The following is a 259,325-nucleotide window of genomic DNA, read 5'->3' as shown; positions in this document are numbered from 1 at the left end:
GACAACTGGGGAGTGGGTTGCAGACAGTTATATATTGTAGTAAGGTCTATAAACTATGGGTGTTTACAGTGCACTTCTTACTACCTTCAAAAATAGTGTTTCACATTTCACACACATTTGGTCTTAGTTAACTTCGGCAATCAGTTAACCCTCATTCAATCACACATACTTGGAGGGTGACTCATCAGATGCGTTTAACTTGCATGTTCCCCAAGTAACATCTAGCTGCTGATATTTTTTTTTCCTCCTCTGCCTCCAAAGCACTGCGCACAAATGATCACAGAAGTGGGAACTTGCACCAGAGGATTAATATAATTAGTTATCATTGTTAAGATTAATATCATTAGGAGAGATATGCAATGCCATAAACACTCTGAATCTTGTAAAAAACGAGATAAGCTGCAAGTTGTCTCTGTAAAGAAAGTAATTAGGGAATGGAATCGCCAAGATTCCCTGAAAATTGCTTTTTTCCGATAGCGTTTGACTCTCAAGTCTTCAGCCACTACAATGCACGCATCATCATTATTTTATTTCTTTAAAGAAATATAAATTCAATGGTATTACCTATTTGGAGTAGACCTGGCATTTTAATTCAGCACATATCAAAACAGTGCCAAGTCATACACCTCATTGTTTTTCCCTTACTGGCAGGCGTCAATGTATTCAGCACTCATAGAGCATCTGGTTGGCAAGATGTGGCAGCCTTCAAGTTTTGGAATTCCTTTCAGTGTTTCTCTAAAAGAGAATTGTTTTGGTCCCCAAGTTGGTCCAGATGGTATCTCAGAATTGTCCAACTCCTCCTTTCAAGATAGCTGCCACTATTGTTCCAGAGGGCCAAGCAAACAGGCTTTTCAAAGCAAGCCATCACTACTGGAGATGGTCTATCTGAGGAAGTTCACATCTAAACTCTCTGATAAGCACTGACAGGAGAGGTTCTGTAAATCAAAACTATTTTTCCAGTGTGTCAGGCTAGAGCTTTGAAGTCTCATGCAGCTGCTGGGCTGGTGGCACCAGGTGACAGATTTCCTCAGAACTCCGAGTGCTGATCCTAAAACTGCAATAAACAGCCTTCAGGGTTGGCTTGGACCAGTAAGGCTGATCCTACGGCTAGCAAAATGTCAGAGCTTGCATGAAAAAAATCAACACACTGAAAGCCCTTGTCAGCAATACAAGGAGGCAAGAAGAGCAATTGCCATAAGAAGAGAAGATTCTGATTACTAGAGCAGCTTGTGCAGCACCTCATGTTCCCAGCAGACCTCTGAGAATCACAGAATCATCAAGGTTGGAAAAGACCTCCAAGATCATCAAATACTATCTTGACTGAACACTACTATGTCAACCAAGTGCCATGTCAAGATGTTTTCCACTTCCAGAGATGGTGACTCCACCACTTGCCTGGCCTGCCAATCCCAATGCTTACCCAACTTTTCCGTGAAGAAATTTTTCCTGATGCTCTGCCTGAACTTCTCCTGGTCCAGCTTGAGGCCATTTCCACTGGCAGCTTTGCATAGGCAATAAGTTAATGCAATTCATCATGTAACCAAATAAATAAAACACTTTTTTGATCCTTCAATAGGAAAAAGTACTTGCAGAAATACTTGTGGAGAGGCTCATTGATAACAAAGCACTACAGACTAAAGCCAGACTTCTCATACCAAAAAATTTTACAAGGGAATTAGAACGGTATCCTTGTCCTCTTGCAAAGTAACACCAATTTTTCTGCAAATTGTACAAAAAACACTGACATTGAATGCACCAGAAGCACTGCATTTCCCCAAAATACAGACAATTTACTATAAAAATGCTCCTTTTACAAAAAAGCTGCATTTTTAGCAGTTTAATACAGTGAGAAAAGAAATGCCAGTACACATTTTAATCTCCGCAATTTAATCCTTTTTACTTGCACTGATTTTCATCTATTCTGTACAGTTATCAAGAATCACATTTTGCAGCTACTAAACCAGTTTAGGAATGAGAAAGGGAAGCATTTATTTTCACTTTTTTGGGGGGTGACACTTCAAGCAAAGAGGTAACGAGTGTAACGTGAGTAATATCTTGGCTTTGAAGATTTCAAGGGACAAGGAGAATTAAAACCAGATATTATCATCATCATTACTATTAACCCTTTATTATAGATAAAACAACCAAGAGGTATAAGGAAATGAGGTGCCTAAAGTTTCTTAATAACCCCAACCAGAGAAACCAACACTCCTCCATGCTTTGGCAAATTCCTTTGGTTAATCCAATCTAGAAGTGAAATTATTCTTTTGGAAGTGCAGGAAAAAAGCTGTGCAGAGAAAGTGACTGTATCACTATTATTAAGGAAATCCTCTTCCTCCAGATGGGTTTCCCCACCACAACACTACAACTTCAACAAGCCACATTTGGTCCAAGTCTTTAACAGCTATATACATTTTAGGAGGTTTTTTAGCCAGCAAACATAACATTGTCCTTAAGCTACTAAGGAAAGAGTGTCACCACTCCAGGAAATGCTCCAAATATAAATCTCAATAAATGAAAAATTAGAAGTCACCTACAACTGTTTATTACAAACCTGCATTATCTGAATAAACAAACACATTATGTCACTTGGATAAATGTTTTCCAACAAAAAGCCAGACAAAGCACCAAAAAACATTCTCAGGTTTGTAAACAACAAATGTTAACTCCATTGAAAGGATATGAAAAACATAGCCATGTGCAAGTTACTTTTATTTTTAATGGAAGAGTTGCCTTTGCCATACGCCTTCATCTTCTTAGAAAAGTGTTTTTCATTCATCCCAATACAAGTATGGCTGCTAAGGCATGTATTTCAAATATTACACCTTTTTATTTTTGCTTGTACTCTAAACCAAGAGAATATATTTCCTCAATGTAACTATTTTCTTCAAATTGTTAAAATTGATTATATGCAAAGTCTACTTAATGAAAACTTGCTACTTTTTCCATCAGCCTTAGCAATTAGAAGCACACAAAAAAGGTCTAAAACCAGAGGTGCTTGAAGAAGAGTCGTTTTAGATACAAAGCTGACCTCTGGTGAAAAAGCAAAATCTAGTAAAGCAGCAAAGAGACTCTACCAAAGGAAGAGGTTTTTACATCTCTTCTACCCAGACATGTAATATTCACACACAAATAATTTATCTATATACGTCAAAAGGGATTTTTGGAAGGTAACATTCAAATCCTTCAGAAAGACGTTTCACAGCAGAACCCTTTGCTACAACAGGCTCCTCTTATAGTGACATTATCCAGTTTCTTTACATGGTGCAAGCTATTGGACCCTTAATGTACTTGGAATGTCACCACTGAAAGAGTACTGAAGCAAACTATAATAATGTGCAACAACCAAATCACAAAATTGCAGGTACACCTTGCCACAAATCTTGAACAATGATGCACTTCAAAAGCCCAGCCCTGGGGCTGATGAATGCACTCACACACTGAAATACAGAGGCAATATCTATATTTCTGTATGCACATGCAGTACAGACAGGGTCTTAAACTCCTAGTGGTGTCTGGTTTCATAACATATGCCCTTCCTTATCAAATGTCATTTGTATTGCCATCCCTGCATCTGTCTCCACAGATGTCATCCCATGTAATGGAGCATATGGGCTTAAGCTGACATTGTTTGCAAACAGGAAGAGCTTTTGGCAAGAGGAATCAAACATAAAGTGTTCTGCGGGCTGCCTCTCTTAACCCATCTTTGGTTGGCTCCTCTGCTCAGCTGAAACTGGTCGGCTACTTTCTGAGAGGGCAGAGTGCCAACCTAACAGATGGGCAGAAGTCAAGTCATGCCAAAGAACCAGAATGTGCATCTAATTTGGTAATTAGGGGCTGAGTTTCCCCTTAGAAATATTGCAATGGCAGTGCACAAAAAGTTTTTATGCTTAAGGGTAAAAGAATATGCTTCAGCCTATCCGGTTGAGGGTTAATTCTGAAAATGACAAAAAAAAACCCAAAAAACAACAACAGGAGTGAGCCATGGAGGAAGGAGAAGACCAGCCATGGGCTCCTATCATTCAGAATTAGTAGTCTTCAAGGAGAGAAGAAATGAGAGAAGGGTAGGAAAGACACAGCAAGATTAAGCCTTTATCCTGAAATAGCTCTCCACAAGGGGCACCTGCAAATCTTGGCCAGAATATTTCTGTGGCCTTGCTGAAAATAATTTATGCTGAATAGAGATAAAAGCAAGGAACTGATGGCCACTTTACAAAGCATTAAACACAGCTTTCCTGTCCACAAGGAATAGCCAAGCCAATAGCTAGTAAAAGGCAAGGGACAAAGAGTGTTTATGGCTCGGTGGAAATCAAACATAATAATGTACACACATACTGGGAACTGTTGACAATTATTGTCTTGGTCTCGATATACAGAGATACAAATCTGTGGCATTCAAATAAAAAAGTTAACAGTAAAAGAGAGAGAGCTAGGGACCCAACTGAAATTCTCTTTTCATACATTTTACAAGTTTTCATGCACTAAAGCAGTGGTCTTGTAACTATCTTAGAGTCCTGTCAAAGCAGACTCTTCTGGGTCATTTTTCTCTTCATCTTGTGTGCTCCCTCCCCTTTCTCAAGCCACTTTACTCAGTAGAATGAATGCCAACAGCCATGCATGGCTCAGTTTGGAAAAAGCATTGTTCTAATTAATTCTTCTTTTTCCAGTTCTAAAGTGGCTTTTCCAATTTACAGCTTCTGAAACAAAAATATTAAGAGCAATAACTATGATGGCTTTAGTTAAGTGGGATTTACAGACTTCTGTTTTGGATAAACAAAGAAAATTTTTAATCCTGGCTTTTTATCTTAAGCCCTGTGTTGAAAAATACTCCATGAAGCTAAGAGGTTACTTACTCTCACTTTGCCTGCTTTGGAAATATGATGTTTCAAGAGGGCTTTCATGTTGTCAGTGGATAGAAATTAGCTCTCCAACACAAGTAGTGTTCTGAGTCACATCTTTGGAACAGAGCAGAAGGCTCAGTCACAAATTTAAAATAATTTTAAAATGATAGCGGGAAAGTGTCTAAAATCACATGTGCTGCTTTACAGACCTCCACTGAGACACTTCCTTCTGAAGAAATTGGTCAATGAAATGTCCTTTGTTGTACTGTCAGATTCTGGCAAGCTGCTTCCCAGTATAGCGGGAGACTTAATTGGGCTTTTGTTTAATTACCACCAAGACAATGATGCTCAAATGAAGAGCACAACATCAGCAAATGAGTGAAAGCAATCAATTAGGATGAGCCTGAAACTATCTTTCAAGAGAAAGGAAAGGGCTACTCATTACTGCAGTCATAGGCTAGAAATTCAAATTATAAACATGTCATTTACTAAAATAATACATAGCTTTTAGAAGCAAATAAATGAAATGACAGATTGTTACTCTGAAGCATCGTTATGAAGCAAGATCAAGATTTTATACCACAGCACTGCTGCTAAGCTTAGGAAAAAAGAGACTTGAATTAGTGGATTAACCTGAATGCTGGTTATCAAATTGGGAAAAAGCTCTCAAATGCACTACAGGTGCCTATTTAGCAACAACCTAGATGATGCAATAAATGAATCAACGAATACAGAGAGAAACTGTCATTGAACATTTTAGGTATCCATTAGCTTGCAATGAATCAAGAAAGTAGTTGGCATCCCAAAAAAATACGACAAAAACCCTAAATATTATCCTGGTAACTCCTAAAGTCAGTAATACAACTGAAAATAAAAGAACACAAAAGGATCTAGTGTATATTCTACAGGAGTAACACATGATTTGATATGAAATCTGTAAAGAAACATGAATTGGTGAAACAGCAGCTATGAAGCCAAAAAAGGTTAATCAAAAGGGTAAAAGCTTAAAGATCTTCACATCCAGTCTTCACTCACACCAAAAATCGCAAACACACACCCTAGAAAGCAAATCACATCTATTAGTGGGAAATGAGACTTAACCAGAAGGGATATGCAGAAGGTCAAGCAGGGTACACAGCAATGGCAAAATGTTTGCCCATCATCTAATTAAGGTTGGACTGACCTGAAGGAGTTCTATCTCACTCTTCTGAAAATTCAGCTCCACTTTTCGTTTTAAAACCTCACGTCTAGGTTTACCTTTTGGTTTGATAAGTAAATGAGCACATGTAAAATCCCCAAAGTCCATTATTTTCAGTGGCCACAGTTTTCATGCTTATTGGCAAGAAAATATACTAAAGATTATGTATTTCCAGACTTACGTATTCAATTTCTACCCTAGATCAGCCAAATGCAACACTGTGTATCTCATTTATTTTCTCAGCCAGAGTTCACAACTGCAGGGTCACCTATTAAACAACAGCACTTTTCCCACAAGAGCAAGACTAAGTAGTGATGCAGCTAAACAGGTTGTAAAGCTTTTTCTACCATTTATATAAGCCCACCAATTGCAGACAGAAGTTGTATTATGCTTTCTTGGCCTGTGTGTTATTACAATAGCATCTGACATTAAATTTTAAAAAAATCTGGTTAAGTATCAGAGTTGAAAAGATATTTCAGACAAAGTAAGGAAAGTGGACAGAGGAAAAATTAAAAAACAGAACAGGAAAAAAAACCCAATACATAATTTAAGTGAAACCTTTACTACAGAAACATGATACTGGTACCTCCTGAAAGAGATGGTAAAAATAATGGAAAAAGCCCTGGTGAGACAGGAAGCTTAAACACAGCTAATCTAATGATAACTTTCATAATACAGGAAGCAAGCACGCTACCAAAGAGATGACAAAACCAGAGATTATTTTATGTGTTTACTTATTCCCAGACGAAGCTATAAAGTGTGTGAAAGGAGCTTGGGGTAAGTGCACCAGACTTAACTGCTACAGCCTCTTGTTTTAAAATAAAATCACAGCACCCAACTTGGCAGCTAATAACTTCCAACAGGATTTACTCTGGTACAAGCTGTCAGGAGTTACTGATCCCTTTCACACACTCACCTTGGGAAGTGCAATTTCCTGTTGCAAACTGCTCTCCTGATGCTGCAAGCCTCTGCTCACACGAACGCCCAGGGCTGCTGAGCAGGGCTGCCAGCTGTGCCAGCGGCAGCAGGGCCAGCAAGCACAAGCCAGAGGCTTGGGGATGTAGTGCTCACCAACTGGACTTCCTGCCTGCAGCTCACAGTACCAAGGTAAATAATTACGGTACCACACTGAGAGATGTGTCAGAGGTATGAGGTATTAACTAGATTTGTTACAGTCTTGAATGAGTGGGTTGTAACTTTCCGCTCTCCTGGCACGTAAGGTAAGGACGTGAGCTGTCTTACAATGCCAGGATGTACCCAACTGCAACACCTAACCTTCTGTCACTCAGAACCCATGGGCATTGCACTGCCTCCTCTTGCACAAGACTCTGAGCCCCTTCTGTCTAATGTGCAGGGTATAGGAGTTGCACTCCATGATCCTTGGGGGTCCCTTCCAACTCAGGATATTCTATGACTCTGGTCAAAGGACATAAGACACAGTTGTCATCATCATGATCCTGGCAGGACAAGGAGAGTGTAATCAGTGCTCAGTCTCAGCAGACATGGCAATCAGGCATTCTTTTGTTTTTAATTTCCTCTGACCTTGCAGTTTGTCCTTGTAGAGTTCTCACTGTTCATAAGCCAAGGCATCTATGTCTGAACAAACTTAGTACACAAATTGCTTCCATACACTTGATAACATCTTCTGCTCAGCATTCCACCAGATCTTCAGAACCACCATTCATTGCCATATTCCTTAAGTCAAGGAGATATGAAAGCATAGAAATCACTGAAAATATGAAAGATTTGACACATAGTCTTTAAAGGCATATACAGACAAATGCTACAATGAAATACCATAATTGATTGCAGTATTTCAAAGTGTCCTAAAAACAAAGTGAACTTTTCATTGTCTGACATTTCTAACTTCTGAGAGATATAAACTGCAGAGGTAAAGCTCATGGTCATGTCTAGACACCATTTATCCAGTGCACAATGCCACAATGGTTGTGGTGATAGGCAGCTTGCAGCACAATCGTTCAGAGTCCATAATAAAGAACATCACATCTGGGAGACTACGGGTTAATGGTCTTCATCTGTTGACAGAACCGCTCCTAAAATACATATACCTTTGTTATTTTATAAACTTCATTTACCCTTCCTATCTATCTTTACCATTATGGGGATGATACATGTTTTAAAACAAAACAAAACTACAAAAACTCCACAAACATTTCAAGCTCTCCTCAATCTCTTTTCCTAGAGGAATCACCACATAAAGACACCCATCACTGACAACATCATCCAGAACAGATTCTGCACTGCTGGATGCAGAGACCTTTCCTGTGCAGTTAGCACTTGATACCCAGCCCTATCAGTTTGTTACCCTGATTAAATTCTTTTAGGTTTGACAAAAATCACCATGCATACCAGTAAAATAACTTCACTGAGATAACAGTGAAGGAAATCTACATTTAAGTCATCACTCAAACAGTTCCTATCCATGCTGGTTGTCCATGAGAGGCATTTAGGACCTTGCTTGGAGCATGTTACAGGGAGCAGGTCAAACAATGTCTGGCAGAAAGTGGTGTACAAAACAGCCCAGCGTGGCCAACAGGGAACATTCCTGGGTATCACACCCCAGGACAGCCCCAGCTGGGGCAGGAACACACATGGGTGGATGAATGCATGGCCTGTCAAATGCCTCAGGATAAAGCAAATAAGCAAATGAAGTGCCTATCAAAGTACAAGCATGAAATGCTCCAAAGGAGGTCACTTTGTTCACTAAGGCCCCAAAACACTGCACTGCCCAAAGTACTTACTTAAAGATTTATGGATTGGTTTTATACTATCATTTTACCAGATCGTTTGCTAAAAAATGGGTTCAAATACTCAAGCAAAAAAAAAAAAAAGAAACCCTACAAAACAACCAAAAAACCCTTGATTTTTTCCCAAGTTCAGTAACCCAATTCGTCTTCATCCCTAAAAGAATGGCAAAAAATAACAATAAAATAACTGGAGCTAATATCACAGGTTTTAAATTTAAAAATATGTTATTATTTCAAACCACAATGAAGAAAGTGACCTCTCTGATTACAAAGCCAGAACCTTGTCCATTTTTCTGACAAAAACCTTGACTCTTCAGTGAATGCTTCAGTAAAGACTGTTGAGTCTTATTTTAGCACAGTTCCCACAACAGAGCTATTCCTAAAAAATTAATACTATACATCATAGAGCTTATCATTGGGACGTTTTCCTAAGAAACAATCTAGATTCCACCTTGAACTTATAAAATTATTTTATTGACTGTATTGCCAAAGGGTCTCTTTCAACATGGAAGTTTTAAATGTTATTTTCATTCAAGTATCTTAACCTTTGCAAAAGGTACTCAACAAAACTAACATGTTCTGCTTTCAAAACCACTGCCACAGGGCACTCAGGTTGTGGCAAAAAGCCTTCTTGAGATAAACATGCACAAACCTGTTTTCTTCATTATAAGAAAATATTGGAGTAGTGGAGGATATCCTTTGCTGTCATTGTCCTATCCTCTGCTCCTCTCTTTGATTGAAACATAAAACATAAAGAGACAGACAAATGGGCTTGCTCTGATTCCATCCCAAATAAAAAAATAAATTACTTTGTAAATTCACACTATTAAAGAGAGCAGAGAAAGCAAAACTAAGTGGCATTTAACAGTGGACAATGCTACCTGAAGTTAGCTGAATGCCCCTTTTATTGAACAGATTTACATGCAGAGGACATACTGTATTATAACCAGTTCATAGTCCAGCCAGTCACGACCATTTCAGTGTATTGCTGAATGTATGGGGGGTAGGAAATGCAGAATTTCACAGCTGTATGCAGAGAACTGTGGTACTTGTCAAGGACACTGACCACACAGAGCTAACATGGAAGTTAAGCCACACGTTAACAAAATAATGCAAGCTGAAAGTAAGAAGGTAGGTTAGAAACCTTATATAACATCAACCCAAGCTGACATTATTGACTATTAGACAAAATGACTAATTGTCCCCAATGTGCACCCACCCCTTGTCAGATGTTTTGACAGACTAATTAGTGCATGGGTGGCAGACTTCAGACCTAAGTCAGGTTCAAGGAAAAACTAAGACTACAACAGTCTCTCCAAATAAAACCATTTGTACATCAAAAGAGACAACTGGGCCATCATTAGACAAGGTTTTGAAAGCTCAACCTATCCACAGTAATAATTTACCCTTTCAGCAGTGAAAAGTTATATACAAACGTGCACTACAAGAACTCAGAGCCATTCTGTGACCTGCAGTTTTAGGTAACTACATCAGCAGCAAGGAACAAGAGCAGCTAGAGCAATACTAACACACAGCTAGCAGAGAAGATCTCGTACCCCAAGCTACTGCATTCTCCTTACAGGTGCTTCTTTTCATTCCAGCTCCAGAGAAATGCTCATCACGTCACAAAGTTAAGCAGATCCTCAGGTGGTGTCAGTAATTTTCTTCCAAAACAACAGTCTCAACTACAGAACCATAAATCTGCATTTCTGAATTTGCATATTCAAATGCACATGGCAATTTTCCAATCAAATGCAGAAACCAGAAAAACTTTCAAGAAGTGAACCAGTTTCAGAGGGCAGGCTATGACCAAAGAAACTAAAATCGTTATAATACATGCCAGCATTCCCTAACACACCATCTGCCTATTGCACCAAACCCTTTATTGTCTTCTTCCTTAGACTGTAATTCAAGACATGTATTTTGTCTTTTCCTATTTGTAAATTTCCCAGTACATTCTACAATACGGAAAGGAATGCAAAAACATTACTTTTGAATTGGCATGTATCTCTACATATACAACATTGTATTTAAACCCTTCTTTGTAGATAATGTTAAGTAGCATGCAACGTCAAACTGCATAGCAAAAGCCTAAAATACACAAAAATGAAAAATAACGTTCATCTTTAAATGGCAGCTTTTATTTCCCCCTTGTCAGAAAGAAAGAGAATTTTTAAAAAGGAAGTGAAATTGCTAGCAACCAACATACTTACCATTTGGATGCTAAATATTATCCCACCTCAATTATGCTCTCCTGCAACATTTCTGTTTTACAAATAAGATTTCCAGCTGTGCACAGATGCATTTTGGGGCACCAAGCTAAGAAGACGAACATGGACACATGGAAGAGAACTTGCAAAAAAACCCTGTCATTTTCTTTCTCTGCTCTCAAAAAGAACCACAAAAAAAGTGGGGAGCAGCAGCACATCAACAATGTGATTTAGCTTCCTCTGCTGTCATAGATTCCCCACAGCACAGTCTTGGCAGAGGTGGAAGGAACAAATATGTCTACATGAGTTGTTTAATTCACAAGCAGAAACTTGCCCTGTCCACCCTCCATTCCGAAGCTCTGTCAATACTTCTACCAGCAGCAGAATGCACCAGCCATCCCCTTCAATTAGCAGCTCATTTCTTTATCTGCTAAGCTGACCAAAGCATCTTCCTAAACAGGCTGAATCTTCACAACACTATAAAGAATGTAAACAGATGTCAATTACACTCGGTAGCTCTTAAAAGTATGCCAAACTAGGAAAAACAAAAAAAAAAATACAAGAAAAATTATTATCATTTCAGATGCCTGTTTTCCAGGACCTTTGAAATAAATCCCCCCCCAAAGCTCATCAGGGTTTTTCTTCCTGAGGCAGGTCTGTACACATAGGGCATTTCACAAAGCTCTTAAGGGAGAAGTCAGATTTCTTCTGAAATGCCTCTTTTCTATGTTTGAGTTAGGATTTTCAAGGCCTGTTCTCTCTGAAGGCACCAGAAGTTTCACTCCACCTCAGCACGGGACAATTAAGCCACTAAATATATTGCTTTACCCTCTATTCTGGCAAACAACAGGCACAAAGTTTTGTGTAGAAATTCCTTTACCCACTGTCTTCCTTTCAAAGTACCTGATATAAGCACTGCTATCACATACCCAGAAAATGCACAGTTTCCACCACCAACAGGACACTTTTTGCACTGAAAGGACATATCAAAGTGTCAAGAGGTCAAAATCAAAATGGCACCGGAGGCAGACATCAAAAATAGGATCTGGCTTCTATCTGTTGAATCTCTGATTGGCAAAGTCCCCTGATTTTGCCCAGACTTGTCCAAAAACCTGGCTTAATTATCATCACCAATAAAAACCTAAAGGCATTTTATCTACAAGGTAGTGAATGCCTCCTCTCAAAAGAGGGAGTTCCATGATAAGAGCTAATCTCAAAAACCTTAGGAATGCAAACTATTTTCTCAGTTGTAAAAACAAGAAGGAATTTCACAAACACAAGTTAAAACAACTGCTGGTAACCTCCCGCTTCTCCTACACTGCCAACTTCTCCTGGGCTAAGGCCCTGCCCTTTGTCCTGCAGAGAGATATGCTTTGAATCCAGCCCCATGGCCAAAGGATGTCCCAGGAGAGGACATCACTTTTATGCACCTTTCCAAATGAGAGCCTTCCCATAAACTTTATTTTCTAAGTTCAAAAAGCAGTGCAAGGCACCCTTCACAAAACTTCAGCCTTTTCAACGGGGAAGGCAAAGCCAGTCCACATTTTATTTTGTGGATAGCTGCAAGGCAGGCAGCCTGTAAGACAGCTCATTCTGGCTGGTTAGACCATCTAAAAGTTGCACAAGTCCTGGCTTTTCATTCTTTAAGCTATAGCATAGTTTTCTGAAACTTCTACAGACAACTCTCAACTATGTTATACACTCTATACACTAACCTGTTAACATGAGGTGTTGATTGCTAGATCAATCACAATGCCTGCCGCTAAATCAATCTTTCCTCCAGCAGATGGGTATGCAAGAATTTCATGGTGTTGGTATACTACTGCTTTGACGATATTTTCTTTGAAACACCCACTAAGCTGCAAGAGACCGCCATAAACCAGCCCTTGTGCTCCACACAGCCACAGAACTATCATTCTGTTACAGAAATCAAAACTATTTATATTAACCACCCAAATTAAAAAATACCCTTTGTCCATCAGGAAGCATACTAGAAACCATAACCAAATTGACTAATAACAGATATCAGTGCTATCTGCCTTTCAAATGAAGCCTAGCCATCACTACTGTCCTCCTCTATGCCAGCCCAGGCCACAGCAGAGTCCATCTTAAGAAGTTAAGACATCAAACTTGAATGTCTTAAAGACTTAAAATCCAAGACATGCTTTTCACGAAACCTGAACATATACAAAAAAATTTATCTTTCAATTCCCCCTGTATGAATATGCAATTAAAATCAGTATCATTCACGATACAACAGAGAAACTAAATTACTATAGTGTGTCTAATCATCAGCCCAATACCCTGCATTTAAGAGGCACATATAGCATTCTGTCCTATGAGAAATTTCTCAATCCATCAGATAGGGCTGATTTATGCCCCAGAGCAGTACAGTTAACATTGTAGCTGTGACTGTTCTTCCTGTCCCTAGAAAGTTCACTAATCTTGTTCATCCTAACAGGCTTTTGGTTTATATGATCTCCTTTGGTAGTATACACCGGAAATGGTGATTTAGAAATACTATACACTTGGTCTTTCCAACTACTCCCTATAACAAGTCATTGCATCAAAGGGGAATGGTCAAGCACTACTTTGCACATATACGTCCCACCTCCTCTAACTGACCCCCTTGAAACAGTGCTACATTCATATTTTCTGTTCATATGAATATTTTTCAATCACTCTCCTTTGATGGGAGACCACAAACTGATTATTTCAGGTGAATTCGAGCACCAGTTTAATAACATCCTTTGTGTCATTAACACAATATTGCAAAACAACTGTAGCATTTTACTTCTGCCTAACGCAGAGCATTAAGAAGGTGCACAAGTTCAAATAAAACATTGTTGAAATCTTCCTCTCCACCTTAATAAACAGTTAATTTACAATCCAGTAACATGAACAAGTAATTTGATTATTCCGTCTAACATGCATATTCTTGAATTTATCAACATCATCTGCTGTGCTTCCCTTTCACCCAGCTTTCTTGGATCCCCTTTACAACTTCTCAGTCTTCTTCAATCTTGCCTAATCCAAATACTTTTGCATCATTAGCAAGTTTTGGCACACCATCATTCATCTAGTCTATTAGATCACCAACATGCATGTTCACCACCCTCTTTTCAGAGGTGTTTATACATCACAAAATGTAATTTTAGGTTTACACTGTTACTGACAAAACAAAAAAGTATTCTTAGTCATAAGGACAGGTAGACTGATTGAGAATTAGAAAGGAGACTTGTAGTTTCCAGTAGACGTGCTTGGTGTTGAACAAATCTTGGTGCCTGAACTCTTTACACGAGCAGAAAAATAAGACTGTCACAATGGCTACAGGACACCAGAGGGGTCAGCATCCTCTTCTTCCTAAGCCAGCATGCATCCATCATATACCCAACATCCTCCAGAAAACTCCTTTGGTCAGAAAACATTCTTAATGTTAGCTAAATTTACAGTCACTTAGATATTCACATATGGCTGACAATAACATGTTCAACTGCTCATTAGGACAGCCATGATAAGGTAGGAAATACATTTTAGAACAAATATGCACTTTTTTTTACATACTTTGTGCTGCACCACAATCTTGTGCCCTTAATTCCTTTCACATTCCTGATTTCTCCTCATTGCCTCTGACAGTGCACAGGAAAGGGGAAGAGTCCTGGACTGCAGTTCCTGCTCCTGGAGCTATCCCCACACTGGTGAGGAGCCCTATTCCTCCAGAGGGTGTGACATGTCTCCTCACCCATCACCTCTCCAGCTCCACGTGCACAGCAAACCAAAAGGCTCCAAGGAGAACAAGGGCACCCCACGGGACAGGCGACACTTGCTCTGGACACGGACTGGATCCAGCACCACCAGAGGAAGCTGCACTGCCCACTGAGTTTTAAGGACTCCTGCACCAGGCACAGGAAAGTCAGACAATGAAACCAAAATCATATTTTTTACCACAAACATGGACTTCAGCTCAGGTCTACCTCCATTCCTTTAGAATCTACTCTTTAATTCTTGCTCTTTAAGAAGTATTTTTAACAATTTCATAGGTGGAAGCAGCAGCTTCCATGAAGTCACTGAATAGAAAACCAGCAGATTTTCAAAAAAGAATTTGACTTTTTAACATAAAGCTTCAGAGAATCTTGTGCACAATCTTGTCCCACACTCCCTCCTCACCGAAGGAAAACTTACATGGTACTGCTTTATTTTCAAAGATCAGGATTAGTTCCAATGGAACTCCATAAAGCATAATAAGTGAAGGTATGATGTACTTCACAGTGGACTTAGACATAAAAAATACTTTTATGTCATTTGTTCAGCATAAAAACTAGGTCTTTACTGAAATCTTCTTACAACTGAGCTGGATACACATGCACAAATATCTTGCATATTAAGTATTATAGCCTGGCTCCTGCAAGGACTTGTATATATGTTTATTATTATGTATATAAAAGAAATCCCATGGTTTCAAAGGCACTATTCATGAACGTGAGTTGAAGCACAGGGGTGGGGTCTTTGCAGGACTAGGATGTATAAGCTGTTGAGCAGCACTGCCTGCTGAAAACTTTGTACCTGTTATATATTACCAGCAGTTTATACATTCTCCCCTCAGCCGACAAACCCTTGCAAGAGAGGATTCACTTCCAGCTGAAGAGATGGAGTTCGAGTACACTTCTCATACTGCATACACCTATGCTAAATGGAAATCCATATTAAAATGAGCTACTTGAGTAGCAATTAATCAAACACAGCCTCACTGCATATGAAGAGAAACAGAACGAAGAGCAGCAGATTGGCTCAGCAGTACCAAATAAACATAGAAAAAGGAAGCCACTGAGTTATCAGAACTATGCACACAACTCTATTTGCGTGTATTTATGTAAAATACTTTCTCCATGATTGGAGGAGCCACTGTTGGCCAAAGCAATTTGCTAAGTGCAAGAGTAGATGCGTTTCATAGAAAGCCATTCCATACCTAAGTTACAATAACTGACTCATGGGCTTCTGCTGGACAAGAATGACCAGGAGAAAAGTAAGTCATTAGTACTAACACTGGTTGCTAATTAACCATCATGAACAATGCTGCGCCAAAGCTACTTCTGCTACTATTACAGAAACATTTAAAAGGCATGTGTAAAACTCTAAATATAATGTACATACAAAAGCTTATATTGCTCAGTACAGAGATCAGCCCAGCAAGCCCTCGCTCTGGCCTTGGTGTGCACCACTGGATTCCTTGAGGATGCATCAAGGCACGCATGCTTTACAGCTCCTCACACACAAATGCACCGGCAAAACTGATGGCCCACAAGCTCTGCCACAGATTTTAGGGACTATCTTTCAGCTGCTGGACTGTGCTTCAGCCCGTAAGTTTGCAAAGCTCTCAAGTTTTGTATCACGACCCGTGAGATATACACAAGTGCCCTCTGTCTGTAAGCAACTCTGGCACAGCCCTCTAAAGATACCAGAAAGAGTTCAAGTACTGCCAATAACAGAACAAGTCCTAAAGCTTATTGGCATTACTATAATATCAACACACGCTCTATTTTATACCACGTAACAAGTTCTAGATGTCAGCAACTAAACCCCTAGAGGCCAAGAGCAAAAGCTGTTTAATCTGTATTTTGTCACTCATATTTGATGGGACATTCTCAGCTGGATAAGGAGAACACAGTCCCTGCTGGGACTGCCTCCCCTCACATCTCTCCTCAAAAAGAGCTAACTCCTCTCATTACATGGAAGTTGGCAGTTGGTGACTAGTGATTTTGGGGGGGAGAGGCATTTTATATGAATATTTTTCCAAACTCTGAAGAACTGCAGCATGTAACAGTGCTTTTGGAATAACCAAACCCTGTAGCAACTATCTGCATAGAGTTTAAAGAAAAAAGAACTTGCTTCTGGTAAAAGCATTTCTTCTATGGTTTCAGGCAACATGCCAAAAATCCCAGAAAACTTGGGCAACGAGATATTGAATCTGAGCCTTTTACGGGTCATTGTTCCCACCTTGTTAAAGTTACAAGCAACCAAAGATGTGCTTATAATGGAAATACGTTATTATTTTATGCAAATCAGAGAGATAAGGCATACTCGATAGGAAAACTCCAGCACACATCATATCCACATACCACACATACATTATGTAACGCTCGTCCCAAATACACCCCAATAAAGTGAGCCCGTTTGAGATCTTAACAATTCATCGACTTTGCCACATCAGAAACGAGAGTAGATGTCACTCTTCCCTGCCTCGCCGCGATCTTTGCAGTAGCACTCGGCAGAGTTACAGACTTGCAGAAGACGGCCAGTTTAGGCTTGACTGTAACTAACAAAGAGCGAGGTAAAGCCCCGGGCGGGGAGGAAGGCAAACACGGGCATGCCGCGATGTAAATAGGGGCAGCCCAGCACGGAGCCCTGCCCGTTCCTCGCTATTTACAAATACCTCTTGACTAGACAAATGCCGTGTTATCTGAGCGTCTAACAGATTAAATGCACGGGCTGGCCGGAACGTCCAAGGCTCGCTTATCGCAGGTCACCGGGTGGCATTTGTAACCCAAGCATGGCTATTTTGGTGGCTCACAGACAGCCTGTGGAGCTGTGCTAGCCCGCTGCCGCGCACAGCGAGCCCCGCGCAAACGCTGCCGACCGCGCACTCCCGAGTGCGAGGCGCTGCTCGGGCTCTTTCAAAGTCTGCGCGGGGACGCGCCCGAACTCGAGCGAGCTCGGCGGCGGCTCCTTACCTGCTGGGCAGCGCGGCGGCTCCGGCTTTGTGCGGTCCCGGCCCGCGGGCAGCGGCACCCGGTGCGGGCTGCGGAGGGAGAGCGGCTCCCGCCGCCCCGGCCCGGCCAGCGCGGGGAACTCCGGCGGGGCGGCCGGCAGGGCGCTGCGGCCGCCGCTGGCGGCGCGGAGGGCCGAGCGCCCTGAGCTCCTGCTGCCGGCCGCGGGGTGCGGGAAGGAGGGAGGCAGGGCGGGAGGGAGGGGACTGTGTCCTGCGGGGGCGAGCGGGGCCGGCGGGCGAGCGAGCCGGAGGCGGCGGGGCCGGGGCCGGGCCGGGGCCGGGGCGGCGCGGGGAGTCACGGCCCAGGAATGCCAGGAATGTGGGGCGGCCGCTGCGGCCGCGGGGCCCGGAGACGTCGGGGACGCGACTTGGGATTTCTTTTCTCTTTCTCCTTCTTTCTTTTTTTTTTTTTTCTTTTCTTTTTTTTTTAAACTCTTACCCCCTCCCCAAGGAAGGAGGAGGAGGGTTGAAACCCACCCCACGGAGGAGGGAAAAGGAGGGAGGAAGAGGAGGGCGCAGGCTCCTGCCAATCCGGGCGGGTGCCGGCGGCGGCTCTCCCGAGGAGGGCAGAGCTGCCAGGTGCGGTGCCGGCCCCTTCCCGGCCCCTTCCCGCCCCTCCCGCCGCCGGGCTCCGCGCACGTGTCGGCCCGGCCCGCCCGGGAGCTCCGGGGAGCTGGGGGAGCACCCCCAGACCGACTTTGGGAAAGGGCAGGCGGGGAGCTGGGACAGGATCTGCACGCGTGGGCCTGGCAGCTCCTGAGATCCTCCTTCCAGCCCTCCCGTAGGAATGCGCGGTGCCTCCCTGCTTCTCTGTTACCACTTTTCTGCCCTTCCTTAACTCCGTCTCCTGCAGCCTTGCGCGGCAGCGTCGTTTCTCTCCATTCCTCCCTGTGTTTGCTTCTGCTCTTCCCATCTCAGCCCTTTCGGTTTCTTGCTTACTGTGTGACCCACACTTCTAGAAGTGTGGTTATCCCTGCGCTTCCAGCTGCACAGAGGGTAAAATAGGCGTGATGGAAAAACACTCACGATGCCACCGTTGTGCCTCTGTGCCTTGCTGGAAAGCAAGCAGGAGAAAACCTGAAGTTGGCCTAAAACGCGGTGGTTTGTAATTACACGAAATGCCCGGCACTAGGCAGATGTGGGAAAGCCCATCCGATGCCTGGTGTAAATGACAAAAGGAGCAGGGAACGCATCACGCTGTAGGAATATTGTCAGGAAGGTTGAGGCTACCAACAGTATTGAATATATCACACGAAATCAAGTAGGCTTAAGAGCAATTTGAATATTACAAGTTATGTGTAGATGCTCTTGTACATCGTAGCTAATGGGCAATTTGCAATTGTTTTTCCCCTCAAAAACTACACTTATTCAAAATTATCCACATTCCAAAAATAATCCACATTCTAGAAAGTGTTTACAAATACCTCTGGCACCAATGGGTATCTAGAAATGTCAAAGGCAGGTATCCCTTTAAGACAACTGTGACACTTTGAGGAACTTAAGGACTCTTGCAAACAGGGGGAATTATTAAAAATAGTGATAAATGAGAATTTATACTGTTTTGGAGTTGCTGTTACTGTTTGTCTCTTGTACACGTTACTGAAGGAGTGAGCAGATTCATTGGAGTCAGGATTACTCAGATTATTAATGGTAAAAGGATCAGGAGCTGAGAGAGGGAGAAATAGCACAGATTCTTGATTTTGATAGATAAGTAATTGTATTTAAACACTGTACATGGAATCACAAGCCTATGTCTTACCTCTGGCATAATAATATTATAATTACATTTTGCAAGCACTCCTTTTCATCTGAGACTCTGAGACATCTGCATTTTACAAGCACCACACCTTAATGAAGTAAGCAATTATCCTCATTTTACATATGGCTACACTGAGGCACTAAGAAGTGACACCATTTAAGATTCAAACTTGAATTGTCAGAGAGACTCCTGACTTACTGACTCCAACAGTACTTGACCATGTGTAGATACAAGAGCTTAGTATAACAATCTGGAAGAAATATCAGATGTCAGAATTAGATGGTAAAATGGATCATGGAGCCGCTGTGCTCTGAACTGATACAGAAAAAGGGATTACTTTACTGAGTAGAAAGTTGGAAAAGAGTACACATCAAAACTAGGGTTTAACTTGTTTGACTGCTGCCCTTTTATTCCCTTGATGGGCTAGGTGTAAGGATGCTGTTTTTAACACAGTAAATACTGAATTGTGCATCTGTGCCTCAAGGTGGTGTGCTAGCTCCCTAAAGCCTTTTACTCGGATTCCTGATTTGCAGCTGGTCGCTTTCACTTTCTCAGGTCTCTCTGCATTTGAAGTAAACTTATTTAGGGAGCTTAACTGCAAAGGAAACAATGTTGCAAGAATCACTGACGCGCTGAAGGATGAGAAGATTTGGGGGTGAGATTTGACATAGTGGTTACTCACAGGATATGGTCTCCTAGAAGAAATAAAAGTAACTAGAATAAATAAAATCATGCTGCTTCTCAGAAAGAGCAAGGTCAGCTCAACAAACTATGCAAAATAAATTGGAAATGGTGAGGATCATTACTTTTCATGAGTTTATTTAATGCCGTGATTAATGTCTGTATTAAACTCTCAGAGATTGTAGCAGTAGGTTCTTTAAAACACCAAACTTCCCAGACATTATAGCCAGTTCCTGCAAAGAGGTTTCCATATGCAAATCTGCTGTGTTGGTGCTACTACAGTTTTCTAGGACCATTAAAACCTGCAATCTTTATATATATATCTTTGTTCCTCAAGAGCAGTCAGGAGTATATTAATTTGGGATTAAAACTAGCCATTCTTATCTGCTAGTCGGGGAGTGATTTAATAAAAGACTTAAACTAGCTTAGGTGTTACTCAAACTCTTTCAAGAATTGGAGGTAAAAATAATACAAATTACTGATTTAGTTCCAAATGCCTGTGCTGGTTCAAGTTTGTCCACAAAACATTGATAGTTAATCTTTTATCAGTCATATGTGGGCTGGATTATGTACTGTCTTTCTATGCTTCTGGGAAATTTTACAGCAATTTTTTTACTTGAAAACACAACACCTCTAAATTATATTTAGAGATTTTATTGACTTGCTGTAATGATTTATGGAGTTTATCTCAAAAATATTTCCTCTGCTCTGGTATAATTAAATTTTTACATTGGATCCTTGTACAGTATCACCAGGATTATTGTATTAAGTGTTCTACGAAATAGAATAAATATCTAAATAACATACAAATACAAACATCTCAACAAATAAGAAACAACTCACTGACATAGGACTGTACCTCAGTTGTCTTAGCTACCAGTTTTTTGGCTGATGTTGGGCATGTAGCAGCACACCCCTGTGTCTGTTTTCTTGTCTGAAAATTGAGATAATGATAGTGATCTTAAGAAGGTGCTTTTTTGATTTCCAGATGAAAACAACGTATAGGAGAGAGACATTATTTAATTTTTTTAACCAAATTTTGGATTTAGTAGGCCTGAATGTTTTCTCAAACCTTTGTGAAAATAAAGCCAAACACCATTCAGCTGGACCAAATGGTTAACTATCAGTAGAGGAAAACTGACTTTCTCTATGTCAAAATATAGGAGACATAACTGTGCAAGGGATTTTGAAGTGCCTTAGCACCTTGATAGCAAAACCTGTATTAAACATATTTTGAGTGTGTTAAAGAATCTTGTTAGAACATGGAAAAATCTCAGTCCTTGTTCATGGTCCATGAAACCATGTCATAACCTGTTTCATACAAAACTGTCTTTAAAGTGTGCTTAAGCAACAGCTGGTGGTTTCTCCTGTGAACAGTAGATGATGTTTAATTAGCTTTACAGTCATCTGCATTACAATCAAATCAAAGAATGCAGTTGCAACACATTCCCGATTTGTATTGTAAATGTGACCTTAACTGTGTTCCTAAAATCTCTGTCATGTGCTACAGCTGGGTACACTGACCTGATTGTAATGTAAGCAGAAACTTAGTGCACTAGCAGAAATTCCCATTCCTAAAATCATATTAGCTCTTTATAAATTGATACTTTTAATGTTTGAAGCTTACCACAAAAACAAAATTTACTTCGCTAGTATTCAGTGCTATCATTAATTATTCCATTTAATAGTGCTTCTCAAAATCATCTCTTAGAAAAGGAATTTGGATTACACAACCTTGGAAAACAAACCTGTTGCCACCAAGCATGAGCTAACATGCTATAGTACTCTATGGCTTATCACAGGTAAGCCAGCACCCAGTTTTGTAGTCCAGAAAAAGTCTTGGTTGATTATCTGTGCAAATAAACTATGCTGTGTTGAATATTCTAGTTTGCTTAGAGTTGTATTCTGCCTGAGGACTTGTTTAATACCTGTGTCTCTTTTCAGCTCTCCAGTGAGGGCAGTAAAACAAAGAACTTTTTAGTATTTGTGAATAAAGTAATGAACTTTTGATTCCATGGTTGCCAGTACTCCAAAGGGGTTTGAGATGATGAATGTAGCTTACTATGCAATTGTTACTGCTGTCCAGTGACAGAATTAATAACGTCTTTACAGTTTTCATGAATGACCAATTTGGATATTTTTGAACATATAATTTAGCATGGTATTAGGTCTTCAAATTTCTGTAAAGAGTGGACTCTTAAAAAAAAACAACAAACAAACAAAACAAAACCCAACCCCCCCAAAAATTACTAGCTTTTAGCAGCACTTAGTTTTTCAGAATGCCTTGAAGTCAGTATACACCACTGATTTGTAGCTGCTTTAGTGGCTGCCCACTTCTGATAATCTTCAAGCATTTCAGCATGGATTTATGTGTCTGACTGTGGGCACTCTGTTGAAAATACTTTGTTGCCACTGAGAGACAAATGTTCCTTGAGAAAGTAAAGAGCTAATGTCATAATCTAAAATGTGGGTTTGGGACTGTCACAAACCTGTGTAACTTGAATCGAGCCATTAATGTTTGCTTATCTCTGTGAAATGGGTCTAAGACCATGCTTAGATTGAGAGCACTCTGAAACACCAGATTTTAAAGTTTTCTGAAATGATTTTCTGAAGTGTACTGTAAAAGAATAAAATCTCAGCTAGACGTGTCTCAGCTTTTTGGAATCTATATATTGCTTCTAAAAGAGCTTTGATTCTTATTCTCACTTTTGGTCAAAATAGGGAACTTGCTCTGAATTAGAGAACTTTGGGATGCTGAGAAGTATATATATGAATATTATTTTCTATGCTTACTGTCATTTGCATGATAAGCTAGATGCTCTGGAAAGACTTGAAATACATAAAAGACATTTTCCTGGAAAGGATTAATAAAAAAAGATATAGGAAATACCAATAAAACTGTTGGCATTTAGACTTGGAAGAGGTGAGGAGATAAAATGATAACCAAAGTCATTAAGATGTAGAGAGCAGTTGTTTCCTCCTTCCCTACTTAGTCTGTTGGATCATTTCAGTTAGTGGATCATAAACTCTGTCTGTTTGAGATGGGTGTCATACTACAATTGGTTGGGTGACTGAAAACTCACTGTAGAGCTTGCCTGTAAAAATGACAGAAGTAATGTTGGGGTGGTTATGGTGAGTATAGGATAAGGAAGTGTACTTTTGTCTTAAATAATTAAACTTTTCAGAGAGAAACACTAGAAGATTTTAGAGACAACATTAAGATAGGTAGAAGCTAATAAGTGATTTGATTAGTTTTTCATGAATGGAGTAAGGGATGTTCTTAGTTATCTCACTTTCTAATAAATTGTTTGACTAGTAAGTGAACCCAACACAAAACAAGTATAGATTCTCGGATAAGTACATACAAAAAAGTGACATATACATATAAATGTCTTATATATATATATATATGTGTGTGTGTGTGTGTGTTACAGATATGTGTGTATAGTAAATAACAGTGGAATTTCCTTCCAATGAATTCTTGGTTGTTGGAGGACCAATATTTCAGCTTAAATCCTGGGTTTCAGGCTGCAGACACACTGTGGACCTAAAGCCCTGTGACAGTGGCCAGGTTAAGTCGGATGGCAAGCAGTCAGCAGGGCTGAAATGAAGTAAAGACTTAACGTTCTAACAGCAATAATGGTGAGTGGAAAGGCTTATCTGAGTCTTGCACTGAGCAAGAAATTGGGAGCTGGACAGGAGATACCAGCAGATAAGCCATCTGATATATGAAAGAATTCAGTGTGCTGAACATGTCCTTCAGTGTTCTGGTGACTCCTGTCAAGCGTGAGGAATTCTTTCCAGGATAGTAGTGTGCCCAAGCAGGTGGAACACCATGGAGAAGAGTATCCAGTACCTGAGAGAATTACCTGTGCTCAAGGTAATATATAGGGATTCAAATAGAGAGCAGGCCCGTGTAAATCCAGGTGAGATCCATTGTACACAATCCAGGAGGCAGAATTTTGTATAGAGCTGCCTTTTATCCACTTCTGGGGAAAAAACAAACAAACAAAAAATCCCCCCAAAACTACTGCCTGCAGGGGCTTTTTTGGTTATTTTTTCAGAAAAGTTCATATTGTTTTTGCTTTAGAAGCCTCATTTATTTTTAAGTGTGTGAGCACAACTTCAGCTTCTGTGTATGATGTGTGCAAATGTAGAGACCCACTGTGCAAGTACTTCAGAAGGTAACACCCATCTGTCAACAGTCAGTCAAGGTCATGTTTTGCCAGAAGAAAAAACCATGCCAAACACAGTCTTGGTTGGTGGAATTTATTTAAGGGTGAATGAAGCAGAAATTTGGAGTTTCTTTAAATGAAACAATACTGTGTGTTGTGAGGTGAAAGTAATTACTGACAAAACTGGTGTTTTCAAAGGGCATGGATTTGTATCTTTCCTGGACAATGTGGATGTTCAAAAAATAACAGTAGCACAAATCAACTTCCATTACAAAAAGTTGTAATTGGGGCCAGTGATTAGAAAGCAGCAAAACTTGAATTCTTATGTGCATCCCAGATCATAACAAAGGAGAAATAAGTATGAGCTCAAGACTTTAATTTGGGTAGTTCATAGGAAGGGGATGTTCAAACTGAAGATTAAGCATAGCAAGAGCAACCATGATAAATGATCAAGAACCAAGAATAGAGAAGCCAACAAAGAAGCAAAACTCAGGCTTGTGAAGGCAATCATGCAGTTATCATGGCCGGGTACAACTGGAAGACATGGCTTTTGAGGAAAAGGGAAATTCAAGTGAAAAAGAAAAGTTAATAAAGTAGTTAAAGGTGATAGAGGTAGAAAATTATTGAATGTAAGCCAAATTAAAAACAAATCTTACAAACCTGAGAGGTCTGACAAGAAATAGAGGTAATCTAACTTACCAGCTGGCATTTTCTAAATTCCTCATTTTTAAAGGTGGTGGTAAAGGTGGCAGGAGTCAGAGATGGCTATAAAAAAGTACATGCCTTTTAGATTATATGTAGTACACTTTTCTCTTAACTGCTTTTCTCTCTGGTTAGAAGAGAATTATACAGTAGATGTACTTGTGTGTGTTTAAGCATGCAATTCTAACAAAAATGGGGGCCAAACAAGATGCAAGCTATAGATCCGTGAAAGTTAGGGAAGAGTGGACCACGAAGGATACATATTCCCATCTGACCAAATTCCCTTTGAAATCTAATAACTCATTGACCATAAGACATAACAGTGTGTGATAGCATAATGAATGTATTTTTTTGTGTTAACATAAGTAGTGTGAAACATTTGCTTGGTATTGTCATTTCTAGTTGGCAACAGAGCTACAGAGAGTGGGAAATCACCATTAAAAAAAGAAAAAAGTATTCCCATCTTATTTACAGTTTAGTAACTGGTAATTTGAAACCCTAGACAATATGGACTTGATCTGCTAGAGCACAATGTAATTGCTGTAATTATTTATCATTTTCTTAACTGTATATGAGCCCTTTAAGCATTATGCCAATGGCTGTATTCACAGTGTTTGAAAATAATGTTTTTAGAACAGGAGAGAAAGACATTAATACCTTTTCACTACTGTAACTATTGCTATAGCTGTAAATCCATCTTCAGGTAGGAGGATATGTGTTTACTTACATAAAAAACATTTCATTTTAGATATTTATGTTCTTCCTCCAGCCTTCCAATATACTAACAAGTGTTAAACAAGTAACATTTACATTCCAAACTAACATTTACTAACATCAACTAACAACCATCCTGGTTTTCAATCCTTTATATGATTAAATACTTTAGAATTGTTTGTTGTAGTGAGTCTATCTTTGTAACAGTTCAGCAGCTTTAAATCCAGTGGTTAACATTTCTGCCGAAGTTTGTAGATTATTAAAAAAATCACAATAATCCTACACTGCATGTAAAGGCCAGAGAATACTTTCCTGTGATGAAAATTATTCAGAGTAATTGCTCTAAATATATTGGGGGCTTAACTGAAAGCAGAAGTTGTAAGATAGTTTTATCCCTGTAAAACACCCTGGTCGCAAAACACAATAATTCATTTATTGTGTAAAGGTTTCTTGCTAGCATTTGTGACAGATAGGTGTTAGGGATTAGAGCACAGGGACTTAGGGTCTTGTTACATGATGTTTTAACTCATTTGAGCTGGTTTCCCCACAGCCCTCTTCACTCTCCTGCATATCCCTGTTCCACCTGCTGAGCTGGGACAGGCATTTATCTGACCAGACAGTGCAGCAGTTTGCAGCCCAGCGTGTATGTGTACAAGTATATGTACATTTCTGATGCTACCAGAAAGGCCTTTGCTTTACATAATACCCCTTACTTGTTTAACCTTCTCACCTGGCAGTTCAGATCAGCACCAAAGTAGTCACAAAGGAGCAGTGGCAAGGTGGGGGACAGAGGGAGGCTGGCAGTGTGGCAACATTGCCTGGAGGTGTTTTAAGCTGCCAGGAGCTGCACTTGTGAGTCCCTATCCAGCACCTGCCTGTGATTCACTGTGTCACCTTAGACAAGCCAGGTAACCTCAGCCACCTTCTCAGTACTAGGAAACCTCCCCACTGGTGTTTAGTAGGCTGTACCAGCCAATGTGATCCCAAAAAATAGAGCAACTGTACGTATTTGATCCACTAATACATTCATCCAATTAACCCTAGCACAGGTGTCAGCATTAGCACTTCAGTAACAGTTTTAATTGGTACAAAAATACTGTAATACTCACTAGAGAAACATCTCCATCTCCATTGGCAACAGAGTTAGAATTTGTGATATGCTGTGGTCCCTGATTTTGTTATTAACTGTGAAAAAAGATTGTGCAGGTCACTTTGACCTTTTTAAGAGCAAAAGACAGTTGAGAAATCGAAGGTGTAAAGTTCTCTATGCATCCCAACGGCATCCACTTTAACATTCATTCTGTTCACCAAACAAGCTATGTGTTCTGTGAGAAACCACGTGAAGAATAGGGAATCTGAAGGTGTACAAACAACCAAACATATTTTACAACAGCAGCTCACTGGGTTCTATTAGTGCAGACTTAACCATGCAGCTGCAGTACTGACACCTAATCTGCCACCATCTTCTCAGTTACTTTCCCACATTGGCAGAGATGGGGAATTTTGTTTTCCAGAGGCAAGAGGCATCACTTAATACAAGGTGGGGTTTGGGTGAGGCTAAGGAAAATCATCCATCTTCTCTTTCACACCCAGCCTGGCAGAGTGTCTGCCTCTGGTGCCTCCACAGGGAAGTTGGGAAGGTGAAACCCCATCAGACACAGAGTACCCAGCCCATTTATCTCTTTCCCTGGTTGAATGGGATTGCTCTAGCTCCTCAAGTGCTCTTTGATGTGCATATGTATTTATATAAACACTTACATGAATCTGGTCTTTCCTGGTGCCAGGAAGCAGCAAGGAAGAATATAGAGGAAAAGCTCCATCTGGTTTCCACTTCTTGTAGTATCCAAGCAGAGGGAGATTTTCTCATCAAACATTCTTACCCTTTCTTTCCCTCCTGGTTTTGTTCCATCACATACTCTGACATAAGCTGTAGCAATACAGATATAACCTTTAGTGGCTTTTGTATTCTACTTATTGTTCTGGCTCCTTACTAGAAATTGCAGTAAGGAATGCAGGTGAGAAAACATTTGCTGATGTTTCGCGATGTTTGGCATTTGGCAAAAACTGAATGGAATTTCAAGGACAGAGAAAAGCAAATTCACAAGACTTGAGGTAGTCTTTGCTCAAAATCATGGGGGATTTTGAAGCCTCTTAGAAAGACCTTAAGAATTCTAGCCAGTAGCGAATAATGAAAATAATTACAAGTGTTAGACAAACTGATGGTTGTTATTAACATCCTTTATAATTTGTTATTATTTTTTCAGAGAATTTGATCTTATTCTTGTATTTCATAATTCAATCTTACATTTACTAACATTTTTATTCTTATATTTACTTCTGGTAATTAATGTCTTGACACTTAGGAAGGTCCTGTGCAGAAAAAGTTTAAGGGGCAAAAGAAAAAGCAAGTTTCTGTACTCTTTATGCGTATTTTTATCTTTCATGATAGTTAATTCCTGCAATAGTTACATAAAGGTTGTCAGATATGAAAGAATTAATTTGTAAATCATTAACCCAGTACAAACCCGACCATTCTTAGAAATGAGCTTCAGAAGAAGTGTTTTCTTGTATTTAAGTTGACAACAGTGGTCAGGTTCCCTTTGTTTAGCCTCAGTTATCCAGATATTAATCAGACTGCATCTTAAAAGCTCTGCACACACCAGCTGATTTTAGTTTTTCATGCATTTTAAGAGTGCTGGAGGCTGTCTCTACTCATTCATCCCCTTCTGAAAAATATGCCACCAGTCTTGGAAGCTAAAGCTGTTTCACTGAAGTCTTCCCTGAGAGATTAATCAGGATGAACTGGTTTAAATGCTGGAGCTCCATGTCCATCAGTAGTCCCAGTGTAATATCATCTGTAGAAAATGAAAACTTCTGAACTTCTACAATTGATTAAATAGCGTTGTTACTGTCCAGTGGGTAACACTGAAAGTAGTCTATAATGAGTATTTTATTCTTACAGAACATTTACCCCTTGTCCACCACACAGAGGATCCCTTCATTTCAGTCTGGTTCTCAGCTTCCATTAATTATTTGGCAGCACTATGTGAGGGTTTTCCCCTCTTCTAAAGCAATTCCTGCTCCACTGATGTTCTGTGCTGTTCCTTCAGCACCTGCATGAAGTTCACCATGGAAATTTCTAGCTTGTTTGGTTTCTTTGGAGTTTTTTAAGTCTAATTTGTGAAGAGGTATTTATGATGGATCAGTTCCACCACTGCAATGGCTTGTTTTGTTCAGGAAACAGTCTGGAGATTTTTTAACAATGTGCTGGTGAGTTTGTTGTGCCGTATTTATTTATAATCAGAGCTCTCACCTGCCAGCTGGTGAGCTGTTTCACTTCTCAGGGAAGATTTGTTTAACTCGATTTCCTAAATATGATTAAAAGAAAGTGCTTGAGTAAATATTCTCACAACGATTACGAGGGGCAGGACATTTAAATAGATGAAATGACAAACAGATCACAGAATCACAAGTCATGGATTCTGACAGGAAGGAACTTTGCTCTTCAAACCCAAAACTCCCTCAGAGAGGAGGTCGGGTGGTAGGGAGGGGAATACCAGAGGGTTTGAAAAACCAGCCTCAGGTATATCCAGGGAACCTCACAGGAGCTTTAGAATCCTTCAGCCTTCACTGTTGCCATTCTATGCTCTGTGTTAGACCATACTTACAAACTATTTGGGGCTTTTTGATTGTGTTCGTATTTCTGGGCAGAAAATGTGTAATATTGGGCTATGCGCCTAAAAAAAAAGAACCCAAAAAACTAAAGAAGAATCGAACCCAAGCCCCGGGAGCAGAACTGAATAGCAAAGCACTTAGGAATCATTCCGTTCATCTTTCCCAGTGAGCGGGTGACGACCGGGACAGAGTGTTGTCCTTCCTTGTCTCAAAACTCAGGTGGTCTTTGGAGTCGAGAAAATGGGTTTGGATAAAGATGCGACAACACCATTACACCCCACAACTGCTGCTTTCATGCCCAAGCCTTTCCCTTTCCCTTTCCCTTTCCCCATCCCCATCCCCATCCTCATCTTCATCCTCATCCTCATCCTCATCCTCACCCTCGTCCCCGTCCCGCCCCGCCGCTCGCCCCGCCCAGCTGCGGGCACCGCCCCGCCCAGCTCCGGGCAACGGCCTCGGGGCCGCCGCGCGCCTGCGCCGCCGCCTCCAATGGAGTTTGAACGCTTCCGAACCAGCCACTCAGGAGGGCGGGCGGTGCCGAGCTGCGCTCCCATTGGCGGCGGGGCCGAGGCCGCGTGGCGAGCGGCGTGGTGGCCGGGCCAATCAGCGCGCAGGGCCGCGGCATGGCGGGGGCGGGTACAAACGGCCGCGGGGCGGTGGCGCCGGGTTTGAGTCGCGGCGGGAGCGCGTCCGGCCGTGAGGGGCTGAGGGCACCGGGCTCTGTCGGCAGCGGTCGTCGGGTTCGTGTCGCTGTCGCTGGTCTCCGGTCGGCGCTTAGCAGTGAGTGAGCGGCCGGACGTGGGGCTGACGGTGGCAGACAACACCCCCTGCCCCGTGAGGGCTCTCCCTGTCTGTCGTTGGTCTCTAGTTTTAGTCTGAGATGCCCCGAACTCGGCCGCGTTGCTTTGAGAAGTAAATGAAGAAGCGTCGCTAACGCCTCGTACGGAGCCGTGTGTTTTCGCAGGGAGACGCCACCTGAGGTAGAGCTGTCAAACGCACCCTAAAAGTATAAACTGTATTGTTGCCAGGAGATTTATTAGAGCGAGGTTTTATGATCTGCTCTTAACTGCATAGAAGCGTGTCAAAATAGGACTTAATATTTTTAAGGAGTGTGTTTAGATCAGGAATGCCGTATTCTAATTACCGCTAAGCCTAAAAAATGCAATTTCTTTAAAAGGGACCCTTACTTAACGTTTTGGAAGGTCTCATTGTCGTTGTCTTTGTGTTCCAGGCATAATACTTTCCATTTTATGTGAAACAAGAAGCCGGCCAGTATGAGCTGGGCTGTGGAGGAATGGAAAGAAGGCCTGTCCCCCAGAGTCCTGCAGAAGATCCAGGAGCTGGAAAGTCAAGTGGATAAGCTTAAAAAGGAGCGTCAGCAAAGGCAATACCAGCTAGAGACTTTGGAGGCAGCTTTGCAGAAACAGAAGCAGAAGGTAACCCAAAATGCCATTCTCCATGCCAAACACTGTTATAATAGTTTATTTTCTGGTGGTTGTTAGGGAATGGGTTAGTGTTTTGCTTCTTCTCCCTGACTGAAAGGAAAGGTAGCACAGAACTATGAACTGGTTCTCTTCATCTTTCTTAATAATCATCATGTTCTTCCCTCTGTTTAGTTCTTCTTGGTTGTTAATGTAATTTGTGCTTCCCATCTGTTTGGCATGATTGTCCGTTTCTAGGTATTTATGTGTGCTTTTGTTTTTCTACAGCTCTTTATGATTAGGAAAATAAACATTCTATTGTTATACCTGTTACAATCCATGATAACGACTGGGCCTATTTTATATACTAGAGCTGCACAGTTGGCAGCCTCTTCCTATTTCACCTTGCCTACAGATACCTATAATCTTAGTTTATGTTATTCCTTAGTTTTTTCCTTGTAGAGACAAGGGGGGGATTAGGATTTGGTGTTCCTTTTTATTTTTAGGGCTGTAACTTTATACCTCATCCACCTCTACCCTGTCAACCCTCTTAACCAGGGGACTGAAAATCTGATTGGTCAGGGTCCTGCCATGCTTCAGGTCAGCAGTGACCTATTTAGTTAAATTTTGTTTTGTAGTATTTGACTACAGCTCAGAGACTATTTACAAAGGTTGCCTGCTATTCCCTTTAGATTGCTACAACTTTCTAGAAAATCTTAAGCCTACCGGTTTTCTTTGGGTGTCTTCCCATGAATTTCCAGGAAATTATTTCAACCATTCCAAGAAACTGCAGTGCTCCCCAAACAAAAAGGAGTGCTTTAAAACTCTCAGAAGCAGCAGGTAGTACAATTTTCAGTTAAAAGAACAACATTGTACCAAAGATGATGCCCTTTGGATGGTGCTCCAGGAAGGAGAAGGACATCTTTCCTGCCAGACTCCAGCTTCAAAGCTGTGACCTTTGATAATTATTGTGCACAATTTGTGGAGTGAGGCAAAGTCTTCTGACTGCTAAAGATAGGCTGCAAAGGGAAGTGAGATGATCATTGAAGAATGTGGACTAATGGTGGTTATTAGTATTTAGGGATTGATTAATTTTTTTAAGAGCTTGTATCTCATCAATAAATACAAACTGTTAATGTTACTGAGTTGAATTTTAGGAAATGTGGTTTTTGTTCACATCCGAGAATATTTAAACAATATGTACATCTGAGGTTTTTAGAGCTGTCAGGATTTTGAAGTGTTAGGAAAAAAATAACAGCATGTAAACTTTGTGTTACTAAAACAATAAATGTACCAAAGCATAGAGAGGAGTTGATAATTTCAAAAATGTCTCTGTGTTCCAACTAGGTCGAAAATGAAAAAAATGAATCTGCAATACTAAAAAGAGAAAATCAGAGCTTGATGGAATTGTGTGATAATCTTGAGAAAGCAAAGCAGAAAATTTCACATGATCTTCAAGTAAAAGAATCTCAGGTCAACATTCAGTCAGGTCAGCTGAATTCCTGCAAGAAGGACATTGAAAGGCTAGAACAAGAACTGAAAAGGTGAGGACTTGCTGTATGTCTCTAACATATTTACAATGATTATTTTGCCCTTTTTTTTCTCATACAGTCCTTATGGAAGCAAATAAAGAGGAAGGTATGTTGCACTTTTAATTTTTGTTTCTTTTTTTTCTCTTTGATTTTTGTGAAAACTTGAGAGGTGAGGTATTTGCCTGCTGTGAGAAATAATACAAACAATTTACGGTATATAGAAACACCAGTGTTGTGCAAAGATTTGCTGAAATCCACCAGTGAAGAAGCTATGAGATTCTGTGGAGATTCCACAGGGTTGATAGAACCTCATCAATGTTCTCTGTATCTGCTGTCAAATGTTGGGACAAAGAGGTTGTGAGCTGATGATATGTGTTCCATTTATCTATTCCCAAAACTAAATCTGGTTTGCTGAGTTCCCCCTTCCCATTATATTAATTTACATAACTCTTCATTACAAAATATCAGTTACTGATACAGCCTGGAACCAGCATCTTACTTACCTGTGCTCACTGAGCAGGATAAAAGTTATTGTATGGCCTCCAAACTCGTTATATGGTTTAATTGGATGCCCTTGTAACTTTTCAAGCTCACAAAAATCACTCTAATGGGTTGTCTGCTGTGGTGTTTTGGGTAGTGGTGTAAATGGAACGCATGAAAAATACACTGTTGAGTGGACAGTATTCCCTTGCATTTTCATGAAGTATGTGTAGTTTTCTGAAACTGTGCAGTATCAGAACACAGCAATTAAAATTGTGTTTCCTGCCATTAAGATGCTTCCTGAAGAGTAAGAGTTAGGTATTCTCAGTGCTTACAGTGATTTGGGTATGTTTAGCTGAACTACAGCTTCATACAGTGAGACTTCAAACAGTTCTAACAGATTTTCATATTTGGGGTTTGATTTTGTGTTTTAGCTATGACTCCAATGTACTTGATTAAACATATTGGAATTCTAAATAAAATATGTTCATATTTTTGTGTTATATCACCTAGAATTTTTCAGTGGAGGTGTCTTGACTTGTTCTTTAAATTCTTAGAATCATATAATTTATTAGTGTATGTTAGACTCTTAAAAATAGCTAATTAACTTTTTAGTTTCCATTATTAATTTATGCTGCTGCTTCTTTCCTAAACAGATGCAAATGTGAGCTTGAGAGAAGTCAGCAAACATTGCAGACTGCAGGAGATGTATCATTCAGTGGCACTCCACAGAAAAGCTTTACTGCTCCTTTAACACCTGCTCAAAGTAATAATGGTAAATTATACTTTTCTTCATCCAGCACAAATAGCTGACTGTCAGTTTTCTTGGAAAGTTGAGTATTTTAAACATTACACTTGTATTGAGTTGCCTAGCCTCTCTTATAAAAGTTATGAGAGTAACTAATTTTTAGCACCCTAGATTTCAATTTTGAAAATTATTAGTGCAGATTGAACACATCACAAATATTGCATCTTTTTAATGCTACATTGATGGACATGGAATAGTAGTCGGATATCCTTCAATAGACTGCAGCAATCTTTTGAATGCCTGTTCCTGGTGTCAGTTCTTCCCTTCATGTTGTGGGGAGCAAATTTCTTTCTCCCTCTAACATAGCTGCTTTAACTAAAATGCAATCAACAGTTAAATGTGTTATTTCTTTAGAAAATTATTTTTTGCTTAGACTGTTACTGTGCTTGATAATCTACACAATTAATGCTCTGTATCCATTTCAAAGCATCATTTCTATCTTCAAATTAGGGACATCAAAAAGATTGAAAATATTTGAATGAACTGGAAAAACAAGAAGTTGTTTCCTTAAGTGAAGAATTCTGTAGCCAGACACCCTTATGCTCTTTTATGCTGAAAAACTTTGTGTTCAATAGTATACATGTTATTTACCTCTTTCAGTGCTATGAAAAATGTTCTGTGAGTTTGGCATCTCAATCTTACTCTAGTGGGAAATTCAAGATAATCTCTTACACTCTCTTGCTCCTTTGACTTTCTTTATGCATACCTGAAAAGGGGTGCAGTTAGTGGCAATGTCAATTCCACTAAGCATGGCACTCCTGAAATAGGGATAAGATTAAAATCATTTACCTAACTTAATTTTAAATTGTATTCATGGGGAGATATTTTCCTTTGAAAGCTGGAGTCTTAAATTCATTAAGATCATTGAATGCTAGAATACTTCAAGTTAGAAGGGACCCGTAGGGATAAGAAAACATGGCTGGATTGGGTGAAAAACTGTTTGGACTAAGGCAGATTATGAAGAACTATTCATCATGTCTTTGTAGATACTAAGTTTGAAGAACTAGAAGAAAAATACAAGAAAAAAGTACAAGAAAATAAAGAGCTAGAATTACAACTTAGAACCATCCAGCTTAAGGTAAGTATCTCTTAGGAATGGTTTGTGTGATATCTAAGAAAGTAACTACTCAGTGAACTTGGAAAATGAAATGGAGAACTAGTGAAAAATATTCTATACCACATAAAATATAATTTCAAAAGAAAAAAGAGAATTAATCTGTGTACTGCCATTCAGAAGTAATCTTGGAGAATTCAGAAAAGCCATTCTCTTTGAATAGCAGAGGAAAGAAGGACATGAAAAATGAGAACATATCTTTCAGAAACTGGAAGTCTCCTGCAAGCAAGGACAAGATAAAGCAGTGTCAGTTATGCCAAGTTAAATACAATAGGATAATAAAATAGCCTTGAAAAAGATTTTGAGAAATAATTCACACCTAGAAAATAGAAACCCATAAATCTTTCAAACATACATGAAGGAGAAACAGTATTAGCTAATCTCTGAGAACAAGATGAATAAGATGTGAAAGCCCTCAAGGAAAAAGCCATTGCAGAAAATGTGAATTAATTTTATCTTTGATACTTAGAAAAGTTTTTAAACTTTTACATACTATATCAGAACCTTTTTTCATTGAGGTTGAATCTGTGGCACAGCCTCATATTGGAAAGCCAGAACTAGTCTTAAATTAGATTGATAAAATGAAGAGTAATAAAAAAGTCACCAGATACAGAGAATATTTGCCCATTAATTGATAGGGCACTGCAGTGAGGGACTGTTGAATCACTGTGATGTGCAATGTTGCCTCATTCTTCTCTTGACATTGGGAAAGGACAAGGATGATGACATTAGAAAAAAAACAGTGCTGCTTACTGGAAATACAGTTTTGTCAGGCCAGCTTTGTCCTGGGCAAATTGTTAGAAACATGACACAATATATTTGTTGAAGCATGTGTAGGCATATGGAGAAAAGGTCAACCATATATTGATAAAGGCAAATCATACCTCATACATTTTCAGACCTTTTGGGATTTTTCTTTTAAGAACAAATATGAAAATGTGTAAGGTAAGTGTGACTCAGTGTAATGTTGTTGGATATGCACTGATTAAAAGGAAAAAAAAATAAGGGGACTTCTTGCAAATTTAAAGGAAAAGATTGTGTGCAGAGTGGCAAAAAATAGTATGTTTTTACTGGAGCCTGACAAGGCTTGGTAAAGAAAACTGTGCTATTCAGCATATTGATTAGTGTTCTGAAAACGGGTTGAATAATATGGTTGAAGACCACACTGTATTTTGTAATACTTGTAATAATTAAGATGATGAGTAAAATCCAACTTAAAAAAGAATAGTGAAGTAATACATCAGGAAAACATAATTTGAAAAAGGAATACCTGATACATTTGGACTCCTAGTCTATGGTTCCAGGAATCATTTGGTTGTTATTGTGGCTGGTTCTGGATTCAAACTTTTGTTGCAGAAACTGTAAGTTTAAATGGCATGTAGAGGAAGTTATTACTGCATGCATGGTTAGTTTTCTTTTCCTCTTTGTCTGTTAACAAGTTATTTTATAGGATTGGACACAGCATTCTGGACAATGTAATACAGATTTCTCATCTTGGCGTAGTTTTCCTAGATAACAGCATATTGTCTGGATTGACTGAGATGTCACGCTGGGTATTACATGGTTTAGGGATTTAGTTTAAGAAAAATGAACTGCATTTAAAAAAAACTGCATTCAAATGAACTGCATTTCAAAATCCAGTTAAAAACAATAGGGGCTTTACTGTTTGAGGTTTTGTTTGTTTGGGGTTTTTTGACTTAAGAAGGAGGAAAAAGTCTAATTTTTTCACTCTGTTTAATTTTTCTATGGGAAAATATTGAAAGCTTGTGTCTGGCAGATTTTATTATAGCAGTTTTGGAGTATTCTGTTTATAAGTTTAAATAACTAAATCTGTTTTGAATTTACCTGTGCTTCTCCAGTAGAACTAAATGTTGGTCAAATATCAGATATGTTAGTCTAGACTTCTATTTTTTTTTTTCTTGCAACTTACTTGTCTTGACTTGCCTGCAAAAATGTAGGCTTTGATTCTAAAAATATAGGAGTTAAATGATGAACAAGAGAGATAAAACTTTCAAAAATACAAAAATTTACATATAAAAATTTATGTATGTTACTTATAAAGATACAAAGATCAAAATACTTTTTTTGATATCCTGGTTTGTATTTATAAGTATCAGCTGTGTTTGGATACTTGGGCTAAAATTATTTAACTTACATAGCATAAAAAATGATATGTATCAGGACTTGGCACTAGTAGGTGTTGTGATGTTATAACAATGTGGAGTGATGACTAGTAGCTAATGTTAATGTAATTATTTTATTATTTGTTGGATGAGGAACTGTGTAAAGGTATATCCTTTTCTTTTTTTGGACGTAGAAAATAAATCAGCCTCATCCTCAAAGCTCTTTGAGTCACAGAGAGATTGCTCGGCATCAGACTTCCTCATCCGTGTTTTCATGGCAACAGGAAAAGACACCAGCTAGAAACCAAGAAACACCTGCAAGGGGAAGTTCTGCAGCATCCTCCTTTTCATGGGATAAAGAAACAAATTCAAGTACTCTATCAGAGAAGAACGAGTTTGACAACAGCTTTGCTGAGAACTCAAATTCTTCCCTCATGATCCAGCTAAGAGCACAAAACCAAGGTATCTGATGCATTTCTTTAAGACCCAGAGGCAGTTTCCTGTATGGTTTCATGAAAGCTGGTGTGCAGGTAGAAGCAAGCTATTGAAATTAGTGCTTTAGTAAGGAAAAGAGAGAGATACTTGTTGTTGCCTCTGGCAGCTGGCCCCTGTTGGCTGCTGGTGTATTTTCAGTGATCAGCCATACACAGAGATGACCCACAAGCTGTGGTATCTTTTACATAAGGGATATGAGAAGTAGAAGGGAACAGTTTGTATTTTTGGACTGAGTAGGAAAATCTAAAAGGAAAAATGCCTTTTTCCATTAATCCCATTGCTCATGGAACAAACTTCTTAAAACAGCTAAAAAAGCTCTTCAGTATTTCGTTGTGTGTCACTTTAAAATTCAATTCTATTGTTTCCTTATTTGTCTATACTATTGATACTTTTGACTGAGCAATAACTGTCTTAAAAATTTCATTGGACATGCTTAGTGCATAACTGATTTGGTCCATGATGGATGCTACAGGAAGCACAAAATGAAGTATGCTGCAAAAAGTACACATACAATCAAAACCCAAGATATGGTCTTGTATTGCACATACCAGCACGAAGAAATAATCATTCCTGACACCTGATAGTTGTAAGAGAGGAAATAGTTGGTTTATTGTGGATTTGCTGAGCATTCACTTCAGCTGGTTATTTGTACTCTTTGGACAGCTTTTCCACTGTTTTATAGGTCCCTGTATTCTCCTAACTCATAATTCAAATACCTCACAGCTTCAGTTTTGGTGGCTTTTTCAACTTGGAAGCCATACAAATTCAGAATCAGGAAGACATGGCTGTTTTTAACAAAAGAAAAAAAGACCGAAAACAACAACAAAAGGAAAAAAAAACCGCAACAAAACAAAAAACTTGCCAAAACCAGATAATAGTAATTCTGGATAATGCTCCCTGTACCTGACTTATGTTTTCTATTGTGAATTGTTTCTACTGTGTTGAGGTTTTTGGAAGATAAATTCTTACTGAAATGTACTGTTAGGATATTACTTGGTTTAGTTTTGTATATATGCAGTTTTGAGAAGGAAAAAGATTAAAATATGAAATGGTACATTTACAATTACTAAAGAGTTGAAAAGTCTTTTGGAAGCACAGCTGCCCCAAGCAAATGTTTGTAGTGAATATACTTATAAAAACAAAAAATATATAATAGATATTTCAAGTGACATGTTTCTGCATGTTTAAAAACAGTAACAAAACCAAACAAAAATAAACCAGCAGAGGCACAAATTGTCTTTGCTTTTGCAGCACTTGTTCCTGAGCTCTCATGTTTCTGTGATCTTTCTTATGAAGTACAAATTATTGATTTAGACGTAACTGTCTTTCAGTCTTGATAGTTTCTGTCATTGTTGTCATAGTAGAAGTCAGTTAAAACTTGTTTTAACTTGCTGAAAATTTTACAGGGTGTCTGCTTGTGTCAGGAAATTGGGTTATTATGAAACATCTTAAATACTTGGAAGAGGTACCTTCCAAAGCAGAAAGTATCCTTTACCTTTACTGTTTTTTAAATTCAGAACTGAATTCCATTATTAAAGACCTAGAGCAGCAATTGCAAGCTCAAGAAAAACTGAAGAGGTCTCATATGAATAAACATCAAGAGACTGAACTGGAGCTGGACAGACTGAAGTTGGAATTGACTGAGAAGGATAAAATTCTGAACAAAACCAGAGATAAACTGACTCAAACGAGTACACAAGTTGATCAAGCTACCACACAGGTAAAATGTTACTTCACACATCTTCTAACTGTCCTTACAAGTCATTGCCATTATTCCTATGTGTCAATTTTCAGCCATTTAGCAAGAACCAAGGTTCTCAGACTAAGTTTCTTGAGAGTTTACGGAGGGTCAAGTTGTGGGAAGTATATGCTAGTTCGATATGTATTATATGCAAAAACATTAATACATGTAAGTACTAGCCCGTTTTCTGGAAGGTTCTTATACCACCTGAAGAAATAGTTTTCATACTCGGGTAAGATTGATTAAATTCTGAAAAATATTTACTGATCAAATTGCATAGAGCAACAATGACATCTGGTGGCAAGTTCTGACCTGAAAAAGACTGTTGCATCTTTGGCTGGAAATCAGAATTTGTTGCTTATACTACAGCATGTTGTGGTATTACAGCCCTTGTATTGTAAATTGCTTATTTTAACTAATATCTATGTAAAAATGCAATGCAAGATTAAGAATATATGCAGTTTCTAAATGCAATTTCACAGCCTTATCCTAAGGACTTTGAATTAACAATAAAAATCAATAGAATAGTACAACTTGCTTAGTCAAGAATTTACAGAATGTATGTAAATAGGCATAAAAATCTGCCAGTGCTTAACGTAATTTAAACTGCAGAAGGTAACAAGTATTTTCCTTGATTAATCAAGTTGCATTACCTTCCTAAAGTTCCTTTTCACAACATTTAACAAATTTGAAAGTAGCACACAGATGTCATAATTCCTTGAATCTTCCTAGTTCCATTTATCTTTTAACTTTTTTTCCCTACTAGTTTGATTCAGCTACAGCACAGGGAAAAAGATGTAGAATACTTATCCATGTTTGTCAGCAAGTTTCTGCATGCTGCTTAAGTATATTAGTGAGCTAATGTTTCCCACAACTCCTGTATTGGCTCTTAAAAAAATAAGCCTTATGTTTGCATGTAAACCTTGATCACTCTGCCTTCTCAGAGAGACAGCAATATTTGCCCTTGGATAATTCTGTGAGGAACTAATTAGGAGGAAGTCTTAGCTGGTTAAGGGAAAATCATACACCTGACATAGTCCCTTGACTTCATAAAGGCACTGTCATCATGGTGAGTTTGTGGGAAGACACAGCTGATTCAGTCTGACAGCTCAATTTCTTTGAAAAGGATTTAATTTTAATTTATTTGATTCAAAAAATGACTTGATTCAACTTCCTGAAAGATTAGGGTATTATGTATTTGATTTTTCCCTTGTTAATTTTCTATGGGTTTAAGAGAGCAGAATCGTTTTACTAAGGAATCAAAGGGGATTAAAAGCAGCCCAAGGGAAGGGGCAAGGCTGTGTATCTAGAAACATGCCTGAGGAAGGACAAGGAGAAGCGGGACTTGCCACCATTGGAATTGAGGTGCAGCCCATCCTTAAGGTGCAGTGCATCTTGCCTCAGAAGGTTTATTTGGTCCTGCCTTCTGAAGGTGACTCTTTCCTGTTCTGTTTCTTCTTTCTTGCACTGGAATTGGATCTCTGCCTGCCCACCCTGGACTTTGAAAGTAGAATTGCATTGAGGTTTTAGTTTGTGCCTTGTAGCCTGGATTTAATCCTGGCAACACCCCTTGTGCATTTCTCTGTCACTGGTACTATTCACAGACCTCAAGCACAGCACCTCTGTGTTATCAAGTATCTTCGCTCCTGGTGAGATCTGCAGCCTTTCTGCAATCGTGTTTCCATGTCATTTTACAGGAGTTCACAATCCCTGCAGTCCCTGCCTAATAACCTGACATCCCAGTGCAACTACCTGCTTCTCATTCTTTTACTTCTACTCTTCATTAAGTCAAATAGCTCTTCTTGCTGAAGACAGAGTCCCATTCACCCTTTGCCATTTTTCTTACTCTCTGGGGACAAAAAAAGTACATATTCTGCATTAATATATTTGGTCTGGAATAAAACTTAGATTTTTTTTCTTTTTTTTTTTTGTTCAGGAAGTTGGGTGAACAATCCTGCACTCTCATGGGTGACATATTATTGACATAATCAACTGAATTAAATAACAAGTTAACGTGAAGGTGAACCTAGACATAGCCTGCTGATGTTTTTTTTTTTTTAATTAAAGTTTAAATTGTAAAAAATGTCATAATAAACTAAGATAGTTGCTACTTTTTTTCTGTCCAAATCAGCTTGCTCAATCACTCTGAAATTCGGTGGAATATCCATTTATTTTCAGTCTAAACATGTAGTTGCTTAGCAGTTAGCAGTCATTCTTTAGTTGGTAGCAACCTGAGGTACTGAAAATACAATCTATTCTTAGTGCTAGATGTAACATCTTTCTGCAGACTGTCAATCAAAAACATTGATTTTCTTATTACATTACCTAAATATATATCTATATATTTGATTAACATATCTTAATATATATATTTAGGTAATATATAATCTAAATATGCTTTTATTATTGTGTCTATACACTCATGTATGCACGTACACACGTAATACATATATATATAAATACATATACTCTTCCTATATGTACACACACACGTTTTCTCACTAACATAAGGGAGAATTAATGAGTTTTGTACTTTGGATTGCTAAGAATTTCTGTGGTGCCAGCTAAAATTACTGTGGTTATATGAATGCTAGAACAATTGTAGTAGCTGACAGCAGTGTTTTTTCTATGTGAAGGCTTATATATTTAAATGAAGCATTGCTTGCACCTTTAGCACTTGTGATTGATAACTAAATTATTATAGGTCCAAATGTTGGAGCAAAAGGTGAAGCGATTATCAGAAGAACTGAATTGCCAACGACAGAATGCTGAGAGTGCTCGTCAGTCTTTAGAGCAGAAAATAAAGGCAAAGGAAAAGGAATACCAACAGGTAAGGCAAGAAGAATTTGTTAACTTTGACTTCCTGAGGAGATGAAATCAACTGGCTGATGTTGTGTATCTGATTTTCTGTTAGCTGCAATCACATTTGACAGAGAGGGAGAAGTTGCAGAGGTAATTGAAAAAATGGAAAACGAGCATTGCAATAGTGGGGAAAGGCTGTTGGAGAGGTGCAGGATTATGTTGGTATTCACCAGACTATAGAGAACGTGTTTGAGAGATGGAATGAGATGCAAATCTATGAGAAACTAGGCTCTATTTTTCATAAAATTATGTATATGTGAGCTCAAACTTGGTAACCAACTCACTTATTTCTGTGGAATTTGAGTTAATTTTGCATGCATTTCACACAGAAGAAAAGAATTTCTTTAGGATTATATCTTGATTATTCTAATTTTGGTTCATGGTCAGAAGATGTTAATATAGCCAATTAGCATTAGTATCATTAATTTCCTTCATGCCAGCTCTTGCAGAGAGAAAAAGTGTAGCATTATCCCAGGACTTTTTTCTGGAATGAAGTTATATTTAGTTTTAACAGCATTAACACTGATTTGGATTAGGGCAAAACTCTTTCTGTATTTTTCTTTTTAAGCTTAATAATCTAATCAATGTTAGGAAATCCAAGACACAGATTCAGACGTGAAAGTGCTATTTCAGATGGGCACTTCAACTTTGCTTTATGGATTGAATATAAGGGGATTGCCCTGAGGGAGGCAGCTTGTTGTGTTAAATGTTTAACCTGAAACCTTTTCTCTAAGGTATGTCCAGATAGATAAAATAACTGTCAGAGGAGTTCTGGTGGGGTAACCAATAAACAGTGCTGTTACCAGCACTCTTGAGTGAAAAAGTGATTTTATGAAGTCTGTTAGTCTAGATGCTACCTCAGGATCTCAAATTGGTATTGAAATTTGTCTAGAAGTGGCAAATTGGAACAACTGATCTTTGTATTGGAATAGTTGTGGCATCACTGTATTAATCAAAAGATGGGTTGAATGCCTATGAACCTTCTGTCCTGGTTTTTCCTTTAAGTTAGCTAAACAAAGGCCTTAATAAAATTAATATGTAAGCCCCCATGCTGCCATTCTAAGTTGTTCAGCAAGGCCATAATTGAGAAGAACTCTTTTCCTGCAATGGTCAGGGTCTGTGAGTTGTTATAAGTTGTTAAAATGTTTGTTTAATGTTCATTTATTTATAATATTAGCTTGTCAAGTCCTATTTAAAGGCCTTGTCTCTTCTTGCAACAAAATTTGTGCAATATTGTGGGAAAAAAACAACGTTATAGTATGGTAAGTAATAGCAGAGTGAACTTATCTACTTGTATTCTAATGTAATTCTTACGTGAAATTTACCTGTAGTATGAAAAATTTTAACACTATTACTTTCATTAGTTTTAGATTCATTTTTTTTCCTCTCTGTGACAGGAATGTTACAGTAATTAAGTTCTTAAGCAGATGACATAAATTGGGTTAATGTCATTCTTGCCTATGAGTCATTTGCCTCTTGAATCAAAGCTAGGTTTAAACTACTCTCTGCTGTATAAGACAAGTGTCCCTGAGCAGGCAGTACCTGTTGTTATTTCTGCAGTAACCAAAATAGAGACTTGTTGTGGTCATGTGTTTATTTCTTTGCTTCTCTGCCACTGTTTTCTAGGAGCTCTCTTGTCAGCAGCGTTCCTTGCAAACACTGGATCAGCAGTGCAACCAGATAAGAAGCAAACTGAATCAGGAGCTACAGCAAGCCAAAAATGACTTCAACGTTCTACAGGCAGAACTTGACAAAGTAGGCTTTTTTCAGAATTAAAATTCTCTACTAGAATGGTATTTAGTTGTCTCAACAGCACCACCTTAATTGAATTACACATAAAGCAAAAAAATAATTAATATGACGTCTTGTATTAATGTTTGTACAGTATGTATTATATGTTTTGTATTTACCATTTCTTACCAAAATACTATGTATTTAAATGTGAATTATAGGCTTTTAAAAGTTTGTGGCTAGTCCACTTCTCACAGGGAAGGAGATGTAAATGTAGATGGTGCAGGTAAAAGGAATCTGAGAAAGGAGCAGCTAAGGCTGATCACAAGACACTCTATGTAAAAAATAAATTCACAAAGAGGTGTAGTTTTACAATAGAGCTACTGACCAACAGTCCCATTTTCATATATCCTGGCCATGCACTCTGCATGTGATCCTGGAGAGGAGGTAAAGGAGCAACTATTACATTTAAATTAGCATGTATGTAGAGAAGCAAGTGTTTGCTATTTAACTCCCTGAACTGGTTCTCCATAAAATCAGATGAGTGTTATGGCTTGTGTAAGGAAGAAGATCAGTATGAAGGAGCTCTTCCACAGCTTTGGCAGCAGTTAGCTATTAAAACACGTCAGTTGTCACAAACTCCCAACTTTAAGTGGGTTAGAAAGCAGCACAAGCTTCAGGAGTGGGTGACCAGAAAAGAGGAATGCTTAAAAGCCTCTAAAAACCCTTGAGAGCATTTCTCAAGCAGCAGACCTAACGGATTTTCTAAAAAGAGCCAGAAGTTCTTGAGAGTTATGTTGAGAAGCTCCATTTGCAGGCAGCCTGAACTGAAACATAATTTCTGAAACTGCCAACAGCTTTCTTGCAGGCTTGTTTTATTTTAGAAATATAGCTGTGGGACTACATTCAGTCAAAAGTTTTTACTGGAGGCTTCTTTATTATATGCATATTCTTTTGTGTATGCTTACTGAAAAATTTACTTAATTGAGAGGACAAGAAGTGCCTTTTACTTCCTTCTTAAAGAAAGGTAGTTTATTACATGATGACCTTTAATAGATGTTTTTTTACCCACTTGTGTCATTTCCTTCCTTGTTAATCTGGAGTGTTTTAGGACTCTTTTGAAAGAGTTATAACCTGTTCATTTTTGTAAAATCTGTGTCAACAGAGCAGTAATTGCAGTTATGATCCTAATATTCTGGTTCACACAGCTTAGCAAAAAGGCAATTGTATTCCAACTTACAGATATCATTGTGGTGATGTAGCTGCAAGTTGGATGAATTAATCTTATTTTAGACAGTCTAAAATTGTATGGCTTTTAGAGACATCCCATCTTGTTGGTCAGAAGCAAAGGAGTGGAAAGGCAATAAACAACTTTTCTCTAAACAGCAGTAAAGCAACCCTTGGGTTCATGGTGGGATAAAACAATGTCATTTCATTTTGTAACAGAATGTTGAGCTCAGGAATGGGAGTTTAAAGAAAGAAGTTGTGCCTCTGATTACCATGTTGGTTTTCCAGGTAATGGCAGCAAAACAACGCTTGGAACACGACACCAGCGATCTCACCCAGAAGCTGTGCAGAGCAGAGCAGACTCTATCAGCTGCCCAGGCTAAGGAAGCTGATCTGGCAAGAAGCTTTCAGGTGAGCAATGCTGAGGAGTATTTGGCAGAATTAATACCATAAATCAGCAATTTGTCAACACTTTAGAGCATTTGCTCACGACTGTGTTTTTCCCCATAAGGAATCTTTAAAAACTTTTGTGGACTATCTTAATAACTCATGCTAGTTGTAACAAAAAATGAGGCCTTCACTAACATCATGGAAATTAATGCAGTTTCTGGAGTTAGCTGTGTGGTTAGGATTCATTGCTGTAATGCTGATGATATGGTTCTAGGTCATATTGGGTTTTTGTTTGTTTTTTTTTTTTTTTTAAATACATAGTGTTTCAAGAGATTCCTGCTTTTGGTTCTGAAATAAAAATGAAAGAACAATAAAATGCGTGTTTGATTTTGAAAGTAAATTCTAGAATCACTATTTTTTTTTTGACTGTTAAACTCTGTGATTTTGCACAAATACTATATCCTCTTAAAAAATGCATTTCTCTTAGAATAAGACAGTCTAATAAATATACAGTGCTGGAAGAACTTTCTCCCAAATGAAGGTAAATTCAGAGAAGTTTCTATATGTTGCCAAACTACCATACTCACACCTGCAGAACCCTTTTCACTGTAGTCTCTCCTCTGTCTTCTCAGTTACATTGTTTGCTTTGGTGGCAACCAGAGCAGCTACAGTTGAAATTGTTACAGTTTTGCCACCAGAGACCTCTCAATGCAAATTTTATCCTTTATTTAGAGAATCAGCAGTAAGTAGGAGAAACAGCTGGGTACCTATTTAATCCATGTCAGAGTTTGGTTTGGTTAAACACTCTCATTTTGCTTGTTGCCAGTTGTCATCAGCAGATATAAAATAACCTGACATAATCTCTTCCAAAAAAATTGCTTTTAAAATTCTCTGAAAAAGTCTTAAGTAAAATAGTGGATTGTGTTCAGATCATCACAAACATTTGTACAAGTTTAGTATACTGTGAAAATTTAGGTATGTTTCTTACTGGTGGATTGCAATGTCTGAAAGCATTCCCAGCTATTGGAATCTCACTGTTGTTAGAACAGCACTTTGATGGTTTTGGCCCAGTTTACTGGCTCTCTCTCATACATTGACTTGTTGGGCAAGTCCAAAGGAGGCCATCAGGGGGATGATCAGAGGGATGGAGCACCTCTCCTACAAGGAAAGGCTGAGAGAATTGCTTTTGTTCAGTCTGGAGAAGAAAAGGCTTTGGGGTGACCTAATTGTGGCCTTCCAGTCCCTGAAGGGAACCTACAAAAAAGATGGAGAGTGACTATTTACAAAAGCATGTAGTGAAGGGGGAACAGTTTCAAATGGACAGACGGGAGGTTTAGATTAGACACTAAAAAGAAATTCTATACCCAGTCTAGGGGAGGTCCCTGCTCATGGCAGGAAGTTTGGAACTAGATGACCTTTAAGGTCCTTTCCAACTTGATTCTATGGGTATTGGGAATGTTTGCACCAAATCAAAATAATTGGACCTTTCAGCCATTTTAATTCCTTAAACTTGTTTTTCTTTGCACCAATCACCCTAGGTTTTCTAATGAATGATTTTGTTTAATTTGTGTACTGGTATTGCATCTATGCATGCAGCTTTGAGTGTAAGGGGTTTAGATGCTTGGACTTTGAAAATTTATTAAGATTGCTAGAAAACTTATTCATTGAAATTTATATATGACTGGATTTTTTTTTTAAACTGTGGCTAGGGAAGGCAACTGTTAGCTACAGTGACAATTTTAATCGTGTTCTGAGGGTAATTTATTTATGTTGTTGCAAAAACAACCCTGCCACGCCAGCAAGCTTAATTTTTTTCATTCGGACCTTTCCATTTCTTGAGCTTGGCTTTTGTGAATCGATGCCCATCTGCTAGTAGTAAATGCATGAATAATTGACAGTCTGTTTCCATTTGGGCCATGTCAGTTCTGTGCCATCTGTTGTCCAGACCACAGGAGTTTGGAGAACAAAGATGAGTCTCTTTTAAAGAACTTTTATTTGGTTTGCTGGGTGCAATGTAGTTATGTAGTAACTTTTGGTGGTGGTGATAATGTGTTTTGTTTGCTTGTTTGGCGTTTTTTAAATCAATTTATTGGAAAGAAAGTGCTGTTAATTGCAAAGCAACTGTCTGAAAGTATAAGCACTTCTAAATAAAATTTGACCAGTGTTGCCATGTTGTTGATGTGCAGTGGAAAGAGAACTTGTCTCTACATGAGATGACAGGTGAAATCTTATCTACACATTTCATGTTAATTTTGTTGCCATTGCAGGGATTTGTTTACCAAGCTGCTTTGGGAAAGTAGCCTGACTTCATCAGCTCAGATTCTGTAGAATCTGTCCTGTCCTGTCTCTTTCTGTGAAGTCATGTGGAGCTGTTTGTTCAGAGGAGCACACTGACTACATCAACTGGCAGCATCTCTCAGATGCTGTCACTTTGTCAAGAATAAAAAATTCAGCTTATGTTTCCAAGCAGTGCTTAGGAACCTAGGCATAGATGCCCAAAGTCTTAACAGGACCAATGGAATATCTTTACTTTGATTTAAATGAACTGAGTCCATTGATCTCCTTATCAATTTACATGAAATGTGGCCTTATTTGATTTTGGTTTAGGAAGTGAAGCAGGAGAAAAATCTTCTGAACTGTCAGCTTGAAAAGAAATTGCAAGAGATCCACCAGCTTGAAGAAGAACTAAATATGATCAAGCAATCTCTAAAGCAAAGCCAAAATTTTGCAGAAGAGATGAAAAGTGAGTTATGATTTTAAATTTATAGAACTCTTTCTGGATGTTTTCTGCAAAGTTTCATTGTGAATTAAGTAAAAAGTTTCTGCTGGGGGACATGATTAGTGTTTTTTAATAACGTTGAGTTTGTTGCTGATGAAGAGGAGCTTTTTGGCTGTGAACATGTACAGTTCCTGAAGATACTCTGTTTTGAAAATAATCAAAGTGTACTGAACTTATCAGCAAATCTGTTTTCATAGAATCTATTTTAAATAGAAAACTTGTTTTACAGTTCCTTTATGGAAAGCTGACTATATGTAGTGCCTGATAGCATAAAGTAATATAAACGTCCTTCATCCAGTGATATAACGTAAGAGTAATTCTTTGCAGTAGAATGAGAATTGAAAATAATAAAAATAAATAGTGACACCGCATCTAGAAAGTTTTCAGTAGATTTGCCAGTATTGACTGGCAAAGACTTGATGGTATTTTCTTCTGCAGATAAGAATGCTGTTCAGGAGGTGGAGCTGAAGTTACTGGAAGAGAAATTTAAAAGGCAAGAGAGCTCGCTTTCACTGGAGAACCTGAAAATAGCTTTAGCTGACATGGAGAAGCAACAAGAGTCTACCCGAGGTCTCCTCAAGGAAAAAGATAATCATATTAAAGAACAAGACTGTAAAATAAGTAAGATGGAGGGAGAATCAGAAACTTTGCAGAGACTCCTTGGATTAAAGCAGAGAGAATGTGAAGAATTGCAAAAAGAAGCTACTGTTTTTTCTCAGTGGAAAAATGAAACTGATCATCTTATAAATAAACTGAAGTCTGAAAAGGAAGGTATGCTGGCTCATATTAATGACTTGGAGAGTTCCCTTCAAAGTCAGCAAAGCAAAAATCATGAGGATAGTGAGAAACTTAGAATGATGCAAACTGAAAGTGACAGGAAATCCACAGAGATTAGAGAACTTAAAGATATGCTGGAATGTAAAAGTGCAGAATTAGAAGAACAAAAAAAAGCTTTTGATGAACTTAAGCAGAAAGCAGAATGTTCTGATAAAAAATACTGCAAAGAGATAGAAAATATGTCCTGTAAAATCATCCAGCTCACCAACCAAGTTGCTGAAGTAGAAGAAAAGTTACAGTTGGCAGCAAGTCAAGGACTGCAAAGGGAGCAGTGCTATCAGGACCTGCTTGGTGAATATGAAAAAATCTGTTGTCTTGTAAAAGCAAAAGATGCTTCAGAAATGAAAGAAGAGGGAGAAGTTTATTTACAAAGCAGACAGGATAAGACTCCTTCAGGTAATAAGCAATTTGCAGCAACTAACTCCAGTACTGAGGATCATGGACATGAAAGACCTCTTCTAGAAATGGGAAAAACTAAGGATCTGGCCAATTTACAAGAGCAAATCTCTTTTCTTGAGAGTTCTTTAATGGCTCAAAAGCAGCTGAATTCAAATCAGCAGCAGCAGTATGAAGACTTATTGCAAATAAAAAGTGAAACAGAACAAAGGTTATTAGCAGTAGAACAGATGTACAAAAGGTTCATGACAGAAACCAAGCAGCACATCAGTAACTTGGAAGCGGATATTTTAGCACGTCAGAAATTAGTTGATGAAACTTCATCTTTTCTTGAGGAAAAGGACATGCAACTACAGATTCTGAATGAAAGATTAGAAAGCCAACAAGTTGAGCTTCAGGATTTAAAGATCAATAATAAATTGCTTGAGGATTCTCTAAGACAGCTGAAGCTCATGTCTGAAACATGGGATTCAGAGAAGAAGGATATGTCTTCAATGATTTGCTCATACAGTAAAAAAATTGGTGAACTTACTGAAGAAAATACAGCCCTTAGGGATTTAAGCAGTGCTTTAAAGCAAGAACAAATAACTTTACTGGAGGCAAATAAAAATATTTATGCTACCTTAAAGGAAAGAGAAGAAATAATTTCTGAAATGTCTGGAAAACATGAGGAGGAAAGACAGCGTATTGAATCAAGAACTGAAGAAATCAAAACAGAGCTTGAAGTTTTGCAGGCAAAATATAAATCAGTAGAAGAAGAAAATGGAAAAATTATGAACATTCTGAGAGAGCAGACAATTGAGTTAGATGAAAAAACAGCAAAATTAGAACAAGAGAAAAAGGTGCTTAGTGAGAACCAAGATATCTTGCATAAACTAATAGCCTCAGAAGAAATAAAAAAGGATTTGGTACATGAACTGCAGCAACTGGAGTCAGAATTTTCCAACATCCAACATGTGCCTTCTGTGGAGCTTGACTGTTTAAGCCAGGAAAGGTCAAATATCAGGACAATACAAAATGCAGCTCAAGAGATATGTGACCTTGTGTTTCAAGAAAAGGAGCAACTGGAGAAGGAACTACCAACAAAAAATGAACCTCTAATATGCAATAATTGTGAACAGAGACTCTGTTCAGAACAGTTGAGAAAGTCCATGGAAGAAAAGGACATTGAGCTGAATAAATATCAGGTTAAACTTGAGCTTCTTCAAATGGATTTTGAGGATAGCGAGCTCTCTCTAGAGAACTGCAGGTTAGAAGTGATGCAGCTGGAGACTGCTTTAAAAGGTATGGAGGTAGAACTTGAGAAAAGTGTGAGAGAGAAAGAGAGACTGCAGCAAGAACTACTGTCTGTTAAAGAACTGAAAACTGCAGATTCTTTGCTTACAGCATTAGAGGAAGATGGTCATTCATTGAAGTATAATTACATTGACATTTCTCAAGATTGTAGCAAAAGAGGAATAGATGACAGTCCTTCATCAGTGTTGCTGGCATGCTCTTTGCAGGTAGCAATAGACCAGCTGAGTGATCTTGAGAAAATGTGTGAGAGGTTGCAGAGTGAAAACACTGCATTAGCTTCTGGATTCAAAGATGCAGAAACCAATGATACCACAGGTATTAATAAAGAGGAAGAGAATAAAGATTATATAATGAATGCAGATAGCAATTTAAAAGCTGAAAAAGCTGTTCTTCCTGATGAACTTATGGATCAGAGTGATAACAGTGATCTGAGAATGTGTTCTGATGATAAGGAAATGTCCTTCAGACTTAAAGAATGCAGTCCTACTGACTACGAAGATTTAAAATTGTCCAGCAAAGAAGTTAAGGTACACTTTGCAGAAGTAAGGGAGAAGCTTTTGGCTTTCCAGAATGAGCACCTAAAATTATATGAACAGCACTGTAGTATGAGCTCAAAGATATGTGAGCTGCAGTCTTGTATTGAAATACTGAAAGCAGAAAATTCTTCACTGTCGACAAGTCAGAGCAGTGCTCATGTAGATTCTGTGCAAGTGTCACTGTCATCCAGCCGAGATGACACGCTGCCTAAATTAGATGAAACTAAGGCCACGGATTCCTCCTCAGACCTTTCTGTAAATCCCTGTTTGTTAGAAGTAAGTGATGTGACTGATTCTCATAACAGTGGCTCATGCAAATGGACAGAGGAAATGAATCAGACAGACACTTCTGTAGAAGTAATTTCAGAGGATGCAACAGAAGTTTTGGTTGAGAAGTGTCATAATGATCACAATTTGGACTCTGTTAGAGAGCTCAGGAGTATTACTCCAAGAAAATCTAACCTTGAAAATAGAATTGAAGAACTTCAGATGCTCTGTCAGACATATGAGAAGGCCATGAAGGTGCTTGAAGATCAGTTTCGTATTCAAGAGAATAGGAAAGATGAAGAAATACAAGAGCTGAAAGAAGTTATACTTTCTGAAAGGAAAGAAATAGATCATCTCAAACAGCAAAATCTGTCTGAAAAGGAAGAATGGCAGCAGAAGCTGAATAATCTGACTATGGAGATGGAGTACAAACTGGCAGCAGAAAGAAAACAAACTGAGAATCTCTCTTTGGAGCTGGAAGCAGCAAGACTCCAACTACAGGTCCTTGATTTAAGTTCTCATTCACTGCTGTGCACAGATATTGAAAATGTAAGTAATTGCTGTCATGCAAATGAGTTTTATGTAAATCCTTTGATTTGTGGTCATCCAGATAGAATCTTTGCAGTGAAATCTATTTAAAATTTTGCCCCACAGAAGCAGTACTATTTTTTGGAAAAAGAAGAAAAATAATCCATACTCGAGCAGTAATCTTTGTCCCTTTAGTCATAATAGTTCACTTTGTCATGTAGACACCTATTTTCCCAAAATATAGAAGGATATTGTGTCTTTGCACATAGTCTTTCAGGAAATTTATCTGGAATTTCTCCCTCAATACCTTTAAAACCTTTTGGCCAAAGATGTGTGTATAAATAAGTGTCAATGATTTCTGTAAGAAGGAGACAGTGAAGCTGGGAGGGATGATATCTATTTTTCAGATAAGAGCAGAAAATTTATTATTTTAAGAAAAGTTTTAAAGCTTACCTTTTTTATCTTATATGTATTCTTCCCCATCTTGTATTTTTTTTTTAATTGATTCTTATTTCTTGCAGAACATAGAACAAGAAAACAATAGCCCTTATAAATTGGGAGTGCCTGTTGAAAACTCAGCTCTGAAAAACAATAATCTAAAATTAATCCCCATTGAGAAAATGGCTCCAGGAGATGCCTCTGTGTGTGAAAATGAAACTGAGACTGCTGAAGCAAGATTAATGGAAGATTACACTGAGAAAATTTCTGGAGAACATGAGTGTAAAAATATGTCTGGAAAAATAACCAGCCCCTCAGACCATGCCAGTGCATTGTCATTTTCCAATAGTAGGGTTTTGAGTGCTGGGTATTTCTGTGAAAATCAAATAACCACTGAAATGCTTCAGGAAGAGGCAAAACAACAGACTGCTGAAAATTTGAAGCTGATCTATGAGACAGAAAAAAACCCAAACCATGTTGATTTAAAAATAAAAGTTGAGCAATCAAACTCGGAAATGAACTTCCAGGAGGCACAAGTAATTTCAAATAGCTCAGCTTTTGCAAAACTGGAGGAAGCTGCTGTAGCTATTAAGGAAGAAAACTGTGGCATAAAGGAAAAACACAGATCAGTTTCTGTCAATAAGCAGGAATTATCTCTTCAAGTAATCTCATTAGAAAAAGAACCTGAGAACCTAAAGTCTGAGCTGGAGATAGGTAAAGTTAGATCACTTAATGCAGCAGACATGTTTGATGAGGTAGAAATGACCAAGAGAGCAGGTCAGGAACAATTTCTTGCTGCTGAAAATGAACGGGAGAGTCTAAAATCTGAGCAAGTTAATATTGAGAACTATGCCTTGTTCATAGAGTGTGACATTGAAATGCTTCAGGCAAAATGTCAGCAATTAGAAAGGGAGAGGGAAGTTCATCTGAAAACTATTTCTAGCTTTCAAGAGCACCTTGTTTCAGTCACAGCTGAGAGAAACCATATTGCCCAAGAACTGAGTATTTTGTCTGAAAGCAAGAAAGAGCTGGATCAGAACTATCAAAAGCTACAAGAGAAATTACAAGAACTAGAGTTAACTAAAATGGATTCTACTGGATTCATTAGACAGTTAGAGGATGAAGTGAGGGCACAAGCCAATCTGCTTGAGGCAGCAAAATCTGATGCAAATCAATTATCCAATGAAAAAGACCGTCTTCTTCAGAAGCTGCAAATTTTAGAAAATGATGCTGTATCTTTCACCTTAGAAAAAGAAAAATTCCAGAATGAAGCAGCAGATTCAAAGAAAGAAAAAGAGCTGATTGCAAGAGAGTTGGGAACGATGCAGCATAAATTAGGTTCATCAGAAATGGAAAATTCCAAGCTTTCCAAATCTTTGGAAGGCTTGTTAATGGAAAAAAGAGAACTTGCCGCAAGACTCAGCGCAGCACAGAAAGAAGCAGATCAACTGCGATGTGGAATTGAGAAGCTGAAAGTAAAAATTGAGTCTGATGAGAAGAAAAAACGTCACATTGCTGAAAAGCTGAGAGACAATGAACGGAAAGCTGACTCTCTTCAGGATAAAATAGAGAGGCTTGAAAGGGAATTGGAGATGTCAGAGAAAAATCTAGAAGATACAATTATTGAGTTGGAGACTGCCAAAGCAGAGGCAGAAACATTAGCAACAGAGATGGAAGAGATGACTGAAAAGCTGAAATGTGCTAACTTACAAATTGATGTCCTCACCTCACAAAAAGAGTGTTTGGCTAAAGATTTAAAAGAAATGCAAGAAAGATTCCTTGAACTAGAGTCTTCAAATTTGACTACAGCAAAACAGTTGGAAGAAAAGATACAAATCAAAGATGAGTTTGAAAATACTGTGACATTGCTGAGATCTGAGCTCAAAGATATGAGTGAGAAATTAGAGTTTTCATGCAAGGAGGAAGCAGATGCTAGAGCAAAAGAGCAAGTCTTGATTAATCAGGTGGCTTGTCTTGAGCAAGATAAAATAATGCTGTTACAGGAATGTCAGGAAATAAAAAATGAAAACATCAAATTAGATCAAGCAAGGGAAGTACTTATTCAAGAACTGATGGATTGTAAACAAAAACTTGATGAAAAGGTGCGGGAAAATGATGCTCTTGAAAAGCAGGTGAAAGAAACAGAAGCACTGTCTTTGCAGCTGACTCACATGCAGCATGAACTTGAATGCTGGCACCAGGAAAAAGAGAGGCTGCAGAACCTGATTGCTGAGTTGAAGCTGAAGGAGCAACATTTTTCTGATGGTGAAACCCCTCCGGATGTCCTGAATGTTCTGAAAGCGTCTTATAAGGACCTTGAGAAAGAACTGGAATCTACAGTTTGTGAAAAGAACATTCTATGTAAAAAGGTAATATAATTTCCTTGAGGGTAGATTCTCCTTTGTAGGAGCAAGGATAAAGTATCCTCTGGGTTTACCACTTCCTTAATAAATTAAATTAAAGTAATTTTAACCTCAGACTTTTGCAGGAAACATCTTATTTTTAAAATTACATTTTCCATACAATCATAAATTTTCATTGAAGTTACAGGGCTGTAAAGCAGGGCATTGTTTTGCATAGGATGAATGAGAAAGTAGCTTGAAAGTAGACATAGAGCTTTAAGCAGTCAAATAATGCAGGATAGTTTCTCTTTTCTGTAGAAACTGGTATTGGGTGACTGAGTTTTGTCTCAAGAATAAATATATTGGAAGCTCCAAAGAAAGTGAAACAGTAATAATGCACTGGCCATGTGGAAACATCATTACCTTTTTGTGACTCTTGCTTAAAATTTGACCAACTATGGGAATGAAATAATAATTCTTAAAAATAGCTTTTTACATATAAGTGAATTCTTTGGAGGTCATGATACCTGTATTAAAAATAATTCTGGAAAATTTTATTTCAGGTAAATGAATTGGCTGAAAGTCGAACTGAGCTGCAAGTCAAGCTAAATAATACTGAACAGAAGATTGCCAAATTACAGGAAGAAAGAAATAAGCTTGCTGAAGAAATGCAATGTATTCAAGAACATTCAGAAAAGAACAAAGTAAGTTATTCTATCTGCATTATTTCTGTGTTTGAAGCCAGATATTCAAGTACAGTACCTGTGTGGAGGCTGGTCAAGTGTGTCTGTGATAATATACAGTATTAGAGGTTATTGCTTCCAAATTTCAAAGAATCCAATGTTCTCTTCTCAGATAAAATGATTACTTAATAGTTTTTTCCCCTCTTCCTTCTATCAAAACCATGTTTTCTTGGCTTAAAGGCTACTGCTGGTTATCTAGACATTTTTCAGTGTTGAAACATTCTCTACTATAGGCTTTCAATCATCAGATTGAGGAGGTCAGATAAAAAATACAACATTTCTCGAAACTACTTTGTATTTCAATGGTGCTAATTTAATTTAGGTCCTATAAAAGGAAGAAACAGTTTTGGAGCCTTTGTTTTTAATTTGTTTGTATTTAACTCTTAGAGGTTTTTTATCATCTAGACAACTTTAGGTCTTTTTTGTGAACAATATTATGTCTTTAAACCAGTTTATGTTGTGTCTGACCTACTAACTTTATTTGTTTCTATTATGGCATTAAGGATTTTGAGTGGGATGGGAAAAGAACAGATGTTTCTGCAACTTTTGGAAATCCTAAATGGAAATACAGACCAGCTCTACAAAAATTAGTTACAAAAGTGGACACAAATGCTTAGAAAGTTTTGTCATCTTAAAGAGGATGAGGAAGTGACACAACCTCTCAAGTCATTTTGAGGGAACAACATTTGGAGAGATTAAGCTTTGATTTTGGCAGTGCTGCTTGATTTAACACTGTTGGCAAACTTGCACTTGTTTTCTTTTATGAGGACCTTCCTTTGCCTTCTGTCCTAACTTTTGTGTTCAGATGTTCTTTTGTTTGATTACAGTATGTTTAGCCACTGTTAAATATCGTTTTCTTACCAAATTGTTTTTGAAAATTCAAAGATGCTTCAGATTTAAACAGTATAATGGGTCAGCTCTATCTCCTTTGAGGTAACTCCAAATAGTAAAGAATGTAATATTACTATTTACAGATTCAGCTGCATCTAACAACTTTAGAAAAAAATGAACTGGCCAGGAGTTTGGAGATGGTCCAGAATCAGCTACAAGAAAAAGAAAGTGAAATTAAAAGAGAGATATCAGAATACAAAGACAGACTACTTCAAGCAGAGAAAGAACATCAGGATGCTCTGACAGAAGCAAACCAAAAGGTAAATCCGAAAATAGAGTAGTGCTGTGAGTTTTTCATTCAGTTCTATTATTTTACAAAATTTTGCTGATCCTATTGCAAAAGAATTTCTTTGCTTACAAAATTTCCAAAATCTACATATATTTACCTTTGAACTCAGTAAGTGTTTACTTAACTTTTTTCCATATAACAAGCCCTAAAAATTGAATTTCTCATAACTCAGTAAGCATTTAATCTGTATAAAAATTCACTGGGAGTATAACCTTGAAAAAGGGAAAGCAACAGTATCTTTAATCCAGGAAATAGTTGTTTTGGTCGAAAGAGGGAAGAAAGTTTAACCAGTTCAGGATATAAGGACAAATTTGTTCAGATGTTCTATATGAAAAGAGCCATCAGCTCTTCTGCAGAAGTGTCTGTGAACTTGAGGCCAGTAGAATACAGGCAAATAACTTACTATCATTGTTAATAGTTTTCATTTTTCTTAATATAAAGTAGATGTAAGAGCAAGTTATAGTAAAACATAAGGACTTTCTTCTGACAGACTTCTTAGAGGCAAGATTCTAGTATTCAAAATACATACTTGAGAAAAATTGCCCTTTCAATTTTAGACTCCTCAAAAGATAATTATTAAATTTGCTGTGGAATTCCTGTGGGTTTGTGATATTCTGTTAGGTACATCTTGAAAATGCAACTGAGCATCCTTTTTGGTATCATAGTAATTAGGCACATTTTCTTTCTCTAGAATGAAGTGGAAATTGAGGCCTGTCATGAGAAGATTAGTTCACTGGAGCACTTGATCAGCTCACAAAAATTGCAAATTGAGCATTTGAAGTCAAATAAAGAGCAGCTAAATAATTCCCTTAAAGAAGCTAATCAAGCCTTAGGAGAACTCCTAAAAACTAAGGTAAGAAAAACCCCTAAGTATGACCAGTTAGATGAGATTCCAGACACTCTGTAGTAAAATAAACATAGGATTGGGAACCAGTGCTCCAGAACTTTGGCTTGACTTTGGTACAGCCTGTGTTTTGCTAAAGAGCACATACAGCCTGGACAAAACATTGTTACTATTGATGTACATTAGAAAAATTCTATTCTGTGTGCCATGACTGAGAGCATCTAGAATTGGTTTCTGTGACCCTAAACACAGCAGTCTATTGACTACAGTGAACATTGCAGCTGAGCTAAAACATGGTTAGAATTCACTCCAAGAGGCTGCAGTGCCTCTGTTTTCTGTTTGTGAATTACTTTGATGGTAAAATGTATTATGGTCTATCCCTAAGCATTAGGCTTGATAGATTGCTCTTGATTCAGCTTTTTCAGTTGCATTTTATATAGAATTCTCATTACAGCTATAAACTAGTGTAATTCTCTGACATAATTGTTCTCAGGGATGCTGGAATATGAGCTCCACATACAGTAAGCTACTGATAACTGGTAACAGTTCTTCATGTCCTAGATTTGCTTTTTTGTAACACAGGTGAAGCCTCACTGTCCATATACTGAACTTCTGTACCAATAATCCTATCCCTGCTTTTTTTCATGTTTTCTGGGTGGTTTTGGTGTTTTTTGGTGCTGCTCCAGTCTGTGATTGATTTTTGACTCCAACTCTGTACGCCCACTTCAGGAATTCGTGTCTCTCTAAATGCACACTTGAAGAAACAGTCAATTCAATTTACATGCAAGTAAACACTGAATTACAATACTCATCTTGATCAACGGTTAAGTAACCGTGATCTTAGGGCCCTCTACTGTGGTGTTAATTTGGTTAACAAGAGCAGTCCAAGGATAAAGTCCTGTGGGATGTGTGCCAGAAAACAGTACCTATGGTAGTGTTCAATGTAGCAGAGAAGGCTCCTAGCTGTGCTCTCTGTGGTATTTGCACACAGGTTGGTGCCAGACCAATGGGATGCTAAAAGGCTCATGTTGGACATTGTGGAGAATTTCTTTGCTAAAGGAAAAAGTGTAAAGCATTGGAAGGGGCTGCCCAGGGAAGTGGTGGAGTCACTACCCCTGAACTCAAGGTGACCCTTAGTGCTATGGATTAGTTGATATGGTGGTGTTCAGTCAATTCAATGATCTTGGACGTCTTTTCCAATTTCAGTGATTCTATTACTCCATTTCATATTATAATGTTTAAAAGGAAGAATTATGTTTCTGGTGAAATAACTAAATTTTTTATTTTTTAGGCTGATAATAGTAACATTATAATTCAGCTGAGGAAGGAAAATGAATATGCCCACAGTAAAGTGCAGATGTGGATGAAATCCTGTAAGCAGCTGGAACAGGAAAAGGAAATGTTGCAGAAACAACTAGCTGAACATGATGAGCTGCTAAAGAAGGAAAATCTGACTATGGCAAAGCATAATAAAGAAGGTAACTGAATCTAGATTGTCTTAATACTTTCTTGGTGGTGCATTAATATGTAAAACTTTCTTGTTCCCTAAAATGTCCACTTGCATATGCAGCTGTCGTACAGAGCATGATTCTTAACTAGGATAAAAAAATTACAAGTGAAAATGTCAAACATTTTCAAAATCTACTTAGTATTTTTTTTTCCCTTAAAGTTGTTGTTTCTCTTCTCAGAAACAACACCAGGTTCTGAATAAATATATTAAATGTTACATTATGGGTATTAAAAGTGACTTAAGGAAGGGATGTTTTTCTTATTAAGTAAGTTTTGTGTGCAAGTTCTTTTATTATTTTCCAGCAAGCTTTTCCTTCTGATTCTCATGCTTTTTTTTCCTAATATTTTAGCTCACCTCATGAGATGCACACGTATTGTAAATGATACTTAAAGCAAGTTAAGGGTGCAAATGAAGTATTCAGAAACTACAAAATGAGAGGGAAAAGGTTTCCCCATGCACTGGTCAAGGATTCTTTTCAAAATGTGCATATTTGTTCTCTATTTAACAGGAACATTAGTGTGTCTATCATATTACTGAATTTTGTTTCCCAGTCATTTTTTTATAGTTGCACTGTTACAGAACATGTGTAATTAAAAGATGCGTGACCCTTGCATGATAAATTCTTACATATGTATCTTTTATTATTTATTATCAGCTATATGAATAATCATGTTTTTCTTTGAAAGATGCTGATGATAATGCTATTACAGAAGAAATTAAGTTAAAATTGGAAGAACTGCAGGAATCTACAGAATTGAAAACCAGAGAAGCAAATGAGAACTTGGAGAAATACTGCTCTCTATTTGTTAAATATCATAAACTAGAGGAAGCAAATGAGATGCTAAAAACACAAGTCAGTTTGTTGAGTACTCAGCTGAAACAGCAAGCGAGTGATGCTGTCAGCACTCCTTTGCTGAATTCAGAGAAGTCATTAACACAGAAGAGCAAACACTCTGTCAAAGACAGAAGGTCAGATCAAGATACCACGAAGCTTTCAAGTAAAAGGCAGAGATGTGAAGACAGCAGGAAAGACAATGGAGAACCAAGATCTCCTGCTCCAGAAACTTCATTGAAAAAGAAAAAGAAGTGTGATATCTCTCGAAATCTTCAGGGTCGGGACAAGACTGACTGTGAGCTGGATGGGCTTCCAGAAATAGTGCAAAAAGGTATTTATGTGTCTTGTAAAGGCAAACGTTCTCTGAGCACAGCAGCTGTGCTTTTCTTTTGTTTTGTTGAATAGCTTTTACTCTGAGTTGGTGACTATGCAAACATTTTTGGTGACAGTGGTGGAAGGTGAAAGGAGTCAATAAGAGATGTGGCAGTTGATGCCAAGTTAGCTTTTCTGGAGCACTGGTATTAGACCTGCAGAACACATTTCTGTTGGATTAACAACTCCTATTCTGCTAAGAGTTAAATGGTTGTGGCAGTCTCCTGTGCTACCATCACCTCACTCACAGGTATAGTGTGCAGTGAGGCAACTGGAGAGCAGAAGCTGGGGTGGAGTGGTGTCTGGAGGGAAGCCCAGGTGTGTTCCCCAAATATTTGCTTATTTACTTCTTTCAGTCATTAACAGTGTGTTAATTTGCAAAACATTAAATCGACTAAAATTCTTGAGTTGAAGCTGACTTGCCCACAGCAGTAAGACATTAACATCTCCATGAGAGTTTACTTTCCATCTGCTATGAATGCCTTGAAATTAGGCAGCTTGGTATTCCACATAAGGGTTCTCTGCAGCAGAGGGTAACTGAGAAGACTGCAAAAATCCGGGCTTGAAAAGTATCTTGTAAGTTCAACTACCTATTAAGTTGCCCTTTAATAATGACAATTACATTACTTATAAAAGACAAACCATAGGGATACTGAATAGCCTCAACTTTGGTCACTCCCAGAAGTAAGGATTTCTAAGGCTAAACATTGTTTGCATTTCACTTTCTTACCAGCATTGCTATATCTTCTGAAAATAGCCCCGTTCTGAAGACATACATGCCAGTTCATGTTTGACTTTTAGGCTAGATAGAGAAATGCAGTTTATACATAGATCTAGACAGAGAAGTTTTAAAAATCAAGAGCATCATGTTGCAGTATTATGAATTAACCAGTACTGGTTTTCAGTTTGAAATTACTCTCCAGAATACTCCATAATAACATACCTGTAAAGAAACTTGTTAGATTTTTTTCCTATAGAATTGCTCTTTGTAATTCAATGGTTGTTCTGTGATATCCAGGTTTTGCATTTGAATTTTGGAATACGCAAGATCTGTTCTGTAATCTTTGTTCCATTTTCTCCAATGGAACAAATTATTTGTTTCAGTAAGCTATTTTATGCCTATGGTGAAAAAAGAAATCCATATGAAGAAATGTGATTGCTTTAGCTGATTTTTATAGAACCTGTTTATCTTTCAGGGTTTGCTGACATCCCCAGTGGCAAGGCCAGCCCTTACATTTTACGTAGAACAACACTGCACCTCAGATCCAGTCCCCATCTGACTTCCTCAAGTGAGAAAAGGCCTTTGCCTACACAGGACTCACAGAAGTGCAGACCAGACCATCTTGGTGAGCGCTGCTGTTTGACACCTGGTGGCAGCAAACCACAAAAGGTAACTTGGAAAAATTTTATCTGGATATGAAAGTCATGGGGAAGACTTAATGCTTTTATTAAATATATTCATCTTTCCAAGTCAATTTGAGGACTTATCATTCTTTGTTCCTCAACAATAGAGTGGAGAGAAGATCATAAATAATGAATGACTGAAACATGACATAGGTCTTGATCATAGTATCAATCTGCAAATTGTTCATGTGCTGTTATTTGTGAGCTCAGAGAAGCAACCAGTGAGAAACGTAAATTCAATACAGGTATATTTTCAATTTCTTGTAATGGATATTAAAGAGCAGATACTGCTTATTACTGTGGCTTCTTAGGCTGCAAAAAAATTAAATACCAAAAAGACTAACCTCTGGGAGTTTGACCTGGAAGTTTTCTGCAAACAACTTTTCTTGGAATTTACAAAACAACTACAGATGTTTGAGAGGCTATTAAGCATGTAAATAGGGAACACTTGGATGATAAAGAATGGATTGTGTTGGAAGGGACACTAAAGATCAGCTAATTCCAACCTTCCTGCCACAGGCAGGGACACCTTCCACTAGATCAGTTTGCTCGTGCTTACCAGACTTTGTTACCAAAACAAATAAATACTAGACAATTATGTTTTGAAAGTGGATTGTTATTAAAAAAAGGCTAGTATCTGAAGTTTACATTAACTTTGTGTTTTCAGTAATAGACACATTGCTGAATGTTCCACAGTACATCAGAGCAATGTGTTCTTTCTAAGGTGATGCAAATGCTTTGCAGATTATAGAAAATTGTTCTAACTTTAGGACAGAAATAAACCTTTTGTCTAAAACCTCCTCCAAAGTTTGTAACCATGTTATCTCAAGTTGAACAGTAAGAGAATAATTATTGGTAGCTCTTTGTATGAGGGCTACACAGAAATATGTCAATAGATAAAAATCCTTCCAGTTTGTCAGGTTACACATGAGTATTCTCTTGACAATCAGCAGAATCTTGCACATAGCTTTTTGGGTTTTTTCTTTCCTTTTTTTAAAATCAAGTTTTGTATTAGCACATAAAATATGTTGGCAGGATACCAAAAGTAAGTAAAGGCAAATGCCACCTAGTTTAGTGGATGTATAGTTTTTGAGGCCAGAAAACACCATTGGGAAGACAAATCACATCAGACCTATAATTTTTTGGAGCTACAGCAATAGGAAATTGATATTTTGCAGTGAGAGTGAATCCACTGAATTTGTGTATGTTGTTTCAAGGGGTAATTACCCCACTTGCCAAGAGTTGTTGCTTCTTACAGACATTGCCTGGAGGTCTGTGTTTTATTACTGTTTCATTAAGTGATGCCAATACGTTTTATTTATACTCCTTTATGTCTGTTTCCCTATAACCTTAGAAACAAATGGTGTTGCTTATAAAGAGCCTGAGTAGTGCAAAAAAGAAAGGAAGCTTTGTTCACAGAAAGTTGTGTAGTAATCACCTGCCAGCATGGTGTAAGCTTGTTGTAGACTAGCTGGCCATAGTCAGGGTTATATAGCAAGTAACAATTATCAGTAATAATATTTTTCTAATGTAACTGGAGGAGGGATTTCCCCAACATTCCTCCTCTTTGTCTGAACTTGTGTTGTCTAGGTCCAAGGACAGGCTACTCCTCACCTTCAACTAGATGGCAGTAATTAAGATTTCAGTGTTGGTTTTGTTGCCCTCAAGTGTAAATATGCAAAAGTCATCAGTTCCAGGAATTTGTGCCCTTCTCTCTTGGACACTGCTGAATATGTGTGTTGGTTTTATTTCAAGGTGACGTACATCTGTGAATTTCTGGAGGAATTGTTCATGTTGTTCCATCATTTGTTGAAACCATTAAAACGTGTTGCTTCATGCTTTATATTAATACAGAAAATGATGTGTCTTGTTTTAAAAGTGAAATAAACCTTGTTTCCATCTCTTTGACAGGCACTTGTATCTACTTTATTTCACATACCCAGTTCCAAACTGTTGCAAATTTCTCAAGGTGTTTAAAAAGTGCCTGTCATGTTCATATGCAAATTTATTCACTTTTCTATGTGAATTTAATGTAGGATTTAAATTGAGTGCTTTGACTGCACATCGGTCAAAATGTGAAAGCAGTGGTTTCTGCCCAGATGTCAGCAAAAAAAGTGACACCTATGCTTTATGTTTGCAGAATATATACAGAAAAATTAAATACAGCTCTTGGTACACACTACCAGGTACTTTAGTAAACAGCTTAAGAGTACTGTCTGTTCCTTGTGTAGCTTTTTTCTGCTCCTGGAAAATAACTTGCCAGCAGTGTAGCAGATATTTCATCTCATACCACAACAAAGCAAGAGTTATCAAGCCTCACTCTGTTGTGTATTCAGAGTGATAAGTGCCTTAAAAATATGTTTTTGTGCTTTCAGTATGTCTATGTGTTTTGCAAATTCACAATATTTAGTCTTTTGCAGCAAGTCTTTTGACCCAAGGCAGAAAGCTAATATGGTTTTCCATTACCAGTAAACGAGGATGTTTTTGTTTGTGTTACAGGAAAATGATGAGCAGCAGTCCCAAGCTTTTCCACCAATGAATTCTACTTCAAGGTCACCGCTTTGCCTGCATAAACAATCCCCAGAACCTCTCTCTGATAATACTAGGGAGAATCGTACGATGCACAAAGCAAAAACTTCCCTAAATGAACAAGGATTATCTGAGCAAGATGAGCAAAAAGAAAATTGTAAGGTGCAGTAAATCTGACTTAGTCACTACTCAGAATAACTGGTGATCAAAAGCAGTTTGTAAAATAAATATCAGACCTATATAGGGGGCACCATTTTCTCTTCTCCAATGAATAACAATGTATGGCTTCTGCAGAACTTCTTTGTGAATATTTACTAATACCAATAGTCACTCAAACTTGTGAAATAATAGTGAACAGATATAAGGATCTTTTTCTAGAATCACAGAATCAATCAGGTTGGAAAAGACATTTGAGGTAATTGAGTCCAACCTACGACCTAACATCAGTTTGTCAACAAGACCATGGCACTGAGTGCCACATCCAGTCTTTATTCTTAAACATATCCAGGAATGGTGATTCTACTACCTCCCTGGGCAGCCCATTCCAGTGCCCAATCACTCTTTTTGTGAAGAACTTCTCCCTAATGTCCAGCCTAAACCTCCCCTGGTACAGCTTGAGTCTATGTCCTCTTGTCTTATTACTGGTTAAGTGAGAAGAGACCAAACCCCACCTGGCTACAACCTCCTTTGAGATGTAATTGTAAAATTATGATTGTAGAAGTTTCTGTAAATACTTTATAAAACTGTTACAAAATTAAATATAGAAAAAGTGGCCACATGTTGCCATGTAGTTAATTGTTGTCATTTTTATTGTGTACCAACGGTTGATTTACAAATGGAAAATAGACTCAAGTACCTAAAAATACTAGTTTCCAGGAAAAATATGGCAAACACTATTGGATGATTCAAAATGAAGCAGTGACTTACTTTCTAAGTACAAGACAAAAATATAGAACCAGATCAAGTGCATTCAGTGCAGATCTAATGTCCTGTGTCTTAGGATCCTTTTTTTTCTGATGGAGTAATGCTGTGCAGATAGGGGTGAGAGATGATTCCAACTGTCTGTTTCTCTGAAACTAAGCATCTTACAACGTACTTCCCTAGCTGAAGGTTGTATGTTGATCTTCACATCTGCCAAATGTTGTTTGGCCAGCCAGTAATGAGGGTGAGCATTTTGTACTAGGCCAGGAAGGACCCTGTAAAAACAAATTTGTTCTTGTTCTGCCAGCAATGGCTGTCTGCTGCTCCTCTGCAGGTCACCCTTCACCTTGATAATGCTTAACCTCAAATTTGTCTCTATGAAAATCACTGAAGACCTCCTGTGCCTGATGTAATGAGGGGATGTGTTAGGAAATGATCAAGTGTCAAGAACTATCTATATGGAATGCCCTAGGTTACCTCCTTTTTCATTCAATAGCATTTAAGATTCTGGTATCATCAGTACCACAGAAATAACTCCATCCACTTCATGATCCAGTGCACTTGAACTTAGGATGATTCATTACAAAAATGCTCACCCTAGCTTGTGGATCTCAATGTTCTAACTGGACTTGCTCAGCAGCACAGACCAACTTAACACTATAGAAAGGGGTGGCATCAACCACATCAGTCATTATCTAACTAAACAGAAATCACTTTCTGATAATTTATATTATACTCACCGGGCAAGATATTAGGAAAATCAAGCTCCTGGACATGAGCAGTAGTGCCCTAAAGCTCCAAGATGCACAGCAGAGAGGCACTTTCACATTGTTATTGTTACTATGTCAGAAAGATGTTGCTTCTTCTTTCAACAAAAGTGTGTAATAATGTTTTCTACTCCTTGAAAAATATTCCTTAAAATAAGAGTCAATACTTTTCTTTCAAGTTGAACTTTCACAGTCTAATGATAATTTCTACTTCAAGCTTAGTTTTACCCTCACAGCAGCAGTTTTCTCTTTTTCCATATACATATCTCCATTATTCTGCCTTTCTTAGAGTATTGTGTATTAGAATGCAGTCAGTTTAGGAGAACAAATCATCTACTCATCAGTCTAACCAAAAAAATCTTTAAAGAAGTTCAACATCTGTATCAAATGTGTGTAACAGAGTCAGACAAATGAAAATATTTTCATTATTCAAAAGACTAAAATCTTGCCATACAAGCTCTTCTTCAGCAACTAGGTATACCTGTGCTTGGGGTCACAGCAGTAGATCTTGTGGCTTTTTCTTAAACATCTCAAGTTGTTTGTTAACTTAGGTAATTAAAACAATCTTTGTGGAACTATGCCTAAAGCCATCTTCCAGAGAGATTGAAAGGGGCCCATCTTAAAGGATGAATTCTATTGCCTCATCTTATGTCAGAATTTTGTCAAAGCTCATAAAAGCTAAATTATTTCAGATCTAATTTTGTATATTGAAATTATTTAGGGATCATCTGTGGAGTTACTTAATTTACTTTTTTTAATTGGTGTATCTTGAAGTAGAAGGGTATGAAGAGGCTTTGGTAGCTGATAATAGAAGAAACCCAAACAAAACTGGTGTGTTTTATTTATCCAAATCATTGTTTTTCTATTTTAATCTGATGCCTTGAAAAGTGTCCCACTTGGAGAAAAGTGTGGAAAAAACATCTATCTTTAGAAAGCTGTCTAATCTTAACCAGACAAATCTGAACAACTATGTTATAAAAAAAATTACTATCATCAGTAAAAGAAAGCATTGAGACTTTAGCTGTTACATATTTTCCTACTTGGCTGCATTTGTATTTTATAAGCCTTTAGATTTCATTAAGTGTGAAATGTTTGCATTTTGAAAGGTTATAATGTCTGGGGTTTTTTAGCAACTAGTATGTATCAGAGTACTGGGTAGTCTTAGCTTTCTGATGTAGGTTAAGATTTTAAAGAGGTCTTAGATTAATGCCTAAATCTATTGAAAGTGGGATTTAATATTTTCCATTCCACTGCAAGCTGATGAGACTTCAGGTCTCAATCCACATAGGGAAGTCTATCAAGAACATAATTTCCAACCTATCTGTATATCAAGCATGCAGAGCAAAAAAATCAGGGTGCCTCATCAGGATTCCTAGTAGGATTGCATACTAGGATGCAATAGGATGCGTTTTGTCATCTCCCTGTAATGAATGAAAGGACACTTGTCTGTGGCTTTCTATTCTGTGGAAGTCCCTATAAAAATGTCTTTGGTGCTCTGCTATTGTTCTTAGCATGCTAACCTGGTTGCCATAGTGATTCTGTGTTACATCACAGGAAGATGCATTAGCTGAATCTCTTCTTCACTTGCCTGTTTACGCAAGGTTTACAATGTAATTGGTGTAAAATCTAGTTTGCTATCTCACGTGGCTTTGCGTGCTCCCTGAAATGCCCAGAGCTGTAAGTTAAAAGCATGTTGCAGGAATGCTGGCATCCCTCTGGCATGTTCCCCCACAGCTGATGGAAGTGTCTGGGTGGTTTGTGATATTCAGCTCTTTCTTCAGACTTTGGACTAATCTTCTCATTTTTACCTAGTAACGAGAGAAAAACATTAAAGGAAATTTGTTTGTTGGCTGCTCTTCCTGGATTCTTATTATTAAGGACCAATGTTTAAACTGATCTCTCAGGTGTAAGAATTTTAAATGTCCCCAGAATTTAAAACGTTTTAAATGTCAGATCTTGCCCTGATTTGTGGAGCCCACTTGGCTGCAGGGCTGATCACGAGTTCTCTGCACTGCCCTGCAGTTCTACCCTTGGGGACAGTGCTGCCATTCCTACATTTGTTGGCTCACTGGGACCACTTGGAAGAATCTACTCATCCACTGACAGCCAGTGGGAGGGAGAGATGGAGCTGAAAGAAGAATCACACTCTCACTATCCAGCTAATTTTGTTGGTGTGCCCTACAGCTGATGCAAATTAATATACTTTTAATCAGAAAGAAAAATACCAGAGAGAGCAGTGATGACTCAAAATGTGCCTGGTCTCAGATGTGTGTATTGGACAACAAAGCAAATAGTGCCCTTAAACCTTGAAGGGGATGACAGAGAAAAGTGCAACACACACCTGATGGGGAACTTCTCTGTAGAACACATGACAAATAAGTTCCCTCTACACAGGGTAACATTGCTGAGCAATGTAAACACTGTAGAAACAAACAAAACCAGTGCCACTCCATGGCCCAGGTGCCGGAGAACACTCCAGATTTTTCTCAGAACTAGTTTCAGGTGCCCTGTTCTTGCTGTCTAACCCTTAAAATTATTCCATCTCCCTCTACTTTGGCTATCTTATCCTAAATAGCCATAAATTACAAAAGACTGCCAGTAATTTTCTGCAGAAAACAGCAATTGAAAACAGCTGTTTGAACTTAATGATGTTGACAACTGGATGCAAGGTGGACTGTGGGAAGCAGACTGCAATAGCAGTATTCAAAGGCAATGTTGTGGATTTGCTTGATAGATGGACTAGTCTAAATATAGTTCCAGGGATAGGAGATAATCTTTGTAAATATACATATCTATAAGTATAGATATAAATAGATATATATAAATAAAAGATATATAGATAAAATAGATATTATATACTCGTGTGTGTTTGCATGTTCTCTGAGATACTTATATGTGAACCCAAGCACTTATTTCAGTGTAGAGTTCAGGAACTCTATGGGACATAGAAAAACAGGATGTAGCTATAAAACAGCTAAATCTGTTAGGCTTTTTGCATGCTTTTATTCCTGGAAGCTTTTTTAACAGCAGACAAATCATGATCTCTATTGACAATACAGCTGTTGAAATACTTCAGTGAAAGGTCTGATGGGTGCATAGAAAAATCAGCAGCTCTTTGTGTTTTGCTTTTCTGCTACTGTGCTTCATAAATTAAACAGATGGAAGCTTAGTGAGAATCTGCTCTGTGCTGGATACAGAGGTTCCTTTATTTCAGGGCTCCTTTATTTAAGTGGCCTGCTGAGTGCCACATAAAATACAGTGTAAATACATTTGATCTTGTGAAGGAAGATTGACTTTTTCATGAAGACTGTGTATCCACATCTGACTACTGACTTTTTTGTTTTAGAGGCAAAATGGGAAGTTGGAAGTTATTAATTGTGGTTGGGGAGTGCTTCAATTCTTTTTTTTTCAGTATAGAGAAAGGGAAGTGTTCTCTATTCTTTTGACCTCAAATTGAAAAATACTCTGTTCTCTGTTGCTATTTAAGGTTATGTGTGGTTTTAGACACTGCCTGGCACTGAGGGATTAAAGATTTTAGTTCTTCTGAGGGGAGCATAGTTTGGATTAACTTAATTTTGGACTAACATAATTACCTTCAATTCTAATCATGGAAGCTGAAAGTAGTAATGGGGAAAACTGAGACTTCATCCTATGGCATTTTTCTTTCTCTTCAATTTCTTGTGAGCAATTACAGGAAAGAGGAAAGAATCTATTTCGTGATTCCCATATCTCCTACTTGCTTAAATGCTTGTTTAACTTGGTTAGCTGCTCTTTTACTCCTCTTTTTATCTAAGCCTTTGGTATCTGGCTCCTGATATTATCTTCAGGTCAGCAAATCTACTGTTGAGACAGGCAGTTACACATGAAAGTATTGGGTTATATAAAAGAATCTAAATAAGAATCTCCCATGAAATGCACATCCCCTTACACTGAAAGTATGAGTGGGAAGGGTACCAAATGGTTTGTTCAGGTGTCTCCATCCCCATTGCTGACTTTGATAAAGCAGCACTCTTGTGTTGAAAGCATGATTTCAATGTGCTTAAAATTACATTTAAAAATGGAAGGTCAGTGAACCAGCTGCAGAGAAGACAATATAGCCTCAAATGCTGTGCCAGAGCTTCCAAAATATAACTGACTTTATGGGTTCAGTTCCCATGGTGCTCGGCTACAGCTTAGAAGTAAAAGATGGGGAAACTAAAGCCTTGTCTTTGCTCTAAAGCTGATGCTTTGCAAAAACACACAGTCAACCTGTAGTAGAACTGGTGCTGGAATAGCCATATTCCATACTCAGATAACTGGGAAAGGGTTGTGCCCTGCTCTGATGAGTTTTAACATAGGAGACCAAGTGTTAATTCTTCCCCACTTGTTTCTTATCCAATATCTCTTCATCAGCAGGGGAAAGTGGGGGATTTTACAGTCATTTTAAAGGCAATTCTCCTGGGCTCAGCCACCACAGTTGCTATTTCTGCATTGCTGTCTAGGGTACATTGAAAAAAAATGTTGATGGGAATGTAAGTGATTGCTGGCTTGCTGTAGCAGGCAGGAGGATTCCACAAATTCGCATCGTCCCTGTGGTACACTGGAGACACTTCTATAAATTCAGTAATGCAGCTATGATTATTCTTCTCCTCGCCTCCCAATTAACCAGTACTGCACATATTGTTCCCTGTCAAATATCTTATTTTGTCAGATGCCAGAGAGCAGTGTTGTTCTCTTTTCAAATTGCTGGTTTGATTTCTGGCAGTACTTGATTGCTTTAAAATGTACTTTCTGCATCCATTTTCCTCAATACTTAATTAACTGGAGAAAACTACTGAAATGAGGTTTCAGTTAAGTAGGTGTTTCACTTCTGTCCCCACTACCTCATTCATTTATTTCCTCTAGCTCACTCAAGTCTCAGAGATTTTGTCTTCCATTTGCAAGGAATTTTGCAGTCTAGATTATCTATCTTTTAGCTAAATTCTCCTGGAAAATCCCATTCTGGAAGATGCAGTTCCCATCTACATTAAATAACAGAAAAGGCTAGAAACAAGCACTTCTTTTCCAGGTCACAGCTGTTGAAGCATGAGCAGTGCTTGAGCATCATCTGTGGTACTTCTGTGCCTTTACAGGGATGTCTTAGTTACCTACAGTGCAGGTAACTGCTAGAAAGCACTTGGTTCTTTATCCATCTTCTTTTGGTGGAGCATGTTCTGTAGGAAGTGCCTGCCTACAATAAACTCCCGTGGAGTAGTGCTTCATGGAACACACAGCATAAAGCAGCAGCAAATTAACCTTTTCTCTGTGAGAATAATGTGGAAGATTGCTACATCATAGCTTGGGACTGCATGTTAGTCCAAGATTATGCCTACCATGTACTTGGGTTCCTCATAGCTAAAACACCAGCTTGAACATCCAGAATTCATTTGAGCAAAACAGGTGCTTTTTTCATATTTTGTTTTGACCCCATATGTTTCTCTATTTCAGCCTTACAAAGAGCCAAGACTATTGGAATTAAAAAAACATCAGTGATCCAGTATAATCATACTGGGAGAAGGGAAAATGGTGATGAAATACGCAGTCAGCAGTCTGGATTGCAGGTAGTTAATAAGCAAGCAAACAGTTCCCCTATCTTGGAAAGTATAAGAGTAGATTCTGAATGGCAGATGATTGCAGAATGGACTGAGAGCACCTGACCAGTGTGGTTTGACAAGCTCAAGACTGAGAAAATTATTAGTATCGCTGTCAGAATGAATCAAGAGAAAAATGGATTACAGTATAATCAATTATTATAATACAGTATAATCAATAATTATAATTTAGGATTCCTAGATCACCCTCACTGAACTTTGCTTTATTAAGAGATGACAATCATGATGGTCTCTTTGGTCTGTGGAGGAAGACCTGTGGGTATTCATGGCATGGAATGGGGTCTGGAAGCTGCCACACAGAAAGGGAAAAAAATAGGTAGACTCTGAGGAGCTTACTGGGAAAATTGTATAACTCTAGTTCAATTTGAAGGTCATTACAACAAGCATTCAATCTTGACCACTTTAACAGAAAATTAGTTGTTCTGTTGAAACATGTTGAAGATAATGGACATTCTCCACGAGCTGGAAACAGAAAATGTCCAGTGCTTCAAAAGAAGTCACTTTTGTAACTTGGAATATTCGTGTTTAGAAAATATGGAACAAACTCCTTGTGACAGAGATCTAGTGGATTCCTCCATGCACATGCTTTGTCAAACTGACTGATGAGATTTGCCTTCAGCATTTTTTTCTTTTGAGAAGTTTATGCCATTAATGTCCTATGATAGAAATTAAGAAATACCCAAGTGAAAAGAACAACTTTAAAATCTCTTCCATGACTCTAAATAAATTTTCACAAAAATTTCTGAACTAATATAGCGGTTATCCAAACCTATCTACAAGGCTGCTCCTTGTAAATATTATAATGTAATTTTATATCTTCTGTGTTCTGTTTTGCTACTTTGACTGCTAAAGTGAACATTCAACAAAAGGGAAAAATCCAGTATAGCAGCAAGGCTATGGAAGGCTGGGAAGTGTAAAAGTTTGTGGCCAAGCCTGCACAGTGCTGAGCTAACAGATTGGCTCTTTTGTATAACTAGGTGAGTGAAGGGTGTTTTACCTATGAGAGTTATCCCTTCTAACCTCATTTTAAAGCTTGGTGACCTGTAACTAAATCGTGGTCTGGGTTAGGCTTGGTTTCAGTAGCCAAAGTAACCAATGCAGGTATTAAGAATTTACCATACACGTGTCCTCTGGGAGTGAGGTGCATCATGTTTGCATGGTACTTGTCAAGTTTTCCAGTTGTCTTAATTTTGGAAACTCTGATTTACATAAGCAGCTTGAAGAAAATGGTGTTTGCCCCTGCAGGAGCACCACTGAATGTGCACTTGAAATGGGATGAGCTCTGCTGTATAAATAGCCAGAGCAGGCAGTGAAATTAGTACATCCAGTTGAAACTTCAGAAGAAATTTAAGAACTTGAAATTAAACTATTCATGCTGGAATTTCTAAATTTTGCCAAGATAGAATATTCCTACTTTAAGTCACATGGGTAAGAGAACTTGTTTCACGGGACATTTCCCCTTCTGCCTGTGATGGGGCCATTGGGTCAGTACTGGTTTGGAAGAAAGTTTCCACATACCAGATCACTGACATTTTCTGTTGTGAGAAGAATAAACTTGGGTCTTGTGCTCATCTCAGAGCAGTCATTTTCATTTTTACTGGTTTACTTTTAAAACTTTCCCATGTGCAGTGTCTAATTATGGTCCATTACAAAATGCTGTATTTAAATGGTAACAGTGCACAGGGCTGAAAGGGACTGTTGGTAAGTTGCTTATTCACTTTGATGATTAAGCCGCTAATTATTGCATTAGCATCCCAAACCACAGTCATTTGTGATGTGTCTCCTCCTTAGGCAATCCCATGAGGCACGATGGGCTAAGTAGAAAGGGTATGGCACTCTGAGAAGGGAATGGCCAAGAACATGTAGGAGATAGTGCCAGGGATTAAGCAGAGGTTGCTTTCTCCTCTGTCTGCTTCAGTGTGACTCAAGATAGTGCTGAGGTGTGGTATATCAAAAAGAGGGTTTTTCCCCCTTAGAAATGTAAAAATTTCTAAGGGAATAGACCTTTTCACTAATGGCTGTGAAAGACCCTATGACACTTTCTGCCAAGTCTTATCACTGAGGCCATATTTGCACAGTAATCAGAGGAAATTATTTTATTTGGTTGAATAAAGTGGCTTTTCAGCTTCCACACCACTGTGATGTTCAGCTGCCTGTGCTGTTCTGTGTTCCTGTCCTGAAATATTTGGTATCACTGCAGGGTGCCATTTATCAAATGTCTTCCATCTTCTCCTCACCTGAGATAAAACTTCTGGTGTCATTACACTGTATTTTTTTGAAAATGAGCACTTTATGATCCTCCTAAAAGCAAAGGCATAAAACAAGTGCAAGATATTACTTTGTATCTTCAGAAGCTTTTGGTTTTATATGATAAAATTCCCAGAAACAAGTTACTTGGAACAGTTTGCTCATTGGAAGACTGATGGGCCCTGGATCCCTCACCCCTGCAGGTGCTGTGTTACTTTCCCATCAATTTACTGGAATGATGCACTTACAGACCCATTTCAGTGGCTATTTCAAGCCCAAAAGATATGATTTCTACTTTCCTGGATTATAAGAGCTACCCTTTTACTTGTACCTCTTAGCAAGGACCAGCATTTTTTTTTTCTTTTTAAGGAAATATTTTTTATGGAATTGATAGCTTCTCAAAATGTATCTGAGTATGGATCAGATTCTGCAGCAGATATGTCATCCTTGCACTTCTAAAGGTATAAAACTGTCTGATAGTGGATTTGAGCAAGTGGCTAGAGAAAAAAAAGCAATTTTTACAAGCTTTCTTGAGTGGAGACCATTTGGTTACTACAGAAAATAGGGGAACCTGTTTCCTCTGTGAAAATTTGTTGGAGAAACTCTTCAGTTTCTTATTTTTGTGGTAGAAAAAACAAATTGTTGTACTCAATCATAAAAGATTGTCTGAATATCCAGAGCTGACAAGGTGAAAAGAGCCCTCAGCTGAAAACTTCTAAGCAGACTATTGAATGCAGGCTGCAGAGGTAGTGAAACAATGTGAACAGCAGAAATACATTTTGCTGGAAGGGCTGGTGCATGCTTTCTCCTGGGCATCCTGAGACTGCACGTTCTAAAGCAAAATGTTATCTAACTGAATTAGGCAACTAATTGCATTCTTCTTTCCCTCAGTCCCCATGTAACATCCCATTGAGTGTGTGACCATTTCCCTGGAAAAGCAATGGTGCTACTCTCTTTCTCAAAGCTGGAGAAGAGGCTGCAGGTACTAGAGTAGTGAATTCCCAAGTAAATGCTAAGGATTGCTTAGACGTGGAATGTGGACAAACACGGTGGGTCAGACAACACATTTGGATGGGTTTAAGCACTCTCATGATGTTTAACAGGCAGTAGACCAACATGAAGGTTGTTTCAGGGAACAGATCTCAGACATTTGCTGGAGCAAATGCCAGCAGGAACTTGGAGATGGGAGTGTTGGTTTTGGATAGCAAGTACACAGAAGAGCAGAGCCCAGTGCCCAAATAAAAATTTGGCCAGCATCCAGTGTGGGTAAAAAGACATTGCAAAGACCTTGACACATGTTTCCATCTTCTTATTTTGTCTGTCTGGTCCAGAAAATAGTGATAGGAAATAAAAAGAGTTTGGTTTGAAGACTACCAAATAAAAGAGAAAAATGTATTTCTGTCGGACAAAAGTCCACTTGCTATGAAATTCATTTCCATCCACTGGCCAAGTCACTTTTAAAAGCCACAAAGTGATTCAGCTTCCATTACTTTTCTTGTGGGAACTGTGCCTGGTCTAATAAATGTCACTGCTCACATGCTTCTTGTGGTGTAAGTTATGCTTACACTTCTTAACCTTTCCAAAGAACATTTCTTCCTCCTGTATGTGCTGTGTTCTTCTATTATACAGAGGTAGTTTGGTTCTTTTTCCTTTCATTGATGCATGGCTAAACATGCAAATATGGGATTAACAATAATCTTTACATCAGTTCTCAGCAATTTTTTTCCTCTTTTCTGAGTTTCTTTAAAATTTTTGGTTGGTATTTTTGAAGGAGAAGACACCAGGCTTAAGCTCAACTCAGGTGCAGAACAATATGTTCCTAGATATCAAACATGTTTCAAGGGGACATAGCAGAAATCTGCTACTTCTTACAAACTCATCCTTCTGGAAGAAATCCTGTACCTTCAGTTTCCTCTTAAAGTTTCTCAGCTCTATCTCTAAAGCAACAGTTGACCTTGCAAATATGTTCAGCATCCTCTAGTCAGATGTAAAATACATATTCTCTCAAACTGAGGTGCAGCTGCTGATTTTTTTCCCACAAAACCAACTTAAATTTCACTAATTTCAACTGATCATTCCCTAATCACTTTTTCTACCTACTTTTCTACCTGTCAATCCAGCAACTAAACAGTTACCAAAACACCACCTTTCCCCTAATTGTAGCACTTTGAAAGACAAAATAACATTCTGCATTCTAATTATTTTATAATTTTTTTAATTGTTGTTTATTCAATGTGCAAATCATGTGTACTCCCACATGCCTAGTGTTGAAGGAAGTATAATTCTAAATGGTTACAAATTTTCAGAAACAAATAAGCCAAGGTAGCTTGTTTAAAAGCCCCACTCTGATAGTTTCTCAGAAATGTTCCCACCTGAGTCTGCTGCAGCAATATGAACTTTAGAATGAAATCTCCATGAAACTTTTGAATCATCACACCCAATGAAATGTCTTTTTGTGCAGAGGCCTTTAAAGTAAGATCTAGAGGGGAACTCGAGCATCAAATCCTTCTCAAGGCCAGAATTAGCAGGCTTAGTCCCTGTGGGACTTGAGAGAAGCATGGGATGAAAAAGCCCCATGCCCCAAGCCCTGTGCACTGGGCAGGGCCCCTCCAATTCGCAGCTGGCAGGCAATGCAAGGAAGGCTGTGAATGAACTTCTGTACCCTCTGTGGAGCTCACAGTTCTGCAGCAGGTCCTTGGGAATGTGTTTTCATCTCATTTTTTCCCTTTAATTCAGAGTTTGTAAAGAAGGAATTTATATTATCATTTATTGGGAAGCAGAAAAACCTAATGCCTTTTAAATCAGTGGTACAGCCTCAGATTGCAGTGCTTATGTCCCCCATTTTGTTCTGACAGTCTAACCTAAAGGAATTAGTTCAAAAGCCCAGTTGAGCCATCTGCTCATGAGGCATTGGATTTGGGTCTTCCCCATTTCATGGGCAAGTTCTTCAACCAAACTGGGATAACAGCAAAGACAATGGCAATGCCACAATGACACTTTCCCTGTGAATGACTTTTAAAAGGAAAACAGTGTCTTCTTTCCAGTTTTTTCAAAGGGCAGTTATAAACTCTGCTCTCAGGAGAGGGGTCCAAACCCTGGATTAGCACAGGAAAATGTGCTTTTGCTCATCCTAGATAAGGTGACAGACTTTCAGACACGAGAGACAGGGCTGTGGCTGTGTATGTGTGCCTGGAATTTCTTCTTGTTTCTCCACAGGCCTCTTCCCTATCCCTTCATTGTGGGAGATGTCCAGACAAGCATTTTTAGGTGTATAATTCTCAGCAGGCACTACCTGGGGAGCCTTAATGTTGGACTTAGAATTTTACATTCTGTTCTGGTGACCAAACTCTTAAATTCAATCTATAAAATCGCAGTCTTCCTACTGGATCTAGTCACAGCCTCCAAGCCTATTTTGCTGGTCTACTCCAGAAAACAGCAGTCACAGCAAAAAAGTGCAGCAGCAAATGTTCTTTGTGAACAGGTTTTATGTAATAAAAATCATTCCACATGCTAACTACAGTATCTGTCTTTTAGAAACATTATTAGAGCAATACACAAAAATGTACAAAAATGTACTCTCTACCAGCCCTCCATGGAAAACACCCTTACTGCTGCTTTAGTAAGGCGAATTTCTCCTTGCTTTTTATTAAAATTGCATAGTAGTCTATCTGCCATAAATTCTTGCTCAGCATTGATGTACAACATTTCTACTGGAGGTGACAGAATATTTAATATTCGATGTTTTTGCTCACCTCATCAAGGTTATGCCTCTTACTTTTAATGTGCATTTGAAATACATCTTCTAATGCCCTTAAAAAAAAGGAAAAAGGAACATCAGTGATAAAAACCTCAACTGTTCAAGGTCCATATACTTTCAAAATGAAAAATAACTACTCAGCCTGTTTTTCAGATCACTTAAAATACATCCCAACCTTTCACTTTTGCTCCATCCCCTCCCCATCCGCTTGTAAGTGGATTTAAAAACTAAAATCTTAAACATTTTAACGTTGTTGGATATTCTCATTCCAAGTGCATGCTGTTTGGCAGGAACTATGTTAAGGAAAGACTTTCATGTGCATAATTCTAATTTCTTCTTCTACTTTTAATAAAAGTATAGGACTACTGGTGCTTACCATCACAATGTAGTAGTCTCCCTCTGTGTTTTGCTGGGGCCTAAGTCTCTCTTGCTACTGCCGAGGTCTGTCCCACCACACTGACTGAGTAAAACTGCTGGGGGTACTGGAGTGCTTGGCAGTACTGCAAGCAGCCTCCCAGATTCATTTAGAGCTCTTGTTCCTTTGTCCACTCTATGGTGCTACTCAAAGAGGGCTTTGGAACTGCCTTTAGCCAGCACTTTTTAGACTCTGAAGGTCATTTGCATGATCTCTTTGTTCTTGGGTCTCCTTTTCAGTAACTTCTTAGGGAAACACTGAAGGTTGGACTTTCGTGCTCACAGTTTGCTTAATAGGTGTGCTAGGGAAAGGGAGATTTATTCAGAAAATTCTCTCAATAACTTTCTTAGAGCCATGATCATCATCTAAGAGCAAAAGATGTGTAAATTAGTAAAAATAAAGACCTATCTGACTAGAGAAGTTAGGTCTCCAGCTTCTGCAATCATAATTAAATCTAACCCAATGGTTGCATCTTTAGCAATGTTGGCAATGAGCTGGAGGGCTCAGCAGAGCTGGTTTGGTTTTATACTGTATATTAGAATTGAGAGGGCATTCGTGATTTTATCTGTAGAATACTGGACTATATAACTGGAAAGTTTAAAATGTGTCTATAATATTAATCCTGCAGGGTAGTAAGGCCACTAGTTGTGTCTCTTTCCTAGTTAGACATAAAACCTATTTAGAAATTCATCTTGTGCTTTAAAATGAAAGGATATTATTGATTGTTCACTTTTCTTCTGCAGAGCAACTAAGTTCTGTTATTAGAGATGAGCCAAGAACACATGAAGATTTTTCACATATTTTTAGTAAACTTTATTTTTGAGGGAGAAGTACACAGCATCTAAACTATCTCCCTCTAAAGCCAGCAGAGTAGTCCTCTCACCCTGAAGGGCTGAGCAGGGACACAAACACACAGATCCTTAACTTTCTTTTAGTGTATGTATGGGCTGGCCCCATACTTTGTGACCTTTTCGATGTAAATGAATAGGTGTCTTTTAAACATGCTAGTGTTCCTTCCAGTGTATCCAGAAAATTCACTTCTAATTTGGACCTTATGTTTGTCTGAAAACTAAAATAACCTAGAAGGAAGGAGGGGAACTCTTACCTTAAACTGATTAATCAGAGAACAAACTAACAACTTGTGTCAATTGACTTTTTTTTTTTTTTTAAAGGAGCTTAAGGATTCTAACTCAAATCCACTAAATTGAAAAAGAAATACCTCAGTGTCAGGCTGAGCTGGATTGATTTTGGGGGGTTGGCACCTCTCTAGCATCAAAGCACTTAAAATCTTAAACACTGAGGTAAAATCCTCTATCAACGGAGGAGTTTCTTCCAGTTAAGATGCAGGCAAGAAATTATTTAGGAAAGGGGCACCCAGTTTTGTCACTTTTTGCAGTGCTATAAGCAGCTCTGTGGTTTATCACAGCTGCATTTAGACACCAGCAGCATGAGGTGTGCTTGGCTCTAACCTTTATGTGTGGATCATTAACTTGAGACTGCACATATCCTAAAGAAAGCAATCATTGCATTTATTTATTTTGTTTTGATAGGAGGGAGGAAGAACTCTAAACACAGATTCTTGCTCTGATAAACTTTGCTAGGGAAGACTCCATGGGTTGCTAGCTCAAGTTTGGCTGGGAACTGGAATGAGACAGTTATAACAATAATATCAATCACTATCCTGTATAAAGGAATGAGCTTGGGAACAGGGTTAGTGAATATGATATTTCCATGTTTCTACTAGAAGTCAGTGGGAAGCACGAGGCTGGCTGAGAGTATTTTCTGTTCAGCTACTCAATTTAGATCATGACTCCCATACAGTACAGTCACAAAAACATTCATCCAATTAAACTGAATCAGAGTTACACTTTGCTGTCATTAAAATCACCAGTTCATTACACTGATTTGTCAGAATTTTGTTTCTCAAAGGAATAAATATTAAAGGCAAAGCACTTACTCTTTTTGATAACAATTTCTAATCAAAATATCATTTGTAAGATCCTGGAGAAAACAAAGGTACTCTTCTTCTCTATGAAAACACACAAACTGTCAGTGTCTTACTTTAATATACATGGAATACAAATAAGGTTTACAATACCAACCAAAGAGGTAGTAGTTTTAGAGTAATTAAAACAGAAGTGGTTAACCTATTTACTAGTCAGCATTTTTACACAGGCTTTTAAGTTTTAAAATGACTGATTTTGACAATTCTGTTGATTAGCTCCCAAAATATTCTAATCCATTCATTTCATTAATCTAAAAGATTTTGTGAATAATCAGTTAAAAGTGGTTCCAGTGAACAAAGTGTAGGTACCATAAGATAATTTTAACATTGTTTATTTATTAATTAGTCTTAACATATTTGGCTTGCCTACAGTAAGAGGGATGACATGGCCCAGAAAAGCTCTTCCAACTTTCTGATCCCACATTTCCCAAGCAAGTAGCTGAATCCTTTATTCCCAAAGAATCCCTCTACTCACTGCATAAAGCCATTGGTAACAGGTTCTTGTGCCATGTTTTCAATTTTCCACTAGATTTCTACTTTAATATTTTGATAGGAAACTTAGAAATACTTAAAAGGGACAAATATTTGACTTACACTTCTTGAAGTTGTAATCCTGGAGAAAGTGGCATATCAGAATCGTTATTCCACAATTCATGGTTCTGCCACAAAAATGAAATGGATAAAAAAGTAAATAATTTGTTTAATTGTCTTTGTATTAACATTATTTATTTCCATTCAGAGTACCAGGGAAATAATCTGATTCCACGATATATCAAAACCACAACTATACCACATTCCAGCTCATGTGAAATAAACATCTTGGGTACCAATCACTCATGTAAATAATGAACAATATTATTATTATTGGATAGGCTCATGTTAGCAAAAATGGAAATCAGCTTGTATAACCTGAGAGAAATGATGCAAGTATAAAGAAAATCAGAATTTCTGTCAAAATTGGAAATCTTTACAGATTCCATACAAACACAACAGCATTTTCTTTCGAAGTACACATACAATCCTTTTGAAAGAGGACTTAGAAAATCAGATCAGGTCATCAAATAAGAGCAGGAGCTTCTCTTGGTAATACTGTTAAATGAAGTTTTTGGTGGTTGGAACAAGGACTGAAATAGTACTATCAAGCACAAGGCTATCACAAATCATGCATGTGCTTCCTTGGCTGAGCTATGTAGAAATTCAGCAGGGCTTCTGAAAAGGGGCATGTGGGCCAAGGAATTATACAAAACTGCTCTATCATGCATGGCTTTGGCTATTATTAAGGAGCCCTTATTTTTAAGTGCATGAAAATTTCCTAAATCAATCCTCCATTCATCTTGAAAATCCAGACGACTAATGGAGTGCAACTTCCAGACAAAATCTTGCATGGCATTCTACAGTAGTGACCATAGACTGAGTGAATAGCACTTTGTCTGGACGTTTCTGGGCTCCAAGTTATTATTTGGATGGAATGAAAGGCTGTAAACCAACCAAAAAGCAGTTCAGTCAAGTAGGAAAGAGCTCTGCTTTCAGAAGAGCAGATTTGTGTTGGGATACACTGTTTTCTACAACACATAGTGTCTCATTTGTGTTTCTCAGAGAGACTAGTTTCTTTAGCTGTCCCTGTTTTATTCACAGATAACTGTTGAGTCTAGCTCTGTGTGATGGATTTCTCAATTACAACTTTAGCCACTTCTCATAAGATAGTTGAATATTTTGCTCTTAACAAAGATTCTCCAATGCCACTGAATCCATTATCCATTTCATTTCCATGTAACTAGGACAACTTTTGTATATGAGCAGTGTTTTCTGCCCTTTTTTCTTTGTAACTCACTGGATACACTAACCTCAACTGGCTGCTGAGTAAAATGAACAGAATGTGGTCTCATATGTTCATCCTCTAAAAATCTGAAAGATTAAAAGCACAGTGAGAAACAGTTATGATTCAAATGATGCATTTGAAAATAAAATTGTATAGCTTTTAGTACTGATGTCAGTACCTGTGCAAGCCTTCTTTCTTTTTGTTGTTGATACCTGCTGATTTAATTGATGGTCTGCCCGGGGAGGAGCTCCTTTTTCTGGAAGGAGGATGATAATGCCTGTATTTTACAAGAAAAGGTTGATGCGATGTCTTCAAGATCCGAGGGGTAAAACACTGCTTTTTTTCTGTAAAGTAAATTGCATGTTTGTCAAGGAGGTCCCCAGAGTAGGTTTTATGACCAGAGTTTTGAAATGCCTTCTTCCTGTTGTGAGTGCCCAAAGGCATGTGAGGCTGCAGGAGGGGTGAAGCAGATGATGTGTGGGCACTAGCACTGTGAACTGGTGTCTGAGACAAAGCACACAGAGCAGTATTTGGGATAGTCTTTCTTGCAGCAGGAGCCAGCAGCAGAGTCCTTGAAGTGAACTTCTGACATGATAGAGAGCGGGCATGCTCTCTCTTTGTCCGGGGGTAGTTGCTCTGACCAGACAGTGGGTGACCATTTTCCAACAGTGCCCAGTTTGTCTGTAAGTTAAAGAACAAAACTGATAGAAAAAATTACATGAGAATTCGCTAGAGACGCTTTTTCCTACAAAGTAGCTCACACAAGAGGAATTTTAAGAAACTGTTTTCAAACGGGCTCAATTGGTTTTAAGAGGTGTAACTGACTTGATCAGTTCTGGGAACCACTGTTAGTGATTAATTAGTAAAGCCATCCTGCCACTGTGCTTGAGCTAATTAACCAGTCCTTTACCTAGTTTCCTTTTCCTTCATTCTCTTTGCTAAACTGAAGTTTCTAATAACAAGTAGTCTTGGGAAATGACAGAAATCTCATTTTCCTTGCCAGAGTTGACAGAGGGAGGACAGGAGACTTTTTTCTTCTTTGGACACTGTATTATCACCTATGGAATTGATGACTCAATGGCAGTCTCACAGTCCTCCTTCAATGGTATCTTCTGTTCTCTCTCCTTGTGTGCCTGTGCACGTATGAGCACGGTATCATCTCATGAGTTTGAAGTCAAACAGAGCCACTGCTTTCCTCACAAATACCATAGGTGGAATTGTGATCTATTGTTTTGCTATTCATTTCACCAGGAGAAAGATTTTACAAAACAAAATCATGCACGTTTGAACTGGATGATGTTTGCAAACAATGTAATTGGAAATCTAGTGGTAAACCCACTATGATTCTCAAATTATACAATCTAAATATAGTCTGATGAGGAATTTTTGTCTGAGAGAGACACTGGACTATGGTAGGATGAAATGTATTGCAGGAATTTGTTGAGGTGAGGTCCACTGACAGAATTTCGTGAAGAAAAGTTCTACTCACATTAATATGGGGTTGTCCAGTTTCTGGCATCTGGCAGAATATATAGAAATAGCATTAATTACTTTAGGCTCTTGATTTTGCCATTAAGTAATGTTCTAAAATTCAGGGAATACTGTGAAACAACGCACAGTATGGGAATACAGAAAAATATTGGAATTCTCTTGAAAGCACTGTGTTCTCTTCAACGCATTTTAGTCACATGCACACAGCCATAACATGGGTTCCTGTCACTGTAGGCCATATAGGGACAGAAATGGTTCAGTGGGAGGACAGGTGCCAGGTGGCAAAACTGAGTTAAATATTATCTCTGCTTGACTAGACTATAAAAAGCCACAATGAACAAACCTGCATGTAACTGCTGTGCTACAGGCACTCCCCACACCACATAGAACAGCTAAGTAAGGGGAAAATGGGCTTTTTCATGTGGCTCAATGCCACCTGTGTGACAGGTCTAAAGCTGTCAAAACATCACATACCTTCTGTTGGTTTGGAGGAATACTTCTGCACTTGACTGGTGAGGCAGGAAGACCATGTACAAGATCCTTCTTGTATTTCTCAAGGGTTTGAATTAGTCTGTCTCTTTTCTGCTGGTCCTTGTCTGTACATGTAAATATGAAAATACAATCTGATCCTGTTAAATCAATGATCAGGCCATAGAGTATCACTCTTTTTTCTTCTTTTTGGACACTAAATACTATTCTGTCTCCTCTTCTTGATACCAAGTGGCAAACAGAGAAGGCAATCTTTCTACCTTTTACAGCTAGCTCTTGCTGCTTCTGTGCTCAGCACACATCTGAATTTGAAATCAGTGTGAGCCAGGACTCCTTTACATCACTCACACAGTCAGTAATGAGCTACTGGAGGGATAAAAGAGCATAGTAACATTTTGTTCCCGCCCTGTGTATCCTTTCCCCTATCCTAGACAGAAACTGAGACTGGTCAAAACAGAAGAGCTGAGGCAGTTGAGTAAGGATTCAAGTCTACATACTGAGAGTTGAGTGACTAAAGTCAGGCTGTCACTGTGGTCTGTGCAGGCTGCAATCCCCAGAAAGTCCTCATTCTGCCCTGGTCATACTCAGGCTGAGAAGAGTAGCGTGACCCTTTTGTCAGTCCCTCACACACAGAATGAACAGAAACAGACTCAGCCCTTTGGCACTGGAACAGAAGCCATGGATGGCCCAATCCTGAAGTGTCCAAGGCCAGGCTGGGCGGGTGGGGCTCTGAGCAACCTGATCTAATGTAAGGTGTCCTTGCCAACGGCAGGGGGATTGGAACCATATGATCTTTAAGATCTCCTTCAACCCAAACCATTTGATGATTTCATGACCTTCTGATCTTCCTGAAAATATGCAAGTAAGAGTAGAAGTAAGAACACATTTTTATAATCATTATTGCTATATAGTATATTATAGAATTTAATATGTAATATATTATATATTAAGTCTAATAATATAATAATAAGAAAATACAGGGATAGGAAGCAGGTGATAGAAGCCCACAGGGGCATATTTATGTGTAATGCAAAGCTTCTTGCAATTCAGTGTCCTTTGTCAGAACCTTACATTTAACAATGCAAACAGGAATGATGCGTGACCAAAATTTTAAACTCTTTTTACGTACTGTGTTCCTTCCATGCACAGCTCTGAGAGAAAGTATATATTGATGGGCGAAACCACATTTCTTTTTGTATAAATATTTTTAAAATACCCTTCCCCCATCCAGTTCTAGCTGAAATGAGGGACTCACACAAAATATCAGTGAAGTGGGGTTCACTGAGTTGAAAATGCAGCTCTGTCAGAATTTCCTCATGCTATGGAGCTCTGGCACATGGTAGCACATGCCAATACTGCCAGGCATGCCAACAAAGGAAAGTGTTCTGTTCCCTCCACTTTGGTTGCAGCTGCAGATGCTACTCGAAGATGTAATTCTAGAGAGCTAGAAAGGCCTCAGGAGGGCTGGTGAAATGTGACTTCTGTAGTGTGATGATGCTTTGATTAATAATGACTTATTCCTTTCAAAATTCACAACTGGTTCATGATCAGCCCAGGGTCCCCTTACTTCTGGCAAGAGACTAAAACTTACCCTCACAATATGTTGCAAATTTTTTGCTAATGAGAAGCAACTCATTAGCAGAATGAGGAGGAGCAGAAGCAGCTCCTCCTCTGAAGGGATATAATTGCAGGCCATCTCACTAATCATGTCACAGAATAACACCTGAAACCTGGCAAAGCAGCACTTACTAAAGAGGTTTTTTTTGAAGGGGAAGATGCACCGACCTGTATTTAGTATTGCAAATTTCTGAATTAACAGTAGGGTTACCGGGTGTTAATCTTACAGTACTATTTCTTTTGGAAAAGAAACAGCTGAAACTTTAAAAAAAACAAACAAAACACTTATATAATGCTCTAAATGAGTGGCTTCTCCAAAGTTTGTGAGGGGTCTTATATGGGGCACACTATCACAGAGTCTAAAATGGCCTCGAGGCTCTGTCCTTTTCATTGAAATAAACAGATTTCACTGACAGCTAAAACCAATATATAGTCTCTTGAGGCATGTAATCTGGCTTTCCAGTCTTGCATAGACATGAATTCATAGCATCATCCTATTAAGAAAAACATGTTGACAATGCTAAAGCCTATTTGGATGACTGGGAAGCAGGATTATACAACTCACTGGAACAAATAACAAAATGTAGTTGCTCAATCACGCTCATGCAGAGATTAACACCTTCCCCGTTTATCTTGGTTTTCATGGGGCCCAATCAAAGGAATCCCCCCATTCTGATTAAAGACTTTGCATTCTTCAGTCATGTGAAAAATAGCAGGCAAGGCAGCTTGTGTGGTGTCTGTGCAACAGTGCCACCAACCAGGATACCAGGCTTCTTTCAGGACTGTGCCAATGGCTTGGGAGGCCTCAGGAAAAAGTGACATCCGTGCCACTCCTTCCTTCTGTCTGGGCACAGGTGAGGCAGGACAACTGAGCCTTCAGCAAGCGTTGCCAAGGGCAAGAAAATAAAATGTTCCAGGTCAAAGAGCCACAGGTTTTAAACAGCTTTTGTCTAGTATTTCACTGATATTTTGACTATAAATATGGGTTATAAACATGCTACATGGCAGCAAGCCTATTCAAATACGTCCTATTGCAATGCATTATATTTTTATGTTTTGAAAAGTCAGCAAAAGCTCCTGGGCAGAATGTCTCATAGCAACTCTCCCTCCCCTTTCCTGATAGCTTCACGCGATGGGTTTTTTATGTGCCACAGCCAGGTGAGGCTGACTGAGGGGTCCTGCAGCAGATCCTGATTTGCTCACATGTCTGCTAAGGGATTTACTTTCCTAAACACTTTCCCTGCTCTCCAGTTTCTCTGTAGGAAAAAAACAAAGGAGAAACAACAAAAAACATCAATGACCAAGAGAAAAATAGAAAATACCATGCAAAGTTTGCATGATGCTTGGGGTTTTTTCTTTTTCTTTTAGGAAAGCAAAAATTAACCCTCCCTCGCCTTCTGAGCTCATGCCTTAGCTAAAGAGTTTAAGAACAGGCTGAGCTGATTCCCAGGGAATAGAATCATGTAGTATGGCCAGTGCAGGAGTTATTTAGGCAAATGTATTCAACAGCCTTTCCCTTAAGCTCATTTGCTTGCTAATTTATTGTCCTGCCTACTGTGGCAGGCATTAATTTATCAGTGCTGGAGTGCAATTTCACTGGTACTTGTAGTGGTATCTATACTTGTCAATGTGACAAAAGTAGAGAAAATAAAAGGGATTTGGTTGTAATCTGGTCCCTGTAAACCACAGGAAGATCAGATACTATAGCTCCCACTCTGTTTTCCTGGCAGTTCTTGTGGCTTGCCATTTTATAAAACACCTTGTCTTTCCTTTGCTGCTGTGTGGAAGTCCTGTGTACAAAATGAGTGGGCACAAACTTACACAATACAGTAGAAGCAGCTTAGCTGATAATATTGGTTGATCTGAAGGAAACAAAATAAATCCGGTTGTATTTTTTTTTTAAATCCAGTGCATTTTAGTTCTACTTATCTTACGTAGGAAGAACGGTCATTGAACACCTTAGATTGCACACACAGCTGCCTCCTATAAAAGACAAAGTTATTTTTGGGTCTAAGGCAGAACATTATGGCCCAAGTATGAACATGGGATATAAAACCAGAAGAGGCTTCCCTTAAGTTGTTTACCAGATGTTACAAAACTCAGTGATTGTAGTTAGAAATAGAATCCACACCTTGGCTCATGCCTTCATTCTTGACTCAGAGTGGGAGTTCTTGTTTAATTCCTACCAAGAGTTTAAAAACAGTTGGCTGATGTTTAATTCCTGATGACTTTGGAAACAACAAGGAAGTTTCAAAGGACTGTGGGGAAAAGAGAAGAGCAAAAGTGGTAAATGAACTCCAGACTAGTATCAGTCCTGAGCATAACAACTGAAAGGCTGTTACAAGACTCATTTGAAATAAGTAATGTGAGCAGCACTAGTCAAAAAGGTTAAACACAGAACCATGCTAACTAGATAAGAAAAAAGGAGATTTTGATTGTGGGCATGAGATAAAGGTGCTTGTTTAAAAGACTTCTGTAAGCTTCCTGGGATTGTTCTGTATGTTCTGCGTGGCATTTTGACTAAGAAATTAGAACAATATTACAGGTGTTTACAAAATGCTCAAGTGGGTGATCTGAAAATGTAATGAGCAGGTGTTTCTAAAGCAAGGATCAGTTTTGATATTGTAATATTATTTCTTTCATTTATCTGAAAGAAAACACAAAATCATTTCTCATAAAGCTTGAATAACTACAGTTTGGGAACTCATAAATAATAAAGGGGTGGCTTACTGTAACAAAGTGATGTGCATTGCTCAGATGTAGGGGAGCAGCATACTTTTCAGCATGTATAATGGAACATCTCCACTGTGAAAAGGCAGGCTCTTACCTAAAGAAGGAGAGTCTTATCTGGGAATCAGTGTCACTAAAAAAACATCCATACCTTCTTCTAGATAAACAGCTGCCTGTAATTTCCCCCAGCAACAGTGGAGTCAAAATCAGTGTAATATCACTGCCCATAAAGACTGGAAATCTCAAGTGTAAGTAAAGGGAGCCTTTATTTCTGCTTCCTCAGTTGCTGCTGGAATTATACATCCTACTTCAAAACTTTACTACTCAAGAAGTGGGAAGGATACAGAGAAGATCCATAAGTATGATGAACTCTGGAAAACACTGTCCAAAGACTCATATTTAAGGAGCTGAATGTTTCTAATTGTGTAAAAAGATGGTTAAGAAGTAACTTTATTCCTGCTTAGGACTACCTATACACAGAGCAGAAATTAAACAATACAAATGCATCCTAAGGGAGAGGTATATGTTACTCATTGCAAGGTAAGTTAGGCTTTGGAACACTTTAATGAGAAGTGGGACGTATATAAATGTATATCAAGGTTTAGGCATCTGAACCCTTTCCCCACAACTCTCAGAAATAGCAATGAATGCAGAGAAGACTTAGGGAATAAACAGGCTATATAACCACAGCAGTTTATTCTTGCTGTGCCTGTGAAACTCAGAGATACGTGTTGGTCATCACAGATCACCTACTAACTTCTCCAAAACGTCATTTTTTCTTAATTTTTGCTGCTGTTTTTCATTGATGTAATATTACATTTTTGTCCAGTGCAATACACAGGGATACAAGGAGAGTTACTTATGAAGTTCACATCTATGGGCTGGGTGCTGTAGTCTGCACTGCTAAAAATTTGTCTGGTGGGGGAACTGCTTATTTTGGCATTTCAGTGCAAAGAAGACAATTTCTTCAGCAGAAACCAGTGGTGAGGTTCAAATGCTTAGATTTGACTTCAGAGGCTCTTTTCTATGTTAGCTGTCCTTACAAAAAGCCTGTGTTGCCACATGAAGCTACAGGACATGGGTGGTTTTTAAGCCCCAAGGTTTGGTTCAGCATGATTTGTTTTCAGCAATATTTAAATGCTGCAATGCTATCAGGTGAGTGGATAACAGCAATTTTAAAGGGGAGGAAACATCTCTGAAACACCAGATAAAGCAAGGAAACATATCTAAGTGACATTGCCTGTTGTTCTTTGCCACATTTTTTTCTAAGCACATGCCAAATCCTGCACCTTTTATTACTGTGAATGCTCATGTTGACATTAACAGGAATTTTCTCAGGAAGAAGGCAAAAAGTAATCAGCTCTCTGCAACAGACCACCCATTCCAGCAGTTCTGAACTGGTTGAAACCTTTGACCATAACCAACATCTGCTCTGACTGGTTCTGCCCTACTAACACACAATGGAGCTGACAGTAGGTGACACAATTCCCGTGTAGATCTCACCAAAATTAGGAGAGAACACACTGTCTTCTCTTATTTGAGCAAAGACAAGATGACATTTGTTTTACTTATGTAGGGAAAGTGTGTTTTTAAAATCTTTAAGTGAGTATAAGTAAAGAATTCCAGAATGTGGTGTACAAGAGAAATGTCAAGATGCTTCACCCCTGTTTAAAGTACTGACTGATTGCTACCTTCTCCTTTGGCAGCCAAAAGCAAAGTCACTGCACAATGGCTGTGACAAGGCTCCTGTTCTCTACATCCTCCAATAGCTCCCATTACACTCTCTCTGTTTTTAAAAATACCCCTTTCAACAGCACAGACTCTGAAATTGATGGGAAGCATGGTTTGGTGATTAAAACACTACAGTAAGACTTGGAAAGCTATCCCTTAATTCCCAGCTCCAGAGTGATCACAGGTATGTTAATTAATCTCTGGTATCTTAATTTGTTCCCTGTAAATGAGGGTAACACTCATCTACTCTGCTTCAGCTGGTGCATGATTTTCAGCAGATACTCCTAGAAGATGACCTAGAAATGTGCAGTGGTACTGTGAAGGAACTCAGATCCCAAATGGAGTTGCCTGCATAGTGTAGGATTTGTAGTGCAACAAGAAGAATTTATGAACTAGACAAGTTGTTTAATCATGGAGAAGAGTTGAATGAAGCAGTAGTCATACATTTGATAGTCCCTTCATTGCAGCTCTCTTGTGAGGGTGGTATAAGCATTTTTTATTTTTACAGACTACAAAACTTTTTATTAAAAACCAGCTCACTAACGCTCCATAAACCTGCAACAATAGAAAATTGATGTTTGGCTATATAAACACATTCATTTTCACTGATTGCCAAAGGATTTGTTCAATTGCCCAAGATTCATGACAACTAAGATTCGTCATCTGTAAGGATAAAATTATGTTTATATAATTAACTGTATATTCTGTTCACAGAAACTATGGAGAAGATTCTGGAATTTTGTATGTCTTTGAACTGTCAGGAGAAACAGCTTGTTCTTTTTCACAGGTGTTATGGGCTTGAAAACTACAAAGCAACTTCATTTTCAACTGGCTAAAACCTGAATGAAAATTGTTATTTTGACTAACGTCTGTCTCATGCAGAGAATTATAAAGGGAAAAACACAGATTATACAAAGACCAGTATGTGCCACATCTAACCATTTAAATCCTCTGCTGGTAGACAGAAAAATAAAATTCCTCCTAAAGGAAGCTATTATTCCTTTTCCCAATTACTAAAGCATATGTTTCTGCACACGTTTGTTTGTGTGTTTGGGTTTCATATTTATAAAAATGAGTCATGGCATATGAATCAATTATATGATCAACACTTCCCAAAAAGTGAACAAGAAACAGTCACATGGCTTCGTCTACTTAGATAAAATATGACTTGTAATTCCTTTTCGGTAAAAATATATCCTGTACTCTTAAGAGTCCAAGGAATTGTGTAAAATAGGTAGTGGTCTGCAAAGTTCATCTTGCCATTGTTGGTAGTTGACCTTGACTTGGTAATCAAATTGTAGCTCAACAGAGAGGAGAAGGAATGGCTTTGTCTTAAGATCAAGGTTGTGGACACTTAAAGTGTGCTCAGAGAGGCAGATTTACCTTGGGTCTTCCTTCAGGAGATTCTTTAGTTTGGGTAGACTGACCTGACCACTTCCTAGCACAGTTTCACCATGCTGAATGCATGCATGTTTTGCTGGATTGATAGCCAGTATTCTGCTAATGGAAGATACTGCAAAACTAGGACAAAAAAATTACATGAGAGCAGCCCTTGGTGGACACACTCTCATTCCTGGAATGGGAGAGCAGGAAGAGAATTAGGGTAGGGTGCCTTGGACCACTGCATTTGCCTGTATTGATGGATTTGGTGGAGTCAAAGGGCTGAGCTTTAGAAAGAGATTTTCAGAACTGCAGGATTAACTAACATTTTGTATGGCTCATTCTCCTGTATGAGTTGTCGGTTACCTTTATGGATCTCCTGCTTGGGGCTGCTTTGATTAATCTTTCATGAGTGTTTTTTCCTAGTTTTCTGCCAGCTCATCTGGGATGGCATCATATGTACATCAGCCAAGGTTTCTGCTCCCCTTACTGAGCTGATCAGCCTCAGGAGATTTGACTCAAACTTGGGCTCTTTGACTCTGGGACAGAACATCATTGTAACATGAAAATAATGGTTAGAAGAGACTTCTAGAGCTGTCTTATGCTTTCAAGGTCCAAAAATATGATTCAACTGCTTAATATTAGATGTTAATTATTAATCTCTAATAACTGAGAAATTTAAAGACCTTCTGGACGCTACAGCAGGTTTAAGTCTCAAGGCTCAGTGCTGTATAAATAAATAAAGCACTGATTTCAAACGAAATTACACAGACTTTTCTCCTTTGTTCAGATGAAAACAATGCCTCATAACATTTTTTTTGTCTCAGAACTTTCACATTTCCCTTGGAACATGAATTCTTCTTTTTGATCCCTGAGACACACTTCTGAAACCTTGTCACTGGTGTTTTCAGCAGCACACCTCATCCTCTTTCCATACTCATTAGAGGTTCTTTCTAGGAAGTGTTGCTTCTGCTGAGAGTAAGAAATGTAAACATCCTCCTACACAGACACTTGGAATGGCCAAGGAATTCCTGTTTTCACAAGACGTTCATAAATCATGCTGTTCTCATGACTCCTAAAACACCTCTGTATAATTTTATCTCCACAAGAACACTTGTGATGATGAACTGCATCTCTCATATCCCTGATCTTTGCTGCATCTCCAGCTAATATATCTATTCTTAAGGCATGGGACAGACACATGTTTTTCCATTCTTTAAGGGAAGCCGAAAAATGGCCCGTGCTTTTTAGCATAAGAACATTGGAGATGCAGTTTTACAGCTGCAACAAAGTCAGCCCTGTGTTGGAGAGAAGTGACTGCTCAGGAAGCTTTATCTAAACTGTTTCTCCCTAACTTATAACAAAAGTTTGTGCAATTTCAAGAGCATTTAGAATGTTAATTTGGCACTACAGTCACAATTATTTCACCATTATTTCTCTATTATTTAATCTAGTGATACAAATTGTGGGAATGGTTCAAAGCTTTGGCAGAGGAGGTTCAGACTGGACATTAAAAAACACTTCTTTCCCAAGAAGGTGGTCAAACATTGGAATAGGCTTCCCAGAGAGTTGATTGATGCCCCAAGCTCATCAGTGTTTAAGAGGCATTTGAACAATCTCCTATTAACAGGTTTTAACTTTTCGTCAGCCCTGAACTGGTCAGGCAGTTGGACTGGATGATCATTGTAGATCCCTTCCAGCTGAACATTCTATTCTATTCTATTCTATTCTATTCTATTCTATTCTATTCTATTCTATTCTATTCTATTCTATTCTATTCTATTCTATTCTATTCTGTTCTGTTCTGTTCTGTTCTGTTCTGTTCTGTTCTGTTCTGTTCTACTCTATCCTATCCTATCCTATCCTATCCTATCCTATCCTATCCTATCCTATCCTATCCTATCCTATCCTATCCTATTCTCCCAAAGTGATGAAAGTTGGCACCTGCTATTCATTACAAACAATACTGAAAGGTTGTTAGAAAAGAATTTTATGAGAAAAAAATCAGCTAATTCAATGGCATCTTACCCACTGCAACATTAATAACTTCATGAAATCTAGAAGTGCAGAAAGCTTAATGGAGTAATAAATTTAAACAGCGTCCTTCTAAAGCTTAGATCAGAAAATCCAAAATATACCTGAAAAAATTCAGGAGCAAGTCCTATACACTGCACATCTCACACTTTTTTCTGTACAGTTCTGAATCTGCAGTGCAACACTACAGATGCCCTGTGAAATGGTGCAGTTTATTTGTAGGAAATATTACCAAATTCTTTACAGTGTTTTATCTGCTATAAATTTATTCTTAAAATGAAAAAAAGCATTGCTCTCTGCATTTTCTTCTGGCTTCTCAGAACTAATCTTTGTAGCTGTTTGAGTCTTTCTCTTTAATTTTACAGGTTTTTGTATGTCTCCATCACTACCAAGTGACCTGAATTTTCTTTTCAGCCTACCACTGAAACGTGTGGTATCCAACACAGATCACACATTTGGAAAAATCCAACACAGTTCACACATTTGGAAACCAGGGTTATACCTAACTGAGTGTATGGATTGAGAACAGATAAGAAAATATATGGCTTCAGAATGTGTACCTGTCAAAGTTCTAATAAATGTCAAGACTTTAAAAGCATTCCACATTTAGTAACTAGCAAAAGTAATAGTGGGAGATGGTTGTGGGAGAAAACTGCATGAAAAGAAAAAAATGCTGTAATCTTGCACTAAGCAGAAAATTAGTTTTGTCCTTCCATTATTCTAGTAGGCTGGCAAAACAGACTTAATTTATTTTGTTTATGCAAATGATATTTGATTATGCAAATAATAAACAGAAATCTATTTTTGTAGGCACAAAGTCATTTTATATGCCCTGATGATTTGCACATCAACTCCAACAACAGCAACTGTACCTCCATTGTGCTACTGCCCTACTTAACACTTCAGAACACAGCAGTTTTGATGCACATTTTCAAGGTGACTTCTAAATTCTGTGATTTATTCTTTGAGGGATAAAATTTCTTTTGCCAAGGCAGACATTTCTGGAGCTAACTTGTCAGAAAAAGGACTTAGCTCATATATAGCATCTTTTAGTGAAGATAAATATTAAATGACAAAGGTGATTTGCTTTTCCCCAGTGGGCTGCTGACAAAAATTGTATTGGGTCCTTACTTCCTCTGACTGGGAATATCACATTATGGCTTCTATGACCATCAGGCACCTTGTACTCAGTGTGGGCTTCTAAATTAACAGAAACTGCACAAAGCAGTTAATTTCTGCTTAGCTCTGTAAGATGAGTATCTTCCTAAGAAAGCATTTTAAGAAACACAGAAAATGTTTCCCTCTGATACATCCTCTAGGAACATTTGTTATTGTGGCAAACCCAGCTGAACAAACTCTCTGTCCTCTTGATGTTCTCAAGGAGGTGAGATTCTACTCCTCATGCATTTCTATATCAGGATCACCTCTCTGTCAAACTAATGTTCTCATAAAACTTTCCATGGCATTTCTCTCTATCATTAGAGCACCGTTTAATCACTATTAAAGTGATAAATACAAAATACTAATCTTAAAATTATTATATAAAAGACAACTCTGAAAAAAAAAGAAAACACTGTTGAGCAGGAGGAGTTGAAAAACAAAGTCAAGGAAGTTTTGATTGTAATGTGCTATGATCTTGAACTTGTTGTCTTGTTCCTGTCTAATGAGGATCTCATATGATACATTTTTTGTCTTTGTGGGCAAGGGTTATGTTTGCCTTCTTGACTTGTGTGTATCTTGCTGAACAACTGCATCTCACCATTGCCTCTGAAATATCTTTGCTTCCGTGTGCATTATGCCCTGCTCAGAGCAACAGCCCCCCACAGGTCTCAGATACATGGTTCCCACTATGCATGCACTGTGGAAAAACAGGAGCTTCCATTTTCCCAGCTTTTTGAATTCCATTTTAAAACAGGAGGTGTCTGTGTAGGAAGCTGTGTGCTGCCCTGTATGTAACTACCAGAGAGATAAGAAGAATATGCCTCCCAACCTGGTGAATGAGGGAAACCAAACATATTCAAAAATGAAGGCTGTGTTTCCACAGAAAGGTATGAACGGGTTCCTTTTCATCAATCTTCCTTCCTATCAAAAAGGGAAGGGCTGGAGACTCTGCCTTGACATTGGGTCCTGCAGGCTTCAGCCAAGAGGTGGCGTTAAGGTGCAGTGCAACGTTCTCTTACCAAACCCCAATTTATTACTCAAAACCTGTTTCAGCCAGCCTGTGCCCGATGTCCAGAGACACACGGAGCAATCAGGGAAATAAAAAATACAGCGTGAAATGGCAAGGAATTCAAAGGGCTGGTGGTCTGAATTTAGACTGGAAAACTAAGGCAATTTATGATTCCAACAGCCTTGCTTGCAGTAGGTGTTTCAGCAAATCCCACACTCTGCAGGTTAGCTTGTATCTGTGCAAACAGGAACCAAGTGTTGGATACAATTAAGTTAGACATTAAATTAGATGCCAGATACTATTATCTTAACCCTGACAATGCATATTTTCAGCATGTATATGCCTTTTCAGAACACCTTTATCATAAAAGAAGACAAGTGTTTCCAAACCAAACAAATGGAGGGAGACCTATTTTCAAAACAAACCGAAATAAAACTACTCACATTTAACACTGGTATGCAAACTCTTTGGGGCAGATGAATCAACAGCAGCTGTATTAATAAAAAGTAGGTTCAGTCCAATGAAACACTAACATCACAAATAATCATAGCAAAATGGGCAGAGATGAAATTGATAATCCCAAGGTGTTGAATTCCCTATAGGAATATAGTACTAGACTGCATAATATTAGCATTATTAATAATGCAGATCTACTGACCACCAAATCTTAATTTTTCTCTACTGATGAACACAATTTCCTTCTATTATCTTCGTCCTTGATCAGTTCTCAAAATCTGGCATAGGTTAAATGCTGTGAAATTAGTTGAGTTAGACCAGCCACAACTGCAATGATACTACTTGAGGATTTGACCCCTTGTCTCTATCTGCATAAAACCATAAGTGCCTCAATAATCCTATTCCTGATTGAGGATCAAATCTGGATCTGATTTTTGTGGCTTTCACTCATGTCTGCTTGGGTATAGAAATTAGAGCCAGTATGGCTACATTTATTTGACTTCATTTTAATTTATAATATAAGAAAAGCTGTATTAATTTTGTATTGGCATTTACTACTACCCAGAAAGTTTATATTTCATGGATGAGTATGCAGCTGCTATCAGAGAGGGGAAATTTCCAACTAATTCTCCAAGATGTGATTCAAGATGTCCCGAGGCTCAAGGTCATCAGTTTCTCATCATCTTCCTAGCAAAAGGAGCCATTTAATTAAGCAATTACAGACAGTTTTGCACACCACATTTTCTCTTATTTGGTCATTTGGCTTTCATTGTAAAAGATTAAATGGAGTAAGCTTCGAGGAATCAAGCATTCCTCAGCCTTCATTAAGTCCTGTGTCCACACAGGAGATGTTAAGGATGGTAATGGAGCTCTGTGCCAGATTGCATATCCCTGGATATAACGGAGGTACATAAGGAAATAGTATTTTTGACTGCGGAGGGAAAAGCAATCACCTAGAAGCTCAATATTCCAGTTGCATTTGAAGGACACTGACTTCATTTCCATCTTTTACTTCTGTGATTACTGCCAAATGTCAAAGCAAATTGTAGTTTGTACCAGTGTTCCAAAGTTTTGGACATGTGAGGCTGGCCACTTGTCTGGAGTGAGGCCAAACAGGTTGTAGTTTAAAAAACAGATTCATTTCAAAAAGATTAGAAAATATTTGGAAGTATACTGGAGAAGGCCTTTATACCCTGACCAGAGTTTTCAGAGGCATAAAATTCTGTAATCTCTTGTAAAGCTGTACAGAACAGGTGGCAAATCAGCATTTCACAGCAGCAGGTATGTACAGAAGAGAACCTTGATATCCTTGCAATATTGCAGGTTTTGATATGTATGCAAAAGTTAGCTCTACAAGGAAAATCTATGTGAATGATGAAGCATTATGATAAGTAAAGCAAGTGTTTTAAGATTAAAGGTTCCAAATCTCACCTTTGAGAATTGTAAATTCAGATCGTGAAACACCTAAGAATTAGAAATTTTAGCCACTGGAAATTTCGGTTAGCACCTACTGTGAGATGCTCTTTCCAGATTGACTGAGTTCTGCTGCAGAGGAGCAGGACTGACATTTGAAAAAGAATTGAAACCTGCTTGGGAACAAAGCACTTGGCTCATTTTATACTAAGAATACCTTTTGTGTAGTGTCTTCTGAGCTGTAAGAATGTAATTGACAAAAAGACTGCAAAACACCTCTGTTACTTCCCTTTTATTTTTTGACCTTCACTCCCTCATTTAGACTTCACCAGTTGAGAATAAAATTTCAATTATATATGGCAGTGTTTGCTGCTCTTAATTAGTCCTGATGCTTCTGTATATTTATAAGTAAAACTCCAGGATGTGAATTCTACAGTTCCTAGAGTTCACTGTTTCCGTGACATTAGCCGTGAAAAAGCAAAAGTCACTTGAGTACAAAAGTACACAGCAGCAATCCAGCTTCCAGCTCCTAATATGAGTGGGATGGTTGTGAACTGTAGCATGGTGGAGGTCATGTAGCTTTCAAAGAGTGATTCTCACACCACAATGAAAAGATGCACTGTATTCAAGCAAGGTAGTATAAGATAAAGCATTTGGCACTGCAAATTGACAAAAGGATTGGTCTCCTGGCAAAAAAACCAAAAACCACAGCAGCAATCTCATTTATTGTTCAACAGTTCTGTGTTATTATAAAGCTCACTGCATGTGATCAGTGAATTTTTTTGGTCAGAAAGCCTTTGGAGCCCAAGGGCTGGAAGTCTTGTAGGAACCTAATTACAGCTATGGCCATTCAACTCCACCTGATTCATCTGAACCTGAAGCACCTGGAAATTTACACAGCTCCAAACAATTGACAGAGGACATTTTTTTTTTTAATTCTGAATTTTCTTTCTAGCCGTTTGTGGCTATTTGCAGGAGGGAGAGCACTTGAAGAGCCCTCAGGAGCGTAACCACTTGTGGTTAGTGGAACTTCCCTCCAGGTTACTTAGGACTGATACTGTAACTTTCTAAACATCAAAAGCTGCCACCCCACTGTTACTCTTCAGGTTTCTCCCAATTAAACAAATACATGCCCTAGTGCTCATTTTACCTTTCCTGTTAGTCTACTGCCATACACGTCTAAACAGAAACTATGAGTAAAGTAACACAGGGGACTTAGATAATATTCCTCTTCCCAACATGAACTTGTCATTTCGTGGAACAGTTTCTCTCCATAGACTTTACAGCTTTCAACAGTCAGAATTCTCCCAAGCTTCTCCCAAGACAAGGTTACAGTTGCAATTGAGTGTTCCACATATCTCTTAGGGCACATCATTTTATGCCTCCTACTCCTGTTGAGTTAGTGACAGAGAGAGGGAGGAAAGAAAGGGGAAGAAATTCAGCAACCAGCCAAAAATAGGACAACCAACATATCCTTGACTCTGATTTCACCTTTTACCTACATAGATATTGTCATAAGACTGTACACACCTTCAGCAGACATCAATTTCTTGAAATGAGCAGCCATGTGGTCTTGAATGATGTACTGATTGGAGAGTTTGCAGGAAGGTCCAGGAGAAAAAGCTGTGAGAGGGAAAAAACTGAGTTTATTTAGTGGGTCAAGCAATGTTTCAGGTAATAGTAGTTCTGAAAATACCGTAATATTTAGTGTCTCCTGCTGGCAATAACATCAAGCCAGTATTCGTTCTTTTATTTAAAAAAGTAAGAATAGCACAGAATGTAACATGAACAAGTGGCAGATTATTCCCAGTTTTCACTTTTTTGAGTACTTGAGAATTATAGCTTGCAATAAGTAATGTATGAACCTTTGATATTGTTGAACTCTGGAGAATAAGAGAGGATCTCACTGTTTAATATCTGATATAATATAAAGCATTTGCCTTCTGAAAGTTTTAATACGAGAGAGTATTAAATAACAATAGAGAGTGTTAATACTATTATTAATGCTAATAGTTTTATTAGATAATATTACAAAGTACTGAAAAATACATGTTAATATCTCACCTCTTGGTGATACCAGATGTAACTCGAGCACTTGAATTAGGTAAGTGAACTGGATACATAGACAAAAGTAGGGCCAGAAGAGGAACCAGATCATGGAACTGAATTGTGTTACACTGACCACGACACCCCTCTGATTCTCTAATTTGCCCGACTTCCGAGATTCATAAAAATTTGTCTCTGAATCTGACCTAAGTTCATTAACACAGAAAAAGAAGTTAAGCAGATAAGCATTTACTTGTAATTTTTAACCTATCAGTGTGGCTAAGATAATTTTCTTTTAATCTGCTTCCAAACAAGAATATTGTTTCTTTCTCAAAACCCTCTAATTTCTTTCTCAAAACCCTCTAATTTCCTAACAGATAGGATTTGTAGATGGAAAGTTACTAGCACATAGTATTAAAAAAACAACAGAATACTGGAGATCAGAAATCCAATGTACCTGACTTTCCATCCACAGACCCAGAATGACCCTTACCCTGAGATAATCAGCCCGTCCAACCCTATCCAGATTTGGTTTTCTGAGCCAACAAAATAAATGATTCTTTTATTGTTCATGTCCCCAGTGTACAATTTAAGCTAATAACTTTGTTTCATAGCTTTTATTGTGTTTTGAAAGAATAGGAGACCTCGAGTTGAGAGTCTGGGAATCAGCCTTCTAATCTCAGTTTGGCTGCATCCTTATTGTGTTGCTTTTTCTTATCTCTTGCCTACCAAAGTGAGCCAGTGATACAAACTGCTCTTAACTGCCAAGGAGCTTGAATACATTCAATTTATGCTGTCATCTTTTGAACAAGCACCATAAAAAAAAGCCCAACAGAACACCTGATGCTGGATTTGTTACTTCACTTAGTATTATTCCCTAATGTATTCCTGCAAGTGACTCTAATTGTGCCAGAAGGGCATTGACTTGATGTCAACAGCTGGTCCAGGAGCAGCAGCACATGCCAACATGACCAGCTGAAGAAAGATGCTGTTCAGCTCCAGGGCCACACATTCTGATTGTGCATGGAACACACAGCCAGAGTGCTTCCACCAGCACACAACCAGGTGCAGAGACATCAGCAAATCAGAAATGGTGACTCCATGTTTGCTATGAAGAATGGAGAACTTCATGCAGTATTCTGAGCAAACTGCATTTACCTCTTGTCTCAATTAAACTTAGCACGAATAGTACAGGCACCACAATCTGGTACCTGAAGCAGACAAATACAAAGCTGACAGACTTTCATGAGCCTTTACATGTCCAGTTGTACTCAGGGAAAGCCCTCATGGGCGCCAATACCATAATAAAGAAATAAAATAGTTAAACTCGGTACTATTCTATTTCGAGGCTCTTATGTGCTTGAGACCTGTAGTTGTTCTCTCCAAAACTTCTAAAAATAATTTTTTTTCATTAATTTTGCCAGTTGTGCTGTAACCTCCTAATGGCAAAAACGACTTGAACAAGCTCTTCAGTAACATCCAGCACCATCCCTTGCTGGTTTAAAGTGGGGTGGCTCTCCTGAGTTCAAGGAATGGCAAGGCCCTAAATCACAGCAGCTATAGGCTCTTGGCAATAAAGGAAAGAAAAAAGTACTTTGATAAATTACCCAAATCCTTTCCCAATTGGCAGTGACAAGCTGATTTCAATATATGCAGTGAAAAAGCATGCCAGAAGAATGAAGTGATAATCTAAAAAATATTCAAATATTAAAAAAGGAGGAAAAATGCATTTATAAAAAGAATACTCTTCTCAAAATGAATAACTGCCCCAAATTTGAAATGCTAAAGATATACACAGCACTAGTAGTTTAATCTAATTTTTGTCTTTCATAAAATCTAACTCTATGCTGTGTCCAGAAAATTACTGACATTGTGCAATAAGCAACATTGTGGTTATTCCTATGTAAGGAAAGGAAAAAAAGCGAATTCCTTTCTTAGCCAGAGACTTTCTGTTGAACTTTGGCAAGTTATTCTGTGTTTTCGTGTCTCAATCTCTCTGAACAGAGGACATGAAAAAGCACATCCCTTTCTCAAAGAGAAGGCTTTAAGGGCAAAAACAATGAAATGGGGAGACTTAGGGGGTGTCCAACTAAGTATTTCCCACCATTACAGAGGGCCATCTTATCTGAGCTCACTAAAAGTTTACACTTTCAAACAATTTTTCTTATGTTTTCTTTAAGTAACTTCAAATTGAAGGAAATGGGAAATAGAAATCTACTGGGAATTTTAAGTAGTCCTGTTAAGAGGCTCTGTTGATGGTGCAAACACACGTCAAGTCAAATTGAAACAGCCCTTTTGTGTGCTGCAAAGACAGGCAATGTTCTTAAGCCCATTTTTGAACAGAATCCAAGTTCTGTATTTTCTGCTGCCTTACACAGATCTCATTTGCTGCAACATTCAGCAAATTGCTTGATCCAAGTTTTCAACGTTTCAGAGTTTCAACATTTTCTATACATGAGTGCAGATCTATCTACAGAAAATTGCTCACTTTTGAAAATCTTTCCAAACTCTGAGGACTATTGTACTTCCAATACATTTACATCTTCTTTCTACACATGAGGAAAGATCTCCAGGAAACCAGGACCCAAGAATAAATAATAAAGAACACTGACAACCCTTTCACAGTGACTCTTTTTTATTTCCAACTTTATAATTACTTTCCTAGCAATTTATTATAGTCCTGAATGTGTACTTGTGTGATGACTAATTTGCCTAGTTTCCACTGATTGAATTGCAAGAGATTACCTCTACACATCATGTCTGGAGAATATATCATGTCTAGAGGTATAATGTCATACATTAATCCAGTCAGAGCAGTATTAAAGCTTGACTGATACACAATGACAGTGATAAAACATGTCTTTTCCATGTAGCTGAAAACCAAAAATATGCTTTTGAAAAACACAGGAGGTGACTTTGCTTCTCACCAGACTGCTGATTCAAAGCCATTGCTTTTTGCCTCTTACTGGGGTAAAAGTCTGTTCTCTGTAACATGTCAATTATTTTACTCTTTAAAGTCTAATATAGCTGCAGAGCTGCTATACTGAAAAGAGTTTATACCAATGCTAACTGCTAATTCCTACAAGTGGGAATATGGGCTTGGAGAAGGTACAGTTGAACAGCATTTCTGAGAAGGGAAGTTTAAGGCAGAACATCTTTTCAGCAGTACTTCCACAGGTCCTTGGTAAAGATCCTGAACAGGAATTCTGTTTGTCTAAATTAGGATAGTGAGATATAGAAGGACTTACCTACTTTACATTGTTTCAATAATAAAATATGTATTTTTAGTAGTGTTATAATATTTAAGCTGTTATTCCAAAATTGGAACACTTAGTCACTTTTCAAGTAATAATGTGAATACTTACGGCTACTTTTGAGACTCATGTGTCCTCTGAAAGGTCCCATCAAGGAGTATGTAGGCACCATGGTTATCTGGGACCCTTGGCAGGGAAGGAAAATGTATTGGTTATGTATTAATGAAAACAGTAAGAATTATGATTTTCTGTCTGCAGGTCCTTATGGGAATTACTGAAGACTTGTCTCCTGGCCAGAATGCCACATTAAAATTGATACAGGTATGGAAAGGCTGAAACTTTGGAATTTACTTTCCCTGCCAGATTTCTTCTGTTTGGTTTAATCTCTCAGTTAATAGGACCCTTTAGAAAAGATACTTTGAGAGAAAATTCTCTGTTACAACAGCATCAGCAGGGCAATTTTCTACAGGCCACAAAAATGAGCCATGGCATTGTGCAAAGGTCACATATTTTGCAATCTGAAAGATCATCTCTGCTAAACATCTTCGAGGCAAAAGAAGGAGCAGCTCTGTTTCTGTGCTGCATATGCCCAAGGGAAGCAGTGGGGCAAGAAGCACAGCATTGAAGATGTTCTAAAGATACTCCACAAAACAGTATAGGCTCACATCACAGAAGCCAGACCTAGAAAAGCCAGTCCCAACACAGGAAAGAAATCAAACAAGTCCCTACTCATTTTGAATTAAGGGCAGGTTTCAAGAAGACGAATTCCACGTACACAGAATTCCACCTATTTTATGAAGAAATGTCACATTGCTGACAGATTAATTTATCTCGGACAAGTAACAGGGTAAATTTTACAGCTAACAGGTAAAATTTAACAGCTGAATGGGCCACGTCTCAATTTCCAAAGCCACATAAGTTCACAGGAGTCAGACTGACACAGACTCATGGGAAATCCAGATTTCAGTCCCTACCTGTTCAGTGGTATGGTTTTCAACCCAACCATCTTCCTAACTCCCACTAAAATCAAGGAAAAGCTGGTATCTTAATTTGAAAGTCTGATCATGGAGCCTAAACTTCAGTCCTCATTTTTAACTTACTTTCATCTTAGTGAAACTATTTGTCTTCATGCAAAAGTTCCAGCAATAATTTTAACTGTAATTTAAATAGACTGTCTTCACTTTAAAGACTGATTTTGATTCATCTTAAACCTACTCCTCGTTAATGTGAAGCAAGCCAGTAGCTGTGCAATGTGCATACATAATCTTCACCAGATAAATCTTATCACTTTAAACCCACACATAAAGTTCCATGCTTCTTAAGCAGATAAGTCAACTGGCATACAGGAACCTAGTGCTCAGTAGCTTTATACTCCAAAGGGTTGTCTGGCAGCAGAAGTTGCTTAATTGTGAACTTGGATTTGCCTGATTTGGTTTGACAGTTGTAAAGAAAATATCTCCTTAGAGATGATCCTGAATGTCAAAGGACATACCAAGTGTCATCAGAACTGGAAAAATCAATACAATTCTTTCCTTGGTTTCAAGGCAACGTCGTAATTTGAGGGAGGAACCAGGGGTGTCTGTCCCTTAAACAATGAAACATTTTATTTTGTCCTCATACACGTATTTCAGAATAACGTTTGGTTTCAAAGGCATTGCTGCAAGTTCACAAACCATATTTTTACATCTTTAAGCAAAATTTAAGGGCAGAGACTCCAGTCAGGTTTTAGACCTTTATTTGATGACAACTGAAAAAGAGGCTGTTTCTTTCAGAGAGTGCACTTTCAACTGGTTCTGAAATTCAGGCCTCACACTGGGAGCTTAGTTTTTAACAAAATCACCTGTCTGGAATGGCCTTCTTAAAGATAAAAGGATGCAGGTAACAGAGAGCATTAGGCAGTGTTCTGAGAAAACAAAGGCTGGAAAGATTATGAGCAGTGCTATTTTTTTTTTTTTTTGTATCAGATTCTCTGCCACCTTAGAATAAAAATGCTATGAAATAAATGGAAGCAGAGTAAACTTTATTACTTTTCCTATGTGCTCATATTTCTAATTGTCATGGATCCCTAAGTTAATAAAATCATCAAAAGGTCATCTTTTTTTTTTGTCTTTTGAAAACATCCTTCTGTAGTCACAACAGGATATGGGCAAAGGAAGTTACTGCTCTCAAATCCAAGGTAACACATCAAAATATTTGGTTATTTTTTTAAATGCTATTTATTTAGTTGTATTCCTTAAGCATTTTTAGTAATGTTTTGGAAAATAGTGGAACTTAATCATAGCGTCATATATACTGGCTAAAGACTTAAATTAGTCTAGATACATCTCAAATATTACTAATAATACTTTTGATTTTTTATTCTGAAATAGAAATTATCTCTGGCTTAATCTTTGCTTCTTTTGGCTTTCTTTTTAATGTCAAATATCTTTGAAAGGCATGAAAGAGTGAAGGATATGATATTGAAAAGAGGTCTTAACCATGTGCAACTTTAGGACAGAGTAATTCTTTATCTTCTTGTGCCCAATCCTACCATTGCAGCTCAACAATTACTCTGCGATTATGCGATTATCTGAAGTAGAAAAACATCAGTGGGAAACTGCTCCGGGTGAGGACAGATAAAATGGAAGAAGCACGTATCAAAAATTGTAACTCTTTGGCAAAAGCACATTTAGTTTAGTAAGTGCATGCTACGTGTAACCCATGACGCTGGCACTAAACAGTTGTTGTGATGGAACAAAGTCACAGTAATGGCAGATCTTTAATTAACCAGTCCCTTAAAGGAGCATTTTCAGCAGCTGACTCATGGCAGAATATTGCTGCTGTTGTTTGAACTCTGGTGACTTCCTGAAGTCTCAATCAGTTTACTGTCCCAGGCTCTGTACAAACAGTCAGGCACTCATTAGCAGACCCAAGAAGTTTATAACTGAAGTTTGCAAACCAGATAAATAGTAGTTAGGGGGAAGAAAAAGTATTGTCTTTGTTGTGGAGACTGAAAAAGCTGGCTTTGTTCATTGTAATGAGATGAAAAGATTTAATGACAAAGAAATGCAACTTGATTTTCTGAGTATCAGACCCGTGAATAAACCTCAGGACATTCACTTTTAACTTTTTGAAATATACAGAATTTTCATTCTAATGAGAAGAAACATAGATTTTGTAGCTGCAGCCATGTTTGACTTAGGGAGCCCTACAATCTCCCAGGAATGGTGTATTTCCCCATAGAAAGCCATAAGAAAAGGAAATTATTTTGGCAAAAAGTATTTTGAAAACTAATCAGATGATAGTTCAGGTTCTGAAGATTCAGTGGGGTGATCAATACCACGCATGGAGGCAGAGCCATAGGCAAGGCGATCCCACTGGCAACATCCTCCAGTTAAGTGCAAGATCAGGCCTTGAAAGTTGAACACTTTTCCAGAGCAAAATGTCTGATAGTGTAACAAGGGAGCTGTCTGGTAGAGTTTCTGAATGTGAAAGGTTCAGTCTCTTAAAAGCCGAATTTGTCAATGTTCCTTACAAGCTAAAGTCTGGTGGGCTTTACACACAGACTTTGTAAAACCGTGCCTTAGCACTACTTTTAAAATAGCTCAGCACCAATTCAGATGCTATTATTTCTGCCTTTTCTTAGAATGAAAGCAAGCAGTCTACAGCATTTGAAAAGATGGTGTTAATTTTTGTGAAGTTTTTAATTTGAGCCATAGCAGACTGAGAGAGAGCACAGTTTCTGCCTCATCTCTTCTAAAACTCAGGTGCAGCAACAGAAACTGTTTGTGGTTTGGGATAATTTCAGAATGGAGGAATTTTTTAATCCATATGATTTATGACGAGCTCTGTTAAATCTATGTAAGACACAGTAGGGAATCTATACCACACACTCAATACCTACCTACCCAACTATAAATTAAGCCCTGATCTTTGCAGTCATTAGGTAAGGGAGCAAGACCCAGATATAGCAAGGGCTCACTTCTACTTAATGATTTGTTTTGTTGTCAACACAGTCTCCAATTTCTTTGTGTTTCCTGCATTTCTGTAACACCTGAATCTGTTTCCCTACAGAAACACTGCAGCAGTAAATTTCATTTGTGCCAAACTGCTTTAATTTTACTGGATTATAATAAATCAGTTCAATTGGTTAGCGTTATACTTTGCTATTTTACATCCATGCACAGTTCTTTCAACGGGAGACACAGACTGTAAATTACATGTGAGAAAATCAGGTCTTTTTTATAACAGACGGATAAATGCTAAAATGCTTTACCTGCTGGTTTGCATTCTATAGCAATTGTACCTATTGGATATAAACCACAGCACAGCTAAAAAGGTGATGGTGAAAGTGCTGAATGGAAGTTAGAGGAAAAGGGGATGCTTTTTTCACATTTTCCATAATTACAATGTACAGATAAGAAATGACCTTACTATTGGTATTCACAGAAAACAAAAGACCAACTCTTTCTAAATATTTTAAATGATTTATAATGAAATAGATTCAAACCTACAGCTAAGCATTTGCTGCTGTGAGAGGATCATTCTCCAAAAACAAGGATTTGGTTCTGAAGCTTTGTACTTATCTCCAGTAAGCTGCTGAGCAGCATCAGCTCCCAGATTTGAGGGCTCTGTTGAAATACCTGGCTCTCAGTACAAAAGTTAGTGACAAGTGCAGTTTTTAAGAAGGTTCTAACATCAGTCTAGTCTCCAGTGCTATTGTTCTCTATTGAAAGAATATCCTCTTTCACAGTCATATTTTCGGATTCACCTCCACATACTACAGTGGGTTAGAAATTTGGGCATACATGAGGCCATTCCCATTGATGAGAATGTGGAAAGTTTAGAATATTTCTGAAACAGAAACAGATTTGATCATACCTATTAAGTAATGGCATTTGTGCTTGAAATAGGGGCTTTCTATTGATAGAGCAAATTAAGGTAAAAAAGGAGAGGACTTTTATCCACAGGAATGCAGAGCTACACTGTCTAAGATAGGCATTTGGCATTCAGAGTTGACTAACAGTCACACATTATTTTTCAGCATCCTAAAATCCACATTAATTTCCTAATGGACTGGAATTACTCTGGGTCCATGTTTCAGTACCGGCAGAAGCCTGATCCTTGTCAGGTTCTTTGTCAGGCATCAGCTATGGAAGCAGTTTTTACAAACTTAATCCAGAACATTAAAACAACCCCATATTGACTATTGTTTGTGCAGGACTTTAAAGCTGGTCCAAAGATTTCCAGAAAAATAGGATTTTTTTGGCATTGTTTGTTGGTTTGTCAAAACAGAAATATTTTGCAGAGAAAGAACAGGGTTTCTCTGCATTCATAACTAAGGCCTGCAAGGAATCCTGCCAGCTGCAGGAGAGCAGAGGCTCCCAAGACTCAGTCACACCATATGGTCTCCCCTCTGTTGGGTCTGCAGCCAGTCCAACACTTGCTGTTTCCAGGCCCACCAGCTTTGCGGAAGTAGCAGGACCATCCTCTCTCTTGTGAACCCTAAAACTGCATTTGACCTTCCTGCTGAGCACCATGAAACCTGAGACCTTTGAGAACTCAGCTTATGCCCAACCTCTGAGCCTCAAAGCCCTGGGAGAACCTCCCCTGGGCATCTCGGGATTCAGTCTGGTACAAATTGTTTAAAAATGTGATAATTTGAAAGCCTTGGAATTCAGGAATCAAGACAGACCCTCCAGGTTCAGCAAATTCAAAAATAAAAAAGAATGCAAAGGCACAAGCAAAGGGGTTCTAATATTTATTCTAATAAGGCACCATTTCTTTTCCTTAGTTTTGGAACTACCTGTGGAACAGTTCTGTCACTCAACTGCCTCTGCTAAAGCTTATCATACTTGTATGAGATTAACACGATGATATTTGTATTTTGTGGTATTTATTTATCTGATATCATAAATCATGTGATTAACTGTTAAGAGCAGGAGACAAATTAAGCAACTGTTACAGTTACATAAGTGATACCCTAGCAAGCCCCTGTGAAGATACAAATGAACCCAAACCCAGGCCACCCTCCCACTGATCATGGGATCCAATTTTAGCAGTGTGCCTGTCAGCTGCAAGGTCCCTCAACAGAGCAAAGACACCCCTTTTCAAATGCCTTTGCTGTCACTGGGTGGTATCCACCGGTAGCTACAGAGAAAACATGGAGAAGCAATGAGAGATGGATGAAAGCAAAAAGATCAAGGCAGTCCTTTTTCAAATTTCTTTGATGTATAAAGGAGGTGTTACAGTTTGTGTGTCTGTACAGGCAGAAAAATAAAAACAGGAGACAAACATTAAGAAAACCATAGAAACATGTGGAAAAATTATGACTCTGCTCTTTGTTTTCTATCTCTTGTCATTAGCAAGCCAGAACATGGCGTAACTAGTGATGTATATTAGGATGTCTTTCTTTTTATAAGTGCTCAGACATCTTCACCCCTGCATGTCATTTATGCATACAGATCAATTATTTCTTCTCATCCAAGACAGATACATAATTTCCTAGTAATGCTTTCAAGATTCTGAAATAAATAGATAGAGCACCTTAATTGTATCAGTCCTTTTATCCCAATTAAACATCTGTGGGCTGCTCAAGCACTGATTAGCCCATACTCTTGCCCTGCAGGATAAAGAATGACTCCTATTGGGCTTCTCTTGGGCCAGAGCTCATCTGCAAATTGTTATCATTTACACAGCATCCAAATGAAAGAACTTGACAGCAAGGAGCCTATTCATTAATATATAAACTGTAGTTGATGAAGCACAAATTACATGATTGCCCAAGAAACTAACTGAGCTACCTCTCAAGTACACAGCCATGCTGTGGAAGCTCATGGATTTCAGTGGGCAACACAGTCAAGTACTTATTTTAATAAAGGCAGGAACACATTTTTGGGTTTCTAAAATAAGCACGCTGTAAGTGAAACACTTCACATTTATCAACAAGAAAAATAGCCCCTTCCTGAGCAGGTAAAATCCAGATATAAATAAATTTATACTGTCTCTGCTGATGGATATGAGCTTGCAGCTGGCACTTCAGTTATTTTAGACTCCTTTGAAAATTCAAGCCCTGAAATCACATCTACCCCATTCTCCCCGGTTTCTTCCAAAAATCTGTTTTTCTTCTTAGCAGAGAAAACACTGAATTTTCAACAGGATGGGTTCAACACAGTCTTTCCCTTCTATCAATGCCTAAGACTCACCCTGGACGTGGTCTACACCTTGGAGTATCCCTTTCTTTACTGCCTGGGAGGTTTGTGGCAGCATCCAGCCAAGGATGTACAGCTTACTCCATCAGCATGCTCTGCTCTCCCCCAGAGCAAGCAAACATTTTCTCTCTATTCCCTGTGAAGAAGGTCGAGTGCTGCGGCAATGGAAATTTCCTTGAGCTTCAAATTGCTATGAAGGGTTCTGCTGTAATGACTGTGCAGCAATGTACTGTCAGATTTTAGGAATATGTTTATAATTAGTGCCTAACTTAGAGAATCAAAGACCATGATGTGTACCTTTTCCCCTTCCAATCTGTTTTGTCTAGTTAAATCAGATTTAAAGTTTCTCAGGGCAATAGTTGTCCTTCACTCTGTGCAGACATGTACCTCAGAAAATGAGTCTTCATCTGCCACATTTAAACACTAGCCCAGCACAGCCAGTGAGTCACGAGAAACAATTTAAGTACAAATAAGCACTGAAACATGAGATGGGTGCTGTTGGAAAGCCTTGAGGTTTATGTGTCCACCACATTGGTCAGCCAAAGATTGAAGGCCATTTTTCCCCAAAGGGCTGAGAAAGGAAAAAGGGAAAGTATTGTGTTCTTGTCCTGTCCTTAGACTTTCCCAGACATCTACTTATGGCCAGTACTGGAGACATATTTGACCAAATGGACTTCTAGTCAGATGCAGGGCCACAGTGGTAAAGTGTTTTGCCACTTTACAGCCTTCCTATAAACAATATCATTTACAATGTAAGTCATAAATGAGAAAAAACTATTCAGACTTAGTTTCTTCTGTCATTATAGCTTGGCTCATAACTCGTCTCCGTTGTTTTAAGGAATATAAAGCCACAGGCTGCATCAGGGCCCCTGACCTACAAACAGAAGAAACCCCAACTCTACCACTCTTGTATTTGATCTCCTCCAGCCTATAAAGGCTGAAACTGCACATAATGCCTAATAGGAAAAAACCTCAAACCACCACAGAATAGAGCAAATTCACTCTTAATAAACAGGCCTTCACACGACTATTCTGTTAATTTTATTCTAGTGCTTACATGCCAAGGTATGGCACGACATGTGTGATCTACGTTAATTTAGAATTAAGAATGTACCTTAAAAAAAGAAATTAAATCAAAAGATTGAAAGGGAGCATAGAAATGAATATTTAACTAAAGCAGCTGGCAATTGCTATCTCTTCTCCCTTGAGTTTTAGATTTTTTTTCCATTACTTAACTGGATTTCCACCGCTCATGCATATGCTTTTTTTTCTACATGACATGACATTGGAATGTTATTGCCTGACAAAGCAAGAAATTTTGAAGCCAACTTCTGTTCTGTACAGCGAGGAATTGCTGAATTTTCCTCCTTTTTGTGAGGTATAAAGGAATGTAATATAAAACCTGTGTTCAGAACCATTGCTGAAACTACACTATTGCATGAATGAACTATGTGAATAAGTCTATCATTTATTTTGTTAGGACTTCCACAAGAAAATAATTTCATCCTTTTAAATCACCATGCTGTTTAGTATTTCAGTATTATTTCTATTTTCCATTTTTCAACCTCCAGAACTGTAAGGCATCACTGATGTGCCATGTGGTAGGTCAAAGGTGACCATTTTGAACATAAGATCTTCACGAGGAACTGCAGTTCCCGTTTGAAACCTGCTGGCTCACAGCAGTAAGCTACAAGTTTCCGCAGTTCACAGAGGTAATACAGCCTCTTCCTGCAGCAGCTGCACCAGATAGAAATAACAGACTGATGGCTGAAGAGGAGAAAGAAAAAACTGGGAACTTCTTCTTTTCTTTATGTCATGTCAGCGGCATGCTGTGCACTTGGCAGGGTGGCCAGGAAGCTCAGTCCGGCACCTTCTGCACCGGTGAGGCATAAGCAGTGTCAGGTGTCACAAAGCAAAGTCACCATCAGCCACAAGTGTGGCCACAGCAGTGACATGGGACAGCGAAGCACTGGAAATTCCAGCAAACTGGAAATTTCTTCAAAATAGGCAAAAAAGCTCCTGGTGGCCAAAAGCCAATAAAACAGCTCTGCTCCATCTAGTCATAAAGCCTCTAGCACAAGGATAGCAGGAACAGTGATACTTCTGTTCCTAAATGCCAAGGAAAAAAACCCCATATGAGGCTGTATGAAGCACGATTCAGGGGATAACAACAGAGCCAGTACAAGGCACTGAGGGTACGAGCACTGTCTGTTCAAGAAGCTGAGCTTTCTGTGACATATGTCAATAAAACAATGTTCCTTTGTATCAGAACAGCAGTCCATCTAGTTCAGCGTCCTACCACCAGGATACTGCCTTTGAAGTACCTGAAAAAAACCCTTCAGCAAGTGAATACACAACCCAATCTGTTTTTGTACTCATACTACACCCAGAAGTTATCTTCTGAATAAAGGAAGAGATTAATTATTATTCCCAGTAAGTCTAATAGAATTTGCTATGGAGTAGCAATTAAAAGGATGAGAAACATGATCTCAGTATTTATCAATACATTTTTGTACTAGCAAACACTTCAGCAGATGCTTTGAAAGCATTTCTTCTGAAAATTCCTCTGAAGTGGCAAGTAGTATTAACTCAGCATTTTAAAATTTTCCAAATACTCCTGTGAACTGTATACTGTGACACTTCAACTAATGACACCAAATTAACAACTTCAAAGTTTTAAATTAAAGAACTAAAGACAGCCACTGATGTCTAAATGTGCTGAGATAAAATTAAATCTGTAATTTACAGCCAAATTCTCCAAAGATGCACTGTCACAAAGTTAATGTGGAACTGTAGGACAGGGAAAAATATGTTATCAGATATTAATGATAAACTCAGCCAAGGCTGAGACCAGCAAAATTTTGGGAGAATTATATGTAGTATAGTTATCATCATATATTTGTGAGATCTTGGCTTAATCAGCTATTGCAGGATGAAAAGATTTATATTTTTATGTGCCTTTCCTGAGTGACAAACACAAGGTTTTCAGTAGGAATTAACTTCCCATGCAGAATGGGGCCAAACAGTTGTAAATAACTAAAATAGTTAAGATTTTCTCATTATCTTAATGGATCAGGCTGCCAGCACCAGCCAGACTTTGAAGTCTATTTACCTAGCTGCACCTGTATATTCCTTGGTGTGTCTCAAAAAAGATCTTTGGACTCTGCATTTTTGGGCAACTACAGCTCTTCATGTATGAAGGAGCACATTTCTATAACTTCATAACCATTCCATTTCTTTAGATGGGAACTTCTTTATATTGTTGCAATTCCTTAATATTTTCATAATATGTTAGTCCAGAAGTATCAGAACACCTTTTTGCACACTTTTATTTCTTTGCAATTCATTTTTTAAAAAAACCATAGAGAGAAAAAACACCCCATAAAACTTGTTTTCCATTTTTATTCTTTACAACTGGCCCAATAAAGCACTTAAAAAAAAATATATAATGATTTTAATGGGCAAGTGCATTTCACTTGTGATTTTCAATCACAATTGTAAATTTGGTTCCTACTCCAGTCCCCACTAAAATCCACAGTGATGTTGACATTGGCCTCAATAAAGTCACAATTTGATCCTCTAGAAGCTCACAGGTGTTTCCAAGCAGAGGTATGAAGAAATATGGGCAGGTATGTACATGTTTGTGAGAGCAACAGAGAGGCCACACCTCTATCTTGTATTCCAAAACTATGTACTCAAGTAGTTTCTTCAAATAACATGAGGGCTTGGCTCAAAGGGGCTTTGTTGACTGCTAAAGAATTAACAAAATGAACTCTTCAAAATGTGCAGCAGTACTAGACTGTTGAACTAAACTTATTTTCTGAAAAAAGACACTTTCTGCCAGCAGTTAATTGAAAAAAAAGTATCTTATTGCAATGAATCCTTCTGAAGGAGGTCTGAGTATATTCAGAGGCACAAACATTTGCAAGGTGATACTGACTAAGCTACTACAGCAAAACATTGGCTGGCTTCATCATGGAGATTCAGCTCTGCTTCTCAGTAAATGACCTACAGTGGTGTGGGTCGGTTTTCTGATTTGTATGGGCTCCTTCTTATCTTGAAGAAATGGTGCGAGGCACAGGTTAGACCAGAAAGCAAGCAGAGCATTCAGTAGGAGAGAACATTGTTTAAAACTACAGCACCATAACAGGCTTTACTGGCACGGGATTTTTATTTCTTTTCTATTATTATTATAATTATTATTATTTTCACTGTGCAAGCAAGAGCATTCCTGTTACAAGGCGAAATTAGTTAACAGAGCAAGATCATACAGCATAGTAGGGGAGCCCTGCTGTTCCTTGCAGAAAGAACGTCAGAAGTGAAAGGAGGAGGTATTAAATGCAATTCCCTGCTGCTCGCTCTCTTAAGGCACCGGCAGCTCTCCACTGGAGGCCTGCTAGCTGCAATCAAAGTTTGCCCTGCGAGACCTTCTCCACCACAAAGCCATAAGCACCAGCAACACACCAGACTACAAAGCTCTCACTAAATTTTAGCACAGTCCTGGAAGCCTTACGTGAAGGAGGATCCTCAGTTCTGCTATTCCCACAGGATTTCACAGGCACTGGAAGTGAGAAGGGACCTCTGGAGGTTATTTGGCCCAGCCCCCTGCTCAAGCAAGGCCACCCAGAGCTGGAGCCCAGAGCCGTGTCCGGGCGGCTTTGGAATGTCTCCTGGGAGGAGGGACAGCTCACCGGGCAACCTGTGCCGGTGCTCGGTCAGCCTCACAAGGGCAGGGATTCCCGGAGTCCAGGGAGTGCCCGCTGAGTCCCCGTGGTGCCCATGGTCCCTGGTGTCTCTGGCACCCCTTGGAAGGGCTCTGCTCCTGGCTACTCTGCCCGGGGAGCAGCGCTACCTCGCAGGCCGAGAGAGGCAGGGGACGAGGGAAGGAGGAGGAAGCCCGCCGAGGTGCCGCGGCCCCATCCATCCATCCATCCATCCATCCATCCATCCATCCATCCATCCATCCATCCATCCATCCATCCATCCATCCATCCATCCATCCATCCTCCCCTTCCCCTCGGGGCCGTTCCCGAGGGCCTGGCTCCCCTCCCTGAGCAGCAGCAGCAGCAGCAGCAGCGGCGGCAGCGTTGACGGGGGCACTCCGGAGCCGCTCCGGGCGCTGCTATTTTTAGCTCAGCCGGGCTATTTTTAGAGGCGAGCGCGGGTCTGGCTCGGCAGCCGGGGCTGGCGAAGCGTGCGCGGCCCCGCAGCGCTGGCACACGGGGGAAGGACACCCAGGGAAGGCTCCGCTGGGAACATCAAACATCCAGGGCTCCAGCGCCTCAGCCCCTCCGGCCGGCTCCGGGAGGGGCAGCTGCACCAAAAATGTGAGGTGTGAGCAAAGCCAGGGTGCCCAGAAGCGCAATTCTGGCGGTCAGCAGGCCCTGTGAGGGCTGTGCCTCAGTGCCTCCCTGAACTGGGCATCTCTTTGAAGGTGGCACAAATAAAAAGCATGCCTGAAAGCAGAAATGCTCCCCACACGTTTGATGTTCAGCGTGATGTTAAAGATGTAAAGAGCTATTGATTGACTTGAACACTTGAAGCATAAGTATCAGTCATAAAAGTGCTTAATTATCAATACTCAATCTTTGGAGCTATCCTAGAAACAGGCATTGTTGTGGGAGTTCATTAGCTTTTTTTGAGAGCGTTCACTCACCCTGAAGGGTATGTCCTCTCTTTCCTTGGTACGTTAAATTCACATTAAACTTAAAGGGAGCCACGTGTGTGTAATCAACTGGCATATAGCCCAGGGCACGCACTCTCTATCACTGGCCTCCATTATCTGCATTAAGTGACCAGAGGATAAATTAAGCCTCATGTGAGCACTACCCTGATCTTTCCTGCAGTTTTGAAAAAATGTGTTTATCTAGAACTCTGTGTCAGATCGTGCAGCTCCCCAAGAAGCTGTTGAGATGCTGTGTGGCAGTGCAGAGCTGGAACTGAAGAAACCTCGGTGGAAGAATACAGGTCATAGAATCAGGCAAAAACTCTATACCAAAGGAAAGCATAGGCTCATGTAAATTTGAAGCAAGTTCTTCATGGGATTGTTAGCAGGGATAAAATCTAGTATTTTCAGAGCCCAGATAGTGTTTTAGCACTTCATCTGAAGGAGTATTTTAATTAACATGCAGTTATAGTACTCTCTTACTTCTTGTGCCTGGGCCACTGCAGAGGTACAGCTTTGTTTTAGCCAGTGGGTTTGACCCACTGGAGAGTAAGAGGCGAGGAAGGGCACTCTGGGTAGAACATATTGATCGTGGGTGCTTCTTGTGTATACCTAAAGAGGTTTAAACATCAATGCCATGCTCCAGTAAAGAGTGTAAATTGTAGTACATAAATTGTTGCAGAGCCTTGCCATTTTTTAATGTAGAGCGTGACCTGTTGTTCCAGAGTCATCCTAGAGGTCCTCTCTCTGAAAGCCGTCTTCAGCCCAAGTGGCATATAGGGCAGGAATGGCTCTAGAATGAAGCAGTAATTGTACAGGAGGGATGTTAAACTTCCAGCTTCAAAGAATTGTTCAATGTTTTCAGTCACTTCAGAAAATATGCCCATGTGGCAAGTGGAAGACAAGACTCTCTACCTAAAAGTCTCCATCTCTAAACATTTTTGCATGCTAACTTCTCGTCTTCTAGCAAATCACTCACTACAAGTGGCAAATGTTCTGAAGAGCAAGCTATGTTTTAGATTTCACCTAGGCATTTAATTTGCACAGAAATAGCTGAGTAGTCCTTTAATTATCCTATAGTTCTGTTGAAGATAGACAAGAGCTATAGCTCACACTCTCTCAGTTACGCTGGTGTAGCAAGAATAACAAGTAGCTAGAAAAAAAGCATTTTTGTTATTGAAGTCAGGACACGCATGTCCGAATTCACACAGGGAACAGATGTCATAAGTAAGAAGATACCATTTATCCACAGTCACCGTTGGGGGTTGAACCAAGAGAAAGTTGCGCAGTTGCCTGCAATGAAGAAAAGTTTCTCTTAATGTGCTGTTTCTTTTACAACTAAGACAAGGCTTTTACATCCTTAAAACACCTACTTTTCTCCCATCAGCCATTGTTTTAATTAAAGAGGAGGAATACCACAACAAACATCTTATGCAGAAGATACAGAGCTATTTTGAAGCGCTTCCAAGTGCTCCTCTTGAGACCCCATCTCTCTCAGAGAGTGGATCTCCAGTCTGAACTACCCTTCTCTGTGAACAGGTAAGTTTGTATGCTTTTATTGCCTTTTCATGTTGGGGAGGTTTGTGGTTTGTATTTAATTAGCATATCTTATGCTGGCACTCTTGAAAATGAAAAAAAAGGTTTGTTGAAAGCAAACTATTAGAGAAATTCAGAATGCTGAGGAATAAGAAAGAGAAAGATCATCAAACAGCAAATTGCTGGTTATTCTTACAAAGAAAAAGAAGCTGTCTGCTATTCTTTCTTCCTTTTCTTTAATTAGACTTAGCAGCTTCTCTTCATACTGACCATGACAGAGTTCTGCTTACAGCCTTACTTTTCTTAAACTCAGTAACATGATGTTTTTTGAAGACCCAATTTCGCAAGAATAAAGCAATCTTAGTCTTACTGTACATAACTTCTCATTTGATATGTTTCTGGACAATGTTTATCTCATACCTAAAGAAAGAAATACAACTCTTTTAAAGTGATTTTGTCAAAGTTATACTCGGTGTTTGGGTTTGCAGATGTTTAAGATTAAGCAACTTTTTTGTTTCAATTCACAAGTGGGAATAAGAAGCTTTGAACTTTAAACTTGATTATTGTGACATGCCAGTTATGTTGTTATTTTCACTTTTTCTGATACAATTCGGTCAGGAGACAGCATAAAATGAAGTAATAATAAAAATATTGGTCTGGTTCTGTAACTTTTTGTTTGAATGAGTAATAGCACTGAGACTGTAGGGACTGCTACTCCTACAGGTAGAAGAACAGTGATGGGAACATTTTGTTTCTGGTAGATTTAATTAATAAAGAAAAAGAAAGATGTATAAAAATTCAGTGTTGCTGGACTTTTCAAGAGGCACAGCAACTAAACAAACAGTTGAATGATCTAACAGCAGCAGGAGACCTGCTAATGCAAATACTTAGTGGTGTGACTCATAAAAAAACAAGCTGAAAGAAAACATTAACCAGCTTGCCCTTGCTCCCTCCCTCCTTCCCTCCTATCTGCTTCCCTCTCCCCCCATCCTCTATCTTATAAACACAAGCAGATCAACACCACAGAATTTTTCCCTACTTTCACATGGTATATCTGAAAGAATTGGTAAGGAAGACAAAAGTGTGATGTCATTCCATTTTAAATTGTAAACCAATCTATGTCAGTCTCCCTCTTGCTGAATCCCCAAAAGAGGTCTAAAGAGCTTTTCTATTTGTCTTACTGCATTTGTTAGTCACTATCTTGCTGGATAGGGCTAATCCAAACACGGAGAACAATCCCGAAGTAAAAAAAAGCCATCAAGTCTAAGACTTCAAATCTAGTGGTGCTGCAAAAACTACTTAGAGGCTTTAGAACCTAATTTTCAGAACTGTAACTATCAGACATAACTGTATAATCCCAACCTTCAACAATCTTAATCCATCTGTGGGATTTCATATGAATTAATGTTATCCTTTGGTTCTGTACTTTCTTTCTCTCTGTGTTTGTTTCAGTGGATACTGTTAAAAGTTGGGTTTGGAGTTTCCTCTGCAGTTGTCTGTGGCTTTATTAGTCTAAGTTTTCTTTCCAAGAAGCTGCAGTCACATGAGTTTAACCAACATACCTCTCACATTGCAAACGGGTCCCATTAGTAAAGCATCACATTTGAGCCAATGTGAGGTTCAAATTATTAGAATTGAGAAGTATTTATTGATTGTGGTTGCCATATACAATTATCATTCAGGGAGAAGAACATTGTCTTAAGGGGCTCCCTAAAGCACAGGTTTTACTTCTTTAGAGAAATTACCAACTGTCAATGCTTACACTACCCTGTGAACATCAGTGGAGATTGTGCATATTGCAACTCCAAGTGCACCATAAAGACTGCAGAATTAAGATGCTCTGAGATAATTCCAGCATCTTCTTTTTTTTTATATAGGATGTAAAAAAATCTGCATTCTCACTCATCACCAAGCTAAACTGATGGGTACTTAGAAATGTACTTACATCTGCTCATTTTTCTCCAGACTACATCTTAATGGCACAGTTATAAGTTACTTTTGTTTTCTGCTGAAATTTAAAAAGTAAAATCTATCCTTACTGTTTCTCATCTAATATATAAATAGCCTGATTTGTTTCTTGGAAACCTTAATTCTCACTGAAATAAACTGGTAGAGGAACAAGTTTCTAAAATACCTGTTTCCAGCCACTGGGAGGAAGTCTATCTTACTAATATATTTATCGTTAATCTTCAGTAATGATGCAGAAACTCAAACCAGCAGGAAGGATAAAAATATAAAGGCAAGCCTTAAATAACTTGTTGACAGAGAAGATTTAGAAGTAAATTTAACCTCAGTCTCAGCTACAGTGACCACCTGCCACTCTGGTTTTGCATGGAATTTTATTCTCTGCTTTTTACTGGTTCCTCAAACATCTGCAGAGCAGACACTGTGCCTTGAGCCTTCATAGGAAGCTACAGAGCTGAATGCAGCACCATAAGAGAAGGCAGGATGTGGGAGTGGTGCAAGAAGTCTGTTCTCTAAGCCTGTTTGAGGGTACACCATCAGTACCTTCAGTTCTTGATATGGACTTTGTAGGCAGGTCTGGTTGATTCTACAGGTCCTGAAGTCATGGAGCTAATTAGGCTAATTAGTGATGTAGTACCTCAGCCTGGATTAATCCATCCACCAGCCATATGGAGCACTGCAGGAATTCTCTGCCTGGAGTGACACTCAAGGTAGAAATGTTCAGTCTGATAAAGGAGAGTATCTTGAGGCCGTGTGTTAAGTTAGCCTTGGAGTGGAGGAGTTAACATCTTCACCTGAGACTCTGCTGAGTATTGCTTTTCTGTGCTCACTGCAGAAGATGCATCTGCACAGTGAAAGGAAGGATGAACACAGATTCAGTCTGTTTTAAAAAAAAAGCAAGATCAAATATAGGTTTGCAGACTGAGCTTCATTTTTCCAAAATAAAACTCATGATCCAATGATTCCAAGCCCTTCACATTCAAAGAAAAAACAAACAATGTAAATGCTGATGGACGTGTATGAGATTTAATTCATGGTATTGGTAAGAATTCAAATTATTACTGTCATTGCTAGTAATGAAATTATTTCATTAACAAGTTTAAAAATAATTAGGTTAATCTGTTTTATAATATTTTCAACAGATCTTAGCCTGGATGTAGATGGATGATGCTTGTTGAAATGCAGGGATATCTGCTGAAATATTTAATATTTATTACAAGGGCACATTCCATGGCATTACCATGTCATATGTTACCTTGGCTGTAACATTATATTGCCTAAATCACTATGAAAGCACAGTTCAATGCATTGTGCAAGAGACCTGGTGACTGCTTCCCAGCAATGATGAGAATGAGTTATGAGCCTCTCTGCTTCTTCCTAAAATAACAGGGAATGAATTTCATGTGGGCAAACACTTGACTCATTCTTCTTGGAACTGATAGCTTACCACACAGGACTTGGAGGCTGCTCAGTGAACCAGTCCACGGTTCACAGGAAGAAGAAGCCTCCAGAGGAGCTCAGACACTCAAAGAATAGCATTCTTAGCCAAAAATAACTCTGAGCACTGAAAACAAATTGAAAAAAAGTGTTGGTCTACTTGTAAATCTGTTGCAGCAACATGTACCTCCAGTCATATCTGAGAGATGAATGGTACATCCATCTTTGTCTCTTCGCTCTTCTGTTTCCAACCAAAGCTTCTTCCCAACCAAACCAGCACTACATAGGATATACATAGGCTTGTGACCATGAGTCACAGGATCTATGTCAGCTGCTGCTGGTGAGGAACCCTGGTGCAAGATGAGAAGGTAAGAACGGCTGCCTTGGGGCAATTGCAATGATACAGAGGTATCTGCACAGGGGGTGAGAAAAGGAGGGCTGAGGACAGGCTGGAACTGTAGCAATGGCAATGTGAGAGAGAGACAGTCTCACATAGGGTGCTGTACAAGCAGGATGGATAGGCATCATCCTTGGAGTGTCCTGAATGAAAGTGCAAAGGATGCAATGCACCACATTGTGTTGGGGGTTTCAGCAAGGTTTCGTATGGATGTGTGTAATGTGTAAACGTGGGTGTTGGGGTGAGACATTCCCAGAATAGTAGAATCAATACATCTCTCCTATCTGTTCACACCCGCTGGTGAACTGGGGGTCACCTTTCCTCCTGTATCCCCCACAGATGCTGTCTGGGTTGCTCTCAGGTCTGTAGCAGACTGTGAGGAATGGCATGGCCAAGGTTTTGAGTCTATGTGTTTTGTCTTGACTGACAGACTTCTGCAGACACTTTGGCACAAAGTAGAAAATGGCTCACTGACAGCAGAAGGAATATGTCCTTCTTGGAGATGTGAATTCTTCCTTGGATGAAGGAGCTGCTGTGTACTGCCAGCCAGCATTCTTGCTGAATGTTAAGTTTCCAAATTAAAGAAATGATTTAACTGTACACAAGGCAATATGTTCTATGAAGTGCTGCAGTGCCATTAATCTTTATGGACTATTGTGTAGATAGGGAACCAAACCCAAACCTACCTACATACCTTCTTTCCTGCACTTATGTTCCCTTCCCTACTCCCTGTGCAACCACTCCTTCATGACAGTAATAAAATATTCATTCCTCACTCATGAGTTTAAATAGGGGGATAAAGACAGTGATCAGCCTCACAAGAGCAAGGGAAAGGTTCTGGAAATGTTTGGTGATAGTAGGAAGGAGAAGAATCAATCATTCTGCAAAGTGTGGTCACTCCTCATTCCCTTGCTTCTGAAAATATATAAGTCCAGCACTGGTACCAGGGAAAGACCTTTGCTATCCCTGGGAAAATATCAGGTATGCCTGCTCCAAGAAGTACACTTAACATCCTCATTTGTATGTTGACAAATCAGCCTTGGTTCCAGAAATGGCACAAGTCTCCAAGGAAAGAAGAAGTTTTCTCTTCCAGAGTACTCATGGCCTGAGGCTGATCTCTGTAAGCTGCCTACAACAGAGGTTTCTCTGCACTGGGAAATTATATTCATGTTGGAACAGGAATGCAGGAAATTAATGTGGTAACAAACACTGTGCTAAACATAACCATCTATATTTGGAGTTGGATTCTCCTTTGTGCTTACCTACACAGGAAGCTATAAAAGGATCTTGAAGTGGAACAAAATTATTAGAATCAGAACCTTTAAACAATACATGTAATATACTAATTTGAAAGACATGTTTTTATACAACTTACTTGTGTAAAGAGAGCATAAAGCAAGTAATCTAAAGGAGACTTATCATCGTCTAAATTGGTCATAGCAGCTCCATGCTGAAGTTGAGTTTATACTCAACAACAGAGATAAGCAAAATAAAAACCCGTGTGAACATCTTTACAGACTCCATGAGGATCATGTTTTTATTTAAGTATGCTAGAAAAAATATGATTAACATGGTTATGTTCTCCTGAAGACACATGTATGAAAAAACCCTAGGAAGCATCCAACACCATTTGCCCATTCTTGCAGAGGGTTAGGAGGTGCCATTTAAAAATTACATGCCCAGATTGACATGAAAATCCCATTTGTTAAATGTCTTTTAGGACCAAACTGCCTCTGTTCTGTCCAGTTGCTGGTTTTGTTAGGACCTGTGCATCACTAGGAGGGCTTCCTGTTACAATATGTTATTTTTGAACACAGATAGGTTTCATTTGGCTTCTCTGAGAACTGCCATATGTAAGTACAAGTAATGGGTTTGAACAAATCATAATAAGACTGGAAACATTAGACAGCAACTACTAAATCCTGCAGTGATTTTATTAATTTTTTCTTTGTTACAAAGGTAGTAAAAGTAATTGAAATGTTAATCTAGAGTATTTACTAGGGCATTATGTCTACTTTATATTCAATTCATCTTGCAGTGCTGTGGGTTAAAGACAGAATCGCTATTAGAAAAATACAAAATTCTTGGATCTCTGCAATTTTGACTTAAGGGATTGAGCTGCATTAATTGTACTTGTTTTCTGCCCACAGGGTGTAAAGCAATGATCAAACAGTTGGCATGCCTTATATGACCTTGATATTGTTGTATCCTAACAATAGATCTGCAATAGCAGGAATTTCTCCAGAAGTTAACCCATAGGGTAACTATTTTTGCAGGCAGTGTAGTGCAGGTGTAAAAAATCTAGAGAGGGTGTGACCTTGGGGAGTTCTATACTTGGTGCATTTGGGTTCAGATCATGGGTTCTTTTTGTTGAGCTTGGATAGAGTTACATGAAATATTTTTAAAATTAAGGGATATACATAGTACAAGGTGGAAAATGCTGGTGTTATTTTAAGTCTGTTTTCATGCAACATAGAAAGTGACACAGTGTTTTGGATCCTTCTTGTCCTGAGACGAAAAGCCAAGAAATTCTGTTTTTGAATCCTGATAGTGACATTTACCCAGAGCCAGAAAGAATGAGGTAGCTCCTGAGGCACGGTTACCCCACATTTGCTAGAGGATTGCTAATTCCCCTGTAGTTACTGTACTTCCAGAATGTAGAAACAATTCTTATGGTATGAAGGTTAACCAGATCGTGTATGACAAATTGCTTTGAAGACTGAGTATTGAAGAAATTACATACTTTTAAATAGGGCACAGTATTTAATAACCTATCAGATAGCTGGCTCCTGTTCCCTCTCCCTTGCAACAATTTTGCAATTTGTTTTAATGACAGTAGAATGACCTCCAGAGTTTCTATGATTTTCATCCACATTTTATTTGAAGACTGCAATGCCTATTCTAAATTACTCTTTGTGTTGTTTCCAACTCCAGCTCCATGTAGCACTTTTAGTCCTGTGATGATTCAGGAGACAAAACAGCCACTTAAGCCATAAGATCCTTTAACATTTGAGGTATTTTGTCATATATCCGAATTCCAGCATTATGTCAGATGCAGATTTTCTCTACTTTCGTCGTTCATTATCCACTATTCAAAAAGAAAGCCAGTGGTACCATCAGCTGAATACTTCAGTATATAGATGTGATCAAAATGAAATCATGACAAATGAACTGCATAAAAAAAGCATAATTATACAATTGCAGGCAGAAGAATCAAGTGTGTGCCCACTTACTGTATTTGGACTGGAGACAACTATTGTTTTGTAAGAATAATTTCCCGGCTATGGGCAAACAAAATTTCTGGCATATCTCTTAATCTGAAAATTCAGGAGACTTTAGAGCTGCATGTGAAACTTTTGGTTAAGACCCAGCTCTGGGGAAAGTAGAAGTGTTGATGAAGTAAGTCATGATAAAATGATGACAGATAAATCTGTGAGATAAATGGTGTGATAAATCTGTGAGGGTCTGCCAAGAGAGATGATTTTTGTTTATGCTGTTCTATGTAATCTCTTGTAATGCTCTATGTAATGTTCTATGTAATCTATATATGCTGTTCTGTGTGCATACTTGTGTCAATTCTCAAAGACAGGTGCTCAGGTGCTGAGCTGACTGTCTCGTTAGTCTGGGTGGATATGGAACTTTTTGGAAATTGCACCAGTTCCCCTCTGCATATGGGAATAAGCAATGCTGTATGCCACTCTTCCATGTCATTGGCCTGATATCTTCACTTCAGGAGATGGGGACAGCAGGGGTGGCCTCAGGTGCTTGTAGCCTTGTGCTGAGCACCTGGCCTTGTGCCACTGGCATTTTGGGTGATTTTTAGCTCTTGCTCACTCTTGTCTGCTCCCCAGCTCATTCCAAACAGCATGGTTAGCTTCTGGCTTTGCACTCTTGCACAGGGGCTTCTCTCACACCTCAGGAGCTGGGAGAATGAAGAGAGAACATGGTCCAGGTTTCTAAACGTGCCAGAGCCCCACACAGCAGGTAGGCAGGACGTTATGTGACCACAGCCTTGCTGATGGATATAGGGCTATGCAGGGTATGTCTCTCTTCCCAGTGCAGGCATCCAGATACATTTTGGTGGGAATTCCTCACCGTTGTTGCAGAAACTTATAGGACTACGGTAGTACTTAAAAGTTCAGGGTTGCTCAAACTTCTGGAACAGAATTTGGTCTGTACTAAATAAATTGTATTGAATTTAGAATCTGTTGTTGACTTCCAGTTAAATCAACAAATATGAATGAGAAACAATTAAATACATTGCTTGCTAACTGCGCAGAAGATGTATGTGTTCTATTACGTCTCATTCTGTTATTTTTGTCCTTTGCTTAATAAATATAATAAACATGCCCAACCTAAATACATTACTGCAGGATGCTAATATACTGAGGATATTGAATATAATAGTTGTCCTGGAGAAATTGTCCAACAGAACAAATAAGAAAATACACAAATAATTTTATATGATTTGATATGATTATTCTGTCTTAAATTTCTAAGGACAACAATTATCACTCTAATTACTTTCTCAGAAGTTCTAAATAGCAAGATAGAATAGAACAAAGGATAACCACCAGAGTCACAGACCAGTAATAGACTTAGACCATCTATAGTGAATTTTGCTCTCGTTTATTTTAAACAGTTGATTGTGCAGCATATGCATAACTAAGGGAGTCTTTCCTAAGAGAAGTAAGAATAGTAGTGTGTAACATATTTGTGCTTTATAAGGGTATATATTCATGAACATAATTTATCTGACCTTTGTCAAGCTTTGTTTATCTGTCTTATTTGAGAAGAAGACTTCATCTTTTATGAAAAATATATTTTCTGAGAAATAAATAATTTATTTCAAAGCAAGCCAGCTACATTTTTCAGTAAAACAAACAAAATTCCCAAATTCAGAGCTTTCAAGCACACAAGAATGTTGAACTAATCTCTCGGCATTATTTTGTGTTCTCTTGTAAAGGTTTCAACACTGCAATTTAAATCAGCAGGCTACCTGTTCAACATGATTTTCAGAGAGATTCCAACTGAGCCCTGATCTGTAAAAGTATATACTTTAAAAAGGTTCTCATTTTTGTAGTGAAAGTGCTCAAGGATTGAATGAAAGAGTGAAATCAAGGTGCTTGTGAAGGCCTATTTTTAGTTTTGCATTTTCCATAGCCAGGTTGGTTAAAAATAGGATGTGTGAACTCTGGAGTAAGAATTGAAATACAGACCACAACCTTGTATTTCTTGAAATAGCACATAGTTAAATAGATACTGACACTTTTACTTCTGCATGAACAATGCTCTGTGGATTTCTTCAATAAATAAAAAATCCCAGGAAATTGATGCTTTGAGCCTTCAGAGTGTTCACACATCCTTGCAAGACCGGTGTAAGAAATCCACTTGCTCTTTCTGTCATTTTTCTGTTATCAATCATGTAATTCATGGCAAAGGAGTTGAATCAGAGCCTCTTATACATATACATAGAGCAGATAGCTCTGAAACCAGCTGCCTTGAAATACAAAGTTGTTCTTTGCAGGGAACAGCTCTAGTCTTGTCTGTGTTGAAGATATTCCCATATAAGTAGTATTTCCTGAGTTTTCCAGTGGTTCTCCTTAAACTTGACAGGCTTGGTTGGTTTTGGGGTTTTAGGTTGTCATTGTGTTCCATTTCCAAAATGTGACTGAAAGAGGCCTGTGCTTTAATCTCCATGTGACTGCTGGATTTTTAGGTTCCAAACACCCACCATCCCAACTGCATATATCTAAAACATGATCTAAAACTTCCTGCAAATTTGCATAGAAATTCACAAATATTAGTCATTTTGAGGAATGACGCTCATTTTAATACCAAGAGCCATTATGTGCCAAATAACTTTGTGACTCTATACCTGCGCACTTGTATTGGCAAAAATTATTTGTATCATGCAGAATTGCAGAGCAGTGTAGATGAGTCGTTGTATGGCCTCATATCACTTTAAGTTTACTGCTTGAAGGCTGTGCATCAAAGCATTTGTGCATCATTAGCTTGTTCCTTGCCAGATGACATGATACCCACACAAATATTACCATCTGGTAACTTCTGCTTAAAGCAGCTGTTGTCAGAATATTCCACAATTTTAACCAGTCTCTAGATTTCTAAATGCCCAAGTCAAGGTACCTTAGATCTCATTGCAGACAGAAGAGCTTCTTGGATGACAGGGCTGCACTACAGTGTGCTGATCTCCTCCTTGAGCTGTGTTCATGCACAGAAGGGCCACGTTCCAGATATAAGTCCTTAGATGACAATTGAGTTCTTCTAGGATAACTTCTCGTGGGAACATCTTCCAGGTCATACCAAAAGAACTAAGGAGTACAGAGTGCAAGAGAGCAAGAGTTGTCCACTAAATTGTGATGGTCTAAAAGTTGCTTTGGCTCTTGAGTTTTAAAGTAGGATGCAACAGAAAGTGTACTGTTTATTTTGGTGTGATGCTTCTTAATGACTGTATGTTGATAAAAACAGCTACTTTTAGGTTTTGGGATATTTGGGTCAGATAAAAATAAAACACTGAAACAGCTTGGGCTAAAAAGGAATGAAATCTTGTATACAGCTTTGCAAATGGGAAAATCCTAAAGGACAAATATTCAATGTGGGTTTTTTAAACAGCGATTTATCTGTAATTTCATAAGGACACAGAAGTGGGAAGATATTGATCAAAAAACTGGCAAAAATAGGTCTTGCATTGCTGACATGTAAGAGTTGTGAAAACTTATCCTCCATTTCCTTGAGTCACCATAAAGTTTACATTTTAAACATAGGAATTACTTGTAGACATTTCTGTGTAATATAGTAGCAAGGAATAGTATTGTTTTAGCTACAAACACTGGATGTATTTATTTCTTTACCAACACAAATGTGGATTTTTGTCCAGTGAATTTTTTTTTCCAGTCAGTGGACTTTTGTCATTAATGCAGCATGTAATTAGTATGACCCATAGTTCTAACTATAGAAAACAACTATATGTTGCTGAAAATTATGATTCCTTCTAGGAATTTTTGGAGGAGAGAAAACTGGGAGAATTATCACTATAACAGTGGGTAAAATGTCACCCTCTATAGAAGAATTTCATTGTGATGGGATTTCTATAAAATAGCAGAATGTAGGTAAAAAGTCAGTGTGTACTTTCTTTAAAAGTTTAACGCAAAAAAGTTCAAATAGAAATTCTCCATCATCTGATTTTACTAGTTACCAAGACAAACAAACAAACAAACAAACCCCTGCACACCCCCCCCCCCATAGTTCTGTAATATTTCATTTCCCTGTACCTTAAAAATTTATGTGCTGTTGTTTTTCACATCCCCTTCTTATAGTGGTCAAAATATGTGTTCATATTTGCCATGCAGCCCTAAAAAAAGCCACCAGCTGCAAAGACTGGACTACTTTTCTAGAAAGTGCAGATACTAATGTTGCTCCTGGAGAATGCTCTTGAGAAGTGTTTTCCAGTGTAGACCCTGGTGCATACAGATATTACAAAGACAGAGAAGTGTTTTACTGTGGTTCTTGTGTTCTGCAGATTCTCAAAGCTCTACTTTCCTGCTGAATTCTTATTACGTTTTTTCCACATTAAATGCTGGCAGCTGAAGTTGTGTGGGATTGATATCTGTCTGTCCCACGGAGTCTAGGAAAAGGTGGAGTATTTGCCTTAGCAAGGCCACAGAGTTGCAGGTAGGTGGTTGGTGCCTTCTGCCCTTGGTACTGTGTGTTTTCTGCTGTTTGTGGTGAGCTCCCTGCTCAATTCTGGCAGAGTGGCTGGGTACCCTTTCACCCGACACTGCCACTTCTCAGGTGATTAAGGGACTGGATCTCCTAGTTTTTCACAGTTATTGTCACTGGTTTGCCTCATGTCAGAACACAAGTCAAGAGTGAGCCACATTTATTCTGTGTTAAATGGCTGCACAGAAATAGCACAGGAGATTTATTTGGATGAATATGCTGAAACAGAGTATATATGAGGACATATACTTTCTGCATTACACTCACTCATGTTTAATGCATATTCTTTATTTTGTATGCATATCAGTCCAGGCAAGAGAGTGGGTTTCTGCAAAGCACTTTGTTTTTCCTTTTCTCTGGCTTCTCTGAAGGCAGAGACACGCTCAAGGCACCCACACTATTTTATGCATATCTACTGCTGTTCATCAATCAGAGAGCCACAGTCAGATCATCAAGGCACTTTGCAACCTTTGTCATGAGCGGTTGCTGGTGTATTTTTTCCCCTTTCAGCATATAATTGCTCAGTCCCTACTTCATCATATATTTAATAAGATATTTTTCTCAACCATTCAAGTGCTCTAGTTAAAGTACAATTATAGCAATTATATTAAGGAAAGTTATGAGGTGAAAAAATGTACAAAGACTTATTTTGAAATGAGGTAATATTAGCAACAAAAATGACATGAAGCTTGGAATTTGACCAAGATAGAGCAGATTAAAGAAGACAGTTTTTGTACCATGATATTTTTTGAAAATCATAGATGTGTTGAAAGAACTGCGAGTATCACAACAATGCTGATTTGGAAAAGAAAAAGGAATTAGATTGTTTTGTTCTCACACTTGACACTTGACTAGATCAAGAGCGATTCCATTCAAGCGAATATAATTCTGCCAATAGAAAACCAAATGAAATAGGAGGAGAACTGACTTAGAGAATCCTTTGAAAGTGTTATGTACAAGTGAACTTTGACATTTTCTAATTACTCTATTGGAAAAAATCAAAACAAAGAGGACTCCTCTTTGTTTACTTTTGTGCCCTAAACAACACAGGAAAGCGTGTGGATGACAAATGTCATTTCAGTATGAATTACATATATGCACGCACTCTACTGGTACAGAAATCACGGCACTTTGTAGGGCATTCTGCTGCCTCCTACTCCCCCAGTTTGACAGATTAAACTTCAGAATAAATAATCATCAGGAAAAAGGGAGCCTGCAAAGCCATGGCATTTCATCAGTACTTGGCTTCCCTTAACAAAAGTCTCCATTAGGCAGAACACAAACAACAAGCTGTATGTCTTGAGAACCGCCTGATATGATTGAATTTCTATTTGGTACACCAGCGGTAGTCTGCCTTGTGCATTAGGAAAGACCACGAGAGTAGTCTGATTTTATCAAGCCACCTTGTGCAACACTCATATTTCTGTGAGTTTTAGAGGATGTAGAGACGTGACTTTCTGAATCATTTTTGACTATTGACTGATCAGGTCAGATATCCTGCTTCCTACAATGGCCATGACCTAATACTTTGCTCTTGCAAGTAGCAACTACTCAGATGTTGCCAGTTTAAAGACAGAAAGTAGCTTTAGGGTACCAACACACATTCTTTAATCAACAGTTAACATTGTTTTAAAGCCAGCTCCACATACTGCCTGAATTTACATACTTCTTTTATCACAACAAAATAGTCATATAGAAGAGTCTCTTTTTGTAAAGCAAAGAGACATCTATTGTCTTTGAACTGCAAGAAAAATGTAACATTTGAACATTAGAAAAATGTAAGTCCTCTTCTCCCCCTCTCTTATATAAGCATGATAATAAGATCTTAACTGAGTGTATCTCAGAAATGAGAGAAGGAGAAACTACAGCTTGCTCTGCAACACTACTGATGGAACTATTTCTGGTTCTAAATTTTGTTCAGTTGTAAATCTGTGTTGGCTTGAGCCCTCAGCCACCAGCTATGGATTTAATCAATGTTTGGAGCTGGATGAATAATTCAGTATGATCTATTCTCTTTCAGCTTGTGAAATCTATCTTCAGGTTTCATCTCTCCTATGTATTTTTCCAGATACAACCTGAATCCTTTGAAAGCTATTCTTGTGTCCCTTTAGGATAATGGTTCAAATAACACAAGCAGTCTCTCAAGTACTGCAAGGAGTTCTGCTTAAATAGCAACAAATAGAAAAATGTTGTGGAAGAGCAAACCTGCAAAATTCAGCCCTGATGCTGTAGTCTCTGAGTTAAATGGGTACATAGGTGATATTCTAACATGGTCAAAATGAATGGCACAGTTCCCATGGACTTGTAAAAGAGACTGGTTTCAGATTAGGCCCCAGTTCCTGCATGTGAGAATGTGAAATTCAGAGTTGTGAACGCAGTTTTGAAATGTGTTTTCCGTGTTCAGCTTTATGAAATATCTCTTGTTGGCTTAAAGAAACAGAATACAAAGATAACTGTGATTGTTGAATTGGAAATATGTGTATGAATGCTTATTCAAACACTTTTATAGAGGTATTATGCAGAAAAATTCAGGTTGGCATGATTGAAATATGACATTCTTACATTAAAGAGGTCAGATTAAGTTTTCTATTTTGAATGACCTGGTGTAAAATAATAACAGATGATTCATTTCCTCTTCCAAAAGCATGGCCTCGCTTCGTAGACACAATATAAACTTAGTGGGAAATGCTGAGATTTAGGGGTGGGGATGGTCATTTGCAAGTTTAGAATGTCTTTGCTGGAGAAGCAGTACTATAGCAGTCCTATGCCTGGACTTAAGGGCCATCCTGCATCTGATTGTCTTTGTATTTTGGGCTTACTTCTGCTAGGTTCTGCTAGACCTTCACTGTGTTCAATTGTGTTCAATGTGTTCGAGTAAATGTACTTCATGTCTTTCATTCCCCGTTAGTAGAAGCCAAGGTGCAGTACTCAATATAAGTTATTTCTAACAGTTAAGTAGTGTTTCCTTCTTTTTTTCCTGTTTCTTTGTACATTCCACCCAGAACCCACTCTTTTCAGTGAACCGTTTTAGCTACTGACATCAAGAAAACAAAATTATACATTTTTAAAACAATCAAAGTGTGACAGTTAATGGTGTTATGTTGAAATAGGCATAATGTGGTGATATCACGGGCAGGAGACTGATGTTCTTAATTATTCATTTTCATGCTTTTAGGTGCCTGGATTTTTAATGTAATGTAATTGGTATCATTTTATCACACTGTTACATTTAGTGCCTTCAGCTGGATTTAGGGATATGTGTGATGATTTGTTTTTTCTTCTGGTAACTGGCAACATTTGGATGAAATGCAGAAACAACATGTAAAATGACAGGTTGGTGAGAAGAAAGGTCAGAGAGATATAATTCCCACATCACGGGGAAGATATAGGCTAAACAAGGTTGTCAAACAGTTTTTCTTTTGCTACTTGTGTTGTGACAGAGCTGCTGCAAGGATTTCCAGAAGTGTGGGAAGGAAAATTTATTTCTGTTGCAAAAGTTAATGGTTGAGGCTAAGGCTGGAATTGGGTTAACTGCTCCTTGTCATGATTATAAGCAGTGGCAAGGAAATTGAGTTTGGTTACTTACATTGCCCTGTTGACTTATTCCTCAGCTTTCCCTGGGACAGTTGAAACCACCTTAGCTTATAAAGGATTTGGGAGGAACAAAAGCTGCAAAAGCTTCTACAGTTTTCCTGTCCCTGTTTTCAACTTGCTTTTCCAAGTTGGTACAGTCCACATAGTAGAGATGGAGTCCTCTCCTGTAATCATCCTTGCCTGTATTTTTTCCCCCCATCTAGTATGATTGTTGCTGGCCTTGAAATGTAAATTTATTTGTCACAGGAGTGGGAGAACACCTCTGTATCCACATAAGACCTTTTCTAAGCTGTGGAACTAACGCTGCAGGAGGAAGTAGGAACAGGATCCATTTTTGGTATGACTCTTCCCTCACCTAGTGAGTTGATGAAGAGTAAATTCCCTTCCTCAAGCACACCAGTTAGCAGCATCTCCCTGTATAGCTGTAGAAGGAAATAGGTTCTTTCAACCAGCCATTTATAGAACCCAAATATCCATAAGCCCAATGAAAAATAATACAGTTCACAGCAATTTTGAAGTCCCTTGTCCTTTGGAATAATTTGGGTACAGATTTAAACTGATCCACTTTTTAGCAGTGATTCTCCATACTTTGTATAGAAATGGCTGGAAATATTTATGCTTTCTCCTTTTGCCGTCTGGGCAAAAGATTATATTATGTTTCAGATCATGACCTGAAAATATCTATTACCCTTTGTTTCAGTGCAATGGAGAACATTTTGATTTTCATGGATGCTAGTTTGGATTTAGCAGCTCAGTTCTTATTCATCTTTCAGACCATTAAATCTGACATATGTACTCCATGGGAAATAGAAATCATTTTGTTCCTCGTGGTTATGAAATCATTAGAAAGGATGAGGTACATCTGTAATGGATGTCCATTAATATAATTATTGTATTTAATAATAGGAAACCTGCAGGCTTGGATTTTCTTAACGCTGTTAAGGGGAGAATTACTAATACTGACCTTTTCAAAGGACCATAGAGCTTTTGCTTTCCTTCAGATTAAGGCAAATGGAGATGTTCACAGCACCCCCACCATCTGGAATACACTGCCCAGCAGCACTGAAAGAGAAATATAGCTATTAGACAGGCTCTTGGTTCAACCCACTTACGTGTTGATGTTTCTTGGGTAAGATTTTTCACCTCTCTACTATAGCAATGTAGGTTTGAGACTTATAGCAGAAATTCTGAGTGGGTGGTGGGGATGCGAACAACTTAGGAAGCCAGTCTTGCTCCAGAGATGCTACTTGGATGGCAGTCAGACTCATCAGAAAGGCTCATTACAATTTCCTAATGTCACATTGCCATCATCCAACACAACAGCTTAATTGAATGCAAACGACATGTGTGAAATGTTTGAGTGTCTGGCGTCACCTATTTCATGTATAAATATTTAAATAGTATCTTATGGAGTATTGTTTTTCTAACATGCAGCTCTGTTTTTCTAAGGCAGAGCAGCCATCCATCTGCCTCAAATATACAAAAGCACCCATCTTTTCTGTAACTGAAATTTACTCTTGTATAATTCAAACAAAGTTTTAGTCAGTTTCTGAAAAGTGACAGTAAATAACTCAATTTTCATGCTAGGGATATGGATCTTTGCTGTCTCTTTCTACTGATACAGTCTCACAGTCTTCAAATTAATCCTGGCTCCACAGATCTGTTGGGCATAGCAAGTTACTGCAGATCTAGCTGCAGACAGCATCCATCTGATTCTGTTCATCCAGGAGGAACAGAATCCAGCTTTCAAAATCCATCCTTGGCTGGGCTGAAATTGAAAGTTCATGAGCATGTATGAAGAGATCATCTGCTTAAGGAAAGTCTATTTCTCTCTTATTTGGAGAAGGATGATCTTACAAGAAAAAATGAATGCAGTAAATAGTTGAAAGCTGTGCCAGATTAAAACAGGACAGAATTGGATTGTTGGTTACCCAAATTTCTCTTTTCGTACTCCATTCTCTTCTCCAAATTGGCAGCCTTTTCATGAGCACTCATTCCTTCCCCTAACTGTTGGCTAAGAGGCCATGTCTAAGGCTGCTGCAATACCATTCAAGATGAGAGTGCTTTTCTTAGAAACACAAGTTGTCATACTCCTATCCTTTCCCCTAAAAGCCAAATACATTCTCATGCTACACTGTTCCATGAAAAATGGCTGAAATAGTTCATTTTTCCTTCCCAGACTTTAATGGGCACAGCATAAATATTAATTTAACAGCAACCTGGTGACTGCCCTTAAGTTACCTCACGTTTACATAGATTTTTCCATGGAGACATGGGGTGCCTTATTCTTGGGGGGAACTCCAGCTTAGCAAGGTGAGTAGGATGATGTTAATTGCACAGTCTTCATTATTTCATTAGACTTCAACCTTTCTGAGTCATCTGCTGTTTCCTTTTTCCCTTGTGAAGTAATGAGTCTGTACTTTCCTTTGTTTTTCACTAAATTTTGAAGTGTTAATTGAACCTCCCCTTGGTTGCTTTTTTTCCTATCAATCATTGTCTTTAAAACTAATTTTGTTTCTTGGTCTTTCTGATTCTGTTATTGCATTCTAGTGCTATTTCCTCATATTCATTCTTGGTATATTTTTCCTTATCCATCCTTAGATCAGTGTCTTTCTTACACTTTTTTAATGATTTATAATCTTAATTATTAGTAAATATTTAAATTAGGAATTTTATTAAGATGTTATATAAAATATTAATTTCTTCTGCACCTTTTACTGACAAGGACATAATTCTGGATATTCTTCTACATAACAATTATCACATAAATACTTTAGTCATTTAGATCTTTTAAATTATTATCACATTGAGTAAAAATAATTTTCTCTTCAGTTTCGGATTCATCACCTTTTACTTTCACTGCAGCTATGGTTTTATGTCAGTATAATATTTAATATGAAAACACAAAAAATGTTCCTATTGTTTTATAATACTTTTTGTGCCAACACGTGCATATAGGTGTCTATGCCTTTAAAAATATGATTTTGCATCTAAAATTCACAGTTTGATTCCTGTGGATCTGTTTCTTATTTCTTAGAATTTTGTTTTTTAAAAACAAAATCATCATCACAAATGCTTTAATTATACCTGAAGTCAATGGTGCCAATAATACAGTTTTACCTGTGGTGCTATTGAAGGTGCATGGCTTCAAACCTTACCCTCTCACAGTATCAGTAGATCAGAATTTTGTAGGCATTACATGACTTTTCTGTAATTGCAGCGTAATTGAGGGACTGAAGAATTATGCAGGAACAGCTTTACCCCTGATTCTTCCAGTTCTGGCACAGTTAAGGTGCCTTATTTTGCCCAAGGATTTGTATTTCTACAGTAGAATACTGTCAATATTGCTTCAGTAAAATGAGATTGAATAGAGAAACATTATGGAACCTGTATATAGAGGATTGGTTATTAAGGATCCATATGTCTTTGAGAGAGGGCAAATTTTTATTTAGAAAAATAGTTTGCATTTCTAAGTCTTAAGAGTTGTATGTGGGAGTTTTCCAAAGTGCTCTTTGTCATTGATTTCTAAAGGAATTAAATTAATCTGAGAAGATTTTATGAGAAAAGTACTTGCTTTGAGTATTTTATTAATGACATAATAATGTTCACCTTTATCCCTATAAATGGCATATCTGGTATGAATATATGAAACAATACATTTTTAGGAAAGTTGTATCTTAACAGGGCAATATATCTCATGTCTTGATTTAAATAAGGAAAGCATTTGCCATTTCAATGAAGACAGTCAAAGATTCAGTAAAAGAGTGCACTCCTGGTTTATTAACCCACGCTCATTTAGGGCTTTCTTGCTGAAATGCTAAACTTGCCCATTTCAAGGGTTAGCAGGTTTACAGCCTTCCTGTGGGACAATTTTCAGGCATTGTGGCTGTTGAAAGAAGTAATAGCTAGAGGTAGCAAACAACAGCTCACTAAAAGCTGATTCACTCTAAGGCAGCATGTGAGTCACTCGTTTGGTTAAAATCACCACCTGCAGGTACTGAAACTCAGTTGCAGGTTTTGGTCAAGAGGGGAAGGACATAACTTCAGGTGCAAGAGAGAGAGCTGATGTTTAGGAAGATGTTGAGGTCTGATTATTGGGTTTTTATCCCCTTGACAAGGGCTAACTGCGCTCATGGGATAAAACTTTGAGGGAGCAACTTTCCTGTGTGTTCAGGTGTCTCTGTGCACTGGCATTGAACCTGGGCTATGTTTGGAATTGGCCCATTTTCTCAGATATGAGACATGGAGGCCAGTTGTTCCAGATGACAAAGTGGATGTCTTTAGCCTCGTATTTTTAGTAACTGGCTCGTGTTAATTGTCTTGTGGGACATTCAAGTGTTCCCTCTGTCTTTTTTGGTAGGTTTCCATGCCTTAGGTGTGAGGAAAGCATCTGAACTTTGCTGAACTTTGTCAGCAGTAAAGTCTTTTATTACTTTCTTCAGAGAAGGGCAATTTGAGTAATTGGTTTTATTTGTGGCAATACGTCAACAGGTTTTTACCTCATGGTAGAAGGCAGAAACTTTGAATGCTTTCTGTCTTCCATTAACTGATATAGCACTGTAAAAATTTCCCTGGTATGTTAGGGAAAATGGTTTTGGGGTCAATTCCAAGATTAGGAATTTTGCTGCTGTGATCCAAAGCCTAGGTTGCTGTGTTTATGCATTGTGTGTGGTTTTGGCACACCAGTCAAAACTGACTGTATTTTCACGTGCTAAAATTCCACCAAGAGAGACTTGGAATTCATTAATGGAATTTTTGATAGAAAAAGAGAGACAGATAAGCAATTTAATGGGGTTAAGAATATTTTTGAACTCTACTGAAATGCATAATTTGGACTTTTGGGGGAATATATTCACAGCTGCAAATTGCAATCAGCACAGGAAAAAAATATAGATAAATGGAAAAAATACAGAATAAAGATTAAAAAAATCCCTAACTTTTTCATAAAGCAGATAAACTTATGGAACTGATTTTTGAGCTTTCTCTAAACCTAATTTTCTCTATCTGAGGTGAAAATCTTCTGGGCCATCTAAATGTATTCTACAGTAGAGACTAAAGAGATCCTGAAAAATGTTTTAGGTGACAGGGTTGGATAAAAAAAAGTAGAGAAATAAAAAGACATGAAACAGACAGTAGGGACAAGATTGAAGTTAATATAAGATATATTACTATATATTACTAGCTGTAATAATTTTTCAGTTTCTAGAAAATGCAAATTACTAAAATTGAAGGTCATGAAGAGACTTGATATCAGAGTTATGGCTGCATAGTCTCAGACTACAAATGAGATTTGCATTATTTAATCAAAGAAAAGATAATTTGATCTGCCCTAATTCTCAATGGAAAACTCAGCAGAGATCCCAGTCCCTTAGGAATTCCACAAAAACTTGTCAATTAGTCTCTTATTCATAGAGTCTAACTCTTCTCCTACTCTGGATTTACACATGAAGATTTTCATTAACTTTCTCATATGAAGTGAACTCAATTCATACTTTCCTAGTTATTGTCAGTACCCAAGTGCAGGCACACAAGATTTACAGGGAGTTGAGGCAGTTGCTCACAGAAATGAGCTACACAATTTAACAGAAATGAGACCAGGCAATTTGTGTGCTTCTGTAATAACCAAATGATCAAAAATGGCCTCAGTAAAGAGAATCAATCATCTGAAAGCATTTTCATAAACATGCACACCAGACAAATGATCTTGCCAGTAGAGAAAAAAGCAAAGCAATCAAAACAGAATTAGAGCAGAAACACATGCTATGTGGAAAATCTCTCTTGACCATTTATGCTTTCAGGCTTGCTTTGACCACCTTTGGTGATTCTTGCAATTTTAAGGAGTTCGTATTTGTTTTTTATCCAAAATTCCTGGGGCTTGGTTTTCTGTGGTATTGATTTTGGCTGGTTCTTAGGTGGTAGCATGTATAGGTTTATTTTCACTGAGAGACAGAGGGATGGATCAAAAGATCTGTGTCACCTCAAATTAAATGGGAGCAGAGGAGCAGTGTCTATCAGAACAGTTGAGTTGCTTACAGAGTAGCTGGGACCCTGTACTGTAAATGCACAGAAATGGAAAGTATTCTCTAATTTAAAGAACTTCTTACACCAGTGATTAGTAACAACACACAGATAAGTTTTGCTGCAAGATAGATTTTCTTTTAATTTGCATATCCATCTCCACCATGGCTATCTGGGTCTTGGTAAGAATAAAGTTTCAAAGTCAATGAAAAGTACTACTGCTAACAGTACTACTGTTCCTGTTTTGTTTGGTCTTTGTCAACTACAACTCATACTTCCAACTTTTAACCACAAGAAAAAGACTAACAATCAAAGAAAAAAAAAACCTGGTGGTCTACAATGTTTGCCTGACTTCAGGGCTTTAAGCAAAATATTAGAGCTCCTGGTGGAAAGTTGTGAAATTTAGGTGTCTGAAACTATTGAAGTATCTATCACAGGGAGTCACATATGGTGCTTCTCCCTATTGAGAAGTTCTATGAAAATCTTAAGAAATGACATCATATGACTGTACAGAGCACTGTGCTTTAATTTTCTCAACTTGTGGTTCTGTTTCTAGAGTCTGGGTCCAGATCGTCAACCTGTGAAATTAATGAGAAAAAGTTCATTTTTCACTGAATTGGGAGCAAAATGAGATCTCTGTAACACAGTCTTCAGAAATAGCTGCTGTTTTTTTCTGATTGTATTATTTTGGTGTTCACCTCTTGGCCAAAAAAGACTTGGGATATTAAATAGTGGCTTAAAAATGAAGCATGCTTAATTGTTTGGCTACTTTTTAAAATCCCAGAGGTTAAGCTAGACTTTCTTTTGCTGATGTTTGTGGATGCATGTATTTACAAATGGATTATACAGAATATTTAAGAGAGAGAAAGAGAGACGGTTACATTCATTCTCTTAATCCATTCATAATACTTTCAGATATTTAAAAATAATGTGTCAGAAATTTAAGGATCAAATTATATGACTGCCGTATTACCACATTGCTTAAAATGCTGTTCTTTGTCTACTTTGCTACATGACTGTAGTGGCAATTATATTTTCACAAATATTGTGACTAACAGATTTTCTGTGTAAGATTGCTCTATGTTATGATTTTCTAGAATATGGAATAATTGCAACACATTATTTTCTTTTAAGGAATTCAATGAAAATATAAGCAATATGCCTCAAATTAATGACATCTGAACTTGACAAGTTAGTGGACACTTGAAGGTAAGGACCTCAATGAATCAGGATCCTTTTTCAAAATGTGTATCTGACATATTCATAATATTGCAGCACATGGGGAAGAAGGAGGGATGGGGAAGACAACTAAATTTCAAAAACACAAAAAAGAAAACCACATTCTAAAGATTATGTTATTCCCTCCTTAAAACCACTAACTCCTCATCAATGTCCTGATCAATAACTATTGATACAGTTGAGAAAGGATGCTTAACAACCTATTTTGTGAATGCTCCTTAGGAAACATAAATAACAAAAGGAATTGCAGCAATGCACATCTTCCTTCTTTAAACAATAGAACAAATTTTCTACTTGGAGGCACACCTGACATCCTGGGGGCCTTTCAGCAGCAATTAGACTGCATGCTGCATAGGGTTCATGTGAATGATGCTTAAGAAAGGAAGAATTAATGGGTACGCTAGATTTTGTTTACTAATTTAAAGAAAGCATATTCTTTTAAACCTTCTGGAACTTTTCAGGTACAATTATTCAATCTTACAAGAGACTCAAGTAATTTTGGTTCAGGTTTGTAAGCACTTCCTAAGTTGTTCTACCAGCGGCCATCTGTAAAGTACTATGAAAATTTACACCATTAAATAAATACCACATGTAATAATTGGTAACTTACCAGTTTACCTTTATTTATTTAGTATTTTGGACAGGAAATACAGAGAGAGAAATTAAGTGTGCTTTGGAAGAGAATATGTTATGACGAGATGACGTGTTCAGAAGACTTCTTAAAGACAGCAATAAAGAAAATGCTTTATCTTAGAACAAAAGCATGGTGACTTCTGAATATTACATCACCAAATGAGGAACCCACAAGCAAGACATAATTTTTACTGTAAGTACCACTACTGAAGACAAATACTTTCTTTAGTTAAGCTTTACAGGTTTTAACCATTACTTGAGATGGTGAACTAGAATGCAGAATTAGATTATTGATTAAGAATTAAATTGTAGAGAATGCCTGAATGACAGATATATCTATTTTAAATAAGGATGTCTTATTTTAGTTAATGACTTTTTTTTTGAAGTGTCAGTTTTGTAGGAAGGTCTGTTTAGATACAACTCTTGTGTATATATGGAAGATTTGCTATATCTGCATGGTGTTTAGGAAAATTAAACCAGTTATCCAGATTCTTATAAGCATAAGAATGCTTATTTGGGAAGCTGGAGATATCCTTAACTTTGCCCTGATCACAAATGTAACTTTTATACTGTGGATATTTCTTTACGTGTAGCAATGTGATGATTAATTAGAAGCTTGGAAATTAGGAAACTGATTAATTTAGTGATCTTTATCCAAAAAAGACACTTAAAACAATGCTTTCACTCTAACACATTAATGTAAATAGTTACTATCACAGGCTGATATTGGAAGTCCTTATTTTTTTAATTTGGGAATTATCAGCAGGTATGTAAGTTTGGACTGCAAAGTTTTCTCAGGCCCTGAGGAAATCTCAGTCAAAATCTTTGAAAGAAAAAATTAATGCTTCAGTGTTTAGACCACATGAAACAGGAAAACTTGTTCGCAGATTTCTGTCAGACAAGGGACAGGGACTTGTACTGTAGGCCTCTGAATTAGAGATGAGTCTTTTGAGCTACTAGAAGAAGGAGGTACGTTCAGAATATCTCCCTTGCTTTTGTGAGGGATTTTTCCCCTTTTTTTTTCCCCCCTCCCAAAAAATTTTAAAAATGTCTGCTTCCTTCCAGTGTTGTGTATGTAGTTTTTGTTTGTGAGCAGGAATTTTCTCCTCATGCTTGTTTGTCTGCAGTCCTCACAAAGCATAAGGGTAAACACAATCTTAAGTGATAGATAGTCTTGGATTGGGCATAAACAACTTACTACCTTCACAGCAGAACTTTTAGTGTCATGCAACAGAACTCTATTCTCTGATGCAGTTCTGTTAATTGCAGAGTTTTGTCTCCTTTGAATCACTGTCTGTGGTTCAATACTTCTGAAAGTGAACTAGAATTTGTCTTTCTTTTAGACGTTTAATCGTGCTGAAGTGATGCCTTCCAAAATACTTAACCCTCCTAACTAAAGGATCACTTCTCCTTGAAATAATAAAACTGTAACCTTTGACTGCTTTTACTGCTTTAAGGTGTGTACCACAGAGGTGGATGTTCAGTCTGGAGTTACTGATTAAAAAGTCCCAGCCTGCTGGTGATTTCTCCTTGTTTTATTTCCTTTCCTGCTCTTCTATCTCAGAGTTATCAGTGATTACATACTTTTCTCTAGATTTAGTTTAACACTGTTTTCTCCAGCAATGTCAGAGGCTTTAGATAACCTGTCAATCATGAGCATTAAAATTGAAGAACGAGTAGTTTTACTTCTTTAGGAAGCTGATGCACTCAATCATTCATTTTTAAATACTGAAAACAAACACCATCACCAACTTGTTTTCTATCAGATTTTTATTCCATGATCAGTTTTTTCCCCATAATTCTAATAGGTATGGAAAACAGCTGAGGTAAGTTATTCTGAGGTACCAAGATTGCTGTAGCATCCACGTGTAGCTGCTCCATTGCTTGAGGCACCACTATAAAATCATGACAAATGAAGAATACGTTTGCAGTCTAAAGGAGACCTTAGGTAGGTTGAATGTAATTACATAGCTAGAATTCAAGTAAGGCCCCAGGACCACCTTGGAAGGAAAGTGTTGCTCATTGTTAGTAGGGTGCCAGGCAGGAACTGTATTTAGATTATTTACTACATAGAGTAACCTACAGTGCAGCCGTAATTTAGAATGATGGAGTACTAAAGAGAAAAACATACTGTGTAATTTCCAACATAGTAATGAAGCATAATGGAATAGACCCATCATGCTATATTATGCAATCTGCATTTTATAGAATGTGTGAATATAAATTCAGTTATTTGCTGCCTATTGGGGGAAATTGCACCAACTTAATATTTGATATGAAAAAGTACTTTTCAAAAGTAAAGGGAAGGAAGTAGCAACTCTGTCTTCTCTGAAATGAAAGTTTCATATAGGAGCTTGGATTAGTAGAAGATAGGTCTTTTCTGTATCTTATCTGTGTCACTAAATCTGAGGGATACATTGGAATGCATCTCAAAAGAAAGTTCCTGCACCATATGGGTGCATAAAACTCTTTAAATATGAAAAACAAAACATAATGCAAACAAGCCAACAGGATCAGATAGGATTTGAAGTTTGTGTGTAATATGTACATCCTTAGGGTTATTGATGGTATTTTAGTATTTGCATTTAGTATTTGACAGTTGTTTCCAGAAAAGACATAATCTATAACAAGAAATAAGAATAGAAAGAATAAGAATAGAAATAAGGAAAAATCATTAACAGTCTAATAGCACAAACTGCATCAACACATTTCTCTGAGGATGCTGGAGAAGCTGAGGTGAAAGTCTTTTAGGAGAACAGAAGGAAAAAAAATTTCTGGTATTTCTAAATGACTTGGAAATTATATTATGTTGGAAAGTGGAGGAGAAAGAGTAAAAGGCTGCCCTAGAACTGGCAGTTCTAATTGTTCACCTTACAAATATATTTTAGAACATCCTAGATCATGCTGCAGCCAAATGAATGCTATTTTGTTCCTGTAGCCTCTCTTTCATTGGTCTTTAACCTTTCTAGTTTTCTAGATTAGTTAAGGAGTTGCATCAATAAATACAGCCAAGCATTTGTCAGCCTGCTACAGATGTTGGGACATAGTTTTCAAAGATTATTTAAATTTATGTATGTTTAGTATGTGAGTTTGATGTTTCTCCTGGGCCTTGGTGAGAATTCCACTTGGTCAAGATCTTGAATTTGGAAGGATACCAAGTGCAGGAACAGGGGAGCACTGAAAAATGTGTCAGGGTTTGGAAAAGATTGAACAAAAAAACAGATGGAAACTAATTCCCAATACCTGTCAAGTATGAAATCAAAAAGATCTGCACTACTGACAAAGCATGTTTGAAAATTTGAGAGGCATCATGTTGAGATTAAGCAGACTTTTCATACTTTTATTTTAATCTGATTGATTGACATAGATAAAATACATGGTAGTTTAACTTTCCTGTTTGTATAACCACTTCCCATCTAAACTAATCTGCAATTAAAAGAGAGGATTTACTTCCTACATCCACTTTTGGAAGAGAAAGGAACCACTCTGTGCTGGCAGCAAATTGACATAACATTCAACACGGTATAATGCTGAAATCTTCAGTATGATGTGGTAAGCCACAAAATAACATGAAGACAAATACCTTTTTGGCTTCCTTCCACTCTTTTATTTATTACATCCTTCTTTATTTTTCACTGGTGGAGAGGAAAAAAAAGTACATGTTTTAAAGTAGTTATGACCACTTTTAAGCGGTTTCAGGTTTTGAGACAATACTTGCTACGTGAAACATTAGCAGTAAATGCATAGAGTTGTCCATCTATGATTTTTTGAGTTACTCAAAGAGAGCCTTCTTTCTAAAAAGGGAGGTCAGAGTGATCTGGGAGAGGGATATTTTTATTCCTGCAGTTTTTCCTGTAAAGGTAAAATACATGTTCACAGTCCAAGGTAATGTGCTGTAGTCCAGGTTTCCACAGCACAACTTTGCTGTTTTTTTTTTTTTTTTCTACTTCCTCTTTCACAGCCCCAGGACTTTAGGCCGGGAGCTAAGGATTCCTTTCCTAACTGTTCTGCCTGTTCATGTTGTCTAATAAAACCCATAAAGTTTGGGCAGGATCTGTTTCCTGTTTATATAAACAATCCAAGATGTTTGGGCAAAATTGTCCAGTATGATTTTTCAGAGTAAGTACTGAGTAAAAATTGGCTGTGACTTCTTGAGTTTTGGCTTCCAGAAGCATTGCTACATTAGCACTCTCCTAAATCAAAATCAGTGGTAACAGCTGTGGGACACTAGCCTACCTTCAGTGTTCAACTTCAGGTCCAGAGCTTTGAAAGGAGATGGAGTTTGGCTTTATTTGGTCACTGTTTATTGTTTGAAATGGCATGACTAGGACTGAGTGGAGTAAGTCGATGCTCTGTTCCCTGTAAATGACTGTAACTGTGATGGACAAAGTGCTGCCCTGCAGGGGTGTGAGGATACAGTGTCAAAGCAAGGGGTTCTGCTGGTGGGAGCAAGGTGTCCCAATGCACCAGCAGTGGCTGTGATGTTCCTTATAAATTCTCATCGGGCTGAACAAAGACACTGGACCACATGTCTGGGAACTCCTGTACTTTGTTCTGCAGTCACCATAACTCCAGCACCCAGCCCACTGCTTAGACACGAAAAGTGTTGGCTCACAAACTCTTAAATTCTACAGTAGACTTCCACAAGCCCTTGGATTTTGTACAGTACACTTCAATTAGCTCTCAGCTCCCACAGCAACCTTCTCAAAGGTGCTGGCTCACAAGCCACAACACACGGCCACAATGTCCCCACTCCCACAGCAAACTTCAGTATGGAGCCTGATAGCCATGTGTGGCCCGGGCAAAGCAAAGAAGGAGAGAAATAAAGACAGAAAAGGGAGAAAGAATTAAGAATATCAGCAGTCCTTACCTCCAACATTGATCCTGCCATGTGGGTGGTCCAGAGCTGGGGTTGTGAGGCAGGAGTGAAAGAGAGTAAAGGGGCTCAATCCCTTTTCTTTTGCACACCTCGTATGCAAACTAGATAATTCATGCATTTTATTCACCTGTACAAAGCCAGCCCTTAGAGCCCTCCTCCAGGAAGTGAGTTGAGGGTGGGGGACTGAGCAAGGGTCTCAAAATGAGCAGTCTCAGAGCAGTGCTACACCACCTGCATGGGACCCCCTCCTCCCATTACATCTTTCCTGCCCTAACAGTCAGAAGGTTTGACCCAAAACACACTTATTTCTGGTTCTTTCCCCAAGGTGAGTGGCCGAGAGCCAGCAGTAACAAGGCTGTGACATTTAATGCTCAGTCTGTATGGTCTGAGGAAAAAGAGAGAAGAATGCAGTACTTATCTAGGCAAACTAATCTGTCAAAAAAGAGACAGATTTCTGCAGAGAGCTTTTAAACTCTTGCCTCTGTCAAGTGGCACCAAACTGACCTTTGTACAACTCTGCAGCTTTTGACTCTTGTATACTTTCTGTGCTTAAAGTAAAGCAACACCTCTTCACTAAAATAAGAGGAAATTGTGGCAGAAAAAGTTCTGGATTTTCACTTTAATCTTTTTTGCTGAAATACTGATAATTTACAGAGCATTATTAACACTAAGGTTTTTTTCTTTATTAAACTTTAGTGAAACCAGCACTCCAAAAGGAAGATTGTATTTTAATTCTTGAAATAAATCCATTGCATTGCAGGCACACTGCAATCTAAGTAATCAATTTTTTTTTTTTTAGAAAGACTCGCGTTCTATGTTATGTAACATTGAAAGAGATTTTAATAATTGCAGTCTAAAATATGCTTTAACACACATCCTGCCAGAATCTGGACTCAGAACAATGAAGACAAGCTGTTCTTAGGCATAAAAGCAAAATTCCTTTGTCAGTCAGTAACATTTCAAGCAGAAATCCATTTTCACAACTACATTACTTCAGAAAAAGTACAAAATTAAAAAGAGAACTCAGGATGCATGAAACAGAAAAAACATTAAATTGCCAACTAGTGAGTCTGAAGCATCAAATTTTGTAAATTTCAAGTTAAAATAAGTTGAATCCCCCCATATTTTTTTTAAAGAAAAAGAAAATCCTTCCTTTGCTCCACAACATCTAAAATGTTTTAACTAATGTTAAAGGAAGACATTTTTACCACTACCTAGCAGACATAATAAGTACCAAGGTACATGGAGTACATCCTTTTTCCTTGAATTAATACTAAGACTGCAGAGCTTCTTTATTTTCCTGAAAGAATAGTCCTTTTGCAGCAAACTACTTCACATTTTGTGACCAGGGGCCACAAAGTCACACTTCCAGGCAGCTTTCTTGTTATAAGTGTGGAGTCACATCTTTGATTCTGGCTTGGGAAATGGATTTAGAAAACAAGTGACAATGGCAAAAGTCTACTTTGCAGACTGTGCAGTCCTTCCAGCAGGCAGGAAACTGCTCTGGTGTGTTTTCTATGCAGGGCTGTGCTCTAGAAGTGTGTTGTCTGTGTAGGGCTGTGTTCAAATGTGAGGCCACAGGGTTGGTAAATCTCTAATGCCAGGGAGTGTAAACAGCAAAAGTGTATCCGTGTAGAAGCTAGTTCACATGCTCTGCCTGTTTTGATAAAAATTAGGATATTTAAATTTTTTATTTTAAGCAAGTGTTTTGATTTTAAACAAATGATTTAATGCATTTATAGACCCACAATATCACTTTTCAACTGAATGGAAAACTCCTTTGAAATGTGTTAAAATTTGACTGTCACAAAGAATCAAAAGCTGGTTTCGTTGCTAGAGGTTATTTATTCTTTGAAACAATACCCAAAAGAATTGTGACCTCTGGAAATTAGATATATGTATGTAAAATGTCATCAAAACCTACAGGTTTGGGGTAAAATTAAAGGCTATTGCCATCATTTGGAGTGTCCTTAGTAAAGAGATTTTCTGGGAGATCAGATCACACTACTTGTTTAGACATTAATCTGACTCTATGCCTATTTCTGGTTACATGTAACAAAACCCCCATTATTTCCTTTTAATTTTGAGCCTGGATATGAAGCAATTTAAAATCCCCAAGTATATCCTAACATCTTTTTGCATCTCAATTAAATTTTTGTCTTAGTCTTGGACTCTTCACAAGTTAAAACAGTCACTTATTTAAGAGCTTGATGGCAAAACTAGGAAACTATTTTATTTACTTTGGGATCAGAATTTAGATTAACATATAATGTTTTTTACTGATGGTATGTGGTGAGAAGAGAAGCCCAGAGAAGAACAACATTTTTTCCACAAAATGAATTGGTAGTTTTAGTTGTTGTTTTTGTACTGGGATGATGTATTGGACACAAATAGATCAGCTGGAAAACAACTTAGAGAAGCTCATAACCTCACTTTTTCCTGCTGCTTGATAAGTATGTAAGTCTCCATATATAAAATCAGTGGGATTCTGCACCAACATAGCAAACAGTTCACAACTGACTGACAAATAGAAGAAACCCTGCCAATCCTACGTTCTAAACCAAAATATGTTGCTTATTTTTGTATTTAACATGGACTAAGCCTTGCATCAAAACGAAAAAAAAAAAAGCAAGCAAGCAACCAACCAACAACAACAACCAACCAAACAAAAAACAAAAAAATCCAAAACAACAAAAAGTATCTTCATTTGTACGTTTCTACTAAAGAATGGTATGTGTATGTTACCAAAGAGAAATATCATTTTGTCTCATTCTCTCCCTCACAGATTTGGAGTAATATATGGTGTATCATATTATAAACTGAGTGTTTGTTAATACCAGAAAAAAAAAGTTTCTTAACAATTATTTGAATAATGGAGTGTTGCTTGCTGAACTGTTCATTTGAAAACTCGTTGAGTTGCACAGTAATCACAGAATCTCCAGTTTTATTATCCTTTATGTCACTGAAAAATGCTTGCTGTTGTGTTGTTCTGTTTTCATTTTCATCATGTTCCAAACCAGAAATGTATCACTGTCTAAAAAATATGTTGGTAGGTAATAGAGAAAGGCAAGTGGAAGGTCAAATCTCTTGCAAACTGGTGAAATACATTTAAATATATAAATTTAAAGAGAAACCACATGTATGACCAGAGATAAACAATATATGGGTTGTAGTATAATTTATAAAATGAAGAATGTTACCATTTAGGGTGCCTGGGATTGTAGCATTCATGAATAAGGCAAAATTCCAATTGACTTGGCTATAGATGTGTACTGGATTCTTGGCTGGTACAGGTAAGGATGTCTGCTTGGATTTCCTCTGCTCGATCTAGTACCTCCTTTATTTGTTTCCACTCTTAACAAAAATACATGTACAAAACAAAAACTCCTCCCTGGGAGATGTGCCTACATAATGATTTTATCTTACTAATATTGCCATTGTTCCCTCAAATAGATCTTTCAATTTTCCCACCTACCATTTGCTTTATATTTGCTTACAAAACAATTTAGCGTGTTGTGAGCACTCATGTACATATGGGAAAGTTGGTAGAATGGTAAAGCAAGTGCTGGCACCATGCTTTGTTTCCTCAGGCTTGTAATTCTACTTCTAGCATATATCATATACCTATAGCATCTACCTCTATGTCTCTGGAGGCTGCTGCGGGCTCCCTTCAAAATCTTGTTCTGGCCCCATTCCTTGGTTCACAAGGATACATTCAGGGATGCTAGAACCATCCCTGAAGTGGCAGGAGGGATGCAGAGACTGTACTGCAGGTTGTGCAGGTTGATCTTTGTCACATGAAAGATAAGAGCTCAGATCACATCCTCAGCCATAAACACATGGCTTGAGGCTGTGCAGCCTCAAACAGCTCTGAGAGTTCAATCTTCACCCCCTTTTGGGAGAGCTCTCACAGTCAATGAGGCCATGGCAACTGCTTGTTGTACCTGTGAACCCATCCATAGGGCAGAACAAATCTGCCTTCATTCCAGTGTTCCTCCCATGTGAACAAGGCAGAGACTTGAACTTGTGGTTATATATTTGTATGAGATTATATTTGTCTACTACAACACCACAGCTGCCCAAGCTGTCTCTGGCTAGCTCTCCAGAAGAAAGGCAGGCAGATCAGCAGGGTCCATCTGTAACATGCATGTTACTGGCTGTGTACGTAGTCTGTTCTCCCCCAGAATAAGTATTTGCTTCTGAAGAAGTCTAAGCAGGCAGAAATTAAATGCTGGAGCTGAGTGCAATATTTTGAGAATCGCTATTAACTTATATTACAAACTTTTTGTCAAGATGTGCTGCTTCTAGAGTAACCTGGGCTATTGCAAAGAACAAAATAGATTTGCAGATTTAGGGAGGTGATTCTGCCGCTCTACTACCCTCAGCTGAGACCCCACTGGGATTGTTGTACCCAGCTCTGGAGTCCCCACCACAGGAAGGACATGGACCTGTTGGAGTGAGTCCAGAGGAGGCCACCAAGCTGATAAGAGCTCTCTTGCAAGGAAAGGCTTAGAGAGTTTGGTTTGTTCAGCATGGAAAATGCTTTGGAATTACCTAATTGCAACCTGCACCTAAGGGGAACCTACAAGGATGGACAGAGTCTATTTAAAAGGGCTTGTAGAGACAGGAGAAGGGGGAATGGCTTCAAACTGAGAGAGAGTAGGTTTATATTAGACAATAGGAAGAAATTCTTTACTGTGAGGGAAGTGAAGCACTGGAACAGGTTGCCCAGAGAAGCTGTGGATGTCCCATCCCAGGAAGTGTTCAATGCCAGTCTGGATGGAGCTCTGAGCAGCCTGGTCTAGTGGGAGGAGTCCCTGATCATGGCAAGGGAATTGGAACTACATGGTCTTAAAAGTCCCTTCCAACTTAAACCATCCTTTGATTCTATGAAATTATATCTACTACTACTAAACTCTTCTTGAGGCCTTTTGTAGGATGCTCTGGTGCTTCAGATAAGACATTGACTACTTTCAAATGTGGTTGTAATAATTTTAAGGAATTTTGAAAACCATCAGTTGAGAATATAAAAAACCACAGCTGCATACATAATCTGGCTGGGACTGAAGTGGAAAGATGTATATTTAGAAATAATGTGATTAAAAATGATAAACATTCTCATACTTTTGCCACAATCAGGTATCTTCAAACCATCAGCAAACAACTGCAAGACCCACTTGCTACTGCTTCCCTTGATCTTTGTATGTGCTGCTTTTAGTTGAGTCCTTTTTGAGCCTGAAGGGACAGCTGTGGCTTCACAGTGGTTCTGTGAGTTATTGAGATTCAATCAGCCTGTGAAATAAAGGCCACAAAACCAAAGGAGAAAGTGCCCCTCTTCAGTGTGGGGCAGAATTATTGCCTTTACCAAAGTGTATGATACGAAAGTAAAATTAATTGTAAAATTCAATTGAGATCAGTGCTGAAGCTCAGTGAAACCAGTATTTCACTGCAGATGCTTAACAAGACAGTTTTTCTATTTCATTGCCTGGGCCCTGCACATGAACTGTGATGCCATTTGCCTGTAGAGCAAGTGTTCTGGGAATCTTACTTACAACTGCTGCAAGAGCATTGGTTCTCTTGCTGAATAAATACAGACTGATATTAAAAAATCCAAAAGAAGGTGATATATAACCACTGCCTTTTTACCAAAGGTAATAAAAGGATTAATTTAATGAACAAGGAATCTTTAGCAATCGGTATATTTCTGGTATTCATCAACAATACACACTATATTAAAAAATTGCATCTGAAAATCCTATTCTTTATGTAAAAAAGAAGAAAAAACTGCTTTAGCATAAGTAAAATCCTCAGTGAGAAGAAACCGTATGTTACCAACCTTTCAAAATCCACATCTTTGGTCTTTTCTATGCTTCATTCCATTAATCTTGCCTTTCTGCAGACTGTAAGGAGACTGGGATACTTGTATTCAAGAATCTAATTCAGTTTTCTATTCAATTGGGATAAGTATCCAGCAGAAGGGGGACAGCCCTATGGAAAGCTCACCCAGACTGCTATTGTGTGGTAAAAAGAAGGCATGCAGATGAGGACTCTGCATAGAAGTCTTCTATAAGTTGCAGATGCTACTGCTTCCATGGAAAATTGAACCATTTTGCAAGGATGAGAACATCATCTTCACAAGTGCAAAGGCATGGAGTAGAGTGGCTTAAAAGATCATATTGAAAACAGGTGGATGTAAAATGTCTCTCGATAGAGATATAATGACAGGAAAGAAAAATGCTTCTATATCCAGGCAACATTCTTATTAACGAGCTTTGCTAAAGAATTTGGTATTCCTAGGAAAAGCTCCCCAGAAATCCTGGGTTTTGGTGCGGGTGCAGAACAGCTTCTCCACAAAAACTTAAGTGTATTCAAAGGTATAGGCAGACAGAACTGTGGAGGGACAGTGATGGCAGAACTTGGATGCCTACAGCTGCATGACTGGAGAGTGTTGTAAAGCAATCTGTATGACACATCTCTAGGTAAAAATCCATAGTTCTTCAGCAGAGAAGAACTTAACCTTCCTTGCACAGGTTAAGAATGGGGGAAGGTCTACTGTTTTCTTTATTAACTCTCAAACATTCTTTCAAAATACTACAGCTGGGTAGGTTTTTGTCTAGAAACCTCTGTTTTGGTTTCTCAAAAATGTGTTTACTGATCCATTGGGCACTGTGCACTTTCAAGATGACATTAAAATGGGCATCAGAAATCGGTTTCCTATTATCTGTGGGGAAAATGATGGGATGGAAACTTTGCTTTTAGTGAGCTTATTCAACTTTTCAGCGTGCCTTAGCCATGCACAGTTTTTCTGCATGGATGTAATTATACCCTGTAGTTTAGCTGTGGGTGTCTATTTGCATCTCTGCAGAGAGAGCACCTAGGGATGTGTGACACTCATGAAAGACCAATGCCCTCATCCAGGCTGGTGGCAGACAGAGCAAGGCATCAGGAATGCACATCTGGCATAGTGGGAACAAAGCTCTGTTTCTATTCTTTGCTACCATGAGTTGGAGATGGTGAGGAATTTTTTTGAAGTATATTAAAATATCTTTGATGACAGAAGCCAGTTCGTCAAGAAAAAAACTCTGTTCACAGAAAAACACTGGTCTAACTGAAGCTTCCCATGGGAATCTGCATTTCAGCTCCACCATGGAGATAAGAGGGCAATGACTTGATACTGCCAGGCTAGCTAAGGTGCTGGATCAAGCAGAGTAAAACTGTCTCTTGACTGTTCAATATTCCAGGTGAGGGCCATGGCATGCAGTAATCAATCTTCTGACCACCTGACTACCCATGCAGTCAGTGCACACACTTCTTTCTTACTTTAGTGGCAGCAATTGCCTTCCTTTTTATTTTCTCTTCATCAGCATTGGCCTCTGATGCCCTTTGATGAAACAAGAAAAGGGTATTATTTATCCAAAGGGAGAAAAGTAGCTCTTAAGAGAAGAGAAAATGGAGATGGAAAAGTCCTAAAAAGAAAATATTTAGATAACAAAACAACTTGCAGACAACGCAGACCCACTTTCCTGATTAATTTTCCTTGCTCTATCCACAAACATATATTTTGGTCCCTGTGGCTGCCCCAGAAAGGCTTGTCCTCCTATTCCCAATGATATTTTTTTTCTTTTTCACATAGGAACAAGCACAGCCTCTTCTTCAGTTTACAAGCACATACTATAAACAGAAATACATTGTAGGAGAAAGTAACCTCACTAACATATGCAAATATCAGAGAAGAATGTGAGGATTAGATTATAAATGGTAAGAAAGGGTTAGTAATATATGAAGAAGTAGTAAAAGCAGAAAAAGGGTGTTCCCACTGCTTTTTAAATCTGTCTTTAAATTATTTACTTGGCACTTTGACAGCTCACAATTTAAATTATTTCATTCATCTTAATATTTAATCACAGTTTTTAATTATACTAGTAACTTGAGGCGACTTCTTAACTCAGCAATAGCTTCATCTTCTATTAATAAATGGCACATACCCTTGGCTTTGACACTTACTTGCTGTGAGTGTTTCGGCTTTGGTAGAACATGCAGTTCAGGACACTGTTATTGCATCTTAAATCTCAAATCTCCTTAAATTACCAGCACAGCATTTAACCCTGATGATAATAATTTAGCATAAAAATGTTCAGTCTTTACTGTAGTTCTCAATGCTACTGTTGCTAAAATTGCAGGAGATCAGAGAACAAGTACTTATAAAAAAATCTTATTCCAAAAGATATTCTTCCAGATGATTTTTCTTCTCAGTCTGCAGAAGAGACAGTCTGGTACCTGAGAGCTGTGGGTTGGAAGAATGTTACATCTCCATGTGTGGCTGGCAAGGTTTGGGATGAAGGGCTTGGGGGTGTTTTTTTGAGCTGCATGCCAGATGAACTCCCTTGCTGGGGTTACAGGGCTCGTGTGGCACTGGGCGGCGTTGGTTTGGAGGCTGCTGGGGAACAGGGGCCATCCAGCCCTAACCCACCAGGGAACATTAAAAGATCTGGGGCTTGCTGAGCTATCTACTCTCCCCACAGCTCTCTGACGTCTATGTGGCTCTGTGATGGCTAGGGAATGTGATTTATGGGTTCAGGAAAGTTGACCATCCTCCCCCTGAGCCTCTGAGACCAAACTCCTGTTTTTGCAGGCAGCATGTCAGATAAATATTTTTTCTATAAATTGGCCACCCTCTATTTTACAATGTTAAGTTTTTGTTCTAATCCTCCTTGAGACATTGCTCCAAAAGTTGGCTCTTCTCTCGCTTTTTGTGATTTCCAGCCAAAATTTATTCACAGAATAAATTCCAATTTTGTTGCCAACATGGTTTCTTAGCTCAAAAAAGACTCTTTGATTGATCTACACACAGCAATCAGAGTCTTCTCAGCGTTCATTTTGCCAGACTAAATGAGCTGAGCTCTTCCAGTTTCTTTTGACATGATTCATCTAGAAATCTTTACTGTTCCTCTTTGGATTAATTTTTGTGGATCACTGATGACTAGAACTAAGTGCACTTCTCCCACTGACACTTCACCAGGGTTGGCATACAGCACTCTGATGGCACTTGCTGGCCAAACCTCACTTCCTATGTACTACTGATACTAAGAAAAATACTCAGTATGAGCAAAATGGTGGATTTAACAGAACCTCTAATAAATCTGGTTAAATCAGAATACAAGGGCTGAGCTTACTATGTGGCATATCTTTGTATTTATACAGTGTTAACATGAGGATCAGGAAACAGGACACAGTGACCCACATGAGTAGTGCTATTTGTAGGTCATCTGAAAGGATCAGTAGCCCAAATGTGTGATGTTTGGTAGCTGTCTGCTCAAGGAGCTGGCCACTTTGGGTTCTATTCATAATGTACTAACTCTCCCCATCCACTTATTGGAGACTTACTGCTCGTAAAAATTTCTTTCCTGTCACCTGTGGCCATAAAGATTATCTTAGACTCAGGCTGAAGCAAGGACTTAAGCTCAACTGGACCCTGAATAGTCAGGGGAAAAAAAAAGAAGTGTAACATTTCCTGTGCAATGTGTTGCTTTGAATCAAAACAGATAACACCAAGAGGAGGAAGAGAAGCATCAGCTTCCATTTCATCCAAGCTCCAGTGTTAAATAGCCCTGCTAAACATTTCTTAGTTTGCCTGTTAACCATAAGAAAGATTCATCAGGGTTATAAGATCCAACCTAGGCAATTGCACTAATTACCACTAAGAGCACTCTGTGGTATCTGAGGAAGAAACAGGAAAAATAGCATGCATTTGGTGTCAGAAAAGCAAAAGAAAATGTGAGGGATGAAGGAGTTGGAATAGCAGGTAAGGACTACAGCTACTGCATATGGACTTTTCATGAAATTCATCAGACAGAGGGATTAAAGAAATGTTTTTTCTCTTCAAAAAGAAAAGTTTCCAAAGAGCGAGGTGGGCAAAAGAGAGCTACTCTTCTTTTTCCATTAACCTCAGGCCAGAGGCAGTGGATGTAATTTAATAACCTACAATTAAAGAAGAGCAGTATAATTACCAGTTTGTGATAAAAAAAATGTCAAGAGAGCCACACTCTTTGAAAGAATGAAATTCTGACAGGATTAATTGCAAGTAAAATACTCCAAAGAGAAATTTATTTAATATTGTAAAAAAAACCAAAACAACTCTGACTTTTGCTGTTTATGGGATCTAAATTTTGAGATCAGATTGCAGTAGAGAGATCAAAATTGAGTGAGAAATATGGAATGAGATTCTGACTCACATTTAGAAGCAGCTGTGTTAGTGTGCCAGTCTGGAGAACACTTTTGGATGAGAATGCAAGTTTTAGAAAGAAAAGAGGTGATGCTACAGAAGATTGGGCTGACAAACAAGTCTTAGTAAAAAAAATAAAAAGGGTTGACAAAGTAATTTAAAACCCCTTCAACAATTCACTTCTCATATGGGGCAAATTTCTAAAAAGTAATGTGAATGTTTCAACTTGTCAGAACAAATGGGAACAAAGCAATGCCTGGCCTTTGATTGAGCTACCATTTTGCAAGAAAGCTATCTATGGGAAGCTATACCTAAAAGGAAATTAAGTGTAAGTATTCTGCACAGCAAAGAAGCTTTTTCCTTGGAGATTGCTCAGATTGAGCCCTATTTGAGATGACTGAAAAGTGCCCTTGAACATGAGTGGTATTGTTGCTTATAAAGTAGATATTGATACCCAGATCAATATGAAACCTTAAATCAATTTGGAAACAAAGAAAAAAGCCCAGGTTGTACAGTGACAAAGTCAGTTCAATAACAGCTGTGTACAAACTAAATGTAATTTCATAGCCTTGAAAGTAGAATTTTATTTATTATTGAGGAAGACAGAAGCTGGAAATATGTGTGGTGCTTCTTCTCCTAGGGAGAATGTATAAGTTGGAAGGCCAGAACCATCTGGAGATAGAAAGAAAAACAGATTAGAAAACTCCAAACTAAATTAAGAAATAGGCAGCAAAGGAAAATTAGGAGGGAAATTTCACATACACACACACACAAAAAAGAAAATTAAAATTGTCATTATGGTTGTAAAAGAACACTGAGAAAAATGTAGAATGGAAATTGCAAGTATTTAAAGATGTGCGTTATGAAAGAAACTTCCTATCCATAATCATGATATCCTTTATAGGTTTTGAAGATTTTAGAAACAAATGTCTGTTACAAAGGAGAAAAATGGCCCAGTTCTCTCAGTGCACATTTACCACACAGAGATAAACTCCAACCTGTCAAAGGAAGCTCCTTATATAGTGTTTTTCTCAAGTCACTATTTTCTAGATCCCTTTGATAAAAATGAACATAACAGTACTTTTTCCACCTCAAAGAATTACTGAAACAGGGAGCGCTTCACAATGTTTAGCATATATAAGCTATTATAATGAGGCCAGTGCACGCATCTTACTTACCTAAACTTAGTAGTCTTTAGTAGAGAGAAAATTTATGTTAAGGAATAAATGAATAACTCACTTTGAATAATTGGCACTCTAAAATAATATGTGACTGTTTTTTGGCTTGATTCATACACTGATTTTAAATATGATGGGTAAGTGGTTTCTATCGTAGTTCTGCTTTATCCAAACCCAAGATGCATACACTATTTTCAGGCACAGTGTGTATTAGTGTTTGCCTTCTGTGCTTTCCTGCAGTGAGTATTTTCTGAGAGCTGTGCTCTGCTGAATACCCATGGCAACTTCTTAAGTGGGCAGGCTACTCCTGTGCCATGGTATGTGAAAGTGCTTCCCATTTCCTGGTGCTCAGAAGCAGCTGCAGGCTGACTGTCACTGCTATACTGGGGCAAGGCCCAGGTGTGCACCAACCCTTTGTCCCTGGATCTCGCAGCCCCAGTTCCCATGGCAAGGGAAGCCCAGGCCCAGGTGGAAGATGAGCCGTGGCACGCTGTAGCCGGGCGTTGGTCTGCAGGCTCCATGCAGCAGGACCCTGGGGCGTGCCAGGGCATGCAGGGCAGTGTAAGCACAGACACTGACACACAGAATGTGAGAACGGACTGCTCCGGGTTTCCAGGCTTCCTTTGAAGTCGATGGGAATTTGCCTGAGTAAGGTACACATTAAAATGGAATAAAAGTGTTCGGTTTTGGCCTGTTAGGACATGGGTGTCAATAGAAAATGCTTCATCGCTGAAATCATAAGCAGCTTGCTAAATATGTGGGGCTTAAGAATACTCCACCCAACGGCTTGCTGGTTAGAACATTCACAGGGAAGTAGAAGATATGAGCGTAGATCTCCTCTCCAGTCTCCTGAGTGGATGTTTCAGCCACTGACTTGCACTAAGTGGTGACTTTGTTCTCTCCCTTTTTCCTCCATCTCTTTCCATTTTTCACTGTGTCCTTGTTAAGCACTGAAAAAAAGCCCACCAAAACAACACCTGGAATCTGAAGTGTGGACACTTCCTCCCTCCCCTGAGATATTTAAATCCCAGAGCTTCACAGGGTTTAGTACACTTCCTTTCCTTGGTGTTGCTCAGTGCCTAACTGCTAGCAGTTCCTGGAAGACCACTGTGATTTCCTCTCGTGGGTGACTGACTTGCCCCACACAGGGAACTCAGGAACTTTAACTTTGGTCTGCATCTGCTCTGTTTAACTAAAACAAAATGCATCAGTGCAGAGCATGGTGACTCTTAAATCACTGTGTTGACTAAGCCCGATGCCCAGAAGAGCTGAGGTGAAATCACAAGAGATAATGACCATAAGAGAGAGATAATGATGGCTGATTTTATTTTAGTGATGTAAATAAAATGTGCTGCATCAAAGTACAGTAACTGATGAGATGTGAGTCTGGACTGGAAGAAAGACAGGGTCAGATACCCTTGTCCTCCCTTATTGAAGGCAACTAGACCATGTAATTCCTTTCACAAGCTGGTGACCCTCCAGCCTGCAGCCTGACATTAGACATTCTGTATAAGTAATAAGTAGAGCTTATAGCTAGGGTGTAAGTGCAGTCATATGTAGATAAATATGTAGGTAAAACAGATGTCTTGTATGTGCAAGTGGTATATTGAGGATGCATTGCAGTTAAGACACCAGTAATTGTAACATGCAACTTCAGTGTTACTTTGAGAGAAACAAGGCTGGCTGGGATACTTGAAGTATAAGTTGTGTTTTTCCATATATAGCTTCCTGTTAAATATTCTACACAGCAGCCACTATGCTTATGTTCTTCCCTAAGTGGTCACTGTGAATGGCAAGTGGTTCAGCACTTATTGACAGGTTGCTTTCTTGTCTAAAAATAGAGGAATATGTGGATCCTTGTACACAGCAGGTAGTCAAGTATTAACAAAAGTGATTGATGATAAAAAGCTTGCTTTCTACTCTCCTGTCATCAACAACCTATTGGGATCAAGAGAACACTAGGATAGAAATTAATCTTCCTTGAGTTATTCTAAATAGTCAACTGATAGGAGATTTCTTTGATCTCATTCAATTGAAATTGATTAATTCTGTTAATTACTCTGTTTGAACTGAGGTAGCAGGAATTTTCTGCATGTTGCAGCATCCTTGATGGTTTGCCTTCTTGTATGCCAAACAATTAAACTTGGTAAAGAACGTGAAAACAGATTATGTCAACCTAGTGTTTCCTGACTAAGACTGATAATGACTATCAGTGTTAAATATCTGTAGAAAGAATCAGATGTAATTTCTTTCTTTACTTGGATTTTTTATTGAAACTGTCATTGGTTAAAATACATAAACAGTCCTTGGGGGGCAGGAACTCATGAATTCTTCTGCCAAGGAAATGCATAATCACTAAGCTAGAAATATTTTCTCTCCTTCTCCCTCTGTCTATTTTATACCTCATGAATCCTTAATTCTATAGGAAGAACTGGGGTTACATTAGAGTTCTTTAACACCAGCTGGATTATGGGATTGTTGTAAACCTAGGGTGGTCCCCCAAGTTTTATGCCATCTCCTTATTCCTGATGCTGGGAAGGTTCAGATTAACATTAATAGTGCAGGACTAACCTCCTACCTGGAACCTGTTGGTTTTTTTTCCAGTTAGCAAACTAAATCTTATGAGCTAGAGGAGATAGTTGGAGTGCTCAGGAATGTACAAATAGACTGACATACACTGAAGGATTTGCCACATACCAAGCACACGACTGCTTCAGGTTTGTCAGCTGTCCTGACATCTGTCTTTGCTCTATCTAGCTTTCAGTCAAAAAGAAAACTATTTTATTGTGCTAAAATGTTGTTATTAAAAAAAAAAATATCAGTGAGTATTTCTGGAGAGAGGTATGAGAAATGAAACAATAAAACATGTTGTAGGTACATCTTATTCCAGCTAAGCTTCAAAGTGCTTTGCCTTTCCTGTGTAGCTGGTAGGGATTTGGGCCAAAATAACTTCCAAAATATTTACTACAGCCCTCTGGTGCTGGGATCCAGTTCTCTTGTATCCTGCCTGATACAGGTTAGTCTCTGCTCTGTAAAGATGCCTTTGGAGTGCCCTTCTGTGACACTGTAGCTCAGCTGGAAGTCAGCAGCTAATTGACTCTGAAGAAAGCCTTCATGCAACAGGAAGGCAAAACATCCTGACAAGCTCAGTACTTGCTCTGGGGGTAAACAGGTCATTTACCTGTTTTCAGTAAAATTCCTTCTGCTGATGTCGAGGGAGGTGAAACTTGCTAAGCACCCATGTGAGTGTACTGCTATTTATAAAACTCAAGTGTAAAACTTCTTGTGCACAAATACGTAAGTGAGAACAACAAATATAGCTCAGTAATATTTCCTAGAGATCAGATAAAATCACAGGGCAGTGCCCTGGAGTCCAGTAAAGTGCTAGGATCAGTGATGTCTAAGTGTGGCTTGCTTGAACTGGGCTTGTTTGAGCACTGGAGTGATAGGCTCTCTCCAGGAAGGTTCAAGACGTGGATTTAAATGTCTCCATGCAGAAGAAATGCCTTTATGCAGAAGAAATAATTAGAGTCCTTTTTGCTTATCCTGAGTCTTGCAATCTCTTGATTGCAATCTCTTGCAGTCTTGAACTATTATGTAAAATCTGGAGGCTTTTCTTTTATTTGTGTTTTCAAAGAAAGCAGTAACCTTATCTACTGTTTGTAGGAAGTTTATTCTGCTAGCCTTCCAAAAAAGCCAAATGAAGGGCTATTTTCTGGATCAACTGGGTGTAAGAATTGAGCATAATGTTGAGCAGCATGGTGGGAAGCATGTTTCTGTCCAGAAGCAGAAAGCTTGTTCAGGAACACCAGTGGTGAAAACTGAGCCACATGGAAATTAAAATAAATTGGTTTTGTCAGGGATCACTGTTTTGCTTCTAGACACCTCTGTCCATGGCACATGTAATGCCATTCACCTGCAAAATTATATAAAACCCTTCAAAGTAGCTGTCAAAAAGGTAGCTCCAGAACTGGAGGCAGCACTCACATGCCATGGAAGTACCATAATTAAGGCAGTTTGCCATTCTGAGGGGTCAGGGTTCCCAGTTGGAGTGTGCTGCTGAGAAGACCCTATCTGTCCTACCTTTGGAATCTAGCAGTACTTTTGTATTATGCTGCACAATCCTTTGCATGCAGCACCTTGCTCCTAATTCCCACACAGCTCCTTGTGTGGGGTTCTGCTGTGATATACAGCAGATATATCCAGAATATCCAACATCCATCACATCTGGATTGCATGTATTTTTGTGGATTTGTTTGCAGGATGAAGGACCCACTCCCTGTGACCCTGTAAGTTAGGAATAAAAGAAGGTTTTTTTCCCACACATCTACTTTACTAGTTATAATATTGTGATCAGAGCTGACTTTCCAAAATATTCTAGGCAATTTTATGAGTTTGTAAAATCACCAGATCTTCCCTCTAAAATAAATTGCCAATAAGTCCCCAAGAATCTGGTGCAAATATTCAGCCTGAGGCTTCCTTAGTCACTGCTTTTGTTGTATTTCTTTCATTGAGATACTCTTACTGGATAAAGCCTTAGGTAAATTTTTCGAGTCATAATCCCCTTAATATCCGAAGTTGTTATGAGAGAGAACATGAAAAGCTAAGAAAGCAATAATTTCAGGAATTGGTTTCTTTATGGCTTTTCTATTAACTTTTTCCTGGCAATCATGCTCATTAATTTGGTACACACACACACACACACACACACACACACACACACACACACACACAATCACAGAAAGTTTATATAAATTGTTATAGGGGGTCACTTATGCTATATTTGTTTCCAATATAAATAATTTAGAAAAAGAATGATTTTTATTGTAGAGTACCTTTTACACTAACATAATGACTTTTTTACAATTTTACTCACCCTTTTATGTGATGGGGCAATTAATCTTTTCAGGCAAATGATTACAAAAATATTAATCTGCTGAGAATTTTAGAAATAGAACAGTTTTTATGTCCAATCTGCTCAAATGTAATGGAAATTTCATAATATTAATTTTAGCTGTTTTATGTGAAGGGATAATACAAAATAACTTTCTCACCAGTCACAGTCCTGAGCGCATCTGGTTCTATTTGGTGCCTGGGGTATTACATCTGGGGTATATTTATATTTGCTGTGCAAAGAGGAAAATATGGGCCAATCTTGCCCTGTATTTTCTACCTATATTTTCCTTGGAGCCGGAGTCCAGCTTTTAATGTTCCCTCTACCAATAGAAAATAAAACATAAAACTATACAAGCCCATGGCTGAGTTCCTTGCATGCTTAACATCAGTGGCAGAACACAACTTTCTTCTAGAGAAGTATAGAGATTAGAAGCCACTTTAAAGCTGAAAAGATGAGTGTGACCCTGTAGCCTGTTCTCCTACCAACAGAGTCGATAACTGCCAGTCAAAGATTAAATCACCAAACCCTGAATTTCAAGATCATGCCTTAAAGAAAATAGAAGGAAGTGCCTTCAAGGATGGAAGTACTGAGCAATGTCAATGCATGATGTATCTGAATGGCAGGAATTTATGTTTCTTGCTGCCCAAATACCTTATGAAAACTGGGCTTTGCTCACCCAGCTTTCTGCTTGCATGGTGTTAGTTATCTTTGTCACAGCAGCAAGAACAAGCTACTGAATAAATAAATAAATAAACACAACCAAATGCTATCTTTCTTTAAAAAAATCTGTAACATCCTTTCCAGATATATCTCTATGTAGCTGAACACAGAGTTTGCCAGAAAACAGTCTCTCGTGCATATTTGAAAATAATTCATAGATTTCATTGCACTTTCATGGCTAAAGCCAGGTAGAATAGAGTCTGGTAGTTTTAAAACATAGATGATACTTAATGTTCTCCTTTTTCATCACCTCATTTGTATTCTTTATTTCTGCTAGCAAGTTTTTTCTTTAGCCCTGCATGATACTTATTTAGTATTGCCAGGGCTATTTTCTCTTATTTTCTCTTTGTCTGTTTTGTTTTGTTTCTTCCAAATCTTATTTGTGGATTACTCAAAAAGAAAAGCACTAATGCTATTTTAGGTGATTTCCAGTGTCTTCTGTATTTTATTTTATTTTCAGATTGTTGTATCATAGGTCTGTGTCACTAATTCCAGAGTTCCCTAAAATGTGAATATTGTACTTTATAAATACAAGAAGTCCTTAGCTACTCAAGACATGGTTTAAGAGCAAGCTTACTGACTCAAGGAAAACTCCCTTTAGAGTCAGCACAAACTTTGGCCATTCTCATCAGGATGTATTTTTCTTTCAAAATATTCCCTGCTCTTTTCCAGTCTGCAAAGACAATATGGAGATTAGGTTTCCATCTCATAAGTTATCCAGTAGCACCATAAAAATCAGTTGCATGGTTGGTACTATTGGGTGTGGAAAGACAGATATGAAACCTAGATGTTCTCCTTGTCAGCCTCTTGTTTTGAAGAGACCACAATAGCAAAAATGGAAAACAAATTACAAACCAGCAATTTTGTAGAACATTTTTGTGATTACAGAAAAGTATTTTGTAATCATCCCAAAGCACTACTAACTGTCCATCAAGGAGATAAAGTAATTCAAAGTAGTTGTAAGGTTTTTTCTGTGCATAAATAATCCATAATAATGGTGACATATGGCAATTCACATTTATCTTTGGTAAGACTGGCCCTGAAAGTTAGTTATAATCATTGCTTCTGAAGCTCTCCAAGCATACTAGATTTGTGGAAACAAATATGAAATAAACAGTGGCAGAACATGTGATAAATAAATCCCATTAGGTCTGATAACACGACACAAGCAGGGAGGAAACCCACTGGGAGATTTGCAAGTCAGTAAAGAAAAATACACATTCACAATATTAATTACAACAGTGAATGCTTTACGGGTTCTAAAACAACTTCCCTCTTGCTGCAAGTGGATAAATAGATAAGGCTTACTAGCAATGGAAAGAATTAGAACATAATTAAGACTGGCAACTGAGCTGTATGAAAATAGATGAGCACATGTAAACATTTTTTCTAGTAATTGATGAGGTGAGAAACAATGGCTTTTCTGCTGAATAAATAATTTGTCACACTGTAGGACAGACGCTCATGGTAGATATAATAACTTGCTAGTGAAGTAGAACTCATTAATACTGTGTGGTGCAGTTGACATGCTGGAAGGAAAGGATGCTGTCCAGAGGGACCCTGACACACTTGGGAGACCTCACTCAACATGAGCTCTCAGCCCAGAAGGCCAACCAAATCCTGGGCTGCATCCAAAGGAGCATGGCCAGCAGGTCAAAGGAGGTCATTCTCTCCCTCTACTCTGCTCTGGTGAGTCCCCCCCACCTGCAATGCTGAATCCAGCTCTGGGGCCCCCAAGAGGAGAAGGACATGGAAGTCCAGAGAGGAAATGAAGTTGATAACAGGACTGGAGAACCTGCCCTACAAAGACTGGTTGATAAAGTTGGGGCTGTTCAGCTTGGAGAAGGGAAGGCTGCATGGAGAACTCATAGCAACCTTCCAGTATCTGAAGGGGCCGTACAGGGAAGATGGAGAGGGACTATTTCTCAGGAACTGTAGTGATAGGACAAGAGGGAATGGGTATAACTTAGAAAGAGGGGAAATTTAATTTAGATATTAGGAAGAAATGTTTTACTGTGGGGGTGATGAGGCACTAGAACAGGTGGCCAGAGAAGCTGTGGATTGTGAACAGCTCCAAACCCTGGAGCTGTTCAAGGCCAGGTTGGATACAGCTTTGAGCAACCTGGTCTAGTAGGAGGTGTCCCTGCTTATGGCAGGTGCTCTGGGACCAGATGGTCTTTAGGGTCGCTGCCAACCCTTAACATTCTATGATTCTGTGATTCTGCAATATGCATTCTAATTGCTCTCTGTATGCTTAACTCATTTTAAAAAGTGAATTAGAAGAGATCACATATATTTCAATGGGTCTTTTTTAGCACTTTACCATTTTCAGAGGCAGAGGAGGACTGAGTATCACTCAGCTGCAAGTGTCTCCTGCCTATTGCCTTCTCCCCAGTGCTGGGAGGGTGTGTTTTCAGCACGGTCACTTGGAGCAGCCTGGCATCCTTGCTGCATGTTGAAGAACATGGTCTGCCTTCTGGTTTGCTCCAAAGAGAAGCAGGCTGTGTGCCATTAGTCCCTCATTTAGTTTAAATTCCCACAGCAGGATACAAATAATGGTTTAATGGTGAAATACGGTGACATGGCATGGCCTTAATGTCATAATTACCCATAAAGAACTGACAGAGATCTTTTAATGTCTCCAAAGAAGTCAAGAGACAAGTAATTTGTAAGTCCTGCTGAATAAGTAAAATGAACCTTAAAAATAACTTACTATATAAGTCCAGTAGTATTTCTGCAAAGCTTTCTGGTAATAAAACTTAGCAGTAGCAGAAGTTTATCCTTGACTTCAACAGGGTGTACAGTTTGGCCAAATTCTGAAGATATGCAGAGGTTTCCTGCTCTCATGTGATGAGGAAGAGTGGATGCTGTGTTCAGCAGGTCCCAAAGCCTTTAGCAATACACTGTTTGATCACAGGCACAGGTCCCCTGTGGCAAATTAAACAGGTGCCCACATGAATAAACTGCTGTTGAAGTCAGCGAGGCAAATGCCCTCACTGGAACCCTTGTCATAACAGTCCTTTGGGAATGTAGAAATTCTCAGCAACTAATAAGATCGAATAAGGCAGGAACCTGTGGTGCCTCCCATTCCACAGCTGGCTAAAGGAGAAGAGCATGTATTGCTCACAGAGGTGGGGGCTTAGCAGAAGCCTCTTTCTCTGGGCACAAAGCAAGTGTTGTTCATGACCTCTCAGGCAGGGGATGGCTCCTGAATTAGGAAGAGGAAAATAAAGTGTTAGTGACAGGTAAGAGTACTTTTTACTTGAGACTTTTAAATTGGTCTTTATAGGGTAATACTTCTCTGGAATAACTATTTCCTTGCAAGTGACCTCCTATCCTATCAAAGCTACGTTTAGATCATCTGCAGCTGTTATTTCCATGAATATGGGATTGTGATGTTTATCATGCAACTTTGACTTCCTCTGCATGCTGCATGTCTGTCTCTCTTGGCTGAGTCTACTTTTAACATTTCAAAGAGTTGAGCAGCTTCCAGCAGCCACTGTCTGTGAATATTGTGGTCATCCCAAACTCATGCCAATACATTTTTAGACAGCATTTGACAGTCCTGTATTTTGTGAGTTTTTCTTATGTTGGCATGAAATACACAAACCTGCTTATACTTAATCTTAGAAAAAATTTTTTTTCCAATTTGTTCGGATAAATCTCCTTGGCTCAGCAGCAAATCCATTTGCTTGCAAGGCTGGAGATCTGAGTTTTAGCCCCTTTTATTACTTAATTTTGTCTATGTTGCTTAGTGGGAAGTTTTGTCAGTGCTGCATTTAAGTGTGTTTATTTAGCAAAGCTCAGGTCTGATGCATCAAGCTGGTTGAATGTCAGTTCCAAATTTGAGGGCAAAATGGTCACACACAATATTCAAACAATGTGTGGTGTACATGGCAAAAAAAAACAAAACAAAAAAAACACCAAAAAAACACCAAAAAACACATGTTGGTGGGCGTGACTCCATAGAGTAAAGGATGGTGCAGTAAAAGGCCTCCAGAAAATAGAAGCTGCTGTACACAATAGTTTTTATTGTAGACTACAAAAAGAATTACTGGTTTTCTTGCTGAACTGGAAATCACTGCTGTATGTAGAGTGTTTATATCCCTGCTAGAAATAAGAATGTACAGCTCAAGTCCACTCAAAGTAAGTGGTAAGATGAGGATCCAGCTGAGGATTGCATCTGCGATCACAATAGGTGGAAAATATCAGCCAACTGAAAGTAGTCACTGGAGATATTTACTAGGTAATTAATGGAAATAACTGCTTTTCCAGACAGCTCTTCAGGTCTTAAGATTAAGGCACCAATGCAGTCATTCTGGGAGTGGATCTCAAAATGGTTTCTTCCCATTGGGTGGAATCCCTAAATTTAAGGCCTGCTCCCAACCCTCCTGAAGATATTAGAAGGCTTCCCATGGATTTCAATTTGTAAGCAATAAATATGACCCTTTTAAAGCTTTTAATAATAATTCCTTCACTCAAGGAAAAACAAAATCTCATTCCAAATATTTAGATTGCTAAAGGAAGGCATGTAGTACTGTTTTCCACAGTACTTTATGGAGACACATGTCAGCATGGAGGAAAATGTTCACGCCTGTTTTCCCATAGGATGTTCAAAGAAATCCTGTGAAATTATTCTTTTCCATGAGATAGGAGCAGCCAGTGTTTATGTAGGCTGATGATTAAGAAACCTTCTGGAGAGAAATGAGAAAAGATTATGGGTTTTTTTGGGGGGGGAGTACTCTATATTAAAAATATTCAGGTGTGAGAGTCATCTTTGAGCATTCCTTGAGTGAGGGAGTATCAGTAGTCAGAAGCAGACGTTTGTCTTGTGTTTGAGTATTGGGACTGTGTTGATGAAGCCAACCCTGTGACTGAAGATCTGCTTGCCAGGGGTTGTTGGACAGGGCCCAGAGGCTCTCCTCACTCGACAAGTGCTCGGCTGGTTCCCAGGGATGGGCAGCAATGAGCTACAGCTCGCTCTGAAATAGCAGAGGCAGCTTCCTGCCCTGTGCTGTATCTTGTGGAGACTTGTGGACGCACTGGATGAGAGTGGTGTGATTGATGTTGCTGAAACTGGAGTCCTAAGGAACTCAGCCTTACACTCATTTGTATTATGTCACATTGATATGGAGAAGCGTTAAAATAAGTGACTTCTAAAGTGTTTGCTGATGGTGCTGCTGATTTAAGCGGGATTATAGCCCATTAAACACCCGATGTATGACTGTCTTTGGCCATTTTACAGATAGAGCCTCTGGCTTTAAATGCTTGAGACTTACACCCATTTGTTACAGTGAGTATTTTTTTTAGACTTTTTAGAGAGTGGTTGTGGGAGCAGTTTTTCGTTTCTCTTGGTAAATCCTCTTCTAGGATTTGTCTTCATGCTCTTCACCTCAGTGTGAACTGACCCATGGATAGTGTCACAGGTGACAGATGACTGGGAAATAGGGGAGTTAGCCCATGGCAGAAATAGCAAGGATAATTTCAGGCTTTTTAGTGGCAGAAAGCACAGTTGAAGCAGCATTTCTGATGTATCTATCAGACTGAAATGGAAGAAGGCGGTGCGCAGGCGGTGCGTGCGATAGGAGAGCAGCTACCATCCCTGACTCCTAGATCCCACCTAGTTAACTCCTTACAGCAACTCACCAGGGCTGCCAAGCACCGGGTTAAAATCAGGCCGAGCCGGGAAGGACGGAACCGCCTGCCCCTTCAGCCCCTCGCCGTTCTCCGGCGAGGGCCGAGGTGTCCCCGCTTGTCTCCCCTCTCCTGCTAATTCGGTGACATTTCGGACAGTTCAAAAGTTCACGGGGAGGCTCTGGCGAGGCGACCGGGTGTGGGGGGCTGGAGCGGGGACCGCCGGCAAGTCCAGCCTCGCCGGCGGGGCTGGCCGGTGCCTTCTCCTCCTCCCTCTCTCCCTCCTCTCTCCTCGCTTGTTTCCAGGCGAGACCTTGCTGTCGGCAGGTACCGCTTTGCCTCTCCCCGGCTCCTCTTCCACCTTCCCCCGGCGCCCCTGCAGCATCCCCCGGCCGCCCAGGCGGGCAGGCTGCGCGGAGGGGCGCGGAGGGGCGCGCAGCCCCGGCGGGCCGGGAGCGGCTCCCCCCGCCGGCGGGGGGCGCGGAAGGGGGCGCGGAGGGGCGGGGGGGGCAAGCAGCGGTGCGGCTGCTCCTCGCCGCCCCACAAAAGGCACCGCCGGGCTCGGGCTGCACCGGAGCGCGCAGGGACACTCACACACACTCACACTCACACTCACACACACACACACACACACATACACAGGCGCTCACATATACACGGACGCACTCGCACGCACTCGCACACACGGGAGCGCCGCGATGTGCGATGCGCGATGCGCGACGTGAGGCACCTCGCACGCCGCGGGGCCGGGGGGAGCCGGCGGGATCCGCGTTGCCAGCCCGCCCGCCCCTGCCGCTCCCTCTCCTCCAGACCCATCTATCAGTCTCTTCCTCTCGGTCTGCTCCTGCCTTTCTTTTATTTTCCTTTTTTTTTTTTTTTTTAATTTTAATTTTTTAATTTTTTTTTAATTTGCTCTAACTGTATCTACCCAAGCATAGAAAAAATGCCTGCCCGTGGAGCGAGGAGAGGGCACCGGGTCGGTAAATAAGAAGTGAGTACGAGCACAATGGCGTGCCTCCCCGCTCCCAGCCCTGCGGATGCTGCATGCGCCCCTGCTTCCCCCGCACCGGACCCCGGGATGCTCCCCGCGGCGCCCCGGGGCTCCTTTGTACCTTGCCTGGCTCCTTTCCCCTCCCTTCCCGGCCCCGCTCGCGCCGCGCCCCGGCTCCTCCGCCGGCCGCCTCGCCCCCGCGCCGCTCCCCGCGGCGGAGCATCCCAGCCGGCGGCAGCTTCCCGGGGGCTACGGGGGCTGCACCCCGCGGGGGCGGCGGGCGTCCCCCGGCGCACCGCACCGGCCGCGGGGAGGGGGCGGCGGGGCCGGCGGCGGAGCGGCGGTGCCCGGTGCCCGCTCCTTTGTTCGCCGCCGGCGGCCGCGGCGGGTCGGCGCTGCTCCGGGCGGGCTCGGCGGCCGCTGCCGCGCTGAGAGCGCTCCCCGGCACCGGCCCTGGGGGATCGGAAGGGCGAGGGGGCTGCCACGGGAAAGAAGGCGGCGGCGGGGGGAAAGGGGCTCCCCCCGCCAAGGTGCGGGACGGGGGGGCTGTGCCCGACCCCCGGGTGCCCGTGGGGCGGGGGCCGGAGCTGTGGGAGGCGTGACCGCGGCGAGCGTGGAGTGCCCGGCGCCCACCCCGCGGGCTGTGAGGGGTGCCCCGGGTCCCCGTTCGGCCCGGGCCGGGGCTTTCACTCTCCCCCTGCCCCTTCTCCCGGAGCCCGTTGTGCGCCGGAGCCCGGGGGGTTCCCAGGCAGTGACTCTGCCAAGTGCCACCGCCTTCCCTGCAGAGACGCATCCCATCTCCGCCGTCCTGTGGGAGACTTTCCACTAGATTTAGATCTGAGCCTTTCCCACCAGAAAAAGAGCTGGAAGAGCTGACTTGGCCATTTAAAACGTACTGGTTATTCAAAACAATTTATATATAGCTTATGTGGTCACTGTTATGACCATCTTCCCACAGGAGATCTTTACCTGTACTTAATGTGGAGGATTTTTTTTTTTTAGTACCCATGTAGTTACTGGTAGTCACATGCGTTATCCAAGTACTTGATTAACACACTCAGCTACTCTTTTCCTAACCCGGTGGATTTTTGTAGCTGTAAATAGAAGTTCGTGCTCTAACGAATGCACAACTCTTCCAGTAAGCACACATGTGTTGTACCACAATTTTTTGAAAGGTGTAATCAATAAACAATTAGCCCGTTAAGACCGGCATGATGAGCAATGTCTCCTTTTTACGGTTGTGTCTGGGGAGTTTAGAAATGATCACACAACTGTTCTCCGAGACCATTTGTTGGAGCATAGGACATAATAGGTGAGAGAGACAAGGTTTTGTATTTTCCTGATACTTCTGTAACACTGAGGTAGAGCACAGCTGGAAAGCTGCTTAGCAGTGCTTGAGAGAGCAGCGGACATAAAGAATCCCTGCAGCAAAACTACCTTAGAGTAATTTAATGAAATGCAAGGGTGCAGGAGAAATCTGTTTTTGGAAATGATTCAATATCATATGGGGGCAGACATAGAAAATGTTGCAAATGTGCATATGCATGTAAGATGGACACTACTACTCAGAGCAACAGATTTGTTGTAAGATGTCATGTGATTAAGAGAAAGATTCAGCAGTTTAAGAATTCCATTTAGAAGCAACAGAATTCGTGTAATCTCTTGGCAAGAAGTTTAATTAGTGAAATCTGAGTGGCACTGTAAACATTAACTTTCTTTTTCTATTTTTGCCAGTGGCGGCACCTGACTTGCTGGATCCCAAATCGGCCACTCAGAACTCCAAACCAAGATTATCATTTTCCACCAAGCCTACCGTGCTCGCTTCACGGGAGGAAAGCGACTCAGCCATTAATGTTATGAAATGGAAGACAGTCTCAACAATTTTTCTGGTGGTAGTCGTGTATTTAATAATTGGAGCAACAGTATTTAAAGCCCTGGAGCAGCCTCATGAGACCTCCCAGAGAACCACCATTGTGATTCAGAAGCAGACGTTTGTATCTCAGCATTCCTGTGTGAATGCAACAGAGCTTGATGAACTGATTCAGGTAATCCATACCAAACCCCTCATCACTTTGCCTTAGAGGTACAAATTATATATGGCAGTACTGCAGTGATAAGGGGCAAAACCTTTATAAGCAAAGCTCTGTATTGGCAGAACAATGTAACAAGTGTTAAGACCAGAAGCTGAGCATTTGCATTTTCATGCAAGGCCTCATGGTTGAAATGCTATTGCTATTTTTAGGTCCAGTATGCTTGGTAGAGGGCCTTTTCACTGAAGCCTCCCATTATGCTAATTAAATGATTATTCATCAGCAATATATATAATTAATAGTTCACAGAGGAATTGGTATATTGATTGTGCTTTACAAGTTCTGTCAATATTTGAAGTGCCTAATTCTGTGGAAGAAGCTACACCATCCATTCCCTTAAAGGACTCCTAATTTACTGTGATTTTATCAAGCTAGCGTTCCTTCCAGCTGTATGTTTCTTTATATTGATTTTGTTATAAGTACAGGAAAGTACCATGGACTTCCTACTTTGATGTTAAATCTCAATTTTCTCTGCTTCTTAAAGGCACATCCACAAATGATGTACATTGGTGTGTTCCTACTAACATGACTTTACCCTTACAGGTCACTGCCTCAGAACTATGGGAGATATTTATTTGCAGTAGCACAGAACTAGATCCGGAGCCTTATAAATCTACTTCCAACTTAAATCCCATGTTCTTATGAATATCCAGTGGCACTGGAGGGAATAGCAGAGGGCTGCCAAATCACATCAGTTCTGGGCATGGGACAATGAAATGGGAGACTAGAGTGAACACTGAAGAGTTGGAAAGGATTGACTCCTTCCTTAACAGTGGCCATGGGGCTATCTGGGTCTTCAGAGCACAAGATTGGACGAGGAGAGCAGGAGAGGGTGTTGGGCACCTGGACTATGGTGAACAGGAGCTCTGGAGTATGCCAGATGCATGGGCAGAAAGGATTTCTGTAAGTGTTTTTTGTCAGCAGATATGGCTGGGAGTTTAGAAGGTGATTTCACCTCTCTAGACCAATCTGCCTTGAGCATCAGCATGGACGTGGGGTTTTTTTTCAGTTTTAAGTATAGAATTCTGATGTGCTGAGTTATTTTTATGGTACACTACTTCTGAATTTTAAAGGTAAGCTGGGAAAATGTCTTGTATTTTGTGATTTCTTCCCTGCATTGTTGCTAAAATGTGTTCCAAAACTGCTACCCTTTAAATGACTGTCAGACAGCTCCTCTCTCCACAAGTCCAGCCAGGCATGCCTGAGGAGATGCTGCCAATAGTGATTTAGATGCTATGTAATAACTGTGTTCCAGCGGTTTGACCAGCGGAATGTAAGATAATCTTTCAGAGAAATATACAAGCACATTTTGATGAAAAATAACTCTTGTAGCTACTATAAATATCCTCCTATGAAATTTTTAGGTCAGATACTGTACTTGTGAAGATAAAAAAAGAAATTTTTAAGCAATATTATCTTACATCATCTGTGAGATGGACCTTAAGGCAAAAACTGTTGGAGTTTGCTCTGGAGTACTTAGATATTTTAGCATTTATGATTCTCTGCCCAGAAGCACAGATTGATAATAAAAAACCACTTCATCAGCATTCAACGCCCATTTGATGTTCTGTGTAAAATAAATGAGTTTCAGTACAACCATCAGAGCACAGATAACCATATCAGCATTAGCTTCCATCTCTACTAATGATCTTGCCACAACCCGAAAAACACAGGTGTGTGAAGCATGGGGAGGTGACACAGCCCCCCCCAGCACATGGACGAGAGAGAATTGTGGGAAGAGTTTTTGCTCTGCATGCTGTTGGGGTAAATGGAAAACTTAATTTGCCCTTGTTCCCTTCTGCTTCTCTGTAAAGAGCACCACAATGTGGAAATAGGAATGTGCTGTTATACTCCTTTCATAGGAGCAGAGGTGGGGCACAGGGAGCTTGTCTGGGTACCTTGCTTTATGCAGAATAAGTGTTAGTCAATGATATCAAGTTGTTTAAGGGTCAGGAAATTCTGCTTGCCCGAAGTAAAATGGCAAAGCGATGGTAAAAGGGAGTCTCAAATTAATTTTTCTAGGTCTAGGCTGCTATCTTACACATGGGGTCATATTTCTTCCCTAGTTGCCACTTTGTCACAAAAACGAAATTAGTGAAATACATTTTGTCTCCCTGGGGTTATGTCTGACTGTTATTACAATATAATGCAGTGTTTCTTCAGTTTTTGTTGGATGTCTGTATGAATAAAAATAAATAGTGCATGCAAGGAAAAAGTAAATGTTATTTAAGAATTCACTGAAAGCTATAAAACTGAAAATTAATATGTACTAGAGTAGAAAGGAGCTGGAATGATTAGTTTGTGTGAAGAAAATTACAGAGCTTACAGACTATAATGTCTTCTTTAATCAAGTATTTACCTTGAGTCAAACTATAATGAAATTCATTGCAACTTTTCTCTTTGAACTTTGTGTTCCGGGAATCCAGATACTGTTTTGGCCCTTTCATGCTAGTCATTGCTCAAAGTGCTTGTCATACCAGGCTTTTTCAATCTTCACAAACTTCTGCTCTGTAATTTAATCCTTACTCTGAAGCAGGCTTGACTACCCCAAGACTGTCCACAGGCAGTACAATATGTGATAGCTTATTCAGGTGAGCACATAAGAGAGACTAGGTGGAGAGCACAAATTCAGCAAAAAAAATTACAAGTGGAATGTCATTCCAGTTTCCTGCCCAGGAGCCATGGATTTTCCAGCACCTTGGCTAAAATCTTCCTTTTGTCACAAAGGTGTTTAAAAGTGTTTCTATAAATACACACAGGATAGGGCTTTTTCCCTTCCTGTCTTCTCCATCTTTATTCTATCTCACCAATCCCCAGAAGGTCTCCTGGTACAATATATACTGTTGCCAACTCTTCAGCAGGCACAGGTTTATTCCCTGGGTTTTGAATTCCTGAAACTTTGTATTGTCACATTGATTGTGTGGCTCCTCTGGTGTACTAGGTGAGAATTATACTTTTATAGACATCATATATTTTATATAGATGCAAAATATGGGACAACAGAGAGCTGCTATGCAGCCTAGAAAATGTGCAAAGGTAATGGAATAGAGTGCTTTGAGGATGGCAGTGAGGTAAATTCAGCTGCCTCAGAAAAAGGACCTGTGTTTTCCTCATAACTTTCCAACACAGTCGTCCAGCAGTGTTGTTCCTGTGCTGACAAAAAAAAACCCCCAAAAAACAGACATGGTCTTCATGACCTCTTCTGTCTCTGACTTCCATGGTCCAGTATTGCAAATCTTTCAGTCCAAAGCACTTCAGTTACTAGTTGCCTTGCTGTCATAGAATATACCTGCAATGAACAACAGCAATGCCTGACCCTGAGAGGTATATCCAGGTACATAATTCCTTTGGTATTTTGTGAGAACTTCCATTTAGCACCATATTAAAAATAGGCAGAAGTCATGCAGAGCATATCTGTACACCCAAGAGAGCAGTTTTTCCAGGCAATTTCGACTCCTTTTCCTGTAGCCTGAAGCCAGCATTAACAACAGCATTAAGTGGATCACTGCATGCTGTCCCCAATGGTGCTGAGGTGGGCAGTGCACAGCACTCAGAGGTGGTATATCTAAATTTACAACTAGAGAAATACCCCAGGAGGGAGGCTTGTAAAAGTACAAACACTACCTGGGTGAGTAATGAGAATACAACAGAGCAGCAAGCTGTGCATGGTCTGATGTTAAATTTCGTTTTTAAAAAGTTTCAGTTGGAAGGTCTCACTTGTTAACAGATGAGAAAGCATTGGTTTGGTAAAGGTTATTTGTGACTATCTAATACATTATAAAGCTGCAGAAAGGAATATGACCAGGTTCTTTCCTAGTATTTCTTCTTTTGGTGAAGAACACTCTACAATTCATCACAAATGGTGTTTTGGTTTCTCTGTGCCTGCTCTCAACTTGGCCCTGCCATGCAATACAAAGTAACTGTCAGGTGACAGAATAAAAGAGTAAATGTAGTTCAGACTGTGTGGATTTAATGAATGTGTGAAAAGTATAAAATATATAAACCTGATCTTCATTTACACTAAGGATTTTTTATGTCTTGTGTCCAACAATTTTTCCCTCTCCACTGAGCTTTTTGTTGGTAGAAGCTGATTGAAACCTGGGAGTAATCCAGCTATACACATAAATAACAGCAAGCATTAAAGAATGAAATAATTCTCTAACTGGAGCTCTTGTATCTAATTATTTCAATCTAATTCAAATTTTCTTTTAGTTTGTTGACTGTTTCCTATAGCAAGCTTGCCACTAAGCATTTAAAATGTTAGAGACATCTTCCAAACTCAGATGCACAAAATGTATTGCCAAGAACTTGGAAAAAAATCCTGCTATATTTATGCACCTGTGAGTGGTAGCAAATGGTTACACTGCTGATATTCAGGTGGCACTCTCATCCTCATGCAGTGCTGTGCAAACATGAGATACTTGTGTCTTCTTTCATGACATCTCCTGGGGTTGTCTTTGGGAACTGGTGAGCCTGACTGAATTTGATATTCAACAATATCATAAAATTGTCATTACTGTCGTTTCATACACCTCATTCCCTCTAGAGGATCCCAAAGATCCTATGGAGGAAATAAGGTGCATGAAAAAACAGTGAATTTGCTTTCTCCTTGCCCAGAACTCATGTTGTTCCTAGGACATAGGGATGTAGCCAGTATTTTTTGTTGTGGGATATCTTGGCAATTAGAAGCAACTGTTTGTCCCCCTGCCAAAGAAAAAGCTGATTAGAAAAAAAAGAAAGAGAAGAAATTTTTATGTAAATACCACCTAATTATATATTACTCAGCAGTTATTTGTTCATGTTGACCTTCTAAAACCGAAATGGAAGAAAAAATTACTTTCAATATCCAAGAAAGTTGTTTAATGCATTGTTTTTACATACAAAAAAGGGAAATAAGAAAAATCTTAGTGATATTATTTTAAATATCTAAAATGTCCCAGCAAACTGTGAATTATTATAGTTATTTTAGTGAGTTAATTCTGAAAATTAATAATGCGTTTTCAAGTAAAGGAACAATGGAACATAAGTTAATTTTAGAACATAGTTAATTTCCTGTTCCTTTAGCAGAAAGAGCCTTCAAATATATTTATTCTGAAATCCTAACAAGTGGAAAAAATACTTCTACACTAAAAAGCAAAATCTTTTAATGTGTTCCAAGTACTATGTGGGGTAATTCTTGTCTTATAAAGCTCATTTTGAAATCTGAACAAGTTTTCAGGGTGCTGCACCAAGCTGTCTCAGCAGTAAAACTTTTGCAGTTTTAAACCAGCCCCTTTCAGGGTATGTGGCTTCTTCTGAAAACTGAATGCCCACAAAAATGTGCTTGCATTTAAAATAAACAAACAAACTGAAAGAATTAATGAGCCACCAGGATTGATGTGGATCCCACAAGTTGATCTCCTTGGGTTCTGTGTGGGCTTGTGGCTAACATGGGGAGAACAGCTCTTCATGCAGGGACCTAGAGTTGTGTGCCATTCCTGGTTTCCTCTCACATTTGTGTCAGCTGCATGGCCTCTTTTCTTTCCATTCATCTCTTAGGTTATGAATGAGACCAAAATGGGGATTTTTTTTTTAATCTCCCTTGAGGATAAATGCTTTTTTTTCCCTCTTTATCTCTCTCTTGAGGGAAGCCTGACATAATTATGAATGACATCGGAGCAGTGTTTCTTTTTTCAAACTGGCATCACCAGAAAGTCGTCATGGTTTCTTATGTGATTAATTTCTTGTGAAAGAATTTTAATTTATAGTATGTATTTGCTGTGGCTTCATTTTTATAGTTGAAAGTAGGTAACTACATTAAGTTGCACCTCCACCAGTAACTGACTTTGTCTCTTTCACAGGCTTTTTTACAATTTGCATTGTAGCCACAAGAAAATTATTTTTGCCTGAAAATAATTTGCAGGTATATATTTAATTTCAATCAGATAAGCCCCTTGAGCCCTGATTATGTAGAAAACTCTTAAAGAAGTGTAAATGTTTTCTCTCCAAGAGATTATAAGGTATTGGAGTATGCTGTATAATTTTTGTAGATAGGAAAACACAGAGATGCAAAAATTTTGTTTTCAGGCAACTACAAAGTTTATTTAGACAATATTAAAATTTGTTAACTAAATCTATTAAGCTTGAAACAAATTTTATTAATTCTTTGAATCACAACATTTGTAGACATTCTCAGATCTGTGAGCTGTAGCTTACTGGTACTCTAAGCAGGAACTTTTCAAGGTAGTTTGAATGTAACAGTTTAAACTCTAAATATTCTTAGTCTCTCCTTTGGCAATTCCTTCCAGACTCTCCAAAAGAAAGCAGGAACTATCCCATTTCAGGATCCTAGCCTGGAAGCAGCATTTATGCTTTGTAAAACTTAAAGCCTTGAAAAGATTGATAGACCAGCATAGAAGAAATTGAGGCTGCACTATATTTATTTGAGGATCCAAAATACCATTGCATCAGTTTTTTTAATGTGCCGTCTGCATTTCAGTTATGAAGCCTATGACAAATGCAGATATCAGTAGCAGAGATGCCTGTTGATGATGTTTTCAAAGCAATGAAAGAAGAAATGAAGGACTTTCAAAGCAGTTAAAACACGAGGCATAGGAGCTGTAGTTTGAGTTGTTGGCCTGTATATGTGTCTGTCCTTTGTAAGGTGTCTGCCCATCAGAGCACTTGGGCTTTGTGTACTCTTAACTCGAAGTGTCCTGGCAGTCCTGCTTTGTACAGTGACCTCCTGTGAGAGTGTCCTTTTCTCTCGCTGTGTCTGTGACCCCTTTTTGCTTCACTCTGGTCAGAAATATATATTCAAACGCAGTTGTCTCCTTCCACAACCCCTCTCACCCAATTCTACCTGAATCCCCAGATCAGAAATATTTATTAAATGAAAGATTTCTGTGAAAGGCTTTTGGTCACACCCTTATCCAGACCTGTGCACCACACAGAAACCTACCTGGTGTGGCTGAGTCTAGATGGGTTGCAGAAGCCTCTGGATTGTGTGCACTCCTTGCTTAGGCTCCTGCTGTTGTCCCTCTTCTGGTTCTATACTCAGCTCCTGCAAGGAGGGATTTTTTGCCAAACTTTCTCTCGCCTGGGAGCATTTCCTCCAGGGACAGGACAGCTCCCTTTTCTGTAGCCATTATCTGCATAGTGGTTAAACCAAACTGATTTTTTAAGTGGTTCTTATCCTTCACAAGCATTATTTGGGGCAAGAATAACAAATAAATTCTAACTGCTCTTGACACTTCTTTGTTCGAGCAGACTGGCCTCAAACTTTTTTTGCTGCTTCCGGTGTTGAGACCCGTAAAGATTACATTTCCTTCAGATGAACAGTTTTATGGACCTAGAACTTAGCTTAGCCTGATTGCATCTGAATGCCAGCTTTTGTCTTAGAAAGGGTGGCAGATATGACTCATTAGTAAGTCAGTTCTGCAGAACAGCTGTTTGCATAATTCTTCCAGTCTGTAGTCTCAAGAAGCAAAGAAAAACCATCTTCCCTGAACGTGCATGTGTATATACATGCATATATATGTGTATGTACACACAGAGAATTTATATACTTAGAAACCCATGGGGTTTGTAATGCATATTTAGAAATAGAAATGTTCATTATGTTTCTGCAAGTTTTTAGTTTAAGTAGCTGTGAAAGAGGGTGAAAAGAATTCTTCAGTTCTTCACCATGTGGGGTATTAGTCTCCAGTGTAGAGCACACTCATACAAACTAAGAAGAAAAACAAGGAGTCACAGAATTATAATACAAATATTATTGCAATCTCTTTCAACATCAAGGCACACATCCGTGTGTTTTGAGGCTGGAGAGTTGTTTGCTAAGTGTTAAAAGCATCCTGGTGTGCCTTTGAACTGAGAACTAGGGTTTCCATTGCTTGTAAACCAAAGCTGAAATAAAAACACAGGACTTGTGCAGTAGCTGGTCCATAATGGGGTGTATCTTTATAATGTAAAGGGAGAGTGCTCTTGTCAAATGGCAGCAGAACTATAATGAAGGAAGAAATCCAGGCTGAGAAATGGTTTTCAGAGGCACAGTTGACTTTTTGACATCGTTTGTCAAGTGACTGCCAGGAAGCACAAGCTAACTCCTGACAAGCTGGATAACAAAAGGAAGCACACTCTGGATTTTAGCAGAAGCATAATTTGAGGTGCTTTTATTTTAATCTTTCAGTAGAAGAGCTGAAAGTAATGAACTGTTGTGTTACATCATTTCATAGAAGTGAAGTGACTGGAAGATGGTACAAAAACATGTATTCAGAGCCTGGTGTGGAACAAGGAGATGAGTATTGGAGTGACTGGTTTGACACATTTTATTTCTGCCTGATTTCCATGTGAGACAACAGTTGACTACCAGAGGCCAGCCTTCACACTTTATAAACTCTCCTTATTTTCCCTTGTCTTTGCAGAACCACTTAGTGGATGTAGCTTCCTGGCCAGCATGCTGGCTTTTGTCAGTCAATGCCATTGACTTCTTGCAGGGTCAGAGCACCAGAGGATGAAATCCTTGACCTAGAATTGTCTTCTATTCTCAGAAAATTACTGTTTGGTTAAAACCACAGTTTTCTCTCTTGTTTTGACAGAAGAAAAGTCACAGTATTCTATGTCTTAATCTGCAAAGCAAAGTTCAGCATGGCCTCTACAGAGAGATGCCTGCATGAACACAGGAATAACACAAAACTGCACAATGTATTTACTAGAAAGTCTTTCTAAATTATATAGGAAATGAAACACTGACATTCAATTAAAATGTGATTTGTGTTCTCACACTCTTTTTCCCAGTGTTCTGATTTCAAGCAAAAAATGTGTGGTGTGAAAGCAAGGCTTATGTGTTTTTGGAGCTCTGGTCATGCCTGGCCTGTCTACTCTGGCCTCAATCATCTCTGTCTCTTTTCTCTGCTACTCCGCTAAAGCTTGTTCCCAAATGTGGCTGCAAAGCCAAGCAGTTGGAATGTGTAGGTGTAGTTCAAGTGAGGACTTGATCTCAGACACACTTCATGCCTATCCTAAGATACATTAGAGAGGCAGCCTAAGAATTCACCTAACTTTAAAAAATTGGAATTTTTGAAAATTTTTTAATGTGTCAAAATTCTATCTCAATTCTTTTCACTATAAAAAAAACCCCAAAAAACCCCAAAAAACAAGGCCTGATTTTTTTCACCATTACAAAGATAATTAAAGAAGAAAAATGTATTACTGTAAGTGTAACCATATACTATTATTTTTAAAATCATTGTGCATATAGGCCTTGATTGGGTGCCATGTGCTGAGTGACCCACCCTCTGCTCAGTCCTCAGTCACCTCATATGAAACAAGTACTAGACAAAGACTCTGGAAGAAGGTAAGGCTAGTGAAATAATTGCATAATTTAAGAATTTGATCTGTCCACACCCCTGTTCTACAGCTGAGCGATTCTGTAGTGTTGAAACAAAACTGATTTTTAAACCAATTTATTTTGTATATGGAATAAAAACCCAGGAAAATTGCCACTGAGGAGATCAGTTGACTTTAATACTGAAAAGTAATTTTTATAAGTCAAGAATTTCCCATGTTAAGATCACATGAAGTGTTTAAAAGCTGCAACATATGATGACTGTACAGATTATAGTTTTCATGATTCTGCTTTTAGATTCAAAATGCACAGAGTTACTGTCACTACTGTGTCAGTTAGGGTAAGCCAAGGGTCTCAAGTGACAGCAGGAAGGAGGAAGGAAGGAAGGAAGGAAGGAAGGAAGGAAGGAAGGAAGGAAGGAAGGAAGGAAGGAAGGAAGGAAGGAAGGAAGGAAGGAAGGAAGGAAGGAAGGAAGGAAGGAAGGAAGGAAGGAAGGAAGGAAGGAAGGAAGGAAGGAAGGAAGGAAGGAAGGAAGGAAGGAAAATTTCAAACTCATGACAAATGAAGTTTGGTGTGGTAGTAAGGCATCAGTCAAAAAATAGGCAAGAATTAAGGTGTCAGAGAAGTGGCTGTGACAGCTCTGACAGTGAAAAATAAGCCTGTTATTTGGAGGCTAAGGCTGAGATCCTGGTCCTTAGTGAAGTTAGTGGAGCCTGGGTTTTTATTCAGAGCTAGAGAAGTGTTAATATCCAATCCTCCAGTAAAGTTTGTGTGATTGACATGTAATGCTACCCTGAAATTATTGCCCTGAAATGGACTAGTGTTAGGAGTTACACAATATATGATTTTCTTAAATTTTTCTTGGGAATAGTCTTAGATCTGGATCTTCTTATGATTGCTGACCTGACTAAGAAGAAGTTATCCTCAGATCCAAAGAACTGAAAATGCAGTCACCCTTCCTGAAAAAATCTGCAGGCAACATTTGAAGACTTTATAAGACAGTAGTATGGATCTCAGTAAACCAGTAACCTTACTCACCTGTCACCTTTGTTAGTCAGGAACACTCTTACAGGCTACACTGAAGCAATAAAATGCAGCAGCTTTGTTGGTATCTAGTCTGGCTTCTCCCAAACATGGTCACAGCCCAGGAGAAAGCATAACATTGTATGTTTGGAAACAACAGCCCAATGATGATGAAGGCATCATCTGGCCCTTTATGACTAAAACTATGCCTAAAACAGTCAGTAAATTTACAAATATGAATCAGTAAATGTACAAAGAAAGTCAATGAAAGATACTGGCAATAAAAAAGACCAAACTTATTAAAAAAATACTTATATGTGATATACAACAGATTTGTTTAAATAGGTGAATACGTTATTTAATAAGGAAGTGTCTTCAGTTTGGAAAGAAAGAGGAAGCTGAATGGTTTGTAAGATCATTAATTTCTTGAAGGAGACAAACCAGAAATTGCTATTCAAGATTTCCTCACAACATAAGAACTTAAAAAATTGCTTTGAAGCACATACAAACTCTCAAAAGGGAAATATGTTTTAAATGATCCACAAGTAATTTGGAGATTTTACTGCCACAGAATGACTTGGCTCCCAAAATACAAGTGAGCTCCAAAAGTAGTTAGATAAATTAATGGCAAAGCAATTCACCCAAGCCAATCTGAACACCACGATGCAGATGCAGCCTCCTACTCAGAAAGTCCCTGAAAGTGTGCGTAGTCAGAACTTAGGAGGCTGTATGAAAAGGAAGCATCTCTGAAAGCAGCCCTAATTATTTTACTGATTAGCAGTTGGATAAAATCAGACATAATAATAGCAGCTAATTGTCTTTTGTAGCCATCTGTTGTGCCTTGGGCAGTTTTGGGTTAAGTTGTATATTTTTTTTAACCAGAAAAAATGTAGGTATGGTAGATGAAGCCAGGAAATGCATAGCTGTAGTGGATTGTTGAGTGGTTTATATTGGAACACCTTTCATATAAAAGGCCTTGAGGTACATGTGGCTTCAAAAATGTGCAGTGATGATAAAAGCCCTGGAAACATTTTACATCTGGATTTGTATAAAGCTTGGTCTTGCTAGACTGCCTAAACAGGTGCATTGCTCTGGGTAGCATCTTCATCCAGTACAAGAAACTGTAATAAAACAAGGATGGTTCAAATAATTACATTGATCCAGTGCTATATCATACAGTTTTCTCGCTGGAGAGCAACACGTTCCCATGTACAGGTACCAGGACTTGTGACAGCAGTTCTCAGTGCCCTGAAATATATCAACACTCAGGCTGTACTCAGTGGGCTCCGTAAAACACAGCACACTGATTTACACCTCCTTGTAAATCAAAGGAATGTCTGTGCTGTGTAAATTGTAAAATCATTCAGTGGATGGTTTTCACATGCCTTGCAGTGTGATGTGTCCCTTCCTACACTAATGGAAACACCTGTCAGTATCAGTGCTGCTGTAGTCACTCCTGCCAAGTTGTACATCATGTACAAATGTAGAAGATTTATCCTTCCAACACAAAGGAAAATTTAACTCTCTTCCCCCTCACTTTCCCCATCCTTTCTCCTTCCTCAGTAGGACTGAAAATCCCACTTGTTTGATGCTTGCCTTTCTGTTACTTAAAAAAAAAAAAAAAAAAAAAAAAAAAAAAAAAAAAAAAAAAGAAGATAAAACGAAAGCAGATAGAAAATTTGTGTAAAGATACCCCAGCTGGCTTTCTGTTGACAATCCTGGATAGTGGAAATGGTTTTGGTTTGACAGTAAGATCCCTGTGGTTGCAGAGGTGTGGCAGTGGACTTCAAAATGGTTACTTTGTGCATCTGAGCTTTGAAAATGGCAAACTGGAAATGTTGGATTTAAGTCCCATGATAAAAAAAAAAAAAAGTCCTAGTTAATCCCACATTGTTACTTCATAATCTCTGCCCAGACCAAGTGACTTCTGTGGGCACTGTTTAGTAACAGAAATGTTTTAATTTCCAAATTATCAATATATTTTGGGACTGAAAAAATTATTACTGCTGTACAACACTGTTCCTCTGCAACAGACTGTCCAAATGGAAGGTGGTTTTGGTCTGTCCTGTCACTATTTATGTCCCTAATTTTTGCTGTACATCTTGCCCAGCAGGAACTGCTAGTTAGTTAAAATTCTCATTTTCATTTTATGGTATTACTTCCTCTGTTTTTCTTTTGTTAGACACCAATTATTATAAGTATTGTGATTAGAAATAAATCCTGTTTCAAAGATTCAGAATGAAATGGAAACTTTTATTCTTTAAAATATTTATTGCAAGTTTAAAAATACTGTAACTCAAATACCAGTATATATATCTGCAATTGTGATATAACAAAACAGGAATACATTTAGTAATAAGAATTTACAGTAGTTGACACTGATGAAAGAAGAAAAGTTTCCTATTTCTTGAGACTATGAAAATGTCATTAGTGGCAAGCTTGTTGGTTTTATTTTCTAGAACTGAATTTTTCAAGAACAACATTTCTAAAGTATATAGTTGCATAGAGGTATGTTTGATATTTGACTGAATTTTTTGTTGCTATAGTGAAAGTTTTAAAATTGTATGTGTAATCTTTTTAATCATTGAATTGTCTGTTATATAAAAATGTTTTCTTTATTTGGAATTAATTTGATAGAGAACAATGCATGGGTATTTTTTCTTGGTGTTTTAAAATGACTGTTTTTAAGAAGTCCATTTGCTTGCCTATCACAACACAGGAACATTGTGGGAAACTCATTATAAATTTTGTCTAATGCATGTTTTTCTTCACCAAATAGTGTTTGCCTTCTAACTAAGATAGTAATATCACAGAGATTGTGGATTTGGCATTTTCCCTAATGGTCTGGACTTTACAGCTCTTCTGAATTGCCTGGAGTGGTCGCTGAAGAATAAATTGTAGCCTGACTGAGTGATAAAGCTCGAGCAAAGCAACACAGATATTTTTCTGGTTTAGTGCTTGGATGAAATAAGTGATTTAATCAATTGACTGTGTAATATATATGAATACAATTGTCTCATGAATATTGACAAAAATCTTTTTAAACTTGCAGCAAGTAGTGGCAGCAATAAATGCAGGAATCATACCTTTAGGAAACACATCTGCTCAGATCAGTCACTGGGACTTGGGAAGTTCCTTCTTCTTTGCTGGCACTGTTATTACCACCATAGGTAGGACACAGCTTATTATCTTTTTATAGTCAATGAGCTGAAACTCTTGATTTCCAGTGTGTGCATATATTTGTTAATGGTAAATCTTCCAAATCTTGTGTTTTACGTAGAGAGTTATTTTCTAGCTGCAGGGGCAGAAAATGACTGTCTGTAAAGGAGACCTAGCTGAATGATTTTTCTGTAGAAAGAAAATGTTGCTGTACATTTCTCTCAGGTGGCTGAAAGAGGTTGTGGAAATATTTTCTGGGGAGAATTTGGTCAACTGTACAGTCACAAGTGTTAAATAGGGCATGATTTAAAGCACATGTGCATTAAACCATGACTGAGATATATGGAATTTAAAACCTCTGTTCTCCCATTCGATATTGTTATTTTATCTACATTCTGAAAGAGTCACTGTCCCTCTGAGCAGGTGTAAAAAGAAACTGCGTTGGGTATTTCTGTTTCTTCCCTTTGACTACAATACTGTACACATGGTATGGAGTTACAATATTTAATGTAGCTCATAGCTCACAAAAGGGCATTCAAAAGATAGATGGAAATTTGAAGATGAAATAATGAGAAAAACAAAAGAGAGTAATATATAAGGAATTGTAGCATCTTTGCAATGATTACTACATAGTATTTATATGCCTATTGTGGTGGAAGAGGATGTTCCTTTCAGGTGTTGCCTGGACCTTTTTTCTTTCCTTATGTAGAAGTGCATAAGTAACATATATTTTGTGTGTTTGAGTATAAACATGTCTACATTTATATGTATAAATATTGTGCCTATGTGATATTTTCCACATCTGGAGTAACTGAAACACAGGTTTAGTGAAAACAGAGAAATTCTTATCTCCTTGATTTGTGGAAAACTTACTGATTTTATTATAGTACCTCCTCATGGTGATAAAAATCATCAAGTATCGAAAAATCTAATTAAAATTAAAGGTTATAACCAAAAAAGTGAGAACTTTGAAAGGACAGCTTTGTGATCAGTCTTATGTTATCCTCTTTGGACAGCACTAAACTTTACGTTGTAAGCATCCATGGTCCTATAGAAAGTGCATAATAGTTATTTCACTTCCTAATAGGGATGAAAGTTAACATATGAAAAGTGTTCAAGGAGTTAGAAGTTCAAAAATTATTTTAAAGCAGCAGAACGTTTTGTCTCACCATCTTTTTTCCAAGTAAAACTAAGGCTTTTCTAAATCAAAATGTTTTCTAATTTAATTTACTGATCTGATTCTACCAAGCCATGTGTGAGTCCAGCTTAGAAGGGAGCAAGAATCTGCAAAGGCATCCAGGCCTCTGATCCACTATTCCCAAGAGGCAAGATAACCCAATAGGAAGTCCACTTGAAAATTAATATTTCAGGTCATTTCTGCAAACCAGAGTTGTCAGAAGGAGGTCAGACTAGGTAACAGTAAATATTTGTTTCAGGTTTTATGATGGCAGCCTGGGAAAAAAATGAGTGGAAAAAAGTCTTCCATGAAATATTTTGGCTTTGGAGTGACTGGGTTTCTTTCATCATGGACCCTTTTTGATGCAAAGCTCCCAGCCAGTTGCACTTTTGAGTTTTTCTCAGGATCCAAGGAAAGCAATTTTATATGGAAGCTGTAGTGTGTTGGCGTTGTCTTAATGCTGTGAACCACCTCTCCCATGGTTTACAGGGCTTGTGGTGTAACAGAAGGTGGTGCTGTGGTGAAAAGCACTTGGAAAAGTGAATTACCTGGGAAAATGTTGGTGAGCAGAACAGCTGGGTGTGCTTTCCCTTAATCTTTGTGTTATTACGTGCCAGAAAGTTATTTTGTGTTCAAAACAGTAACTTTTCCTATAGGAATAACTTCTTGAAAATGAAGGCATTCCTTCCAGTTAGAGGGCATGTGGTAATAATAACTCAATTTCTCAAGAAAGTCAAAATGTGGTTTATGAGCATCTTCAGAGAGCTACCATAGGTTTCAGACAAACGCTACAGATATTCTCTGTGGACAAAGACAGGACCTTATAAATTCATAGAACAACTTTACAGAAATAATTTGTACATTGGGTTTGATAAATATGAATAAAATTTGTAAATATTATGTCCTTTAGTCTCTATACCTTAAGAAGTACTTGCAAATGAGAAAAGGGATTACTACCATTTAGAGACAATGATAGCTTTCCAGTGTGGTAGCAGATTTTGTAGCTTTCCAAACCACTTACTGCTATAATTTTACCGTATCACTTAGCCCACACTCTTCCTGGTGATATCTAAGAATCTAAGACATTCAAGTGGAACCAGTAGTCTATGAATAGAATTTCTCAATCCTTCCTTTAATGAAAGCAAAGCCTTTCTTCATTGGCAGTTGCACTTGCATCCTACAAATATTTGGTTTCTGGGGAGAGAGGATAATAAGTAAAGCCTTTAGCATCTGCCTAAGCAATAAATTACTGTTTTGCAGTTACTGTTTTTGCTGTATCCCTGTAGTGTCAAACATTCATATGAAAGATATTGACTGTCTGTTTTGGTGGCTGCTGGAGCAGACCAGAACCATCTTCTGGATCTCCTGTAGGTTTCTGGAAGGCACTCTGGTGCTGCCATTATGTCTGTGGAGTTCCAAAGGCAGCTCACAAAGAGAGAGGCAACACTTCAGAAAACGTAGCTTAGTATTTATGTAACATTTTTTGAAGTCTGTTATAATCCTTCATGTGATTCAATAAATGTTACAGTGCATAATATAAAATTAGCAAAATCAGTTTGAATAGAATATGATGTGATACTGTACTAGATCTTTTCTAAAATGTGGATTTAATTGAGAGTCATAATCAGACAGTTTAACAAGGCTTTCTTTAGAACAGATCCTCGATTTTAGCTTTGAATTGACTACTGAACTTGTTTCAGGAAGGTTTATAGCTTTGACTGGCTTAGCTAGGTGTTCTTGCTTGTGAATATGTTCCCAGAACAAATATACCTCATCTCAACAAAGAGATGTGAAATTGCATGATTATTAGTCTGTGCATATGGAATGGTTTCAGACAGTCTCTTAGAGGGAAAAGGGTAGTGGAGGGAAATAGGACTATGAAATTATCTATGAAAAATATTGTTGCATTGTTCCCTGGGATACTGTGCATGCTGCAAAGTACAAAAGAATCTCTTTTTGTCTACCTGAAAATGTCATTATCCAGTCAGTCCTGCTCTAAGACCACATGACCAAAGAAAAGAAAAAAGAGGGTTGAGGAGAAAAGCAAGAAAAATGGTAACTTAATCATAAAGCTGGAGATAGTGCTGAAGAGGAGGGGAAAATAACCTTTATGCCTCCTCTTTTTATTTTGAGAGCTCATTGCTGCCACTGTTCATGGTTAGTAACCCCTGGATCATTTCCTTCAATAAGTAGCTGAACTCAGGGAATAGCTACAGACACAACCTGTATACACCCCAGTTTTCCCCAGATTTATGTTTTTTATTGGGGAAAGTTTTATAAGCAGGGTCAAGAAAGCAGACGTGTCATTTTGAAGCTTGAGACCTGTATCTAGAAAAATGAAAAAAACAGAAAACATGCCAAGGTCTTGAGCTCAGCAAGTTGTTTTCCCAAATGTCTGGTGTCTGAGCACATAAAAGATGTAGTGTCCTCTGTAATACAAGAAACTGCATCGTGAGAACCTCTACTAGCCTGCTACGGATCTTCATCTAAAAGAGCTGCATTATTTCCACTCTTATTCCAGCCAGTCTGTAATGGTTTTTTCAAGCACTGCAAGGTAGACATTTGGGAAGAGTGTTTATTCAGCCTCCTGAAGATGGAGTGTCTTGGATGGCAGCTGAGAGCACGGTGGCAGTGTCAGCAGCCTTGCTGGTAGCTGTGGTTTGCCAGAGTGCATCCTTTCAAACAGAGCTCCTTTAATGCCTCAGCACTCGAGGATGCAGCACAGCCCCAGTGATGTCCAAATCCAGCAGTTGCTAAAAACTGGCTCCAAAAAATCCAGAAAGGAAGAACACATAATTTCTTTTTGTCCTTTTCCCCTTTCTTTGCCACCGGCCCTTGATTTTCGAACCCAACATCTCTTCTTCACTGGAACTGAACCTCTTGAGAAGTTCATTCCTGACTAAAGTCTTTAATTTATGTTCATGCACCTAGATATGGGAATATGGGGTTTTGGGGTCCAAGAGCATAGCAACCATTATTATAGTGTGCAAAGGAATGTGAATACAAAAAAAAGAAAATATAAAAAGAAAAAAACCTGTAAATATTTATGAACAGATGTGAATAGCAAGAAGCTAAGATACTGAAAATAGATTTATGTTTTTTTACTAGAAATTTCAACCTGATTTATCATTTTTAAAGCTGCAATTAGTTATGTAGATTCAAATGAAATTTCACTGTAAGGAATCATTCTTTCTGTCACTTTCCCACTGGCTGGACACAAGGTTTGCTTGTGAGGGCAGGGTATTTTAGAAAATCTTATTACATTGCTTGTTGATTTGAAACAATAATAAAATCCTGCTGCTAAAACTGTCCCTTCTGGCACCATTCCACTGCATTTTTGAAAGAAAAGGTAACAGAATAATGTGCTGACAACTAAAGTATACAAAACACTTTTGACGTTACAAGAAGACAAATATTGTTCATAATGAGCTGTGTTACCTATTATGTCAGATAATAATAAAGCTAAAAATGTGCAAATGACATTGAAAAAATTGTTCTCCTAGTTCAGAAAAGTAAGAAACATCACATGCTTATCTTAGAACATTATTTTTTTTTGTTTGTGCCACCAAAGAAGAAACAAGGATTTTGAGATGACTGTAAAAGTTTAATTTTGAAAGATTGCAGCTTATCAGAGTGTAGATACTTGGATTTCTGTTTATGCATTTGTAAGGGAAAAGAGAAGAAGCAAGCAAAAGAAAGTGAAGTGCAAATGCTGAGGCGATTGGAGAAAAAACCCTGAAATTAAAAAAAGCCAAAACCATAAAATACATTTGCCTGAGAAATATTCTGATCTGTGACTTTTTTCCATCATATCAGCAATTAAATCTGAATTTGTGTCCATTACTTAAATGAACTTAATTCTTGGTAGACATTGGAGTATAGGGCTTCCAAGGACCTGTTTCTTTCAGGGCTCCTCTACCAGAAATAATCTGCATCAAGGCAAGATTGAGGATCTCAGCCTCTACTGGTATACAGGCTGCACATGTCCGGACTTCATAGAGCTTCTTGCAGGAGTATGTGTGTGGCAAAGCTGAGTATAACAAGATGATAAGACCAGCTGCAGAGCAATGCAGAAAAAAAAAAAGTGGTTAAAATTTATGGTCTGTGAAAATGTGGTAGTAAGAGACATGCTACAGAGGTCACTGGGGAATGAAGTGGGAATGCTTCTTCCATCTCTTGCTCTGCAGAGGAGTCCATTGAAAACTCCTGCTGCTCTCCTGAGAGTCACATTGACTCTCAAAGTGTGTTAAAGATGTATATCTCATCTGATAAGATGCCAACAGAAAGAATTTTTAGTTTTAAAGAAATCCCCCTGGGATCTCTTCAGAGCTCAGTCTTTCCTCCAGGTTAGTGTTGTGCTTACCTTCCCGTCCCTGTGCTGCTGTCCTTAATAGTTATTGGAACTAAATTAGGTTTTTAGTCTCTATTTGCTCCATTTTAATTTATTTCCTTTGTTTCTTTTGTTGCAATTTTGAAGAAGTGTCTGAATTTGACCCAGTTATTGACTGTTGACAAATAGTGCTTCTATTGTGCTCTGGAGAGACCTGTTAGCATTTTGCAACACAACCCTCCAAATATTTCATCTGAACTGAGCATACTCTCTCCCAGGGCAGTAGCGACTAAACAAGATTTTCTCTGTAATTATTTCTCCCAGGAAGAGTGAGTTGAAAGTATATTACCACTATGCCCTCAATTTTCTCCTGCATTTGCTCAGGCAGTGGGAAAGAGGGCTTATCTGACTTGAATGCCGAAGAAATAATACTTGGACTGTACAAGATACCAGAGCAATAATTAGGATAAGGCTGCTGAAAGCTAGGGAACCTGGGACAGTGGTGGAGGAAGAATGATGATGAAGAGCTGAAAGGAAATTATATTAGATGAAGAGCTCAGTTAGAGACATTGAGAGCTTGTATATCAGAAAAATTTAATTAAATTGAATGAGCAAATCAAAGAAAACAAATTGAGCCTCACTGACGAAAATGATTGAGACTAAGAAAATACTCAAGAATGCCAAGAGTAGCTCTGAAGTTGAAAAAATGCAAGTTTATGGGATGATACACAGCTTTAATTATACAGAGAAGTGATTTTTTTTTTCTACCAACTCTGGTTTGATATACAGGAATCTGATGTGCAGGCAGATGGTAAATTGCAAGCACTTACATGTTCTGTGGGCAATATTCAGGGTCTGATATTTCTGGTGATATTGTTACTTTAAGTTATCAGCTATATTAGAACAGGTAGGGTGATGTAGCCTCTTAGTTGTATGAATATACAAGGCAGGTTTTATTAATCTGGTAAATTCTGAATTCTGGACAAGAAATTTGGCAATGGATGGTATGAAGGGATGCTGTCTCTTTAGGGAAGGTGACATTTCATATATTTTTGGTCCCGATCATTCGTTTTACACATTTTTATTCTTTTAGAATTTAGATTCAGAGTTCTGCCAACTACTTAATTTGCTTGTAACACTGAGTTTCTGACCAGTTTATGTTCTAGAATATTTTTTCTGACCACCTGGAATGTTCTTCTGCACTGATGTGACTTCATTAAAATTGGTTTTTCATAAAAAAGCCTTTTAAATGTCTTTGATAAGCTTCCTGCTAGGCAGCACTGACAGTTTTGTTTTGGTGTGGTGTCTATTTATTGCTGGATCTTGCAAAGCAAGAAGGAAGATGTACCATTTTTGCAGTTTGATGTACTTGTACTTTCTGAGCTTTCATCTTCTATTTTGTTCTCAAAACCTGAAAATAGTTGTGTTAAAACGAATTGCCAGGTTTGCAGCTTTCCATCACTCCATTACCTTTGGTAATTTCCTAAACAACAGACTATGCTTAAAGCAGTTCTGCTTAGAACTTCAAGTTGTGCTGTGGAGTGAAAATGTCAATTTGTCAGTTGTGACAGTCCCCAATTTACACTGCAAATGAGCAGTGAAGTTTTCACAGCTTGCTCTGTTAATGCCAGCATGCTAATGAAACTGAATTTTGTTTTCTTTATTCAGATTTCTCATCACTGGCTGATTAGAAAAAGTTTTCTGAGCCTCCTGATCACGTCCATTTCCATTCCCAGGTTACAAAAGCTTGTTGCTATCAATAAAGGAAAGAGTATGAGGAAGAATTGCCAAATAGGGTTACACTGTGTGCAGAATGCTAGGATGAATGGAATTATTTCCTGCTCCCTTTGTGTTTATTTTTGTAATTGGATAAGGAGTGGTGCAACCAACCATGAGAACCTCAAATCCTATAAGCAAACAAAGACACAGGATTTTGGAAAACACTGAAAAAGGCAAATGTTTCACTCTTTGCTTCTACATTGGGATTACTGAGTGAGTAAGGTTTAGAGGCCAAAATAAAAGCACCTGTTCACAGTGTGTATCCTCTCAGGATGCTCTGTTAGGAAGTTTTGACCATGTTAAGCTGTTTATGTGCTGCTTTAGTCACAGCTGTTTCCAGTTTGTTTAGTTGAGCTGCTAAGCAGAAGCAGAAGCAGCTTTTAAAGAGAGAAGGGCAGCTGTAATCCATCATAGGTTTGTTTGTTTGTTTGTTTGTTTTGTGGGGTTTTTGTTTGGTTTTTTGGGCGGGAACTTGCCATATAAGACTAGCATTGGGGCACGGGACCTCTTTTGAAGGCAAAGCTCACTATCATCTGGAATCACTGCAGAAAGTAGGCACTTTTTAGGTACTTCTAGCATGAGTTCTGGATGTTGAGCAGTTTTTGCAGATCTGGCTGAATAGCATGTGGTTTGTTTTTATACTAGGCAAGCACCTACCTAATATAAATCACGCTCTGTTTGCCTGTTGTGTTAATCTGAGTGTAGGATGAGGTGGTTTTTCTCCCTAGGAATCAAGATCTGAAGAAATTTGCTTGTGCTGCGTTGAGGTTTTGGTTGACATGCACATCATCTGTACAGTTCCAAAGTGCCAGGAATATCCCTTGGTATTCTGGCTGCTTGGAGCAGGGCAGGCACTAGTGCTCATGGGGCATAGCTGGGCCTTGATATTCCAGTGGTGTGCTGAATTGGAGAGCTAAGATCTGCTTAAGAAAGGGGTCAGTTGGCCTAGGTAGACCCTTTACCCCATATTCATCCAAATGTTTTTGTGCAAACTTGGCTGTATTACTCCTAACAGCTGGTGAGGATTACCAGGTGATTCTGTTTCAATGATATCAGAAAGATAGCCTTTTTTTCCCCCCTCAAGAATATGGAAAGGATGTAGTATGGAAAGGATGTACTTGATTTCTTGAAGTGAACTGCCACTAGTATAAAATCTGCTGCCTTATGCCACCAGCATTATGGAGTAAAATATCATTCAAGTATCACTACAGCAAATGGAGATATCCATTAGCATTTTATGAAAGTGTTTCTTTTTTATACAATGAGAGCTCTCTATATTTTATAGCTTTCTCATTGCTTCCAGCAGCTTGATTCCATTAAAAAAAAACCCTGAAAACCAGAAGGGAAGCTGGGTAGAAATACAGGCAAAGGGGAAATTAACAAAATCCATTAACTTTTTTCAGTGATTTTTGTCTGTATTGAATCCTCTTGTGCTTTGGAGAATCTCACCCTCTGGTGTCATCCTTTTGCAAGAGCTGTATGAGTTGGCATGAATGCAAACAAAGTTGTAGTTTGCATCTCAGTGTGTGTTAAAAATCCATATTTTTCAGGAATGCAAGTTTATTTCCACAGTAACAAGCATTGCATATGCAGATATATCACAAGATCAAGAGAATAAAAATTGATAAATTTTGATTTATCAGATTTGAACTGCTAGTGCAAATATAATTGTTCAGTACAATGTTACAGTCTGATTTTTCAGACTGATTTTTTACAGACACCAATTTTTCATTTGGCAGAAGCAGATGGTTGCAGAAGACATGTTAATTGCAAATTAAGAGTAAGATAGGTCGTAAGGAATACTAGGGGGCTGCATAATTTATATGATGGTGTAGAAAAGTCCTATATATGCATTACCTACCTTCTGGTCATTCTGACATTCTGAGTTTCACCAATGAATAAATTCTTTTCCAGGTGTTAAAAAAATGCGATGTAAGATAAAGGGAGGATAATTGTCTACTACATACCAGCTAAAAGCAAATAAATTGTGTGGTAGTACAGCCATTAGCCTGTAAAACATACAATGAGTTACTCTCTTGCTCAAGGTGTTCTGATATTGAATAATAGTGGTTAAAATTTTAGTCTGGGCTAGCACAGCAGGACTGGGGAGAACAACATCTTTTTCCTTCTAGCTAATTTACTTTGTGAAAATCATCTTCTTCTAGGTGAGAAGTTTCTGATTTTTTTCTTTAAATTTGTTTTTGTTTGGTTGGGGTTTTTAAAAAAGCAATTAGAAATATTCTTTGATGTTTTAAGAAATTAGTATCTAATGTGTTTTGATTTTTAGTTCTGTAGGGACAAATCTGCAGATTGTTTCTCCTTCATGGCTTCACTGGAGATGTGATTTCCTCCCTTTTCCCCACTTGTGTGGGATTCTGATGAGTTTTGCTGCATCAGTAACTAGAGCATGGGGAAAGCCAAGTGTAATTAAAGACAAGACACTACTTCATTTGGGCATCTTTGCTGTGGTTGCTTCATAGCAACAACACAAACTGTGTAAATTCAAGTGTCCCTGGACAGAAACTTGTTTTCAGTCAGTCTACCTTACCTTCAGGGATCCTTATTCAAAACCAGTTGTCCATCTGAAATCAGTAATTCAATATGCTCAGATACTGTGGGTATGGGAGTATTACTCTAATATTTATAGGGATAGTAAGGAAAGTATTTAGCAGTCTGAGCAGGAAAAAAACCTGAAATCTTGAAAATTTAAGTACTTTAAAAAATCCATCTATGCTGAGGTGTCTTTTAATGCTTTGAATGTAAGCACTCTTTTCACTCATGGAACTTGGTATTGTTTTAAATTGTGTGGTTTAAGTTCTAGTATCCAGTTTTAAACCTTTATCTGATCTGGTTAAAGATAATATGATTTGAAAACACTGTTGGTATTTTTACCTGCCAGAATGTCATGAGGATTTCTGAAATTGTAACCAAGAGGAAGAATTAGTTATGCTGCTTAGTTCTTCCTTGTTTCTGGTAGCCAGGCTCCAACTGTGACTTCTGAATAATTGCTTCCTTGATGCCATAACCTGTTGCTGTGCAGATGTTTCATCTCACTTCCTTTCTTTGGGCATGTAATCTGAATTAAATAGCTCTCCAGAATGGATTGCCAAAACTTGCTACTTGTGGGCCTGAAAAATAAACTCTTCTCTGTAACTGGCACTGGTTGTGCAGCTTAGTTTAGTTCAGGACAGATTTTATTATTAAGAAGATTCTTGAAGGATCAGGTTGCTTTTAATCTTCGTTAGCATTTTTGTCAACCTGTGAAAACTTCTCCTGTCTGAAGAGGCTGCATAGGAAAGAAATTCTCTTTTCTACAATTACTATTCCAAATTCAGAATATTTTAGTTGTCTTTTTAAACTTTTCAACTACCAGAATTAGCCATAGTGAGGATTATTCATTCACCTGTGAGTTTTGCAGACTTTGATTCTGAATTCAAAGAATGAATTGGGTCATGTATTGGTGACTTGCTCAGTTCAGCTGGATTCTTTGAGAAGTGTGGCACCAAACTGGTACTAGGGAAAATGGATGGATGGATGGATGGATGGATGGATGGATGGATGGATGGATGACTTTGGCTTGCAGGTCCTTGAGGCTTTCTTGCTGTGTAATGCATGGTGCTTGCTATCCACTGTGCTGGTCTCTGTGCTGTTACACTGTTTTCTATCTTGTTTATTTTGATAACAAACCCTTGCAAACAATTATTTTGGGTCATAAAGGTAACAACAGAGCCAGGCATCCTAAGTGTCTGTGTTGCTCAGTTTAACTAATGACATGCTAGAGAGATATCTTGTGTTATACAGTTAAAAGGGCTAATTTTTATCTCCTAGCTAAAAAAAAATTTTGGCATCAGGGTTCTCTCAGATTAAGGATCTGTACTACTTCTAATTTACATAATCTATTTTTATGTGATATTTGAATACTATTTTAAAAATTTCACAACAAACTAACTTAAAGAGACTGGAACTTTTTTTTTCCTCCACTGTAGTGGCAAATCTTTTATTCTTACTCTATAATCTTTTAGCTAAATAAGATAAAGTAATGTTAGGGGCTATCAGAGCTTCTAATTTCAGTTTTTAAATAGGTAACATCCTCTATAGGCAATAACTCTGTTAATTTTAATTGCTTAAAAAGGTCTTTGATCATACATTTTTGGCACCCACTCTAAAGTTCTGTTGACAGTCTGAATATAGTCTTAGATTTAGACATAAATATAGAATCACATAATTATAGAACAGTTAAGGTTGGAAAAGATGTAGTTCAACTGTTAACCAACTAAACAGTGTCCTCAAGTGCCACATTTACATGTTTTTAAATGCTTCAAGGGACAGTAACTCCCCTGGTTGGCCCATTCCAGTTCTTGACTGGAATATGCTGAAATCATCAAATGCTGCTATCAACAAATGCTTTTGGAACTCTACCAGCATCATTGCTGGGTTAAACTGTTTCTTCTGTTCAGACTGGCCTGCAGATACCGATTCATGCTTTTGTTGCACCACAGATTGATAAATTCCCTCTGATCAGAAAAACACAGATTACTTGCAGAAAGCCCAGCATTTCACCTTGTTGAGCAGCCATGGTTGATGCTTGGAGAAATGGGTTCATGAAAGTACATTTCATGGAATTTGGCATGTGTTAGGGCACTAAGAGTCATGGCAGTGACTTGTGAAGGCCAAGAAGCTTTTTTTCTCTGGCTTGCTCTGGTTTTTCCCTGTTTGAAGAAAAGATGGTAGGTATGAAAGGACATGTATTAGGAGCTGTAAACTTTGCTCCATGCTTTGGACAGTAGGACTGGACAGTATAATTCAGCAACCTGAGAAAGAACTTCTCTGACCATATATCTTTCTACTGTCTAGTTAAGAACTGGCCAGAGAAAATGTTCTTACCAGAACAAGAATCCATTATCTGATTCACTGCTCCATTTTAGATCATCCAGACTGAGAAATTTTTAATTTTTCTGTCTCATTATGGGATTTATTAAGCCCTGAAGTGTTTTCTTAGGCTACATAAAAATGTAATTTAGGTTTGCACTTGCCTAAAATGTCTTATTTTGCTTTGAGATGGTTTGTAGATCATCTTTGTGAAGAGACTTCTATAAATTTGTAATGACTTATGACAAATTCCTATTTATATATATATTTTCACCTTAGTAAATAGTTTTCAAATCTGTACTTGCAAGCATTTCAAGCTCTTGTCTGAACTTTTGACTGCTAATTAGTCATTGTTGTTAAATTGTTCAGAATTTTCATGTCTACAGACAAACATGAAAAGTAGTTTTGATTGTTCAACTAAACCCATAGACCCTTTGTCCACTGTAGGTCAGCAAAGGGGAGAGGTTTTTATTTGGTACTCTTTGCTCTGTGGTTTTATCTTGCAGTTTTCAAGCTGTGCTTTGGCTATGATTGGGGTAAAAGGAGCAGTAGCCAGTGTGGTTCTGTAGCAATAATTAGAGAAGAAATGAGTCAGTCCTATCAGAAATGCACACACATTCTAACTGAGCAGTTGCTGCAAGTAGAATATTAAAATCAAGACAGTGTCAGATGAGAGGGGTGATACTGAAATGTAAGAATTAAAGATTTCATTGCTAGGTGTCTTGTTAAATGTGTAGATGCACAGGTAACTGTGAAGCTGCAGAGTGGATTTGGTAGGTCTCGCATAAATAGGAGAAAAATGCTGGCATCCCTGCTGATTTTGGGTTCGTGTACTGGGTAAGATAGAAACTTTTTATTATTTCTTTTCCTTTTCTTTGAATTATTTTAGGGGAGAGCAATGTTCACATAGAGTACACCACTGCTGTGGTGAAGGAGCTGAATTGCTTTCATGTCCAAGTGTACACACTGTCAGTTTGTCTGGAGCTTGGTACAGAAGGGTTTTTTGTATGAAAGAACATCAGTGTGCTGTAGAGACCAAGAATTGTGCTCTGTACTTTGTCATGTTCTGCCACCCTTCAGGTTAACCAGCCCTGGCAGCTGCTCCAGTGAGCTTGATGAACCTACATGATAATTTAATATGGAGAATATTCAATTCTGTACAGTAGAGAGATTTGCAGAGTTTGAAACACCTTTGGAGATCAATGACAACAGTAGGAAAGGAGAGATAGACAGGAAAGAAATTTGTAATTTAAGAAATTAATTTAAAATTTATCTTTAAAATTAAAAGACTTCTCAGATGAGTCCAGTGAAGGTACTTGATAAGTGTGGGAATGGTTGTGTGCAGGAGTAGATTGCAGTAGGGTAAGATCACTATTACTCTGTGATGTATTAAGAGTTTGGGAGAATGTGTTTTTTAGGGATTTGTTCTTTTATGAGCAAGTCTTACTACATACTGATAAAAACCATAGCAAATTATGATTGAGAAAAATGGCTGTAATATGACTAGAGTTCACTAACAGGCGATTATTTCGTCAGAAGAGGTATAATTTGTAGGAAAAGTACTATCTTTTACTAGAGCCACTCAAAACAGCTGGAAGAACAGATAAGCTTTTTGGGCTTGGCTGAGGAAGGCCTAATTTACACAAAATACTGTTGTTTTTCTAATTGTATCCAATGTTCTACTCAAAGATATTTTGCTTTCCTATCATTTTACTCCACTTATGTTCTTTTACCATCCTGATAATAAGAGGACTCCCTATGAATTATTTGAACCATCATGCAGGTATTGTGAGGCTTAAGCCTCTACTCTCACAAAAAAACATTTTAAAATGTATATTGTTCTCACTTAATTTTAAAAATAAGATTTCCATAATGACATGCTACTAGATCATCATAAAAATAGCCAATACAAAACTGACTGTGGAAGTGTAAAGACCCATCTGTGCTACTCATTTTTTTTCTCCCACCATGTTTTATATTTGATATTTAGAACACCCCAACCTTATATATTAATTGTCTAATACTTCTCTGAGTGATAACTCATGGAGAGTAATTAAAAGCAATCATCCTTTCTGTAATTTGCTGAAAATTAAAGATCAGATTAAGAATAAATTAATTTGGAGATATGATAGGTAATGGAGCAGTCAAAATCACTTGTCAGTCAAGAACATAATTTGTAATACTTTGGTTTCATACTAGAGATATCCCCTCTCCAGGTCCTGCTTGGCTGAACAAGTCCTGTCCCCTGCTCTGCAGCCTTGAGAGGGCAATAGAAGTGAGAATCAAAGAAATGCTGAGACATTCCTCTAGAACTAGCACTTAGATGTTGATGGTATGATGAGAGCCATATTCAGCCCTCATTAGCATTGAGAAATTTTGTATCTGACTTTTAGAGAAACCAACCCCTCATGTGTTGGTGGGTGTGGGAGGCTTTACATTGTGGTGCTCTGTAAACCCTACGTTTGACAGACATCTGAATGTGTGTGCATGGATATGAATATAGAAAACCATCCACTATGGAAGTGGCCTGTCAGTCTCAGGCATGGCGTGTTCCCTGCCAACTGAGCTGCTTGCAGCAGTGAGCAGCAGGTCTTTGCTAGGACATGTGCTGTTCTGTGTGTCAGATGAGTGACAAAGACGTCACAGCATTGCCCCTGTCTGGCCATGCACTCCTGCAGTTGTAAGATGCTTCACTCACTGGAAGCAAAGATTGAACTGCTTCATTCTCACCCTCATCCAGAGAGTTCAAGCCTTTCCAAAAGATAATTTTTTGTGATCTACTTAAAGCACCTGTTTAATGATGGGCTAGAGGAAGGAAGTACTGAAAGCAGTAGGAAGACATGAAAGATTGCCAGATGCCTGCTAGAACAGCATGTTGCTAAGTAGTCACACAGAGAGATGATGGAAACTTCAACTGCAGCCCTCCTTGAAAATGCTCCCACTGAGATCTGCTTATTAACTAACACCAAGAATTCATAGCAAAGGAAGCCGAGAAAGCAGCTGGGATAGTGAATGCTTCATTGACAAGGGACAATTGGACACAGTAGTGCAAAGTGTGTTCTGTCTCTGGGGATGTTATGCCTCTGTCTGGCATATGGCTTCTGGAAAAATTGTAAAGAGGATACACGTACAAAACTGGGATGTTCCTCTGAGTTTTCCGGAAGCTCAAGTGGGTGTTCATCATCCTGTGCTGGCTGCTTATTCCAGCCTCTTTCCTTCCCTCCCCATCTTTTGATATCTTTTGATAACATCATTTTTGTGTTGGTTCATCTCCACCCACCTCATCTCCTTTTCCATCTGCCCCCCCTCTGAACTCACTTGGAAAAATAACCACAGAACTAACAGAACCACCTTACCAGGGAAGGCTGCAGCCTACATCTGAGTGAGGAAGGGACCTTGAGATGGCAGGGCCACCATTTGGAGATGCTTCATTTTATCACTTTTATCACCTAGTTTTTGGGCTAGTCCAGTGATGAGCACCTAGTAATAAATCTGTCACACAATACACTGCATATGGCACTATCATTAAATATAGCTAAATACTAAATCACAAAGAAATTTCTAGAGACATTATAATCTAAACATTCCAGAGAGAAAAGCAGATTTAACATTTGATGATATTGATATATGCAGCTAGTAAATCTGAACATGAGTCAGATAGAATTGTATCCAACCATGTAAATTTAAAAATAATGTCTGTGTGACATGTGGTGCAGTTAAAATGCTGGGTCCTGAGCCTACAAACATCTGTGTGTATGTCTGGTTTGAGAGGCATGAGGGACTTCTCTGTGAGTCACAGCCTTGGAGGACTCCTGTGGAAAGGAGATGATTTTGAGGCTAGAAGACAACATATGTGTGGAAGAACACCTGGATTCAGTATTTGTGAGTCGAGTGGTGACTAACTCAGTTTTTCACTCTTCTGTTTTGATCTGTGGTAGAGACATATGTTTCTCAAGTCTTTCTGTAGTGATGACATTTTGTTCTTGCTGTGAGGCACTCTGGTAATATTAATACAGATTAATTCAAATACACTTGAAAAAATAATATTCTTTCCTTCAATATGGGGAATACCACCAGGATCCAGAGTAACTGTACTTTTACTGAAACTACTTCTAGGTTTCTTTGCTATATATATTCTTAATTTCTTCAAACCTATCCCATTCTAGTTTTCTGTTGTTTATGTATTAGATTTTCATGATTTTATTTTGATGCTGCTAAAGTATTCTCTGACAACCTTTGTTCTTTCATATAGAAAGATTTCAAGTCCAGCCTAGTAAGGTACTCCTGCACTGAGAGCTTTTGAAGACTTATCTGTTCTAAGAGGGTAGCTGTGTTGTAGGGCAGCTGCAGATGTTCCCATAACTTACCTCAGCTTCCTCAAAGCTAATGGGGAATTAAAGTAACTTAACTGGAACAGTGAAAGACCTTCAGAAAAATATCTTCTTGTCTGTAAGAATATGAAGACTTCTGGTATTTGGCTGCAATAACATTGCTCAGCCGTGCCATAGAAGAGCAGTATGACACAATCTGTGTACAGGAAAGTTCTTTATTCCCTGACGGCACAAATAATGCATATTTAAAGGTATGAACATATGTTTACACATATGTGTTTGCATCAAGGTCCTTTAAATATATGTATGTGTTGGCATCTCTACAAGAAGTATATGGCTTTACCTTTTAGTAGTCACTTACTGTTGCCACCTCCAGACAAAAAAAGTGTATGTTAACAACTTCTGTTCATACAGAAATTTCTCTTGAAGTTGATGCAAACCAGAGAGAGGCTGAACTGCTGTGAAAAATCAGAGCTTTCTTATATGCATTTTGTGCCTAAGATTTTGTTCTGGATGATGTTTTATGTGTTAGTTTATATGCATCTTGGTAGTTCCTGTATAAAATCTGTTGAACCTATTTGTCTCTGGGATGCAAAGACAAAAATGATCCCCTCAGCTGGTGTGTGTATATATAAGTAGACACTGATTTGAAACCTCTGGTATCTGAAGTTCTGAACTGGGGTGACAGGTGTTTTCACAGCCAAATGGCTGTACCGATGCTGACCTGTAACTTGTGGTGTTGATGTGGTGGCTTTTTGGTCTTCTCTTTGCCCTGATACTTCTCTGAGTGGTGGGAGGGTGAAAGCACTTAATGCTCTGCAGTTTTGTCCTTCTGAAGCTCGACAGGTAAGCTCAAGTTTCTGATGTGTGGTTTTGAGTGATAGCAGCAGTGATCTTGGATGCATGTAATCAGTCCCTTGGAGAATAGTGTAGTGTTATGCAACGTCTCTGAGGGATTTTTCAAGAGTTTTGGCAGGCCTAGCAAGGATCCAGTTTATGCAGGTCTAATCTCTGATAGAAAAACTAAATATACTCATCTTCTAGAAGATACTGTCTTAGCAACTTTGCTGAGGATTAATACTGTGGTAAGGGCCTCTGGCTGAGCCCTGGATCCTGGTCTTGGTTTTTGTCAGAGAGGTTTTATTGGAGCTAAATTCTGTAGGGTTCAAGAGTTTGTTAAGACTTCTCTGCAGGGGGTGTTATGAAAGAAGTGTGGGAGAAAATAAAAGAAAATTAACTCAGTAACTGTAGGTGAAAAAGAATTTTCTGCCTTTTTTTTCCCCTGCTCTTCATGTTCTGAGGTTTCAAGGCTCTTCAGCTGGGACATCTCATGTCACTTGTATAAAAGATGCAATTCCTCCTCCGTGTTATAGAAGATAACAAGCAGCACAGGGGTAGCTGGTAGCTGAGGCCAGAAACACTTGTGGGGAGTAACATCTGAGGATGTTGAGTGAGCAGATGTAGACTTTGTTACCAGCTTAGAAATGCAGTGGGGCAGAAGGACACCACTCATGTGGCTTCCCTGAAAAAGAGGAGTTGAGTTAGCAGTGTGTCTTGTCTACCTTTTGTCACAAAGAACGTGGGGAGAAATTTTGAATAGCTGATTTTGTTTATCAGGGAGCTCTTACAGGAAGAAGTTGTGTTATAATTTATTTTCTTAATTTTATTATGTGGCAGTCCAAAGGCCAGGGTATACATTGAGTTTCAAGCTCTGTATTTTTCATATGGATGACATGAACTTTTCAGGGTAATATTTGTTCTTGAATCAGCTTGAGAGTGGCAGGACTTAAAATGTGTGATAGTAAAAGGGAAACATTAGCCACTTAAAGAAGCATGTAGATTTTACTTCAGTCCTAAAAAACTGATTTGAAGTTCATTCTCTCTCAAGCTGATTTGAGAACAATGTTTCTCGTTGTCCTGTACCATTCTAACAGGCAAGCCTACATCCAAGAATATTGATGCCAAGTAAGAAATTAATTTTTTGTGGGCTAAATGCTGCAGTGTGCAAAGATTAGATACTGACTTGAGAAAACATTGAGTTTGGGGATTTTTTTTTTTGTTGAAACCTGCATTTCCTAGTCTAAATTGCGTGGTAGATTTTAGATTCTTGGTTAACAGTGGGAAGCAGTTATGAAGACTGGCAGTGCACTGGATGTTTGTTAGGACTCTCCAGTGTGTACCAAGAGTTTATGAGCACAGGGTTGAATGATACAGCTGAGGCACACCATGGGGTTTGCAGCTGGAGGGCTGCATGGAAAGCTCAATTCCAGCCTCTGTATTTCTCCTCAGCAGACATCACAGTTATGATATATATTTTTTCCCTCCAGTTCTACTGATATATGAAAATGAGCATCTGGAGGCTATTGTTCAGGATAGAGGAGGTAGCATCAAGTGGCTTAGTCATATCCAGTAGCCTTTTTAAAGATATGCAGGGAAATAATTTTGGTATATAGAACCAGTTACACCCTCTCTAGCATTGCATACACTTACTTTCAGGTCACTGTGTTCTTTGCTTGAATTGGAAGAGGCATTGCCTATTTAGAAATAAACATATAATTAAAATGATCTTAACTTTCTCTTTTTTTGTCAATACATACCGGAAAATATATTTAACCTCAAAGGCAGATTATTTTTCTAGAGATATTTTTTGAAAATGGTTATATTCTTCTAGTAGTTGATTTGCATTTTAATTGGCAAAAACCTTCTCAAGATAAGGAAGGTGGTTTGTGTTTCATGATCAACATTTTTTGATGTCCAAGTACTGAAGCATCTCATCAGCACAGACAACCTGAAATTTCACTTTCAGAGCTGTGTCCAGTACATGTTGGTGGTTTTTTGAGGGGTTTTATGTACCGTTGAAGATTTTAAAATTTGATTCCTCTTTTTCACTTCAGCAGATAGGAGACTGACTCATTTTATGGAAACTCATTATTTGGTCTGTTTTCATTATATTCTGCATGTATTTGTAATCTGTGTAAGTGAATACAGAGGACAAGAGTGCTTAAAGCTCAGTCTTACTATCTTTTTGGAAGGACATTCCTTGTTTGCTTCAATAAATGCAGTAATATGGATTCATAAGAGCTACTGTTACTATATTTCTGGAACACTTTGATTTAGCTTGAGCTAATTTCTGGAGCAATTTTCTTGACACAAGTAACAAGGAGAGGCACATCTGTTGCACCTAATTAATTTTTGTGTGTGGATGCTCCATTAGTATAATTGAAGACATGAAAAGAATATGATACTATTATGTAGAATTTTTTAATCTTCTCTCTGTTTCCTGAGTGTGGTCGTATGTGAATTCTATATCTACTTTTTCTCATAATGACAATTTCCATTAGAGGCAGCTTTGGAACATTCAGCTTCACTTGTGTGCCTTCCTCTAGAAGGCATCTTTACCCGTTTTGTTCTACTGAAGGATAAATTTGAGAACAGTATTTCTTTTGAGAATAGGTTCAATCTGTAGGTATTTAATTAAGGATGTATTTAGGTTCAAAATTTTTACCTATATTGATCCTTCTAAATCATAGAACTAAGTATAAATTAAATGTAAGTAGAATTGTTTAGAAAAAATATTTCTAGTCTGATTGTTCATAATTTTAATGTATATAGTGCTCTAGGCTTCGTCTACCAAGGAACCCAAATAACCAGCAGTCCCTTCTGGAATAAATATTATGGTCATTCATGCACTTATAATTCTTAGAGTGTGGGATGTCCTCCTCTTTTTTCTTTCTTTTATTATGTTCTGAATATAAAAACACTACTTTAGATTGATTTTAGGAACTGCAGTATGGAAAACCCTTAGGTCCCAGGGATTCATCCTTTTGATTGGAGCTAATATATGTCGGACCACAGAAACACATGAGAGCTTTGTGGTCTTATTGTGGGGAGAAAAATTTGCTGCTTAAATTCTTTTAACTTAGATTCCTGGGATGCAGTAGGGTTTTGATTAATGTGTAGTTGGTAGTCAGCTGAGAGCATCAAGATATTTTGGTTTTGGTGTGGAAAAATTTAAAATGTGAGATAAATACCATAATGTTTGTATGTGATCACTTAAAGAAAGGAATCAGATTTACACTTTTGAATCCCACTTTGGGAATATGAATATACATATAATTTGTAGACTCATGGAATGGCCTGGGTTGGAAAGGACATTAAAGATCAACTGATTCCAACATCACCACCATGGGCAGGGACACCTTCCACTAGACCAGGTTGCTCAGAGCTCCATCCATCCTGGCCTTGAACACTTCCAAGGATGGAGCATCCACAGCTTCTCTGGGCAGCTTGTGCCAGTGCCTCACTGCCCTCACAGCAAAAAGCATCTTCCTAATACCCAATCTAAACCTGCCCTCTGTCAGCTTAAACCCATTCTCCCTTGTCCTATTCCTCCATGCCCTTGTAGAAAGTCACTGTCCTGTAGCCCCCTTTAGGTACCAGAAGGTGCTGTAAGGTTTCCTCAGGCCTTCTCTTCTCCAGGCTGAGCAATCCCAGTTCTCTGTCTGCCAACATTGGAGAGGTGCTCCAGCCCTCTGATCGTGGCCTCCTCTGGACTTGCACCAGCACTTTCACATCCCCCTTTTGGAGAGCCCAGAGCTGGATGCAGTACTCCAGGTGAGCTCTCACCAGAGCAGAGGGGGATGATCACTCTGGTGCTGGTCACACTTCTTTTGATGCAACCCAGGTTATGGTTGGCTTTCTGGGCTGCCAGCACATATTACTGGGCCATTTAGCTTCCATCTGTTGGTGTGTGAACATAATTTATTTGATGGCTTTTTTTTCTACCAAGAGTCACAGACTCATGCTGAAAAAGCAAAATGGCAATGAACATCTTTTTTTCCCCTCACTTTTGTGTTGACAGATTAAGCTGCAAGATACACCAAACTGACACAAAATGCTCTTACAAATATTTTTGGTCCTCCCAAAAAAGTCCTGGTTAAAGCAAGCTAAAAATAGTTAGGCTTCAGTTTGGTATCTTAATTCCTTGCTGGAAAATTAGTTCTTATAATCTGAGGATTATGGTATTCTCTTGATGAATAGTCTCCAGTAGAATCAGACAATTGTAATGTAAACAAATTAATGTAGGCTTTGAGTGGGATATTTTTAGAACAGTAACTGTTTTCCCAGTTATACCAGTTAGATTCTATTCTGGATGTTTGAGGAAAATAAGATCTTGTAAGCAAAAGCAGCTGGAGATGCAAAATGTTTTGAGTAATATATTTCCATGCTAATTCAATTTAGGAATCCTATTTAAAATAGATCATTTTGTTTTTGTATTTGGACACTAGCTAGTAACTCTAACTTCCTTGTTCAAGCTGAGTATAAAACAAGCAATATTGGGGAAGTATATATTGCATTGTTTCCTCTGTTTGCAATTCTTACACAGGCTTCTGCAAAATCAGCTGTTGCTATTTCCCAAAGAAAAGAAGAATCTGATTTGCAGCATTTGAATTCTTAGAAACTCTTTAGGATAGACATTCTTGCTTATGTTGGTGTCATTTTCAGGATCACACATGCCAAAATAAAAATGGAAGTCTTTGGAGGGAGAAGACGACATCTAAACTTGTTTTCTGGCAAATATTTTCTGTGTGAAAATACAAATGCATTTAAAGATAATTAGTACAGATTTCTTTCTCTTTATAGATTTTTTTTTCCCTGAAATATATCCTGGGGAATTTAAAATTCTATGCATTTTCTTTTCCAAACTGACCTAATATAAAATTCACAGCATCTAAAATGTTGATGAAACTTTTCCTATAATTAAGAATGAACCTGAGCTACTATTTGCTTATTCTGGTAGTAATGGAGTAGTAGTGACTTTCAGTGGAGCTAATTGGCAGATGTTATTTTCTGCAATGCATTTCAGAGTGTGATAATAACAATAGAAAAATTAAAATCAATATATGCTATCTTCAGAAAATGCTATTAATAACAATATTACTCTTCTTATAAGAATATATATATATATATAAAATATTATTGTTCTTACCTCCCTCTTTTAATCCACCTTAAAAGGATGAAGGTATGCTTTAATTAATGTGTCTACTCAATGCAGGGAGAGTTCTATTTAAAAGGCATTAAGATTTATTGTCCTTAGCTTGAATAATTGCTGTGCAGTCCATATCTCCATATGCTTTCATGTTTTCGGGGAAGAGAAACAATATTATTTTATATTCAGGAAAAAGTTTTACATGTCTCTCAGTTCAAAGAGATATTGTGCTTTTGATGAAAAGGGAGCTGTGGCTTTCAGAACATGTACTGACACTTAAGGAGAGACAGAGAAAGAAGTAAATGGAGGCTTTTGTGATTTAAAATTGGCAAAGCTATTTATTCAAAGTAGGAACTAGATCAAACCTTCATCCATTAAACTTAAAACTTTTATATTGAAGGACATCAATATGCACTCCTCAAAGGCCATTTCTTTTCTGCCTTCATTTTACTGTTTGGCAGTGGTAATGCAATGAGGACTTTGTTAGCTCCTGGTATCTTCCCTGGGTCATGATTTGCTTTCAGGTGGGCTGTCAGACTCTGCACTGTATGAAATGCCCTCAAGTAATTTAGATTTAAATAGGACAGACAGCTGAGAGTCTCCACTGGGACCTAAAGTTGGGGGGAATACCTGAGAAGACACAGGTTGTACCTTGTGCCTCCCAGCCATGAGGGTGAGAATGTGGGAGCTGATCGTCTGAGGTCAAATGCTCAAGCTGTTTTCCTTTTGATTTCCCCTTTGCTTAACAAATATATATTTTATTTTTTTACTCTAGGTTGGTGTGATTGGTCTGAGACCATATTCCACACCTGGCTAGAGGAGGGTATGCACATATCCCATAGTCCACACAAGCCCCAGAGATGTGTTTGTAGAGGCAGATGGTTCAGTCCACACTAGCTTAGCTATTTGTATTCCAGCTCAGGGCTTTGGAGGGTAGGAAAAGAAGTGGAATAATGCTTGAGAAGTATCTTTACAGGTAGCCAATTTAAAAATATTTTTGTTTTAGTGTTTCTTTCTCCCATGAGCTGAAATACAAGATTATATAAATATAAAATCTTTAGCTGAAAGCCTTCTCTGTCTCATGAAGCATTCTATCCCAGTCTCAATTACTTTCATAGGTGCAGGTGAGGTGATTAGAGACTTCTAAAAGATTCCACTTGCTTTGTAAAAGAAAAATCATAGCCTATATACTTAAAAAGAGGTGTGAAGGAAATAATTGCTCACAATTGCTATGTGCTGAAATTCCTGTAAATCTACTGTAAATCACACTGGCTTTTTTCAAAAGCAAGCAGGGAATATAAACAAAATACTTCAGTGTACTAAAAGCACAAAATTTGGAATCTCTTTTGCACTGCCTGACAATAATAATTTAAACGGCTTTACCACATGCACAGAGATAACTTTATGTTCAATTACTGCTCTGTTAGGAACTTCTGTTTAGAATCACAAACTTTTATAAGAAATTTCTCTCCTGTAGATCCCTTATCTGTAGATTGGTCTCTTTGCCAAAGAATCAAGTGAGAATGTCTAGAGTGGTAGCTCACTTGTGGCTTGGATGAAGGCACGGAGCAGGCATGGCAAGACCCTTCTCTCAGTGACAAAGGCATCGGTAGGATGCTGGTGAGGAGCAGAAGGGCTCATCTCCCACTGTCTTTTGAAGCACTCTCACTGCAGAGGAAAATCCCACACACCTGCATAGTTGAAAGTCACTAAAAAACTGAGAACTGTGTAAGTAGAAATTAATTCTTGTTCCTTGGAATATTTCTGCAGTTTTGTAATTGCACTTTCTTGAATTGCTTGGATAATGGCATTTTATCAAATAATCTTTTGTTACGTGGTGTGGAATTCTGTGAAATTAAAGAGCTGGTGACAGCATGATTTCTATCATGGCAGCGCTGAAAAATCAGTTGAAAATTTGCTAAAAATTTCCTTTGACAAAGTATGTCCTAGTTCATCCTTGCAGACGTATATGCTGAAAGAATGAGTATGCTCATGCTCAGTTATTTAAATGCTACCTGAATAGAGATAAATTAAAACATTTTTAAGGTTAAACATGTTACTTGCTTTGCTGAATCAAGCATGTAACATGTAAGTAGTTGGAAGTCAAAGGGGAAATTCAGTGGAAGTTATTTATGCATGGTGCTTAATTTTTTTATGTTTGTAAGATTCTGTATTAGTCTTAATTCCAAGGATTAATGGAGGGGGGGAAAAAAGAGAATAATAAGAAATAAGAGACTACTTCACATCTTCATGCACCTTGTGAACCTCACTGGCAAAATATCAATTTTCTTTTTAAAGAAAATAATGAGTAAAAAATCTTCAGAGCATTTTATTTTAGAAACTTGATAGTATTCCTTCTTTTTTAACCTTAACCTTTTTGGTTTTATTCTATGCTGGTAGGACTGCATAGAGAACCATTTCTATTAGTAATAAAATAATCAGCTATTTGACATTATGCACAAAATAATGTGTGTGTATCTTTTCTATTGAAGACATATAGTCTTTCTTCTTATTTGTCTTACAAATATTAAACAAGTCTATATTTAAATATGTGCAAAGGAGGAATTTTTCTATCCTAATATAGATATCTCTACAGGAATTTCTGTTACTCCTGCCCATCTCCCCTGGACTGCTTTTTTGCCAGGATTTCCCTGGATACATGGCCTGTGTGTGTGTCGCTTACAAGGAAGAATAGATACAGGAAGAAAAAACTGTGATGAGGCAAAATAATTTCATTTTCAAACACTGACCTGGGGAAAGGCCTCTTGAAGTGAAAAAACAGTTTCAAATCAGAAAGCAGCTTGTAGCTTACCCATCAGGTCAGGATACCTGTACTCATTTTGACCACTTCTATCAGCTTGTCGTGGTCTGATGTCCAAATCTGCTGAGTGCAGGGTTATGGGATTTGCAGTTCTTGTTTTAAATCTGACTTCACTGACACCAAGGTGTGTTGATTATTTGTTGCTCTAAGTCTGGTATAGCTTTAATTTGTAAACACTTTTGCACATTTTACTTTTTGTAGGGAAAAGCAGTGTAGTTTTCCACTCTGCAGGAAAGCATATGGATTGCCTTGCCCCTAGAATAGAGAGGCCATCAAGAGCCTGTTTTACCCAGCACCCACTGAGAATTGATTTATTTGTAAACAAAAATGCAAACCTGTTTCTTCAATTGCTTCTAGGGAACAAAAGGAAAGATATTGTAAGAAAGCCATCAAATTCTAGAAAAAACTTATTTCAGATTTCCATTTAAGTAGTAGTATCGGGTTGTTTTTGTCACTACATCTAAAATTCACCATTTGTTTTTCTGTGGATCACCTGGAACAATTATTTTCTCTACACATCAGTATATTGGTAATGAATTTTTTTGCAGAATGAATTTTGCTTTGTCATATTTTACATGTGTTTACACTTGATAAGAATATGTGGCTAGTAAAAGTTTCATGAAATCGTGGAATATAAGCATTTCACTTTAAAGTACATAATGTTTTTGCTAGCTGTGTTAGCCTGGCATCTTGCTCCCATGAAGCAATCTCACTTAGAGGAAAGAAGCAAGTGAGAGTTTTGGGGTTTTGGAGCTGCTTCAATTCAATTCAAATTTTGCCAGGATAAGAATTAGCAGTAAAATTAATGCAAGCAATAACAACAACAAAAAGGGAATAATTGAAAAAAGCACAGAAGTTCTACTGCTGATGAGATGTAGATGCTCTTTACTGGACGAAGCAACAGCTGAATGAAATGCAGAATCTGTGCTGGGAGGGAGAGCAATCTGAGTTAGGTTTAAGCTTCTAAGAGTATTTTAACAATCATTACCCAGATCCTTTAGAAATTGCCTTAGCAACTCAATGTGAACTATTGAATACTGCCATATCCATACACAGATCTTTCTTGGAATACTCTTTCACCTCCTCAGTACCTCACTTTGACTTGAAGGAAACTTATTTTCTATGAATATTTATAGCCTGTTCTTTTACAAGAAGTTTTATTGATTTGATTAATGCTCTCACAGAATAGAGATGAAAAGAAGCCACTGAAAGGAGATCAACCTCTGTCTTGTCAGTTCTTGAATACTGCACACTTTATTAATGTCAGTCTAGGCTTTCCTGTTATTATTCCTAGTTATAAGAGAAGTATTGGTAATGTGGTTTTTTTTTCAGACAGATTAAAAATCACTATTTTTAATGTTGGTTTTTTTGAGACAGAACATCATAACCCTCTAAATAATCTGTTTGCAGTTTTGTGACACAGAATTATGGGCTAGTGTTAAAAGTCAGAATCTTGTAGTTTGGAATCCAGAGAATACCAAACACTCAATAAACAGCAGCAATTTGTGACAACATGGTTCCCAAATCACTGACTAAAACTGAGAATTGGCTTCTAGAAGCTGGGGTGGGTGAGTGAAGTGGTTGAGTCACCAACCCTGGAGGCATATAAATGATGTGTAGAAGTGGCACCTAGGGACACTGTTTAATGGTGGGCCTGGCAGTGTTAGGTTAATGGTTGGACTCAGTTTTTAAAGGTCTTTCCTACCCTAAACAATTCTATGAAGAAATGATGCCAAACTTCTGTAAAGTGGAGATTTTCAGTTTTGTAGCAGACCACAGTCTAAAATAGAGAGCTTCACCTCTGTTATTGCACAGGGCTCTTCCATCAGGAGGATTCATGCAAGAATTTCTTAAATTTAAAAGTTAAATTATTTTCTGTACATGAAATTGATGAATTAACTTGAAGGAGGAGCACTATCTGCATACTGCTGATGGGATCCACAGGCAACAGCTTGTGAGCGAGGGCTGTAACACATAGTATGTGCATGGGTGAAAGAATTCATGTGTAAATATAGCACAGAAATGTTGTACTTTCAAAGCAAGAGTATTTGTATTCAATTCATTAAGTATTTAGATTTTAAAGTGATCCCTGTACTTGTTCAACCTTCAGATTCTCTTGTTTTGTGTTCAGGAATGTATGCACATGTGTTGGCCCTGACAGGAGGGGAGTCCAGAGTCTGTAGGTATTGGCAACATCCATCTCTGTGTATCTATCTTGAGCGTGCCTGAGGGTCTTTGAGGGCTTCAGATGACAACCCTTCACTAATTAGGGGTCAGTGTAATGCATAGTCCTCAGCTACCAATTTGGTGGGATATATTTAAATATAATGTAATGTATTTAATATAATGTATCTAAGTGATAGAGAGAATTTTGGACTTTCCTTCCCTCTGTGCTTCAGTTACCTGCCTGTTAAAAGGGGAATAGGAATTTTCTATCTACTTTGCAATGTTGGGAGGGAAGTCACATGAACTGGAAAAGCTCTCATACTGTCCAAAGCCATAAAAATCTTATGGAATATGTGTTTGTAAATATGCAAATATATAACACAGGCATACACAAGCATGTCAGACTGGGAGTGTAGGAAAGAGTTAAGAAAAGGAAAAGGGATCAGTGTAAAAACGTGGATTTTTTTTTTTCCGCACAATGAGCACAAATTTGGAAGTTTTGCTATTTCTGCAGTGTATGCAGGGATTTCCCCATGGTCAGTATGGGTACAAACACTGCTTTTTTGTTTAATAATTATGTCTAGACTATTATTTATGCTAAAAGGGATATCTTATTCATCTGTGATTAAGTGCATATCTGTGCTTTGGCACTGTTGGACGTGGATGTATTTAATGCTGATCTCCTGAGCCCAAGTGGTGATCCAAAGTGAAAAATGCATTTTATCTTCTAGAAATTCTGCAAGGTACCTTTTATAAAGATTTCACCAGATAGCTCCTCAGGGCCTGGAAAAAGCCTCTTTTGATCTCTTAAAATCAATTTGACATTCAGCATCAAAGCCCACGTGTGCCCTTTGGAAAGGGCAATCACTGTAATGGAGCTGGGTGGTCAGGGTGCATGTGAACCCACGGCAACGCTGCTGCCAGTGCACACAGAGTTTGGTGGCTGGGGCCAAGGCCATGCCAGCTGCTTCCCGTGGCTCCTGGGAGTCAGCAGCCAGGAGCCCTGCCTTTTCTCTGTGAAATCTCAGTATCAGCTCTCTGTAATCCACTTTTGTGTAATTGTGTGCCTGTTCACCAAATCATTCATCCCACAGTATTGAGCTATGAGCATATAAGTCCATCAATGGACTGCATATCCAAACCCACTGAGGTTTCTTTCTGCTGAGGGTAGTTTCTCATACCTCAAAATATACAACATTAATTTGTGATAATTTTCACTTTATTTTTGATACCTCATGAATGATGCCTTGTTTAATCTGAGGTTTGTCATAAAAATGGAGAAAGCATCTACTTGTATTTGAGTTTACATTTCCTTGTATAGGAAGAAAATGTTTCAGAACTTCCCCAGAGCATTCAATCCCACTTGAGGTATTTGAAATCAATGAATCCTAGGTGGTGGCACTCTCTTCCAGTCAATTTAGCAAGTAAAATCTAGTCTTAGAATTCTCAAAAGTACCTATAATGTCTCACATGAGAAATACTTAATTGCAGCCTGCTTTGTCTAGGAATTTTATGCGAAAAACATGCTCATTTGGAGTCTCTATATATCTAACTCCACTTTGAAAATGTGTATCTACAAGAGTTTTCTGAAGCTAGTGGTTAGCTAGAAAGCAAAGGGATCTTTTTCTCTAGTTAAAACAGAAAAAAAATTTAAATTAGTTTTCAGTCTTCCCTTTTAAGAAGGTTTGAATGCCAGCATGCTTACTATCTAAACAAAAGTGTCATGTCAAATGTATGAGAATTTATAGTATTTCTAGCCTTTCCATATTTGCAATATAATCTATTGCTTGCCATGGGGGGAACACTCAACTAGAATTTGAAAATTCAAATGTTGTTTTGCTCAAAAGCAGTAATATATAGTTATTAAAGTTACTAATATCTGCTTAACAGCAAATCTGCTTCTCATGAGAAAGTTACAGATCCTTTCATTCTCCCAAAAATATGTCAGAAAAGACAATATGAAAGTAAATATTCTTTTTTTCTTGTTTGTTTTGGTTTTTTTTCATTATACATATCCCTGCTTCCTCCTCTATTGCTGACCAAGGGGATACAGATTCCATTTGAACCTGATTTGAATCTCAGAGATGCCTAGGAGTTTGGAGCTGAAACCCTGGAATATGTTACTTTTGTTGAGTGGAGCAATTAGTTACAATCTATTTACAATGGGCTTTTATTCTTAATTCACACAAAATCACAGAATCAGAATTCACTCAAGGGTTACTGGAAGCTCCTTCTAAAATGCATTTCTTGTCCACAGCTGCTTGTCAGAGACAAGTCCTTTGTCCATTAAAGGCACACTAAGAATTTAGCAAAACATGAAAGGGATTTGGTGAAATTAGGAGGCAAATCATCCTCCTGCTTATGAAAGTGGGTGGGAAGGGTGCATTGGGGAAAGATAGTCTGAAAAGGGTACTGACAGAATTTTGGATGGAATAGATCCTGTTTGGCAAGTTAAACTTTGTACTCTGTATTGTTCATGGCAGATAGCATTGGTTAAAAGCTTTGAGGGAAGCTTTCCAATGAATTTAGAAGTTTCAATCAAGCAACTTGTTAATTTCCACAATCAAACCCAAGCATATTGGTTGAAGTGGGGAATGGACCAGTTCTAGGAACTTCCCCCTCAGAAACAGGGGAAGTAATGAGCTGTGTAGGTGTGAAAATGTGAAGGACAAGCAAGGTTCTGAGGCTGCCTGTGCAGTTGCAGAGTGCACATCCTGTCCCCATCCCATCCAAGCAAGGAGCTCTGAGGCAGGGAAAAGGCAGCAGACCATGTTATCATGTGGCTGATTCCCTGAGGTTTCTCTGTGAGCAAGGCAGTCCCAGCCAGACTTTTTGCTGCTTGTTGAATGGAAGGGGGAACTCAGAAATGAAAACATGCCAGTGGGGCCAGACATTCCTGCCCTCCACATGCAGGAGCTCTGTGGTACTCAGGGATGTGCAGCAGCATTCCTATGACCATGTTCCCCTCTCCCAGCAGTGCTTAAAATTAAGGTTTCCTTGGTTTTCACCTAGCAACAGAACTCCTCTTTTTTGTCTTTACTATAATTATTTAAAGGAAGAAATAATACTTTTCTGACACAAACCTCTTGGGAATTACATCAACTATATGAAATATAAATATGTTTCCTCTCCCATTGTATAAATAATGGATTAGGTTTCCACTGGAGAAGCTGAGAGTAGGATTTAAGGACAACTTGTGTAACTCCTAAAGTAGGCTGTGGTGTACAGCAGCAGATTGTTATAAAACATGACACAGTAGAAAATGTGATTGTGTGATGGAAGCCCCTTGGTAGATCAGGTCACTAAAGTATGTACCCTACCTATGGTTTATGTTATGTTCAGTGAGCATCTGGACAGAAATAAACTGCTACCTGAGTGTTATTTTATCCAGTAATGTGTGATTTAATCATACAATTATCATGCAGTACCTTTTCTGTGTTTATGGAAGAAACGCACTTGACAGTTTTTAGGATGAAAAACAAGAATTTGCGTGTAAAAGTGGACTATCATCCTTCCTTCAAGATGTAAATCTGATTTAGGGAGGATAGCCAGAGCTGAATGTGAACTTGGTGTCCTCATACCAATTAGCAGCAGATGAGAAGCATGCTGCAGAGCAACATCCTCTGTAAGAGCTCTGGGATGCTCACAGAGTGCCTGCTTGTTTTATGGGGCCAGCCAAGCAAAACTGCCTGCTTGGCGTGTGCTCCACTGGGCTGGTGTTTTGTCACCACTCTGAGACACTGCTTTTGTAGAGAAGTAAATAAGAAGTGACTGCCAAATCCCCTAGCATGAGTTTCTAAATCTGGTGTATCCAGACCCCTGATTCTGAATTGCATTAAGACCTCTCAGGAATTATAACCTGGAACAATTCAAGTTCCTATTCGTGCATAAACAGGCATGTTTATGAAAACAGAGTAGCTTGGATCTGTTTGTCCCTTTTTGATTGGTGATGAACTAATTTTATTTTAAAACTCGAGTCTTTACTCCTTGGTGCATGAAGGGACAGAATGAACTCACTGGAGCTGAAATTTCCTGAATTATGATGTTAGCCCTGACTCTGGTTTAGGGAAGTATATTGGGTTGGTCTAAAGTTGCAGTGACTTCTTCCCAGTTTTCTGAGTCAGGCAGTCAGGCTTTCATGCTTTCTTCCAAATATTAGTGCAGGGAACATTTACAAAATTATAGGACTCTGCAACCTGTAACTGATATTTCCTGTGATTTTTTTTTTTTTTTTTTTAGACAAGCTTTATTAGTCAAGATTAGGGTAAAATTTTAATATCAGCTCTCTTTTCTCTGACTGAATTCTATCAATATTTGCATTTGCTGTTTATGTAAGTGAAATTTGAAAACTGATTTCAGAGAGAATTATCTAGGAGTAAAATATATCCTCAGTAAGACTTATTTTTATTTTAATGAATCATAGAATGGCCTGGGTTGGAAGGGATCTTAAACATAACCTAGTCCTTAATTCCCTGCCATGGCAGGGACACTTTATACTAGAACACGTTGCTCAGAGCCCCATCCAACCTGGCCCTGAACATCCCTTACAGGAATGGGGCATCCACAGCTTCTCTGAGCAATCCATTACAAGCTGAGGAACAGCTTTGTGTTCTGAAAGGAAAAAGTAGTTTTAGCAACAGAGCTTTGGTGTAGTTTACCTGCATGAGAGAAGAACCAAAAATTAAGATAATTGATTTCATAAAGAAAATGTATCTTAAACCATCATGCTCAGAATATTTAAATACAAATGCTAATAAATAACTAAGACATTCACTAAATGTGCTCTATATCGTAGGAATTTCGTCACATTTGAAAAAATATTAAGCTAACTTAAAAATAAAATTTGTTGTATTGTTTTCAGAAAAGTTAGATTTTCTTTGGAGGATGTGTGCATCTGATGTTTCTCTTGTGAAAAATTTAAGACACAGACAAATTTCTCAATTACATGCTAAACCACTTTGCTTTGTATTTGCAAGTTATTTTTCTAAAAAGAATGTAATGCTAAAAGAAGCTTTTGTCTAGTTTCTAAAGATAAGCCTTTTTATGATAAGTTTTCCCTCTTGCCTCCTTTTAAGGGCATGTTGTTCTGCTAAAGAGTGAAAGAATGTCAGAAATTCTGGGGTGTTACTGCTACTGCTCCCTCAAAACACAAGTGATCCTTTGGAAGAGAAAAATACTTGAATTAAAACTCAGGATTAAGCTAATGAAACTTGTCTGTAGGGTTCTTGTCCAAATCATTAAATACTGATCCTGGGAGATGTACTTGAGAGGATTTCCACAGGTGCTGGGCCATGTACTCCTTGTATTGCACTTTCTCTGTTCTAAGTGGACCAGCAGCAATTGAGCCATCAGAGGAATTTGGGGTGCTCTTTACTGCAAGCCTATGAAGACAAAATGATTTCCACTTTCAAATGGACAGAGCCATGAACTCTAAGCTTTTGGTTCGAAGGAACCAAAGCCTTTAATAGTGAAGAATCTAGGTCCTATTTATGGTATTTTTGCTCATCCAAATGGTTTGGGATTTTTTAAAGCTGCTTCACTTTGAAACTTGGTCCATGTGAAGGAAAATTGTGTGCTCTTTACAGGTACTGAGGCCTCTTAAAAGCCCAGTGACAGACACTGGCAGTCTAGTCACAGATCAACCAATTTCTATTAACTAAATGTAGTAGATGATAAGAGAGTAGCTCAGAGAGGATTGTATGACCTACATTTTCATTTAATTTCTCCCACTGTTTACTGTGCAATATGTTTAACCTGGTTAGCCTGTTTTTAACTGTTCTGTTCCTGCAGTTCTTTTAAAACTTATAATGTACTATGTGTAACCTCTTAAACATCCCAAGTTGTTCATAATTTAGGCTTTGGAAACATCTCCCCACGCACACAAGGTGGAAAGATATTCTGTATCATCTATGCCTTATTGGGAATTCCTCTGTTTGGTTTTCTGTTGGCTGGTGTTGGAGATCAACTAGGGACAATCTTTGGAAAAGGAATTGCCAAAGTAGAAGATACCTTTGTTGTAAGTATCCTGACTACCTTGTTTGGGGTTTTTTTTTTTTTACTGCTTGTTCTGAATCTCACAAGTGAAATGAAAAGCTTGAAAAACAGGGTATAGCTCATCGTTACAATCAGATGTAAAGGAAAAGGTAAGAAGGACTTGTCTGAACTTGCTAATGAACACCTCTGAGAATTGGGTGCAGACACATTCCCTACCATGATTATGTCTGGGAAGAGGAATAAGACCCAAAGAATTTTGGTTTTGTTCTGCCCTTGTTACTTGTAAGCTTGCTATGATGCTTACCCTTAAAGGTTTTTCTATAGATTGTGATAAGAAATGTATTCACTGAGATTTTTGAAGCAGTGAATGCTTAGTAAACAGCTCTGTAGCTGTTTACATCAGCACTGCAAGTGTTAGGTCTGGTTTTCCACATCAGGCCCTACCCTGGCATGCAGGACACCTTTTCTTTATAGAAAGGATCTGACATGGCTTTGTTTTTGAAGCAAAGAAAACTGGGCCTGTGCTAAGTAGTCTTATGCAATAGGCAAACACAAGCTTGAAAGAAAAAGGCTTTAAGAAATGCTTAAGGAAAAGGCATGCATTTTCAGCTCTGAAACATCAGTTCATGTCCAGACAAGGTACTGGTGAATGACAGATTTCCATTGAGATTTGTCTGAAAAAGGCAAGAACATTCCATAGGAACATTTTATAATTTTTGGGTTTTCATAACTGGTTGTTTTTTCCTTAAAGGTATAGAAGTTCTGAGGTCAATTTTTGCCTCTTTTTTGCTCGAGGAGATAATGGTTTTCCTTTTTTTTTTTTCCAATGGATGTATCCCTACAAGATTGCCCCAACATAAAAAGCATTATTATCCCCTATCCCCTCTTTTGATAATACCTGAGTGAAAACACTGATCTAGGTGTTGCAGTCTGGAACACTCCCTATTTCAGTTTATTAGCCTGCTTAAAGAACTGGGAGATGCTGATAGGTCAGAACAGGTATTTTTATGTTGCCATAACACAAGCTATTATTCTGATTGGGGCTACAAAAGCTCAACCTTGGTCATGATGGCTGTAAACACAGTTCCCACTGAAACTTAAAAATAAGAAAACATCCATTGTGAACAATGTGATTTCATTTTCAGTCAATTTCTGAGAAAGTTTCTTGTATAATCCCTTCTTTTTAGGTTGACCGACATGCATTGGATGGATGGAAAATATCAAATTGGCTGGGCATGCAAAATGGAATTTTGCAGGGGTCTGTTCTAGCTTTAGTGCAGTTTAGATAAAATGTTAATAGCATACACAACAGCTAAATGACGTGGTTCATTAAATCTGCAGATGGTCTCAAGCTGGGGAGACAACAAAAACTTGGAGCATCAAAATGATCTTAGAATTTTTGAAAAGCAGTCTGACTAGATAGGATTAAATTCAAGCAGGACAAATTCGAAGTTATATATGAAGGAATAATAAAATATGCAGCTGCATGTCAGGAAATGGCTGTCTAGGTGCAATTTTCTGGAAATGCTCTGTGGACTCTATAGGTTAACATGCTACCATGGGTTAATGTCATACTACCATGGAAAATAGGAAAACTGGAAATAGATAAAGCAAAAGAAAGGCTAATTCCATTTTGTGCTATTTTGTCACATCTACTTTTGAGTACAACACTTAATGAAACATGGGCTAGTTTGTTGGTGCCAAGGAATTGCAAGAAAAATAGGAAGGGGAAGAAAAGGAAAAAAAATTTAGTTTAAAGAACATGTAACTGAAAGAGAACACCTTTGAAAGTTTGCTGGAAAGAGAAAATTAGCAATTTCTTTTGTCTTGGATAAGACTATACACAGTACACTTAAACAGGAGGAGTTAAGATGTAGTTTAAGCATTAGGAAAATTATCAGATGACAAGAACATGATCACATGTTGCCTGGTCATTGATGTATTTACAGTGGCTTAGGTGGGTTGTTTTGTCTTTTGGCTCTCTTACATCCCTTGCAGCTCTGTCTTGTAGGATTTTGTTTAGCTGATTATTTGATTGCAGAGAACTATATGATTAAAATTCACCTTATTTAGTTGGTTATTTGTGGAAATACAAAATCAGAGAAATTGCAGGTGCATGCACTACTCGTAACTCATTCGAATATCTAGGCAGCCCTCAAAACTTTTATATCATCAGCTGTTAATATTAGTGAATGATATACATCCTGCTCATTCGTGAGGAGACCAGCCTTGCTCTGCATTTACTGCTGGCAAATGTTTCCTAGGATAGTCATGTTTGCTTTGAATCCATTTTCAGAATAAAATCCTGCTTGAATTTTCCCATTTATTTGAGTGTCCTCTAGAGCTACGTAGTGCACACTGGGGGGTGATGGGTGCTGATGTGCATTGGTGCAGTTTTATTAACAATGGGTTTCCTCTCTTTCCCCTTCCCTTTCTAGAAATGGAATGTGAGTCAGACAAAGATTCGCATCATTTCAACAATAATATTCATACTGTTTGGCTGCGTGCTGTTTGTTGCTCTTCCTGCAGTTATATTCAAGCACATAGAAGGCTGGAACACATTGGATGCAATTTACTTTGTGGTTATCACTTTAACTACCATTGGATTTGGTGACTATGTTGCAGGTAAGATTTTTTTCATAACTTTGTCTTATAATGTTTTGCATAGCGATATTTTTGTGCATTTTTTTTCTTCATTTTGGGGAAGATGTGTCTCTCTTGTGGTGCCTCTCTCCCAGTTTTATCCTTCATCATTCATGTGATGGGGCCTGTCCTCATTTTGGTTGATGTGACAGTGTAGGGACAGGAGGTGGGACAGTGAAATTCATGGTGCATGTCTCTGCCCACTCTTTTTTTTGTCTTTCTATACTATTAAAAATTAAGTAGGGTGTCATTTTGGTAGGGGTTTTTGTTTTTCTTACAGGTTAAAAAGTACAAGCTAATAGAGTATTTAAATCTGAATATATCTTTCAGCTGGGTTTGTTTAAAATTCCTCACCCTGTGATGTAAGTTTTGTGTGCATCCTTTACTTTCAAAATATTCCAGAGCTCTCTTTCTCCCATTGAAATGTCTGTATTCTGTAGGATCTTCTGAATCCTACTGCTATGACTGTCAATACACACTTGCCTATGCGTTTTTTGTAATGTCAGGAGAAGTTTTAGCACAACTTGTAGATAACGTGTCCAGTTTTTATGGTTCCATTAAACTGAATAAGTTTCAAATAGCTTTGATATGCTAAGCTAAAAAAAAGTCTGGGCCAGTTCTCTGTGTCAACTTTTTTCTTGGAAAAAATGTCAGAGGTGTTAGTTCACTTCTTAGATTTGAGTAAGTATATGCTGTGCTGAGAAAGCACGTTGATCTGAGTCAGTCATGTGTAGAGGTCAGGATCAGGAACTCAGAACTTTGTGCTCTGAGCCTGAGACTTGCTTTCCTTGGCCTGATCTGATGCTTCTGCTGATACAGAACCATCATCTCTCTCATGAAAATCCTCTCTCCCACCTCTGAACTCTGTGCAAGGCAGAGGTGACCAACAAGGCCCTTGGTGCTGGGTCTGCTCCCAGTGAGAGACTGCTGGAGGGAATTGTTTTTAGTAGTCACTCACTGACTGTGGGCTCCTCCTGTGTCTTGTCAGTGCCCATGGCTGTTGTGTGCCAAGGTTCTCAGGTTGGGTAACTCCTCTTGTAGATGTGCCTGAAGTTTTGCCTTGATGGCAGTAATGGATCTTGTCACTGGCAGAAGTTTTTCATGTTGGTGAGGTCCAACAGGACCTCTAAAGTGTTGGAACTGCCTGATGTATTTGTAAATGATGTAGGTAAAATGGGGGTAAATTTAGTTGTTGTTGAAGATATTAAGCTAATCAGGCAACCTTCATTTTTAGACTGCTTGCAAACTTGCCAAAGCTTCTTTTAAATTATAGAACTGAGCTGTAAAATAGCAAATGAGATTTCTTTTGACTTTTACACAGTTATTTGTGACTCTTTCAAATGTCTTTGTATGTGTCTTGACTTCTGCCTTTCCATTTTCTTTCCCATATTCTTTTTCTTATTTTCATTTTGTCTTCAGAATTTGTGATTCCGGTCAGATAACAACTAGCACGAAATAAAAAATGTATGCTGTTTCCAAGTCAAGAACTGGGTGTTTTAGACTTTCATTCCTGAAGGGTATGTGTATGACAGGGAATAAAAATGATGGTGTATAAAGGCCTGGTTATATTTACTGTAAAGCATTATGTGAAATGGCCCACTTGGCTCTAACGAGAACATTGAGTACATTCGTCATTACTCCCATTATAAATTTCCATAGACCTTTCTATTTGTAGACCATTTGATATCATAATTTTTTTCCTACATTGTCTGCTTTTTAAATTCTACCTGGAAACACTTTCTCTTTCTACAGAATGTCCTTGAATTATATTGTTCTATAGCTGATGGCCTTTTATGGTTCACTTGAAAGATGTTCTTTATTTAATTTAAAATCTTACTGTAAATCCATTATTTGAAAGCATCAGAAATGTTTTCTAGTTTCTTTGAGCAACATGCATAAGACTTGTATTTGAACTGCAGTATGATATTGACCTAAAGGGGCAATGGGATTTGTACTTGCCCAGACAATTCTCAGCAGAGCAGGGTTAGATGGCTGCCCCCATCACAACTGGGAGGTTAACATTCCCATGGGACTATATTCTGACAGGGGTGAAATTGATATTATTATAATCTTTGGATGAACTAAAATACTCTGGTTTTGGCCAGTGACTTGAAGGATTTTGCAAAAATGCCCATTTGTTTTCTTTGCAGTACATAATTGGCGGGTTAAATAAAAATTTTGAAAAATAGGTAAGGTATTAATTGATTGAGCTTTGCATTGTGGGAGTTTTCAGTCATTGGTGTGTATATAAGTATGAAATTATTTGAAGAAAACAGATGCTGCAATTCTCAATGGAGCTGATAGAATTTGTCCTAAGAGCTAAGCTTCATTATTAATTTAGGGGAAGTTTGCAGAATTTTTTGCACCCTAACAAATTAGTGTGTTTTCTTCATGATATTTTGGTTTGCTTGTTTCTCTTTTAGGTAAGTCATAGCTACAGAGTGGACACTAAGGGCTACTGATATTTTTGTGGTAGGTTTTGTCTGGAGAACTTTCCTGGAAGTTTAGGGAAGCTGGGTGTACCATGAAGAGTTAAGACCTGTAATGCTGTTTCAGGCTGTGAAAGAGTGGTCAGGTTGGTCATGATAGAATATTGTGTGTCTAGAGCATGCTGGTCTTGGTTCTGGTTTGCCATGGTGAGGCACAAAACAGCAGACAGAATGATGCTTCAGTCTCCTTGGTGCTAGATGCAACACATTTTGAAAAACTCACACTGTCATTAATTTATTCATTTTTCTCACTTTTTTCCTTAAACAATACTTACAATGCAAATTTTCTTCTTCCACTTAGCATTATGGTCAAACTTAAAGCATCATAATGGGCAGTGATTCTCTGATTTGCAATTATATTGGAGTGTACTTTTTTCAATAAAAGTCAAATTGATTATTCTTTTAGCACTCTGGAGGCCCACATGATAATCCATAAATGTATGTTAGTTTTGGCCCATTAAGTTCCCTCAAACTCCTATATATTTGAAAACTTTCAAGTCTTTTATTCTGAGAACTGCCATCTCAGAGAAAAAAAAACATAAGTTCACAAGCCCCACATAATCCCATAGTTGGTTAACATATGTGTTGGTGTGTGGGGAAAAATTTCTGAAATGTCTATCATTTTTTGTAAATATGAAACTTGCTGCTTTTTGGTGCCACTGCAAGTAAGACTGAAAAGAAGCCCTGAAGAACTTTCAGGAGGGAAAGAACAGTGTGTTACTCAAAGCTGTAGCAAAAGGGAGCCAATAGCTGAACATGGGATTCAGGAATGTAATGGTATTATTGACTGTAGTACAGGCTGTCATATTATAAATTCTTTTAGTTCTCCAGGACTTTTTTTTTTAACTTTCTTTTTTGTCTTGGAGACCATGTACTCTATCCCCAGAAACCAGATGAGGGAACGTTCCCTTTGTTAGTCAGAGTCTAAGTTGTTATTTGGAGCCTGTGGAAATTTCAGCTGGGGTTTCCATCAGCAAGAGAAGCCTTAAGGAAAAAATAATAAACTGGTCATTCCTGGTGCATGCAAGGAATGAAAGATGAAAAGCCCTTGTAATGCATGCTCAAGAAATATATGAACTGTATTTCAAAAAACCTGATTGCTTCTCTGTCTTATGAAATTACTTGCTTTTTAAAATTTTTGGAATGGTTTAATTTTTTTGGAGGGAGAGAAATATTTTTTTTTTTATTTGAAGAAAGGTTATAGTAGTTTTTCACAAAAAAGAAAGAAAAACTGCACTAAAGCCATGACTGCCTTGTGAATATCATGACATAGTCAAACATCCCTTTTCTTGTTTTTCAAGAGGAAACACTGACTTTAACATGAAAGAAGAAAACCCAACCAAAACCAAACCAAAAAACCCAACCCAACCAAAACTATTAATATCTTGTGAAAGAGAAAAAGAAATCTTCTCATGTTGAATGTGTCATGATTTCAGTGCAATGAAATATATTTCTGGGTACTAAGGTTAGCACTGAGGCACATGAATACATCTGTATAATTGATAATATATTGTTCATATATACAGATAAGTTCTTTAACTTGCAGGCAGTTTGGAAGGTATATTCAAATATTTCTAATGGCATTAATCTAACAGGTTTCAAATCTTTAGGTGGCATGTCCAAAGTTTGACTAAATTAAGTAGAAAGCAATAATATAAATAGCATATCAGTTGTCTGTTTCACAGTGGAGCATAATAATATAAGATTGTCTCAACTGGTTCAGTGAAACAGATCACAGAATTCTGGAAGTGTTACTACAAAAATGTATTCCAAGTATTTTGTTACCTTTGTGGGAGTTTTGTTTGGCTTGGTTTATTTTCCATGTTTGAACCCTGATTTTTAACTTGCTGCTTTTTCACTGTTTCATTCTGTAATCGGGTCTGATGTATCACCACTGGGATACACATACCTGGCTCTGCACTGTGTTGCTTGGCCTGAGACCCAGTTTGTAGGGACCTGAGATATTTTAGTCTCATTCAATGTCACCAAACTGGGGCACTTGACCTGGTGGTCATAGCAGCCCAGCTGATTTGCTGTCACTGTGTGATACCACGCACCAGCAGTGAGAAATCACTGTTGTGCTGAGCCAGGGATGTGTCCAGCATCCTGCAGGAGAGCTATGTGCCCTCCCACAGGCTCCATGTCTTTTTCTGGCATTTGGAAGAGCTCTTTGGCCCCTCAGGACTCAGGGTCCCTAATAGGGCTCTCTGTGTGTGAGCTGTGCTTTAAGCTGAAGACAGAGACCTGCTTGATGTGTGTGCGGGACAGCATGTGGGGAGTGTTTTAGATCTGTGCTTTGTTTTCTGAAGTAGCTCTCCATTTTCCACTGAGTGGCATCAAGTGGTTCCTATGGCCTACTTACATTCCATCTCTGACAGTGCAATATCTTGTCCCCAGCCTTCTGCCTTTCCACACTGCCACATGGGTTGTTCTTCCTCTTCTCCTTTTTTTTTTGTTCGGTTTTTTTGCAGTCCTCAGAGGAAATTCCTTTCAAGCTGCATGGCTGAACCTCCATATCTCTTCAGAGGGGGACAAATGGCATTTCTGGGTTAAACATGTTTGTCACCACAGGGATGGTGGACAGCTATTTGTTATTCTGCAATTAAAACTGGATTATATAATGTTTCTATATCCAGAGTAATTTTTACTGCTGATGAAAAATTGTAGACACTTCCTTGCTTGCAGTGCCAACTCTTGAATACCCAGAATTTTTTGCTAGTATGGAATTAAGACACTCAATGTTGACAGCATTTTCTATTCTCTCCTTCTAATTTTGAAGTAAAAATGCAAAGCTAACCAACTTTACAGAAATAATTACATGTTTCTATTTTGAGCTAATTACTGTAGAAAGAACGGGAAAAAAGTGGCAACAATGAAGAAAATTATTTACTTTTAAAGTATTTGTTTTACATAAATAAATAAGTAAAAAATATATGTTTGTAACCCTGATCTCTTACCCTAGAACTAGAATCTGTTCTAAAGCATGCCTGAGATATTCACTAATGCCTTTCTTCACTGAAACAGAGTTCTTGACCTTAATAAAGAATATGTTTGGGCCATAGAAAAACTTATGTTTTTCGAAGTGTTGAAACTCCCAAATAAAATTTATTTGGTGGATATAAAAATGGTGACAGCAGCAATACAATAGCCTGTGATGATGATGCATAGGAAAACTCTTAGATTTCTCACAGACCTCAAGCAATTTTAGATCCAATCTTTACCAGAAAACATCTTGGTGATGAACTGTGGCTGCTCTTGGTAATAGATTATGGCAGTGAGAATGCTAGATTTCTTCTTCATTGTGGTTTTAACCTATTTTGGGTAGAGGCTAAAGAAAGCTGGGAAAAGTTTTGTCCCTTAGCCCACAAAATTGGGTTTGCCAAACAAGCAACAAAATTCATCTTCTGCCTTCTCAGCATTTTGCTTCCTAGAGGGCTGCATAAACCAATTTGCTTTGCAGGAGAAATATAACAGTGTATCATATTGATATGCTTTTTACGATGTTGCCCATAAAGTCATTAGATTATCTCATATACTTCAGGAAAAGTACATTTAGCTATGCATACTCATACCCAAATGCATTCATACCCATTTAAGTGAATTTGGTAGTAAATGAATTCTTGTAGTTTAAATTCAGTACAGTTGAGTTGTGATCACATTTCTCTATGACATCCTATTTAATGACATTCCCAGGTAACTTCATTAAGGCAGTTTGAGCATCCCAGGAGACAGTAGTTATGTCAGGACAAACATCTTCAGGTATGTCTCTCTCTCCTTGAGATTTGATTAAATTGTGAATTCATCCAAGGAGTCCTTGAAGTTCAGAAGCTCAACAACTAATAAAGGTTTTAGCTTTGAAGCCCTGTCCTAGAGTATTTCTTTGGATACCTTTTGTCCCTTTAACTTCAGGAAAGCTGAGCTCCTTTGGGCATGGCTAGATGGAGCCCTCTCCTGGCCAGACAGCATGGAAAACTTGGTTGAACATGAATATGTCCTAACTCCTGTCCCAGTGATTAACTTTGCTGTAAATAAAATAAGTATAAACTGTGAAGGAGGTGCTTCCTGCAGACTGGAAGAGCTAGGTTCCCGTTTCAGTTTATATGCAAAATATGCCAAAAAACTAAAAACCAACTATGTGGATGCTTTCTATGATACTTTATCGTGGATTGTATGAACAGCAGAAGGAGATGATGACCCACCTCTGGAAGTGTGGCCCCTTACTATAGCAAAGACATCGTGGTAATCAACCATTTTTTGAATTACAAGAAATTTGGGGTGAATCATCCCTGAAATACTATTTTACTAGATTGACATGAGATGAACGTTGTTAACAAATGATTTGGTGTTTTGTTTGTCTTGTGCTGTGACAAACTCAGCCCTGTTGTGGCTGGATTTTTCTATTCCAACAGAGCCCTGTCTTCTGCTTGGGACTACAAAGGCATCAAAGTATATCCACTTTCACATTGTGGGTTCATCTCTTGGAGAGTTGAGTAAACCACTGCAGCTCAATGCATTTAAAAAAATTTTAAATGAAAATATGTAATTGACATGAAAAGAGTAAAATTTCTGTCTGTAAGGGCTTCCACACAAAGCTATCCATCAGTAAAATTCTTTATTTGCATGTAATCTCTGTGATAATAAAGCTAAGCAAAAACATTATTCTCCATGAGAGTCAGTTGCAGTACTGTAACAAGGTGCTTGATATTTTGGGGCCAATTTTCCCTTGATTTGTTTCAGGATAGGATGCAGATCCATAGAACAAAGTATTATGTACCTGTGCAGGCTACTGTAATGTGCCTGAGAACATTTTACTGTAGACTCTCTTCAATTATGGGCAGATACACCCATCAAACTTCTTGCAGCAGCCCAAGCTAAAAGACTGGTTTTATTTGTTGTAACACAGCTGAATTCCAAGTTTAAGGCTTCTGTTTTACTGCATGGAAAAATGTGAAATGTGAGCTATTTGGTGTTGTCAAGAGCTCTGGATGAACATAACTTTCTTTTGTGTGGAAATAAGACATCTGTTCCTTATGGCTGTATTATACCTGAAAGCTGTATTACAGACACCTCTGAAATTTATCCTTTCTTTATGTTTTAACACTGAAGTGAAGTGATTGGTGCTGATGGCAGTGGGATTCAAAAAAAAATTTGCTTTCAGCAGAACTTCTAATTCAACCTTTTTCTTTTTTTTGTGGGGGCGGGGGGAAGTTTATGATCAGTTCAACTCAAGTCCTTGCACTCTGGTTTCCTTCTGTAGAATGGAGATGATAATGTTTGCCTACCCACCAGGGACACTTCTTAATGCAGGTGCTACTCTTTTTTTTTTTTTTACTGAGTCTAAGGTTTTATGTAAGTATTGAGATGTTTTAAAGTTCTTGCAAAAACAGATTTCTCAGGGTATGACCGCATTGCATACTTTGGAACAATACTTTAAACTCTGATGCAGCATCATTATTTGGAGCAGGTGGGAAGTTATTTCACTCAAGCTGTCTTCAATGACCTCTGTCTTAAATGACAGTATATCAGAAGTTGAATCAGTTTGTGTTCATTCAATAATTATTATGAGTTGTTAACAATCTTTGTCTAAAATTTGTGTACTCCAGACATTGCTTTCAAGAGTGTGTCTGTTTATATAATTTGTTCAAATTCAACAAAATATTTTGCTAGGAATTTTTGCATGGGTAAAAATACAGAAGGTGTAAGAAATTTAACTTTTTTTTTAAAGGAAAATTAATTTAATTTTAACATCTTTGCATCTATATTGTTTTTCAGGGGGATCAGATATTGAATACCTAGATTTTTATAAGCCAGTGGTGTGGTTCTGGATCCTTGTTGGGCTTGCTTACTTTGCAGCTGTCCTCAGCATGATTGGAGACTGGCTAAGGGTCATATCAAAAAAGACAAAGGAAGAGGTAAGAATATTTTGAAAAGGGAAGAAATATTCCTTTTTAAAAACTTTGAATAGAAGCCAAGAAAGCTTGTGGATGCTTTTGCTCTTAGGGTCAAAGCTATTTGTGTATGAACTGTAATGCTGCAAGAAACTATGTAGCAGTCCACTCAAACATACAGTGTTTTATTTTCACATGTCTGCAAAGAAAATTAGATTAAATATATTATTAAATTAAGTGTATATGAACAGTTGCACTTGATTTATGGGGGAAAAAGTCTTAAACTACTGTTCTAGGTAGTAGAATGTAGGCCTTAATTTTTAAGGCAAAAATTATTCTGCTTTGTTTATGTAAGGGATGCAGGTATGTAAAGAAAGTAAGTGGCTATATCTGAAATACCGTTCTTTATAGTGGTAATAAATGTTTTTGTATCATGCTAGGTATTGGAATGAATTATTTAAATATCCCTGGGTGTATTTTGCCATAATAGCTTCCACAGAATAATTTGGTGTTTGTTGTCAAGCATATTGCTTTCAATTGAAATATGTTTTCACCTGTAAATTTCAGTTATTTTCACTTGTATTTATTATTCCAATGATATAACAACAAAACTTGAAGTTTTGTCATTTAAGAAAATGTCCTGGTTTTGAAAATGTTAGAGGGTAAATAAAATTTCCTTCAATTGTAGCGTGCATAGTTCAGATTTTACTGGAAGTCTGGGAAATTAATTTTGTTTGAAGCAACATATTATTTCCCTCTAATTTAGCTTGAGTTCTTTTGCACGCATCAGTTGATTTATGCTACTCAAACATAAAAACTCTAATTTGTTTTTGATGGAATGAATATGTTGGCCACTGTGCAGTGGCCTGCTACTTACATTGTTTTGAATAGTTTTCCTAGCTGTAGGGCATGGCATCAATGCCTAGATGTATTCCTGGCAATGCTTGAGTTCCCAAAGCCTTTGCTCCGAAGGGTAGCTTACCCCTACAAGCTTTCAGTGCCTGCAGTCCCTCAGGGCGCCTGCCACCTTCTGAGCAGGAACACTGCTGGCAGCAGGCAGGAGGGTGGGAGCTGGGATCTTGGGCAGGATTAAAGCCACTTTGTAAGGAATGTGGGATGGGAAGCCCTTTTCCATTGCCCTTGTTTTGCTCATGGCTCTGGGGTTAGAGACAGCACGGTGTCTGCTGTAAGCACACTTTTAGCAGGCAATTCATAACCACTTAGCCCTGAAGCAGAGGACGATATTTATTTGAACAGTTTCACTTCAAGAGTGTCATCTCTTGCCACATGCTGTAAATTTGAAAGGGTATTTATGATTTCCCTTCCACGGTATTTATGACTTCCCTTCCACAATGGGCTTTACCAGTGCCCTCCACGGGTAGGGAGCAGCAGGTATCATCTGAGGATTCCCGTTTGCAGGTTCAACAGCTGGCAGGATCACAGCTGTGTTTTCTAGAAAAGCACCGAGGGTGCCTTTAGCAGCCAGCCTTACAAGGCTTACACCGGCTGCAGGGAAACCAGTGCATCACTTCAAATGCCAGTAACTGCATGGTTGTGTTTGCTTATTTTGAGCTTAAGAATTAGGTTAGTCTCACCCATTTTCTCCTCTGCAATAGGAAAAGTAGGAGAGCACTGGAACAGGCTCCCTAGGGAAGTGGTCATAGCACCAAGCCTGCCAGACTTCATGAAGCATTTGGACACTGCTCTCAGGCACACATTGGAATTTTTGTGCGGGACCAAGGGTTGGATTTAAATGATCCTTGTGGGTCCCTTCCAGCTCAGGATATTCTAAGATGGTTCTAAGAGTGGTGTTACCTCTGGGCAGTATATTGCTGTCTAACTGTTCTCAACTTGAGGCATTTCCTATATTGTCTTTAGTTTCCCTGAGTTACTTCTGTCTGGATGTTTTGGAAAAAATATGGTGTGATTGAGGCACTATGACTTCAGACTATGCAAAAATATTCTTCAGGCTTGTTTTTGCTGTATTTTCTCAGACACTGTTGACACATTTTAGTTCTTCACACTACTTCCTAGAACTAATCTGATCTTTAACCTCAGTTTTCTCATATTCTTTTCTGTTATCCAGAGATCATAGTATCTTGACTATATAGTTGACTATATAACACTGATGTTTTAATCTTATAATGATGATAATATATTAAGAATGTTTGAAATTTGTAGCTCTTTGTGAAGCCATTTCAATATAGACTAACTCTGGAAAGGATTTAAAGACACATTTATTGAAAAACCCAAGAATACCTCTAGCACATCAAAAGCATTCCTATTTTTATCAGGGAAAACTGTTTGCCAGGTTATGCAGTGCAGTGCTGAGCTTTCTTTTCTCAGACACTGGGAATGTGTAACTTAGTCCATCTTTTCATTCTTTCTCACCTTTATAGCCTAAACAAGCATATTCATTTTGTCTACAGCAAGGAAAACCTCATTCTTCAGATATATCCAAATTCTCTTGGCTGAAGCAGGTATTGGGAATTCTGCTGTATACAAGTCTCATGTGTGTTAGGTTAGATTAAAGACAGACATAACATAATTCAATTAATCATATCTCTGATGGTCAGAAATCTCCCTCCCTACTTCTTAACCCATTGCTCAGGCATGCATGAGAATTCATAGCAGAAATAAAATGCTTTAGGAGTTTAAGATTTTATAGTTTTAACAATGGCAGAGACCAATTTGATAATTGAATTATGTATGATACACCTAAAGTTGTGTGACAGTTACAAAATACAAAAAATAAAATCTGTCTTCTATCCTATTGAATCTTTGTAGGAAGAAAATAATATATTGCATTTTGTTATAAGATTCGCTATAAGCATTTTAAAAATGTTCACTTTTACATGTTTCATTTTATGATAAAAACTGCTGCTCTTAGCTCATTTTTGCTATCTGCCTGGAAAAATCTGAGTGAAGTGAACTCCTCAGCTATTCTGAAGGAGTCTAGTGGAAATGTAGTTGTGAAGTTTCTTCTGTACCAGCAGAAGCCAGATGAGACCAAATATTTTGTCTTTCTTTCCAGTTAAACCTAAATTTGCAGTGGACTGTTCCAGCTTCTATGGATGCAGATTATAGCAGAGGAACCTCTCTGGAGTTCCAATATCCATGAGTGCAATGAAAAACCCTAGTTCAAAGTACAAGGTGTATTTTTTTAACTGTCTTGGGGAAATATTGTCAGTCCTTGGGAAATAGCCCCTTAAACCTAAAAGTGACCATTGACGTGGGAAACAATGTTATATATTAAAATTTATTCAGATACAGAGTCCGTGAAAAACCTATAGAACTGTGATCAATGCACTCTGAAAACTGAAGCAGTTTAATATATTTCCTAGGGAATAGGATGCTGAATATCTTCCTGAAAATTATGGGGATTGTTATGGGTATCAGCAAATAAACAAGGTTTTGTATAGGACTTGTATTCTACTTTCCATGAAGAAAACAGTAGTCTAACATATTTTAGATACAGGAAGGAGCAGATCATTCAGTAGTGATCAGCTGTGCTGGCTTCAGCAGTCTTAAGACTAAGCAGCAAAATCTAGAGAATATTACCTGAGTCCAGAATGAGACAGAGAGGTTGTAAGTGTTGTTCTTTACTTCCCCCCAACAACCAAAACTATATATCATTAGGGGTATATCTTTATTGATAGGCAGCTGTAATATGTTTTAGTAGTCTAAAGTAAAAAGTATCAATAAATATTATCATTTTTAGGGCGTGGAGGGAAGTCCTTCTTATTCCAGGGAGAAAACGTGCTGTTAATGAATATCACCTAAAATGTAGTTCTATTCATATATTTTAATGTAGTTGTGTTGTTATCAGAAGCAGTTTACATAAGAATTTGAGGTAATAATGCATTTCACTGTTTCAACAAAATAAAACATCTCTCTTTTTTTCAGTATACTTGCCAGGAAAGTTTGTCATATACAAGTGGATCTGAGACAAAAAAATATCTGATCAGAAATGAACTAATGCACAGAACTACTGTATTTTGATATTAAAATCCAGATAACCAGTATGTCAGTCAGTTGCTCAGGTGGCTTTTGTCTCCTGAAACTCTGGAGAATTTTGAATGCATCAAATGAGGAGGGAAGTGAAAGACAAGTAGAGACAGAAGTGGGAGTTTTAGAAGGATAGATCTGGAAGCAGCTCATACAGTAAGATAGATGAAATGTCAGAAAGTCACTGGAACATGCTGTGTGCTGTAATCTTAAGTAGGCGATCTGTCTCTGAAGTTCAGCCTCAGCTATACTAGCTTGCCTTAAACTCCCTCCTCTTCATTATTCTCTACACTGATTACTCAGAGCACTTTTAAAGTGTTCTGATTTTAGTTTCTTTGAAAGGTAAATTTTTCAGCAGGATTTTTTTTCCTTGTCATATTTTTTCTTTTACTTCTGTATGCAGCAGCTTCTGAATTCTGGCGTTTTTAGCAAAAATGCCTACCCAACCAACAATCTTAGTTATTTGGGCTATAGATGCTGTTCTCTTCACTCTGCATCAGGAGTTCAGGTGACAGACTTATGTTAGACATTGGCTCAGTTTAGGCAAGTGATTTTTTCATGCTGCTTGTCAGTCTTTTCAATTGAACAACATGCACCCAGCTTTAAAGACAAAGCCTAAAATTTCATGATAAATAGCACATTTGCTTCTTGTGGAAATTCAAGAGGCAGTTGCTATATTTGATATTTATAAACAAATTCAACAAATTTGACTCATCTGAATCATCATTTAGTTTAATCTTCTTGGCACCAGTGACAGAGCTGTCACTCAAGTCTGTCAAAACAGAATTAGACTTGTCATGATGATGCCATGGAGATTATTGCACTCCCTATATTATTTGTTGTCTTTTTATTAGCTTCAGGCTGAAGTTGCTCACCCAGCATAATGGACCCAGCATAAAGAGAACTTGAGCCCAAAGAGCCCAAACTTTTGATCCCCCAAAGAGGGACCCTAGATGTTGGCTGTATGCATGAAAAGATGAAAAAATTAGTGGACTCGAGAGAGAAACAGTTTTGAAGGGTTTTCAACCTCCATGAAAAGAGATTGCCCTCAGAGGCTGTGTAGTGAGGGTGACCAAAGAGGAGGAAGAACTTGTTCAGTTGTTCAATGAACTCTTGACCTGGTTCTCCCTGTTTCAGGAAACAAAATCTGTTCACTTAGAATTGAAGATGGCAGAGAATAACTCTTCAGCCTGGTGATCAGAGTCACTTGCTGGTCCATTTTGCATTGTTTCAAGTGAGATGGGTCAGCTTCTGTTGAAGAAAACTACGGTTTGGACTTTTCTTATATCCCCCCCCCCAAACCAACCAACACTCCCAACTCTCAGTGACAGAGAACAGACAAACAATCCAAAACATAAAAGAAAAACAAGCAAAACCAAAAACAAACAAACAAACACCCCAAAACAAACAAACAAAAAAAATCCCAAACATGTCTCAAACAAAAACCCAAAACCCCAACCAAGCAATACCCAAAAAACAAACTTAACTGCAGCAGTCTTACAAATTTGATATCCACTAGCTTACTGATATGGTCAGGCTGATGTGATGGAAGTCTGTTCCTAGAAAGCACTGAATTGGAAATACTTGTGGGAGAAAAGTGTAGTGTTAAAGTATGCTAATTAATTTTGCAAGGCAGTGATTAATAAGGGTAACAATTCTAAGATGTGCAAGTGGGGAATCATCAAGTTTCTGTAGGAAAGTGGTGCTACTGCTGCAGATGTTGCTAAAAGGTATATTACTGGAAAACAGCCCCTAGATTTGTTGTCTAAACTTCAGGAAGAATTCAGAGAGCTACAAAAATGGCAAGGGAAGCATCTGAATAGAAATCTGTCTTGCATTAAGAGGTTTCTTTTCCAGTACTTCCAAGAGGTGTAGAAAAGTCTGTTTGAAAGTGAGCAGCCGTGTTCAAAAAGGTGATTGCTTTTAATAATTTCTATGAGATGGGGAGAAATATAAAATCTTTCTACAGTCGAAACAACTGCATGTCTCCAGTCAAATTTGACTAGCAACAGAACAAAAATACCCAACCAAAAAAACCCCAAAATAAAAGGTGAGAGTACAGTCTCTCTGTAGTAATTCAGAGTCTCAGGGATATATAAAGAGTGGTATTGGTGTAAGGAGGAGATGGAAATGAGCGACCTGGTTCTGAATGCAATTTGATCTCTTCCTTTCTCTCAGTTAAAGTTATGCTGGTGATGTTCCTGAATCTGCCCTAGCAACAGTCTGTAATATTGAGCTTCTATATTGATCAGACTTCTAAAAGTCTGCTGTGGTAATGTGTGCAATAATGAATAGGAAAGAGCATCTTGTTCTGAGAATTTCAGAAAAACTAAACAACTGATGGCTTTTGACACACTTTGAGATCTTTCCTTGTAGTTTTGTGTACTCTGGACATGTGATGCTTGCTTCACTTCAGATTCAGCACACGCACAGATAACATCTCCATAGTTTTGCTGTGGTTGTATTTATATTTGTATCATGCCTCTTAGCTGGGCATACCATGCATTTAGAGATTGCTATTTCATTATGGCATATTGAGTGCCAGGTCCTGGTAGGGTGCTGATTACAAGAGATGTGCTGCCAAGTACACTTTCATGAGGAGCAGCATGGCCCAGGGCATGGGGACACTGTTTGTGGCTCTCATGCCTGGCCCTGCTCTCCCACAGTGCTGAGGGAAGAAGAAAATTACTCCAGTGAAAGCTGCATGCAGCAAGGGAGTGAAGGCAAGAGCTATTGAATTTTCAAAAATAAAACTGAAGCAAGAGGCTTATACTTCATAATAAGAGAAATTGATTAAAGAGAGATGAGTTATAGCAATGGCATTTCTTGAGTTAATTACCCATGAAGATTCCCAGAATGCATGTTATGATGGTCTACATTGAGAAATCTCAATTTTTGGAGATAAGATGTAATTGATCCTTTGTTACAGCAATAAATATATTTACTGGGGTTTACTTTATTGTGGGCTGAAAATATTCCAAGTTAAATATCACTGACATCTTCATGATTAACATTCCTGAAAACTTTACCTTTTTTTCTTTAGGATAATCTCAGTGCTTGGATATTGTTAGGAAAAGACTCCAGAATGTGTTATTAATGCTGAGTGTATGAATCTGATAGCTGTTTTGAGGATGAGTTCCCAGACAAAACAAGTTCAGCAGAATGCCCTTGCAAGTAGGAGTGTTGACATTGTGGAAAGTGCTTTTCAATTGCAGATAAAAGGGACCAAAGCAGCTATGGAATACTGCCTTTCACAAGGGATAGGTGCAGTTGTAATACTAGTGTTGAACAGCAAAAGTGGAGTTTTAATATTTCACTCAAATATCACTCCAGATATTGACACTAGAAAGTTAAGAAATCAACAGCTCTTGATGGGACTTGAACAAGTAGTTACTATAATCATTCCATGCTACCAAGTAAAAATGAAAAGTCCTTTTTTTATAAGCTAAAAAAAGTCCAGTGAGTTTATGAAACAGTTGTTATTTCTTCCCTCTGGGAAAAAGTTGAGGCAGTCTTTCAACTGCCTGTGGCTTGGGTTTCATTATGCTTCTAGTATAGTTCTTAAAATGTTTGCTATTCCTGGCTGCAGCCAAGTCATTGGCTGTATAGCACAGGCAGAGGATACACACTGTTCCCCTGAACCACCTTAGGCTCAGCTGGTAGAGCTTTATGCAAACCTAAGTAGTTTCTTGTGGCTAATACAGGTGCATGTCATTCACTCTCACCAGGTTGAAAGAAGGGTTGGATGGCTCTCTTAGGCAGCTGAAACCACAAAACAGAACTGATTTTTAAAGGAAAATGTCAACATATTTTCTTTTATTTATCTTTATCTTTGGAAGTTAATAATAAATCAGAACAATAGAGAGTGAGGTAATCAGGCCCATAACTTGTCTACACTACTGAGACTACATGCATGCAGATCTATGCAAAGAAGTATCTGATGGGCAATATTCAATAATAGTTCTGAGGATATACCTAGCATAGCAGTCTTCATATTTACAGAAAAACAAAAGGTAAAACAAAATAACCATGTTGGCTCTTAGTGTATCTGATTCTGTTTGGTAGGCATGATTTTTTTAGGCTGTTTTTATTTTGTTGAATCAAACCATGATAGAGGAAAAGGCCATTTCTTGCATCTGCCATCTGTTACATCTCCACAAAACATATTCTCACAGCTGCCACCATAGATATTCCTACATAAATAAAATAATCAAAATTTGTGGGCTCTCTGCATTCCCATTGGAGAATGTGGTTTATTTCATCCAAAGCATCAGATGTGTTCATGGAAGTTATGTGGGTGAAACCAAACAGTCATTGCTCACCAGAATGAACTCACAGGCATTGCTTATTACAGGACTGAACAATTCCGTTTCTATCAGGAGAGCATTGTTCCCAAAGCATTTCTGACCACCATAGCTACACAAACACAATTGTCTATGTGATTGAAGCCTTACCACAGAAGATGACAGTTTTATAAAAGAGTTTTTCCCCTCTGATATTTGTCTGAAAAATAGAGGGATGTGTATGCCAGTGAGTGGAACCAAAAAAGGCATCACATTGCTTCGTTTGTGCCATTCACCTTGAAATTAAAGTCTGATACCTTAAAGACCTGTGAAGAAGAGCTCTCTGCTACAGAACTGAGGTCCTGACAGGAAGAAGTAATAGAAGATGGTGGACCTGGGAAAGCTCAGCATAGATATCTCATTAATCCCTGTGGTGTTTCTTGCATTTTGTGGCTGTTTACCTTTAAAGAAGAGTAGAGCACACTCTTCTCTGAACACCTGTCCATAGGTATTTTGGGTAGGTACTAATAACACTATAATAACAGAAATAGAGAAACCAGATCACTGAGTTGGGAATTTTAGGTGGACTATAAGTGAGATTCCCTTAATGTGCAGCAAATGCACGGTTTTCACTAAATTTTTTTGCGAAGCTTCTCTTTTTCTCTTCTGCAGTCTGATCTTCTCTAACCTATAGAAACTGAGGTGGTGAATAGAAATTTGTGTCCAGCAGCAACTTGGGTGGGAAAAGGTGGCATATGCTTGCCCAGAACTGCAGGAAAGTGAGATGGCAGGTAGGAAACCCCTCCAATGCACTCAGGGATAAACCCACCCAGCAGCTGAGTTGTTAAACCCATAACCCCTCTCTGTACCTACTTTCTTTTTTTAAGGAACTTTTTGAACAGTTTTTGTGAACACTGGCTGAATTTCCTGAGAGCTAAGACAAAATGTTATGTTCTGTATTCTGCTGCCTGCATAATTTGACATGTAATGCACTTGCTAGTTTTGTCTGAGAAGCATATCATAGGGAGGTTAATTGGATGTGTTATTTTTAAGTAGCAGGATAAAGTACACTGGAGAGGAAAAAAGAAGCTATGAAAATTCGGAGAATGCATTAGGGATAAATGCAAGAAATTATATACTGAGGAACATCTAGACTGTTAAGATTATCTGTAAGGAAGGGCACCTTTTTCACCCTAAAATGCAGTCAAATGGATACCTCCAGCTCATCTACTAGCTTTTAAAACTCATTTTTTCTTGGCTTGCACTAACATGCTCATCATAAAATGTATGAGTCCTGTATGCCAAAGGGAAACAACATAATGCTCAGCTATGACAGAAAAAGCTACACACATTACTTAGAAATATATGTTTTCATTTTCTTCCATGACATATATATGATGCTATTTTTTTTTTTTCTTATTTGCTACTCAGTGGTTTACCTCCTCCTAAGTATATCATACTTTTCATGTCATATATCTGAGCTCCATCCAAGCAGGATTTACTTTTTCCCCCTCTGTAAGCAGAAGTAGATTAACTGGTTATACTGTGATGTTGGGGTTTCTCAAGAATATCCCAGAGACAGAGGAGCAAAACTCAGGCAAAGTTAAGTTGGGCAAGTGCATTTGTCTTCATCTATTTAAGGATGTCCTTGATTAGGCTGTCGTTTGTTTTCCTGCTAGAGCACAGATGTGACTTAATTCAAAATACAGATTGCTTGTGTATGGCTACATGGCTTGTGCTTTCCAGACACTTAATAGGATGAGTGGTCTTCCTGAATGGTGGGGAGTTTTGCATGCATTAGTATTTGGATAATTTTGTGTGTCCAGAAAGATTCTCAACCTCTTGACAAGTATAAGGAATTAGAGCAAATGTACTGAAGGATGAAGCAGGTACTTCAGTATGTTCAAATGATTTTTAAATTTCAACAGTAGCACCCTCTTGGACATTCTTACATTCTGGCTTATGCTATTTGCCTTTACCCTGCTGTGGAGCTCAGCTGGACAGAAAGCTAAAACACTGTAGCAATGAAACTGAATAGGAACTTTTGGTCCTACTAGAGATATTGACTGAGAACCACTTCTAGGACATTATTCATTTAGATGGATTTTGGCAGGAGCAGATGAAGGAATGGTGGCTTAAGATCCATGTTTTTTTTTCTATTTGTCAAATTCAGGATATCTGTCTTGAAGTTATATTGGTGATCATGTGTGTGTGCAGCCTGGGAACTGTTTGGTCATTCAGGAAGTTCATGCAGTACTTTGTTGATGTCTGCTTGTTTTTCACTACAACCCTCCTCCCCCCACCCAAAACTCAATAGTTACTTCAACAAGAACCTGGAGAGTGTTCTACTCTCTGGTTCAGAGGCAGTTTCTCATCTCATTATATCCTAAATGAGTAAATGTGACATCTCCACCACAGGTAGACACATAAATTGGCACAGACATTTGGAGGTGTTACTGGAGATGACCTGTGGTATTTGAGACATCCTCATAGGGTTGTTGGATATGGTGCAGATCATATGAGATATCCTGGCAGTGGTAGCTGGAGGCAAGGCAACCTGGAGTGGGCAAGGAATTGGGTCAATGCTGTTCATTTGTTGGAAAAATTGTTTTTTGAGGGGCTGATTTGGGGTTTTGTTGGGTTTTTTTTTTTTTGTTTGGTTTGGTTTGGTTTGTTTTTGTTTTGTGGTGAAGTGTGCTGTGTGGAATACTTAGTTGTGTTACTATATACCATAATTCTCGAGAACTTGTTATTGAGACTTGTCTTCCCTGAAATCATGAGGCAGTAGGGTGCTGCTTCCTGCTTTTTAAATGCATAATGAAGTTACTTGCTGTTGACGTTCAGTGTAGCTAGGTTGATACTCCTTGTGAAATATGTCTAACACCTTGCAGTCTAATTTGGATTTTGATGAGGAGGAAGTCAATTCAGGAGCTGGGATAGGGACCACATCCCCATTACTATTGGCATTTCTCTTCCCTGAAGGTTAAAGTGAGAAGAATCACCAGATTAGTGCTGTTTCTTGTATTGCTGAGACAGGTGCTATCACTGTGACATGTTTTTCCTATTGCTTCTGAAATATTCTGTGACATTCAGATGTAGTTGTCTATAATTTCTGTGACTAAGAGGCCTTGTCCTCATGTCACACTGCCCCCAACTATGACAGCTGTAGAGTCTACAGAGCTGTGCTGCAAGTAAATTGTTGTTACAGTAGTTAGGTATGCCAAGAATTTAATTTTTTTGAGCAGCACAGGCAACTGGCATTTCAGTATCTCTGCATGAGACATTTTTTGGTTGTCAGAGCCCAGATGAAGAGGAGCTGTAATGCAGTGTGTTAAAATGTCATAACCTAAGGACAGAAAGAACCTGAACATATTACAGGTATGTCCCTATGGATCAAGGAGGGAACAAATTATATAAGCAAGTTACTAACATAGACTGGTAGTTAAAATGGCACATTTCTTTTCTTATAACCCTTTTCTTACAACCCTACTTGAGTCTGTAAGTGCTAGGGAATTTAGAGTTTTGCTTTAAAGAGGTAACATTTTTGAATGCATTTCAGTTCCCATGAATAGTAGGGGCTGAAAGCAGTGATTTGGGGCATGCATAGTTCAAACAGCACTGAACTCCTGGTTCTTAATGTGTTCCAATTCCCTCTGTTTAACTACTAATGCATCTTGATTCTCAGCAATACCGTTAATAACAGCATGTTTCAATTTGTATTTTTCTCCTATGATTTTAATATAAACCAACTTCACAGCTTTGGTGTATGGGCAGGTAGAATTGTGTCCACCATGTTAGTGTTCCACACCACCTTAATTGGAATGAGCCTGTCTCCAAAGGCACATTTATTGATGCTGTTCAGCTGGCTGCATAAACTTGCTTCCCCAAAGAAATCTCACTAGAATTCAGATATCAGATATCTCAACAACTGATTCTCCCGAATAACTAGAATGCCCAAGAGCAGCTAGCCCTGTGCAAGACAGGTCCATTACCAGGAACATTCTGAGCCTCTCCTAGAGGTCACATAAACTTGCTTTCTTCAGAAGCAAGGCCAGTTGATTTGCCTCCTGAAAAAACATGAAATCACGTGAGAACTCAAAAAAAAAAAAAAAAAAAAAATTGAAAGATTATGGGGAGACAGTTGTTCAAGGTGGTTATATCTTCCAGTAAGTTGCTGAGACACAGTTTTAAACCCTGATAGCATCTCTTGAATGTGACCACATGCAATGCTGGAGATGTGTGCCTGAGCAAAACACCTGGTCTGTTAAATGCTTACACAACTGGTGAGGGGTACATATATATATGGTAAAATAGAAACCTGTGTACTGGCACTTTGCTCCCTAGACAGAACCATTCTCCAGGACGTGGGCAGCCTGCCTTTAGTAAGGCATAGGAAAAGGAGAAAAGTGCCCCAGGGTGTGCACTGATACTATTTATCATATTTTTATTGCTTGTTTACTACAAGTGAAAATACTGGAGCAGCTGAGATGTTTCAGCATTGCAGATTTTATTGTTTTCAGATCTGAAGTGCAGTGTGTCTGATCCTAGCTGCACAAATTAAATACTAATAATCATTCAGCTAGGTGAGCCCTCTGTGTATTGCAGGTAATTACCCTTGTTTTAGAAAGTAGACATTTGTCCACTTTTGTTATCTGTGTAATTCACTGAAGTAGAGACAAATGTCATAAAATGACCCTTGGGTAAAGAGATCTTTTTGTTTTTTTCCTGGAGAGGGAAAGTTTTCCTGAAACTCTGTCACTCCTGGATGAGCTGATTAATTTTTACCTTCATTATATTACTGTTTTCCACTGCACTGCAAAGCATGAATAAGCTCGTGGCTTTTTCTCTGATGGTTTCCCCCTATATTTCTCTGTGTAAATTATTTTTTCATTTCTATGCTTACCAAGTCAGAGTTTGCTTGCCACTGATTGAAATTCTGGACTGAGCAGTACCAATTAGATTAATTTATGTGGGTTAAATTCTCCTGAAATGCTTTACTTTGGAGTTATATTTATGAGTAATCTATATTCCCTGTGCTATACCTTCCCAGTATGAAGCTGTCAAGGGAGAAGAAATTTAAAGAGAAACAATCTATTTCCTTTGGAGTTATAATGAGATAATATCATCAAAAGGTGCCTTCTTTAGCTACCTACATAACTTATTTAATGTAATGGTGATTTGACTGAAATACAAGAACAAAAATATAAATAATACATAAATGACAGGTCATAGTTTACCTCAGACTAGACATGCTCAGTCTACCTTATGCCATGTCTGAGGAAAAATAAGGATGATTTGGGATTCAGGGTGGGAAGAAGACATGCCACTGAGGTGACTTTTAACTGTTGCTGTATTGATGCTATGTTTGAGCAAGCACAAAAAGAAGATGCAAACAGATGATGTTTTCCTTTAAAAAAGCTTTTCTGTCTAAATTTAGAAAATTCTTTCCCAAGTCTCCCAAGGATTTTTCCAGAGACAGTGAAAGTGCTCATAAATAACTTCTCACCCTAGTAACAATACATAACACAGCCTGGATTGCTGGGACTTCAGCATCCCCTTACCAGCTGGGTATTGTGCAGCTGTCAAGCCTCTGCAGCTTCCCTGTATTGCTGACTGCCTATGAGAACAATAAAAAAAACTAGCAGAAAATATTTTTATTTGTGTTTTTGGAGTTGTTGTTGACTCTTACTAGTGCAACATTTCTTCTTTAGTTGCTGTCAATAAAAGAGTGAGTCTTTGGCATGAGAAGTGTGTGCCGGTGGCAGTTCTTTGGCAGCCCTGCATTCTTACCAGGCTCCTGAAGATAAAGTGTCTGAAGTCCTTGGTGCCATAATGCTTCCTTTTAATTCCTGTTTTTTGCTGCAGGTTGGGGAGTTCAGAGCCCACGCCGCAGAGTGGACAGCCAACGTCACCGCCGAGTTCAAGGAGACCCGAAGGCGCCTGAGCGTGGAGATCTACGACAAGTTCCAGCGGGCCACCTCCATCAAAAGGAAGCTCTCTGCAGAACTCGCTGTCAACCACAACCAAGACCTGACCCCCTGCAAGAGAACACTGTCAGTGAACCACCTGACCAGCGAGAAGGACCTCTTGCCAGCTCTGACAAAGACAGACAGCATTTACATGAACGGCTTGACGCCGCACTGTGCAGCAGAAGAGATAGCCGTGATCGAGAACATTAAGTAGCCATGGCTTTGGATCCCAGCCCTTGGGAAGCTCTTGGCTTAGACTAGCCATACACCATTTCTTTCCACCCTGTCAATGACCAGTGCTAGCAGCATTTTATATGTGTGCATGAGTTCCACAGAAAAACTACAGTCCCGAGTTACCATCGCATCTCTTCAGAGACACAAAGACGAATGGCACTGCTGTTTCCGAAAGATGCTGGAACAAGCAATGTTTTCTGCCTTTATCTGCCCAGACTGTTTTTCACTTCTAATGTGCCATATGGCCTCACGAATGAATCTCACTTGTTTATGGTAACAATGTAGCTTTGAGGGATCAGTCCTTAAAATTTCAGGGTCTACCTTACTGAGCCTAGGAATGGACCATTTCTGGACTACAACACATTTGTAAATGGCAAGAAATTCTTATGCAGCCTTTTACCTAAGAAATTTTGGTCAGTGCCTTATCTTTTGAAGAACCAGAACCTCTACAGTTCCTGTACAACTTTTGTTTGTTTGGGTTTTTTTGCATGAGAAGTGTATTTCATTTAAGCCTTTCGTTCTTCTTGAAATTGTGGTGTTTCAAAGGTGTCTGTTGTGAAGACACGAACCAGCATGAATGAATGCCAAAACTCAACAATCATCAATTGATGTTCTTAGTCCAAATTTAAAGGCACTGCAGTTTCAAAAGTTCAAAACCTGTCCCCAGAAGCATTTTGTTTTACTCAGGTCCAGCTGATACTTGTTCACGCTGACTTGTAGGATTTGCAGACCCTTTTCAGGTCTTAGTTTTCCAAGCAGTGTTCAGCAGTTGTTTTTCTCTTCATCAGATGTACCAAAAAAAATCTGCAGCTTATCTATCACTAAATTGTTTGGTAGATGACAAGAGCAAATAAAGAGAAACAGAGGGAGGCTTTAAATTACTGTGTTCTAATAATCACATCCAAAAAAACAATGCAGAAGAATGCAGCTATTTTTAATAAGCATAAACCTTCTGCCAGATATTTGGCATGGAAAGGATTCTTAATTTCCTTTTTAAGCCAAGTCACCCCAGAGGCTACATGATATTTTACCCGTGAATCCTGGTGGAGTGCTTTCCTGAATGTCACGTGGGCTGCCTGTGCCAGAGCTGTGGCTAACGTGGGAATGCAATTGAAACTGGTATCACTGTGACTTTCTACATTTCAAATAGAGATGGCTCTGAATATCAATGCAGGCATGAAGAAGAGCTGATAAATAGCACAATCTGAATATCGGTGATTGTTCAGACAGGATAGGCTGACAAGAAGCAGATCTAAACCAGACTGTGGGTTTTCTTTATTTGTTTTAAGAAAACACATTAATTTTGTACCTTCTGTTTTGCTTATAGGTGTACATGAGATTCAGAAAAAATGCAGGATGGAGTGGATAATTTTGCATTTTTTTCCTTATGTTAGTCTATTGTAACCTGGCTGTACATAAAATGAATAGAACAGGCCTTAAAGAAAAATTTAGGCTCTGTAAATTAAAAAAAGAATGGGACTTTGCTGATTGGGCATGATTCAAGTGGCAAATCTTACAGCATCTCTGACCATTAGATAACATGCAAGATATGAATGTTCATGTTTTTTGGATGCTTAGCTTGTTTTCTAATAAATATAAGTTAATATGTAAATTCAGTGTAAATATCAGTCAATTAACATTTACAGAGAGTACGCTTTTAAAACTAAGAAAGTTCCATGACACAGCACCGAGCAATGCTCTTATAACAAAGACCCTTGTCTCCCCAGCACAGTGTTCTGAATGTCCACATGGCAAGGGTTCTTGCCATGTATAAACTGTGAATTGTAATGAAAAATAAAGTTTTTAATTAAAAGAAGCTTTCCTGAATCTCCTGCTTGCTACAACTGGAATGCTAAGGAATAATTTGTGAAACTGATTTTTATGCTTTCACTGGTTACAAAGTATAGCAGTCTGCCACCTGCTTTAATTTAAGCCGGTTTAGCAATAAAGGCTTGACTTACCCAGCACAGAAATTACTATTTTTTTCCTTGATATTAAAAACTATGCTCTTTGATTGCCATACCTTAAGTTGTGTTTCTTGCTATTTTGTTTCAAAAACTTATCAGGATTCCGCTTCTTCCATCATAGGCCACAGAGCTTCTGGCAGAGTTGCTCCATCCTTGCCCTGGGGACGGTGCAGGGAGCTCTGCCCCCTGTGCTGCTGCTTCTCCTGTGGTTGCTGGCACCTTCTGCAGAGTGTGTGAGCAAGCAGCTCTAAGGACAGCAGCCTTTCATACTGCAACAGTTCTTTTCTACAGTGAATATTTTACAGGGGCATCTTTAATTAGGGCTTGGCCAAGGGAAGTAGCGCCCACACCAGCCTGGTGGTAAGTGAGGAAGACTGGAGTTTTTATATTGTTTCCTTCTGATTTGTGTAGGGTGTGTTTTAGTGCCTTTTGGAACTGATTTTTCAGAAAGAGACAGGTAATGTTCAAAGTATATTGTCCTTAATTCCCTTGGATATCTTAGGTTAAAGCCTTGTATCCCTCTAACCAGCTTGTTTCTACTTACCAACCTACAGAAGTGCTTGGCTTTGTGGTTTCTTTCATTTTAAAGAGTCTCAGGACCTGCTGAAAAGAGCATATTTTTTGGAGATCCTGTGGCAATATTTGAGATAAAAGTATGGATACTTAAACCCATTCCGTTTTTATTTGCTTTGACCTTTGAATATGATCTCTGGGTAAAAAAATCTCTGTTAACTTATATATATTTCTTACTTCACTTTTGTAACAGATCTAAATTATCATCCCCTATCAAAATAGATTTACCTGTGGGGAACAAAGTATAAATAAATAAAATCCTTTATTTGGAAGTTTAATAACTGGAGGAGAAAAGATGCCACAGTACAGATGGTATAGGTAGGTAGAGTTATCATGATCCAAACATGTCCAGTGTCATTAGTTATTGGAAAATCCTTTTCTCCTTCTCCACACACAGTGATAGACCACAAAGGGTGAGATGGCTCAGTTAATTTATAATACCTGATGAACTCAAATGTTTTTCTCTTCCCATAAGAGCAGATTTTTATATTAAACAAACCTGTCTTTTATACATGGAAACTTTTCAGACTGCTAATATGCTTGGTACTTAAGCAAGCTTGTGAAAATGGCAAGAGGCTCTTTTCTTTTATCCTGAAAAAAAAAAAAAAAGCATTGGGAAAATGTTCTGGATGAGATGCAAATCGTGGCACATAGGTAGCAAATTTGTCTTTATAGATTCTTAACAAAACAATTTATTTCTCAGTATTACAGTAAACACCTCATTAATAAAACCAAATTGAAATCTCTTGAAGGGGTAGCTAGAGGTGATCTGTATTGTTTACTGCTGGCTGTGATAATCTTGTTTTTGTTTTTTTTATCCTTTGTATTCTTTGGTGTGCTGTACCTCTGTAAAGTGTTGATGAAACCCTCAATTTTTGGGTAGCCCTGCATGAGAGCCAGGGAGATCGGGTTGCAGAGAATTTGTACCATGCCCCATTCTTGCTTGAGTACCAGGGCAAGAACTTTCTTTGGCATCCCCTCCACGTGCTTTGTAGCCCCCAAGCTGCCTCTTGCCCTTTTTCTAATATTTTGGGAGCCTTGAAGTGCTACTGTCAGAGCAGTGAAAAGCATGGAAGGACCAAACCCAGAAGCTTGCTGAATCTCATGAGCATCCCAGCCTCTCTCCCCACCTCTTCCTGATTCGGCAGGAGGAAAGCTCAAGGGTAACAGAAACCCACAGAAAAGCTAAACCTCCAAAGTTTCCACCTTTGACCTGAAATGGACCTTCCTTAGGTCACATTGGGAGACCAGGATGGCAGATGGGAGATCTGTACATTTGTTTGGAGTTCTTGCTCCTTCAGCATTATTCCTACACCAATGATCTCTAAAGAAGAGCACGACACACCCTACAGAAGAAGAAAGGAGGTTGGTCTACTTGGTCAAATCTACATGCACATCAAAAGTGGCTATATATTTATAACTAATTCCTGAGAAGAAGATTTTTCTGTCAGGAAAACTACCTACAGTGTTGGAATATAGCAGTAATGCTTCTAATAAATTCCTGTCATACAACTATATGATAATTGACTTTTCTTTTCTACCCTGCAGTACTGTTTGAAAGGAAAGGATTTTATATATACGGAGAAATACACATTTTCCATGACTTCCAGGATTCATTATTTTGGCATTAAAAAAAAAAATTGTTTCTGTTTCCCTGCAAATTTAAATGAACAACGTAACCTTATAGTGAATAAAGTGTTCCTTTTCAGAAAAGTAGACAAGATGCTGATTTACTGTTATTGGAAATAACAAGCCGTTGAGCTGCATGGAGATTAAAAATGTCAGCTTTTTCATTTGAGAAAACATTCTCTGCTTTGCCAAATTATCGTTACAATTGTAAAGAGCCTTTGTGAGAATCGATAGGTATAGTTTTATTGCACTTGGGAAACTTGAGTATTTCAATTTTAGGCCATTGCTTATCATGCTTTTATGAACTTTCTGAGGAATATATTGAATAGGCTTGTAAACAAGTACATTACTTATTGTACAACAATACGTCCCCTTCATGCAGAAGAATGATATAGTAGCACATGCAGCTTTATGTTCTGGACCCAGATAATTTGTGCCTTCAATATGTATCGACATTGTTGCATCTTCTTAAATTGTCTACAAAACCCACTTTGGTATAATGACTGTAGTTTCATGTAAACTCAGTGATTTGAAAATATAGCTCAATTTTAAGTCAGCATAGTATGAAATCAATAAACTTCACAACTTTTTATGAATTATAACAGTCTATCAGCACTGGTGATGTAATAAATAATATCTTATTGATTGCCTGTTTTAGTTATTTCTGAATATTAGCTGTTTTTCCTACCCTAGTTGCTGGAGATGGATAATTATGAAGAAAGCAACTCATCTCCGTGGTTTGTGATCAATACACTATGACAGGGCTGCTGGTATTAGAATTCTTAGGAGTTAAAACTGAGGTATTATGTTCTGCCTGCACTATTATTAATTATTAGCAGTAGCATTCATTCAATTCTCTGGGTGCACTGATTTTTCTGGGAATGTCACAAGAGTGTTTATCTCTAGTTTGACTTTGGCAAACAAATGTACTTAGTGAGAAACTTCTTTGGAAGGATTGACTATGTTAATTCAATTGTTAATAATAGCTAATTCTCAAGACTAATTATATGCAGCCAGATCTTCATCCTCCAGAGAAAGGCATATAACACACGTGTAGTAGAGATCCTGGTGGGAATGTACTATTTGTCATTAGCAATAAATAACAATATTCTTCAGAAGATAATCAACAGCCTGAAATGACTCCTTAAACAGCAGTTTAATGTTAGCTCCATTTCTTTTTCTTTCACTATTAATTTGATCCTTCAAATTAAACAGGGCATCCTGAGAAGTTTTGCTAAAGCAATTCACTTGCTGTGAAAGATGTATTTTAGTCTTGTTTGGCTCAGGGGATACTGGGACTAACTTTGCTGAGTGACTAGAAAAGTGAACATATACGTTGAAAACTTTGTTACGGGAATGGGAGAGAATACATCACTGTACTGCTGATGCATCACTTTTATACCAGTGACAGGTCTGCTTCTGTTTTGTGTGGATTTTGCTTTTTCTGCAAAATTACAGTATTCAGTATTCATGCATTTAATACTAGATCTGGTAGGAAATGTGGTAAAGAGAGGATCTGCTTTAACTATCCCAGTTGTATTTAGCATGCCCTTCTCTGTAATGTATTGGCATCCAGAACCATACATCACCTTGCTTGCTCTGTAGCAGAAGAGAAGGGATTTACAGATTTGAAGGCATCATGTTGCACATTTGGACAGAATAATAACCCAAGAATTGCAGGCTGGGCCTTTCTGAACGGCAGACTGACAAGTCGCAAAGTCTGAATGCTTTTTTAATAGAGAATACCACAGTGGTTTGTAGCAAAAAGGAGTATAAAAAATTAGGCTCAGCTGTGAGAAGTGGAAGTGGGAGTAACGTGTCACGTACTATTGTACTTCATAAACTGGAGGTGGTACAGACACAAAGACCTTTTCATTTCTCAGTGTCCTCAGGGACTGTCAGCAGAGAGTCAGAGTGTAGCCTGTGTTATATCACTGTGCTCTTGCTCTTTTGCAAGCTCTGAACGTGCCCCAGCTGTGGAGGTACTGTGCCTTCCTGTGTGCCACATGGCTGGCACTGGTGGGGTGGCTTGACAGGGGTTCACTTTCTCTTGCTCTTCTCTCTGTACAGCACAGGTGGAATAAGAAGAGACAGGTTTGGCTGTTGTAGGAATAACTTGTCTTTTGGAAAGAGGAAGGACACACTTGAATGCTGGACTAATTTTGCTTTGGCTAATATGAACTCCTTAAAACTCTTTCATGTAGAGCAATGTTTTTGGAAAAATGGATTCCTATTTGCTCTTCCAAGATCAGAGCAGAAGCTGCAGTTTTGTTTTATCACTGCAGCTGCATGCTGCTTTTGAGCTTGGCTTGTCTCTAAATGAACAAGACTAGCACAGAATTAGCACTGGAAGTGGTTTCTGCTTGTGTAGGCAGAAACTACAAAAAAACTGTTCCTCGAGAATTAGAAATTAAAACATTCCTTCAAATTCAAGCTGCTGGTTGGTGATCATGGAATCAGGTTTACAAAGGAAACTTTTATTGTCAGTACAGAAGGGCTGTATTTGCACACTGCTCCATACTTACTGCCTGCTCTGAGAGTAAAAGATTACAATGGAGAACATGTAAAGCCCTTAACTACAGAGCACACCATAAACCTTTCTTCCTTTTTATTACAAATCCAAAGACAGCTTCCTGTACAGAAAAAGCGAAGTGCAGAAATGCACCACTAGCTACAAAGATAAGTCTGGATATTTTCCTTTCATTCTTTTTCTTGTTTATGTCTGTGGGCTAGAGTTAAAAGACTTCATACATTTTAATGTGGCATCTTGCATAAAAAATGTAACTCAACGAAGCAAATTTTTGTGCTGTTTGCCCCTGGTTTGCACATTTTGATCTTGTTAGAAGTTAAAAAAAAATAATTCTCCAGTGTAGGTGAAAAAGGGCAATTTGTGAAAAAGATACATGAGAAATGATTAAGAAGAAATAAGCATCTGACTAGTGTTTTCCCAATTAGTATGCCAGAAATTTTGAAAAAAATCCATGTTGCTGTGGAGACCATGGCATGACATGATGCTTGAAGAGGACGTGATCATGTGCAGATCAGCATGGGTTTGCCATGTCTTGCAGTACCTGAGAGAGCTGTTGGAATTGCATGCCACAAGCATAAAGCTGCTTTCCTACCTCTTCCAGCATGTCTGTCTGTCGGTTTGGTCATTTAGCAGTAAAAAAACCCTTTTTTGAAGCTCAAGTGTCCTTTTCTCCACCTGCGTTATTTGGGAGCTGGGTGAGAGCCATACCTTGACAATTGAAGTGCTGTCTCATCTCTGCAGATAGATAGCTTGGGTTTGAAATTGTCTGTAAGCCTCCACTAACTCAGAAATAAATAAAAATCATTTCCAAGAAGTAATAGCAGTTTTTTAAGACAATTATTTGGGGGCTTTTGATGGTCTGTCTGTATTTGAGCTATACCTGAGGTAAGAGATTATTCCATATTGGCGTGAAGAATCAGGGTACTCTAAAGTCAGGTCCTTTACACCTGGCTCTGTATTCTTTTGACATCTTACAGATAATAAAAACCAGAATTAAAAATCACTAGCCTGGAAATTCCTTACAAAAATCCCCAAACAATAAAACCCAAAACCAAAAGAGTCCAACAGTTCAGCAAATTCATTCTTTCCTCAGTATTTCCCAGCAATATCCCCACATTATAATGTGACTTTTCCCATCTTTCCTTTTTCCCCATTTTATTTTAAACTTTTTGTGTTGTCAAGCAGTCAGAGAGGAGTTTGAGAGTTTGGTTTGTGTACTCTATTCCAGTTTGGGGCTTGCTCAGGGAGCAGCAAGATTAACTTCTTTAGCATAGGTGACAATTGTACTGGGATGTCTCTTTAAAAAAAAGACAACCAAAACCAGCCAGCCAACCAAAAAACCTAACATGGAAAGCATTCTGGATTTTCTTTTTTGTTTTCTTTTTATTATTGCAGATTATAGAATGACAGAATATTCTGAGTTGGAAGGGACCCACAAGGGTCATCAAGGCCATCCCTTAAATGGGTGTTCCATCTGGGGATTGATAACACAACTCTGCATGTTATTAGCACCATGGCCCAACCAACTGAGCTGATCTCAGCATCTGAGTTCCAGCACATTCTTCCCTTTGTGCTTGAGAGAAACTCTCTACAAGTATTTTATTCCCTTTTCTTCAATCTCTAAAAAAATTCCCTTTTACAGTGGTAAAAAGACAGAGTCCTTTATGGCTGCTGGCATGCCCAGAGCAAATTTATCTTGGTCACTTGCTTGTTTCTCTTTTGCTGAGATATTCCATATCTCTCTGTATCCTTTTCTTGTCCTGAGATTTGGAGACAAGGGGCACCTCATTGCTCTCTGCTCTACTCTCTGCCCTACCCAAAGAGGTGCTTTGTTCATGACTGGTTCACACTGTAGAAATGCAGATTCAGGATGTGATCATACAGTTGTTATCTTTTCACCGGCTTAGAGACCAAAATGTCTAATTTCTCTCATGTGGCAAAGCAATGAGTCATCTTGAATACCCCCACCATGTAGACTGCCAGGAACTTCTCACATTCCCTTGATTCCTTGGTTTGTTTATTGCCTTGGACACCTAGTGAAGTGTAGGGTGACTCCAAAAAAAGGAAAGTTGTTGCTTATAGAAGAAATCGCTTTGAATTAAGATTTTAAAAAAATTGCTGTGTGTTCATGGAATTAGGATGATGCTATAATTCTTAATGCAGTTTACTGGGAATGATCTGTGCCTATGTTATAAACAGTAGTGAGAAGTATGGGAACCACAGATAAATATGTAAATTTTATTTGTAAGGTTTATTTGAGAGCACTCTAAACATCTGTCAAGTCATCATAATGACAGGCATGTAAAATTAAAACCAGCACTTGGGGTTTGGACTTCTCCCCTGAGCAGAACTGCTGGCTCACTGCAATTTCCTAGTGTGAGGCTGGAAACCAGTACTCATTAAATATCCTAATTTTTCTTCAGAATAGGCAACCCTTAGAGTACAGACTCCTGCAAAGTGCATGAATGGGAATAGACTGTGGACCCACGTTTTAGGCTGGAGCTATGGTTACCTCCATATTCCCTTTCATGGGAGATGACAGCAATTATTAATTTACTAAACACTATGCTGCCAAATTTCAGCAAGATGCTGGACATGAATCCACACTGATACATGAGGTAGCCAGATTGGTGGAGTGCTTCAGGGGTGAAAAATCCAAGTCCATTGGCAGGTACATGAAATAAAAAAATATACAAGAGAAAATATAAAAGGAGAATCTTGCTTTGAGTGTTGCCTCCAAGAAACAAAAGCCTAGGAGGCAGAGTCCTGTGTTTCATGTCAAATAAGCTGTCACTAGAGGCAACATGAGAACCTTCTCACAGGGAGCAGTAATTTATATGGATGTCCTTCCATCTGGGCAGAATACAAGGCCACAGTCTCATCTCTATACCTCTTTGACTAACTCTGTCCCCCCGTCTCCTCCTGGGGTAGGGTAAAACATGGTAGTTCCTACTAAAAGGAACTGAAGGATTGGGCAAAAAAATAGGAACACAATGTTTGTGGATAGAATTTCAATGCTGTGTGCCTCTCCAGGGTTCTAAAATTTGGATGAAATGTGTTGTTAAAATGCCTTTCCAACCATTTCCTTTGATTTTGTTTTTGAAATTATGCTATTGTGTAGTTTCTGAATAAGGGCAATACCAACAGAAGTCTTTTCTTGCAGTTTCTTCTCACTTGTGCAGTTGAGCCTTGCATATAAATATCACAACTGCTTCTACTCCAATAACCCACTGAGAGATATTGTCTTCAGAAAAAAGTGGGAGAGTGAGGACATTGCAGGAAAGGCTTTGCTCTAAACCAACTCTAAGGCTTAATAACTGCAAAAGCACAATTTATGCAGTGAGTGGGAGCTTAATACAAGTGCAATTAAGTGTAGTGACGTCACTAATCCGCCGGAATGTTCATTCAGCTTGGCAATCAAATCCACAAACCCAAGTCACTTTCAGGCCCATGGGGGTCTGCAGCCACCTCAGCTCACTGTCCCTGTAGCTGAGCAGCAGAAGGGCCAAAAGCTGCTGTGGGCATTTTGCATCCCTGGTGATGAGGGGCACTGAACTGGAGCTGTCCTAAGCTGTCCTAAGCAACCTCTGCTCCCTTCAGATTCTTCTGCTGGCTCTGTGCTGGAAAGGTGCACCCTGTGTATCACAGTGACAAGCAGGAATTCAGACTGGGAGCAGAATAGTGGCTTTACTCTGGCACCCCAAACCACCTGAGCTTCTGGGACATTTTCTGATTCAACTGGTAAATTTCTCAATGAGTGACAGTGAAATGTCCTGAGCTGCCTGGAGGTGAGGGAACAGCTGCCTTAATGTTCCTTTGAGGTTCTTCATTCTGCAGAGCAGCCAAACCAAAGAAAGATGCTTTTTCCACCCAAAGGGGTGCTTATCCCATCTTTGTCACCCTTGGTTTATTCCATATGTAGGAGGATAGATAGGCTGACAGATGAGGGGTTGGGTTTTTTTAATAAATTAAGCTAGGAAAAGGAAGTGGATGGAAGGGAGGAACTCGGCTTTATCTTCATCCTTCTCCAATGTCACTCCTCATGCCACCTGAAAATCTTGTCAAAGCCTTCAAGCCCATAGAGGGGAAAAATATGGTCATGGTATCACTTGTCTAAAAGTAAAAAATAAAGCACCCACCCTGAGAAAACACCTTCTAAGGCAATCTTTATGGATCTAAGACTCACAAAGGAAAGGACACTGTATGTCTAAATTTTGCTTTGCAAGTCACATGGAGATGACAAGCACAAGAGATGAGGCTGGAATATCATGTGGTGGGACTGATCCATTTAGTCTTGCCCCATTTTTGAGTGACCTCTGTGCAGCTGAATTCTTACAGTATGTAAAATCACTTGTCAAATACTGGTTTGGGGTTTTTTGTGGAATAAAATATACAGTTAATTAGCATACATTAGAATAACTTTCAGCCCTCACTTTTATTATATTAAAGAACATTTTCCTTCCAATTCATAAGTCCTCAAGTTTAAAAGATCGAGCTTGACATAAATAAATCTGAAATGACAGAGACGGAGACCTCTGATCAAATGAGGGAATGCTAAGCTTTTCAGCTAACATGAAAGACTAATTACTGAAGTGAGACTTAATAATTGATGCCTTCATTCAGCATAGCTCTGAGATTTAGGTCCAATAAAGAATTCATATACCTAAAAATAGTAAATACAAAACCTAATTTTCCATCATTTGGTCCCCAGATAGGGACCCAGAACCCTGTGCATATTATTGAGGCCCTAGAGCACCAAAGCAGTCAAGAAAATTTCTCAAATCATCAGATGGGGGCTAAGCTTGGTGCCCTCAGCCTGCCCACTATTAGCCAGGCTGAACGTGACTCGGTTGATGATGCAGGGATGTGGCAGTGAGGGGTGGCTGAACAGCAGCTCAGCTCTCCTGATAAGAAGCATCAGGCTTTGCTAAATTGCCCTTTCCTTTAGCCCTCATATCTAGACCTGGTTTAAACAATAGAAATGCCAAAAAAGGCAGAAGGAAGCCTTGTGTTCAAGATGTGTCTGAGGATGCTGGGACATGCTTCTTCACAGTCCTTGAACTAATGTGTTATTGAGGTTTTTGCCCCTTCAAAGCACTTTGCAGGACTTTTTACTGTGCAAAGAAGGCTGAAGTGGGTTTTTCTACTGCCCCTTTTTACACAATAGCTCTTACTCGGGGAGGTTGAACTCCATTAGTTGGAGTGGGTGAGTTCATACACCCCTGAAGGGAAGCTGAACCATGGGGCAACAGGTCAGGCCATCAAGGCAGGATTTGACTTCTGCTTGAAACTGGGGTCAGGGAGCTGAGGCTTGGAAGCTTTGCAGCTCAGGTGCAAGGTAATGAGTCCCACAGAGCTGAGCCCCACTGCTGACTCACTGCCTGTGTAAAGCAAAGTGATGGAGAGCTAACCAGCTCTTGGGACAGAGATTGGCAGACAGAGCCTCCAGCCTGAGGGAGCTCCCTGGGTACCAGCCTAAGGAGACAGGCTACATCTGGAATATAGCCTAACCCCAAAAATGCACTTCTCTGGGATGGAAAGGATTGACCCAAGTCTCCTGGTAAAACATGGTGGAATTGGGACCTGCAGCAAGGAGTGGTCCAAGCCTCAAGAGCCTGTGCTCTGGCAGCTGTGCTGGGGGAGGTGACAGCAGGTGGTGCAGGTGTTTGTGCAGGTGGAACTGATGGTGGTGGTAGAGCTGATATCAAGGGGTGGGGTGGCTGTGCTGGGGAGGTCTTTTGGTCCCTGGGCTGCATGGAGAGCTCAGCTCTTGGATCATCATTGGCACATCCTGGCAAAGTGTGGTGAGTGAGCTAAAACCTGGGGGGGAAGGTTGTGTGAGGTCACTTGCTTGTGTTTGGAGGGGGCACTGACTTCAGGCCATGTTGGAGAAAGGGAAGGAAGGTCTGTTTTGAGTATTGGCGTTTCACTTTGCTTTTTCTTTTTGTTTTATTTGTTTGCTTGCTTGGTTTTGTTTTAATTAGATGGATGAGGGTTTGCTGCTGTTTTGCTTCCCACTAAGATTGCCCATGACTGGAGGGACTGTAGGTTTATGTGGCTGTCAAGGAGAGGGGTCTCTCCAGAGGTGGACTGTATCCAGGTGGAGAATCAAGGGACAGGCAGTGGGGAGCTATACTGCTCCACAATTCAAGAAACTAATGTTTTCTAACATATCATGTCGCTGCTTTTCTCCCAACCTAGAAGTGAGAATTTTGTTAAGTCTGATGTTCCTTTGTACTTGAGCCAAGTTAGTGATGCCTGCTGCAGAAAATATTATGACTAATGGTGACAAGTTAATATTCTTCCCACAATTATGGCATTCCTGGAGAGCTATAGGAAATGTCCCAATGATATTAAGTAAACTAGATGGTAGGGAATCCAGCAGCAACTCTGCTGCAGAGAGAGAAATTGAGCAGAAGTAGCACATTAATCAAATGCTTAGGGGAAAAGAAAATGTGCTGTGAAAAATCAGATGAGTTGCCTGTTACAGTTCTTCACGGTTTTTATGTTGATAGCTTGCTGAAAAAAATGCTTTTTCAAGTTTATTGCTGAAGGTTACTTAATGAATGTGGGGTTTTGCCAGCTATAATTACAATGACAAAGTAATTATCAATGTGTGCTACTGCTCCTCAGAAGAGGAGTCAAGCAAGTCAACATTTTTGTCCATTTTCCTAAAGGAAGAAATCCTGTGCGAGTTAGCTTTTCTTTCAATTCCCTCTTTGGCTCTTTGTTTTCTATTCTCTTTTGTCTTTGATCCAAATTCATCTGAACTGATGCAGTGTGAAGAATGATATCTAAAAATACATCATTATTCCCAGTCTTATTTTTGTTGCATGTTTTGGTTTTGGGGTTTTCAGGAGAGATTTTTTTTTTATTGATGGTTGTGTGTGTGTGTTTGTTTTCTAAATAAATAAGAACTGTAGGGCTGTCAGGTGAATTTATCAAACTAGGAAAAGCTAAATGTGGTTTTGAAAAAAGTGGCACTAGGTTTGGTTATACAGAAACAGTACTGAGATAATTCAGGGAAAATCACCACAAACAACCAAAATATTAGATGGCTTTGTTGCTCTGGCTCTTAAAAAAACACACAGCAAGCCTCCCTTTTTGGACTGTGGTGGGCTGGCTCTGGCTGGATGCCCAAGTTCACTCTATCACACTCCTCCTAAGCTGGACAGGGGAGAGAGGAAATGTTGAAAGGCTCGTGGGTCAAGATAAGGAAGGCCAGGGAGGGATCAGTCTGCAATTACTGTCACAGGCAAAACAGACTCAAGGGAAAATTCATGTAATTTATTGCCAACCAAATTGGAGCAGGATAATGAGAAATAAAAGCTGAGTCTTAAAACACTTTCATCCCATCCCTTCCTTCTTACTGGCCTCAACCTTACTCCTGATTTTCTCTACCTTTTCCCCACCAGTGAATGGGGAATGGGGGCTGTGATCAGTTCATCACTCCTTGTCTCTGCTGCACTTTCTTTCTCAGGGGGAATACTGAGTATTCCTCCCAGTCTTCCCCTGCTCCACAAGACAGTCCTGCACAAACTTCTCCAGCAGTGTCATTCCCACAGGCTACAGTTTTTTGTGAACTGTTCCAGTGTGGCTCCTTTCCACAGGGTCCAGTCCTTCAGGATTAGGCTGCTCCTCTGTGGGTCTCCCACAGTCATGAGTCCTGCCAGAAAACTTGCTTTAAAACAATTTTCCCACTGGGTTACAGCCTTCTTTCAGGCATCCACCTACTCCAGACCATGGGCTGCAGGCAGAGGTCTCCTCCTCCATGGACCTTCATGGGCTGCAGGGCCACAGCTGCCTCACCATGGTCTTCATCACTGGAATCTCTGCTCTGGTGCCTGCAGCACCTCCTCCCCTTCCCTCACTGACCTCGGTGTCAGCAGGTCTGTTCTTCTCATTTATTCTAACTCCTCTCTCCAGCTGCAGTTGGTTTTGCACAGGTTTTTTTCCCTCCCTTCAAAGATACATAATCCCCAAGGTGCCACTGCTGCTGCTGCTGGGCTCAGCCTTGGCCAGTGGTGTGTCCATCCTGGAGCTGGCTGGCTGTGTGGTACACAGGGTAAGCTCTTAGAAACTTCTCACAGAAGCTACCCCTTGTAGCCTCCCTGCTACCAAAACCTTGTCTTGAAAACCCAATACATAATAATAAACAAATACATAGATTTAGTGTTTGAAACTTCCCCACAAACAACTTTTGCTTATCACTTTGTCCTTCTGTGTTGGCTTAGTCCCCTGGGTCTGTCCCACATCCCTCTGGGAAGGCTGTGTTCCCTCCTCACTCCAGCTCTCACTTTCATGTTTGAATGAAGGTTCCAGTCCTGGCTTTGAATCCACTGTTTATTGACATGGGCACAAAGCTATGGCAGTAGGACACCACAGTGTCTGGAGTTAAGGGCTTTTGGATGGCCACACGGGAATGTCAGCTGAGGTACTGTTAGCAAATAGAGTTAGAAATGTTTTGTTTACTTTTCCTGAAGAGAAATGGATTAAAAAGCAAACATTGCCAGGTTCTGGTTTGCATCTGGCAGATGCTTGTGTGCTTGATTATAATATCTTCCTTTTTGCATTCAGCAGGAATAGACACTTCCTCCTCCCTTTATTCTACCCTGCCTCAGCCTGCTTCCACTCTGGTGCTCTCTTTGTACCGACTGCACTGCAGTTTGCTGTTGCTTTGGGAGCTGCAAACACTCCTCTCTAGCCCAAGGCAGCTCTCCCTGGGAATCTCCCTCTGTGCAAAGCCTTCTGCTTGGGCATGTGTGTGCCAGAGCTTATCCACCTTCATCCCTGGCACGAGCCCCAGCAGTTGTGGGAAATTCCCTTGGAGAGTCTGTGAATTGTTTGTGTGTGTGGCAACTTCACATTTATGTCAACCTGCAAAACACTTCTGAGGTCACTCCTTGCTGATTATCTGTTCTTATCTCTGCCTGTAGAGGTTTGTAAGAAATTTTGCATTTTTGCATGAATGAAGTAAGAATTGAAGCATGTCTCTGAAAGTGCTGGAAGAGGCATCAGACCAAAGACTAAAAGAATGGCTTGTGCCCAAAAAGAAGCCTGCTGCTGCCAGGTCGCTGTTCCCAAAAGTTAAAATTGAGAAATGAGGTTTTGATGTTGTGACTGTGCTGGCAAGACCACAGCACAGATGACTCCTTGGTGAAAGATCCTAACAACAGGAGGCATGTGGCATTCTTTTCCATGACAGCTGAACAATAAAACAAGCAGTTCCCTACCCTCCCTGACTTTTTTTTTCCCCCCTCCATTTTAATTTTTATTTGTTTCTATATCCCTCTCTCCCCTTACCAGTAAACTTTGCTGGTTTTTGTGGCATGGTGCTTTCCTCTCATTCCAGAGAGGACCATTTCAGGGCAAATGTAAGATACTTGACTGTACTACTGAGCCACTGTCATATGCCAAAATCTCTTCTGCATTTTATCAAAAGCATCCTAAGTGACACTTCTTACCAGAAATATGCAAATATTTTAGAAATATTTAGAAACTTA

General features: G+C 38.6%; 3 protein-coding genes and 1 long non-coding RNA gene across 9 annotated transcripts; 2 read left to right on the top strand and 2 right to left on the bottom strand.

Moving 5' to 3' along the window:
* The first annotated feature begins 30,724 nt into the window (after window positions 1–30,724).
* Window positions 30,725–65,027, top strand: CENPF (centromere protein F). The gene is made up of 19 exons (XM_014876936.2): window positions 30,725–30,925; window positions 32,258–32,454; window positions 33,579–33,697; window positions 34,717–34,808; window positions 37,162–37,429; window positions 38,980–39,182; window positions 41,908–42,033; window positions 43,692–43,820; window positions 45,312–45,434; window positions 48,021–48,156; window positions 48,631–52,073; window positions 52,574–54,859; window positions 55,396–55,536; window positions 56,550–56,726; window positions 57,447–57,608; window positions 58,891–59,077; window positions 59,796–60,275; window positions 61,513–61,706; window positions 64,220–65,027. Exons 1-19 carry the CDS (start codon window positions 30,764–30,766, stop codon window positions 64,418–64,420), a joined length of 8,826 nt encoding a protein of 2,941 aa, XP_014732422.2. The 5' UTR covers window positions 30,725–30,763; the 3' UTR covers window positions 64,421–65,027.
* An 853-nt stretch (window positions 65,028–65,880) lies between these two features.
* LOC148224225 (uncharacterized) lies at window positions 65,881–78,028 on the bottom strand. The gene is made up of 3 exons (XR_015802195.1): window positions 77,948–78,028; window positions 77,567–77,624; window positions 65,881–67,745 (listed from the first exon to the last, which is right to left on the bottom strand). It is a non-coding gene; the product is annotated as an uncharacterized LOC148224225 (long non-coding RNA).
* Window positions 78,029–79,939: 1,911 nt separating this feature from the next.
* LOC106853547 (spermatogenesis-associated protein 7 homolog) lies at window positions 79,940–114,747 on the bottom strand. The gene is made up of 9 exons (XM_088160720.1): window positions 114,503–114,747; window positions 100,526–100,578; window positions 98,852–98,944; window positions 95,896–95,943; window positions 83,776–83,897; window positions 81,989–82,491; window positions 81,836–81,896; window positions 80,586–80,650; window positions 79,940–80,015 (listed from the first exon to the last, which is right to left on the bottom strand). Exons 1-9 carry the CDS (start codon window positions 114,745–114,747, stop codon window positions 79,940–79,942), a joined length of 1,266 nt encoding a protein of 421 aa, XP_088016846.1.
* A 1,969-nt stretch (window positions 114,748–116,716) lies between these two features.
* KCNK2 (potassium two pore domain channel subfamily K member 2) lies at window positions 116,717–245,151 on the top strand. Of its 6 annotated transcripts, none has more exons than XM_088161180.1 (9): window positions 116,717–117,015; window positions 139,298–139,372; window positions 140,035–140,228; window positions 170,291–170,601; window positions 184,047–184,164; window positions 217,471–217,631; window positions 220,048–220,234; window positions 228,514–228,653; window positions 242,786–245,151. In XM_088161180.1, exons 3-9 carry the CDS (start codon window positions 140,195–140,197, stop codon window positions 243,101–243,103), a joined length of 1,269 nt encoding a protein of 422 aa, XP_088017306.1. In that variant the 5' UTR covers window positions 116,717–117,015; window positions 139,298–139,372; window positions 140,035–140,194; the 3' UTR covers window positions 243,104–245,151. The 6 variants fall into 6 exon arrangements, with proteins under 6 accessions (XP_088017306.1, XP_088017305.1, XP_088017308.1 ...); XM_088161179.1 differs by having other exon boundaries at window positions 217,456–217,631; XM_088161182.1 differs by lacking the exons at window positions 116,717–117,015; window positions 139,298–139,372; window positions 140,035–140,228 and adding exons at window positions 167,558–167,892; window positions 168,499–168,556.
* The last annotated feature ends 14,174 nt before the right edge of the window (window positions 245,152–259,325 follow it).

Source organism: Sturnus vulgaris, chromosome 3, assembly GCF_052056855.1.
Source record: "Sturnus vulgaris isolate bStuVul1 chromosome 3, bStuVul1.hap1, whole genome shotgun sequence".
Classification (NCBI taxonomy): Eukaryota; Metazoa; Chordata; class Aves; order Passeriformes; family Sturnidae; genus Sturnus; species Sturnus vulgaris.
This window is presented reverse-complemented; position numbering and strand designations above follow the sequence as displayed.

What these genes read in the sequence shown, in the direction of transcription:
- CENPF (XM_014876936.2), top strand. Translation starts at nt 30,764, where the DNA reads ATGAGCTGGGCTGTGGAGGAATGGAAAGAAGGCCTGTCCCCCAGAGTC. An exon ending in TTGATCAAGCTACCACACAG is followed by an intron (nt 39,183 to 41,907) that starts GTAAAATGTTAC and finishes AAATTATTATAG; the next exon opens with GTCCAAATGTTGGAGCAAAA. An exon ending in GAGAACTCCTAAAAACTAAG is followed by an intron (nt 57,609 to 58,890) that starts GTAAGAAAAACC and finishes TTTATTTTTTAG; the next exon opens with GCTGATAATAGTAACATTAT.
- LOC106853547 (XM_088160720.1), bottom strand. Translation starts at nt 114,747, where the DNA reads ATGGATGGATGGATGGATGGGGCCGCGGCACCTCGGCGGGCTTCCTCC. An exon ending in TTCCTCCAAACCAACAGAAG is followed by an intron (nt 82,492 to 83,775) that starts GTATGTGATGTT and finishes TTTAACTTACAG; the next exon opens with ACAAACTGGGCACTGTTGGA. An exon ending in TTACTCAGCAGCCAGTTGAG is followed by an intron (nt 80,651 to 81,835) that starts GTTAGTGTATCC and finishes TTTTTGTGGCAG; the next exon opens with AACCATGAATTGTGGAATAA.
- KCNK2 (XM_088161179.1), top strand. Translation starts at nt 140,195, where the DNA reads ATGAGGAACCCACAAGCAAGACATAATTTTTACT. An exon ending in CACTGTTATTACCACCATAG is followed by an intron (nt 184,165 to 217,455) that starts GTAGGACACAGC and finishes AAACATCCCAAG; the next exon opens with TTGTTCATAATTTAGGCTTT. An exon ending in ATTTGGTGACTATGTTGCAG is followed by an intron (nt 220,235 to 228,513) that starts GTAAGATTTTTT and finishes ATTGTTTTTCAG; the next exon opens with GGGGATCAGATATTGAATAC.